A 272281-nucleotide genomic window follows, 5' to 3' on the forward strand; every position below is an offset into this window, starting at 1 on the left:
TTTTGGCTCGATAATTGAGTGGAGAACCTTCAGGACCAACCAGAAACATCAATTTAAAGAGAGAGTGACAAAAAAAAAAAAAAGAATGTTTTTCAGAAATCCCGGAAGCCCAGGGTGAGCAATGAGGATAGGAGGGGCCCACTTCAGCCTGGTATTTGTTACTGGCTACGAGGCCGACTGAAAGGCCTACAACCCACTTGCTGTTGATGGCAGCTCTGGCCCATCCACACCCTATACGCCCCCACATCCCCCCCATCAAAGGGACACACTCGAGAAAGGGGAACACAATCCCTACACCACTGAATCAAAGAACTCTCTCTCAAAAATTTTTGTACCGGCATTTCGCCGAAATCCACACTCCTAGGGGTTTAGCGAGCGTGAGTTGGCTCCCTTTCCTCGGGGCAACCGGGGATTCTGCAGCAGCTGACCGAAAAGTTTAGTCCACAACCACAAGTTCGGAAATCATCGCTTGCCAGCGGGAGGTACCTGTTACAACAGACTGGCAGCCCGTTTCCTTTCCCGTTCCCGGAGGAGTGTTTCGGCCCGGGACATGCGGACCCTTTGCTTGGGAGCCGGCCGTCCCCTAAAATTCCCAAACTCAAGTCTCTTTAAGACCCCAGGTTCGAGAACTGATGCCTCCATCAACGCCTCCGACTCCACCTCCTTCTCTGCGGCCCGGGCAACACTCGGGCCCAGCTCCAGAGAGCGGCACCGTTGGCTTACGTAGCAGCGCGCGATTGGCCGCCTCTCCCTGGCGGGCCTGGATTGGCCGGTGGCTGGCCCCGCCCCTCGCCCCCGCCCAGGCCCGCGGCCGCCCGGGTGTCCTCGCGTCGCTCGTCCGCGCGCAACCTGGCAGTTTGCCTCGTCTTCGCCTTCCAGCTTGCGTCCATGGCCACCGCAGCGAACGAGGAGCCCTTCCCTTTCCACGGCCTCCTCCCGAAGAAAGAGACTGGGGCCGCGTCCTTCCTCTGCCGCTACCCGGAGTATGACGGTCGGGGGGTGCTTATCGCCGTCCTGGACACGGGGGTCGACCCCGGGGCTCCGGGCATGCAGGTGCGGCAGCCGCCGAGGGCCCGGGCGCGGGGGCGCGGGCGGCCTGCCACCGGGCCGGGAACGCGGAGGGGACGCGGCGTCGGAGCCTCGCAGGCCGAAGCCCGCTCTGCGGCCGAGGGGGAGCCGCCGGGAGGAGGCGGAGGGCCCGACGGGGGGCGGGGTGCGAGGGGCCGGCGGCCGGGCGCCCCGGCTGGGCCCTGATCCCGGCCCAGACAAAAGCGGCTGGTCGGGGCGCCCGGGGCCGCCGGTCGCCCAGGAAGCCCCTTCCTACCCAGGCGCCTCCAGGCCCGGGCCCTCGGGCTTCTGCCCAGCACACCGCCTTCTTCCGCGGGTGCCTCGTGTCTTGGGCACCAACCGGCGGTGCCTGTTATTTGCAAAGGAGGATTTTACTGTTTTGTTATTCATGGGAGCGAGGGGTGGGAAGGAAACAGGGAAAGGGCAAATGACCTATCAGAACTTCATTTTTATTGCTGTCGTTCGGGAGGTTTGGTTTGGGGAGGAATAGTTTATCTTGAAACACGAAAGCCGGCTTTCAAGAAGATAACTCGGTCAACTTCCGGAATTGTTTCCTCTGGTAGTTTCATGTATTCTATTTTTAACTCTCTTCCGCAGTGTACTTGTTAGGGTCAGTGAAACGCATGGCTTAGTCTTTGATATAAAGAAGAACCCAACTTTGTTTTTGGCGAACTCTTCAGACTGCATTAAATTATCCTTCCGTATTTTTTTTTTTCAGCCTCAAAATGTAAGACAACATACTTCATGATTTTTTAAAGTTATTTTGTTTTGCCCTAGCCACCTTTGAAATCGTTAGATCAAGGTACCATGCCGAAAGGTAATTTTTTAAAATGTGTCTCTCTGTTGAAAGCATTCTCATTAAAGTCTTCAAAGTTTGACTTTTGTAAATTTAGTAGCCTGAGCCTTACACCGAAACCCAGCAATAAACAATTTCACAGTTTCAAGACTCATCTCCCAAATGTCTAACCTAATCCTCCTGTACGCTGATCTCTTCCTTGTATCAGTCTTTCCACTGTATTTCTTAAAACTCTGAAGTTTAATAATTCTCCTCCCCCATGCCTCTCCCTCCTCTGCATCCCTTATTGTGCTCTTGTATAACTGAGGTAGCATTTTGGAAGTTAGGATGTAATGCCGGGGGTGGGGGGGGGGGTGGGGAGGGAACCAGTCCGGTTCCCAGTGCGGCCGACTCTGTAGAGAATCCCTCTGGGAACGTTGTTCCCTCCTGTTCATTCTTCAGCAGCACTCTGGAGCGCAGGACCCCTCATGGTGGCCCTGCCAGGCAGCTCTGGTGCATCAGAGAGGAGCAGGTGATGCGTTCCCTCCTGGTAGCTCTGGTTGTCCAGTTTTCTTAAGAGCTCCGAAGATGTACAGCAGTGACAGCTATCACCTCATTGAGGCTTCATTACAGTGCAGTAATGGTTTCCATTCTGGTGTGGTGTGTGTTTACTTTTTATAGGGATAAGTGGGAGGAGAACAGCTGGAGTAAGTGGTCACTGGCTCTTTTGTCCAGATAATAAGGGGATCAGAAGAGTTTGGAGGAGTAGTGTCTCAGTAAAAATGCTTTTGTAGAATTTCCCGGACCTGCTTATCAGATAATTCCATTACTCTCTCTATCAAGTAGCAGTAATTCTCATCCCACAGTGTTGCTCTGAAAATTGAGGCGATTAATTACATGTGACTTCTTAAAGTGCTCATGGAAAGTGTTAAACAAACACTGATTTTTTTTAAGCAAGGCTATTTAGTAGAGGGAGTTTATGCTGGATCTTGAATCACCATCTGTCTGAAGGATGAATACGCATTAGATATTATGTGCATGTAATAATAAATGTTTGAGCAACAACATATTTGAAGTAAAATGAAAACATAACTCTTATCTTCTGACAACTTGAACTCTGAGAGATTGACCTAAACATGGCCATCTGAAAGAAGTTCACTAAGGTGGCTTGCAAACATGAGTGAATTTTTAAGGTTTTTTTCCCCCCTTTACCTTTAACAAATGTATCTTGTAGATCTGTGTATACATCATTAAGATGAGACAGTGGATAGAAATAAAGTGGAAGGAAAGAGTGAAATGGGAAGAGGAGGTTGAACTGGACATTTGGAAAGGCAGGTGGTGTCTGAGTAGGGGACTAGGGGTGCAAGGGAGAGTTTTCAGGAACACAGTGGGGAGTCCCATTCTTCGGTGACGGCCTTGGGCCCAGTTCTCTTGTGATAGCGTGTAGGCTTCGTTAAATGTAGAGGGTGGCCAGCATGAGAGGAGGAGTAATTAAATAAATGATTAAGTCTTTTCCTCAGCAAATATTCAGGCACCTGCCAGGTCCCTAACATTCTGCGTTAAGAGATGATGTAGTCCTGCAGGTAACTGTTAACAGAAGTTGATCAGGGGACCAGTGAGAGCTGGAGCAATCAGGCTTCGCGGACAAGAGATGGGGCTTGGACTGGACCTGGAAATAAACCCATGGTAGCCAGCGGGTCTCCTGGCTGCCATTGGTCACCCTTAACATGGCCAAAGTACTTTCCTTAAAAAACAAAACAAAACAACCCATCACACCTTTGCTTAATATAAAACAGAACTATTTGGGCATCCCAGTTGTCTTTGCGTTGAAACCGCCAGATTTGAACTTTGCACAGCTCTTTGCCATTCAGCTTCAGCTCTTTGCGTAGCCTCGGTTCTCATCCCACTACTTCTTCTGTCCACATCCACTCCGCCCCACCATTGAAGCACCCCACCTGTGCTTCCACCAACAGCATTTCACAGCTTTGCTCTCACCCAGATGTTCCAGGTCTTTCCCCAACACATGCTTTTGCACGTGGGGTTTAATCTGCCTGCAGGCCTTCTACAATCACCTGTAAACGCCTACTTAATCCCTTAAGACCAGCTGGGCCTTCACCTGTTACCTTTGGGGTTATCTAGTGATATTAATTCAGCCCCCCACTGTGTATTTATGTGTATGTGCCAACCACTGTGTTAGGACCTGGGGGTTCAAAGAGGAGTAAGGCCCAGTCCCTGGTGACAGTTATTTAGTTTGCTCTCATAGCAATTTTTTCATATCCTATAGCACTTAAAAGTTTTTTTTTTTTGACCGCACTCAGGCCCTCAGCAGTGAAAGCACGGAGTCCTAACCACTGGACTGCCAGGGAATTCCCTAAAATGTTTCATTTTAGTATATCGGCTTATATACCTTTTTCCTGGTTCAGTTAAAATTCCTTGAAAGCATATATCCAAATTCATTTTGTATGAAATGTGCTTGTAACATTTTGTGTTGAATGGAAAAAAATATATATATATGTGATAATGTCCACAATTTCCTCATGGGAAAAAAATAGTTTGGGAAGGAGGAAGTAGTCCTGTAAAAGTCTTTCTAATTTTACCTTCACTAAAATATAATGGAGTACAGTAAGGAAGTTATCATAGGTATGTACTTGGTTACTAATAGTGGGTGCTCTCCATTAATTTAAGTTTTATTACCTCCCTTTCAGTTAGCCTTTCCTGATTCCCCCAAGCTGGATTTTGTGTTCTTACATGCTTTCCTAGACACTGTCCTTATCATTATTATGTATCGTCCTATATTGCTGTTCTCTTTTTTTTTAATAAATTTATTTATTTATTTGGCTGTGTTGGGTCTTCGTTGCTGCACGCGGGCTTTCTCTAGTTGCGGCGAGCGGGGGCTACTCTTCCTTGTGGTGCGCAGGCTTCTCATTGCAGTGGCTTCTGTTGTTGTGGAGCACGGGCTCTAGGTACGTGGGCTTCAGTAGTTGCAGCACTTGGGCTCAGTAGTTGCGGCGCACGGGCTTAGTTGCTCCACGGCATGTGGGATCTTCCTGGACCAGGGCTCGAACCTGTGTCGCCTGCTTTGGCAGGCGGATTCTAAACCACTGCGCCACTAGGGAAGTCCTGTTCTCTTTTCTCATTTGTTTTCCCAACTGGATTGTAAGCTTTCTGAAAGCAAAGCCTGTCTTATTCATTCATCATTATGTTCTTAGAATAACAGTCATTTAATAGTGTTTGTTTATGACATACCATTCTTTGCTTAAAGGAGTATTTTCAGTATCTTCCCTGAAATTTCAAGTGGATGCTTATACGTTCACTTTGGCTTGTGCAGGATAGTTTGCAAACCTTCCCCCTTTTGTTCCAATCCTCTACAAACCCTCACCAACTTCACTGTAACTGTTTCAGTGGAGACGCAAAGTAACGTAGATTCTTGATGTTTGGGGAGAATATCTTTGGGCCATTTCTGTTCTGTTCGGCCAGTGGCGCCCAGTGGCGCCCAGTAAGCATCTCAGTCTCCCACCCCGTTCCCAGGGCTTATCACCTTAGCTCTCCTCATAGTAACTGTGCCTTCAGGCCCATGGTACCCCTCCCCGTCCTCAAAGATGAGGGATAGAGTTCCAGTGTTAGCAGTTCAGTTTCCTGGCCTCCTCCCAGAGCGCCTCTGCAAAATTCTCAGCTGATTTGCCTTTTTAAAACCTGTCCTTCCTAACCCTAAACTCCCTCTTGTATCTTCTTATCTCCAGTGGAGTGGTTCCCTTTACCTAATCGTTGAAGGAAGGAGTAACTGCATGTATGAGAATTTTTAATGAGAGAGAGAGAGAGAGAGATCCTAGTGAGAAAAGCTTGTGGCAGTTGTAGATGGTAAATAAACCACTAAATCCCACTAGACTTTCTTCCTTTGCTCACACTCATAATGAGGTTTCTAATGAGAGGGATCCGTGTCTGACTGGTTAGTGATCTCTTGTGATTCTCAGTCTCAAGTCACCGAAGTTGTTTGGTCATTGAACGAGAAAGCGAAGACAAATGGTTTGTGTTCTTAGGGCTGTGGTGTATGTAGCTTTCAAATTATGTGCTTATTTGGAATACATTTTAAAATAGATTATTTGTTTATGGTCTTGGTACATGATCTGGCTAGTTTTAACTTTATAGGAGAGTATTAACTTCCTCTTAGTGGCTTCTATTTTTGTTAGATTTTCTTACATTTTTCTTCATTCCTTTATTTTCTTTTTATTTTATTCTTAAAGATACTAGCCAGTCCCTTCAAAATCAGTGTCTGATTTGTTTTTTTTTAATAAATTTATTTATATATGTATTTATTTTTGGCTGCATTGGGTCCTCGTTGCTGTGCATGGGCTTTCTCTAATTGTGGCGAGTGCAGGCTGCTCTTCATTGCGGAGCGCGGGCTCTAGGTGCACAGGCTTCAGTAGTTGTGGCACGTGGGCTTCAGTAGTTGTGGCACATGGGCTCGGTAGTTGTGGCATGTGGGCTCAGTAGTTGTGGCTTGTGGGCTCAGTAGTTTTGGCGCATGGGCTTAGTTGCTCTGCGGCATGTGGGATCTTCCCGGACCAGGGCTCGAACCCATGTCCCCTGCATTAGCGGGTGGATTCTTAACCACGTGCCTCCAGGGAAGCCCCTGATTTAAGTTTTATCATAATTTTATCACGGTTTGGTATGATTTCTGCAGTGATTTTTGTTTAATTATGATTTTGAGCCTTCTCAGTATGTTAGAATACTTATTACTAGTATAGACAGCCCCCCCAGAAATGAACATCCAGCTGATGAATTACCATACATAAAAGTAACAGCTGTGCGGCCCCTGACAGAGCTGTCAGCCCCCAGTTGGTCGATGATTGGAGTGAGATCCGGGATCCACCAGCCACCCCCTAGTTTTGCCTTGTCAAAAAAAAAAAACAACGTGTGTTTGTTTCCTCCACATAGTGAATTCCCCCGCCTCCTTTTGGGTGCACCCTAACTGCAGAGCTCTGAGGACACTGCAGTTGGTGTTGGGGAGGAGGGCGTGAGACCAGAAAGACTCCTAGTGATGGACACTACACTTCGTCTTAAAGAGGGGGAATTCTCCGGGTGGAAAAGGAATCTGAAGGCTGTACTCTTGTCATACTATAGGCATTTTTTTACATTCTTGTTTCTCTCTTGAGGGTGGGGGGGGGTCTTCATTTTTCTGTCTTTTTTGTGTCTCCACACCTGATTCCTGCTGGTAACTCAGCATGTATATCTTGAATGCTGCAAATTCCCTTTGCAAAGCTAGCCCAGAAAGAGCCCCAAAATAGTTTTTCCCACAAAGGCAATAAGGATATTCAGTATTACTGTTAGCTATAGCAGTCAGCATGGCCCAAATGAAAGTCTGGGGCTGGCCAAGAAACCACAGCTGAGGAAAATCAATCTTAATGCTAAGTAATTTGTGTCAGGCCATCCAACAATCCCATATGCCTTGAGTACCTAACAGGCACTGCTAGGTTTGGGGTAGTTTGGTGAATAAAATAGACATAGCCGTTGCCCTTATGGAGCTTATCTTCTGACAGTGCAAACAGGTAAAGAGTCACAAACAGTAATTACGAATTGAGTTAAGTTCTGTGAAGGAAACAAGGTACAGTGAGAAAGAGTAATCAGGCTTAGGATGACAAGCATGTAAATGAGATCATCAGGGAGGCCTTTCTGAAGGGGGCGGTATTTTACTAGAAAGTGGAAAGGTGAGACTGGGATACCTGTGGAACAACTGAAGAAACAGAGAATTCCCAGCAGAAGGACCTGGCGCAGAAAGTCACGAGGCAGGAGGAAGGTGGCCGCGTCCAAGGAGTTGAAAGGAGACCAGGTGGTCAGAGGCGGGAGTGACTGGCACCCTGGGCAGGGTCCGCTCCCGCTGTCTGTGAGCCCACTGAGGGTGTTCAGTGGAGGACTGCCACAACCCGACTGGCTTTGCTGTTGCTTGTGGAGGGCCTCCTGGGAGCCAGCATTGCGTATGAGCAGGAAGTGGTGGTGGTGGAGAGGTTCAGGACACCAGTAGTGAAGAATCCAGGGAAGGTGGGTCTGAACTGTACTTTAGAGGTAGAAGGAAGAGGACTTCCTGAGAGATTTGCTGTGAGGAGTAAACTAAAGAATCTGAGGACTCTGTAAGTTTCTGGCTTGAGCAGCTGGGTGTGTGTTGGCTTCCTGAGATGGCAAGGCCTGGGGAGAGACAAGTTTGAGTGCTAAGTTTGAACTTGATTTAAGAAGTTTGAGTGTTAGTGTGACCTCCAATAATGAAATGTTATTAAACATTTTCCCCTTAATGTTTTGTCCAACCAAAAACTCACTTTCTTCAGACCTTTTCTCAAATGTTAACCTTCTCAGTGATACCTTTCTTGACCAGCCTAATTAGTGTTGAAAGCCCCATACCACCTGTCTCCTTTCCCTGCTTGATTTTCTTCCTAGTAGTGATTACCATCTGACGTGTTATATATTTGACTTGTTGATTGAGTCCATGTAATGATTGAGTCCAGAGTGTGTGAGGTCAGGAATTTTGTGCACTGATCATTGCTGTACTCCCGACACCTAACAGAGTGTGGCCTGTGGTAAGTGCCCAAGAAGTATCTACCTGAACACATGAAACCACTTGAAGGATTCTGTGCTGTTTTCTGTAACTAAATCTTCTCGTTAGTATCTGTCAGGCTTTTGGCTTAAAACTTCAGTTCTCTTTTTAAAATGAATGCAGATTTTATAGGATATTTTAGGTATGGGTACATGTGCATGCACACACACACGTACGGGAGCTGGCATTGCTTTAAGGATAAAAACTAAAATCTATAATTCATATTTTAATTGTCTCTTAATTTTCAGGTTACAACTGATGGAAGACCGAAAATCATTGATATCATTGACACAACAGGAAGTGGTGATGTGAACACTGCTACAGTGGTAGAGCCCAAAGATGGTGAAATTATTGGTCTTTCAGGAAGAGTGCTTAAGGTTGGAGCTTTTATCTTTTTATTGAATTTTTTTCTTTTTTTTTTTTGTACTATCACCTCAGCATTTTACGTTTTTACCTTACATTTCATGGTATGGTATTAGTTACCTATTGCCATATAACAGATCACCTCAAAACTTCATGCTTTAAAACAACAAACATTTGTTATTTTACAGTTTCTGTGAGTTGGGAATCTGGATGTGACTTAGCTGGGTGCCTCTGTTCAATATCTCTCCTGAGCTTGCTAACTGTCGGCCAGGGCTGTGATTTCATCTGAAGGCTCAATGTGGCTGGGGAAGGGGAATTTGTGGTTATTGGCAGGCTTGGTTCCTCAGCACATGGGCCTCTCCATGCGACTGCTTCACAGCATTCAGCTGCCTTCCCCAGGGCAAGCAGTCAGAGAGAGCCCAGGTGGAGGCTCTGGTCCCTTTATAAAATGATGTTGGAAGTGGTGCCTGTTGCCTCTGCCATGTTCTTTTCATTCACAGTGAGTCAGTAGATCAGCACACACTTACAGAGAGGGGATTTTACAAGGGCATGGGTACCAGGTGGTGTGGACCCTTAGGGTCCATCTTAGTGGAAGTTATTGTTTTTGTTGTTTGATAGTGGGCTTGGAATTGGGATTTTTTTTTTTTTCCAGTATGGCTGCTGAATTCTAAAAATTTTAAGATTTAAGTGGAAAGGTGGGAAAAGTGATGAGAATGTAGTTTTGCCTTCCGCTTTTCCCTTCTGGGAACTTGAACTTGAAATATTTAGGCTTTAATATTTGTGGACTTAAATATCTGACCTTGTCTTATTCCATGTACTTGGCAGAAAGGCTGGGGTAAGCTAACATGAAAGATGATTAGGAAACAAACATAAAGCAGTTCATGAGATATTAGCTAATGGGTTTGTTAGATGGCAAGAATTTGATTGTGTTTCAGTACTCTTATCTTTTCAAACAATAAGCAGAATTAGTTTGGAAGGTAAATTTGTGGTTATTTAGATATCTAAAGAGCTATATTTAACTTCCCATCTTTTACCATCTGTCTGAATCATGTTTAGACCTTGTCTCTCAGGTAAGATCGTCACGGCAGTGTATTAGTTTTCTGTGCAGCACAAGAAGTTAACACAAACGGCAGCTTACCACATACGTTCCTACATTTACTATCTCACAGTTTCTGTGGGTCAGGAGTCTGGGCACGACTTTTTGTGGTCCTCTGCTCAGGGTTCCACAAGACCTCAGTCAGGTGTTGGTTGGGACTGTGGTCTCAACTGAGGCTCAGGATCATCTTCCAGGTTCACCTTGTTGTTGGGAGAATTCGTTCATGACAGCGTGTTTCTTCAAGGCCAGCAGGAGAATCTCTGCGACCTCGGGGGTGACCCCAGTCTCTCTTTTAAAGAGCTTGCCTGATTAGGTCAGGCTCACCATGGCACTCTCCTTTTGATGAATTCAGTCACCTGATGAGGGACCTTAATTGCATCTGAAAAAGCCCTTCACCTTTGCCATATTACTTCCCATAACGTAATCACAGGAGTAGTATCTCCTTATGTTCACAGTTCCGCTGCCTGTCACAGGCAGATGGCAGGCATTCATATCCCAGTTTTGCTTCTTTTCCCGTGTGTTGTGGACTGCATGTGTGACCCCTGAATTCGTATGTTGAAGCCCTAACACCCAGTGTGATGGTAGTAGGAGGTGGGACCTTTGGGAGGTGATTAGTGTTAGTTAGATGAGGTCATGAGGGAGGGGCCCTCATGATGGGATTAACGCCTTGATAAGTGCCCTTCTAAGGGAGAGCTTGCTTTCTCTCTGCTCTGTGAGGACACCACAAGGAAGCCATGCCTGCAGGCCAGGAAGGGCATCTCACCAGAATCCGACCATGCTAGCACCCTGATCTCGTGCTCCTTCAGAACTGAGAAAACAAATGTCTGTTATTAAACCACCCAGTCTGTGGTATTTTCTTATGGCGGCCCAAGCTGACAAAGGCACCATGTGCTTTAAAAAGAAATACTGCAGGGAAATGACTTTCTGCACATCTGAATTGCTCTGTCTTTCCCAAGTCAACTTGTTATTTAGAGTATGTTTCAAAGAGAAACCTGGGATTCCTGTGAGTTACAGTACTCTGGGAAACTAGAGAGCATTCCTAGTAAGTCAGGCAGATTTAGAATCATATAAAGTATCAATAGTATCCTCAAAAATCTATTTTTGAATAGTTGTAGCCCATGCTCTAGATAAACCATCCACACTTGTAATGTTACTAGTGCTTAAAGGTAGAATTAGTGTATTGTATACATGGCTGTGAAGTAAGATCAGAAAATCCATAGATCGGTATTTACATCCTTTCTCAACTTGATGATATATTTCTTTAGCTGTGCTATTAACTGTTCTCAGCCCATCAGTATAGTGAGTTTTTTTAATTTAATTTTAAATTGTATCCAATATGTCTACATAGTTTAAAGAACCTTCTACAAGGCTTCTAAAGAAAAGTTCACTCCCCTTTCCATGGATCACCACCAATTCCTGCTCAACCAGGGTTAAGGCTTTGATATATTATCTTCAGAGTTTTAAATGACAAGCTAAAATACTTTTTATTCTAATTTTTACCCCCTAGTTTTAGACTTTATCTGTAGAATTAAAAGTGGAAGAAGAGGGTTTAGCTCTCTGGTCCTTCATTTCTGAGAAATTTTCTTGCATTGTCTCTTGGGTTACTTCCTCCCACTTTTTTGCTGTTCTTTTATCTGGGACTCCTGTTAAGCGGACACTGACCTCTTTAGTTGATCCTCCAGTTTTCTTATGTTTTCTACCTTTTCTTCATTGCTTTTGTTTGATTTTTTTCCTTCCTGAGAGAGTTCCAAGATGTTCTCAACATTTTCTTCTAGCTCATGTATTGAACTTTGCCAATTTTTAATTGCAGAAGTCTGTTCATGTTCCCTCAGAGCACATTTCTGTGTCATGTATACAGTGTTTTATCTGCGAGAATATCATTGTCTTGAAAAGTTCTGTCTCATGACTTCTTCTGTTCCTCTTCTTCCTCACCTTCTGCTTCCTCCCGCCCTCCCTCTTTCTCCTGATCTTGCTCTCCTTTTCCTTCACCTCCTCCCGACCCTCCTCCTGCTTCCCCGGCCTGTTCTTCCGTGTGCTTTGCTTTTGACCTGAGCACTTTTCCTCGGGTGTCCCCTCACCGCAGCTGTCTCTGATTTAGTGGCACATGAAAGGTGATTGGAAGTTCCCTGCTTGTGGAGAGTCTGTGGTGTGGGTCTCACTGTAGGGTCACGATACTATCATGGGAGGCCCCAGGATCTCCGTATATGGTATATTTTTTCCATTGAGATGCCCAGTTACCTCAAAGAGGACCTTCACCTGTTTGACCTGGAGTTTGGGGGCAGAGGAGTGAGAGAGGAGCCTGGCCCTCAGCATCTGGGGACCTGAGCCTTGAAAGGCACCCGGGGAGAGTTCTTGCAGACTCTTCACTGTGCCTCGTCTCTCCCACCCTCTCTAGAGAGGATGTAGACCTCTCTAGAGAGTTCACATCCCAGCTGTCTCTCATCACCTTCATGCAGGATGTGGGGGTAGGCAGCAGGGGACTAATTGGTCCTCATACCGACTTTCCACCCGTCTTCTTGGTTACAGTTCCCTTCTCCAGCCATACACAGACCATAGTTACACACATGTTCAGTTAATTTTTTTTCAAGCATGTGCAGGTGTTCAGATATTTTGCAGTAGTCATTAAAAAGAATAATGTTGTTAGTCACTGGGATTCTAGCTAGTGGGATCTCTCAGAACTCTTTAGTACAGAGTTTTCAGAAAGCAACACAGTAAAGTCTTCAAGTTTCTTTGATTTAACCGTGCTTTAAAATGAGTCAAATACCTGTATTCTACTTCTTCCAAATAGCCTGTAAACTGCTGACGGTTAATGTCTAATTCTTCTGCCAGTTTAAGATCAACGACAGGTGCTTTGAAGATTCCTGCCGTCTAATTCTCTAAGGATGCTGTTCTAAGCTGTCTTGAGAAACTGGCAGTCCATTACTTATGGCCAGCGGTACTCGTAGGAGCAGGTAGAAGCAAAAGAGTGAATAGAAGGATAACACCTTTCATGGTAAATTGTACAGGCAAGAAGAAAAGTGCATGAAACACACATGTTCAGTTTAATGAGTAATTTAAACAGACGCCATTTTATTCACCCAGATAGGACCGAGAGCTTTGCCAGGCCTCAGAAGCTTTCTGTGTTCTCCAGATCACAGTGCATTTTGACTTTTGTGATAATCTCTTCTTCGCTTTCCTTTACAGTTTTACCACCTCTATGTGGATACATGGAATATATTTGTTAGTTTTGCCTACTGTGACCTTGATATGAATGGCCTCATTTGAGTGTCATTTCATGTCTTCTTTTCCTGGGTGTTTGCAAGATTTATGAGATTCAGCCATGATTTGCATGGAGCGATGATGTGTTGAGTTTCATTGCTGTGCCTGTGGCATAGTTTGTATGTACCACATTCTGTCCATTCTGCTGGGGGGAACAGTTGAGTTGTTTCCAGTTTGGAGCTGTCACTAACAGTTCTTTAGAGAACATTCTTGCAAACAAATCCTGTGCACACATGTGCAGATAGCTCTAGGATGTGTACCTCTAGGAGTGGAATTGCTGAGTCATAGAGATACACCTTTAGTAGGTGATGCCGAACAGTTTTTCCAAGTGTTTGTACTAAAATACATTTCCACCAGCTGTATATAGGAGTTTTAATAGTTGCACTGCTAATAACACTTGGTGTTTTTAGGCGTTTAAAATTTTGCTTATAGGCTGGGAATCTAGCTGTATCACGTTGTGGTTTTAATTTGCATTCCTCTAATTACTAATATGATTGAGCACCTTTTCATATGTTGCTTAGACGTTTGGATTTCCTGTTTTGTGAAGTGCCTCTTCGAGTTCATTTGCCCTTTGTTTTTAATACTGAGTTGTTACGATTTGTGGGATTACCTGTCCTTGGGTTACATGTGTTTCGGGTGTCTTCTCCCACTCTGTACTCATATTTTCACTTTCCAGATGATGTCTTTTGATGAGTAGGAGTTCTTAAATTTGATGTAGCTGGATATCAATCTTTTGCCTTTTTGTTTGGGGCTTTTTGTGTCTTAAGAAGTCCTTCCTCCAGCTGACAACCAGTGCGAATCAGTGGCCCTCAGTCTCACAGACAGAGGGAAGCGAACTCCATCACCAGTCAAGTGCCAGATGAGAGTAGGGCCCTGGCCAGCACCTCGGTTGAAGCCAAGTCGAGGATCCAGCTAAGCTGTGCCAGCTTCTGATTGATGGAATGTGTAAGATTGTAAATAGTGTGTTCTCTTAAGTCACAAAGTTTGCCGTATTTATAACACAGCAATAACTAATACACTCAGCAAAGATATAGAAACTGTAAAAACACTCACATAGATATTTTAGAACTGAAACTTACAATGACTGAAATTTTAAGAAAGCATCACTGGGTGGATGTAGTAGCAGAATGGAGATGACGGAGGAGTCTGAGTAAGTGGACTTTAAGATCAACCAGTGGAGAATATCCATTCTGAATACTGAAGAGAAAAACACTGAAAAATAGCTAACTTAGCTTTGGGAGCTTGTAGCTCAATAACAAATGGTCACATATTTGCATCATCAGACCCCAAGAAAGAGGAAAAGGAGTGTGCTGCTGGAAAAAAAATATTTGAAAAAATAGTGGCAGAGAATCTCCCAAGTGTGGCAAAGATATAAACCTACCAATTCTAGAAGCTGAGTGAACCCCAGGTGAGATAAACCAAAAGAAATTCATGCCCAGAAACATTCTAATCAGATTGCCAAAAATGAAAGACAAAGAAAAAAAATCTTGAAAATGGCCAGAGAGAAGGGACCCATTGTATAGATGGCAAAGATACTCAGATGACTTTAGCTTTCTCATCAGAAACCCTGGGGGCCAGAAGGATGTGGTACAACATTTTTCCAGTGCAGAAAGAAAAGATCTGTCGATTGCAAATTCTATATCCAGTGAAAATATGTTCGGGGAAAAGGTGAAATAAAGACGTTCCCAGATAAGGTAGATCTAAGAGTATTTGTAGCCAGCAGATACACTTTTAAAAAATAGTAAAAAGAGGCTTTTCAGACAGGAAGAAAACATGGAGCAGCAGAAATGAAGGACTAGCAAAAGAAGCAAAATGTCTGAGTAAATATGATGGACTGCTTTGAGTTCTTTAAAATCGTGTTTGATAGCAAAAAAGAAAAATCCTTCCTGTCCCCAAATCATGAAGATATTCTCCCATATTTATTTTCTGAAAACTTTCATCGTTCTTCTTTTCATATTTGTTCTTAGAAGTCACCTGGAATTGATTTAGTGCTTAGTTTGAAATAAGAGTCCTGTATCCTTTTTTCCATCTGAAGACCCACTTGTCCCAACACCATGTATTAAAATTCCATAGTTGCCCCACTAATTTTCAGTGCCTTCTTTTTACTTTGCAACTTTCAAAATGTGGTGACTTTTGGCTTCTAAAGCCTCATTGCCCATTCTTTGTCCTTTGGGTTTTTGGTTTTTTCCTTTTCCTTATTCTAATTTTAGTAGCATTTGGAAGGGAGCACAGCGCTTTCTAAAACTTTACCACATTTAACTTGAAGTCAGTTTTTAAAATCATGAATATTTAGCCTTACATGGTAAAAAAAAACGGTTAGTCCAGAGACCGTGAATGCCTTGGCCAGGTTTAGCACTGTAGTTAGATGCAGTGATAACTGAAGGAAAGAGGGTCCATGTGTCCTGGCAGGACCATGAGGCTGACAAGTCTGAAGTACAGTTCTGAGGCAGAAACTCAGATTTTCTTGCGTGGAACGTTAACAACTCATGATGACACTTGTCTCGTGAAGAGAACCTTCAATTCGTTAAGCATCCTCTCTTTAAAGAAGAGTCAGGGGAAATGAGGTGTAATTAGAAATTAAAGAGATTCTGTTTCTCGTTTTGAAAATCGGTCTTACCACATTGTGGTTACCACGTAATTAAAACTCTTTTTAAAGAGAGCAGCTTAAAATGGTCAAAATAAGCACTTTGATTCTTTTTTTTTTTTTTTTTTTTTGGTACGCGAGCCTCTCCCTGTTGTGGCCTCTCGCGTTGCGGAGCACAGGCTCCGGACGCGCAGACCCAGCGGCCATGGCCCACGGGCCCACGGGCCCAACCGCTCCGCGGCATGTGGGATCTTCCCAGACCGGGGCACGAAGCTGTGTCCCCTGCATCGGCAGGCGGACTCTCAATCACTGCGCCACCAGGGAAGCCCCAGCACTTTGATTCTTAAAAGAGACCAAAAGTAACTTCATATTATGAAATACTCAAATATGTAAAATGACATACTCCATAATTGCCTCAGAGTAACATTAGCTTCACTCTGACTTGGTTAAGGTTACCTGGCAGAGCCATGATTATACATAATTTCTATTTTCTGATTTTTTTTTTTTTAGCTCAATTTTTGTAAGTAACTAGTCTGCCTTTACTTTGAGGAAAATATATTGTCGTGATTTGAGAAGTATCTTGTTCATGGACCCTGCAGAATTTGGTTTCATTTTGATTAAATATAAGTTATGTCTGTTGGATTACTTTTATTGTATTATATACGTATTTTAAGTAATTGTGGTTGTCTTAACACCTGATTATTTTGCAGTCATTTAAATTAGTTATTCCATTTAATCCTTTGGCATTTCACAGCTTTTTGTAATCTCTTTGCGCAAAGAAGTTGTCGCTAGCGTATAGGGTTACAAAGCCACCTGTGTCGTGAGACATCTGTGATGAAGTAGTCTTTGGATTTGCCAGCTAGTGACTACTTACCTTTTTGTTTTTGCAGCGCTTTATTTATTGTTGTGGTTATGTCACGGGCTGTTGCAGGAATGTTAGAGTTAAGAATCTCTATTCTCTAAAGAAAGCTGATAAGCTTTGAATGAAAAGCACTGGTTTGTGTGCCAGCATATTTGAAATTTCACAAACTCCAGACATCCAGTTGATTGAGAAAAGATCGCTGATGAGCATGTGCTTTTTAAAGTCAGTAGATCTTTGAAGTGCTGTGAATGATTGTCTTCCTGTATTTAGTTGTGAGAAAATTTCCTTCAGAGGCTTCCTACCTGGGGAATAATTTGACGAAGAGGGACTTGAGGAAGAGTCGGTTAAAGATCCTGCACAAGTAAGAACCACCAGTCAGTCCACCAGCTCTGAGTGGTTGATGGTTCAGCTTCATAATCTGTACGCATTTAAAAGCTGTTTTTAGTGATCATGGGTCCTGTGATGACAAAGAGTATGAAGGGTCCCCGTTGTCTTGATTGACATTTCCAGTTAGTTGATGCTCATGCATCTTATTATTCATGCAAATCGGGAGGTAAAGATTATTTTCTTCCCTTTGCACATGAGGAAGCAGAAGCCCATAGGTCCCACCTGGTTAGTGGCAGAGTTTGGGCACACTGCCAGGTTTATGTGACTTTAAAATCCATATCCCTTACACCAAGTTTTTGTCTCTGTGATAGAACTAGATTCCAGTTTTCTTTTCAACCTTTCTGTTGTTTGGGCCAGCAATTTAATTTCTTTTTGCTTCTTTGCTTTCTCCGTTTGTAAACTGGGCATACTCTTTACATCATTCTGTTAATTAAAAGCTGGAAGTGTTAGTTTTAAATACTTTGAGATAGTGGGAAAAATTATTGTAAGATGTTATATGTAATTAACATGATTTTATAGAACTTTTTTCTTAAGAACTCAAAGAGCTCTTTTTTTTTTAGTATCTGGGCATATCCCTATAGTATTGTAGAGGAGAGAGAAGTTCTTTTTCTTAATGGGAAATCTAAGGGTGGAGAGGTTCTATAAGTGGCTTCCCTCCTCCCTGGTTGATGGGCAGTGGAGGGGTGAAGGGGGAGGTGAGGTGTCCTTGATGCTTGGGAATTGAAGGTCTTAGTGGTTTAATGTGATGTTGAAAGCACTTTATAAAGCATTGTGTAAATGAAAGATGTTCTCCTTAAACCATCTCATTGATGAAAAAAAAAAAGAGCCAGAGAGATATTAAGTGGCAACTTAGAATATTAAAAATGTTGCTCTAACATATGAGCCTGCTCATCCAAGTTGAGCCATTCGAATACCTTTTTCCCCAGTGCTATATTATTAGAATTGGGAAGCATTTAGTGAATGAGAAATTTACTTTTTATTTTTTATAGATTCCTGCGAGCTGGACAAATCCCTCAGGCAGATACCACATTGGCATAAAAAACGGCTATGATTTCTATCCAAAGGCTCTCAAGGAAAGAATACAGGTAACGTGCCATCTAGTATCAGTGACTTCTTTTCTTCCTCAAATTTTATTCATACTGAAGAAAAACATTTCCTAAAATCTCACTAACTTAATTGTTTGGGGGGTCTGGGAGGCTTTCAAGTGGTGACTGCTTAAAGCAAGATTCTGTTCAATGGAATGTCACCCATTCATGGTTCTTAATCTTGGATACATGGATAAGTTTAGGGAATCTGTGAGTACCTTGAAATTACATTCAAATTTTGTATATTTCTGGGAGATGGGATATGCTTTCATTGGATTTTTGAAGGACTTTTTTTAACTTCAGAGAAGTTAAAGACAGTCGATTTAAAGTGGATTGCCCTATTTATTCCCGTTCCTATCGTTTCTATGGTAATTTGTCCCATTTTCTTAGTCTTTACCTAGCTTGCTTGATCCCAGTCATCATTCAGTATTAGGGAAAGAATTACTCAGACCTAAAGCAGCTGAAGGATAGGAAACACAGTCTGTCATTAGAGAGATAAGAACTGTGAATTGAAAGAGAAGGAGCCTGCTTTAAGACAACGTAATAGACCTTTCAGTGACGATGGAAAGGTTTGAAATGTTCATTATCCATCCATCATGGTGGCCATGAGCCACAAGTAGCTATTGAGAACTTGAAATGTGGCTAGTATGATTAAGGAAATGAAATTTTAATTTTATGTAATATTTTAAAATTTAAGTTTTAATAGCAACATGTGCCAGTGACTGCCGTATCGGACAGTGCTGCTTTTAGAGGACTGCTGACACTAGTAGCCCATACAGGTTTCAGCTATAAAACAAGATGTGATCCTGGCAAAGGGGCCTCACAGGTAAGACCTGTGGGCCCTTTTATCTAATCTAGTATTGTGATTTGCTTCTCCAGGGGTCAGTGAACCATAGAAGTTACTGAGTACTTTACATATATAACCTTGACTTATTTGTCAGATTCCAATCATTCTGGAAAAAAAAAATACAAAAGATAAATGCACTTAACTCAACTTTTATTGGATACTATTTTATATTAAAATTTCAGGCTGAAATGCATAGTATTTTTATGCACTATATTAAATTTAATCAACCGTGTTAAGGTACGAATTAACATACAAATAGAGTGGTTAAATTAAAGCGGATCCCCTATCAAGAGGGTGGGGGAAAAAAAACAGGCTAGAGAGGACGGAGATTGAGGAAGCCGGCAGGTCCATCAAAATGCAACTGCAGGCACTCTTACTCCTGTCTTCTGCTTGCTCTTGGCTGAAGGCATTTCCCAATTCTGTAAGGGTTCAAAATAAACTTTTTCTTCAAATGACTGGGATTTCAGTCAGTTACCTGACATGGTATTAGTTATTCTCGGAGAAGGAAAGGATTTAAATTGGGACATATGATGTGTAAAAATACATTTGGTTGTGCCTTGGTAAACTTGTTCTCTTAAAACCTAGATGTGGTGAGTTAGCTAATCAGTTTTTTATAACTGATCCATTGCTTTATCAGCTTGATTATACATGATTTTTTTAACCTTTATAGGAGAATTGTATAGCATCCCAGCTCATAATAACTGTAAATGACTATCTAGGTTTACCTGAATATTTGTCAACCTCATTGGAAAGTCATTTTTCTGTCTTTGCAGAAAGAACGGAAGGAAAAAATGTGGGACCCTGTTCACAGAGTCGCCCTTGCAGAAGCCTGTCGAAAGCAGGAAGAATTCGATGTTGCCAACAATTGCCCTTCCCAAGTTGGTGCTAGTCGCTTTTATTTAAACGTTACCATGTTCTCAGAGAATTAAGAGTTCTTAGAGAATTAATAGACTCTTTTTCACAAGTTTTATGTTGTTTACTTTTACTAATTTTTCTTTGCTTATTTTTCCTGAAGTCAGTTTACATATGTGTCTATCAATTGTTTAAAAGTTCTTAACAAACATAGAATACACACACGTACAAGTGCATAACTCCTAAGTGTATTGTCATGAATTGTCACAAAGTGAGCACCCCATATATGCAGCACCCCAGCCCCTCTCTTGCCTCTTCCTACTCACTGCTGCTTCCTCCCCAAAGCAGCCACCATCCTGATTTCCGACACTTATCGAACGGCTTTAACCTGTTTTGAATTTTGTAAAATGGAATCATACAGTGTGTGTTCTTCTATGCGTAGCTGCTTTCGTTCGATGTTTTTTGTGAGATTCCTCCATGTGTGGGGTGTTGCAGTAGTTTATTTTCCTTGCTATATAATTGATGGGCCACGATTTATGTATCCATTCTGCAGATTGGTACTTGCTTTGTTTTCAGTTTTTGGCTATTATGAAAAATCCTATTTTGAAAATTCTTGTGCCTGTCTTTTGATGGGTCATAAAGTGATCGTACTAGTTCCACAGGAAACGTACGAGAGCTCCCATTGTTCAACATCCTTGCCGTTGCACTTTTGTGAATCAGTTTATAAAATGAAAATAATTCTTGGTTTAGTATGAAAATAATGAGTGCTAGCTGCAGAAACTTTCGGGCAACACAGGTATGTAAAGTTTAGCAAGTGAAAGCCTCTGAAATGCCACTGCCCAGGGATGGTAACAGCAACCTGACATTCGTCCTTCTGAATTTTTCTTTTAATGCATGCATTTCTTTTCTTCTAATGAATTTTTTTATTGAAGTATAGTTGATTTACAATGTTTTAGGTGTACAGCAAAGTGATTCAGTTACACATACATATATATATATTCTTTTTCAGATTCTTTCCCATTATAGATTATTACAAGATATTGAATATAGTTCCCTGTGCTATACAGTAGGTCCTTGTTTATCTATTTAATGTGTAATAGTGTGTATCTGTTAATCCCAAATTCCTAATTTGTCCCTCCTGCCTTCCGCCTTTGGTAACCATAAATTTGTTTTCTGTGTCTGTGTGTCTTTTCTGTTATGTCAGTAAGTTCATTTGTATCATTTTTTTGGATTTCCATATGTAAGTATATCATATGGTATTTGTCTTTCTCTTCCTGATTTACTTCCCTTAGTATGATAATCTCTAGGTTCATCCATGTTGCTGCAAATGGCACTATTTCATTCCTTTTTATGGCTGAGTAATATTCCATTGTATATATGTACCACATTTTCTTTATGCATTCATCTGTTGATGGACATTTAGGTTGCTTCCTTGTCTTGGCTACTGTAAATAGTGCTGCTATGACCTCTGGGGTGCATGTATCTTTTCGAATTGGAGTTTTCGTCTTTTCCAGGTATATGCCCTGGAGTGGGATTGCTGGATCATATGGTAGCTCTATCTTTAGTTTTTTAAGGAATCTCCATACTGTTCTCCATAGTGGCTGCACCAGTTTACATTCCCACCAACAGTGTAAGAGGGTTCCCTTTTCTCCACACCCTCTCCAGCATTTATTATTTGTAGACTTTTTGATGATGGCCATTCTGACCAGTGAGAGGTGATAACCTCTCAGTAGTTTTGATTTGCATTTCTCTAATAATTAATGATACTAAGCATCTTTTCACATGCCTTTTGGCCATCCATGTTTCTTCTTTGGAGAAATGTCTATTTAGGCTTCTAATGGCATGCGTTTCTTAATCAGAAATGCAATTGTATTAGTGGTTCTCAGCCCTAGCTGCATACTAGAGTCACATCAGGAGCTTTAAAAACTGTCAGTGCTTTTGCCCTAGAGAGGAATTAAATCAAAACCTTGCAGGGGAGGCAAGCATTTTTAAAACTCTTCAGGAGCTTTAATTAACATGCAGCTTGGGTCAAGGACCACTGGCCTGCATAAATCTACGTACACATTTAACTTTTATTAATCTGTGTACATCATCCTTTTTTAACAGCTGTGTAATCTTCTATTAGATCAAGATTTGTTCTTCAGCCTCCTATTGGAGACGTGAAATGTAGTATTTCAGGTGCTACATATAGACAACGAACTTTATAGAAGAGGAATCTGAATTTAATTATCCTTTTTATATTGTATGCCAGAATTGTTTATATAATTGTCTTTTTCCTTAAGGAGGAGTAAATGTTGAATATATTGGATAAATAAAAATGAAGCACAACTTCAGATTTTGGGAACATGTGAAACTTAAATTTTTATTCATGAGGACTATTCAGGTGAATGTAGGGCAGTCTAATATAGTATGTCGTTTAAAAAAGTGCCTAGGTTGAAGCATATGAATTTCCCGTTTTTGTAGATGAAAGTGGTTGAATAGCAGCTTGTATGTACTTGGTCATGAACATAGTATGTACTTAACTTAGCGAATTCTAAAAGAGGTAAACCTCTAAAAGAGGTTCCTGTTATTTATTTGGGTTCTTAAGAAACAAATTTGAAATGGAAATGTTCCTGATATAAAAATCTAAAAGTCGATAGAGAAACTATTTTATAACAATTTTAGCATTACTTTTGGAAATGAATTATACAATTATAGGTATGTGACCAACACCCTTGGCTAAATGATAGCACCACCGTGTAGCACCATGTCTTTCCCAAAGCAGCTGTAGGGAGTGACTGAATATGATAGTGAGTAAAAGAAGTATTTTTTACTGTTTAATATTTTAATTGTTACTGCCACTAAACTGGACTACAAGTTGCACAGATATAAAAAGAAAATTTTCTTACATTTTTCCATGGTAAAATGACTTTACTATTGGGTCACACGGTGTCTTTGGTTGTATGTTAATATCACCTTTCAAGAGCACAAAATGTGCTAATATTAATGTCTGTTCTAATTGTTTAGGCAAATAAACTAATCAAGGAGGAGCTTCAGAGTCAAGTGGAATTGCTTAACTCTTTTGAGAAAAAATACAGTGATCCTGGCCCTGTATATGACTGCTTGGTGTGGCATGATGGTGAGACCTGGGGGTAAGCTGTGTGTTTCCAGTTCTTCATTTAAAAATCATTTTATCTGCTCTGAAGAACATTAAACCCTCAGAACTGCCCAGAGATTTGGTTTATGTGACATTAATATCTCCAGGCAAAGCTACTTGAGGGCCAAATTGGCTTTTGGGTAGTTTCAGATAAGCCTTTTGAACCTCTTAGTATTTTAGACACGGAAGCTGACCCTTAGCTGTTTTAAAGAATCTTATTTCATTAACCAGATAGTAGTCATTAAACAGATAATATTAGCAGGTTGATGATTGGTGTATGTAGAAATGTTCCTGATTGAATCTGGGCAGTTTGGAAAGTAAGTGCACGAGGATGTTGCAAAGCATCTACTATAAAAGTTTTAAGGGCAGAGGAGGAAAGTTGTGTAAAGATTTACCAACAGAGACCTAGTAGCTAAGTTGAAGCGAGGCAGCGTGATGCGGGCGGCAGCGTTAGAGCTCAGATCTGAGACGGAATCCTAGCATGTGAGTTTGAATGCTTTATCTGCACCTCTCTAGGCCTATTTCCTCATCTGTTAATTGGGATAATAATCGTACCTCCTTAGAGGGTTTTGTAAATTTGATGTTTCTAGACATAGTAGGTACTGGATAAGGGTAAGCTGTATCTGCTGCTTCTACTACTACTAATAATGATGATTTATACCAAGTTACCTATCACGTACATTTTCTACTTTCTTTCTTAGTGAATCATACACTGAAGTTGTGTTCCTTTATGTCAGCTAGTATGTCTTCTTGAATTACGATCTGTGTAGAAGCAGGAGTATGTTCTTAATACAGATATTTGGGCATGTACATATTTCAGGGTCGCCACAATAAACCAGGGACCCTTCCAGAAATTGTTTTGTAGTTTGAGTCCCTGCTCATATGTAAAGAATTGTTTCCCGAGATGTGGCAAACACAGAACAAGATACGGTGATTTGAATGCTGTCTCTTGTTATTTAGTTTATAATGCACCGACTTAAAAGGGGGCTTTCCTCTCACAGATGTGGGTAATAACTCATCTTTGATAATGGGTATATAAAATTGTCAGTTGAATAGGAAATCTCTACTCCATTTGGGCCTGAAAGTGGTAATAAAATATTTGCATATAACAATATTTCAATCTAGATGATAGTTGATATTCATGCAACTTTTCCATGTATTGTAGTATGTTTTGGTGTGTGTATATGTGCAGGTGTGCACACATTGTGAACAGTTCTTTTCCAAAAGCTTTGCAGAAGCTTTGATCAAGAGTTTGTAATATTAAAAAGTTGTTCAAACATATGGTTTAGTAAATTTTGGGACATCTACCCCGTGGTATAACACGATACAGTCACTCCCAGTCATAAACCTTCAGTGATTTTTGTCATGGGAGAGGAGGTAAGGTTAAGTGTGAGGAAAATACTAGATACAAAATTCAGTGACACAGAAAATTTAGTACAAAACACACAAAAGGACTTAAGGAAATACTTTAATGTTAGCGGGGATTGGGTAGTGGAGCAGTAGGTGGTTTCAATTAAAGTGTTTCTATAGATGCTGAAAGCACTGCGGACTACGTTGTCCTAAGGGGAATGGCTTGGGGTTAGGATGTCCAGGGGGCCAGTGTATATTTCCAGAAAGTTTTCTTGGTCTTTAAGGCAATTGACAAAGAAAGTGATAAGTGTAATAGTTTGTCAACAGTATGCTGAGACATCTTGAAGAATTTTTGTGTTGGAAATGAAATTTAATCAAATATTAAGTGAAGTGAAATCTGTGATAACTAGAAAACATTTTAGAAAATGTTAGTATAATCAATGAAAAACACAGCAGAATCATGCTTTCAGGTGCTACTAGAAATAATCTAACTTGTTTTGCACAATACTATATATTGTATGGGACTTTGATTCCCCCACCCCACCTCAGAGTTAGATCCAGAATTTTTTGAAGCGAATCTTAAAGATCTTGAATCACCTTAAGGCAAATCTCGGCACTGTCTGCAGGTGTTCTCATGTCTCATGTCAGAAATGCCAAGCATTTCTGAGGGGAGGTAAAGTGACCTTAAGTGTCTGTTTTGTTTCAAGAATGTCAGGTCTGCCCTCCGCTTGACACAATTCTACTAATTGTTAAACCCCTGTCTCTGCACTTAACCAGGTAACCTAGTATGACTGCACTCAAGTATTTGCCAGGATGCATAGTGTCAAGTGCTGTCCCTCAATAGGGAGCAAAACCTGGTCAGAGAAACACTATTTATAGAGGACGACATAAAGGAAAGACTATTAATTGGTTTCTTTTCAGTGGTTTTTGACCTCGTTTCAGTTTTCCTTTGAGAGTTTGATGAAAAGCGTGGATTCTTTTCACACACACGTACTCTAATCCTGTCCACAGGCCTTCTCTGTCTTCTAACAGCTGTCCCTTGAGTTAAGCCAAACAGACCTTCAAAAACGTATACCCTTGCACCATGTTCACATTTGCCCTCTGTGGAGTTATTTAGTGAAGTCACTAAGTTCTGTATTTATATTTTGATATGGTGCTTGACTTGTTGAGTCCCTCCATGTAGATGGTGGTTATAAGAAGTGCTGTGAAATGTGTCACAGTATTTGCTGTGAGAATGTTGTTAGAAGATGTTGATTCCTTCTTTCACCATTTGGACCAAGCAGACTCTCTAGAAGCTGCTCCATGGACTCCAGGCTCTGGAAGCAAGTACTCCCTGGGAACATCTGAACCTGACTAGGAAGCATCAAGAGAGATGGCATTGAAGGGTCAGCACAAGTTAGCTGAGCAGAGGGTAGGAAAGGGGGTTGAGGGTAGAGGGGAAAGATCCAGAGAATGATGGAGGAACTGTTAGCCGTTTAGTGTGTGATGGGCTGCGTGAGGGAAAGGGAGGACTGGAGAGTGATTTCCAGCATGGAGGCTGGCCAGGTACTTAAATTTTGGCATCAACGGTGCTGCTTTTGGCATCAACGGTGCTAGCAGATGTGGAAGATTTGTTGGCATACGTTTTATCCGCTAACCTCAGCTCTGATTCCATTTGATGTGCTGCTTGTTTTCTCTATGCCTTACTTTCCCCGTAAGTGTTCATTCTCCTGTGTCTTGCTATATTGTACTTATTTTTTTGAAATGCCGTAAATCATTTTAGGCACACATTGGAGTATACATAAAAACAAACCGATGATTTCAGAGATTCTTCTTCCCAAATTCTTCTTTTGTAGTGTGTTAATGAAATGTATGCCTTAGTATTTATAATAACGCCCTCTCTACACTATACTAGTGGACTTCCATTAATTCATTATAGCGATTGTGATTGATGTACTTAGCTTGTTAAAACACAGTTGTTCTTATTTAGAAAATGAGCAGAAAGGTCTAATAGCTAAACACATAATGTTGACCCTTAAATGACGTACGTTTCATTTATGACTGTTTTAGATTTATTTAGTTTTCATCAGTCTGTCTTCTAAAGTGTTTGGAATATATATTTTAAAAATTTAAAAGTTAATAAAATGAGGAAAGAGCAGACAGGAGGACAACCGTAAAACTGTAGAAAATGCTTCTTGTGAAAAACAAACGTTTGCCTAAGGCTGTTATAAATGTGCGTCCGAGGCTCCGTGTAGTTCATCTAGCTTCGAGGGCCCACCTATGCTGTTGGATTCATGAAATCAGTTCTAAAAGAATCAGAAGGAAGCAGGGCCTAAACTATGTTGTCAGAATCACCCTAAACTATTCTAAAGGTCGAGGCTAAGCTTTGGTCTGATTCCTTAAGCAGATAGATGGTCTTGTGCCTGGAGTTTCGTGAAGGACAGTTCCTAAAGCTCTGTACATGACTTCATTTAAGGGCTGGTTCCTGTAAGTTATTTTACCTTATCTTTACTGTCTACTCCATGAAACAGGCAGTTGCCATGTTTGTTATGGTAAAAGCAGATAGAGTGGTGAGAAGATATCTGAGAAACAGTATTGTGTGATTTTTTAAAAAGTAAGAAAACAAGATAAATTTCATTACCTACTCTTTATTCTCATCTTACAGAGCCTGCATTGCTTCAAATGAAGACGGGGATTTGAGTAAATCTACTGTTTTGAGAAATTACAGAGAGGCCCAGGAATATGGCTCTTTCGGCACAGCTGAGATGTTGAATTACTCCGTTAATATATATGATGATGGAAACCTGCTCTCCATAGTGACGAGTGGAGGTATTCTGCTTCAGATTTGCTAACTAGAGATAAATTTACAAAGTGGTAAGATGACAAATTCTTCTGGCCAGAAGCAGCCTTATAGAGAATTTAATCGAATGGTCCCTACTAAAGAACTAGGTCTGGAATAATGGATGTGACTTGATTCCCTGGAAATTCCCTGGCTTTTTTTAAAGCCATAACCATGTAGGCTCCATTCGAGGAGTATAAGCATGGGCCAACCACAAAAAATAGATCAGCATAATTCATCTTATGAACAGTAATTTCACCTCCAAATAACCCTTGAAAATTCACCCATGAGTGCAGAGTCAGGTAAAAGGATCCTCACTACAGCATTCTATGTAATTTTGAAAAAGTTGTAAACTTTTTAAATGCCCATCAACAAAAGAATAGGTTTTTTAAAACACTTGTATTATTCATCCTGTGGAATACATTATATAGGAATGAAAATGAATAAATTTACATATTCCTGTATGCATAAATCTCAGATACATAAACTTTACTGAAAAAAATTATGCATGGTAAAACATTTGTATAAAATTTTTAAACATGCCAAGCAGTACTATATTATGTTTATGCGTGTGTGTGTGTGGTAAAAATATGAAAACATAGGTGGGAAGAATGTGCGTACTGGCTTCAGGGTAAGGGTAGTTGTTACTTCTGGGGAGGGAGAAGGAGAGTGAAGTAGGACAGCCAGCTCTTTCCCTCCCCCTCCCCAAGCTCTGTTGAGGTATAGCTGAAGTACAAGAAACTGCACATATGGATACACACGGTTTGGTAAGTTTTGATATGTGCATACACCCAGGACACCATCACCACAGTCAAAATTACAAACATATTCATCACCCCCAAAAGTTGGCATGTCTTCCTTTATAACGCAGCCCTGTCTCCACGCACATCCTCAGGTAGCCGCTAAACTGCTTTCTGTCCACTCTAGATTACTTTACATTTTCTAGAATTTTATATAAATGGAATTGAAGAAAAATTTTTTTTTGCCTGCCTATTTCAGAATCCATATTGTGACTGTAAACTAGCTTGTTCCTTATTGTTGAGTAGTGTTTCGTCATGTGCATCCACCATGGTTTGTTTATCCATTCATCTGTTGATGCACATTTGGATTGTTTCAACAGTTGCGTACAGGTCTTTGTAGAAATATGTTTTTGTTTAATTTGGACCAGTGTCTGGGAGAACTGGTTGGGTGTGGTGGTTGCCTATTTAAGACTCTCGGAGCTCCTCTTCACAGCAGCTGCTCCCTTAGCGCCCCGCAGCAGAGTGTGAGTGCACGGCCCCACCCACGGTTGCCATGTCAGGCTCAGAACTGTAGTAAGAGGCATCTCAGTGTGGCTTTCGTTTGTATTTTCCGGGTGACTAATGGAGTTAAACATCTTTTCATACATATATTTGCCATTTGGTTATTCTCTTTTGGGAAATGCTTTTTCAAGTGTATTACCCATTTTTCTTTTGAATTTGAAAGATTATGTTCTGGATATAAGCTCTTTGTCAGTTACATATGTTGCAAATATTTCCTCGCCTTTGTGACTTACATTTTCACTCTCAGTGAAACGGGTAGGATCCAGGATGGCAGAATAGTGTGTGTAATTCATTTTTTGTGAATTATCTTTAAGAGACTTAAGATAATAATACACTGTTAGATGTTAAGATGAGACTATATTTTTATTCTATGACTTTTATTGTGATTAATAATGTGCAAATTGAATCTAATGGTTAAAACTTGGAGTCTCTGAGGATGTTTTGTCATCTTCTCCCCTTTTTGCCTCTAGGAGCTCACGGAACACACGTAGCCAGTATAGCTGCCGGGCATTTTCCAGAAGAACCTGAACGGAATGGCGTGGCTCCTGGTGCTCAGATTCTTTCCATCAAGATTGGTGATACAAGACTAAGCACAATGGAAACGGGCACGGGCCTTATCAGAGCTGTGAGTATTTGTGAGCTGTTGACTTCGAAGACTAATGATTAATGATCATGGATGTTTTCAGGTTTATAAAGTGCTCTGGCTTTACAAAAACTATTGGAACTGTATTTGGTGTGTAGGACTTTGTTTTTAAAAGCAAAAATGCTTAATTCATTTATATTTTTTTATTGAAAATTATCAGGATAAAGTTTTTTGGAAACTATGAAAGTATTATTTACATTATACTCTCACTTCTAGTAAATCCCTTAGGAAGCTGTTTTGAGCTACTTTAAAAATTAAAAAGACCTCTTAGCCAGCTTGCTCCATCAGTGTGAGAAGAATTTATTATTCTGCATTTCATTTTAACATATGAATTATATTTTACTTCAGCAAATTTAGACTTTAATAAGAACCATTCCATCCCCCTTCCTCTCCCCAACTCCACTCTGCAAATGCTAGTTTGTTTCTTATTGACTACTTCCTGTACTCTGTGACTCCCTCCTACATTTTTTTAAGTTTATCAACCATATGCCTGAGGATAACTTATAAATTTAGATTTGAATTGGAATACGATTGGTTAAGAAACTATGGAATTCCATGCCTTTATTGTACTGGCTCATCTGTTTCTGTAAATGGCTGCCTAAACTGGACTCTTAATCTTTTCAATAGATGATAGAGGTTATAAATCATAAGTGTGATCTTGTCAACTACAGCTATGGAGAAGCAACTCACTGGCCAAATTCTGGGTGAGTGTTCTTTGGCAATTGTCAGCCATAGAAGCTTAGCTGATGAAAAGTATTAGATGCTTTTTAGAACTGGATTGGATATCACAACTGAAAAAGAGCAGACTCGGTGGGTAGATGATAACTGTCTGTCTCTGAGAACCCCGCCCCCATTCCCACAGTCACATCTTTGATGTAGTTTTCCCCTCCTAGCCAGCCAGGTGGACCCGAGGGCCCATCTGTCACTAGAATTCCTCATCCACACGCAGCCTGACCTCTTCCAGGTGTACTTTCCTGACAAAATCTAGACTTGTGGAAGCCCGGCAGATCCTTCAGTGATCCCACAACTCATCTGCCCGGGTCTGTGGAGGTCACACTGATGTCATACTTTGTTTAGGACCGCGAATCAGAGATGTTCATCAGCGTCGTCTTTGGTCACACTGCACGTGCCCTTGCACTCCTGGACGGCCATTTTACACCTCCTTTTCTCCTCGGAGCCTTTCAGCGACCTCCCCTTTCATTCCTCAGCTGATGTCCTCACGTCTTTCTTTCCCAGAGAAAACAGAAGCACTCAGAGGGAACCTCCATGCCCTTTCTGTGACCTGTCTGACCCAACCTTCTGCCTTCCCTTGCTCTGTAACGAAAGAAGTGCTGGGATCGAAAGCCACTCAGGCACTTACGATCTGGCTCTCATCTCCTCTTTCCTCAAAGACTGCTCCAGCATCATCCCTCGCCTTTCCTGGGTTGTCATTACTACACAGACATGCTCTAGTACCTGCTAGCTTTAAAATTAACTTACTAAAAAACCTCTTCATTTCACACAGCCTTCACTTACTTTCCCAGCAAAACTTAGTTATTACGTATGTTCACTGTTTTCCATGGACATGTCTCACTGCCCCACCCCATCCATGCCTGTGCCGTCAGGATCTTCCTGCTGCCAAGTCCACTGGCTTAGCCTTGACTTCATGTTGCCTCACCTCTTTGTCCTTCATAGTACTAACTTTGAAATTACCTTATTTAGAGTGTTTACTTATTGATCACCTCTCCCCCACTCCCCCACCACACCATCCCTATACACCCACCATCCACATACACCCACCATCCACATACACCCACCATCCACATTCACCCACCATCCATATACACCCACCATCCCTATACACCCACCATCCCTATACACCCACCATCCCTATACACCCACCATCGCTATACACCCACAATCCCTATACACCCACCATTCCTATACACCCACCATCCCTATACACCACACCATCCACATACACCCACCATCCACGTACACCCACCATCCATGTACACCCACCATCCCTATACACCCACCATCCCTATACACCCACCATCCCTATACACCAGGCCATCCCTATACACCCACCATCCACATACACCCACCATGCACATACACCCACCATCCACATACACCCACCATCCCTATACACCCACCATCCACATACACCCACCATCCACGTACACCCACCATCCACGTACACCCACCATCCATGTACACCCACCATCCCTATACACCCACCATTCCTATACACCCACCATCCCTATACACCACACATCCACATACACCCACCATTCCTGTACACCCACCATCCCTAAACACCACACCATCCCTATACACCCACCATCCACATACACCCACCATCCACGTACACCCACCATCCACGTACACCCACCATCCATGTACACCCACCATCCATGTACACCCACCATCCCTATACACCAGACCATCCCTATACACCCACCACCCACATACACCCACCATGCACATACACCCACCGTCCACATACACCCACCATCCACATACACCCACCATCCACGTACACCCACCATCCATGTACACCCACCATCCACATACACCCAGTCTTGTATATCTCAAGGTTGTATTTATGTGACATGCTGAAAAAGACACAATGACTGGAATCAAGAATGATGAGTGGTTGCCAGGGCTTAGAAGGGAACATGTAACTACAAATGGACAGATAACACCAGGGAGACTTTTTAATGAGGTGCTAAAATTATTACTGTGTTTATGGTGGTGGTTGCACAGGCTATACATGTGTTAAATCTCGAAGAACTGTACACCAAAAAGAAAGTCAATTTTACTCTATGTTAATATAAAAATTTTAAAAAGTTAAAAAAAAAAAAACCTTAATTTTCTCAGATCACTGGTACTAAGTCCCTTGTGGGGCAGGAAAGGAATGTCTCACAAGTACCCTCTCTCTCAGTTGTTTCATCCATGAAGGTAATCTCGCCCCTTCTTCTCTTGCTTCAGTAGCTTGATTACCTCAGTATATTTCTTTCTCTCCTTTAACATTCCTTCTTTTAAAGTCTTCTTTCCCTAGCATTCTTTCCTTCACATTTATCACTTTGGAGTGTCCTTGGCCCTTTACCTTTTTTATATTGACCCCATTTTCTTCCTTGTGGTCTAACTTTGTCTCCTTTAATTAATACCAGTACATTTTTCTTATTTGCTGTCAAGCTCTAACCAGATTTCTTATATTTTAAATCCTACATTTAAGTTCTTCTTAGTGCCTTGTTTCCACTTTCACCTTTGCCACTTGTCACAACTGTGTGTGTGGATTCCCAAGGAGTCATTTCTGAATACTTTAAGTGGTAGATGGAGGTGGACCCCTGTTGTCCCACCACCCAGTCACTGCCCAATGGTTCAGTCTTTGCTCTTGGTCCTTTTGTAGTTTATTTTCCCCACATATATTCAGTTTTGTATCTAGCATTTTCCCCATGTTTAACCTGGGGGCTCCTAACTCCTTCCCTCCACTAAAACCCAACGAGGGTGTATCTCTTGGGATGGCTGTATCGTGTTCCACCAATGGTGGATGTGCCGAAATTTACTTAACCGTGCGTTTGAGCGTAGTTTGGTGTTATAAACACTGTGGGCATAGGAGCTCAGCACTTGTAGTTTGAGGATGTCCTGAGTGATTCTAAAGCACCTCTCCTGATCCATGACCACCATCTTACTTATGCTACTTAGAACCCTTGTTTTGGTTTTTCATATACACCATGTTTGAAAATATTTTCACATTATGGTCATATAGTTCTTGAAAAGTGGGACAGTTTTATATGTTCAGCGGAATTGTCTGTCTCTTTCAGGAGAATATGTGAAGTAATTAGTGAAGCTGTGTGGAAGCATAACGTAATTTATGTTTCAAGTGCTGGGAATAACGGCCCCTGCCTTTCTACAGTCGGGTGCCCAGGAGGAACCACATCAAGTGTGATAGGTTAGTTTCCTGTTTTAGAAATAGACTTAGAAACAAGCAGGCAAAAAACCTCAGTTCATCCAATGTTAACTGTATCTCTACTCTATGCAAGACACTGTGAGCCTTAAGTAGATCCTTAGGAAAGTGAAATCTAGTAGGGACTTGCTGATCTAGAATTTCCCCTACAGCAGCCTGGAGTAAGGGGTTTACTGGAAGTACAGATCCAGGGCTGTGGGATTACAAATGTGCAGTTACCTCTGCTTTGAGAATTTGGGCAAGACTTTCTGAAAGCAGTGTGAGAATGAGGATTTTAATAGGTAGAAATAAGCAAGGGAAGGGCTTTCCAGGCTAAGTAAACAGCATAAATAAAGACACTTGCTTCACTACTTATTTATAGTGTAGGGCAATTTATTTATAGTCGCGTTTCCTCTTTTAATTTCTCTTGGAACATGCAGAAAGATTTAGATGTAGAGGAAGGGAGCTTCATTATTGTGAAAAGCAGTTGAATCACATTTGTTCTATGAATGTGGCTTTTTCCCACTCTTTGGTCTTCAGGATCTGATGCAGTGTTGTTTCGCTGTAATCTAACGGGAAAAAAATGCCTGTCAGCGGGAGTTGTAGGAGCGCAAAATTAGTTGCAGTCATAATATGAAAATAATCAAATTAACTTCCATTATAGTACAGTAGCTGCCGCCTTGTGCAAAACCCCCCCTCCACAAAACATGAAACCCAGCCCTGATTTTTTTTACTAAGATCATGAATGAGGAGGATGAATTGAGAGATCCCTTACGTAGTAAATGAGGCCTAAAGTTTTTTGGTTTATTTTTAAATTTGGGATCAAAATAAGGCTTACACCTCTTAACATTTGTGATTGGATGCATGACTATAAAAACTGGTCCCAAACAGTTTTTCTGGCGTATCCATCAGTAACTGAACAGATATGTATATATCATAAGTGTTATTATAGTTGTAAAGATATTATTGATGTTATAGACACAACAAAATTTGGGCATCAAAGCTTAGAACAGAAACTGGTCCTTTTGAAAATGTTTCTGTTTTGAAATATCAGTGACCTTATGTTTATAGGACGTGCTTTTATTTATAGCTTGTAAATTTTAAGCAAGGTGTAGCTTGCTTTATATAATTTGGTTTTGTTTTTTTGCGGGGGCTGCGTCAGGTCTTTGTTGTGGCACCTGGCATCTTCGTTGAGGCATGCACGACCTTTTTCGTTGTGGCGCATGGCTTCTCTCTAGTTGTGCCATGCGGGTTCCAGAGCACGTGGGCTCTGTAGTTTGCGGCACATGGGCTCTAGTTGAGGTGCACAGGCTCAGTAGTTGTAGCACACGGGCTTAGTTGCCCTGCGGCACGTGGATCTTAGTTTCCAGGGATTGAACCCACGTTCCCTGTGTTGCAAGGTGGATTCTTTACCGCTGGACCCCTTTATTGTAGTTTGAAACCTTTTGATTCAGTAATTCTGTTAAATCATGTGTTAAGATAACAGTGCCTGCCAGTGTGATACATCCCTTGTGTATTCCAGATCTCTAGATATTTTTAAGTACACAAATTAAAATGAAACAGAAAATAGACCTCAAAGGTATCTAATGATCAAAATACACTGCACTGCTACAATGCTCAGTATTTTGTCATTTTTTTATCCCCAGTTTCACTGAAAATTTTATACTAAATTTTACAAAACAATTAGTTTTATGTGGCAGCATCGTTAACCTGAGTCCTCTTAACTCACCTATTTTATCTAGACTTCTGCTCCGAAGATGTGTGTGTTGTAAAGAAGAATGAGGAGCTGGTAGGCTTCGATTCTAAGTCTTGTCTCTGCCAGTCATTTCCTTTAGTAAATTTTTTTAATCTCTCTACGCTCTGCTTCCAAATTTCTAGAATGAAGGAACTGAGTTTGATCTCTATGTTCTGTGATTGCAGAGTCTAACTAGTTTGCATCTGCACATTTATCTAAAAGATTGTATGTAGGGCTTCCCTGGTGGTGCAGTGGTTGAGAGTCCGCCTGCCGACGCAGGGGACAAGAATTCGTGCCCCAGTCCGGGAAGATCCCACATGCCGCGGAGCGGCTAGGCCCATGAGCCATGGCAGCTGAGCCTGCCCATCCAGAGCCTGTGCTCCGCAGCGGGAGAGGCTACAACAGTGAGAGGCCCGCGTACCGCAAAAAATATATGTAATACTAAAAGACTGTATGTAGCATGTTACATGCTTGTTATTTACTACAGTCATTTTTGTGGTCATTTAAAAATGAAGACCAATCAACTGATTCCTTATCTTTCTAAAGTTATATTTTTAAAATTTGAAACACATTTCTCTTTTACACATAGATACACTTTTAGATACATTATTATATTTAATCCACATAATAATCCTGGAAGGTATTTTTATATACAAAAGCATACCACCTAGTGTAACATCTGGCATGTAGTAAACTTGCCTTGGTTATTAAATTTTCTTATCTTTCCATTTTGTGAGAAAGAACTGTGGTATCAGGAGAGTAGGCGATTTACTAGGGTCACACAGCCGAGGGAGCAGTGGGTTTAGAATTAGGATCCCTGTCTTGTGTCCTTTTGTTAATGACCAGATCCACTCCACAGGTGTTGGTGCCTACGTTTCTCCTGATATGATGGTTGCCGAGTATTCTCTGAGAGAGAAATTACCTGCAAATCAGTACACGTGGTCTTCTAGAGGCCCCAGGTAGGTTGAGAGTTGTACGTGGGACTATAACAAATATTTTGTTAAACTGCATGGTGGGGAGGGGTAGAGTTTTGGTCATTTTACCGATTCTTTCTATTGGTTTTTGCATTTTCATTTTGATTAACAATCTCGTTTTAGGGGAACAGGTAATTAAAGAAATAAATTACAGTTATTTCATTGTTAGATGTATGACATAACTATTCTGTTATAAATTTTACGCCCATGTCTACAATCCTTCACTAAGAATATGTAAGGTTTATGTAAGGAAAATTTTATTTTTTTATTTCAGTGAAAGTTTTATTTACGTTTTATGGAACCTATTTTTAGAACACTATTTCCAACACCAGAAATGCTTTATGATCAGCCACTTTAACAGACTAGTGGAAAATTAATAGAGAGTAAGGAAGTAGTCAGAATTCATGAGTCTTCCCAGTTATTTGTTCCAGTTACCAGATATCAAGGTTCAGTGCAAACATTGGTAGACAACATAGACAGTGCAAAGAGAAAAGTGGGAATCACCCTAAACCTCATCATCTATCGTATGTATGGGTCAGATTTCGAAGAACATCTTTTTAGTCATTACCGTGTGCGTAAGTGGAAGCACACATGACTCAGGCACTTTTATAACCTACTTTTGTCACTCGGTAATACAGTGAGAACATCTTTACAGGTCAACAGATATTTACCCAATAATATTTGTTTTAGGATAGTCACTAGGAGGGCTGCTACCAACGCGTTGCAGGAGTTGTTTGCATTGCTTTCAGTTGTCTGTTAAAATGTGAAACCAAATAGCCCCAATATTCCTAGCCAGGAACAACGGTAGTTGTTGAGCTGGTGTTTGGTGACGATGCAATGGTGAACTCTATGGGCTTTAACTCAGCAGACCCTGCTGGCTCGAGTCCAGCATGGCAGCCATTGGTCACATGAGAGTCTGAACTGAGCTGTGCTGCAAGTATGAAATGAACACCAGATTTGCAAACTTGGTACAAAAAAGAATGTAAATTAACTCATTTTTTCCTATCAATTTCATGTTGAAATTATAATATTTTAGATATGTTGGGTTAAATAAAATATGTTACTAAAATTAAGTAAACCATCTTTTTGTTAGCTTTTTTTAAATATGGCTTTTAGAAAACTTTAAATGCCATGTGTGTCGTCCCACATGCTTCTCCTGGACAGCGCTATTTTAGACTTTGTAGACAAGAGGGTGCTTCTGCTTATTACAGACGCGAAAAGTACATTCATCAGGCATCTGAGCAGCGACCCTCATTTACTGTCCTTCTATAAAACATACTTGATACTATGGCCTGCCACGTGTAAGCCCAGATACGCACACACACAGACATTTTGTCCACTTATGAGGGAAAAAACTGCTGCGTAATAGTGAAATAGCCATGACTGCGGATAGTTCGTGTGTTGTACTGTAATTTATTTGGCCAGTGGCCTTTCTACAAAGGCCCTGTTTATCCAGTGTCCACCGTCGTAAGCAGACTCTAACTGCTTTTGTTCAGTGCTGATGGGGCCCTTGGAGTGAGCATCAGCGCCCCAGGAGGTGCCATAGCCTCTGTTCCTAACTGGACGCTACGTGGAACTCAGCTCATGAACGGGACGTCTATGTCTTCTCCCAACGCGTGTGGAGGCATCGCCTTGATTCTGTCAGGTAACGACGTTGCTCACCTTACTACCGTTGCTCAATTTCCCAGTGAAGCGACAGTGAGTTGTTGGCTATTCCACGTGTACTTCAGCCACAGTTTCATTACTTTTCTTAATAAGATAGAAGTAACATGATAAAATGGATTTTAAAAGTATCATTTATACTTCATCTTGGTCCTGGTTCTAAAATGCATGGTTTATGTATAAGCTTAGTTAAGTAGGTGTGAAGTATCTAGACAATTTCATGTTCATAGCATAAAATAAAGTCAGATTGTGGCCGTGAAAAGTAATTGAATAAATTTCTCTTATTTCAGGCAGATATTTTTAATTCCTGAATTTCTCAGGGTGAGAAAATGTGGTACAACTGGGAATGTCCTGGCCCAAAGTAAAGTTTAAGGTGGAGAATAGTTGATGTGATGATAATGATTTGAATGTATATTCATTCAGCAAGCATATTCATTGGCTGTTAATGACTCTTAAGCATTATTTTAGCTCTGGGGCTAAATTAGTGAACAGAGCATTAAAAATACCTGCCTGTGTGGAGTTGATGTTAAAGTTGGAGGAGAAACAGACTGTGAACAAAATAAAAAATGGTTACTGTTACACATAAGAAGACAGTGAATATCGGCGTGGAGCCAGCGAAGCCGACGGGGCACTAGGCTGGCGTGCGAGAGGCTGCTGTGGTGTTGGACGGGGGGCGTCGGCCCTGACCAGGGCTCAGCGTCCGGTCAGCCCGGCGGGCCTGAAGACCCCTCCCCAGCAGCGTCCCTCTGGTCAGATCCCAGGCTCTCCACCCACAGTCCTAGTCCTGTTCAACCTTGCCGAGTATCTCAGGGTCGCTCGCACCTCTTGTCTGTGGCGCGCTGCTCTCTTTGCCTGGAGCTCCTTTCTGCCGTGTCTTGGCCTGTGTGTTCCCTGTGTCTCCTCTGATAGACACTACTAGGGATACCGACTCACGTATCTGTTCTCATGGAGCATCACCCTTTCGTGGATTCTCACACAACGGTCACCTTCTTGATTTGCTCTCAGAGCGCCGTAGCGTTCCCATGTTCGTTTTGCTCAGGGCTTACTCTCGTAAGTGTCTGCGTGTTCAGTTCTGGAGGGGTCAGGAGTGCGCTCTTACTCATCTTGCGCCTCTAACATCAGTCGTTATCAGAAGGTGGACAGCTTGGCGGCCTCCACATCCTTCCCAGAGGAGAGTCAGCCCCAGCCTCGCTGCTCCCTGGCATTGCCAGGGAAGCTTCTAATCAGTGGCCATGCCTGGGATCCAGTCTCAAAGGTGCTGATTTAATTGCATCGGGACCTCACATCTTTCTGGCTCCTTCCAGTACCCTTGGTGTTTATAATGTGCACCCGGGTTGAGACCTTGTGCCAGTGACCATGTTGTTTGACCAGCAGTAGTTTAAGGAAGGTGTCATTCGAATGCCTTTTGGTACTTTTTGCTCAGACGTTCACATTCCCAGTGCAGAGCCCGTGTTCATGCCGCTGCCTAGTGGGCACACAGGAATTTTCGTTGAATGAAGTCTTTGCGTTAACACAAGCAGCTTGAGTCAGACTGTTTGTCAGTTTTTTGTTTTTTTTTTTTAATAAAAAAAGATTTAAAAGTGAGTGTTGAAACACAAGACGTTAAAACCAGAGGATGTACGCGCTATCCATACTAGTGAGCAGAGAGTGTTTCAAGTAACCAGCTCAACTGATGGACACTACTTTCTTGTTTTCTGTTTTTGGCTTTTAGGTCTGAAAGCTAATAATGTTAACTACACGGTTCATTCAGTCAGAAGAGCTCTCGAAAACACTGCAGTGAAGGCTGACAATATAGAAGTGTTTGCCCAAGGACATGGTATTATTCAGGTATTGTCGTTTGTACGAAAAAAACGGGTTGTAAATCAACAGGATAATATTTCAGTGATTACTGGATAATACTCCTATTATAATGACGATTGAGTTTTTCTAATTGATTATATGCCAGAGTAGTCTCTGAACTGTAAGCAGAGGGTATGAAAACAAATTTTGTACTTAAGACAGATTGGTGAGGCTAAGGTGGAGAAACATAATGGACATAGGACATGTAGAGGGTGGAGTTCACGGCAGAGCAGCAGAGGGCAGAAGCCGGCCAGTCGTAATGGCATGTGGAGGTTTCCTAGCTTCGTCATTTGGGAGTAAAGAGGGTGGAGTGGAAGGCGAGTCCAGTGGCTAGACCAGTGTTTTGTCCAGTGAGGTAGAATTGCCCTCCTAAATGGGGTTTCCGTGTAGGTCAGAAAGGCGGATGGAGAAACTGACTTTTTGCTTGTACTTTGCTACAATGGAAAAGAAATTGGGGATCTGCAATAAAGTACTTTCTTGACCCAACCGTGTATATCTTACTGTTTGTATTCTCTTAATTAGGTTGATAAAGCCTATGACTACCTCGTTCAGAATACATCATTTGCTAATAAGTTAGGTTTCACTGTTACTGTTGGAAATAACCGTGGCATCTACCTCCGAGATCCTGTTCAGGTGGCTGCACCTTCAGATCACGGTGTTGGCATTGAACCTGTATTTCCAGAAAATACTGGTGAGTAATAACTGGACAGTAAGCTGATGTGCTCACATTTATGCTTTGAATGAATTGTACCACAATAGAGAAAATGCTGTTTAGGCTAATGTTCTAAAGAGAAGACAGGAATTGACAATGTTATTAATTTGTATTTCATAGAGGTGTAGGGGACACTGATGGCAATTAGGGATCCTGATACAGTGGCAGTTCAGTTGGCAGTGTGTCTACCAGAAAAACAGTAGCATGGGCCTTTAGGGACCTGGAGCTTTTATTAAATTGTGGATAGTAAAGCATCAAATTCCTTTTCTTTCCCACTTTTACTACTTGGGTGTAAGAGTTTTTGGTTGGAGAGTGGGAAGCAGAAGCAGCCAGGGAGAACCCCAGCCCAACGACTGTGAACAAAATTGTCATCACTGTAAACTTAGGAGTCTTTTCTCTTAGTCAGATTCTGTTAACTGTATGCAGTAATGAAAAATATTCACTAAAATGGTTTGTGTTCAGGTTGTAGCCAGCCATGTTGGGTGAACACATGAACGGATTCCGAGCATCCTAAAATAAATGTGAGGGAGGTTCTGTGGCTCTTTTATGTAAGCTGTGTTTCGGGAGCCCGTGCCTACTGGATTTTACAGCCAACCACATGTATCTGTGGAATTTTCTTGACAGACGACAGAATGTTTTAAAATGGAAGAAAAGAAAAAAATAACTAATCTTTACTTTTTGGTCTTTTTAACGCCAGAAAACTCTGAGAAAATATCCCTTCAGCTTCATTTAGCTTTAACTTCGAATTCATCATGGGTTCAGTGTCCCAGCCATTTGGAACTCATGAATCAGTGCAGACACATAAACATACGTGTGGATCCCAGGGGCTTAAGAGAAGGATTGCATTATACGGAGGTATTTATTGGGATATCTTCATTTTTACTTTCTTTAGTCTTTAAAATGTGTAGAAGTCTTTGTGTAGCAGTCCATTTCCCCATCAGTCTGAGTAAGTCAAGGGTTGTCATGGGTGTATTTGTCCAGGCTGTTTGCCATTAATTATGTGGCCTGACATCAGAAAATTGATGCCAACTTGTACTTAGGACCTTTACATTTTAATCTTAGATTAATTTATTCGCTGAGTAGATTCACCCTTTTTTTCTTTTATTTTCTCTTTTTAAAAAAGTCTGTTTGTGGATACTGACACTTATTCCTTTTTCAAGGTATGTGGCTATGATATAGCATCGCCTAACGCAGGTCCTCTGTTCAGAGTCCCAATCACTGCAGTTATTGCAGCAAAGTAAGTGCCCAGTTACCGATAGCTTGCTGTTACGTGTAATTATGTAATGGCTGTTTATGGAAATGGGGTGAACTTTTAAAGGATCCGTAGGCCAGAACCAGGTGACTGGGTTTTGGTTCTGTTCCTTGCTTAACGTTCAAGGTGGTGCGTAGTCAGTCACGGTGTTCCTTGTTCACAGTGAGGATAACTGATAGCATGTGTCACCTGCCCTCCTTACACCTGATTCAGAGGCTGTTTTAGCCTTCATCTGGCCTGATGCCTCGGCAGTGTTTGACAGTGACTTTGTCCCCTCCCACCCCCGGCCCAGATTCCCCCCTTATCTCTGGGATTACCATTATCTCCTCGTTCTTCCGCTTTTCCAGTGCCGTTTCCAGACTCTTCCCTTTCCATCTTGTCTTCTGCCCCAGAATGAAGGAACTCAGGACTGATCACACTGCTTGCTGTATAAAGTACCTCAGCGGCACGCCCAAGGATCGTGCTGCTTAAAATAGCAAACAGTGGCCCTTCACAGCCAGTGTTTCCCGCGGCTCCATCAACAAATTACACGTTTCCACGAGCTCACCAATGCTGACCCCCCCCAGTTTCCTCAGGACGGGTGCATTTGCACAGCTGATTTCTCTGCTTCAGTTTCCTGTCCCTTAACTTAATGACCAGGTGTGTTCTTGGTCATCTCCGGGTGAAGGGAGCCCCTCCCTGCCGCTTCATGGCACTTTTCACTTGCCTGTGGTACAGACTTTAGCTAGTGTGTTGTCATTTCTAATTCACCACATTTGACTGTGAGCCCACGGAAGACACGGGGACTGCATTTTACGTGACCCCATATGGAACCCATTGTACAGAATGTACGAAACAAATTATTCAGTACATGAAAGGCAAGATGGAGATGAGAGTACTGGAAACAATAGAGAACTCTGAGTTAACAGCTTCTATCGAGTTAGTTGCACAGTAATATTTAATATGCAGTAGGTCTCAGCCCATATGAAACATAGGATGAAATTGAGGAGGTAACAAGTGACACACATGTGAAAAAATTGCGGAACAGTTAAATTCTCAGCCGCACATTCCCTAGAAGTCCCGTAGGAACTTCAACAAGGTAATGTACAAGATTCAGGAGTGGGCTGAGACCTCATGTGCTTCAGGAAGCTTTCCCTGACCGCTCCTCGTGAACCAGGAACCTTGCATCTTTTCCACTAACGCTTCCTGTCTCCCCAGAGAATATTACGTTCAACGTCCCTGTTGGGTTTTCCATCCCCGCTAGATTGGCTGGGGAAAAGGAAGACATTATATTCATTGTTGTAATTGTAGCACCTAATAGCAGTGCCTCAGGTATAGTAGGCACTCATTAAATGTTTGTCATACTGACTAGAATTTGTCCTTAGTATGTACTTTAGGTTTCTGGGTTGGGTAATTATACATTTGACCTTTATGTTTCACTGATCCCTTACAAAAACGCTATGAAAGTACTTTCTCTTCTTTACTGTGTCATTTATGGCATGGGTGCATTTTGAAGCTACGAAAGAGGTTAAATTTAATATCAGTCTCAACTATAAGGCAGTATCAGTGGCACAAAACATTGCCTTTGATTTTAATATTTTGGACTCACAGTAGTCCAGATTCTGGTAACTGGAAAATCCTGTGAATGTTGTAGAATTCCTTTAACCAGAAAAGAGGGAGCTGTGTGTCTGACTTCAGACAAATTATAAAGCAAACAAGTAAAAAGCAGAAAAAGCATCTCCACAGTGTATCTCTGCTAACATGTTGCAAAACTGAGATGACATTGTGCGTACTGTTTTGTTACCAGCTTTTAACTCCCTGTGTTCATTTCTCATGAACTGTTGAAATCTAGAGTACCAGTGGGCTTATAATATAAAGCTTTTTTAATGAGAGTGTCATGTTTAATCATTTATTTTTATTAATTTTCAGAGTAAATGAATCAACCCATTATGATCTAGCCTTGACAGATGTACATTTTAAACCTGGTCAAATTCGGAGGCATTTTATTGAGGTTCCTGAGGGTGCAACGTGGGCTGGTGAGTAAAGTTAATGTCTTGTCTTGCCCATTTACCTTTATGTGCATTCTATCTCTGCTCTGGTTATGACCATATAAAGTTCATATACCTGCAGTAGACTTTTCTCACAACAGTAATAGGTGTCTGGCACTGTAGATTTGCTGTTAGGTTCAAACCTTTTTAAAGATCTAGTTCTATTTTGCATTGGTTCATATGTCAGTCATCTATCTAGGCCAGGGGTCTCCAACCCCTGGGCTGCGGACCCGTACCGGTCCGGGGCCCGTTAGGAAGCGGGCCGCACAGCAGGAGGTGGGCGGCGGGCGAGCCAGCAGAGCTTCATCTGCCGTCCCCCATCGCCCCCCATCTGCTCGCATCACCGCCTGAACCGTCCATCCCCAACCAACACTCCCCCCCACCCCAAGTCCATGAAGATATTGCCTTCCACGGAACTGGTCCCTGGTGCCAGAACAGTTGGGGACCGCTGATCTAGGCTATCTTAAGATGTTTTAATAGGATTTTAATTTGGTTCAGAATAATGCCTTCTCCGTTCATGATCAGAGTCAGAGTTGCATCGTGGTACAACTCAGGGCTTCCACTCACATAGGCCCAATGGTTGTGTAACATCTAACTCTAATAAAACGTATGCTAATCATACCAAAGAATAAAGATCTATAGTTAATTCATATTGAACATGATGTCTGTTTACTGGTAAATGTCAGTGATTATAATGCCCTAATTATGATTTGTTTAGGTTGGGTATTGAAAATAATTAGTTCTTTGGTTTTTTTGTGTGTTTGTTTTTTGTTTTTAATAAGAATTGATCAGATCATCCAGAATAGAAGTAGCTCAGAGCATTTAGCAGTCTTTGATTAGATATATACTGTGGGAGGTGGAGGGGGTGGGAGAGATGTTGGTCAAGGGCACAGACTTTGTTATAAAATGGAAAAGTTTGAGGGATCTAATGTCCAGCATGGTGACTGTACTTAATAATACTGGGTTGTATACTTGAAATTTGCTAAGACGGTAGATCTTAGATGTTCTCTCCACCAAAAAAAATTGGTACCTATATGAAGTGATGTATGTGTTAGCTAACCTTTTTGTGATGATTGTTTCATAACATATACATACTCATCAAATCATCACGTTGTACACCCTGAACTTGAAAATATTATATGTCAGTTGTTTCTCAATAAAACGGGGGGGGGAAGGGTCAAAGCAGGGGAAAAAAAGAAATGCAGTACAGATGATTCCTATTTCAAATACTTTGACATATTGTCATAACACTAGATTCTGTATTCTTAGCAAGTGATTAGGTTCCCAGAGCCCTGTGCCCACTTGATCTTGTGAGGCAGAGAATTAAGCCTTGCTTTGGTTCCTTGTCTCAGGGCCAGGTATTCGCGAGATAAGCTGCTGACCTGGCTTCACGGTGATCCTGGCTCATCTCCAGCTCCGCCGCAGAGCACAGCTAAGCATATGTAGTTCTGATAGTCATACTTTCCAGAAGCAAACAGTGCAGATAAACCAAGAGCGAGAGACTAGGAAAAGTTATCAGTGAAGTTGGATAAATGGATACTAATGGGACTTAGGCATGCTAACAAATAGAGGTTTCTAAAATTAAAATTCTCTTTACCAAGAATTGATTGGTTTTTAGCTGAAGCAAGAGGAAAGGTTGAACTTAGTAACAGAGAAGGGAGGGATTTTAAAAATTACCTGATTAGGATAATTGTGTGTCCATCTGTGGACAGCTTGCTGTTTCCTGCTGTTTGCAGCGTAGCAGTTGCTTATTTTAATCCTGATTTATTTATTTTCCATAGCTAAATTTTCTATCCTCTCATCTTTATTAATACTCGGTCAGTTCATTGTTTTTAAAGAAATAGCAGATTTCATTTGAATATACCATTTCATTCTCTTGATATAGTATTTCCCCCTAAGTAGGCATTATGAAAGCCATTTTGTGTCTATTTTAAATCTCGTCAGTTAGAATGTTGCTTCTTCCCTTGTCGTTGTAGAAGTTATGGTGTGCTCCTGTTCTTCTGAGGTGTCTGCCAAGTTTGTTCTTCATGCAGTGCAGCTTGTGAAGCAGAGAGCCTATCGAAGTCATGAGTTCTATAAGTTTTGTTCCCTTCCAGAGAAAGGAATGCTGACTGAATCCTTTCCTGTCTTGGTAAGTGTTAATTAACAGTCTGGAATCCTGAAACAGTTTCCTTTCGTTCTGGGTGTGGACTAAGACTAAGTATTTGAATTTGATTTTATAGTTTGTATTCAGAGCACATTGGGACTGTATATTTTATTAATGCTGAATAATGTTGGAAGATAGGTCGTCTTACTAGGATACTTGCAACCAAGTTGAGGTAAATGTTAATCTCTTAGGAAAGTGCTGGTCTGCCAGATGCTGACGCCTCACAAAGTGGACCCTGGTTGAGATTGTCTCCTCATCGTACAGTAGATTATTTCCATGTTTAAGACTTCTCTACGTGTTTTCTACTTATTTTAGTTATTTTATTAATGCCCTGTTGCTAAGAATCCATGAGGTTAATTTGCTTTGTAGGTGAAACTGCTGCTCCTGCCTACAGATTAGCCTGGCAGCTCTCCAGGCGTATCTGTAGTGTTAGAAATGGTGCCTAGTCCTTCCTTCTAGAAGGTGAACGCATTGATGTTCTTTCTTGAACTTGCTACTCAGTGTTTTCAGATGGCTGCCTCATCTTTCCTGTATCGCTTATGTTTCTGATAACTTTGACTTGTGTCCTTGTATGTGTTATAGAGTAATATGGTTCACTTTAAACTTTCTAATACACTGATTACTAGAAAACTTAATTTAAAACTCAAGTGTTCAAAGAACAGCTTTTGTTTTTACTTTTTTTAATAGGAAGAAACATGTGAGGGACCATAATTTCATTTGGCTTTGGTTGCCAGGCAGCTCTTGAGCCCAGAACTCAGCTGTGGCTATTGAATATGCCTCACAGAGTTGTCATACCCCTTCTCTTATCATTGTTCTTAATTATTTTTCCTTTGGTCCCAAGTTTTTATTCCAGTTTGTTTTCACCATTATTTTATTACATGTACTTCAGAAGCTGCCTCAGACCTCTTACGACAAGCAGTTTAGGATTATGAGTAAATAACTGTATATTTAAATACCTGCAGTCTGTCTCAGCAACTGTGATTTGTGTAACTTCAAGCATAGCTAATGATAAGTTTCTTTGAATTTTCCTGCTGTACAAATAGAAAAAGTTTGAAAGCATAGAACTGCTTTGAAACACCTATTTATGTTTTGTAATTTATGCATTGATAATTTAATTTCATTTTTCTTTGCAGGGTGGGAAAGCAATTGAGTTTTGTATTGCTCGTTGGTGGGCAAGTCTTAGTGATGTCAATATTGATTATACCATTTCTTTTCATGGGATAGTATGTACTGCTCCTCAGTTAAACATTGTAAGTTCCACATTTCCATCATTTTTAATGTCAGTTATTTGTGTTATTGTGAAATAATTTCAATGGTTGGGTTTACATTTTAATGGGGAGATTATCTATGGTTCTGGAAATAACAATAGTCTTTGTTCATAGGTGCTTATAAACATTGTGTTTGACACATTTAGGTCCAAGTATTGTTTAAAAATGCAGCTTGTTTTCAGTAGAGTTTGAGAAACTAATTTGATAAATATCCTTTGTAGCATGCGTCAGAAGGAATCAACCGTTTTGATGTTCAGTCCTCCTTGAAATATGAAGATCTGGCTCCCTGCATAACTTTGAAGAGCTGGGTCCAAACACTGCGGTATCTTCAATGTTTTGGGGCTGCAAATGTTGGGTATCAGTGTGATGGGGGTGGGGGGATGGGCGTCTCTTCACTCTTTGGAAAGGGTCTCTTTTATTTTTAATCATGTGAATGCTGGACGTGAAAATTCAGTTCATGACTTTCCAGCCCAGGGAACATGGTGGGTCTCTGAGAGGCAGCCTCAACAGCAGCTTCTGGCTTTAAGTAACATGTACCTAGAGCCCTTGCTGTGGCACCTGGCAGGACCCATCCCGTGATGAGGGCAGGGCTGTCTGCGGTCAGAGCCTGTCCTTCAGCACTGTGAGGAATTGTCACCTAGTCCCGGGATCTGATTCTGTTGAGACTGTCAGTTGATGGTTGAAAATGTTTTTATCATGAGAAGATTACCTTTGTAATACTGCAAAATTTAACTGTGTGCATTGCTATGGTTCAGTCAGTAAAGAATTATGTAAGTTAATGATTAAAATATTACAAAATACATGGAAAAGGACAGCATCTAGGAATGCTCATTTGTCATTTATTGTGATACGTTATAGATTTTGCTGATTATAGTTTTCTCTCATTTCAATGAACTCTTATGCAATTGTCTGATTACAGCCCACTCAGTGCAAAAACAAAACCTTTAGGATCAAGGGATGTTTTGCCAAATAATCGTCAACTTTATGAGATGATCCTGACTTACAACTTTCATCAAGTAAGTGTTTGTGTAACCAAGTATACCCTTACAAAGAACTCTTGTGTTTTATGAATCATAAAATCAGAAATGGAAGGACAGTGTATTCAGAGTGTGTGTGTGTGTGTGTGTGTGTGTGTGTGTGTGTGTGTGTGTGTGTGAGAGACATACATGTATATGAAATAGAAACAAGTAATTAACCCTGGTTAATTTAGAATTATTCTTTGGGAAATTATGATATAGAACGATCTAAGTACCATTCAGATCTGAAGTCACAGATTCTAATTTAGTGGTGACCTGGCCTTTGAGCCTTAGTTTTTGTAATCACTGACACCTGCCTATTCTCTGATAACCTGTCCACTGGTTTGATGTCTTGTCAAAGCCAGATGCCTTCTGATTATGGAACCAGGCCTGATTGCTCTCTGTGAAGCAGGTGTTGGCACAGTGAGACATCAGAATAGCTCCTAGGTTGAATGGGTAGTAAAGGTAGTTAAGACGGGCATAAAAATCAGATCGAAGTTTATGGAGGATCAGTAAGATTTTAGTAAAACTCTTACTGAAGCATAATATGAATTACTGTTGGGGAGATAATTGATTTCAGTGGGTTGTCTAATTTCAACTTTATAAAGAAATTTTTAGTTTTATTAAAAAAACCAGTTAATTAGAGGTCCTGAAGATATAGGTATTGCTTTAGTAATGAATACAATTAGCTAGGTTTGTGTTTTTTAAACCTTGTAAGAGAAGTACCTTTTATTAGTCCCGAAATCCTGGATGTGTTCTGCATTTTTGAAATTGGTTACTGCAAGAAAATATTTTTAATACTTTAAATGTAAAAGTCTGATCAATAGCAACATTACAGGTCTACATTAGAAATCATATAAACCACATCAAATAATCATTCTTCCCACCCCCCCACAGCCCAAGAGTGGGGAAGTGACTCCAAGCTGCCCCCTGCTTTGTGAATTATTGTACGAATCAGAATTTGACAGCCAGCTGTGGATTATATTTGACCAGAACAAAAGACAGATGGGTTCCGGCGATGCTTACCCTCATCAGGTATGATTTTTAGAATTAACAGCTGTTTCTTGAGCTGATGAAGCCCGGATTCTTGCTCTGGTAACGTGCCTGCTTTTTAAACACCAGTGTGGTTGTGCGTTTAGTACTTGGACACACGGCTAGCAGCTCAGCTGTCTGTTGCAGGTCGGACCGTGACAGCTTTTCATCCCCATGGTTGGGCTGAATCCGGCTTCGGGGTAAAGGAGGGCCAGGAGGATGCTCACAGACGCTGGCCAGCAGAGCTTTTTATTTTTAGTACTTCTCCTTCCTACCCAGTGCTTGCTCCTATCTGCACGGTGAAAGCAAATCATCCAGGATATGTGAGCCCCTTGAAGTGATCCCAGGTCTGAACTGGATCCAGAGCACAATGACAGAGCCAAGTGTCTTCAGTTTATTAGAACTTTGAAATATGTTTCTTCTTGGTCAACTGTGTAGTGAGCACTTACTATATGCCAAGCACTGTGCCTGGCACTGTCATTTGGAAGGAAAAAAAATCTTTTAATCATATAATTTATAGAAATCTTATCCCTGATTGAAAGACTGGGACAAAGAAATGAGCTATTTCCTGTAACCTTTATAATTTTATGCTAAATAATAAAAATAATTTACGCAGGGTTTTCAGTTAGTCATTCAAGGAATGGTTTCCTTTTTTTCCTCAAAGCCAGGCCCTGGCACGTCTCCTCAGTACAGACTGGGTTATTGCAGCCATTCCTTTTGTTGCTTTAAAAAATCTCAGAAGAAACTGCTGCTGCAGCATACAGCATTCCGTCCTCTTGAGCAGGTTGCCTGGATGGAGCGTGGCAGATCTGTACTCCTTTGTCCCCATTGGCTCCCTGTTTTTCCCGTCTGCAATAAAGGGGGGTGGCATGGTGGTTATGATCTAAAGGTTACCAGTCATGTGCATACAAACACGTGTGTGTGTCTGTCTTAGATATTACACAGCACCTCAGTTTTGCTTATTCTTGGTGTCATTTTATCCGTGCCCGTGAAGACCCAGGAACTAGAAAATCGTTGCCTTTTCCAGTCGTGAGCGGATGCTGATTCAGCTGGGCGCCTAGGAGTGGCCTGTTGTTGTGGGAGGGCTGAGGGCTGAGGGCTTGGCTGCCTTCAGCTCCCTTATCCTCTGCTCTGGACGTGACCTTGGCCAGCTCACTTTGACATCCAGTCGGGGCGTTGTGTGCGTGTCATGTGTGTGTCGTAACTTGCACTGTACCTCACATACTGTAAGCACTCTGTAAGTGGTAATTCTTAACTGTTTATCCTCTTACTGTAATTTTCGTTCATGTGGCTAAACCTTACTTTTCCCAAATGTTGTTTTTCTTTTATAGTATTCTTTGAAACTGGAGAAAGGAGATTATACAATTCGACTGCAGATTCGGCATGAGCAGATCAGTGATTTGGAACGTCTTAAAGATCTTCCATTTATTGTTTCTCATAGGTTGTCTAATACCTTGAGCTTAGATATTCATGAAAATCATAGTCTTGCACTTCTAGGAAAGAAGAAATCAAGTAACTTGACATTACCACCCAAATATAACCAGCCATTCTTTGTTACTTCCTTACCTGACGACAAGTAAGTGATAACATTGCTTAACACTCACTATCCATCTTATACTCTGTAATCTTTAAATGCTAGTTTATAATATGAGGCTACACTTATACTGTGTTGTCATTTGCCATTTTAGACTAAGGTTATTTCTCCCTTTGGTTTTTGAAATCTTAGCTACGGAAATTATTTCAGAATGCAATTGTTTTGATGTTTTTCCCCCTAATTCACTTTGTGAAACTTTCTTTTTTGTTCCTTTTCTCTCCTCTTTTGAATCTTCTTCTTAGAATACCTAAAGGGGCAGGACCTGGATGCTACCTTGCAGGATCATTAACGTTGTCAAAGACTGAACTCGGAAAGAAAGCTGTAAGTACTAGGTTTTTTTTACACTGAAAGTGCCTGTTCCAAAATTTCCATTTCCTTAAAAATGGAAATTAATTTACATTTCAGAATGAGTAAAAGAGAAGATCTCTCTGGAAAAAGAAATTTAATAGTTTTTTTTTCCCCAAGTTGCTAGTAAAGGTCAATTAATATTTGGTTGTATTTTTATATATTTATTATTCTTTTTCCCAAGCCTAAGTACTTGGGCCTTGAACCTGTTCTGCCTTGCACAGCTAATACACTTGAACTTCCCGTGAAATATGTAGATCCAGATCAAACTTGGCTTAAGTGAATGGGATGTTTTTAAAATTAGAGAATTTATAGAGTTTTAACTAACGTAATATTGTGGATATAGGAATAAATCAGATCTTCTTGGGTGACTTCTAAAAACCAGTCAGGACAATTACTACTAATAAACAGTATTTTTTACTTGTACAGATCTTTCTCTTATTGGAATTTTGTGTAGCTATCTACAAGGTAGTTATTTCTTTTGGCATTAAGGTTTATTTTATAGTTTCAAAATTGTGCTTTTTGTTAAAAACATGTTTCTGGTTGTTATATTTTAGAGATAATTGTTATGGTTTGATAGTACCTGTTTTAGTTTTTCCATCTGTTTTCATTACAAATTTATTGTGAGAATAGTGTTTATATACATCTATCACCCTCTGTCATAATGTCATTTTAGCTCAATGCCAGTAAAAGTTGTCATTCTTATAGTTTTGCATTTCTCTTTAGCATTAGTTCTTACAAAGTAAGTCCACCACCTAACTCTGGAATTTATAAGTGCTGTTATCAAAATGAATAGAGCTCAAACATCTTAACAAGTATTCTCATGTCTTACCACTGTTGAACCAAAGATGGTTTATTAGCTGTCATAGGAGCGTCATCACGTAGGACTTTTGTGCTTAGAACAAGTCGTTTGCCCTGATAGTTCTTGAGTCTCATTTCAGTCTGTACTATTTACTTATATGTACTTTAGTATAAGTTATAAGTACTTCAGTATAATATAGCCTTAGTAGAATGTGAAGTGAATCAGTAGTTACTGGAATTCATAGATGCACTGATTTAAGAAGTCCTGGTCTAGGTCCTTTTAAGTAGGTTTCATTTTCTGCTATGGGAAATATTGCTGCCTCTGCTATGGGGCTTCAACAGTGAGTCTTCTCATCCAGGTAACTTCTGAAGTGTCCACTGCCTGTGATGAGTAAGACAAGAAGAGCATTGTTATTAGAAGTATGCTTTTAGCAATTCAGAGATAGTGCTTCCTGGCTGCATTCTTTAAGAGGCAGTTGTGAAGTTAAGTTATAAACAGGTGGGATTGACTATAGTTATTACTTACCAGGGTAGATTTTCTTGAGAAAACCTAAAGCTACAGAGTTAATTGTAATTCCCAACACATTGTTTATTTCATCGGATCTCAGCCATGGTGCGTTTCTTGCGGTTCTGGCAGCTGCGAAGGTAACTGTTCCTCTTGCCCCTCTCTGACGTTCCCAGATTCCCTCGAACGATGCCGTTTCTGGCACATGGGCGTGTGTGATCGTTGTGACAGCCTTGAAAATCTGACTTTGCGGACCGTCACCTAAATTTAATGTTTTTAGAACTGTTTGGATAACTAATGAATTTTGCTCTACAAACTTTTGAAATAAAAAGCTGAAAAACATTGACCCTGAGGAATAACACATTTGAGTGCATTTTTATTAAAAAAAAAAAAATGAAAGTGGCAGTATTGCTTTCTTTAAAAACCTGCCATTTTGATGACAGACCTGACCCTTCTAAGTACTGTGACCCATACAGGTGGGATGGAAACTGGCAGAAAAATAGACAGAGGTGGTATCTCCATCCTGTGTAGATTACGCATGATTTCTTACAGAATGTTGTTCTAACTCCCAGGGGCAGTCTGCAGCAAAACGACAAGGAAAATTTAAAAAGGTACTGATTGTCAGTTCTTTAAAAAGATGTCTTAAAGCCTTATTTGCATATTAGTTAAACTTCTTTTTCTGTCACTATTATCTTTTTTTAAAAAATCTCTCCCTTAGTTTCCTTTCTTTCAGTTCTGCAGTATAGTGCTTTTAGCTTATCAGTGTTGACAAACTGCTTTCTTAAAGTTTTTTTTCCCTGCCATAAATTGCTTGAAGACCCCTGGTTTATATGTGTATAGAGAAAATTTTAATGCTATTCATTTCTTACTGCAGGTATGACCAAGTAATAATATTTGAACTTTGGCATATCTAAAATCCTATAGAAAGATGAATGATTTTTTTTAGCTATATATGACAAAACAATTATTTTTGAAGTCTAAAGTCATTCTTAAATTGGATGATTTGATTAATAATAAAATATTATTAAAATATTTAAAGTGAAGTTTTTTTCCTGCTCTTGCATCTTCTTTGTTCTGGAAAGGCAGAGATGAAAAGAGCAATGGGTGTAGCAGAAACAGAAATAAGGACTGTGGCCCCAAATTAAAACTTATACTAAGAGCAGGAGCAGGTTTTAAGACCGTAACTAGTAAATGATGTGACCAGCTTCTCTGCAACTTATTTGACAATCTCTGATTGACTGCTGGAGCCAAATTTAGTTTGAAAATCTGTACTTCAGGTCTAGCTTAGAGAAAGGGATACGTATTCGATGAGCTCTCTGGTGAGGACCTGCTGACATCATTTGTCATCGTAGTGATTTCTCTCCTGCGTGCAGCAAGCACTGTAGGGCAAGAATTAGTGTTTTAAGAAGAAACAAAAGAGAATTCAGTGTTTAATTCATAGTGATGTGAAACTGGGAGCCACCATTTTATAATAGATAAAATGTCTTTATTAAAATGACCTCTAAAATTCTATATGATTATGTAGTGGTAAAGACTTTGTTCAAACAAAATACACCACTGGGGGTTATCTTCCCAGGTAAAGGAATGTCGGCTTCTCTGTAGGCCGTATTTCTCAACTGAGCGTCTTTACCCATTTGAAGGCCATGTAAATTCATTTAATGGAATTTAACCAGCATTACAACAAAAACAGAAAATGTCAGTTCATCAGACTCATAAAACTGTAATTTCATTTTATGCACACATTATCTTTGATTCATTTTGAAAATAGCCTGAAAGCCCCTGCTTCAGAGAATGAGGAGCCCACTAGAAAGAAGGTGCGCGTCCCAAAGGCAGAGCTGGGGGTTCTCTTTCTGTTGTACTGTTTGGTGGATCTTCTGGAGTTTTGGTGCCTTTTGTTTGTATTAGATTATTTGAGATAGGAAACTATCAAATGAATAGGAACGTTATTGTTAATTGACGGTTAGTGAAGCTTCTAGAGCTGGGCATCTGGAGTCACTTCCTCCCATTTCTCCCCATCTTCAGTGTAAGTGCACGTGAAGCTCTTGTTTTAAAAATAATCATTATTATATATAGTTTTATAGTCACATTACAAAATATATTATTTATTGCCTGAACAAAATACCAACTTTGTATACATAATCCTCAGTGGATTTGTCCTCTGGGTTTCAGTGACTTTTGAGTTGAATGTGTATGTTACCCTTTTTAAAGTTCATTGTAATATGAAAGAATATAGTTATTTTTAACATAAATAGCACTCAAATATGACATTAATTTTTTAAATAGCTATTTTAGTTCGTGTAAATGAATTAAAAATTTGAATTTATACTTTTTAATCATTTAAGAGCTAAGGGTATTATGTTTTGAACCGAAATTTAAATGGTGGTTTGTTAAATAGTTATTGGTTTGGCAGATAGATTTCATTTTCTAAATATTGTTCAATTCAATTCAAACACTGTTGAAATACTTTGTAATAATGGAGTGATTTTTTTCTTAAAAAATATGCTTACTGTTAAGTGTCTGCTATAGAGAGCTTATATCGTAGTATTTCTGCTCTGAAGATTCTTCTTTGACTGTCTTTTAAAATCATAATCAAGATTTCTTATGATTTAATGGTACAAAATCATTTCTGTTAAGTGGACCCTATGCTAAGCCCTTGAGAAGCTGAGTTGTAAAAATACTTACTGACAAAAAGAACAGATGACCATGATAAAATAACTGAAAAATAGGGCTTCCCTGGTGGCGCAGTGGTTGAGAGTCCACCTGCCGATGCAGGGGACACGGGTTCGTGCCCCAGTCCGGGAAGATCCCACATGCCGCGGAGCGCCTGGGCCCGTGAGCCATGGCCGCTGGGCCTGCGCGTCCAGAGCCTGTGCTCCGCAGCGGGAGAGGCCACAACAGTGAGAGGCCTGCGTATCGCAAAAATAAATAAATGAATGAATGAACGAATGAATGAAAAATAACTTCATTTCTCTTTTGGTTGGAGACTAAAACAACCATGTCCATAATATTTAGTAATAAGAAGTAGCTCTTGTCCTGAAATATTTTATAGGATAATACTGGCCTTTATAATTACTAATTTGGTACAGATTTACTATATAAAATGATGATTACAAAATCTTGGTTCCCCCCCACCCCAAGGCCATTCATCATTAACTTTCCCAGTCTCTTTTGCATTTTTAGTGATAGTTTATGGTTGCTATTATATATGGTTTCTCTCTATTTGCAGATCTTTGTTAGAGTTCATTGTTAATCATCGATGAAGTTTAATGGATTGTTCATTTTTAATTCAATTCTGTTTTCTCTCTTTACTAAAACATCTTAGCAAATGCCTTACCTCTGAGCCTCAGAGGAAGAATTGCCTCACAACAGAGAGACCTCGCCTCCTGAGGTTTGTCCCTCTCCCTGCTCAGGCGAGGAGGAGGGGACAGCAGGGGGGTGCACACACTGAATGCAGGTGCAGGCACATTCCAGCACACTGGGCGGTACAGGAGCCTGACTGCAAAGGGAGTAGGGCCCTATTAACAGTAAATGTTGGAGGCCACTTGCACCTTTAATTCTTAGGTGTGTTGTCTCTGCTAAACAGATGACACTGAAGTGGGCTGTTACTGTGAGAACTTGGTGGTCAGTTACCCACTCAAATGTTGCAGACCCTTTTAACTTGGCTTAAGCTCAGGGCAGTGTCCACCTAGCAGAGTAAACCTGGAGAAAGAGCGCAGGATGGGTGGCAGGGACTGGAAGGAAGCCTGCCCATGGGAGGGCTGTTTCCCCTTCCCAGGCTCACACTTCACTGAAGACCTTTGCTTGCAGACTTGCTCCCGGACCTCAAGGGGGAGTGGTGCTGAAATGGCTAAAAATGGCTTTCTGTGGTTCTCGTCCATCAGTGGTCTTCTGCGCTTTAAATGGGTTGTACTGAAATGGTGGTTACTATTTCATTAGAGCTCCTACAACAGTAGCTGCTTATATTTACTGTTATATCCCCAAATAAAGTTTAATTGTGAAAATTGTTAAAATGGACATATTTATGGAGTATTTACACCTCAGGGGAAGATGGGGCCAGTACTTGTTTGTGACTCAACCTGTGCAAAGTTTTTTCTGAAATTATGTGAATAGGGCCTTGACAACTTTGATAGTGTAATTTGTTCCAATTTTAGAAACTTTGTTAATTAAAACAAATACAAGATTTTAGTTTAGCAATGTTTTTAATGTAAACCTAAAGATAGAATTTTAGAAATTGTCTTAATAAATAATGATTTAATTAGGGACACCTAGTATTGTGCCAGGAACGGATCTAGCAACTATAACAGGTGATTTCATTTCCCAGATCCTGCATTACTTTTCACAAGACTCACGTGCTAATAAAATAGACACAAAAAGGTGTAGTTACACTTGCTCTCTTTAAAGCAAAGCTTCTCAAAAGGACCATCCATGCCTGTTTACTTCTCACCTCCCTCTCGGCCTTTACCCTCCGCCCTCCGCCCCCCACCAGCCTCCCCTGCCGCTCTTGCTCTGTCGGCGATCAGCAGCCACTGTGCTGTCAGGTTTGACAGTTACTTCTCCCGCCTGACGCCGCCTTTCAGCTAGCTGTCACTAGCTGCCCACGCTCGATCTTCGTGCTGGCTTTTCCCCGGGGCTGCCGTGACCTCAGACTCTCCCTCCACAGTGGAAAGCTTTGGACCATTCCTGGGCTTGCTCTTTTCCCCCTCCCCCACCCCTGCTGGTCTCATTCAGCCCCTCGTCTTAAATACCACCAGCAACCACCATCGGTCCTGCCTTCCTGGGACATCTCATGTCCCTTTATTGCTTCCTTTTCTATAGCCTGTCCTTTAGTTCCAGGCAGTGTCAGGACACCTGGGTCTGTGTCCCAACTTGTTTTCTCTTTTTCCACTTTGGCCTCTATCATCCATTCTCCACGTAGGTAGTATCAAGAGTTATTAAAAAAAAAAAAAACACCAAAAAACCAAAGTGTTTAAACAAAAAGCAAAAATCCTTAATCATGTCACTGCCTTGCATACAGCTCTTCCTGTGGCACCTAGAATAAAACCTGTATTTTTTTACCCGTACTCTGTCAGCCCTGCTTACTTACTGTGGCCGCTGCCCTTTCTCAGAATCTAACCCTGTGCTTGCTGCACACCCACTCAGGTTTCTGCAGGTGCTCGTCTTGTCCCCGCACATCTCTTCCTCTCCTCGTTTTGGTTATTCAGGTTCATTGAAGTTTATTCCTTGAGATCACTGAGGCGCCATTAGAGTGTTTCCATGACCACTTTGTCTGCATGGGTCCCCCCTTACCCACCAGTCACTCTCTATCCCCTTACTCTATTCTGTTGTCTTCGTATTACGTGTCGTTCCTGAAGTTGTTTATTTACCTACACGTTTGTTGGCTGTCTTCCCAGAGGGTGAAAGGCCCTTGTCTGCTTTGTCCCTCACCTCTTTGGAGCTATTACCTTGCACACCGCGGGAGCTCAGTAAGTCCTGTGGACTGAATGAAGAAAGAAATTTCTCTTTAAATTTAATTAGAAAAGCAGATCTTTTCTTTCTTTCTTTAAAATTTAATTATTTTCTCTTCTCAGATGTAAAATGTGAAAGCTCAGTACGTTTTTGTAGTCAGTCTGTCAAGTAAAACTAAGAATACCAAATAACACTTAAATGGAGAAAAGTTTGTTCTTATTTCCTTGTTTTAAAGGAGTTATTAGAAGCATTAGCTTTAAAGTTTGGGAGAAAATTACTTTGATCTCAGATTGGAACTTTAGATGTATTTTGGCCCTTAGAATCTGAAATACAGTGTAGTACCGCTCAAGTGCAGCCGATGTTACGTGCTGTTCGGCTATTGAAGATTTTTTTTTCTTTTTTGAAGATTTTTAAATAAGGAATATTAAGCATGTTAATCTAAGACTGTCTCTCCACGTTCATTTTTCACAGGATGTAATACCTGTTCATTACTACCTAATATCTCCACCAACAAAGACTAAGAATGGCAGCAAAGAGAAAGAAAAAGATTCAGAAAAAGAGAAAGATTTAAAAGAAGAGTTTACTGAAGCATTACGAGATCTTAAAATTCAGTGGATGACAAAGTAAGTTTTAAATGAGTTTTAATCCTCTAAGCGTTTACTTTTATTTTCCCAGTTACAACAATATTGTGTGTGTATGCAAAGGCTATGTATTCAGAAATGTTGACAGTGGATAGGACTGCAAGTGCTTTTAAATTTTCTTGTAATTATATTTAGTTTTTAATTCCCTTTTGTGATAAGAATTTTTAAAATTTTAATCCTTATTCTGATCTGCTCTTGGAAGAGAATTTTATTGGAAGGTACAAAAAAGAAAATAAATCACTTTTTGCCCCCTTTCCAAAGATAACCATTGTCCTGTTATTATTAGTTGTCTCTGTATTTATACATGTAGCAGGTGAGTGATACTGTGTCCTGGTTTTCCAGTTACTATTTGATTACGAGCAAATTTAAAACAGACCTTTTTAAACCTCTGGAAATGATCCTAAGGACATACAGCAAACGGAGAAACACCTATTTAAGAACATCTACAAAAGTTCAGTAAGAAAAGTGAGACTCTGGTATGTGAGCCAAGGTCACTCTTCCCACTCCCAGCTCAGTGAAGCGGAGCCTCCTCCAGACTGGCTGCAGCCAGGACCACAGGCTCCCCGTCCCCTTGGCTTGGAGGACTCTCCTGCTGGGAGGGGCAGGGGGTTGGCACATGTCGGCCGGCACCCCAGCCCCGCAGCCTGCTGCTGAGGCCAAGTTTTGGGTGAATTCCGTTGAGAGGCGGGGGCTCTCTCCTGCTCAGCCCCCGCCGGCGACGCAGAGGGTCTGCCAGGTGGGCACTGCTGAGAACGCAGGCCCCGCCGTGGTTTCCCGCCAGGCGGGGCAAACCGCAGCCTCTGCTCTGCTGCTGTTCCTCCCACCATGGAGTCAGTAAGAACAGATGTAGTTTCTTCAGCTTCCCCAGCTGGGAACGTGGAACATCTGTCTCTTTGTTCATTCAAGACTTCAGATGCTTCCAAAACGGTGTAAATTTTCCTTCTTTGTAGGTCTTAGGCATTTCTAGATCTTTTAATCTTTCTTAACTGTTTTTGAATTTTTTTTCCCTCCCGTTGATAAATCTAATTATAGATGGTATGTAGGAAAGCTGTCGATGCTTACTTTCATCTGACCATCTTATTGAACTCATAAATGAAATAATTTCCAGTTTGATTTTTTGTTTTGTTTTGTTTTCTCGGTAGCATATTTATACTGCCTGCAAATAAATACAGTCTTTGTCAGTAATTATATTTCAGATTGGTACCTTAGGTTATTGACTGGAACTTCAAAACAATGTGAAGTAATAGGAAAGACAGAAATTATTTTCTTTCTAAAAGAACTGAAATAATGACTGTTTCTCTTTCTTATATATGTAGGCTGGATTCTAGTGACATTTATAATGAATTGAAGGAAACATACCCTAATTATCTCCCTCTGTACGTTGCACGACTTCATCAGTTGGATGCTGAAAAGGTTGGGCGTGTTCGATTTTACTCTGAGTCTCTTATTTTGTTTGCAGTATTAGATGAGGTTTGCCTTTGGAATAAGGGGGCAGTCTTTGTCTTCTCTTCTTGCCGACTGAAAACGTGTCGCCTCAGATTGAATGTTCTGTTGAGCTATTTTCATTAAGCTGACTCGGGACTCACGTTTGGTCAGTGGGAGGAGAAGTAGATAGGAAACCCTAAGGGTGGCTTTTCTGACCTTGACCTGAAGAGCCGGGAGCAGAAGGCCGTGGTCGTGGCCTGCTGGAGTCTCAGGCGCCTGCAGCAAAAGCGGAGCTCCTCTGCACTACCTTGGCTAACTTCGTTTCTGATTTCTGAGAATTGGCTGTGTAGCTCCCAGCTGTCCTCAGTGGACCAGCTCTCATTGGGAGTCCTGGCTGTAGAAAGTGCTTGTGGCCATAACCAATCAAGAGTCACCAAGGGTTGAGTGTGAGCCCGCAGGCCCTGTGAGGAGCTGGACTGCTGAGGACGCCAGGACAGCCCGGGGCCCGTAGTGAGACTCTGTTGCTTCTGTTCCTGTTTACTCTCATTTCGGAGGTTTCAGTAATAAATTAGAATTTGTCTCATCAGCTGGTGCTTTTTTTACTTCTGTTTTCATGTGCTGTGGGACTGGGGTAACATAGCTGATCACATTTCTGAACTTTTAAGTTACCCAAGGAAAGAGCTGCCTCTGTAGAAAACAGTTTATATTTCTGTGAACTTCGTTATCTTGCTTATTACTCCATTCAGCGCCAGTGGGGGGTGTAGGGTAGGTATTTTCCCGTCTGAGCTCAGGTTTTCTAGAGATGCTGACCGTCGTAAAGGTCACACCAGGAGCTAGTGCGGAGCCCCTGGGCTGCACAGCCTACCTGGTCCCGCACCACGGGAGTCCTAACTCTCACGGGCATGACCGACAGAAGTGAAATGCGTCAGGAGGCTCATGGATACATCCATTTTTTTCTTATTTCTTCTTTTTTTTTCCTCCCCAGGAACGAATGAAAAGGCTTAATGAAATTGTCGAAGCTGCAAATGCTGTTATTTCTCATATAGATCAAACGGCCCTAGCAGTTTATATTGCGATGAAGACTGACCCCAGGCCCGATGCAGCTATTATAAAAAAGTACCTAACCAGTAAATACTCTTTCTTGCATCTCATTTCTTAGTTACTTTTTTTAATTATTGAAAATATCCTTCTTTTCTGGTATTTTTTATATCCTTATCATTGGAGTTTCCGATTTGGGGATACTCCATCCTTAAATATCTTACAGTAATTTTCTCCAGTCGTTTAAGATTAAGCAAAAGAAAAGTCGTTTGCCTCCTCCACCATCAGGTGCTGTCATGGTGGAGAGATTTGAGTGGCTGTGATCAAGCAGTCCAGCCATTTGGGGGATATGTGTGAACTGGACACATGGAGAAGGAAGCACAGAGCACCCTGTAAAATTAATTTTTCAAGTGTTGATTGACCAATAGCATGACAGGCTCCAAATTTAGTTTATATGCTTATTAGTAAAGTGATAAGAAATCACATTGGGTTAAAGCCATTATCTGGCAACTTCAGTTTATGAAACTGGGTTTACAGTACTACTTGAGAACAAGGGTGGGGGGATTATACTTTAGCCTTAGGAAACTCTAACGTGATGTGTACAACAGACGCGTAGCTGGGTTAATGCGTTTGTAAGGCTCCATCCGTGCGAGAGTGTGGTTTCCGCTTGCTGGTGTGACGGTCCGGCGGCTCTCCCGTTCACCCTTCCACGAACTCCTACCATCATCTCCTGATAACACTCCCACACTCCCAGTACCAGTCTCCCCTCTGTCACTTTGGTTTATTTCCAACCCTGGGGGTCCTTAACTTACAAGGGTAGAAGTTTCCTCCTCTTAGCGTTATTGTAACTAATAATAAACTGAAACCGTGCAGGCTGCCTGAAAATATGGTAGTTTCCCTTAAAGATTCCATCTGCTTCAGTCAGAATTTTTTTTATATACATACAAAACTCTTGATTTTAAACTGCTCGAACTCTTGACCTTGCATCGTTTATACTGATATTACAGGTCTTAACGAATCTTACAAGCAGCAGTGTTCAAGCGGAATAAAATTTGTTCAAAATAGGTTCTTGGCCATTGCCAGCACCCTTTCACACTTTCCAAAGGAACGTTCTCGAAACATTGCTGTTTTATTGTTGCTAATAATAATAGTGGATGGTGCAGCCACCATTTATGAAATGCCAGTTATATACAAATGCCAGTTATATGCATTATGAAATGCCAGTTATATATATTATGAAATGCCAGTTATATACAAAGGATTAAATGGGGCATGGATTTCTCATTTCCAGCTGCTTTCGCTTAAGTCACTCGTTTCAAAAATTGCAAGATGGCCATTTTGTAATCTTAAAAATACTAACTTTTTGTAGGAGATCTGAGTTTTAATTAAACTGCAGTTTACTTAGTCCACTAAAGTATCTAATTGAAGTTACTTCCTAAAATGTAGCTATTACCATCTTGATCAGTCCCTAACTAACTTTGATTCAGAGAGATTTATTGACCAAGCACTGTATGTAGCACCACTGAGAGGAATGTAAAAAAAAAATGAACAAGACACTCTCTACTCTTAGAAAACATACAGCCTAATACAGAAGATGATAATTGCTAGATGGAATGTGATTAACAGTTATAATAGAGGGGCTTCTCTGGTGGCGCAGTGGTTGAGAGTCCGCCTGCCGCTGCAGGGGACACGGGTTCGTGCCCCGGTCCGGGAAGATCCCACATGCCACAGACCGGCTGCACCCGTGAGCCACGGCCACAGAGCCTGCGCGTCCAGAGCCTGTGCTCCGCAATGGGAGAGGCCACAGCAGTGAGAGGCCCACGTACTGCAAAAAAAAAAAAAAAAAAAAAAAAAAACAGTTATAATAAGTACTTTAAACTGTGAAAGACGATGGGAAGGAGAGCAGGGAAACCATCATGGATTAATAGGTATTTAATCCGAGCAGGTCAGTTCAAAGTTAGAAGAGGGTAGGAAGAGAACATTCCAGATATGTGGAATTTAGGTTATTGGATCAGAATGCGGAAATAGAAAGGGGTCTTAAAGGTGATTCAATCCAGGTCTGGCGAGTCCAGCACACCTGTCACCCCAGCTCGCCCTCCAAGCTCTGCATCCTGCAGCCCTCCTCTGGGCGGCCAGGACAGTCAGTCGGGATGCCGTAGGTGAGTGGATATCCAGACCTGCCCTGCCTGCCCAGTTGTGTTCCACGGCCCCCGTTCTCCCTCACAACGTGGGGATAACGCTTGACTGCTGAGGCTGCTGTAGAGCATGAGTGAAGTACTGCCGAGACATTTCAGGCGCCGCCTGGCACCTAAGAGGTGGTGGGGTAAGGAGGGACTCAGTAAATGAAAGCCCGTCCATACTTCTGTTCTGAAGTCCACAGTGACCAAGCACTTCAAGTCCCCAGAAACGCCTCCCAGGAAAGAGAGTGAGAGTTGGCTCTTTTAAACTTTGAAAGTCTTTGCTCATAAACTCTTGGGCATCTTTTAGGCATAATTTCATCTGCATTGCAAATGTATTAAGGTGGGTAACTTAGGTTGTAGCAGGTTATTGGCGTTGTGTTGGGGTTTTTTTTCCTCTTCTTCTTCTTTTAATTGTCTTTTGTACAAATTGTTGATTTTACAGTCCCAGCGGATTTCATAGGCGGCACGTTTCACTCTGGGCCCTTCAGAATCATGCTTACCGGTAGACAGTTTGTTCATCCCATATCTGAGTGCCTCCTGGTCATCTTCTCAGCACTTGTAATCCTCGTCTTTAGACGTATCTGACAGGAGTTGGGCAGGATGCGTCAGATAAGCATTCGAGGGGCCGGTACTGTCCCAGGAGTGTAGGCTGTTACTGTATTTCATTCAGCAGCAATTTACTGAGTGTCTGTTCCGTGCCAGGCATTGTTCTGGGCATTGGAACACATCAGAAACAAAGCTGCCTGCCTGGAGCAAGGCAGGTGGCCCCGGCGATTAAGAGCAGGGGTTCCAGGACCAGCCACAGAGCTCCGAGTCCTGGATCTGCTGCTCCCTAATTGTGGGACCTTGAACAGATCGCCTGATCTCTCTGTGCCTCGATTTCCTCCTTTGCAAAATAGAGGCAACTGATGGTCTCTTGCTCATAGAGTTATTTTGAGTATAAATGAGTTAATGTGTTAAAATGCTAGAGTAAGCCTTGTATTCCTTTGCTCTGTGTATGCGTGATAGTTCACGACTGCACAAGTATGTAACGACTGACATAAGAAGTTGAAACACTTAGAAGATACTGTTCTAAGAGTTTCTTAGCTGACAGAATTGACCCAACAGTCTTTCCCCTCTGTTGTGCATGGCATGCTGTTTCAACCGATTACAGCGATCCTAACTCATTTAATCTGTGTGTGGAACACAGTGGCTCGTGTGTTGCGCAATGCAGATGTCTCTCCATGGCTACACCACATTCCTGCATTGTAAATCTTAGGCAGAGAAGGCATGAGGTTAATTTCGGGTGAGGCTGTACTTTTAAAGATGCTCTCCTGATCTGTGGAATGTGTTGGTTTGGCACACAGTGACATGGACAAGCAGAAGTCGACGCTCGTAGACGCCCTGTGTAGGAAAGGCTGTGCCCTGGCCGACCACCTTCTCCAGACCCGGGAGGAGGACGGGGCTGCATCAGGCGACCTGGAAGGGAGAGAGGAGGAGGGAGAGAGCGCCCTGGATTCTCTGACGGAAACTTTCTGGGAAGCTACAAAATGGACTGATCTTTTCGACAGTAAGGTACCCTTTCTCCTTCTTGTTTCGCTGCAGTTCTTGGGGGTGCATCCCAGATCCCTTGTGCCCAGCGGGCCCGGCCAGAGAGGACGAGGATAAATGGAACGAGGCTGAGCTGGGCTCCGAAGAAGATGAGGTGCTTAGCGAGGCCTCCCTGGTCTTCCCGGCTTTGAAACCACTTGACCGTTGTTTGGTCTGTCCGCACAGTGGCTGGTGGACCACGCTAGCTGGGGAAACAGTTGGAGAGCGTGTGTGGCGGGCTTTTGGTTAAGCCATTTATGTATCAGCTAAAATTAAGGGCGTCTGAAAGCTGTCTTCGTACCTTCCCACACCTGTCCCTGTGCTCATTTGTCAGGGATGGAGATGGCGGTATTCTGGTTAGTTTAGATATTTGTTATTTCTCTCCAAACTCTTTAACTTCTAAATAACTATCATCTTGATTTGTACCTGATCAATTTTTAAAGCCCAGTGTAGAAAAAGTAACATTGATGAGCTTTTTGGGTTTAGATTATAAAAACATGTAAAATGCCTTCTAGCTCTCTACTATAATTCTTAACAGTAGAGATTATATAGCTACAGGTATTTGCCAGTCTTCCTTTCTTCTGGACATAAAGGAAGAAAAAAGGAAATGTAATCAGTGGAATTCTTCTTCCAGCACAAACTGTGGCGTTTTTTTAGGAGACAGGTGCTTGTTTTCAAGATTAACTATGGTGATCGGTAGTAAAGACTTCTGAAGTAGGAGAAAACTCTTCCTATCTGCTTCAGGTTGTTCCACCTCAGTTCAGTAGTGCTTTTATAGAAGGAACTCAGTAATGTTCCAGAAACTGAAGGAAGCAGCACCAGAGGTTAAGAATTAGGATCTGAAATCAGGCCCCTGGAGCTTGGATTCTGCCCCTGCCGCTTTGACCTGTGTGACTGTAGGCGGGTGTCCGAATGCTCATGTGGGACTGTGGTGCTGCGTACCATGGGATTTTATGAATGAGTATCACGTACCTGGAAGGACGTCAGCAATACTTGCTGTTACTACTAACAAAGTTATCTCGTGTCTGCTGTGTGCCAGACACTGCGCTCGCTGCTGGGAAGAAGATGATTAAGAGCCTGGTCCGGCATCAAGTCGATAGACACTTGATGAGCATCACAGTAAAGCTGTTATAAAGAATTCTGTTCTTGCCGCAGCGCTCTTATGTTAGGGGTGTGCATTATATCACCTGTCTGTTTACTGTGTCTGTAGCAACAGTTGTTGAGCCCTTTCCTTGTCTCTAGAATACAGGTAAGTGTGACAGGATTCCTTTCTTTGAGGACATGCTGCACATTCTAAAAGTGGAGACTAAAGATATAAACAAATGCTTACGAGTATTTTTGACAAATGCAGTAATTAAAGGTAGAAAACTTGTACAAAAGGAAGCAGTTGAAAGTAAGAACATGTTTATATAATATGACACTTCATTTGTTTACTTTTATCCTCTTTCGCAATTCTGGTAATTTATAGTGACTGTAGTTTTGTACGTCTAACTTGCAATTTTGTCATCACTTATGTTAGCTCTGCTTTCTTTTGCATAGAGGTATTTTGGTATGGATTCCAACAGCTAGTGATTTATCATAATAGCTTTCTTTCCCCAAATAGATTATCTGTTCTGTGGGATACCCAGCTCTTTTAAAGATGTTAATTGTTGTTTTAAAAAGTTGTTAAAATTTACTTGATGTAACATGTTCATTTGAAAAGCTACACTTCTGTTAAAGCCTCAATTCTTTCATTATTTTTCTTCTTTATTATTTTTTCTTTGATTTTTATTTATTTACTTTTGGCTGCGTTGGGTCTTTGTTGCTGCACGCGGGCTTTCTCTAGTTGCGGCGAGCGGGGGCCACTCTTCATTGCGGTGTGCAGGCTTCTCGTTGCGGTGGCTTCTCTCGTTGCGGAGCACGGGCTCTAGGTGCACAGGCTTCAGTAGTTGTGGCACCCAGGCTCAGTAGTTGTGGCGCACGGGCTTAGTTGCTCCGCAGCATGTGGGATCTTCCCGGACCAGGGATCGAACCCGTGTCCCCTGCATCGGCAGGTGGATTCTTAACCACTGCGCCACCAGGGAAGTCCAGTTCTTTCATTATTAAAGCAATATGGCTTAAATTGTAAATATTTTGTAGATGAGCTATATCTTGTTTTACGTTGTAGGTTTTGACATTTGCATACAAGCATGCCTTCGTAAATAAAATGTATGGGAGAGGCCTTAAATTTGCAACTAAACTTGTGGAAGAAAAACCAACAAAAGAAAACTGGAAAAATTGTATTCAAGTAAGTGATATTAAAATTGCCACTGTTGGGTATCATTTCAATATTGTAGAGTGACAAGATAGTTAGAAAGCCTTACGGTAGTGATAAAACAGTACCAACTTTATCGTGACTAATTATTAGTCTAGTTAACATAATGTGAACTATAAAATAAATGCATGAAATGTAGTCAGTAAGCTGTTTTAATTTTTAAAACATTTTTCACTCCTGTCCAGAAAACCTATATTTTTAGCTTCTAGTGTTTTCAACATAGGCAAAATGCATTGCATATTTTGTGTAGTTAGAAGACAGGTTTCCTTTATGAAGGAAGCAGATGATTTCTTTTAAATACGTGTTGGCTCAGTTCTAAAACGGTTGAACTTCTAGAGTTTATGTTTGATTTTATTCTTCATTTGACACGATAGGCCATTTTTTATTTTACCATGTGTTATATGCAGGGAAGGTCTGTGGTTGAGCTCTCTGCACAAATTAAGTGTCAACTGTAAGAACTCACTGAACCCCAAGAAATTGTTTCAACCTAGCCTTGTCTTTGTACACATATAGTTGGTTTATGCTTAAAGGGTATATGGAGGTTGGGGTACGCTAGTCCTGCCAAAGGCGGCCGAGGGTCTGGTCTTCATATTGAAGGTATTCTTTGGACGTAAAACTCACCTGTAGGTTCCTGGGGCAATTTCTGGTAATTAGAGTAAACTATAGGTTATCTTTACTCTCAGACCTTTTCTGTCAGTTCAAATTGTAAGACATTTCAAATTCACTTCTTCAGATCTTTGAGGAGGCTGAGAGAGCTCTTTCTGGAACTTAATGTCTTCTCATCACGTAGGCTGTGAACTGAGCTCTTACATTTGTGAAGCCCGCGATCCACCCAGATGCTCACACCAGGGGATGTTTCATAACTTGTCTCCCCTCCACTCTGCTCGCCTGCTGTCTGTTCTCCACACAGCAGCCGGAAAAGATGGCTTTAGACCCCTCCTGGTGAAGCTCCGTCACATTTAGAGTAAAATCCAAACTCCTCCCCGTGGCCTGTAAGGCCCGTGTGGTCTGGCCCCTGCCAGCGGCCTCTCCAGCTGCATCTCATATCACACTCCCGCGTCCTCACTCTGCTTCTGCCGTTCCAGCCTCCTCTCTGCTTGGCTGACACAGCGCACCCTTTCCCTCTCGAGGACCCAGCTCTTCCAGCTGCATGGAGAGCTCTTCCCCAGATTTTCACAGAGTAGGTTTCTTCTTGTCACTCAGATTTCAGCTTAAGTGTCACCTCAGAGATCCCTTTCTTGACCATCTCACTTCCCAGTCTGTATTATAGCAAGTTTTATTTTTACTATATACCTGATACATTTCTTATTATTTACTTATTTATTATCTGTTCATTAGCTTGCTGACTTTCTGTTTGGCTTTCCTGCATAGAACTTAAGTTTCCTGAAAGTGGGAAGTGAGTTCAGTGCTTTTTCCTAATGCCTAGAACAGTGTTTGACTACCGTAGGCACTCAGGAAGAGTGAAGGAAAGGAAACTAGGGTGGTCGGAAGGAAAGGAGCCAGTCATGTCAAGTCGATGGGAAGCCAGGAGGACAGAGGGAGGGAAGGCAGGAGGGTTGGCAGGGGTGATGATAATCGCGAGGATAGGCGGGTCGGGCGGAAGGAAGGTTGTGGGTGAGTTGATGGAAGGAAAGTTCTACCTGCTGCTTCTTTATTACGACTAAGTATTTAATACAGAATTTACCCTAAATGCTGAGCCTGAAACATCTGTTCTTTAATAATTGTGTGTGTTTTGTTACAGCTGATGAAGCTGCTTGGATGGACCCATTGTGCGTCTTTTACCGAAAACTGGCTCCCCATCATGTATCCTCCTGATTACTCTGTATTCTAAAATAGGAACCAAGACTTTAAATTTTAAAAAAGTTTTATAGTGAATGGATATAAAAACAAATTTGTGGCATTTTTAGTCTAATGCATGTTTTCATCTGCTATCAAATACTGATTATTAAAATGATGTGTATTTATCAGAGAATTTGCTGGCGTGTGGCTTAATACATGTAAATCTAGACCTCTGACATCATGGTGTTTTCTTAATGCCTCACATTGCTGGCAGCGGGCTGTGCCCTGGCTGCCAGCACCAAGGACTTTCAGTTGGGTTGCAGCTGTTACATGCATGAGAGGTTTTGAACAGTAACTTTTAACTGCAAACCTATAAAATTCTATTTTTTATTTTATAAATGAACAGGGTTTTAACATGCGCGACTTTAATTTTTTCAATTGTATGAAGGCCTTAAAAAAGCTACATTAAGCGTAGCTAAAATTATTTATTAGACTAAAAAGTAACAGAACTTCATTTCCAGTTTTTGTTTTTTTTTTTTTTTGGCAAACGTTTACATTCAATTAAGGGGAGAAAATAAAACCGGCACAAATAAATTTGTGGCAAACGCTGGAGCATAACTGCTTCAATCAGTCTTCATCTTGGAGTTATTTCAGGCCAATCATTTTTAACATCTTCTTGACATGCAGAGCATCAGAATGAACTAATAATACATGTATAAGTGCCAGACAGCTTAAATCTGTATCAGGTATTGTAAAGATACATATATGGTATGTTTATTAAAGTCGAAATAATGTAAACACGTGAATAAATGTGCAAACCCAAGATCGCAGTACACCATATGCACTCTCATACCTTAATTTTTTTATAAATAATAAAAGTGAATATTGAAGGTTCTTAAAGTTGGTCTTAATTTTTCATAAATAAAATTTGGGGTTAGAACAGAAATGAAGAATACATTAAATCCATAGACAAAAAATTCAACATGAAATAATTTATAATGTTTCTTATAGGCTTGCAATTATTTGAATATATTTCCGAATCTTATTATGTGATTAACTTTTGTGTAGGTTTAATTTTTTATTTTTATCTCTCTGGCTACTATACTTCTTTCATCCTTCCTCCGTAAAATAAGCACACGTAGACAATATTAAAAGGCCTCTACTGTCTTATAGCAAATATGTTTGTGTGTGTATGGTTTTTAAATCTTCCCTTAGAATTTACTACTGTAAAAGGCCTACCAGAGATCTGGTCTTAGTCATTCGTGACTGTTTTTTGAGTAATTGGCTCCTTTATCTGATGAAGACGTTAGACCCTTTATGAAAAAGTGCACATATGCACGCAGACATTTTGCACAGTTTCTGAGCCATCTAGAGTCTAAAGTGCACCCATGAACAACTGCATGCATGTTCTCTGACAAACACATGCTTTCACCTACGCATGGACAGGTTCAATCCAGTCAGGGAATTGAGATGCTCAGAAGGGGTAGGGTGGCTCCCCAGGGTCGTGCTGCTGGCTGGCTGTTAATTAGAGAACGTGTTTTACCACTGGATTTGGCATCTCTGTAAGTACTACCTGCAGCACAGAGCCTCAGGGTCAGCCAGGGGTGAGCGCTTGGGTCCTCCCCAGGTCCTCCCCGAGGATGCATTCAGCCCCGCGATGTGCGTGGCTGGTACCCAGGAATATGACAGCTTTCTGAGCCCCTCTGGACATTTCCCAGCCTTTCCCTTTAGGCTTTTTAATTAGTCCCAACGGTTAGCCATCATCTAAGGCAGCCACAAAATTGTACAGTTGCCTGTAATCCTCTAGACAAACCCCTGGGGAAAGGCTTCTCAGCCTGCGAGAGATCTGAGTCCAGTCAAAGACGGCCTTGCACGTGGTGTTTTCTGGGGAACAGTCTCCAGGGATTGCCAGGCTGCTGGTTTTCAAGGCTGCCATGGAGCGGGAGATGGCATGGGGACAGGGCCATTGAAAACGTCACAAAGCACACTGCTGTCTTAGCTGAGGTTCAGCCGTTTTGAGTGAACATGCTTCAGATTGCTACATGCCTTTGGTTAAGATTGCTACATGCTTCTGAGAATTTTTGTCAGTTTTCTCATGACTTTAACGGAGGAGAGAATTTTCGGAGGTGCTTTTTCTCTGACAAAAACTTTTACCAGTTTCACTGAAATGACACCTTTTTTTAGAACATGCCTTTTAGTATGCAATTTTAGTGTAATTTTAAGGTTAGAAACGTCCTAGTAATAGATTGATTTTGAAGTACTACCTTCTGAGTTATGTCAAGATACAGTAAATTCTGGTATCCTTCAAATACCAGAAAATCACCATTGTTGCATTTCCCTAATTTCTCACTTTATTCTTCAGGGTTTGGTCTTTTCGCTATATTTTTTAATGTGGAAGGAGAAGTTAAGTTCATGGTGGGTTTTGGATGTACTCACAGTCCTGACTGGTAGTGAGAAGCAGTAGAGTGAGGTACATGTCTGCAGGGGGAGGTGGTGAATAACAGCGCTTTTTAATAGGACGTGCAGTACATCGTGAAAGTTCACAGGCAATTTTTCTTTTTTTTTAATCTATGAGCCACATCCGGCTCTCTGTTGTAACAAGGACTTTTCTATCCGTAATTACTACTTCTCTCTTTCAGTGGGGTGTAAGTCTTTCTGAGATAATGAAATTTTAGAATAAAGATTATTAAGTTTGCTGTGGAAATTAGAGATACAGCCACACACTGGCAAAGTCTGCTTTGAACTGTGATTCCTAGAAAGGTTGGTCCATCAGTGGTACCCGTGGTGAGTGATGCCGGGATCTGGGGCAGTGACGCCAAGCTGCCTTGTCAGCCCTGCTTTCAGGCTAGATTATTCTGTGCCTCCATGCCGACACATACGTTCCAGGAGAAGCCATCCCCGGCAAAACTATGACGTTTCTGTGTGATTGATACAGGAGACAAAATGGTTCTTTATTTCTTTATTTTTATATTATAAAGTGGATTCTTTTTTTTCTTTAACTTTTTATTATATACTGGAGTAGAGTTGATTACCAGTGTTGTGATAGTTTCAGGTGGACAGCAAAGTGATTCAGTTATACATGTATCTATTCTTTTTCAAATTCTTTTAAAAGTCGGGACAGTTTTCCTACTTCAGGTAATGGTGACCAATGTCTGCACCACACCACTGAAAACAGAAAGAGCTGGATAAAATAACTTAAATTCTGAAGGAAGCACTAGGGCTGGTGCAGAGTGTGTGCTCAGCACTAGTTCTGGGCCCCTGAGGTGACATCCGTTTTCTCATTCCAGCACTGTTTCCGTATTTTTCAGTTTTAATCAGTGTAAAGCCTAGAACTTGTTTTCCATTACTCTTTATCCTCTCCCTTTGCTACAGTTAAAATCTGTACAAAGTAGACTCTTCCGATTAAGATAACGGACCCTGTCAAGCTTATTTTCAAAAAGCAAGTGACAAAAGTATATTGACAGGTTTAAAACCATGCTTTCCAGCAGAAATAACGAGGGGAAATCCACTTGTTTGTTAATTTATTTGTGTAAAATTTATTTAACACTTAATTGAGACTCTCAGAAGCCAACAGAGCTACTTTCATGTTTTCATGTTGGTTGTGTGTATTTAGATGAAGCAGATGATCCTAAACTGCTTGCTTTGGAGAGTTGCTGTAATATTATGTTTATTCTAGTTATACAAGTTGTTTCCGTGCACTAACTTTGCAATCTTATAAAATTTCTAACACTGTTCAAAAGACACACTCATATTTCGAAAGGTATCTTGTTTAATTTAGTCCCATTTTAGCACTCCTTTAAAAAGTTTGATTGATGACTCTTGAAATTCAGCCAAGAGTGTTGTGTCAAAAACCTGCTTGAATTTATCTAAAAATTCATAATCGGTGCTGAATCTGAACTTGTTTGCCCAAAGCAACACCGTTCCCGGCTGGCAGAGGTACACCATGGTGGCAAGCAGCTTGTCCAGGAAGTAATGGTGGTAGACCACGTCAGAAGCCAGCAAGTAATCATAGTAACATGTGGACTTGGGGAAGTTCTGTTCCAGGCCCTCTCCCCACACCAGCTCTTTCACTTCAGGCAGATGTGCTGTATGGTTTCGTGTGTTCCTTAAAAGATTGTATTGAAGGTTCCCTAGGACTTCAGGCAAATCCGTTGCTGTGACTTGAGCTCCTAAGAGAGAAAGAGGAAACTTGTACGAATTACCTGGAACATTCGGGCAGCCACAGGGTACACATACTCTCAGGGAGAAATCGAACTGGGCTTCTCACCTTGGCCCTGGACCAGGACCCTTCTCACCTGTGTCCATATGGGCTGGATAATTCTGCTGGGGGACCCTGCCCTGTGCCCTGTAAGATGTTTAGCAGGGTCCCTGGTCTCCATCCACAAGATGCAAGTAGCACCTCCCCACCCAAACCCCAAGTTGTGCTGATCAAAAATGTCCCCCGACACTGCCAAATGTCCTTCATGGGGCAAAAATCACCTTTGGTGAAGAACCATTGAAATAGAATAACGTTCCCGTCTTTTAAGAAACTAAGTTAAACGGCGGTGCAGTTTTGAGAGATTTCAGAATAATTAACTAAACATACCAAGATTCTTAGCGTTTGGTTACTGTCATCATTTATAATGTTTTTCCTTCCCAAACTGTCTTTATCTGAAGATTTTGATTTTCTCTTACGTGAGGTGTCAGCACCTAGTTTTCTTTCCTAAGGGATGATCTAATTTGAATGACTCTCCCCCCTACTAAATGCATTAAGTTAATTTTTAGGCATTTTAATGCTAGTGATAAAGGTTCACAAAATCATAATTCCAGATTGGTTTTGACAGAAGAAGATCTGTAATAGTGTAGGCTGAAGTAGGCCAGACATACCCGCCTCTTGCCCAGCTCCCAGGACTCACAACTGGCATTTTGGGTATAAATCTGTCTTCACCTTGGATTCACTCACTTATTTTTTGTTTTTTTCCAAAACATCAGTTGTTAATAGTTGCACTGAAAAGCAGGGGACAGCATAACAGAGCTGTTTACAACAGGAATTCAAGAGTCACACCTTCAGAATTTCAACTTTCTCACGTGGTAATAATCAATGGATTGGACGAGTTAGCCTCTAAGGCACAGTTATCTTATCTCCGGATAACAGCAGTCATTCTAGCCTGGACGTCTGGGTAGATTCAGTGAGTGCGATCACGGCCAAGCACCTAAACCACAGCCCGTCACACAGTAGTAAGTGGTTATTATCACTGTTGTCACCGTAACCATCTTTTGAAACAAGGCCGAGAATAGACAGACAAACCTAGAATACTGGCCACGATGGAAACGAGGCCTGGTCCAGCACCGATTTCGAGCATCTTAGCTCCTTGGAGACCGAGTTCCTCTGCGTGTTCCTCCAAATACTGGCACAAAGCCATGGCCTGAAAAACATTCACAGTTGTCACCTGGACACTGGAAACCGAGGACCCTGTTCCCCACCGCAAGTTAAATACTCAAAGACATGTTAAAGAGTTTCAGCTTACTGGGGGCTCACAAGAATCAGAATATACGTGCAACGGCGTGTTTTGACCTCTGGAATATGAACGCTATAACATGCATCAGAGGAACTAGAGAGACAGACTTGTGAAAGCGCCTGTACCAGAAGACCCTTGACCAGCCTCCAGGAACAGGAAGGTCAGCTCAGCTCTTCCAGAACCAGGAGACAAGGGGCCGCAGGGCAGCAAGCCCTTGCTTACGTCGTGTCGGGCCTCCACCTGCTGTAAGACTTGCGCTGTAAGCAGCTCCATCCCCTCCCTGCTGACTCCACCAGCGTTCAGGTTGCTCTGGACTTTGCCTGCTGCACTGAACAACTGCGTAGGAATTTTTCTCTTAAAGCAGTTCATCTAAGAAACGCTCGACTGGCTGGGCAGTGCTTCCCAAACCCTAGCGCACATGTAGGTTACCTGGGGCCTGGTGAAAGACGCCCTGGCCACGTGTGGTAGGGCTGATGGAGCTCAAGGCTGCATTTCTAACAAGCCACCAGCTAATGCCAGTGCCGCTGGCCACACTTTGGGGGGTAACAGCAAGGAGGTTACATCCTTTACACAGTAAAAAAAAAAAAAAAGAAAAAAAAGAAAATTTAGATCGATTTCTGTACAGAAAATCAAGGTCCCTTCCCACGTGAGCCAATGGGCGTCGGCTGGTGATGTCGCGGACTAGAGGGACTGGGGAGAGTTACTAGGCGTGAGGGCGTTACCGGAGTTGGGAATGAGAACCCTGCAACCCTGTGCTGAAAAGGCAACGTGAACGCTCTCGTTTGCACACACCTTTAGCCCTTGTCTTCGTGCAGGTGCTCTGGACTCGCTGTGACTCACTTTCTGTCTGGGGCCCAGGCTGGAGTAGGGGGCGGCCTGGATCGTTTGAGACAGCCGCGCTCACGATGGCCTGCGCCAGGGTTGGCGGCAGCTCCGAGCCCGTGGGTCCCTCCCTTTCCTCCCCAGCTCCTCTCAAGGGACTCGGGGGCCAGGGACGGGGGTGGGGGGAGGACGGAAACCAATTCCCAATGGCACTGTAGGGAGGTAAGGGGCGTCAAGGGGCCCTGGGCGCTGGAGGATGAGTGAGAGGGGGACAGGCGGGACGGCACGGGTGCGGGGTGGCACTGGCATCCAGCCCGTGGCAAGGAGCTCCAGAGCTGGGGACGGCAGTTTTGAGGAAAGGCCTTCTTCGGTTCTTGAGGAGAAAGGAGCATTAGTCACTGTGTGGGATTTCGGGATTTGGAGGAGTGTCACCCAGAGCCACCAAGACATGTGCTCTGAGGAGTTCCTGAAGGGGTGGCTGTAGGCGTCCTTCCTGAAGGGCCCTGCCCTGTGACAGGCTGGCCCGGTGGATGCCATCTGGGGACAGATCTTCTCTCGGGAACAGCTACATCTTTCAGCAGACACTCCCCCGCTTCTTAGTCCTATTAGCAAACTCCGAAAAGTCATCTCTCACAGCTGCTCTTGAAGTCGCACAAGGAAAGGGTGCTTCCCCACACGATACGGATCCTTCTGCCGCCTTCAGGAAACTGAGGTCCCGAGAAGGGCCAGGGTTTGGTGCATGAAAGGCTGAGGCCTTATTAAGAATAAAACAGTCCAGTGGACAAATCGTCTTTTTCCACTCCTGATTTCTGATCACCCAGCTCTGGGTGTCTGTTTGCCAAATACAGTAGGAAGCTGTGGAGAGGCGCTTGATGGTTTCAAACTGGTTAAGCCAAAGGAAAACATTTAGCTGAAGGAAATCATACTTGTATTAAGCATAATGGGTAAAAATTGAGCTTCCTTGGCTGGGGTCAGTGAGGGGGCAGCTCTAAGAGCCTGGAGCCCTTGGCTGTCCCTCCCCTGCCCCCCCGCTCCATCTCCCCCATCACTGGTACCCAGACTGCAAAGGGCGCTCCAAGGAACCTCTGATCACAGCCACGCAGCGGGCCAGCAGGTCTGCGTCACCCGGGGGTGAGTCAGAAATGCAGCCCCAGTCCACCTCCCCCAGCCTGACCTCCTGAATCAGTCTGCATTTAACAAGAACCCAGGAGGATTCCCATCTAAGCTAACAGTTCTGATCTAGAGCCTCTCCAAGCACAGGCTGAGAACCTCTGCAGTGGAAAGAACGAAGGCGCTGGCCTCCGAGGTCCATCGTCCCAGCCTGGTTCTGCACTGCGCCGCGCCAGGGGAAACAGTGCACTCAGCCAGAACGTAGCAGGTTTTCTGGCTCTGAATTCCGTGTTTTCCCCCATTTCAGCTCCATCCTCTGGGGACTGTTGCAGGGAGAGCATGAGATGAAGCACCACTTCCTAAGCGTTTCCACTGGACTGGCCGCACTGTAGAAGGCGAGTGAATACCCGAAGGTCTGTGGGAGAGGCCCAAAGGTGGCCACTACAAAATCTAAACTCTAAAGACTTTTCTTCTGATTTTTTAACAATTCATATGAATTTTTCATCCTACTTCCCAATATCCTCAAGTTTATGTTAATGTGAGAAAATAATGTTTCAAGAAACATAGCATAGAGGAAAATCGTTGTTTTTAGGAAAGATGCCGTGTTTCTGCAGCATCTAGGTACACCAGCAACACCCCTGGGGGGGCATCCTTGGACCCTCAATTTGAGAAGCACAGAACGTTAGAGCACGTGGCAAGTCGTCCAAGGCACCACAGTTGTACAAATTTGCTGTTCTCATCCCCAGAATCCCCGACGCCCCAACGTGACCGCTCCCTCACCCCTGGCCACACCACCGCTCCGTAACTCTCGATCGATTCTTGAATGACAATCCTCTTGCCTGCAAACCAATAGTACTCCTGGGTGTAGCTGGCGTAATTCATAGGAACAAATTTCTGGAGGCTTTGAAGCGATGGTTCTATCTTGTTAGAATCTGTGGGACAGAAAATTAAATCGGTTTCATTATTTGTTGATCCAGTGCAAATCTACACTCGGTACAGTTAGTCAGACGGGAAGAGACTGAGCAGTCTTCCAGAAACAGAGGGGGGAATGCCATCAGTGAGACAGTGGCTGCAAACTAGCCCAAACTGAATGATATGGGGTGACAGGGACATAACATTTCTATGGGACATTTTTATCACACAACAAAATGCCAAAGGATGCCCTGGGCCCTTCCCTCGATCTAGGAGCAGACAGTGCGGTGTCGATCCATCCCTCCCTCTGTTTTGGTGAGAGGAGGAAGCTAGGCCACCGCACAGAATGGCACGAATGAGCCATCTGCATAAGGAGGACCGAGGCAAGCGTGGACCTGACTATTTTTGGGTCTTGAAGTGATGTAACATTCCCACATGTTGGCTGGAACATGTTCCTTAAGTCCTTCTACAACTGCTTCTCAAAAGGTGCAGGTCACCCAAAGACGAGCCAGCTCCGCAGTCCTGGGGGAGGTTGTCAGATGAGCTCCAGCTATTAAATTACTCTTCCTTAAATACTCCTTTACGCTCATGACCACTCAAGCAGCTCTCAGATGTCATATAAAATGAGAAGAAAAGAGCACCTGATCGGGGCTGACATCATGGAAGCCCAGAATGTCAAAGGTTTCGCAGGGGGTTTCAGCATAAAAAGAACAGCGAGTAATAAGGTCAGAATGGGGACCCTGAGCACACGGAGGGTTCGTGCGCAGAAGACGGGGGGCTGCTGGTACCCTCGGGGAGAGGCGTTGGCAGCGAGGAGTCTGGGGGGGAACTTGCATGAGACCAGCCTTTGCTGCCTGAGCTCTGCCTGCGGATGTGTAACCAGGGATGGACTAGTGGAAAGGAGCATTCAGTGAACATCTGAAGGTCTCTAACCAGAAATATGCACTCAAGGAGGCAGGTGAGGGTGAGTGCAGGGTGAGTGCAGGGTGAGGGGTAGGGGGCCTTTGAAGAAGCCTAATCAGGGGTCCACCCCTCAGAGTTCAGGTTTCACTGATCTCCACCCGCACTGGACGGTTCTGTGCCACGGCTCTGCAAACGCTTTGCAACAGGGTCACAGCCAGAAGAGTCCAGAAATGTGGAGTGAACACTTAGAAACATTTACAACAACTTGACCATATCTGTTGAATCTGATTACGAAAAACCAAAGCTTGTATTGTGTATGTCTTTGCACTTCTTTTCATGTTGTTCCTCCAGAAATTCATTTGTGTTGCATTTTACAAAAAAGTATCCAAGTGGTCTTTGACCACAGTGTGGGCCAAATGACCAGTTTGTAAGTTAGCACAGTGACGCCTGCAGCTCTCAGCCGTGGGTTCTGGTCTCCTGGAAGGAGAATTCTCTGTCCTGACCACAAAGGCGAGCTTCCAGAAACCCAGGACTTCCTTGAGCTTGCAAGAACCTGCTGATGAATAGTGGCCAAGTCCTGAGATGTCATCCTTCCCTGTCATGTGCCCCAGGAGAGGCTGTGGGGAGAGGAGAGGACCTTTGGTCCTCACCCACCTCTTATAAGGGGAAACAACCAACATCTAAAACCATGAACCTGAAATTTATCACTCAACAAAGGGGACCCAGCTTCTCCCATAGGCTGACAGGCTGACTCTGAGTTCTGTTTCAGAGAAAATAAGAAGGTAGAGGAACAGACCATCCTGTGCCCAGAAACTTTAACAACCAGCCTGGGGGCGGTGAGGAAGCACTGACGTGCAGGATTTGGCCATCACCATGGTGACAGCGCTCCCACAGTGGCCATCCCTGGGAAAGGGGTGAAGCAGCTCAGCACCACAAGCATTTCTACCACACGGATACGACACCCCTCAACAGCCTCAAGGGCACAGGTCATCGTAAAATGTAGGAAAAGAATTCCTGATGAGACGTGAGTATTTATTACCTAAGTTTTTTCATATACCTTTACCTTTTACATAATCCATTTCATTGTACGTTTGTATGACTTAAATTTTAACAATGGCCATGTTTAACAATCAGCTCGCAAAATTCCTGAAATGCAGGAGCTGGTACAGGCCATCTGGAATGAGGAGTGGGTACCGGGCTGTCCTCCTTACCTCTGAGCCTCTCATCACTGGAGCAGCCAGACCGTCAGGGACCCAGGCCACCTCCTGCCAGCTTCCGTCCCCTCGATATCACCCAGGCCGTTCCTTCCTCCCTTCCTCCCACAAATAACCACAAATAAAGGCTAACTTTTCTCTCAAGACTGTAGGAAAAGTCTATGTGCTGATTTTAAGTGGCTCATCCTTTCACAAGATGACAGATCGTAAGCTGATGGTTGTACTCTCTGGATCGACATTGTAAAGAAACATGGGCATATAAATGTCCTCCATAAGACCATTTTTCCACGCTACAAAGATAAAAGAAATTTATGTTGATTGCACATGATTTTCAATTCTTGTATCTATGCTCGTCTGACAGTTTTAGAGACATCAGATTTTCAAGATAGGCAGAGTTGCATTTTTATGTAAACAGTTTAGGAAAAATGAATTACCATCCTGGTTTAACAGAGTTGGAACGTAATTTTCCACTGTTGACTGTTAACGTTTTGAACGTTACATCTTGGCTCTTATGACATCATTTGTTATGTCTGTTGTTTATTTACTACTGATTCCCTGCCCAGAAAAGCAACACTAAAGGGTTCTGTTGTCATAATGGGAAAGTACACTTGACTTTACACTGATCCACTGAAGGACGCAGCTGCTAGGAATACATTTTGGCGAAAAGCAGGAAGGAATCTAGATTTCATTTCTCTTTTAAAAGTTCTTGTTACAAAAATCTAACCCTCTTAGATTTGGATAAAACAAAGTTTTGGTCTTTGATAGGTAAATAATAAAAACATAGGGATTACCTTTAGTGTCATGCTTCTGCTTGCATAAAGGCATTTTTCTACTAAGCATCATGATAAGAAAAAGATGTAGGGTTAAAAGGAAATGGATATTCTTGTGCCTGGGGTTCACTGCAAAACGCCATGCCCAGGAAAAGATGGGAGAAGATGTGGAGCTGAGGAAGGTTACCTCCCGGGGGTCCGCTGCTGCCGTCTGTCTGTAGACCCTCCTCATCTGGGGGTCTCGGTGCCTCGTCCACGGACTGGGGCTGCTGCCCTGAGCGCAGACACGCATCCATCCCAGAGCCGCCAGGGAGGAGAGAGCTGGCCTGGACTGAGGGCTCCTCCGGGTCTGAATCGCCCAGAGCCTCTGCAAGGTGCAGCTTATCGCCTTAGCATCTGCTGAGCTGGAAAGAACACCTGCATTTCAGCTTAGTTTCCCGGGGCGGGGGCGGGGTGGGGAGAACAGCCGCCCTGGGTGCTGCCATCCTGGTTTTGCAGAGCAGAGTGGAAGGAAACCCTGACACATCATCACCCCACCTTTCCATCGCCTGGAGAAATGCAAAAGCAGAGCCACTGTAGCCAGACAGGTGCTGCCTTGCTGCAGTCTAAGGTGTATTTCTAAGAGCTTTTGGAACTGAATCTCCATGAAGAAGGTCTGATCCAGACGTACATATCTTTAAGGGTACCTTGTGGATCCAGGGTTAATGACATCATGGATTTGTCCCCAATGCGGGGCTGCTCCCTTCTCATCTGAGGCTTTAGCGCAAGACAGTAGAAAGCGCTGGGGGCTGAGAACCGGGAGGCTGGTCGGCTGCCCCCTCTTCCTCTTGGCAACTCACTTAATCCCCTCCACACCATTTCCTCCTCAGCAAAAAAGGGAAGGATGAGATCTACCTAGCCCCTAGGGCTGTGGGCGAGAAACGGGAGAGCAAAAGTGATTAGTGCAGCTCAGGAAAACTACTGATGAAGAAAACAGGACCTGGCTGTTGGGATCATTGATCAGCTTCCAAACAAGAACACGTGACATCGCTGCGCGACTTGGCGTGTTTTTGCCAAGCACCGTTCTTGTGCTTTTAGTGAATTGATTCATCTAATCCTCACAACAAACCCTATGAAGTGGATGCTATTATTATGCCTCTTCTCAGATGAGAGAAATTCAAGCACAGAGAGATTCAAAAGCAGCCCAGGAGCACGCAGCCGGCCAGTGGCAGGGCCAGGAGTCAAACCCAGGAGGTCCAGCTGCAGGATCTATGTTCTTGACCATGAGGTGGGACACGGCTTGAGCTGCCTTGCTTCAGCGGTGGGTTTTCTGGCTGAGTTTGCCCTGAAATGACTCATAATGCTTAGTTGTCACAGTGACGTTTTCTAGTCTTTTTTTTTACAAAATGTAAATCGTTTTCCTAATTTGTTTTTATATACCAGAGTTGCCCCATCATATTGTTTTGGCCAGCTGGGGACAGCAACCAGCCACACCATTACTAACTATTCCACACCTGGAGGGGTCATGTGCCTCTCACATTAATGTGCAACAGCATTTCAAATCAGTGAAAAGTAATTTAGCATTTTCACTGGCTCTAGAATCAAACAATCAAATATTTACCCCAATTCTTCAACTCAAGGAGTTTTTTTTCTCTTGCAGATACTTACTTGCTCCTTCTCTTCAACGTGCCCCCGACTCCAGAAGTGAACTGTTCCCCTAAAAGACAGCTGACTGGTTGTTGGTGAGTACCCAGAGCATCTTCAGGGAGGAAGTCTCAGCGCTGTGGTGAAGGGCCCTGCATTTGAATGCTGGCTCTGCCATGTGCTAATTTTGTTGAAAATGTAGATAATGGTGATTCTGACCTCACATGACGGTCGTAGGAATTAAGTGAGATAACCTGTGCAAAGCCTCTTGCGCAAACAGTATTAACTTATTCTCATCTTCAAAGCCAGAGAGTAGTCAGGCAAGACAACACTCTTTACAGGACACCCACCCAGCACCACGGGACTCTGTGCATTAAATTTAGACACTTCTTCATTTTGCATGCAAGAAAAGGAGACCTGTTTTCACTCCAATAACAGGTAGTATTTTTCCTTGTGAAATGAAATGACTCCCCTCCCCCATCATTATAGTTGACGTGAGACATTAATTTTTTTCCCCAAAAAGCAACCTAGAAAATAACTACAGTAATCTACCTAGTGTTCATTATTAGCTCAACACATCATATGATCTATATCATATGTTAGTATTTAATAAAGAATTGGGAAGTTCTGAAAAGGACTCCTTGTTAGTACCCTCAAAATAATTTCGAACGGTTAGTTTAAACATATCTTTACCTTATGCAGCAGAAGAGATTTGAGATTTCTGTGCAGACTTTAATCCCCAATGTTTTATATAGGTCTGCACCTGAGAGGATTAGCATTTTATGAACAAAAGCCAGCCAGTGGAAGTCCAAGTTATTTAGGGTAGCATTACCCACCAGTACCCATGCACATTACTTTGCTAGAATTACTCTCTCTCTTTCTCTCTATCCCTTTCTCAGTTCTCAGTTTTCTGTCTTACACACACACACACACACACACACACACACACACACACACACACACACACACACACACACACACACTTCTTTCAACATGAAATGGAATCACTCTCAAAAGATCCAGAAATCGTTCCAGCAGAATAGAGGCTGTCCTCTGTGGTATCCAGTGGCTGTGATGTGGTTTGAAATGTAGACTTACGTTTCATTTTAAAAAGGAGTGGGCGGGTGCACAGGTGGGGTTTTGTACAAACCTGGAAGCTGGGTGCTTATCAGCCCAACTCCTGTGGCTGAAGGGAGAGCCACGACTGACGTGGCCTCTGTCCTGGACCCTGATTCCAGCAGCCAGAAATAACATTAAGACTCTGCTGAGAGGAGGACGAGAGAACATCTATCCACAAGAAGGGATGTGTGTCAAAGGCTTAAAGTTGCGTAAGGGGTAAAGTTAGTTGGGGCAACAGTGAACAGGAAATCAGAAAACTCTTCCCAGAAAAAAGCCAGCCATTGTCATTAATTTCATTGAATAAGGAGCAGTTAAAAAGGAAAGAGGAAAATCATGTGCTCGTTTGGGAAGACTGGAAACCCTTGAAATAGAATATAGGGCATGTAAATTAAAGGCTTAGGCAAATGAGAATTGAATAATCCTTCACATTTATGAGGGACTACGCTTACCCAGTGAGCTGAGTGAGCGACTTAGCTTGAGTAGATATGAGCCTATTTTTATTTATTTCTTTACTCATCTTTGGAAATCTCTTCTCTGCTGTCACTTTTGTTCTTTAGTCCATTTCTTTTAACTCCGGATCTTCATCTGGACACGCTGTGGTCCCATGACTATCCTCGTTCTCACTCCCTTAAATGAAGGGAGGTGACCTGCAGTCTTTTCCAAGCCTGTCATTCAAATACTTTCTTATTCCCCAGATGGTCCAGTCCTGTGACTGACCCTGCTCTCCTGTGACTTATTTCCACCAGGTGTCATCATCCCTTTAAGAAACAGCAAAAAGATGGTCATCATTACAATTTAATAAATAACTCAAAAACTGATCGCAATTTATACGAATATATATATATATACACACACACACACACACACACACACACACACACACACACACACACACGTTTATTCTACATGCCTTAAAATGAAGAAAAGAACCAAGGAGAAAAATGTTCTGAATCTCCTTTAATCCCACTACCTGGGGAAGGAAACTGAACCAACATTTTTGGGTGTCAACATCTGGGCTTTTTTGTATAAACCTTATCAAAACTATTTGGCTGAAAATGAAACTGGATAGAAATATGTATCTCTCTTGACCTAGTATGGACTAGTCTATTATTTTAAGAGTTTCTTTTCAATACTTTCTTCAAAAACCATCTTTTCGGTAGCTGCTTTAGGAAACGAATCAGAACTCTACTGCCCGGAGCTGGAATGAGTTAGTCCGAGGTTCCTAAACACTGCGCTGTGGTCAGGGTACCTCACAGTTAACTGCAGGCTTTAAAGTACATAGACTCTGGGCTCTTGGAAGTTCTTTTGCAAGATCGAAGAAGGAGTCTAGGACTTTGAACTCCCCGTCTAACAACTGTTCCCAGCGTGTCTATAGCACGGGCACGCAGTAGGTGTCCATCTATAGGGCAGGGGACGTGTGGGTTGTTTTCCCATAGTTGAAGTGCCGGTCCACGAGGAGGGATTAGCCTCCTGCCGGGCTCCGCAGGGCACGCTGATGAAGTAATTTCCCAGGAGGCAGATTTGGGTGCAACAGGAAAGAATTTTGTAACAAGCCGAGCAATGGAACAGTTGGTCTCGGGGAGCCTAGCAGGATGGAAAGTGGGCCAGATTTAGAGTCAGAGGATGCAAGACTGGATAAAGGTTTATGCAGGGTCAAGGAGAAGGCTGCGTACATGCCGCCACTCTGCATATCTCCATCAGTGTGGACTCCGAGGTATCACCGGGCTTTCTTCCAGCTCTCTCACTGGTGGTCCTCAACGAGGGGGAATCCTCCCTCCCTGCAGGGCTGTTTGGCTATTTGGAGACAATCTGGCAATTTTTGCTTGTCACTGCTGGGGGAGGGTGCTATTTGCATCTAGTACAGAGAGGCGGGGATGCTGCCGGACGTTCTACACAGGACAACCTCCCTCCACTGCCCCCAGCAAAGAACCAGCCCAAAAGTCAGCAGGGCCCAGGCTGAGAACCCCAGTCTAGGCAATGGGTAGGAGTTGGATGCAGGGTAAATTCTAATTGCCATCCTGCAAATACCATCTACCAGCAGGCTGATTCCTGCCGCCTCCGTGTCAGGGTCCTCATCCGTAAAATGGGTGGGTTGGCATTCACAGAGTGGCTCAGACACGCCAGGCTCTGAGCCACATCCTCACAGAGATCCAACACTGCAGCCCCTGGCTTTGTCTGGTTTCTCCCAGAACCAGACCCAGAGACAAGGATTTGAGAGAAAATATTTTATTTGGGGAAGTGAAGAAGGGGGAGAATAATCCAGGGCAAGGGAGGCCACCAGCAATGGGTGTTTATGAAGCAAGACCTACCGCAGGGGGTGATAAAAGACTTAATCCCGTGGGGGAAGACTTGGAAATGAGGCAAAATACAGACCTCAGAACTATTCTACTCCAGGTCCAGAGGGTTTCTGGGCTGTCTTTATACCAACACATCGGCACAGATGCAGAGACAGCAGATGGAGCACCCTGATGTGTCCGAGGGATGTGAGATGGTATCATTCCTCTTCCCGTGGTAAGAAGCGAAGTTTTATACATCTGAAAGAATCTGGCACAGTGTCTGGTGTCCTAGAAGGTCAACAGTAATATGTCTTGTATTAAATTGTATGCCATTCAAGTCGTGGGTCGGACAAGCAGGGTTCTTTGGAAGGGCTCTGGGTCATTTCTCTGAATCAAATGGAAAGGCTGAGCATTGGGGCTTCAGAAATAACGGACCCAGGATGGCTCTGGTCCCACATATCTCAGCAGCAGCAGGTGTTCATGGCCTTCTCTTTGAACAGTGCTCTGGGGGCCTCACTGCCATCACCTTCCGCCTTGTGTAACTGTAGATTCAAGATCTGGGGGATGTGACTCTGATTGGTCTTAACTTGGTCATAAGCCCTGCCTCATAGTCAGGGCTGGTCGGGGCGAGAGAAGCATCTGACCACATCACAAGGAGTAGTGCAGGCAACTCCGGGAGGGATGCTGAGCCCATAACAAGCAAGAGTTGTGTGTGGCCCTCTTCCTCTCCCTGCCACCCTATACGTACACACTTTCTTATTTTCATAAATACAATTTCAAAATGGGGACCCATCCTCTCTATAATGGAACATAATCTTAGTCTCATTGGCTATTGCATCCGGAGAGAATGGAGCCATTCTTCAAGTTGAAACCTCTCGACAATGGCATTTCTTCACTAGTTCCATGCTTGTCCCTCAATGGGCAGGCATTCACAGGAGACCAGAGACAGTAACTTAATTGTTTCATCACCATTTACCACAGGCCGCTAGTCCCATCCCAGAATATGAACGAGAGGCTCACTGCTTCTCACGTGACCTTCCCCAAAAATTCTACAGTGGAAGGGTTGCTGATCAGACAGATATATGTCCACCATCCTTACTTATAAGGGAGACTACGGTGGTAATTCACTTCCAGGGAGGTGAGGGTCTCAGCGGAAAACTAGAAGTTCCTGAAAAACCCTGGTAACCACTAACATTCCCAAAGTGTGTGATTTTCAGTGTGTTATGCAGAAAATATTTAGTCACAGTGAAGTGCAATTCCAGAATTTCTGGTCCCTCAACTATTTGGTAACACAGTGGCTCAAAGTTCATGATCCGTTCTGTCAAATGATTTAGGGCTGCTGCAATGCCCCCTCATTTGCCAGATTTCTCGGGGAGCCCCTGAGGGTGCCAGAGGAAAGGGTTCATTGATGCTGCTATGGGAGAGGTAAAGATTTAGACCAGCTAGCACTGTGGAGGCTCAGACATGGGAAGCCTGCACAGCAGGACCTTAAAATGGGACTCTTCTTGTCTTAGTTTGACTGAGACATGAAGATGATGGATTACTTGTCTTGTTAAAGAGAGACCACCACGAGACATTTTAAAGTAGGAGTTCAAAACACATTCAGGCAACACTTACATTTTGTCAAGCTTGTGGACATAGAAGAATTTGCTTCTATTTCATTTTAAATGCCCTCTATATAATGACAAACATTACCAGTCAGCATGGAAGAAACAGTGTGAGTGAAATCATCCAATACCTTTGGAAACAGCAAGTGAAGTTATAGCCCTTTCATCTTAAAAAATAGCACATGCCTGGTCCTAAGCATTTGGGTCCGCATTTGCTCCCCATAATTTATCTGCCTTATAAAGTGCCTCTGACAGGAAACCATGATGGACTTACATGCATTTCGAAGAAGGGATTTACTTGGTTGTTTGTTTCTATTTTTAATTTTTTCTCGAGCCAGTTCTTAAAACAGATTTCCCCTCAAACAAATTTCATTGTTGTTTTAGAAGAATCTTCAACTGCAACCGTGTGTAAATCACAATTGGTAATTGCCAGGGTTCATGTCATCAAAAGAGCCAAGAATGCTTTGGAGCTGAGCTATGAGCCTGTGATATTAATCACATGGAGGGACATAATGGTTGGGCAATAGGTTTAGATAAGAAATTCTGACCGAAATGTCTACGAAATAAGGGTCAGTTCGCTAGTAACATTCCTCTTAAGTTAACATTTAATAAACAATAGCTTTCTGATGCTAACCTTCATCCTAGGACAGATGGAACCAAATGAATCTATCAGTATGGAAAAAAAAAATCCCTTCACAATAATTCAACTTTGAGAATGAGGATGGGCCCTCAGTTCCAGTTTTATTACCCAGGAAGCAGAAATGACTACAACAAGCCTTCCAGCTCCCCGCCAGACGTGGATGCCTCCAATACCATCTGTTCTTTCCATATTGCCATCAGCTGCTTGGAAATGGCACTTTTTAGAGGGACTTTTTTTAGTGGTAACTAATCATGTTCCAATTTTAGCAACAGCAGTTGACCTGTGTTCAGAAAGATAATTTTTTCCCAACAGATTTCTACTAGGAAAGAATGTTTACCTGATGGGACTCTTCTGGGATGGGCCACAGTGGAGAATTCCTTTCATTCTTTCCCCTCATTCTAGGGCAGACTCAATTTGAGAAGCACAGGTTCTCATCTAGGGCTGTGCTGTCCTGGGTTTGGGGAGATATGCTGAACGATTTCAGTACCAAGCCAGGTGAAAGGAGTGAGAGGGTCGCGGAGGAGCAGAGAGGGACGGGCAGTTCCATGGGAGCCTAGCCCTCCCGATTCCCAACTGTGGGATCCCAGAGAAGTCACATCCCCGGGCTCCCTTTCCTTCCTCTGTTAGGGATGATAACACCTCTTACATACTTACTGCATAGATCCTTATAGGGGTCAAATGAAACAAAGTATATGAAAGAGCTTTGAAAATTACAAGGCCTGTTCAGCATTATCGTTAGTTCTTTCAAGAGGAATTTGGATCCTCTGTCATGTGTACCTCAATAACTTACAAAAGAAAGCAAGTGTTCACTTCTGGCCACGGACTGATGAACATGGTGCAGGCGTTCCTTTCCATTCCCAACACAAAAAATACCCAATAAAGTATTTCCAAAGATGCTTTAGAAATGCATATCCAAGCTTGAAAGAAAGGGAAACCCCTAGATGCCATAAATGAAGGGGGAAATCAAAGCCACAATAATAAGTGAACTAATTTATGCCACCGCAGCGTGGGGTGTATTAGACTTGGGTGCAGGCCTGGCATCCAAAGGCTTTGGGGTTTTGATGCTTTTGGAGGACAGAAGATATGTCCTTGGGCAGACAGGATATGCGATTTGGGTAAATCCAGGTTTGGGGCAGGGCCTGATGTATATACAACCTGGGGGGAGTGTCCTCTTTAAGGAAAAAAAATTTAATTACAAATACAAAATTTGGTACAAAAGTAATATTTATTTAAAATGAGAAATCACCCAAATTGACAAATTTTAAAAGGTGTAAAAGAGTATTTTTAAAATAATATGTCAATCATGATTTACTATATATAATGAATATAATTATTATAACTATATAATGCATTATATAATTATAACGATATAATATAATAATTATATATATGGAATCTAAAAAATACAACAAACTAGTGAATGAAACAAGAAAAGGAAGCAGAGTCATAGATATAGAGAACAAACTAGTGGTTACCAGCAGGGAGAGGGAAATACAGGGATAGGAGGAAAAAAAGGCTTATTATAGGATTATATAAAATCATGTGTGTGAAACTTTTGAAAATTGTAAAGCACTATAGAATTTAAAGAATCATTCAATAAAAAAATTTTTTTAAAGAGAAAAATAGAGTACATAAAAATAATATATTAATCATGATTTACTATATATAATTTATAATTATAACTATATAATACATGATATAATTATAACTATATAACATAATCATTATTATATAATAATATATTAAATACTCTATCAATATATAAACTTCCTACCACACTTTAAGAATATTTCCTAAATTTTTGCCTGCCTACTTTTTGATTACTTTATATGGTAACAATATAATATCATATTTCTTAGAGAAGATAAAACATTAATAAAGCTTTTTTCTTCTGGCATGATTAATTTAAATATATTATAATTAATGATATTTTGATAAAGTTTCTTTTAGCTTTGTAACCCATTATTGGTAATGTCATGTGAATTTTTAGGTTATCAAATTTGCTTCTTTCATATATGACTTGTAAGATTACAGGGCAATTATGAAGAGACTGGCTGTAAATATTCTTTGAATTGACAACACTTGTTGACCAGATTGTGATCTATGCCCTTGTTTTTTTTTTTTTTTTGCCACGTTGGGTCTTCGTTTCTGTGCGTGGGCTTCCTCTAGTTGTGGCGAGCGGGGGCCACTCTTCATTGCGGTGCGCGGGCCTCTCACTGTCGCAGCCTCTCTTGTTGAGAAGCACAGGCTCCGGACACGCAGGCTCAGCAGTTGTGGCTCAACGGGCCCAGTTGCTCCGCGGCATGTGGGATCTTTCCAGACCAGGGCTCGAACCCGTGTCCCCTGCATTGGCAGGCGGACTCTCAACCACTGCGCCACCAGGGAAGCCCTATGCCCTTGTTTTTGTAGTGAATTCTATGTTTTATTTTTATCTTCTTCAGTGTCAGTATTTCATATTAAACAGTAAGAAGTTTAATCTTTTTTCCCAATGTGTTCATATTACTCCTTCCTTTTTATTAACTGGTAGGATAATTATGCTTAAGTACATGAACTCCAGGCATCTGTGGACTTGAACTTCAAGACGCAGACAGAGGAAAAATTAACGCACTTAAGGGGACATACCTGACGAAGAGAGAAAAGACACGTATCACACGTGCGCGCGCGCACACGCACACACTCTCATATATAGATGGAAGAGACAGTCAGTAAAAATATTGGAAATGAAGATATTATTAAGGAAAAAACAAAATGGAAGCCCCAGTTTGAAAACTGCCCTCCACCAAATACTCATAGTCACATAACCAAAGTTTAAACTGTCCTGATTTCCCCACTATGCTGACTCTGACCTTCAACAAAACTCCCATTTCAGTGGGTTAGAGGTAACATGAACTGTCATAAACCACCTCGTTAGGACTTTTGCCAATGATGACCTTTCTTCCTACAGTTGTTGGCTGGAACTTCAGCAAGAAAACTCAAGTTGAACACAAGATCTCCCCGTGTCCGGGTAACCTTCCAGCATCCTGGCCGGTCAGCCTGGAACAAGCAGGCCTCTGCAGTGTGCTGCCCTAGAAGAGATGTAAGTTTCTGGGGACCCATCACAACAGAAAGCAACAGGCTTCCTTTCTTCTTTGCTCGTTACTAGCAGAGCTGTAGCTGGTGAGAGCTCAGCTTTGACCACTTTTCCTCTCCAAGTCTCCCCACTTGTAGAGAGTTGTTTTCTCGCTTAATAATAGGTTCCTAAGCTGTGACAAAGTGAGAGAGCGGCATAGACATACATACACTACCAAACGTAGAATAGATAGCTAGTGGGAAGCAGCCACATAGCACAGGGAGATCAGCTCGGTGCTTTATGACCGCCTGGAGGGGTGGGATAGGGAGGGTGGGAGGGAGGGAGATGCAAGAGGGAAGAGATATGGGGACATAGGTATATGTATAACTGATTCACTTTGTTATAAAGCAGAAACTAACACACCATTGTAAAGCAATTATACTCCAATAAAGATGTTTAAAAAAATAACAATAGGTTCCTATCAAGCAAAGCTCTCTGAACTTTCTCTTGATGATGTAAAGCGACCCCCTGGCCTAAAGAAGCCCAGGGTCAGGCAGCAGAGAGCAGGAAAGCATGATCTGAAGAGCCACACAAGGCGTGTCTCATACACAGTCATATACTGGTTGAATCTTCTCCAGTGACTGCCCATTACTGAACTAACCAGAAAAGAATTCTACCTTCATTGCTGGAAAAAACATCTATTTGTGTAAGTCTTCCCTTTAACAGATTAGAGGAGAAAAACCATATGATGTCCTTAAAAGATACACACACACAAAAAAAGATTTGTTATAAGTCAACATCATTCATGATTTTTTAAACAAACATAAAAGAAAACTTCATTAACATGATAAATGGTATCCTCTGAGAGCCCTCAGCATGAATTATATTAAATGGAGAAAAAAGACAAAGACAGGAAAAAAAAAAAAGGTGTCTGCTCTCACTCTTCATAGTCAGTGCTGTGCTGCAGGTCTGGACAGTACAATAAAAACAAGGAAATAAGTCAGAGGTATAATGATTAGAAGGGAAGAAATACATTTCATACCATAGGATTTCCTATATGGAATAGTCAATAGATTCCATCAACAAACTGTTAGAACTAATGAAAGAGTTCAAGTTTGTACAAGATCATGTACAAAAACTATATGATACACAACCACAACATTTTAGAAAGGATAATTTTTAAAATATGCCATTTGCAACATAACGAAAATTATAAGGAACCAAGGAATAAATCTATTGAAGATGCTCTAAGAAATTGTCTTTTTTCAAGATCTTTCCCTCTAGTTAGTGGAAAGACAGCTCCAAATATATACTCTCATTACAGTGGGATAGAGGTAACATGAGCTGTCATAAACCACTTCTTTAGGACATTTGCCAATAATGACACTTTGTCTTTCTATAGTTGTTGACTAGAATTTCAGCAAGAAAACTCAGAAACTTTTGGAGCGTCACCTATTCTCCCTCTCTGTCTCTCTGGTTTCTCTTTCTTGTCTTCACTTATTTGGTTAAAGTGTACTGCACTTTTATTTAGTTATACCAAAATAAATGGAAAGAAAATCCTGAAGCAGGAGATGAATGTAAACTGGGAAAATCTTGCAAAATCACAAAATAATTCTTGGTGCTTCCAGAGACAGAAGAAAGTACTGAAACAGACCCACTCTCTCTGTAGGAGAGTGAAAGTTGACAACCTCTGGAATTAAAGATGACATTTGCTGCCTCTTATTTCTTAGATTCCAAATGGTATTGTCAACTGTAATATGAACTTGATCTCTTTTTAACTGGTATCATGAATACAATCCATTGGCCAAAGAAAAAATAAAAGTGTGTTTGCTATCAAGAGACTAGTAATGCTACCTGACATGGGTACACGTGCTTTTCAGTTTCCAAAACCTGTTCATAAACATTGTCTCATTTGATGCTCACAGCAATTTTGTGGGATCCACAGAAACAGCATCAACGTGTAGGAGGAAAGTTTCAATTAATCGTCTCTATGAGGGCAGCAGCAAGATTAGAGGACAGTAATGTTTATCAGGGTTAAAAGTAAAATAATGAGTCAAATAAAAATAAACTTCATCCATGAAAGAAATAATTGATAAGGTGGACTTCATTCAAATTAAAAACTTCTGCTCTGCAAAGGACAAATATATGTCAAGAGAACAAGACAGGCCACAGGTTGAGAAAGAATATTTGTAAAAGATATATCAGACAAAGGACTGTTATTCAAAATATACGAAGAACTCTTAAAATTCAACACTAAGAAAATGAACAACTGATTTAAAAATAGGCCACAGCCCTTAACAGACACCTCACCAAAGAAGATACACAGATGGCTAATAATATGAAGAGATGCTCCATATCATATATCATCAGGGAAATGCCAATTAGAACAACAGTGAGATACCGCCATCCACCTGTTAGAATGACCAAATTCCAGAACACTGACAAGGCCAAATTCTGGTGAAGATATGGGGTAACGGGAACCCTCATTCACCTCTGGTGGGAATGCAAAATGGTCCAGCCGCTTTGGAAGACAGTTTGGTGGTTTCTTACAAAACTAAACATACTCTTACCATACGATCCAACAACCTTGCTCCTTGGCTTACCCAAAGCGGATAAAAAAGTACGCCCACACAAAAACCTCCATGTGGATGTTGATAGCAGCTTTACCCATAAACTCATAATTGCAGAACTTGGAAGCAAACAAGATGGCCTTCAGTAGATGAATGCATAAACAAATTGTGATCCATCTGGATAATGAAATATTATTCAGCGCTAAAAAAAGAAATGAGCTATAAAAAGACATAGAGGAATCTTAAATACATATTACTAAGTGGAAGAAACCAATCTGAAAAGTCTATGCACTGTATGATTCCAACTATACAACATTCTGGAAAAGGCAAAACTATAGTAAAAAGATCAGTAGTTGTCAGGGGTTAAGGGAGAGTTAGGGATAAAAACGGGAATTAAGCACATAGGATTTTTAGGGCAGTAAAACTACTGTGTATGATACTATCATGCTGGGTCCACATCATCATACATTTGTCAAAAGTGATAGCATGTGGGCTTCCCTGGTGTTGCAGTGGTTAAGAATCTGCCTGCCAATACAGGGGACACGGGTTCGAGCCCTGGTCCGGGAAGATCCCACATGCTGCGGAGCAACTAAGCCCGTGCGCCACAACTACTGAGCCTGTGCTCTAGAGCTCGCGAGCCACAACTACTGAGCCCACGTGCCTAGAGCTCATGCTCCACAACAAGAGAAGCCACGGCCATGAGAAACACGCGCACCGCAATGAAGAGTAGCCCCCGCTCACCACAACTAGAGAAAGTACGCACGCAGCAATGAAGACACAAAGCAGCCAAAAATAAAATAAATTTTTTAAAAAAGTGATAGGACGTACAACACTAAGAATGAAACTTAATGTAAACTATGGACTTTAGATGATGATGATGTATTGGTGCAGGTCCATATATTGTAAGAAAGGTACCACCCTGGTAGAAATGTTGATGGAGGTTGTCCATGTGAGGGAGTGGGGGTGGTATATGGGAACTCTCCGTACTTACTGCTCAGTTTTACTGTGAACTGAAAACTTCTCTAAAAAATAAAGTTATTAATTTAAAAAGTAAATGAACAATAAAAAGCCTCAAGATTTAACATTTCAGTTAAGAGATTTTAATCGCGATACAGGATGGGTTCCATTTTAGTGTTCCGCAAGAAACAAATTTAACAAGTCGATCTTTTTCTAATCCCTTACAGAAAACCCTGAGTAGAAATCAGAATTCAGTCGAGAAGTCGGTGCAAGCTGAAACCCCGAATGGCAGGGCAGCTTAAATGTTTTACACATGTGTCAAAAGATCAGCTGATTTAGTTAGAGCCTTGGTCCTCTGCCCAGCACAGCAATGACAGTGGCATTATCAGTGGAACCGGTTTGGGATCGTCTTTTCATTCCAGACATATGAATCACTCTAGGTATTGGAATAACAGCACAGTGGCTTCTCCCGAAGGAAAAGATTGCAGGATGCCTCAACACATAGACAATAAGATCGGAAATACTCAGTTGCACATACATGGAAAACAGCGATCTTATCTTGCAGTATCTCTTTGAGAAGCCCAGGATGGGCAGGAGAGAACATGCAAATGTTATTTCACTTAGAAGATGAATGTGATAAAATGCACATTTCATGAAAGGTATATGTGTTACCTGTCCCAGAATGTGTTGGTTCTAGTCTGAAATGCATGCTGAGTTATCCCAACCATTTAAAATCTTTAGCATTGCAGATGGTCAGAAAATTGACTGTGACCCAAATGTAGCCTCTCTGTCTCTCTTAACTCTTCTGGCACAATGAGAGCTGTAGGATCACAGATCATTTATAAATGCTTCAACTCCATCAAACTTATTACTCACTTTATTTAGACTATATCTCATTTTAAAATGTTCAGATGTTTCTTATTTAGAGTCTACATTTTTCCATTCTCTTGGTTTAATTAATTTATAGGTGAAAATTGAGCTAGACTTTTTACTTTTCTTCAAACAATTGCTTTTCTCTCTGAAATATTCTCTCTTGGATAATTCTTATTATTTCCTTCAGCACAACACAGGCATCACTGTACCAGGTGGACTTCCAAAACTACTTCTGAGTGTAAATGTCGCTTACATTCTCTTCTGTCCAGTTTAACTAGCCAAGATTTTGTCTCTCGCCTCCTGGATGTGAAGAACTGGAGGGTTGGGAGCTGGTATGGTTATCAGCATAGAAGAGTTGCTCTTAAATGTTTAATGAATAAATTAAAGTATGAATAAATGATGGGAACAAGTTATTTCTTCAACAGAAATAAGATCATACAAGTTAAAAAATTTCATGTAGATTAGTTTCTTTAGATGTAGAGGGATTTATCTACCAGCTCAAGGGTTCTCAAGCTTAAGTAATATATCAAGCACTTTTTCTCACCAAGATTAGATTTAAAATATCTAGAAAGTTACAAAATGGATATAATAAACACCGAAAGTCCTGCCACTTACAATTTTAACTTAACATTTTATTCTGTTTTTTTTTTTCAAAATATCGATACAAGCAAAGGTCCCTTTCAACAGGTATATGGTGCCAATCACGGGCTTCCTGGCTTTCTGCTCCATATTCACCCTTTTTTGCCTGCTCTGCGAAAATAGGTGTGGGTCCTTTAAAGATTTTTCCTTTGCCAGATGGAACAATGCTAGATTTTGTCAGTAGAGGGCGCAGGAGGACAGGGTTCAGGTGTGTCCCTCAGCCCAGCAGACATCCCAGGTTAGCCTCCTTTGGAGCCGGTGGCTTGCCCAGGACCCCGCTTCCCCAGAGCTCATTGCTCATCCACTGCTCTGCATGCAGTACCTGGCAGCCAGCAGCATCAGTGGCAGCAGCGTGCCGCCCTTTCCCCCGGCACCCTTGGGCGGTTTTGTAGCTCCGTCCTTCCCCATGAACACCTTTCCCTGGTATCCTCTAGGGCAGATTTCCAAGGAATATGGCCAGCACAACACCACGACAACTTCTCAGCAAGCCGCAGCCTGCCCTCTCAACAAGATGTGGATTTCAGCCCAACTGGTGGGGTAAGTGGAGAAAAGGGGGTTCCGTCTCAGCCCTAAGTACAGTGGCTGCTCCCTGTTTTTGCTCTTTCTACATTCTTTCGTTCTCTTTTTAATAGCCAGTGCCTCATTATTCCAATCTCCTGTTACAGTTATTAGTTCTTTACATTCAACTTTCCCTCTTAAATTACGGTGTGGTTTCTTTCTCTTGACTGGACCCGAGCAAAAATAGATACCAGCAAGTGTCCCTTTCAGCAAGTATATTAAATGTATATTTCTCTAATAAGGTGTGAAGTTAATGAATATGGCTGGCGTAGCTGCTTTTACCTATGGACGTATGGCACGGATTGATGTGTTATGTGCTTGTACTTCTTGTCCCATAAGTGCCAGAGGGAATGATTCTGGTCATGTAGAGAAGTACTACCACCCTTGGGGACCTGTCATCCTGACTCGTCCGAGCTATAAGTCACTGTGACTAACGATTATGCCCGTTGGAGTCTCGGGCAAAGAGAGGCAGCCTCTACTCAGACGCACCCCGAGGCCTTGAACTTGTCGCTCCCCGATGCGATTGCTCCCACTGGCACTCCCGCTTTTGAAAAGCAGCTGCTGGGCTCTTGGGCTCTCATGAAGGCCAGGTGACTCTCTTGCTGGATATTCCCATCTGAGGTGGGTAAACTTCAACTCAATGACTAGAAGGTGCGGAGAACCCAACAAGCCCTGCTTGTGAAGGTTTCAGCCCACCTGAGCCAGCAGCATCACAACTGTCTGTGAAAAAGTGGCCGCTAGCTCTCTGAGGGAAATTTTATCCCCCGCCTCTTCCATGAAGCCAAGCTTCTGGCTCTAGGGGACCCTCAACTCACAAAGGGGCACAGCTGGGGAATTAATAAGAGTCATGTATTCTTTCAATTAATTTAACCAATTGAATATATGGAAGCGAGAAGAAGAGAGAGGGAGAGAGAGAGAGAGTGACCCAGCTCATTGGACATCACTGGAAGTACCAGGGAGCCAATTTCATTTGTTTTTTTTTGAAGTATAGTTGATGTACAACGTTGTGTTAGTTTCTGCTGTACAGCAAAGCGATTCAGTTATACATGTGTATATATATATACTTGTTCATATTCTTTTCCATTATGGTTTATCACAGGATATTGAATACAGTTCCCTGTGCTATACAGCAGGACCTTGTTGTTTATCCATTCTATATATAATAGTTTGCATCTGCTAACCCCGAACTCCCACCCCATCCCTGTCCCCAGCCTTGGCAACCACTAGTCTGTTCCTTACATCTGTGAGTCTGTTTCGTAGGTAAGTTCATTTGTGTCATACTTTAGATTCCACGTATAAGTGATATCATATGGTATTTGTTTTTCTCTGTCTGACTTACTTCACTTAGCATGATAATATCTAGGTTCATCCATGTTGCTGCAAATGGCCTTATTTCATTCTTTTTTATGGCTGAGTGATATTCCATTGTATATGTGCCACATCTTCTTTATCCATTCCTCTGTCAATGGCTATTTAGGTTGCTTCCATGTCTTGGCTATTGTTAATAGTGCTGCTATGATCATAAAGGTGCGTGTAGCTTTTTGAATTGTAGTTTTGTCTGAGGACACCAATTTCTTTTTTTTTTTAACATCTTTATTGGAGTGTAATTGCTTTACAATTGTGTGTTAGTTTCTGCTTTATAACAAAGTGAATCAGCTATACATATATATATATCCCCATATCTCCTCCCTCTTGCGTCTCCCTCCCACCCTCCCTATCCCACCCCTCTAGGTGGTCACAAAGCATTGAGCTGATCTCCCTGTGCTATACGGCTCCTTCCCACTTGAGGACACCAATTTCTTACTCTGAAAATTGGCAATTAGAAGGAAAGAGTTATCTTGCCTTTCAGGATAATCAAATAGCCCTAACTGAAGAGTGACAGTTCTTATTTACAGAGGAATTCCAGCTAATACATACGAAAGAAATGATAGGAAAGTATCACTTAGCCACCCCTAATGAAATAATTGAATCAGGCAATAGTCATCAAAGGATAATATCACTTGACCAATGATTGGTGGGGAGCTATGATGGAGAGATCAGGCTGTCACCACCCACACCCTTTGATCAGTCTTAGCATCACTAAAAATAGAAACCAGACATTAGGTGCCTCCAGATGTAATGCAATATGAAGAGCACAGCACCAGCTGTAACATATTCTTGCCAAAAAAAAAGTTAAACCTGAATCTAATCAAGTCTCTAGGGCGAACTAGAAGACATACAGGGGATAGAAAAGAAGTTAAATAAAATCACAGAGATATGAAAAAACAAATCAGAATGTGGGACATTCTATAGGACAACTGGTCTGGCTTATTGAACAAGCCAATTGTGGAGGAAGGGGGAGGACTCAGTTTGATGAAAAGAGCCTTAAAAAGCACAACCAACAAATGTAATGAGTGGACCCTGATTCCATTCTATTTTGAATAATGTGAACAAATATGTTAAGATAATCAGGAGAACTTGATCGTAAAATGGTTCTGAAGAATTACTGTTAATTTTATTACATGTGATAATAACATTGTGATTAAAGAAGAAAATGTTTTTATATTTTAGGGACTAAAATATGCTGGAGGGAAATGACATGTCTAGGATTCTCTTGAAAATACTTTAGCAAAGAAAAAGAAAACAGACATGCATAGTTGAAATAAATGTGGAAAAATCTTGTTAACTGTTGAATCTGGGGAAATGGTATATAGGCATTCATGGCACTGTTCTCTGAAATTTGGGACATGTTTTATAATAAAATCATTTAAAGTCTTTTAGACAATAGATGAAGTAATACAACAAAGTAGAAATTAGAAACCATTAAAATGAGCAGAAAAGGAACAAAGTATCAAAAATTCAGGGGACATGTAAAAAAATATTCACCAGAAAAATTGTAGCCTTAAATGTATTTATTATTTTTTTTAAAGAGTGACAAAGATAAAAAAGAATTTAAAGCTTAGGAAAAGGTACACTTCTGCACATGGTTGAGATGGGACTGGGTTTACCCACCTGCCTGAAACAACAAAAAACTAGGCAACATGTAGAAAACAGTGGTTGCCAACATACTGAACATCAGGCAACAAAAGAAAGTGATCCCAGAGAAACAGAAAACACGAGAGGTGAGCCCTGTGATGAACCCATTTTCTTGCATCAGGTTTCCAGGCCATAGAGAAGTGGGCGTGAACCCAGGACTATGTTCCAGAACTGTGGCTCCATAGTTGAGTAAAAAGTTAAACAAAGGTCTGACATAAAATCCAGCCATTCACTTAGGTGTTTACGTAAATGAAATGAGGGAGAACATCTATACAAAGATGTGTACGTGGATGCTCCTAGCAATTTTATTCACAGTAGCCAAAAGCTAGACATTACTCTATTGTTTAACAATAGGTGAATTGATACATTATGGTATATTCATACAACGAAACGAAGTACTACTTAGCAGTAAGAAGGAATGAGCAGGGCTTCCCTGGTGGCGCAGTGGTTGAGAGTCCGCCTGCCGATGCAGGGGACACAGGTTCGTGCCCCGGTCTGGGAAGATCCCATATGCCGCGGAGCAGCTGAGTCCGTGAGCCATGGCCGCTGAGCCTGCGCGTCCGGAGCCTGTGCTCCGCAACGGGAGAGGCCACAACAGTAAGGGGCCCGCGTACCGCAAAAAAAAAAAAAAAAAAAAAAAGAAGGAATGAGCAATTGATATATGCAACATCATGGATGAATCTCAAAATAATTATGTTATTTATATAAAATTCTACAAAATGCAAACTAATTATCGTATCAGAAAGCAGACCAGTGGTTTCCTGCAGAATGAGGGTGGAGCGGGTGAAGAAAGGCAGGATGGAGACATTTTTTTAAAAAGCACAAGGAAATTTTGGGGAGTGATGTATATGTTTATTATTTTGTTTGTGGTGGTGGTTTCATGGGTGTCAAATGTGTTGAACATAGAAAATTGTACATTTGAAGAATATGTAGTTTAGTGTGTTCAACTCTATCTCGATAAAGCTATTTAAACAATAACAATGAAATACCATTTAATATTCATTAGATGGAAAATTTTTTTAAAGATTGACAGTATCTAATCATTATGAGGTTGTAGAAGAAAGAACATGATCATATATTATGGTATATGAGTAGGGAATGGCATCGTGGAGGGTAATTGGTCAGAATTCTTCGAGATTTCACAGGTGCATTTACAAAGTGCTGTGAATATAGGGAGCTCTCTGGGGAGATGGTGACCCAAACGCTTCTGTGCCCCCTTCCTCGCCCAACTACTACTTTTTTTTTGCGGTACGTGGGCCTCTCACTGTTGTGGCCTCTCCCGTTGCGGAGCACAGGCTCCGGACGCGCAGGCTCAGCGGCCATGGCTCACGGGCCCAGCCGCTCCGCGGCACGCAGGATCCTTCCGGGCCGGGGCACGAACCCGTGTTGCCTGCATCAGCAGGCGGACTCTCAACCACTGCGCCACCAGGGAAGCCCACGCAACTACTTCTTTTGAGCAAAATAGCTGCTGGGCTTCCAGACTTCCATATTTTGCCTGGGGATCTGCCAGGATTCAGGTGCAGAGGACCTTGCTAGCTTCCTCCTCACTCTCTGCTGGGCTCACCCGCTACAAAGCAGACCAGCTTCTGAGCTAAAATATAAGAAACTTAACCGAAGAAAAAGATTTGGAGCAGTGTTGAATGTCTCATTTGTCATTACTCGAGGCTGGGAGACAGTTAGATGGTATTTACAAAGTGCTGCTGGAAAAGGCTGTAATCCAAGATTCCCACATCCAGCTGAAGAACCATACGTCCAGGTAGCAACAGAAACACCTACGTGGACATACGTGGTTTCAAAGATTGAAACGCCGATATTTCATGTGATGAATATACTAGAGAAATCTGGTTACAATAAACGACAAGTAAATTAGAAAATCAACTTCAAGATGAAGTGGAGAGGAAATAGTTTTGAGCGATGACTCTAGTGATATATAGTTAAATCCAAATGGTTGATGGTAGATCGGGTTTCTAGAATTCTGTATAAATGTTAAGTAAGGGATCTTGCAAGAGAAAAGGTGTTCTGCAAAGGAAACCCTGTCAATAGGCTGGGAGTACAATATCCAGTTCTCTTACCTAAACCTGGTACCCACAGGCAGCAAAACTGTCTAAAGATCTTATCTGAGAAGAGGAAAATAAGGGGAGCTAAAAGTCAGAAAGCATGAAAGGAATGACCCTCTTGCCTTCAGCAAGAGGGTCCCCTGCTCTGCACCCCTGCCTTGGTGGGCTTGGCTTTCTTCCGTACAGAGCCCACCTTCCCGGGAAGGAGTGTGCTGAGTGTGTGACAGGGGAGGTGTCCACCCACCTTCTTAGGGACCGTGCTGTGTGTTCCTAGGATTCCACCCCATCCCAATCCTAAGGTCCTGAGCCAACTCTCAGAGTCTGAATGTGTTCTTTTCCAAGTCTCTTCTCCAGAGAATGAACACACACGGTAGGACCCAGCAGGGGGCAAGGGACAGCTGTGTGTGTGTGTGTGTGTGTGTGTGTGCGTGTGTGTGTTGGGGAAGGTTGATGGAACTTGCATGCGTGTGCTGCTGTGTTCACACCCGCAAACGTGATGTCCTTCCTTGGGAGAACGGGCCAAGTTGGGAAGGAAGTGGGGAGGGCTGTGGGCCAGAGTCCTGAGACAAGATTACCCCTCCTGCACTGTCACTTTCCCGTGCAGATCTCCAAGAGGTCTGTGGATTCTAAATTTGAGCCCAGGCTCCCAGTGCGTTATGAAGATTTAGTTGTCACCTTGAAGGATGGATAGAACACGTTTTATATAATGGCTTGTTAGTTTATTGATAACTTTTGCATATTTAGACAAATGGTATGTGGGCCTCCCTTTGCATTCTTGCCCTGGGCCCTGTAAATGTCAGGGCATCCTTGTATGCGCAAATGATGAGCCATGAATTCAGAGAAGGAAGAGATGAGGATGGGCTGGTGGGAGCCGTCAAGAAAGGCTTCCTGAGAATTCACTGCCGATCGCGGTATTTTAGGCTAGGAGACAGCTGAGATCATCCCAGCTAAAAAGTCAGGTATCTTTTATTTAGGCTCACATAGGGGAAACCATTAACCTAGCACAGCGCTCTTATTTTACAATAGAAAACCCAGGGAGGTTGGGCAGATAGTAACAGAGCTGGACCTGACCCCATGGTCTCCTGGCAGGAAATTCTGTGCCTCTCCGCTTTCCTGTTTGCTTCAGCTGGCCAGTTGGGGAAGAGTAGCAGCTTTGGAAAAACGGGAGCGCGGAGAAGTTCAAGGAGGGGCAGAGAGGAGACCGAAGCTTCCGAAAGGGGGACCAAAGAGTGCCTCCCCTCTGTGTCTGGAAACACAGCCTAAAGCAGCTGCCTCTGAAATCTCACACCCGATCTTAAAAGGAATGTGAATTGTGTATCCTGCTCTCTAATGAGGCTTTGCAATTAGACTGGGGCTAGAGCTCAGATGTTGCCCCTTAACTGGTGACTTTGGCCAAGTTATCGAAACTTTGAACCTCAGTTTCCACATCTGTAAAATGGGAGTAATAACGCCAGGGTCCACGTGAAAAGTCAATGTTATGATGGATATCAAGCGTGCCTGGCGCTTGATCAGTGTTGGCTGATGAGCTCTCCCCGGCATCGGGGGGAACAGAACTTCCCTAAAGAAATGGTCACGCACGGTCTGGTCACATGGCTCTGCATTGTGCCTCAGGATGGTATCATTCACTGTTTAGAATGTATACTGAAATGTATTTACTCCTTTTGGAAAAGGACATGGCAGTAACAGCTGAGTTTTGAAGAACTGATGACGTGTTAGCTTAGAATGAACACAGAGTAATGCCGAGTCCTGATAAATTTACTGTGCAGCAGCTCACAATCAGTTGAGATTCTTGGATGAAGGGCGAGCTTTCCTTTCCAGAGTTCCAGTCTATTTTTGTCAGTAAGGAGAGGTGATATGGCTTATTTTGTAATAATTCTTGTAATCCTATGATGATATGCATGTTCTAAATCTACTAATGAGTTGGCTAAGACGCAGTACTATGCCTTGCTGGGTATTTAGGGGGAATGTCTATCTGAGTTGCTGGGAAAACCATGGAATTGTTTATATGTTGTCCAGAGGAATCAGAAATAGATCTTAGACAGTTGTTTTTTTTTTAAACTAGAAAACATCTTAAATATGAAATTCATATGTCTTAAAATGAAATTAGTAAAAATATAGGAATTTGGTAGTATGTTCTCCCTGCAGGGAACTATGAATTTTAGAAGAAATGGAATGTTAAGTTGTATCAAGCCATCACTGTTGCTGCAAGTAATAGAATTGCTTCCCCCCATCTCCCTCTCCCTCTGGATTTTTTTTTTTTTGATCCATTTCATGCATTTCGTCTACACCCCACCCCATGCCTCAGACAACCACCAATCTGTCCTCTACATCCATGAGTTTGGGTTTTTTGTTTTTTTGCTTGTTTTTAGATTCCACATATAAGATCATATGATCATATCTTTTTCTGTCTGACTTCTTTCACTTATTATAATGCCCTCAAGGTCCATCCATGTTGTCACAAATGGCAAGATTTCATTCTTTCTTTTAATGGCTGGAAAAAAATATATATCAATCACATCCTTTTTACCTATTTATCCATCAATGGACATTGAGGTTGTTTCTGTCTTGGCTATTGTCAATAATACTGCAACGCACATAGGGCTGCATATATCTTTTTGAATTAGTGTTTTCATTTTCTTTGGATAAGTACCCAGAAGTGGAATTACTGGACCATATGGTGGCCCTATTTTTAAGTTTTTGAGGGACGTCCATACTGTCTTTCATAGTGGCTGCACCAGTTTACATTCCCACCAATAATGCACAAGGGTTGCCTTTTCTCTGAATCCTTGCCAAAACTTGTTATTTCTTGTCTTTTTAAAAATTGAAGTATCGTTGACTTACAATATTGTACTAGTTTCAGGTGTACAGCAAAGTGATTCCGTTAGATTTTTGGCTATTGAGTTGTATGAGTTTTTTATACATTTGGATATGAATCCCTTACCAGATATGTGATTTGCAAATATTTTCTCCCATTAAGTAGGTTTGCCTTTTTTGCTGATGGTTTCCTTTTCTGTGCAGAAACTTTTTTTTTTTTTTTTTTGGTGGTATGCGGGCCTCTCACTGTTGTGGCCTCTCCCATTGCGGAGCACAGGCTCCGGACGCGCAGGCTCAGCGGCCATGGCTCACGGGCCCAGCCGCTCCACGGCATGTGGGATCTTCCCGGACCGGGGCACGAACCTGCGTCCCCCGCATTGGCAGGCGGACTCCCAACCACTGCGCCACCAGGGAAGCCCGTGTGCAGAAACTTTTTGATGCAGTCCTCCCCCTTCTCCTCCTCCTCTTTCTTCTTCTTCTTCCTGTTTTCCTCTTGTTTTGCTTTTGGTGTCAAATCCAAAATATCATCAAGATTGATGTCAAGGAGATTACCATCTGTGTTTTCTTCTAGGAGTTTTATGGTTTCAGGTCCTGCATTCAAGTTTTTAATAAATGTTGAGTTATTTTTAGTGTATGGTATAAGATAGTGCTCCAGTTTCATTCGTTTGCATGTGGCAGTCCAGTTTTCTCAACAGCATTTATTGAAGAAACTGCCTTCTCCCCTTTGTTTATTCTTGCCTCCTTTGTTGTAGATTAATTGACCACATATGCATGGATTTAGTTCTGGGCTCTCTATTCTGCTCCATTGATCTGTGTGTCTGTTTTTATGCCAGTACCATATGTTTAGATTACTATGGCTTTGAAGTACAGTTTGAAATCAGGGAGCTTGATGCCTCCAGCTTTGTTCTTCTTTCTGAAGAGTGCTTTGGCTATTTGGGGTCTTTTGTGGTTTCATACAAATGTTAGGATTGTTTTTCTAGTTCTGTGAAAAATGCCATCGGAAGTTTGACAGGGATTGCATTGACTCTGTAGATTGATTTGGGTAGTATGAACATTTTAACCATATTAATTCTTCCAATCCATGAGCATGGATATCTTTTCATCTATTTGTGTCTCGTTCAATTTCTTCCATTAATGTCCTATAGTTTTCAGTGAACATATCTTTCATGTCCTTGGTTAAATTCATTCCTAGGTATTTTATTCTTTTTGATGCAATTGTAAATGGAATTGTTTTCTAAATTTCTCTTTCTGGTAGTTCATTATTAGTGTATAGAAACACAACAGATTTTTGTATATTGATTTTGTATCCTGTAACTTGACTGAAATCACTGTAGGTCCATCTTGCTCTCCCTGGCACAGTACTTGGCAATGACTATTTCTAAAAAATCCTACTAGTTACTATTATTGAATGATAGTACAAGGGACAATAATCTGGACACTAGAAGTGCATATCATTCAAGACAACACCTGGATGTTATCAGAGTAGCACCTGGGGAAGCCAGTATAGGACATTTTAGTGAAATAATGGAAGCCTTTTAGAATGTGTGCTGGTAGATACTCTCATTTTACCACTCTTGTCATTCAGTTAATTCAACAAATATTTGGGAAAAGAGAATTCTGAGAAGGGGAATAACTAGAGCAAGGACCCTAAGTGGAGGCATACCTAGTATATTCAAGGGACAGAAAGGAGGCCTGTGTGGCTGGAATGTAGTCAACGAAAGAGAAATGTAAGATGAGCTTGGAAAGTTAGTAAAGAGCCAGATCACATAGTGCCTTGGAGGCTGTTGTATGGACTTTGATTTTTTTCTTTGAGTAAAACGGGGCTTCACTGGAAGGTATTGAATAGCAGAGAGTGCTTTCAATATCTTTCTTTTTCTTTTTTAACAACTTTTTTCCTATGTAATGATTTAAAAAATTTTTTATTTATTTTTGGCTGTGTCAGGTCTTAGCTGTGGCACGCAGGATCTTTCATTGTGGCGCGTGGGCTTCTCTCTAGTTGTGGCATGTGGGCTCTGTAGCTGCAGCCTGCGGGCTCTGTAGTTGTGGTGTATGGGCTCAGCAGTTGATCTGGTGTATGGGCTCAGTAGTTGATCTTTCACTGCGGCACATGGGCTCTTCGTTGGGGTATGCGGGTTTCTCTCTAGTTGTGGCACACCATCTCCAGAGTGTGTGGGCTTAGTTGCCCTGTGGTGTGTGGGATCTTAATTCCCCAACCAGGGATCGAACCCACGTCCCCTGTAATTGGAAGGCAGATTCTTAACCACTGGACCACCAGGGAAGTCCCTTCTTTGTTTTTATTTTAAAAAATTTTATGGTGATGTATCTTGGCATGAATTTCTTTGGGTTTATCCTGTTTGGGAGTTTCTCGCTGATTCTTTTGTCATTTCCATTTTCTGCTACTGAGCGCATTCAATGAGCCTTTTATTTCATTTTCCAGCTTGAAAAATTTCAATTGATTCTTCCTTTTACCCTGTATTTCTTTTCTGTGTCTTTATTATTTTTTTCGTTTGTTTCATGAGTGTTCATAATGGCTCATTGGAGCATTTTTATGATGACTGCTTTAAAATCTTTCACAGATTCTTGTCTTTTCTCACTGAGGTGAGATGAGATGTTCCTGGTTCTTGGTGTGATGAGTAATATTTGAAGATATTCTGGACTTTTTTCTAGTTCCACTTTAAATCTTCTAACTGGCCAGCTAGTTACCTTATTTGGTGGAAGTCTGGGCACCACCCTCAGGCTCTGTGGACACTTTAACCCTGGGCTGGTAGGATGGGGGCCCTGTGTCGGCTCATAGACAGGGAACAGTCCACACCCGCACTGTTCCCAGGGGAGAGAGGAAAGGGTGTGATTTATTTGTGATATTTGGAATAGAGCAGGTATTGTGAAAAGGGTTCTGTACTGCTCAGCTTCCCATTCCCTGGTCCTTTGGGTACAGAGATAAGTCTTTTCTTGGGGCTTTTATTTCGCCTGCTCCGTTTGTTAGCGTTTCTGGGCGGTCCCAAACCTATGCCCTGTGGCCACGTGGAATTGGTTTAAATTGTGGGGGAAACACAGCGACATCTGTTGGACACAGCGTGAACTACTAGCTCAAGGAACTTCACAATCATTCAATGGTGCTACATTCCTTTCCATTATGTAAATTCTTTGTGAAGCTGAGGCTTTTAGCTGTTGCGAAAAGAAAAGAAAGTACTGCACAAAAATCAACGTGAAGTGTCCAATCTGATTCCCAAAGTTTGAAACGTTGTGCAGGGCCCAACAGGTATACACATCCAACTAGTAAGTGTGGTTATTTAAGAATGAAATAAAAATATTTTTTTCTTTTGATTTATATTGCTTTTTTTTCAAGCAACTCCTAAGTGATTAAGATATAAATCATAATTAAGTTGTTTGGACCTATGCTACTTAATGTGCAGAATTGTTGGCTTATTTATTTTGCCCTAGGAGTGTAATGAAAAAAACCAGAGGCACTGAAAGCCCTGAGAAAGTTTGGTAACCTCTGACTCAAGGATGAATTCCTGCTGCTTTCTCTATTTCTTCCAAGTAATGCGTCAGGCCTTGCAGGGGTGTAGTTGTGTGCAGTAGAACTAGGAAATTCTCAGATCTAAGTGTACATCTTGCTTATGACAAACACTGTCTCTGTCCTCCCAAGTTCCCTCATTACCTCAAAACACAAGCCTAAATCTCTCTCCCCAGTTTTAACGGCTCATGGCTACACCATCACCGTCTATTGTAACTTGGGTCTTTAAAGCCAAGAGGAAACACATGCCTTGGTTCCTCCAGAGTCTTGTGTGTCTAAAAGAAGGCAGGCCATGTGGGTCACCAGAAGATTTGGCTTGGGGGTTCATCATTTTGCCAATACCCATTCAAAATGGGTAATTCTTGACAGATGGCTTAGGACAAATAATTTTGGCCTCAGAACTGCTTTTGTTTTCTCCAGCAAAGATACCAGGAAGATATGCATGTGCGTTGGGGAAATTAGATGCCCCAGGCTGTGTTTGTGTACGTATGCATGTGTCTAATCCTGTCCTGTCACAGCGCTTTGCAAAGACTGTCTCTTCTCGACCTGCTAACTGTGAGCTTCCCAAGTTGAGATTGTGCTTTGTTAGGTCCGGTACCCAGGACAAGGCCTGGCACATGGCAGACACTGAATAAACGTTTGTTGCTAGAATATGGAAATTAATTAATTAATGTAATCTGATTTGCATAAGCAGATGTACCATAAAGGCTAAAGAAGCTTGAACTTCAGGGCCCCAAAGATTTGTGAGAGTGAGACGTTTTAACTCCAATTAGTTAAAAGTATTCTTGCTTTCCACTTTGATTTACACTTTGTCACATCTGACTTCGTGTTTGCGGGTTTAGGCTCAGGGGAAGTTGAGTCAGGGTGCATTTAGTTTGGGTTTAGTGGGCTACATGTTTATGTGATTGACATTCACTGTTGTCTTATAACCATGCTGGCCATCCTGGTATAGAGATAAGTTCTAGGAATCCTTCTGCCCACTGGGAAGGACACATCCCAGGTTGGGACTTGAGGGTGCAAGGCTATATAGCTTCCTACAGTGCCCAGAGCAAGAGGAATATGTGTCATAGAGGAGAGACAAGACTTGGAAGATTTGGATAGGAAACTGGAAAAGTCTTCCATGCATCAGGTGTGTAAAATTATAAGCTATAAATCATTCTCTACAACACCTAGTCAAAAAGGACGTTCTTTTCCAAACGGAAGAGAAACGAAAGAGCAGATGCATTCACTATACTTTCTTTTTTAATGAGGATTCCATGACATAGAGTTTATGATATTTGTTTCTGGAGTACACACCTATACTAGCACCACAGACAGCAAGGACATCTGGGGCAAAGTAACACATTTATGCACCTCAGCTTGCATCTTACAGTACTTTCTGCATCCTGTTCGGATGAAGTCTGGTGGTTCCAGGTGAAGTGGTGTACTAAATGATCGCTGAGTCAGCAAAGGTGCTTGAACTTTCTAAATTGTTAATAGTAAACAACAAGTGTTGATCAAGCCCCAGAAGACTGGTTCACTTTTGATCTCTATAGGAAAAATTGTATTACAAAATTGTTGTTTCATGAAGAGGTGATCAAAGAGCATGCAGCCAAAAAAAAAGTAGGAAAAAAGTGTACTAAGCAGTTAATAACAAGTATAAAAAGCAGTTTTCGTTTTTGGACTCATGATGGTTTTAGTTTGATCAGCTTTATACAATTTGAAATGTGTATTGATTTCTCACTCTACATAAATATTCCCTTTCATATCTAATTTGGTATTCAAAATTTTGTAATACTTTTCAAATAGATTGACAAATAGACATTTGATGTCTCAGTGCAAGTTCTTCACAATACAAGAACTAGTCACTTAATCCCTCCCTACCATTTATGGTAAAAAATTTTGCTATTTCAGCTGTAACAGCTCTAAGTATATAACAGCTCTATATAACATATAACTATATAACAGCCCTATAGAACATGTAACTATAGAACATCTCTATACAGCAGATAAATATATAATAGCCCTATAGCTGTGACAGCTCTAATTTGCATTGCCAGAAGTGACAGGCAGTCTTCTGAAACACTACATTTTACTCTAAATGGTGCACACTGTGTAATCTATTTAAAGACCTTTTAAGGAACAAGTAGGAATTCAAAGTTAAATAATTTCCATCTGAAATGGGGACACTATCAGCAAACAGCAGGTTGTGGGAAACTCTACAGAACAAACAACCTGGTTTCTTCAATTTGAAGAAAAAACAAAAAGCAATGGAATGGGAACTATTAGAAAATGACATTCATGAGATAGTTGGAAATCATCTGACTGAATATTTGATATTACATAATTATTGTTACTTCTTAGATATGAGATGGTTGTTAAAAAGTTATCTTGTAGAGATATGTAAAATATTTTTAGATAAAATTATATACCTGTAATTTTCTTCAAAATACTAATGGAGAAGTGGATGAGGCAGGTATGACTATAGGTTAAAGTTTAAGGGCTGAGTGAGGGGCACATAGAGGTACATTATACTACTGTCTTTTTCGTGTGTGTATGCTCAAAATTCTCTATAATAAAAAGTAATAAAATACTCAATTTGATTGTCAAACCCAACAGACATGACTCAGATGCCAAGACCATCATACGGATGACAGAATCTAGTGCGTGGTTGTAGTGCATGTCTTAGGGAGTTAAAGTCTTGATAAATGTCAAGAAGTGAAATAATTTCATTGTTTCTATTATTAAAATTAAAAGTTGTGTGTAAGTTGTATACAATTAGATACTTTCCTTGGTAAAAAAAAAAATTGGAAATTTTTGTAGTTTTGTATTTTATTAAGCATGCCCAAATATTCCACACATAGGAAATATGTATTTTAAAGAGATCAAGTAGCATTTATAATAGAGGAAGCATTGTTATCCTAGCATGAATATAATGGTGATATGAAAAATATAATAATAAAATGATTAACATTATGGAATTTTTATGAGGCAAAAAAATGGGTTTTTTCCCAAATGAGACCAATATTTTATTTACATACAAGAAATAAGCCAGTACAAAATACATTCAAAAAAATTCACTTGGCGCTAAAAATCCCACCACCCCATCCCCAATCTCACACATCTGGGTTCTTCTCCTGGCAGCCCCTGGGTCAACTCAGCTTTTCTGGGCCTCCTGCAAGAGCCTGGGGGCAGGGGGTGGGGTCAGCAGCCCTGAGGGCAAAGGTGAGGGTGCACTGCTGACAGTGCCCCGGATCACACTCCATCTCTCAGTCATCTCTGTCTACAGGTGGACCTGCTCCATCCCCGACCAGGGCCCTCACAACCCAGGGCAGGTGGTAATAGGAGGGCAGGTAGTTCAGATGCACTGAGAGGTGTCTCCCTTCACCTGGCAGTGCTGTGGGGCGGCTCCCTGCCACCCCCCACCCCAGAGGATGCAGTGGCAGGTGCTCTGTGCCGAGGTCCCCAAGCGCGTTGATGCCCTAGCCATGGCAGGTGGTGAGCAGGTATGGGTCACAGAGCTGCTGTGGGTTCCACTTGTGGTTGGGGACAAGGACAAAGCCGTCAGAGGAACCTGGGTTCTCAAAACCAGTACTTATCCCTGTATCTTGTGACATTTGACAATGTTGAACCCTCGCTGCTACTTGAAACTGTCTCCCTTCAGTATCTATGTCCTCCTACCTTTTAGGGTACTCTCAATCTCATGTATGGGCTACAATTCCTCCGACTCACCCTTCAGTCATGGGGGAGTGCGTGGGGAGGGTGGGAAGGGGGCTTCGGCATCTGTGGGCTTCTCCTTTGGGGATTATAAGGAGGTAGCACAAACTGAGGGGAGATCTCACGCATGGCTGGACCAAACGGGAAATCATCTGCTTTCCCATCCATCCCTCCCAGAACTCTGCAAATCTACTGTAGAAATAAAAGGTATCAGTTTAGAAAACACTTCATGAGGAAACCATTTGACTTTATATGATTTTATTTTTCAAAGAATATCACAAGAGCAACCAGCTTTCCCCTCGAGATGAATCTTGATATGTTAACATCATTTTTGATGAACAAAGCTGAAGGACCCTAACAACGACCCCAGCAGCTTTTTGGATGAACTCCATATGTTGCAAGAACTTGAAATCTTGGCCACCAGGGGACTTCTGAAGTTCTTCTTCCTTAAAGTGTTGCGGGGAATAGTCCAGCGAACAGTTTGGGGTATAATCTCCGGCGAGTCTGATGGTATACAGGCATAAAAAAATGGCTGGTTTTGTTCTCTTTCAGAATGGAAGCTGATATCCTCTTGAGGAGGTTTTGATGCTGACTTATGTTTGCTTGGGAAATAATCTGACCTTTCTGACTCATAATCCCGTACCTTCTCCTTTCTTGTGCGTTTCTCTTTACGCTGTGTATAACTGTCATCACATTCCCAAGGAGTGTTGTTCTTTCTAGATAAATACAATTTGGCCTTCTTTCGTTCTTTGCTTTCCAAATGCCTGTGAGGATTGCCTTGGCTTTTTGCAAGATGTAATTCAATATCTGATTCCATTAAGGGGACTAAAGAATAACATTTTCCACTCCTTGCAGTCTGTGAAAGCTTCGCTTCGCTGAACGGAACGGAAGATGATACAGACAAAACCTCTACAGTATTTAAGGAACTGTGACACCACAAGTCAGGAGGTCGCATTTTGGAAGATGACCTATGTTTCCTGCTTTTGTGAGATTCATAAGAAGGTGGTGTCATTTCGGAGGATGACCTATGTTTCCTGCTTTTGTGGGATTCGTAAGAAGGTGGTATCACAAATGAGGAATGTTTTTGACAGCCTCTAATATGATGGGAACCTGAACCTTCACTGTAAAGTGGTTTCAAATCAGTTTTGATTTTTTTCTTCTTATAGAGATTTTCCACAGGCATGTCTTTCTGTAATTCAAACAGAATATTCTGTGACTTCCAACTTAAATAAGGGTTGGCATCTGAAAATATACATTCTTCACTCTCGTGTACATCAAGAGCTGAGCATTCCTCCAAGTTATCTGAACTCTCAATATTTGTCTGACTATCAGTAAAATCTTCAAAATTCTGAATTGAATGGGAATCAACTAAATCCCGAGTCTTTTCCTGAGTCTTTAAATCAACAGATTCACATGTATTTGTTTCTTGAAACCATACATGACATCCTTTATCTTTTTCTGGAGTCACATGAGATTTTAACTTTGAAAGAGCCATGGTATCTTTCTGCACTGTGTTGTGTTGATCAGGGTCAGAGGCACACACCTGAGTGGGCTCCAAGAAATTTCTGACTAATGATGAGTTTTCATGGAAACTTTGCTTTTTGAAAGAGATATGTTCTTCTAACCGTCTTGTACCAATGGAAAGACCACCACTTTCTCCACTATTGTCTACTTTTTTACGTATTGCAACTGTCTGTAATTTAAGAATATGTTTGGGAAGTGCATTTGGCTTAGGGAACATACTTTTGACTGGAGAGCCCAGGAGAAAACGATGGTATTTGTATTGTAAATCAAGATCTATTTGATGAAGAGATTTTTCCTCAAAAAGTAACAAAACTCTGTTTTTTTGTTTTGGTACTTTGACACCAGAATGAATACATTTAGATAAAGGCTTCCTTCCATCCTGAGCCCTGGCCATTGTGTAAGATTCTCTTACAATTCTGGGAAAGGCTTTCATTTGAATCTCCAGTGTTTTCATAGAAAAGTGTATGAGAAGTTTGTTTTTTTCTCCTACTGAATAGTTTTGGAGAATATGAGGCAATGTCATCTCTCTAGCAGAAGTCAAAGGAGATGTTCCACTATCTAGCTCATTTATACTCTTTAACTCTGTAATGATCTTTTCATTGCCCCTTGAAACATTAACAATCAGTGACTTCATACAGCTGACAGGAGGTGAGTCTTTTTGGTATTTGTGCTTTAGGTTAAATTCTATGGTATCAATCCCTTCCAGAGACAAAAAGAACATTTTTTTATGTCTTGGATAGAGCTTCCAACTGTTATGTTTTGAAATAGCCAGTTTTTGATAAAAGTTGAACTTTTGGAAGGATTGTTTTACCACCTCTGGTATCAAATTCAGTTTTATTTCAGGTGCTTTTGACTCTAAATGATTAGTGGGCTTGATTTTTTCTTTGCAAGTAAAATTTTCTAAAATAGGTTTTGGCTGCAATTTGGGACGTATTGTCATGTATGTTGCATCTGGACCCCCTGCCAAAGGTGGTGACTTCCAATCATCAAATCCTTCAGATTTGACTCGTGGAGGCTCTTTCCTTTGCTGTACACTGATCATGAAGTTTGAGGTCCACTGTTGCATGGCCTCTTCTGGCACTGAGTGTTCTGCATTTTTAACAATTTCACTCTCACCAGCAGCTGACTCTCTAATTGCTGTTTTCTGGGTATCTGATGATTCCTGGAGATTCTGCTGTGGACGAGAGGATCCCATGATTCCTGGTGCATCTTTGTCTATTTTGCTCCCTGACTCTAGATAAAGAGGTGCTGATGGGATGGAAAGACAAGTTCTTGTCAGAACCATACATGGTTCATCTTTACCTTTGTGCACTTTTTCCCCTGGCCCTTTAATAACATTCAACACAAATTCCTTTGTACTAAGGACATGTGGTATTGGTGAAATCGTTGCCTCTTTGTGATGTGTCCTGAGCCTCATATCTACTTTTTTCACATCATACTTTTTTTCTTTCTCTGACATATGTTGTTTTCTTTTTATTACATCACTACCAATTCCTTTCGTATCTGGTCTCTTCTTTGCATCTGATAATGCTGAAAGCATTCCTGAAAGTAGAGAGGGTTTTTTAATTCCAAGCCTTCCTTCATCTACTTGTGTACCTTTATCCAATTCCAGCTTAGTTGGAGGTTTGGAAACATAAATGTTTCTTACCACCGTACTGGGTGGTTTACCTTGACTTTCCTGTTTCTTTTGCTCTATCCCCCCAGTGTTCAGATGTAATTCTGTTCTGTGGAGCATATATGAAGAAGGTGACTTCTTGGACTTCAAAGTTATATCTTTGGTGTGCATCGCACCTCTCCTATCTACCATTTTTTCTCTTTCCCTCTCTTCTTTCTCAGGCATAGGTTGTTCCTCGTTTTGAACATCTTTCGTGGTATCACCACTAATTGAATATGTATGTACTATTTGCCCTGCATTTGATATTCTGAGCAAAACAGACCTTTTAAGTGCTAGCATTTCATTGTCGACTTGTATTTCTTTATCTATTTTGAGGGCAGGGAGAGATGGTGATGAAGTAGAACATTTCTTCAGGTTTTGACCAACTTTTGTGGTATCAGCACTGATTGAATCTGTATGTACTATTTCCCCTGCGTACGATATTCTCAGGAAAACAGACCTTTTAAGTGCTAGCATTTCATTATTGACTTGTACTTTATCCAATTTGAGGGCAGGGAGAGATGGTGATGAAGTAGAAGATTTGGTCAGAACCATACCTGGTCCATCTTTACTTTCCTGCATCTCCTTTTCATGATGTTTGGGGAACATGAGGTTTCCTCTTTCTACGCCATCCTCTTCCCTGTTCTGGGGCAAATGTTGTTTTTCTTTTGGGGGACTGATGACAGTATCACTAGCCATTGGCTCTGCATGTACCACTTCCTCAGAACCTGATGATTTCTGGAAGTTTACTGGGGGAAAAGAGGGTCTTGATAACATTGGCATGCCCTTTTCTCTGATGCTGGTGTTTTTGTCAAGGTGAAGAGAAGATTTAGAAGTGCAAGTCTCAGTGAGTGTTGCATCACCCGGCTCTCGTTTATCTTCCTGAACCTTCCCTTCTTGCCCTTTAGTTTTCCACTGAAGGTCACTTAGATTGTATGTAAGTAAAATAGGTGATTTCTTTGCTTCCAAATCCATATTATTGTGGTCCACTCTACTATCCATATCCATATATTTCTCTCTCTCCTTCTCTTCTTTGTGTAGCATGTGTTCTTTTAATTTTTTTATGTATTTCGAAAGTTGTCCCTCATCGGTCTCAGCGTATTCTGATGATTCCTTGGACTGTGCTTGTGGGAGAGGCAATTTTGTAATTCTTATCATGTACCCCTCTCCTCCTGTTGTATCAGATTTAAGATATGGTAGAGCGAGTAAAGAAATATTAATGTTTTTCAGTTTTGTGACTAGTTCACTGTCCTCTCTCTGTACCTTTCTCTTTTGCTCTTTAATTTTCCACTTCAATTCTTTGGTATCACGTATATATGAAAGTGGTAATTCCTTTGCGTTCTGATGCATAGATATCAGGAGCACTTTGTCTTCAATAACTGTTTTGAGTCTATCTTTGTCTTTTAACAAATAACCGTCAAATGACTTAGCATCTGCTTTTTTGCTTGGATTGAATGGATCATAAATCTTCAGTGGTGAAAAACAGGATTGTATTATTCTTTCTGTGTGTTCTTTTTCATTCCTGCTAGTGTCCCATTTCAGGTAAGATGGAGAAAGTAAGGAGGCACGAGTTTCCCTCAGAACCATTTCTGGCTCACCTTTGCTGTCCTGCACTTCCTTCCCTTGCCCTTTGACATTCAAAGGTAGTCTGTTTCTACTGAGTAGATGTGTAAGTGGGGATGTATGGGCTTCCAAAGTTATTATTTTGGGGTATATTCTATCTTTCTTGTCTTTTGTTTTTACTCTGAACTTTGTCTCTCTATATGGCATATGTCCATTAGTTTTTATTATTCCATTACATGAGCTAATACCTTGACTGGAATCTGCATATCTGATTTTCCCTGCACCTGATGACTCAGGGAGCTGAAATGGTGAAGGAGAGAATCCTGCAACTGCAGGCAAGTCTTCGTCTCCTTTGGTTCCTGCATCCAATCTATGGTGAGATGGAGAAGGCGAGGAAGGAGGAGTTTTTGTTGGAGCCACATCATGGTCTTCTGTTCTTCCCTGCCCCTGTTCTACTCTCTCCTCAATGCTCGGCCATGGCTCCTTTCTCCTACTCAGAGCACTGTGCTCAGCAACACTGAACACATGAGGAGGGGATGATGTCTTTGCCTTGAAATCTGTGCCACTGGCGCACACTGAGCCGCTCATGGCTGCTGTTTGTACTCTGTCCTTTTCTTTCGGTGGTGGATGTTGTTTTCCTTTCTTTCTGTGGCTATCAGTTGACTTTGGAGGTGCTATCTGCACTGAAGGCAATGAATCTTGGAGCTCAGGGGGTGGCACATAATTCCTTATGATTCCTGGACCACCTTCTTCTTCTGTTGTTGTGTCAAATTTAAGATGAACTGAAGAAGTGACAAAAGGACAAATTTTGCTCAGAAGCACGACTGTGTCCCTTCTACCTTCCTGCCCCCTTTTCACTTGCTCTTTGATGTTCACTTGCAGTTCCTTTGCTTTGAGTATATGGAAAAGGGGTGATTTCTTTGCCTTCAAAGCTAAGCACTTGGGATGCATTAGGTTTCTCACAAAAATATTTGCTTCACCCTCTTCTTTCTGTGTCATGTATTTTGTTATTTTCAAATCACTTGAGATATCATTCACAGGTGACAGTGTGTATTTTAATTTCTCTGCATTTGATGATTCCCTGTGCCATGAGAATGGAATACCGGGTTTTATTACTCTTTGCTTCTCTTTCTTGCCTTCTGTAACTTTGCTTAATGTAAATTGAGGTAGACAAGGTTCTGTCAGAACCTCATGTAGTTCACTTCTTCTTTCCTGTACATGTCCCAAGTCTTCTCTTCTGTTTGTCTGTACTTCTCTAATTTGGGGGCTACACCTGCCAGGGGTATTGGGTACATGTGGAAGTGGTAATACCTTTGCCTTGGAAGTTGTCTCTTTGGAGTACATTATATATTTCATATTTACTACTTTTCCTCTATCCTCTCCTTTCTGGGGCATATATTCGTTTGCTGCTTGTACATCACTTGTGATATCACCCTTGATGAACTCTTTTTTTTCTTTTTTCACTATATCTGATGATTTCTGGTGTGATGGTTCTGGAAGAGAGTACCTTGTTACTTCAGCTCTGTAGTCTTCCTCTTTTATTCTTGTATCCAGTTTAAAAGAAGTAGCAGGTATGGAAGTACATGTCAAAATCACACTTGGTTCACCCTGAATTCTTTGTATCTTTTTCTTTTGTTCTTTGATGTCCAACTGGATTTCCTGTGAACTTGGTGATTTCTTTTCCTCCAAAGGTAGGACTTTTGCCATTTTTACTCTTCCTTCTTCTTCCTGCATTATATGTTCTTTGGCTTTTTTTACATTGTTTGAGTTATCACCATAAACAGACTTTTTATGTGCTATGTTTCCTGTATCTGATGAATCCTGGAGTTTGGGTTGTAGAAAAGAGGATCTTGTTTTTCTTAGCATGATTGCTTCTCCTTTCCTTCTTGTGTCCACTTCACAGTAAGGCAGAGAAGAGATGGAAACACAAGATTTTCTCTGAATCCCAACTCGTTCATCTTTATGTTCCTGCATCTTTTCCTCTTTTTTTTTGATGTTCAACTGTAATTCCCGTGCAATTGGAGACTGGTTCACCTCCAAAGCTATTCTTTTGGGATTCCTTATGTCTTCCAAAGCCACTTCCACTTTATCTTCATTCTCCTGTGACATATATTTTGATCTTTCTATGCTGCTTAAAATATCATCAGTTGGCTCCCCACATATTATCACTGCATCTGACAACCCCTGGAGGGTCAATGGTGGAAGGCAGAACCCTGACACTCCTCGCATGTATGCCTCTTCTTTCACTGCAGGACCCCATTCCATGTGAGGTGAAGACAGAATGGAAACACAGGGATTATTCTGAACTACAGCTAGATCACTCTTATCTTCCTGCATCATTTTCTCTTGTTCTTTATTGTTCCACTGTGGTTCGTTTCCATGCAGTGTATGTGTAAAAAGTTTTTTCTTTCTTTTAAAAGGGGCACATTTGCAGCCCCTTATATCTTTCATGTATACTATATTGTCTTCATCTTCCTTCTTTTTCTGGGGCAAACGTTGTTTTGATTCTATCATGTTGCTTAAACTGTCTCTACTAATTGACTCTGCAAATGATGTTTTCCTGATATTTGATGATGCCTGGAGGTTTAGTGGTGGAAGGCAGTTCCATGGTGTTCCTGATTTATCTCTTCCTCCTTTTGTTCTTGAATTCAAATTAGGATGTGATAGAGATGGTAAGGAAGTAAACAGGTTTGTCAGTTTCACACCTGATTTACCTTTACCTATCTGCACATTGCTCTCTTGTTTTATAATGTTCAACAGCCCTGGCAATTCCTTTTCATTGAGTATACGTGACAGTGATGATTTCTTTGCTTTCAAGATAATGTTGGGATCCATTATTCCTTTCATATTGACTTTTCTTCTTTCCTTCTCCTTTTTCTGTGATACAGGTTGTTTTATTCTTTTTACATTATTTGAGATAATCTCATCAATTGTCTTTTTATTCAATTTGAGGTAAGGTAAAGAAGGGATGAAGTCATATATACTTGTCAAAATCAAATTGGGTTTGACCTTTCTATGTTTTATATTTACCATTTTATCTTTTATGCTCCACTGCAGTTCTATTCTATTGCCTGGGCTACCACCGTCAGTGATATTAAATATATTTGAAAATAACAATTTCTCCAAAGTTCTTTGGGGGTGTATTATGCCTTTCTTAACTCCTCGCTTTAAGTCATTCTTCTGTCTTTTATTTTCAGGCAAAAGAGGCATATGGATAGAAAGAGAATGTGAAAATAATCCAGGTAAACGTACCTCTTTTTGCACCTTTTTTTGATACGCTTTATGTAATTGCACATTCTTTCTAACTCTTAGCTTGGGGGAGCTAACATTTGATATTGAATCAATTACCTGCGCCCCATCCAGTGATTTCTCTCCTTTCAGCAATGAGACATTCTGATATTTTACAGTTTTAGTGAATGATTCTAAAGGCGGCCTTGTATTTTGTTTTGTTGTTTGCCTTGGAGGAATCGAGGGTACAGTCCATTCCAGGCCACAATCACATCCGGTATTTAGTTGATCTTTAGAAATCAAGTCTAATCCTTTTGTCCTGCTTGACACACTACCTACTTCCGATAATGCTTCCTTTGTCAGAGGTGTTAAATGTGGCAGCAGCCAGGGATCATTTTGAAGGTAAGACGTATGCTCCACAAGATTCTCAGACGGAGTCAACAAGTGCTGCCGGCTTTGTTCTATACTGGGTAAGTTTTGTCTTTCCTCACTTTTTTGAATATATCCAACAATAACACCCATTCCTTTTAATGCTTCCTTAGCCTGTGGAGGTGAATATTCACAGTTCATCCTATTTGTGCCATCTAGTTTTACTTCTTGCACTGGGATATCAGTTTGACGTAGACCTGCTTGGGGGTGAGATGCAGACTTTCGAAGAGCCTCATAAGTACATTTCTCTTGCTGGTCTCCCCTTCCTGTAATAAGCGAACCAATTCCTTCTGCACTTGGAGTGTAATCCACTGTGCTAACTACTTCTTCTGATGCCTTCTTTTCACACAGCATCTTACTCTGAAATATATCTCTCGAAGAGTCAGAAGCAAGATTTGGACAAATATGTTGTATACGTTCTGGTTGCTCTTCTCTTCCTGCAATAGACAAGCCAATTCCTTCTGTATTTGAAATGTGGTACGTTGGACTATCGACTTCCTTTAATGCTTTCGTTACCCTTAGCAATTTAATCTGAAGTATATTCATCAAAGAATGAGAAACAGATGTTGCAAGAGCCTTGCATATATTTTCTTGTTGATGTTCTTTTCTTTCTCCAATATGCAAATTAATTCCTTCTGAGCATGGAGGTTGATCCACTGGAATATCTGCTTTGTTTGATGCTTTCTCTACTACTGGGCTCAAAACCGTTGGACTGATTCCTTTGGCTGAGACTTCTTTCTTTCGCTTTCCAATATGGAGTTGATGCAATATGCAAGAGGAAACTGATTCCAGAAGATTTTCTTCTTTCTGGTTAGAACTATTTTGTTGCTTTGCCCTCCATTTTTTGGAAATCTTTATTTTCTGTCCATTTGATTTTGACAGACTGTCCATTAACTTTGGTTTCTCTTTTCTCCATGGATTTACATTTGAAACGATAGGGGTGTTAACATTTTCTTTCCCTGTTGCATTTCTTGCCCCTTTGACACGAAGAGGCTCCTCACTGGGGCAAGATAACGAATCCAGAATCTGTTCAGGAGCGTGATCTGGTTTCACTTCTCCTTTCTGCACTGCAGACATATATCGCTGGGCCTCTACATTTGTACAAAGAAATGTCTGTCCTTTTGAACCTTGTAAGATATCAGTTTCTCTTAATCCTCCTCTTCCCAATAGATGTGAAATATTTTTTCTGTCAATGTATGTACCTTCCTCAGAGACCTTTACTGTATTTTCCAAATGAGGAGTTTCCATAATGGGATACAAAGTATGCTCCAGGTGTGTCCTTGAAATACTTCCTTGTTTCAGCAGTTTCTGCTCCTTGCAAGTCTTCTGTTGAGAAGCATCCAACTCTGGGAGAAACATATTCTTTCCTTTTGAACTTAAGGAAATGTCCGTTTTCTTGGATACTTCTCTCCACTGTGGAGTTGGAAATGAATGTTGGGTCATGTCTCCATATCCCTCCTTTACTCCTGGTGTGATAAGGAATTTGTGTTTTGTGTGTAATCTAATTCTTGAGATGTCAAATGTAGTGCAGTTGGTTTCCCTCTTTTGTGAATGTCGATCAGGATATACTTCTCTTTTCAAATCTACTGAGAATTTGACATCGTCAGGCTCTTTCTTCAGTGGCTGGCTCATCATGAATCGGTATTTACATTGTGGGAGAACGTCTGGTGAAGCAATTTGGTACTTTTCTTCTTGCTCTCTAATATATTGTTTCAGTGTTTTAATATTTCTTGATTTAGCACTCTTAGCAATGGACTGTGAAAATGCTATTTGTCTTCTATTTAGTGCTTTCTCCAGCTTTGGCTCTGGAGGAATGTGTATCAGCCTTTGTGCCTTGCCTTTCTCCCTTTCTGCTTCCATCAATGCTTGAATTTGAGGTGGAATAGACCCAGAGTCACAAATAGTTTTCAGAACGAACTCTACCTCAGCGTTACCTTGCTGGAACCCCGGCTTCTGTTTCTTGATGTTACACCTCATTTCCTTTTCTTTGCTCTGGGTTCCATACCCTGTTGTGTTATACATCAGGGAAACAAGTGGTTTCTTTGCCTTTGACTTTACCTGTTCAGTATGCATAGTGTTTGTCACACCTGCTGCTTTTGCATTACCTTTATGTTTTATGATTTTAGGATATTTAGGATTGTAAGCATAAGCAGAATTCTGGATGGTTCCTGAGACACATGGTTCTTGCTGTCTAGTTTGTAGAAACTCAAATGGCTGGGTATTTTGTGGAGGTGTTCCAAACAAAACCTGTTGTTCATACTCTTCTTCCTCTGTAACTCTTGCTTTGTTCAGGGCATTTCTCTTTTCAGAAGATTCTTCATAGTTACCCCAGGTACTAGGTGACTGCTCCATTTTTATGTGCGGTGGAATAGACGTAGAAGCATCTGTAGATTTTAGGTCTGCATTTAACACAGTTTTCTCTCTCTCTATGCGCACCTCCTGTTCCTGTTCTTGTTCCTTATTAATGCTTAAAGCAGCATGACCTGTGGCATTAACTGATTGTAAAATCACTCAGCTTTCAACTGGCAGCTCCATGTGTGTTGGTTGTACAGGACTAAACCTTGATACTCTGTCTATCTCTGTTTTGAATCTGCTTTGCCTTTTAATGTCAGAGGTATCCAATGTGAAGTAAATGGCATTTGTAAATATAACAGCCACATTTTTACCTTGCCAAATCTCTTTCATTTTGGTTTTTAAATTGGATCTAAGTTTTTTCCTCTGCTTTGTGACAAACTGCCTATTGACTTTAAGTATCTGTGAAATGAGTGGCTCCTTTTTCTTCAGAGCTAAACATCTGGGATTCAGTATGATTTTCTCTTGTACTGTGTTTATCTGGCTTTCAGAGTCAGATAAAACAGGCGTGAACAAATCTAAAGGCCCCAAGAGAGCTGTGGCTAAGTTTTCCTCCGACTCTGCCTTTTTCTCTGTGATAAGACCACCCAGATTTTTGTGACGTGTTCTGTCATTATACAGAGTGTCCCTCGCTGCTGTATCGAATGAGAGTTGATCAATCACTAACTTGGGCGTTGGAATCTTAGCTCCCTCAGTGGTGAGGAGTAATCTCTCTCTCACACTTTCATTCCATTGCCTCTCTCTTATCTTGTACTTAACTTTGTGGGGTTTTTTAATATGGATTCCTGTAAGACAACTTGTGCTATTAAGCACCTGTAAAATTGATGGTTTCTCTGCCTCCACAATTACCTGCTTGGGACTCATTGTATTTTTCTTGTCTGCAACCTCTAATGTGTAACTCTGGCTTCTGGGTTCAGACGAATCACGGCTGGAGAAATCTAAAGGCTTTAAGACAGTTCTTACTAAGTCACTTTGATTCCATGTCTTTTTCTTAGAAATAGGATGATCCCATATCCTCCTCGGATTTCCATCCCAGAGACCATCACATTGTATGGAACCAGTCTCTGACTTTCTAGCTTTTGGAAATGGGGTCTTTAGACCTACCATATATTGTATTCCCCCTTGAGTACGAAGATGTTTCTTCAATGTTTGTACTCGAATAAAATTCATCACGTTTCTAGAAACAGCCTCTAAGATAGTTTCTCTAACGTGTTCTTCTTGCCTCATATTTTGCATGGCACAAGACAAATTCCAAGTCCTCCTGCCTTCTGAACGATTCAGTTTAGATTTTGGTTTGTAAGGGCCAAGATTTTTCATATGATGGGAACTGAAATGGAAGTGTTGACTATAGTGCAGAACTGATTCTGCTAACATTTCTGGGATATTTTCCTCTTCCTTTTTATGTGGCACATTCATTTTACCTGTGTTGCTGGATCTGCTTTGTGTATCAGTCAAATTGGCCTCCCATGCTTCCCCATCACTTGGTGATTTCTCTAGCTCTGGATAGGTATGGTTGTGTATTTTCACTCTTGGTCGATCCGTCCCTGTTTTTGGTGTGCTATCAATTTCAAAATCTATTTTGTTATCAGTTGAAACAGGTGTGGGAGATAAAAACGCATCACCTATACTTCTATTTGGTTGCATGTCCTTTATCATAGACTTTAAATGGCCTTCCTGTTCCTTTCTACAGTACAGATGACCATTCTCAGTGATATTAAGCACCTGTGAAAAAAGAGGCTTCTTTGCCTTCATTGTTATACATTTGGGGCCCATAAGATCTTTCCTTCCTGGAATCTGTAATGCCTTTTTCTGCCTTTTAGAGTCAGGTAAAACAGACATCATGGATATTGTTAGTAAATCTCTCGGCAACTCTTTATGTTTCTTGGCAATACGACCACCCACTTTCCTTCTAGAGCTTTCATTATATGGATCTCCAAGCACTGAGATCCCTGACTTGGGAGGTGGGATATTTTGATCAACTGTGTATTTTGTTATTTTTTGAGTTTTTATGTCTTCCATTTCTTCTTCAAGTTGTTGGGAAGCTGCACTGGGAACATCCAGCTTCTTTGTGGAGCTCTGATCAGATGTAGTCCTATACACTGCCTCATCAATTAAAAGACCATCAAACATTGCTTTCCCTCTTTTTAGATGTGAACTCTTTTCACTTATTCTATGCAGTATGTCTGTTTGTGGTAGGATATTCTTTTTCAGCTCTTCAGTTTGAAATGGAATTATCAGAGGAGAACAAATAGACTCCAACATATTTTCCAAAACTAGTGCTTGTTGCCATGCTTCTTGCTCTGTAATAAGCATATTTTGATCTTTTCTACTTCCGGTCCTATTCAGGAATTGTAGACCTGCTTCGAGTAAAACTTCCTTGCCCATTTTTTCTTTTTCATTTTGCCATCTTGATTCTGATGTGCTGCTTGAGGTGCTCCATTTATTAGAGGTATATTTACACACTCTTTTCCCTTCCTCTTGTTTTAACTGTATAATATTGACTTTTTTTCTTAATGGGCCTTTCTTTGCTTTCAGTTTTTTGTGTGTTTTGATGGCAGGTGAAACAGGCGTAGGTGAAAAAAAGGTATTCATAAATATATTTGACATACTTTGAGATATTTCTTTGGCCATGTCATCCAAGGTGTAGACCTGTTCCTTTCCATAGCTGGGGGCACCAGACCTAGTGATATTAGTTGTCTTTAAAATGGATGCCATCTGGGCTTTCCCAGTTCTAGACTTAGGGATTAGTGCTGCATTTCTCAACCCTTTAATTTTAGGTGACGCTGGCATGTAGATACCAAAAGACTGCAGGGTTCTCACTCGTAAATCCTCTGGTAACCCTATTTTTTCCTCTGGAATAGAACCAGCAAGTTTCTTTGTAGGGCCTCTTTCAGATAGGATATCAGTCAGTGCTTTAACAGTTAAAGATTCACTAAGTGATTTCCCTGTCATTGGAGATAAAATCTTTGGACTCTGCGTTTTTGTTCTTTTTGGTAGCTTCTCAAATGGAAGTGAATTCAAAATAGAGCAAGACACAGGATGCAATACACTTTGTGTGAAAAGTGTGTGTTGCTGCAGCTCCTGAGCTATGGTAAGCGATTCTGGGATTTTTTCCCTTGCTGAATACTTACATTTTAGATCTGATTTCACAAAGCGAGGTTCCTTCATGTTAGGAGCATGGAAAGTGAGGTGCTGGGAATTCCATGGCGCTGCTTCTCCACCGAGGTCTTTGACTTCCTTCCTGACATTTGAGGCCCTGCCCTTCTCGCCCCTGGAATAGGGACACGAGGCTCTTTCTCTATCTGGCCACTGCCCTTGGTGTTGCAGCTCATGACTGAACCTCATCTTCCACGGCATGTCCGTCTCTACTTTGCTTCTGTCATGCACTTTCATGTCCAGTGAAACGGCCACGGGAGAGGAAAAGGCATTCAGGATGACAGCTGCCACAGACTGACCTTGTTTCCTCATGGTTTTGTAGTTGCATTCAAATTGCCTACCATGGCTTGGTGCACCACATTTTGTGATGCTAAATGTCTTTGAAATCAGTGTCTTCTTTGCCTTCAAAGTTACACATTTGGGACTCATTTTATTTCTCTTGTGTGTAAGTTTTGAGTTGTTTCTTTTTGACACAGGTAAAGCAAGTGTGGATAAATCCAAAACCTGCGGAATTGCTGCTGGTAATTCTTGGGCTACTCCTTCCTTTCTCTCTGCAGTACGATCTTCCAGTACCCCAGAGTATTTTATCTGAATTAAAAAGTCAACAGTCTGTGATTTCAGGGTTTTTGGATGTAGGGCTTTTAAATAACCATTCCCAGGGATATTAAGTATCTGTGAAATTGGTGCCTTCCTTGTCTTCATAATAACACATTTGGAACTCATTTTACTTTTTAAGGCTCTACATGTAAGCGTCTTTCTCTGCCTCTTAGATTCAAATAGATCAGGTGTGGAGGCATCCAAAGACCCCAGGACAGTTGCTTGTACATATTCTTTAAACTCTGCCTTTTCCTCTTTACCATGATCGTACAGGTCCCCCGTACATCTCCCATTACTTGGGACATCACATTTCATTGTATCAATTAAAACTCGACCAATTAGTGATTCCTTTGACTTTAGAAAGGGAAGGGTTGAGCTTGCTGACCACACCGTGCCATTTAGTGTCTGCTGGCTTCTCTTTGGCTCCTCTGCCGGGGTTGGATCTGGAAGCTGTGTTTGTCGTGGGACGTCTTGTTCTGTAACAAACAGAATTTTCCCACGTCCTTTGTTTCCCCATTTGTGAAGGTCAAGCTCCTTCCTCTGGCCTGAACAGAAGATGAAATGCTGGCTGTGCTGTGGAATTATCTTTAACAACATCTCCTGTTCACCTTCTTCTTCCTCTTCATCTTGAAGATTGGTTTCTTTGGTGTCACCTGGAGTAATATTACCTTCATGTGGTGATATCTCTTGCTTTACTTGTTTAGAACTGAGTCTTTTTCCCCCTAACATGTTTTTTTCCCTTTCTCTCTTGCTATACCTATTAACGGCAGGTATAATAGACGTGAGGGAGTACCTGGCGTCTGCCATTTTTTCACCTTGACCCACCTCTTTCATTTTGGTTGTTAAGTTATATCCCAATTCTTTTCTATGATTTGGGCTAGCACCAGCCTTGATATTGAGCATGTTTGAAATTGATGGTTTCTTTGCTTTTAAAATTCCACATTTGGGCTTCATTAAGGTTTTCATGTCTGAATATTGTTTGAAATTTCTCTTGCTTTTGGATATAGATAAAGAAGCCAGGCAGAAATCTAAAGTCACTGTCTCTTTCTTTTCAATACCATCAGCTTGTTCCTTTTGATGGTTTGCATCAGATGGAACACCACATTCTCTTTCAGAAACTATTTGTTCATCAATCTTTGCTTCTCCTGACATTGGAGGTGAAAACCTAGCATAGCTCTCTAGCTTTCTAAGTTGAAACTGATCCAATGTAGGGCATGAAGCAGAGCTTAAAATAGTCTGTGCAAAATGTGTTTGTGGTTGTACCTGAATATTTATACTTCCTGGTTGTTTCAGTTCCTCATCTGATTTGACAAGGTCATGATCCTTCTTCTGATATATATTGAATATGAGGCCTGGGCAAGTCTCTGGAGCTGGTAAATCTTGTTCCTGTGCCTTCTCCGCCCCATCTTTCACACTGTTAGATAAACTACTCATATTGATAGAACCTGGGCAACATATTTTTCTTCCATTTGGCGATTTCCCTTGCACTAGCTGCATATGACTAAGTCTTGTTACCATTTGCATATCTGTCTCCACATTTAATCCAATACTCATTTTGATGTTGGGCAAAGTAGGCACCTTGAAGTGAATGATATCCAAAAATGCATCTGCTATATTTTTATTTTGCTGTGGATTCTTCATCTTTATTTTTAAATTGCATTGCAGTGCCTTGCTCTGCCTGCCATTAAGCATATGAAAAATTGATGGCTTTTGTTCTCTCATAGTTCTATACCTATGACTCACTGTTTTTTGCTTCCTTGCTAATTTTAATATGTTTTTCTTCCTTTTAGATTTAGAAATAAAGGGGTCAACCGAATCAGAAAACTGTGGGAAGGTCACTTGCAAATTTTCTGGTAACTCTGAATTTTTCCCCACAAAATAAGAATCTAGTTCCCTTTTAAGGTTTCCACCAGATGGTAGGCCACACTCTGTTGTAGTGTTCAAAAGTTTATCAAGTGATGAGTTCCCTGCCTCAGGAGCTGGAATCTCCAGACCCGTAGGGGCTGTTATGTCATCTTCTGGTTTGTTGATCTTCTGGAGTTCCTTAGCTTCTTGAGGACCCATCTGGAGGCCAGTCTGCAAAGCAGTTTGTGTAAAGCATGTTCGGTGCTGTATATCTTGTTCCTGTGTTAAACGGTCCAGTGCTGGGTCTGGTTCGGCAAGGTGGGTCTCTTTCCCTTGATACCCATTGATCCAGAGGTACTGGGTATGTTGTGGAGCAGTTACTAGCAACGTTTTTTGCTCCTCTTCCTCTCCATCTTGTACTTTTTCTTCTCTGTCATAGAATGCACTACTCTTATCAAAGAAATCAACATACTGTGGTCTCCCCTCACCTGCTAGTCCCTGGAGCTTTACCTGAGCATGGCAGAAGCTGTTTGTCTCTTCTTGTAACCTGCTGTACACAGGAGAGTAAAGGGTGTTTAGAAATTCATAAACCAGCCCATTAGCTTGGTTGATCTTTTCAAACTTGGCCTTAAAGTCAGATTCCAGTTCCTTTCTATGACCTGTGATATTACATATTTGTGAAATTGATGGCTTCAATGCCTTCATGTGTACAGACTTGGACTTCACTCTAGTTTCTAAGTGAGAGAATCTTACTCTATTTTTCTTCACTTTAGAATGAGATAAAACAGGCATGTGGCAAATAAAAGTCTCTGGGAAAATTGCTGGTAAATCTTTGGGTAACTCTGCCTTTGTTTCTGTAAAAGAATAAACCATTTCCCTTGTATCACTTCCATAATCTGGGACATCACTTTCTCTTGTTGTTAAAGGGTCTCCAATCAGTGATTTTTCTGATGCTGGAGGAGGCATCTCAGAATGTGCAGTGCATCTTAAATCTGTTTGTGTGGTCAGGCTTTTCTTCATATTCTCAGCATGAAATGGATCTGTTATGGCCGAGTAAACAGACTCCATCATGATTTCTGCAAATGTGACTGGTTGTTGCATTTCTTTCTTTGTTTTAAGCTCTTTCTCTGGATATGCATCCAATCTGAGGTTCCAGCAATCCTCAAGGACAGCTTCTGGTGAAGCTTCTCTGTCCCCACTCATTTCATCTTGCAATTTAGCTGCTTCTGGTGTGTCTCCAGAGTCACTTCCTTTAGTAATGGTATCTGAACACTTTTCTTCTCTTTCAACTTCTGATATCTCTTGTTTTAGCTTGGTATGACTGTGATTCTCTGCATTTAATCTGCTGTGTGTTCTAATATGAGGCAAAATAGACACGTGAGGGTCAAGAACACTCAGAAGCATATCTGCCACAGTTTCTTGCAGTATTTGTTTAATCATGATTTTGAAATCGCCTCTCAATCTTCTTCTATGATGTATTGGTGGTGTCTTTACTTTCATAATTACACGGTTGAGACAGAGTACATTTTTGGTTTCTGGTAATTTTTTTCTGATTCTCCGCCTTTTCACACTTGATAAAGGAAGCATACGCCTATGGAAAGACCCCAGGGCAACTTCAGGTAAAACTCTTTTTAAGTCTTCCTTTTTTTCTGCAGTTTGATCATCCAGGGGCTTTCCAGGGCTTCCACACAATGCAACACCATGTTCTGTTGTTTCAGTTAAAACTGGCAAGCTCTCTGACACTGTAAGAGGATGCACTGGATCTGCGGTTTCCCTGCCTGTAGGTCTGTCTGTGCTTTGCTTCACCTTCTCAACTTGAAATGGATCCATTGTGGGGCATGGACCAGTCCCCACAATTGTTTCTGTAGAAAGAGTGTGTGGTTGTACCTCTAGCTCTTCATTTTGAGTTGTTCTACTTTCTGAACAGCTATGTCCTATTTCAAATTTGACGTACTTGGGCTTCTGCTTTAGTTGTAGACTCAACCTGAAACCTGCTGTTAGCTGTGGATCTGCTTCTTGTAGAGCCTGTTGTTCTTCCTCTCTGTCATGTTCCTGTGGTTTTTTAAATATACATCTCTTCTCAATGTATTCTGCACTCCATGTTTTCTTGTCATCTGGTAATTCGTCTTGCTTTACGGCTGAATGACTAAGCCCTATTCTTGATGTATCTGTCTTGGTTTTTAATCCACTCTGCGTTTCCATATGAGGTGGTTCAGAAAGGGCAGTGTGAGTGGCATCGTGAAATGCATCAGATATTCTTTCATCTTGCCTATTTTTTATGCTGCTTCTAGTGTTGCATTCAAGTTCCTCACTTTCACTTAGGTCACCATCTTCTGTAACATTAACTATTAATGGTTTCTTTTCCTTCTCAATTACACCTTCTGGACTCTCTTGAATTTCTCCACCTGCTGATTGTTCACTGCTTTTATGCTTTTTGGTTCCTAGTGAAATGAGCAAGTTGACATCTGAAGACTCCAGAACAATTTCAAGAAAATCTTTTTCGTGGGTATTTCCCTTTGGAAAGCACCTTTGCATTTCTGATGTACTAGTTGGTAACTTCTCTCCATTTGTAAGTAGAAGATGTGAATTCTCTGTACTTTTTAGGTCCTCCCATGTTTTCTTTCTTCTGTCTGACTCCATTTTGGGAGAGGAATCAAATTTCTGCAAAGGTGCTGATATAGCTTCTTCTAAAGGTGTCTCATGCTTTGCAATATGCAGGTCAGATGTTTTTTCACTATTTGGGGCACAAAACTCTGCAATATCGATTTCCTTTGTTTGTAAAATTGGGTCTTTAAGAGACTCTTTATTCTTCCAGTTTGTTTCTATTAATGAAGAACAAGGTGCTTTTTGTTTATAAGCATTGACCATGAAAGACTCTTCTAGCTGAGGTGGAATTTTTGGTGAAATGTTTTTTAGTTCTTTATTGTCTCTGCCATGATGCTTTTCGTTTTTAGTACTCCCTGAGGTTCCTCTTTTCTCAACAGGCCCTGCATAGTTGACTTTCTCTGCATACAGTGACTTATTTTGCTTCAGCAGAAAATGTCTACATCCTGTTAAACCTGGCATAAATTTCACTAGTCTTTTCCTGGAATACTTCCTAATATAAGGAGGAACAAGCTTGAAAGCATAAGTACGACACAACGCTATACCTGATACACCTTTTCTTTGATGTAACTCTTTCTTCTTAGTTTTATACCTGTGTCTTAACTTGCTACATTCTGAAGTGTGACATACTGTGATTTGAAATACTGGCGAAGTTGATGTTTTCTTTGACTTTTGAGGTGGAACTTTGAGACTAAATTTACTTTTACTGTGTAATGTTTTTCTTCTGTGTTTCTGCCTGGTCATGGTAGGTGAAAGAGGCACTGAGCCATATGCAGGATACTGATTTAATTTTGAGCTAGCAATTTGTTTCTGGCCCTTTGCCTTTACACTCTTCAGTTGTGGCATCACTTTAGCAACTGAATTTGGGCTTAGAGTTAAAACTAGATGTCTGGCATTATTAAAAATATTATTTTGCCCTGGGATTGAATATTGAATCTTGTTTGAATCTTCAAACCAAACAGAATATTGGGCCTCTTCTGAGTGTTTTGTATCAGACTCTAGGTCCTTGATTGAATCTTGAGTCTCAACAGAATGTGGGACTTGGACCAAATGTTGGCTCCTGTCCCTATGTTGGGTCTGGAAGGAGCCTTGTGTGCTGCTGGTAAGTGGTTTCCTCATCAAATCTTGAGGCAGAGCAACATATCTGGCCTTGATATCAGGCTGGCTATTGATTGATTCCTGGTTGTTAACAAGTTGTTGGGCTTGACTAGTAAACTGGGCTTCAGAAAAATCCTGATTCGGAAGAGCACTTTGTCCCAGAAAAGAATCTTGTGCTTCGGCAGAAATGTCCATTCTAACAGAATGTTGATTCTGAATCAAGGGCTCTTGAGACCTTGAGTACAGATAGGTAGTTTTACTCTCTAAAGTAGCTTTGGATGTTAAAGGCATTTTATTTCTCACATTTTCTTCCAGAAGTCTGACTTGGTCTCTAGAAAGAAATAAATGGGCAGGAGGGTGTGGTGCCACATCTATATCTTCACTTTCTATAATGATTCTAGAAATTCTTGAAAAGTTAAAGTCAGAAGAAAACATCAAATTTTTATTTTCGTTGGCTTTCATTATGGAAGATAATTTCTTAGATGAAAACTGTATTGTTTCATGTTCGTTTTCAGGACACCCTCTGCACCTTGGAAAAATTTCCTGTACTTCTGAATGAAACAGTGACAAAGACGAGCTAGTACCATCTGAAGATGGCTCATGACTTTCACTAAAGTGACTTATGCGATATTTACTTTCACTGGTACTTGCCCGTGTTGGTTCATCTGGCAGTGAAACTCTGTCTCCAGAGTTACTTTCATTTCCTTCAGATGTAAGTGATGAAGTAATTGTTCTTTCTGAAAAGTCGTCAACTCTGAATATAAGAAAAGAGTGTGTAAATCAGTTGTCACTGAGGACCTATTTCCTACAGGAACTCTCTTTTAGATTTAAGGAAACCCAATAGAGTATATTAAAACATAGCTCAATATAGAGATAAACTGGAAAGTCATTGTCCACATTACAAAATTATTCATTACCTAGTGTCATTCATTTAATAAATCAATCCACTGACAAAGTGAAGTAAATTATTTTCATATCTAGGAGAATGAGGGATTTTTTCCTCAAAAACCTGTCCAAAAGTCTACTTTTGACTTGTCTATTTTGACAGTCAATGTTGCAGGTTAAGATTATATCCTTTTGAAAGGAATATCAGTTTGTTTCTGTTCTCTGTATGAAAGTTTTGACAAGAGTAAAAATATCCTTATGGAACTTTAAGAGGTACCAATACCATAAACTATAGCTTTCTATAAATAAGTCCAGATTATTTTAACAGCTGTTTGTTTTTGATCAAGAGAAAAGCCTACATTTTAGGGTAGTGCTTCTCAACATACTTTTGGGTTGAAATAATGATCATGGATGTGGACTCTCCAATATCCTTTCTACCGCAAATGATTAGGCTTGGTCTAACAATGCTCAGACCAGCAGCATCAGGGTCACTTGGGAAATGATCAGAAATGCAAAATCTCAGGCCCCACCCTAGACCTACTGAATCAGACACCTGGGGATGGGGCCCAGAAATCTGAGTTTTAACAAGCTTTCCAGGTGATTCTGATGCACCGTAAGTTTTGTTTAATGGTAAGGCAGCCTAAAGTCATCAACTGAAACTCATATAAGCTAAGTCAGAAATTCTGGTAGCTGTTTGTTCAGGGAACATAGATTATCTTGTACTTTACTGGAAGAATGACCCTACTTTTAAATAATGCTTCATCATAAACAATGAAGATAATATATGAAATCATCAAAATATACCCCATCACAAAAATCATTTTTTCTAAATGCTTTTTTTTTTTTTTTTTGCGGTACGCAGGCCTCTCACCGTTGTGGCCTCTCCCATTGCGGAGCACAGGCTCCGGACGCGCAGGCTCAGTGGCCATGTCTCACAGGCCCAGCTGCTCCACGGCATGTGGTATCTTCCCAGACCGGGGCACGAACCCGTGTCCCCTGCATCGGCAGGCAGACTCTCAACCACTGTGCCACCAGGGAAGCCCTCTAAATGCTTTTTTATACAGGAAAATCTCATTGATTTGGATTCTGCTAATTAGGATTTGGAGTAGTTTAGGCTAAACTACTGATTGCCTTTTTTCATAGAGAACACAAAATTACTAGGTGAATATTTAAAATATGTTAAATACTTCTTCAACTTCTCTCAACTGTTAAGAGAATTTATTAACATCTAATATACAGGCTGTATACACATCTTTGTTACCAACTGTGATGATTAATTTTATGTGTCAACTTGACTGGGCTGAGGGATGCCCAGAAAGCCAGTAAAACACTCTTTCTGAGTGTCTGTGAGGATGTTTCTGGAGGAGATGAGTATTTGAATCAGTAGACTGAGTAAAGAAGATATGCTCTCACCAACTGGGTGGGCATCATCCAATCCGTTAAGGGCGTGAATAGAACAAAAAGACGGAGGAAGAGCAAACTCTCCCTCTCTCTTCTTGAGACAGGACATCCATCTTCATCCATCCTGCCCTCAGACATCAGAGCCCCTGGTTCTTGGGCCTTTGGACTCTGAGACTTACACCAGTGCTGCACACCCCCTCCACGCAGGGCTTCTGCCTTGGACTGAATTATATCACTTGCTTTCCTGGTTCTCCAGCTTTCAGAGGGCACATCATGGGACTTCTCAGCCTCCATAACCATGTGACCCGATTCCTATAAATCTCCTTTTATATTTATCTATCTATCTATCTATCTATCTGTCTATCTATTAATCTATCTTCCATTGGTTCTATTTCTCTGGAGAACCCTGACTAATACACCTACCCATTATCTTTAGTATCATGTCGCCTCTGGTAACACCGTTTGTCCTTACTACTAGAGCCAAATTGGGAGTTGCAGTAATGATCATGGATGTGGAGTCTTCAACATTCATTCTACCCCAAATGATTAGGCTAAATCTAACATGGTAATTAGATTAGGAATGGGCATGAACTCATCCCAGCATAAGACAAAGATTTTTAACAACTTCTGGGGAAAGTTGCCTTGTTCCCAGGAAAGACAGAGAAAAAAATGGCCTCTTTCTCTGGACAATGCTGGTCTGATTTTGAAACTCTTGTGGCCATCTTTCTGTTCACCTTAGGGTAAAACCAACATGAGGAAAGGCAGAGGGAGAGTTACAGGACCTTAATGAAGTTGTTGAGGCACTGTATCAACCAATTTTGAAGCAAATCCTACCTCAGGATTTCCTATTATATGATTATTATAAATTCTCTTCTTGGTATGCCAGTTTGAATCATGGTTTTCTGTTACTTGAGAATTAAAATATTCTAACTGATACAGGCAAGATGCATAAGCATTCTAGGGAATCCAGGTGACCCTAACAAGTTATAGCAGTGTCCAGACATAATTAGGATAAAATTTCCTCAGGACAGGTGTATTATTCACTTAGGAAAGTGAACAGTGAAAATATGAGACATATACAGAGTTAGTTTTTTGCACATTTCAGGGAAAATATAGAAAAAAGCTGAAATGCAAGACCAATATTTCAACAATTTAATATTATGATTTTAAACATAATAAAACAATGCTAGATGTATGTTGAACCAACCTTGCATTCTTGAGGATAATCCCACTTGGTCAGAGTATATAATCCTTTTAATATGCTGCTGAACTTGGTTTGCTAGTATTTTGTTGAGGGTTCTACATCTATATTCATAAGGGATATTGGTCTGATACCTAACTTGTATACCTTATATAACTATTTGTCTTTCCTGCTCTGGAGAGCTTCCAGACCACATATTCTCCTGGGTATCCTTCTAACCCACTGGTAGCTCTTTGTCAGTCTTCTTTGCTGGTTCCTCCTCTTCTTCCTGCCCTCTTTGAAGCGCCCCAGGGCTCAGCCCCTGCTCCTCTTATCTTCTCACAGTCCCTTTGTAATCTCACCCTCTCTGTGGCTTTTAATACTGCCTATGTGCCAAGAACCCCCAAACTCACTGTCTCTACCAGACATCTCTCCCAGACTACTTACTATCTCTATTGGATGCCCAATCAATCTAAGACTCAACAGTTGCAAAACAAAATTCCTCATTTCCCCATCAAAACCTGCTCCAGGGCTTCCCTGGTGGTGCAATGGTTGAGAGTCCGCCTGCCAATTCAGGGGACACGGGTTCGTGCCCCGGTCCGGGAAGATCCCATATGCCACAGAGCGGCTAGGCCCGTGAGCCATGGCCGTTGAGCCTGCATGTCTGGAGCCTGTGCTCCGCAACGGGAGAGGCCACAATGGTGAGAGGCCCACATACCACAAAAACAAACAAACAAACAAAAAAAAACCCTGCTCCACCCACAGCTTTCATCATCTCAGTTGATGACAACTGCACCTTTCCTACTTGCTCAGGTAAAAATCTTGGAGTCATCTTTGACTCCTTTCTCTCACATCCACACACTCCACTGATTCTACTTTTTGAAGTATATCCTAACCACTTCTTACCACCTCCACTGCTACCACCCTGGTTTAAGTTACCTTTATCTCTCACTTGGATTACTTGCAAAAGCCTGCTGTCTGCTTAGACCCTTGACCCAGTATAGTCTACTCTCAACACTGCAGGCAGAATAATCCTTTAAAAATATAAGACAGCACATATAATTCTCCCACATAAAACTCTACAATGATCCTCTGTTGTCACTCAGAGTAAAAGCCACTGTCTTTAAGATGGCCTGCAGGGTCCAACCATGATCTGGTCACCTATTCTCTAACCTCTCTAATACTCTTCTACCATTTCTGTTTGGTTAGCTCCCCATCCCTCCAAGGCTTTAGTCAAATCCCACCACATATATTGCACCTACCTCTCTTCTCCTACTTCTGGCACCCTGATTCCTCTTACCCTACACTATCTTTCGTTTTACCATATTACATATAATTATCACTACCTCCCATATAATTTATTTATCATGTTGTCATTTACTATCAGACTCTCCTCTGTCTAAAACATAAGGTGGGAAGCAATGTCTGTTTTGTTCACCGCTGTATCTCAAGGGCCTGCAGCACATTGTAGGCCCTCAGTAATATTTGCTGAGTGGCCATTTTCACCTCTAGCTTTCTGATGGCTAACGCTTGTCCATAGCAAGCTGATCCAGACATACAACCCAACCCGTTCTTCAGGTTCAATGAAGGGGGAAAAATACACATACACAAACCACCCATACATGTGGCTAACTTTAAGGAAAAGCTAGAGGCAGATATAGAAGGGAGTTAACTACAGCAATACAAGCAACTCCCACTTAACCGTTAGGTATGTCTGTGTATTTTTAAAATGTCCTTTGGCCTCTCCCCACCAGGGAATCTCAACTGGCCTTTGAAAATTTAAAAAGAACTCCCCATACTCCTAGGAAAAGACTGACAGCTCTATAGCCATGGCAACAAGTACTAGAAGTGGTTGTAAATCAGTTAAATCAATCAATGGCGTAGAGTCACAGTAACAAACACCAAACCTGCTTTTAAACAATTTTGTCTATCAATGGTAACTCGCTTCAGGAAATACACTTCTGAAACCAACCAGTGACAGCTTTAATCTTTGAAACTCAGGCAACTGATGGCAGACTTTCCCAGGAACACACATCTAAGGCTGAGGTCAACCCTGAAACAAACCATTTCCCAAAACTCAATGGATATAAGATCAGCAGTTTGCATGGCTCACCGAGACTCTGCCTGGCCAGCACGGCTCTCCCTGACTCCGGATACTGAGTGGTAGGCTCATCCTTTGACGTCCTTTGTGCCATTCGGTCCTGAGCCCCACATGCTTCCCCTGCTCCTCCCTGCTCTCTGTTCTGCCGCTCCTCCCTGCTCTCTGCCCACCCCTCCCCTTTCTCTTCTCTGTCATCTCATAAGCAAGACAAAACCCACTCAGTCTCTGATGCAGTGCAACTTTAACCATTTTTATGCTTGAGGTTCTACCAATATTTAAGCCCTTTTACCTCAAAATAATTTAAGAGGATCTCCCAAATATAATTCTACCCCAAAAAGGAATTCTGGTGCCAAGGTAAAATATTTTTGCTTTGTTACACATATCATTTTAACGAATCTTCATGACATTCCTAAGAGGTAATTCTTCTAACTGCTATTTTGAAAGTAAGGAAAAGGAGTGAGTTTAAGTCATTTGCCCAAGGCCATGCCATCATTTAGAGGCAGAACTATGACATACACCTAGACCTTTGTAATTCAAAATGTGTTTTTTCACTACAATGTAGTACTGCCGCCATGGAAGCCGTATCTCTTTCCTAACCCTTTTCCCTCAACACCATCCCCCCAATCTCTTCTTCTCAATTACTTTTCCCTAAAGCCTATTAAAAGTATTTAATTGCGCCTAAGCAGGAATGGAATAATGGCACAGAGGGATGGGGAAACTCTCAGATTATCTTGATCCTGGTGCTAAAAGTCCTTTTCCCCCCACTTCCTCTTGTGGCTTCCTCTCTTGTCTGTCAATCCTCTGGCTTTTAGTTCCATGAGAATCTTCAATCTCAGTGCACATCTAAGCGCTGTACGCCTCAAACACCAACTCCTGGTCTGTCCAGTTGACTTCTGGATGGTCGTTTATGGTGGATGCACTTCTGAGGTGTCCTGGTTTGCTCTGGTATTCCTGTTCCCAGCCAACCCCGACCGGGATTCCAGCTCCCTGTACTTCCAGATACTGTTACTGCTTCTCAGGACACCCACTTTATAACTAGATTTGCTAGTACTCAATATAAAAATAGAGCAACCAGGTTAAATGATAAAGCCCCTTTATACCTGACAACTGAAAGAAATTAATTTTCAGATGCATACTCCACACAGCTAGCTACTAGTGATCTAGCTATAACACAAAACTGTGTCACTCCTACGCTTAACCACCTTCAGTGGCTACTCACTATCAGAATAACCTCCAAGCTTCTTAACAGGGTATAGAAACTCCCCCATGATCTGACTCCTGCGTATTTTTTCACCTTCATCTCCCACTACTCCCTGACTCGTCCTTAGCATTCTAGCAACTCTGGTATCATCATAATTTATTGCACATACCCTGTTCCTTATTTCCTTGCCTCTGCTCATGGCTTATAATTGCCTTTCTTATCCTCCTAACCCACTGTCTTTTTCTGACTAATTTTCACTTATCCTTTAAAATTCAGCTCCAGTATAACCTTCTTCATGAAGCCAGCCCAACACCCCTATGCTGGCTTAGGTACCACCTAGATGTTCTCATAGTACTCCAATCACTGTGTTACTGAACTGCAAGCAATCATCTCTAGATCTATGTCTCCTCCACAAGAGTATAAACTTCCGGAGAACAGATACCATCTTATTAATTGTATCCCAGTATAAAACCCAATGTCCATTGTATAGTGATACCTAACGATTGCTGAACGGACTTTGATGAAACCAATTAAGATACTGATAGCAACAAGAGTAGTGATGTCTGTATTTAATCTCTAGCACTCAGGCATCCTTAGGATGCTGATGATATAAACTCATTTCATGTCACTCTTGCAGCACTTAGCTCAGGATCTGCTCGGTTCACAGTAGGTGCTAAATGAATATTTTTCAACTGAATTTTCAGAACTGGTGATTATTACTTCTTCATGTGTATTGAAGAGAGAGGATGGGGTAAGGAAGCAAGCCACTTAACCTCTCTAAGCTTTATTTTCCTCATTTGTAAACACGGTAATGAGTCTACCTACCTAAAAGGATAATTTCAGCAGTACATAAAAAGCCATTTAACACAGCTTGGAACAGAGCAACCATTTAAAAAATCAGAGTTCGACTCAATTATGATGTTGAACAGCTGTCATCCTCTATACAAATGGGAAAACCCTTTTCTGTAATTCAGATGTAATTTTGAGTAGAACAAAACCAACCTGTTTCATCTAATTTCAAAATACGTCACTTACCTTTCTTCTGAAGATGAATGAATTGACCAGTTACCTAGAGATAAATGGGAATAAAAAATGTCAGAGCACCAAAAGGAGCAGCTCAGGCTGAACAAGTTTTATATTGAAATATTAAATTGTAGGATACTTACCAAATTTCATGCTTTTAAGGCAACTGTCTTCTTTCTGTTTCAAGGGAGACAATAAAATATTAGAGTAATCCAAATATCAAACTTCCACAGTTTTATAAGTTATTCTTATGTGTTACTTTGAAAAATCAGGGAAAAGGAAATCAAGCATTTGTTCTTACCTTGTGGGCATCTGTATTATCCTTTTCTGAAGGAAGTGCAGGCTTCTTCTGAAAGGCTGTACAAATCTTTATGAGTACGATCTCAAAGATAATTCCCAGAAAAATTATAAATAAGATTGCCATCCAGTTATCTTGAGAAGTCCAGGACTCTAGAAGGTCCCATAATGTCAAAAATGCATTAGTTTCCAATCCACCCACTTTTTTTAAGAAATAAAATTGCTTTGACATTTTTATGTTATGTGAAATAGACTGATGTCTTCATTCCAAAGTCCTCGATTCTGGATGCCCCAAAACACAAAAAGGTGGTATGCCCATCTCATAACCACATGCAATGCTCTGCCAGAAAAAACATGTCCAGTGCCGCCCAGTGCCTTGTCAAGTGCAGCAGTGATTGCTCTGGGTCTAAGAAAAGTGAGGACGTGTCATAGTGGGTATTTAACTGAGCTCACATCAACTTGATTTTTTAGTAAAATACAACACCTCATTTTATATTTCTTTTTGTTAGAGGGGTCTGTCAGCTGTGTTCCTCTTCGACAATCTACTGTGAATGCTGAAAACCCAAGTTAGATTTTGGTAGATTTTGGAGTGGTCTCCTGGTGAATTTCCTCTTCACCCTGTTTCTGTTGATTCCAAGGAGCAGCTGCTTGTGACGCTTGCTGATGTCAGAATTAGGGTGGGGCAGAGCCAGATCTAAGCACTGCTCGCCTTCCCTCAAAGTCTAGAGAGTAGTTTAGTCACAAGTATACAAAAAAGTCTGGACTATTAATGAAAATATTAATACTACCTTGGATTTAGAGCACTTTCCCTTTGAAGACGTAATGAATTAATTCTTCCTTTATCTTCACTTATTCAAGGTCAGTTGAGGAAAGAAGTATAATTCTTTACACCAGAGTTAACTGTTCAGGCCTCTTCTGTCACATGACTTTGAGTGCAAGAAAGATTTATTGAGCTCTTACTTCCCTTGAGTATTAGAGATAATGAGATTAATGACGCATCCTAGTTTACACTCTCCCAGTCTACTGGACCATAGCCGACAGGTATTTATGATCTTAATTTAGTTTAACTGTGATCATGGGGTTTGTCTTTGCAAAGTATAGCTCTCCGGAATGCATGGTAGGCATTCCTTAGTTCTAGAAGAAACTTCAACAATTCCTCTGGATTTTTCTAGGGTAAGGTCCACCCTCCTCTCTGACTCCCCATCCATATACACGATCAGGGTGATTTTATTTCTGCTGGGGTTTTCTACAATATTTAATGCAGCTGGCAATATACTCAATTTCTCTTGCCTGATGGCAGACATTCTCTAATTCATTTAATGTTAACTATCTTAAAGGGGGTTGAGTGTTTTAACATTAAGGAACTCTCTAATTCCTTAGATCTTTTAGGGCTTGATGACACTGAATCCCTAATTAGTATACCACGAATAGCTCTTATAAGAACTGAAAAGGAACTTCTGTGTACCACTCCCGCTGATGCTTAAGTCTGCAGAGAGGTAAAGAAGAGTATCCCCATCCCCTCCAGGGCTTTGTCATTTTTGTTATTTAAGTACTTGACTACTAATAAAAGTACAATTGCCTATTTTTCAGCATAGACACTTCTGTCCTTTGCACTAGAAACCTCTTCTTATGTCAATCTCAAGTGAGCAGCAAAAAAAAGTAAATGCTATGTTTATTTTTAAAAGTCACGAAGACAATAAAAAAAAAACAGCAGAGAAATCCCATTACTAACAGTAATATAGAAAGAAAACACCCAGAAAAAAATTCTATTTTAAAAAAATATATATCTACCAATGCCACACTCTTTGAACTATTTGGACATTGTGAACTAGGTTTTTGTTCTTTACATGTAAAGAGAAAGTCCCAGTAATAAGTGTATAAAATAGCAATATAAAACCAAGGTTATTAATATCTTAGTTCAATACAAGGATTTATTGAATAATGAATGACTAAGGCACTGAGCAAGTAACACCAAGTGCTTTATGGATACAAAGATGAGTAAAACCATTCCCTGACCCAAAGCAGCATGTAATTAGTTGTATAGAGCAAATATGTCAATAATCTCTGAAAAGGCAGAGTGTGAATAGCAACAGAGAAGATATTATGTGGCTTTGAAGGAGAGATGGCTGGAGTAATTCAAGAAAAGCTGTGAAGTGGGAAAGAGAATTTAAGGGCCTTGAAGGATGAGTATGATTTGGTAACAGACAAAGACTAACAAAGAAAAAAGTTTCAGGAAGAGAAGACAGAAAGACTTGTTCATAAACTTTGTGTATCCAGGTTAGCTGGAGTACTGTGTACCGGTTCATAGTATGGGGGAGAGAAAATAAGGTTAAAATGTTGATAGGGCCTATTGTGGAGAGCCTTGAATTAAGGTCTTTAATCTTAATAGTCACGCTTGGAGATCCACCAACAGTTTTTGAGTTAGAGGTGTCAAATGGCTTATTGAACCAAGGAGACAATAAAATAGTAAAATGAATTAGGCTACTGTAATTCATTTTACAGTACGGGGATAGAATCAGACTTTGATACTGAAAACACAGGATTTGGCAACTAAAAGGAAGCAAATGGATTCAGAAGTGGTGCAGAAAAGCTAATGGTGAAGGAGAAAGGATTTAAAGACAATCCCAAAGCTGGTTTGTCAAGGACTAGCTTCCTCAACCTAGGCATTACTGGCATTTTGGACCAGGTGCATCTTCATAATGGCTGGTTGTCCTGTACACTGCAGGATATTAGCATATGCCTTTCTCCTACCTACGAGAGGCGAGTAGCAGCCCCACCTCAGCCGTGACAACCAAAAATGTCTCCAGACCTTGTCAAATGTCCCCTAGAGAACAAAATCACTCCCAGTTGAGAACTACTGATTTAGGTGAATGGTTGTGCCATTAATCAGGGCCTACCAGAGCCGGCGCCAGGATAGCTCTTTGACCATAATCTCAAACTTGAAGGAGCTGCACCCTTTCCCTGCAAGATGTGTCAATTCTGTGCAGAAGAGCAGATGGGACCTTTTCACAAATGTTTATTTTGGCCTTACACGTATCACTCATATCTTTCTCTAGCAGTTGTATCTTCCCCACCCATGGCTAGGTACACAGTTCTCAAATGACAAGCTACTTCATCAATCAAGAATAGTAGTTTTGGGCTTCCCTGGTGGCGCAGTGGTTGAGAGCCCGCCTGCCGATGCAGGGGACACGGGTTCGTGCCCTGGTCCGGGAAGATCCCACATGCCACAGGGCGGCTGGGCCCGTGAGCCATGGCCGCTGAGCCTGCGCGTCTGGACAACGGGAGAGGCCACAACAGTGAGAGGCCCACAAACCGCAAAAAAAAAAAAAAAAAAAAAAGTAGTTTCTCATAGATAACTTAGGGTAAAATCAACTTTAAATGACCTTCTACGACATCCCTATATTTATAGTAGTATCTTTGGTCATCCATATTATGCCTATAGTTTAATTTGAAAACTTGAATATTATAATTACATAGCTGGTTAGTAACATTTTAAATCTATTTCTTCATTGTACTTTTATATTATAGTCTGCTTTATAGTAAGTCTTCCTTTGTATTTTCCTTTTTAGTTTCACTTCTGGTTTACAGTATTAATATTTTCCAATTGATTTACACTTTAAATAGACATTATATTTGTCAGCTCTGGTTAAATATTTTTTATAATATTTTGATCACTCTTGTTTTAAAAGTTAAGAATTATATACTATTTAAGTTAGGGCCTTGTTCAAGAAATTCAGTCAAAAAGTGAGTAACTATTGAACACTGAGTGACACGGAAATTTCAATTTTGTAGTTGTACGTGATTTCATTCTATAATACACACAATTTAGATACCGTTATCTAGGTTTTCATTCTTTATGCACTATTTAGAAAAATTAACAAGTAATTAAAATCCATTAACTTCACCAGGGCAGGAGGAGTGAGGGACCTCAAAAATCTGCAAGCTTCCCAGGCCACCCTGGCTGTCTGAAGGGCCTAACTTTAGGGCAGTAGAGAAACCAGGGAAGGGAGTTAATTTCCTACTATAGAAAACCACTGCTCACTACAAACTTTATATATATATCATCAGCCTCATCACATTTTCGTGTTCTTTACAGGAAATATAGAACCTATGTTTTTAATATATAACTCAATACCATTCAAGTCTAGTCCAAGTGATACTTGCACTTCTCAAGGCAAAATTAAGTGCCCGAACTCTGCCTAGATACAGCACAGATGTTAGTCCCACTATTTACTCCTTATTTCATTCTTCCCTTAATCAGAGAGCTTTAGACATCAAGTTCCCCCACTATACCAAACTCCAAGTGTTTACTCATCATTGCAAACCTAATGAGGCTTTGCCTATAACAGGCCTTCAGTAAACATTTAATGAATGAAAGTTGTTACTTTATTCTAAAAACAATGTTCAGAGTCCCCATATTTGAAAATGTATCTTCATCCATCCCTTGAAATTTATTAAAAGATTAGGTTAATAGATGTATACATTCTATAAAACTGACTAAATTTACTAAAGTGTTGTTTTCCTTTCATAAAGATGACACTGCTCTGCAAAATTAAGAGTACTTTCTCAGTTGCGCAGCAATAAGACAAAAGTTCTGTTGTAACAAAATTCAATGTTTAATTTTTCAAAACTTAACTATATTAAAGAAAATAAATTATATTTAGACCACCTTCAATATTTGTACATCATCTTTATACAACTAGAACAGTGCTTTCAAAAGACACTTTGTAAAGGGCATTAATTTCATAATTAAAATGCGTTTTAAAAATGGGAGAACATTAAAGGACATTAAATTAGTCTGAAATGTATCTCATAATGCCGAGAGGTATGTTGTTCTTTAACAAATTAACTGTATTTGTATTCAAAATAACATAGCTTGTAACTACAGACAATTATTTCTTGTCCATTTCAGTGATTTCCTGGATCCAAAACAAAATCTGTGTATTTATTTCTTTGAAAACATCATTTGTTGACCGTCCTTTCACTGCCATGGAATGACTTGCTTTCTCAATCCAGTGGATTTTATTAGGAGCTTGCATTTTCTGTGCCACTTTCTCCAACAAGTTCTAAAGGGAAAAAAGAAGAGGATACTAGACTAATGTTCTACTGGTGTTCAGTAAAGATTTCCTCTCTCCCACCACACCTATACTGGCATCCATTCACTAAATATTAAAACCTAGTCTACAGCTAACTTTTGAGGCAATGGAACGTGCAAGAAGTGGCAGTCCATGTTTTTCAGATACAGCATACAGCAACACAACAGAACAGATTAGGCATTCATTACTGATGCTAAAAAGTCATTAAGTAAACTAGAGCCAAAAAAATTCTCTTAAAAAATGTTTTCCCCAAGGAAATTATTTATATGCTCTGGGAAATACAATAAAATTTTGTAATATGTACAAGTTACTTTTTTTTCAAGAGTCAACTTTATAACAAATTGAAAAGATCTGCTTAAATGTTGAAATGATAAACCAAACGTACAGTCTAGTAATCCGAAATTCACAAGATTCAGATATTAATCCTTCATTTTCTACGTGAGAGTTAATCCATTTACCAACACTCTTTACAGGGGGATGAATATTGTCAGTATGCTTATATTTTTAGGTTCTCCAAAGCAACAGGGTTAACTAAGGAAAAAAACTAGCATTAGTAAAATCAGCATCTTTTTAAAAATTATTTATTTATTTATTTATTTATTTATTTATTTATTTATTTACTTTTGGCCACAGCATGTGGGATCTTAGTTCCCCAACCAGGGATCAAACCTGCACCCCCGGCATTGGAAGCGCAGAGTCTTAACCACTGGACCACCGGGGAAGTCCCTAAAATCAGCATCTTTTTAAAGAGACTGAATGTTGCAGGTAATATCTTGTTCCCAAGATGTTTCTTTCATTCTTTCTCTCTCATTCACACAAATATCAAGTTATAATTCACCTTTTCACACATTTCATCTGCTGAGCCTGACACAAACAGTACAGGATCTTTTATACGAAAGAGATCTTCATCTCTAAGTTTATGCTGCTGCTTTGGATGGTGCAGTGGATAGGAAATACAAATGAGACCTCGAACAAAATCATCAGCATCATCTGGCTCAGTATGACACATTACAGAAGCAGCTGCTCTTGAGCCCATTGAACGACCTAAAACCAATTAAAATTAAGTTCAGTTTGAAATATAAACATTCACATAAAGTAGTGGTGATGATAATGTGGCAAGTCAGATTTCATTCACTGTTCATCCATCATATTGCTTATCAATAAATATTAACTACAACAGGTGCCAATTAAAAAGCTGCAATACCCAGAGACTTGTGAATAGCTAAAAACTGATCCTAAGTCAAATCTTAAAAAAAAAAAAAAAAAGGAATTATTTTCCGAAAGAATACTTGAAGTGGTGAAGACAGTCCTTGTGAAGGAATCATTTGAGAGGGGGTGATTCAGGGATATAAATAAAAGGAGACCTCTTCAGGTTATAACACATATATATGAGGTTGAAATTAGATTTAAATATTAAAGTATCTTGGTGTTACACAAGGAAGTGACTTACCGAAACAAAACAAAAAATCCTTAAGTCTCTTCCTGTCATTAATTTTAATTCTCGATTACCTATTCCTGTATTAATATGAGTAGACTTTAGAACAAGTATTCACAAGTATTGAAAACTTACCTCCAAGGAAAACACCTGCAAGTTTGTATTCTCCTGAGGTCTTTAGGTAATTCTAGAAAAATCGACCAAAAAATTATCAATTCTTCTCCCATGAAATATTCCACTGGAAAACCAACATATATTTTCTCATCATTACGAAATGTATGAAAATTTTTGCAAAAACAAGAAATTTCAAGGGATTCTTCTTGGAAGAGGTAATCAGTTCTTTGCTCTCTGGTCATGCCTTCACTGTCAAATCATAAACTGGGTAATACAGGCAAATAAGTGGGAAAAAAACACTGTCTAAAACAAATTCAAGTACTAAAATATTTTTAAAGAACAAATCGTGGAGGGAAGAAAAGCCAGTAAAAGCTTCCAACTAATACAAAATGTGATAATACTAACATCTAATTTAAAGCTCTGAAAAACTCAGTAAGCTTTAAGTAATCTGGATTAAAAGAAATTTCAGATTTGTTTTATCTAGGGATTTTATAGTTTCTAATAGAGAAATCATGTATTATTTGTACATTCATAGTATACAAGGCAAAATACCTAGAACTATATATCCTAAATTTCAATATGTAAATTACATCATAAGTAGATTCTTTGGCAGTATCACAGAGAAACATTTATGATGTAAGCACTCATCCCCATGGAAACTAACTGATGGCAAAAAAGAGAAATCTGACCATTACACAGCCTTCACACACTGCTGAGTTTCTAAGAATACTCATTAAAGGATTTTTAAATTAAATCAAACGACTGCTAATAAAATGTCTTAAATTTATTATGAATTTTAAAAACAGAATTCTGTCATAAGTAAATATAAAGAAATTTTCTTACCAAAACTGATTTATATGCCTTAATTCTATGTACAATATTAAGGCCTTTACAGGTAAATCTCAGGCTAAAAAAACCATGAGATGCAAGATGGGATGCCAGTGACATCAAATGAGGAAGATTCATATCTCCTGATGCTCCATGTGTAAGAATTATTCCATATGTTAAGCTCTTGTTAGGTACCAAACAAACAGCATCTAGTAATTTATTTCCAAAAGGTATTTTTAATTTAACCTGGAATTCAAGAGAATAAATGGATCAAAAATTACTTCCTTGCCTATTCAGACAAATGAATAACTATATATGCTTGTTCTGCAAGATCCATGATTCAAGTCACAGCCTCCAAATAAAAAGCAATGATATTAATAATAACTAATACTTAAGAAATACTTATTGTGTCAGGTACTATTATAACTGCTTTATATGTATTAAATCATTTAACATTCCTAAGAATTCTAAGAGGCAAGTACTGTTACTATCTCCATTTTATAGCTGAGAAAACTGAGGCACAGTAGCTTACATAATGTGCCCAAGGTTATATATCCAATTAGCTAGGATCCAAACTCAGGCAGTCTGCTCCAAAGTCCTCACTCTTAACCACTAATGCTATGCTGTCTCTCACAGTATGAAAATAAGAAAATTACTCTGGAGCCATATGACTACAAAAAAAAAAAAAAGGAACCTTGAAGATGCAGAATGTATGAAAATATGTATTACCTCTGTATGACTCATTTTCACTGTTGAATAACAAACTTAAAGTGCATTACATCTGAGAAGCAAAGGACATCTCCCTGAAAAGAAGATTCTGTTGTGAAAGGTGGGTTGGCAGACACAAGAACTATGAATGAACACACTCAGTAGCTAAAGTAAACATTTAGAACTACTTCTCTAAGAACTGATGTCTTTACAAGCACATTATTTATTTTCATTCCTACGGTCACTCAGAGTTTGTTATAGGACCAGGTGTCCTATAACAAAATAACTGGCAGATGTTATTTAAGATAAAGCCAGTGTGATATCTTCACATGGATGCCTTAAGAAAATTCATATCAAAGTAGGATGCTGTATCTTGGTAATGCTGTAAAAAATATATATATATGTATTTTTTTCCCTAAGCATCTTTATTCTCAACCATCTTCAACTTAATTTCACAGCATCTATTAACCCATTTTCTTCGTCTTTATCATTCCCAGCTCTTCCTCTGACCCTGCAATGGAAGTACACATCCACACCCTTTGTCCTGAGACTCTGCAGAGCCTCCCAGTAGGCAGAGTGTAAATCTCCACCCTATTGCCTTTGGGCTTGGCTATGTGACTTGCTTTAATCAACACAATATGTCTCAATGTGCCACTTCTGAGCTGAGGCATGGCAAATTTCCAGAAGTGCTCTTGAACTCTTGCCTTCAGCCCTGAGAAAAACATGCTTCATGTATTTTTGCTTTTTTTAGCCTGGGTTCCAGAATGAAGACACATGGAGCAGACCAGAACCCAAAACTAAAGTCTGGAGTCCAGTCTAGTCCAACCAACATCTAAACCACTGAAGAACCATGAAGTGTCTACCTGAAGAACCAATAGCATGAAATGCCGGGAGCCAGAGATTTCAGGGTTGTTATGCAGCATTCCTTCCTATAGTATGAGATCTTTTATTGTTCAGGATATCATCAACGTCAGGATCTCCGTTGTTCATCTTTTTTCCCATTAACATTTACTAATTCATTCACTGAATAGATAATAACATGGTCCAAAGTTAAAAAGGTACAAAAATATACAGTGGAAACTCTTCCTCATTCCACTTTTGCCTTACCATCCAGATCCTCTCTTTAAAGGCAACCAATATTCTGCTATCTTTCAGATATTTTATATATATACCTACAGACACACACATCTCCTTTTTCTTTTTATAAACTGGTGACCTACTTTTCTGAACCCCCTCCCATATGTATCTTGGTGATTACTCATTTCCTTATACAACAAGCTTCTTGTTTTTTTTATGGCTATAGAATATTCCAAGGAAAGGTTGTACATTATTTTACCATCTATCAATTAAAATGAGATTGTTTCCAATCTTTTGCTAAAACCATATTGCAATGAGTGGCACTGTACTTAACATTATTTTCACATGTGTGTAGACATATCTGTAAGAGAAATTCCTGTGTCAAAGGGTGTATTCACTTACAATTATTTTTTAAGAAATACATTTCATTTTTGAATAGGTAATATACGCACATGGTACACAATTTTAAAACAGTTAACAGTAGTTAAGTCTCCTCCCATTTTTCCCCCAGCCACAATGTTCCTTTCCCTTCCCAGAAGCAACCACTGTGACTAACTTACTGTGTATATCTTTCCCTTTGTGTGTGTGTGTGTGTGTGTGTGTGTGTGCGCGCGCGCGCGTGCAGAATTCTCATATTTGAGCCTGAAGGGTATCAGACTGGCTGCAGAAAGTTCTGGGGTTTAAACTGGGGGATGATGGACTTCAATCTTCATTGTCCCTGTTTTCATAAAGGGAGCCTAGTAACTGTGCCCGGGGTCCCCTGGTTCAAAGATCCTGCTTTACGTTCTCAAGAGACCAGCCTCCAGTCTTCTAATGGGAGAGAAGCAGAATCCAACGATGTGACACGGGGAGAGAGCGCCGGCGGTCTACCTACTTCTCCGGCGCGTTTCATCGAGGTACAGCCCTCCACATCCATCCCCAGCGCCATTCCTTTCGCTGCCACCTTCTGCACATTTCGGAGACTCTGTTTCTGACGTAGAACTGTTCCCCCAGCACTCCCTGCTGCTGGTTTAGAATTAAGCTGATCTGCTAAGGCTTGGGCTTTCTGGAGCCCAGTATCTTATTGCTGTTGTTTCCTGTCGCATTTTCTTCATCCTTGTGGGTGTACGCCTTTTTGAAAATCCTTTGCTGTACTTTTAGTGAGATTTCAGGAGGGGGGAAAATTAGGTACACACGTATTCAACCCACCCTCTTAACCCAGAGTGCTCTGCTATCCGTCTGCCGGCCGTGGGCGTTTGGCTTTTTGCGCTGCCGCTGCCCTTTTTCTGGAAAACGCCCCTCCCTTCCAGACTTCACGGTGCACGCACAGTCTGTCCTCCCGCAACGGTGCGCGCAAGCTGGGCTACTCGGGAAACAGCGAAACAGCTGCAGGATGTAACGCCAACCTGGCCTAGACCGTCCAGGCTGTCAGCATGCCGGGCTCTGGGGGTCAGACGGGACAGCGTCTCAGCTGCAAAGGCGGCCGACGCCACCAACCAACCTCGGGGAGGCTGCGAAGGTTCATCGCATGGAGTCGCGTGCCCACGTCGCGAGCGTTTTCACGCCCACGTGGCGACGGCGACCACATCTGATGCCGGGGGTCAGATGCCACCCCTCCCGTAGCCGTCCACGGGCAAAACGCCCGCGCCTCATCCACCGCGTCGAAGCGGGACGCTGGAAATCGCGGGGCTAGACGCCAGCCTTGCGAGTTCAAGTCCTCGGGGGGGCGGGGGTGAGGTCGATAACCTGGCCGCGTCAACAACGAGCGATCAGAGATCCGGCACTCCCGGAGCTCGGGACGCAAAGGCGCCAGACGACCGTCCGATTCCGCCCGCCGGCGCCGGGGCCCCGGCGACCCTCCCCGCTCGGAGACCGCCGGTGCCCGGCTCGCGGGACCCAGGCCGGAGCCGCTCGGCTCTCCCCGCCCGCACCGTGCCCTCACGCCGCCTCCTGACCGGCCGGCCGGAGCCCCAGCGGCCGCGGCCCGCGGGACTGAACCGACGCCTCACGCCTCACGGAGCCTCCCAACAGCCCCTGAGGGGCTACGGCCATGAGCCCGAGACGCCTCACGCGGGGCCGCAGGAAGCCCCCGGGCCCCTCGGAAGCCGTCCCCTATCTGGCGGCCCGAACCGCCACCGCCGCCGCCGCACTTACCAGGGACGGGAAAGTGACCGGGAGCACCTAACCTCCCTCACTCTCTTCAGGGAGCGAACTTCCACACTCGAACTCGAAGGGACCGCCTCGCCGCACCCGCCAGTGCGTCCCGCTACGGCGCATGCGCACGCAGACCCCGCCCCCACACGGGCGCGCGAGCCGGCGCGCGGGGCACGCTGGGAGCGGGAGTTTTCCCGCCGCTGTCGGCGGGGCGCGGCGGCGGTGGCGTCCGCTCTCCGACGCGGGGGACGCTGACGTGCCGCCACCTGTCGCTGCCTCAGTCCCGACTGCGTCCACTCAGGACCCTTCCCCGTCCCAGCCACTCCATTCCAGCAGTTGCACGGGCCAAAAATCTCGGGGTCAGCTCTGATTGTTCTCTTTTTCACACACCCCGCAGTCAATCCAGCGACCCCGCTTGTTCGACTGGCAAATATGTACAGAATCCAACCACTTCTCACGCTAACACCAGACCCGCCGGAGCCCCACCACCGTCTTTGCCCGGATTATTGAAAGAGTCGGCCAAAGGGCCTCTCGTTCCCACGCCCGCCCGCCACCTTTCCGCTACTTATCGACGCAGTGGCCAGCTGGACCCCATTGAAAGGTGAGCCTTCATCTCAACGCTTTTTGCAAAGGCTTCCCGTCTCGCCCGTAATCAGAAGGTTTCATACGATCGGTCGCTTCCTCTCTTACCCGTTTCCTACTCATCTCGTTTCCCCGGCTCCTTCAGCTCTAGACGCCCGGGCCTCTTCACTCCCCTCACACCCAAACCCACCAGGCGAGGCCTCACGACAGGGCTTCTGTCCTGGTCTTCCCTCCTCTCGGAGAGATCTAGTGGCTACCGGTGCAACTCCTTGGGGTCTTCGCTCAACTTGTCATTTTCTCAGTGAGGCCTTTTCTAAGCGCCTCACGCGCACCTTGGTCCTCCCACCAAAGACCTACCACATATCATCTTTCCACCCCGGTCACCGAACGGACTGTGAATTTGTCTCCTTCCCGGACCGAAGGCAGGGGTCTTTATTGTCGTTGTTATTTCGTCTTGAATCTCCCGCTTATGGAAGAATTCCTGGCAAATCAATACGTCTCGGATGAATGAATCTTCCCCAAGCCCAGGGCAGTTAGGAACCACCCTCTTTTCTGTCGCAGCACAAGTAAGGAGACACAATGCAGAAAACCACTGATGGTCATTTATCTCAAGAGTTTTCGCGCATTACAGAGGCTTAATGAACGTTTCTCTACATGTCTCCTAATTTTCTAGCTCAGATTTTAAAAAACGGCTTTATCTGCGTGCCATAAAAGCCACTCACTTTAAGAGTACCTTTCAGTGGTTTTCGGTAAGTTTATAACCATTGGCAGCTATCAGCATAATCTAAGAACATTTACATCACCCCCAAAAGAACACTGTGCTCATTGCCTTCTACCCTTAAACCCAGACTACCACTAACCTACTTTCTGTCTGTAGATTTTCCTTTTCTGGGCATTTCCTACAATATGTGGTCTTTTTATGGCTAGCTTCTTTCACTCAGAATCATGTTTTCAAGATTCATCCATACTGTAGCATGTAATAGTACTTTATTCCCTCTTATCACTCATTTCTTTTTATTGCTGAATAGTATTCAGTTTTATGGGTAAACCACATTTCGTTTATCCATTTGCCAGTAGATGGGTATTTGGATTCTTTCCACTATTTGACTATTATGAATAACACTGTTATAACACTCAGGGAGAGAGAAAGCAGTGTGAGGACAGAAGCGGTGAGAGATTTGAAGACACTAAGCTGCTGGCTGGGAAGATGCAGGAAGGGGCCACAAGACAAGAAATGTAAGAAATGCGGCCCTAGAAGCCAGAAAAGGCATACTGCCCTCTGCCTCAGGAGGGACCCAGCCCCATGAACACCTTGACATTATCCCAGAAACACTGATTTCAAACTCTAAAATCCAGAACTATAAGAGAATAAATTTGTGTTGTTTTAAACCACTAAATTTGTGGTATTTTGTCACAGCAGCAATAGGAGAGTAATACAAAACATTATTTGCGGACACCAAAACTTCAATTTCAGATGAGTTTCACATATCATCATCATCATTATTATTCTTTTGATTTTTTTCAACCATTTAAAAATGTTAAAATCATTCTTAGCTTGCAGGCTGTACAAAAACAAGTGGTGGGCCAGATTTAGCCAAATATTAGCACAATTAATCCATCCATGGATTAAAAGAATAATACATAATGAGATGTTTGGAGTTTTTATAATGGAGTTTTTACAATGTTTCAAAATTAGAGCACTATTAATGTAATTCATTATGAATTTAACAAAAACAAATCAAAATAAAACTCAAACATTTAAATAGATGCCTAAAAAGCATTTAATAAGATTTTAATGCTCTTCCTTTTTAATAAGTTAGTAATTGGAAATTTCGTATTTTAATAGCGGTTGTTTATGATAAATCATAACAAACATTTTGCTTAACAGTGAAAAATCAGTAGCATCTTTGGTCACCCAGTCTAAAGTAGTCACCACCACCCAGCCCACTTTCTCTCTGTAATAACTGGTTTTATTTATCAGTCCTTAATTGTCCTGCTTATTTATTTATTTTTACAGGTTTATTTCATTCTTCTTTCAGAAGAGATAGTGACTGTTCCCTGTTGTATGCCCAGAACCTAATACAATGTCTGGCACATATTAGGTGCTTAATAAATACTTGTTGAATAAAATCCATTTGTGATGGTTAGTTTTATGTGTGAACTTGTTTGGGCCAAGAGGCCCAGATATGTGGCCAGATATTACTCTGGATTTTCTGTGTGCTGTGGGATGAGATTAACACTGAAATCAGTGGACTCTGAGTCAAGCAGGTTGCCCTCCACAATGTGTCGAACGACTGAAGAGAACAAAAGACTGACGTCCCCAGTGTGAGAGGGAATTCTGCCAGCAGACAGCCTTTCGCTTCGAACTGCAACATAGGTCTTTCCTAGGATTCCAGTGTGACGGCCTTCAGACTTGAACTGCAGGTTGTGGACTTGCCAGCCTTCATAATCAGGCGTGAGCCAGTCCTTAAATCTCTCTGTATACACACAACCTAATGGCTGTTTCTCTGGAGGACCCTGACGAATGCACCACTGATGTCTGAAACAAGGTAAGAATGTTTGTTATCACCACAATTATTCAACATTGTGCTAGAAGTCCCACTCAATGTGATAAGGCTGGAAAATAAGTAAAATTATAAATATGGTAAAGAAGATACACTGTCATTATTTTCAGATATGATTCTTTGAGAAAATCAAGTGAAGTTTATTAGATCTGATAAAATAGTGCAGTATGTAGTTGGGTACAGGACAGAAAAATCTACAGTTTTCTTAAACACATTAAATAACTAGCTAGAAAAATATAATTTTTTTAAAAAGCCTAAGCAAAATAGAAACAATTGTAGAAACTACCCAAGAAAAAACATAATGTAAAACATTCAAGATCTTATATGAAAAAACATAAAATTTTACTTAAGAGCCACCCCCCTCTCCAAAAAAGACCTGAATAAATAGAAATATGCACCACTTTCCTGATAGGAAAACACAATAGACATTTTAGTTTCATCAACCATTCAAATTAATGAAATTTCACTTGGAATTTTTACAGTGATTTTAAAGTTCAACTGGAAGAATAGACAAAAAAATTTGAAAACAATCTTAAGAAGAGCAGTAAGAAGGGATCTTTACTGCTATCAAAAGATCCTAAAAATTTACAGGATCATATTTTAAAATAATTTGGAAAATGTTTTTTATGTTTCAAGGTGAGAAGGTCTTTCTATGTCAGATGCAAAGCCAAGAAATTATAAAGTAACAATGGACAGATCTGACCACATAAAAATTAAGAACATCTATATTTATATAGGCATTGTGAGCAAAGTTAAAGGACAAAAAAGACTGGGAGACATTTGCAGCAAACATAATAGAAAGCGTTGATGTCCACAATATATAAAGAGTTGAAAAAAGTCAGTAAGAAAAAATTTTAAAAATTGAAAATTTGACAAGGCCGAAAAGTCAAAGACAAGGAAAAAAAAGATAGTCAATTTCATAAATAATCAGGGAAATATTTTAAAAAACAATTTTTGTATTCAAATTGACAAAAATGAAAAAGATGAATAATACCTAGTGTTTCTGACTATATAGAAAAATGGGATTTTAAAACCCTAGTAATGGGAGAATAGTTTGTATAGTCCCTCTCTGTTTTGCTTTATCTATAAACATTTAAGTTACCCATTGTTTCAGTAATTCACTTTGAGAAATTTATCCTATCGTACTACCAGCAGGCAGCCTTCTTTTTAGGAGAGCTGAAAATTAGAAACAATCCTTCCTACCTAGTAGAAAGGATGGAGAAGATAAATTATTGTGATCTGGGTCCTTGATGGACCTAACCTCCAAGTTTATGGATCCAAAAAATGTCTGAAAATCTACTTTTTAACAGGTGTTCTACTGAGAAGAATGTAGGGATTGGAAGAAGTTGATTTTTTGTTATTATGAGCATGTATTACTTTTGAAATTTTATTAAAAATAAAATTTCATTTTGAAATAATTACATATTCATGGGAAGTTAAAAAAGTATCAAAACCAGGAGCTTGCTTGACATTATACAATTCACAGAGCTTATTCAGATTTCAACAACTATATATGCATTCAGGTGCACATATGTGTGTGTGTGTAGCTCTATGTAGCTTTATCATATGTGTATATTTATGTAACCAACTCTCTAATGAAGATATAGGACTGATCTATAATCACAAGCAACCCTTACACCATACCTTTACAGCCACGTCCTCTCTTCATATCCAAAATATTCTTCTTAAGAAAAATGTAAGATTATGGAAAGAGAGCCATGATTTATTGCTGAGTGGAAAATTGTTACAGAAAAATGTTTTTGGGGAGGGAAAAATTTATGTACGTTTATATGAGCATATGAAGCTTTCAATTCAATTTCTTATACCCTAATTCAAATGTTCAAACTGAAAATCTGGTTCTCTAAACCAAACTTTGAAACACACTGACAGAGGAGACTTGTCAAGTTAATCATCCATCAATAGGTCACAGACTCCAAGTTCAACAACCAAAGTCAGTCCTCCTGAGTTCCTTATTGGAATCTCAACTCTGTTCATTTAAACAAAAGATTTATAAGACAAGCAGAGATATAGTATGAACACCATCCTGTCAGAACCTACTTTTCACTTATTTTTACAAGAGGCAGTGTTGACAGAGGAATTCCTGCTATGCTAATGTGTCATCTGAGGTCCAATGAACATACGGGCCATTTATGGAAGTGCCACTGTGACGGATTAAAATGGCAACCTTCTCAGGGTGAAGAAAAACAGTTTTGTACAATGAGAAACACATGTTCCAGAAACTTCTGGAGTTGGCATTTTTTGATAATGTTATAAGGCTTAATTTATCAGTGCCACAAAGTGAAGGAATTAATAATTCTTCAGCCACTGCAGCTGCCAGCATACTACTATTATACTATAATTCAGAGACAGCCTCTTTGCTAATTACAAATATATATATTTTAAATTAATTAATTTATTAATTTTTGGCTGCGTTGGGTCTTTGTTGCTGCACGCGGGCTTTCTGTAGTTGCGGCGAGCAGGGGCCACTCCTTGCGGTGCGTGGGCTTCTCATTGCGGTGGCTTCTCGTTGCGGAGCACGGGCTCTAGACGCGCAGGCTTCAGTAGTTGCGGCACGCAGGCTTCAGTAGTTTTGGCACATGGGCTTTAGGCGTGCAGGCTTCAGTAGTTGTAGCTCGTGGGCTCTAGAGCACAGGCTCAGCAGTTGTGGCTCACAGGCTTAGCTGCCCCAAGGCATGTGGGATCTTCCCAGACCAGGGCTCGAACCCGTGTCTCCTGCGTTGGCAGGCGGATTCTTAACCACTGCGCCACCAGGGAAGCCCACCTATATTATGTTTTGCCTTTTGTCACTAACCCTCCTGGAATTATCTTTGGATAGAGTGTATGCTGGGTATCCAGTTGTTTTTCTTCCATATATGGATATCTGTGACATTATGATTTATAATAAGAAATATGTATTTTGTCTTCCTTTGTCCTATTTCTGGCACAGAGCTCCTAAAACCTTTGGAATTTCTGAAGTAACAGAGCAATGAAGAGGTCTTTTGTTATGTTAATGAGTTGACTTTTGGAAAGTACCAAAAGATGGGAGCTGGTTGCCAAGAGAAACAACCATGTGATTAGAGCGTTGGAACTTTTAGCATCCTCCTATCCTGCTCTGGGGAAGGGAGGGGGCTGGCCAATGATTTCATCAATCATGCCTATGTAATGAAGGCTCCATAAAAACCCAAAAGGGTGGAGTTTGAAGAATTTTCAGGTTGGTGACCTAGATGCTTCCACAAGTCATTAAGCCTGGCCCCAAACTCCATGAGGACAGAAGCTCCTTTGCTTTGGCCCTTGCTCTATGTATCTCTTCATCTGGATGTTGATTTTTATATTTCTAATAACCTTTGTAATAAACTGGTAGTCTAGTGACTAACCTGGTTTCCTTAGTCCTGTGAGCTGCTCTAGCAAATTAACTGAACCCATGTTGTGAGCACCTCTGATTTATAGCCAGTTGGCTGGAAGCACAGGTGGCAGCCTGGACTTGTGATTGGCATCTGAAGTGAAGGACTGAGCCATTAACCTGAGGAATCTGATGCTATCTCTGGGTAGAGAGTGTCAGAATTGAGTTGAATTGTTGGACACCCAACTGGTGTTGGAAAGTAGCCTGGTGGTGTGGGGAGAACCACCACACATTGAAATTGGAATCAGAAACATTAATATACTACACAGTCCCAGCTCCATTCACTGAAATGTGCAACCTTTTTCCAACTCTCTGTAGTTCTGGATCACAGATCAAGTTTCCAGTCTGTTCATGCATCGCTCTCAGGTATTGCTCTATTTTTTTCTATTCCTGCAGCAGTATCACATGGTCTCAAATTCTATAGCTTTATAAAGTGTCTTACTATACGGTGGGAAAGTTCTTGCAAGTCATACTTCCTCAAAAGTGTTTAATTTTTCTTGGATTTGCAGGTCCATACATTTTTTAGGAAATTTTATAAAGTTCCACGGAAAAAGGGGCAGAGTACATTTAGATTGGGAATACATTGACTCTATATTATGTTGGGGAAAGTTGACATCTTTAATATTGAGTCTGCCAATCCATGGACATGTAACATCTTTCGATTTAACTACTTTTTAAAGAGATTTCATAATTTCCTCTATAAAGATCTTGGGCATTTTTGCTAGATTTAATTCCTCAAATAATTACGTCATAGTTTTCAGAGCTACTGTAAATTTTACCTTAAACATTTTTATTTCTGTTACTAGCTGGTATATTAAAATACAAGTGAATTTTATATACTAGTTTTGTATTTAGCAAATGCCAAGTTTAAAAAAAATAAATTTATTTATTTTAGGCTGCGTTGGGTCTTTGTTGCGGTGAATGGGCTTCTCATTGTTGTGGCTTCTCTTGTTGCAGAGCACGGGCTCTAGGCATGTGGACTTCAGTAGTTGTGTAATGCGGGCTCAGTAGTTGTGGCTCGCTGACTCAGTAGTTGTGGCTCGCTGGCTCTAGAGCACAGGCTCAGTAATTGTGGCGCACAGGCTTAGTTGCTCCATGGCATGTGGGATCTTCCCAGACCAGGGATCGAACCTGTGTCCCCTGCATTGGGAGGCGGATTCTCAACCACTGCACCACCAGGGAAGCCCAACAAATGCCAACTTTTCTTGTTAATTCCAACAACTTATCTGTAGATTCATTTGGATTTTCTGTGTACCATAGCCTATCACCTGTTTTTCTTCTTTTTAATATTTATTTATTTATTTGTTTGTGCCGGGTCTTAGTTGTGGCAGGCGGGCTCCTTAGTTGCGGCATGCATGTGGAATCTAGTTCCCTGACCAGGGATTGAACCCAAACCCAGGCCCCCTGCATTGGGAGCATAGCGTCTTAACCACTGCACCACCAGGGAAGTCCCTTTTAATCAGCTTCTAATGATAATTTTATTGTTTTTCAATCCTCAACTTTCTACTTCTTTTCTAGATTTACTGTGCTAGCTCAGACTTCCAGTATTAGGTGGAATGGAGTGTGTGATGATGGGAATCCTTGTTGTTCTTAGTTTCAAAAGGAATGTTTTTAGAAGATGTAGTGGGTAAATAGCGGTTCCCCCAAAGATTTGTCCAAGTCCTAACCTGACTACTTTGAAATGTGACCTTACTTAGAAACAGGGTCTTTGCATATGTCATTGAAACTCCCAAACTGAAATCATCTTGGACTTAAGAGTGGGCCCTAAATCCAATGACGAGTGTCTTTATAAGAGACAGAAAAGGAGAAGATATGGAGACAGAGGGAAAGACCATGTGATGACAGAGGCAAAGATTGGAGGGATGTGTCCATAAGCCAGGGAACACCAAGAATCGCCAGCAGACTAGACTTTACAAGGAAATGCACAGATGGGCCAAGAAGGTTCAGGATTCTTTTTCAGTAGTTACATGAGTGTGTTCTTATAATTATTTTTAAGCTGGAGGTTTATGTTTTATATACTTTTGTATATGTGAAACATTCCACGATTTAAAAAATTTATAACACATTATTTAACTGGATGATGGGTAGAAGGGAAACAATTAGGAAAGGAATTTGTGGGCCATATGCTACTGTTCAGTGTTAGGATTTCAAGTTCCTTTTTAATTCTCTTAATCACATTTCAGGGTAATTTTCGTTCAGTCATCCATTTCGTTTCATTCATCCATTCAATACTTATTGCATCTTTCTAGTTTCAGGCACACTATGAAACAGAAGAAGAGCACGGTTTCTGTTATTAAGTTGCTTAACATCTGGTCAGGGAGAGAGACTACAATTTAGATCATGACCCCATAGCAGGGAAGAGATAACAATACAAGTACACAGATGGAGAAATTCAGGGGAGTGATTCCTGCAATGAGCATTGAAGGATATCTAAGCCAGAGGAAGAAGAGGGTCATGGCATTCCAGACCAAGGGGAAGCACGTACAAGGAAGGTAAGGAACAAGGCACAGAAGGAACAGGGATGGATTTTGCTGGACTACAGGGTACATATTAGGAAGCTGTGAGAGATTTGATTAAAGATACAGGCAGAGGCCAGATTAAGAAAAGCCTTGGAAGATGTATTAGTTAGAATTAGGTTTGGCTGTGAGGGACTGATTATCCAAGATAATAGTGTAAATAAGAGAGAGGTTTAGGGACTTCCCTGGCGGTCCGCCTTCCAATGCAGGGGATGTGGGTTTGATCCCTGGTCGGGGAGCTAGGATCCCACATGCCTCGCGGCCAGAAAACCAAAACATAAAAAAACAGAAGCAATATTGTAACAAATTCAATAAAGACTTTAAAAATGGTCCACATCAAAAAAATCTTTAAGAAAAAAAAAAGACAGAGGTTTATTGCTTTCTTATGTAAACCCCGTGTGTGGGTAGGTGGTGGCTTCTGTGATACTTCACTCTGAGTCCAGGACCCAGACACCCTCTTTTTAAGGCTCCATGGTCCAAACACAGCTAACAATTAGCACAACACAGCCTTTTAAAATAAAAGTGCTTTTATTATAAAATTCTAAAAATGTGCTTTAAAGGTCAGTCATGGGAATACTGCAATAATAAGAAGAAACATATCTTCATAATGCAGGCAATCACAGAGCAGATTTTATATTGTCCATGGAATTAATATTTAAAAGACATTCTTCTTCTTTTCAGTTAAGAAGAGTCTTCAGAGCACCATTATTTGAAGGAAAGGTATTTTGCGTATCAGAGTTCATCTTTGGTCTGCAATTAAGAAACAAAATATTTAGAGCCATCAGGAAGTCTTCTACAGGTCAAGAAGGCTTATGTTAGTCTATTAATTATTTTCCCCTAAAGATGAAAGAAGGGGGAAAAAAAAAGCCAAGTTATTGCTAGAGGCTTTTAAGACTATTATTTGGAATCACCCAAGGGTAAAGTCACATTGGTGGGGAACCTGAACATCTAAGCGTCTGTATTATGGTAAAAGGCTTGTGTTATGAATGGTATCAGTGAACGGCTAGAGTAGACAATGGGCAAAAAATAAACAAAGCTATCATTCTAGTCCCTAACTGCTATGAATCTGGGGAATCATTTGGCACCCCTCAAAGTCACTTAGAGATAAAAATTTAAAAAGAGGAGTGGAGAAAGGGAGCTGCCCACTTTCATTTGGAGCCAACAGAAGCGTTCTGATATCAAATCACTAACTCCATGTGGGAGCACGTTTTGAGTCTGGAAATTTCTGTTTTGTCACTGGCTTTCACTGATTTTATGGCCTTGCAGCACTGAGAGGAATTAATGCTGATGATGCACCACCTCTGAGAGCCAGCTGGTGGCAAATCAGTTCCCCCCCCAAAAAAACAGACAACCAAAACTGATTTGTAGCATGTACTGTTGTCATGGTGTAAATACTTGCACCACGTGGATTCCAAGCTACCAAAATTGAACCACTGTGAAAAATCCCTAAATATTTAACAGTCTGTGAACTTGGATGAGGCGTGGCTCCATCACGCCATCGGGGCTGGTAGTCTTCTTATTCCTTTTAAAACCGCTTGAGAGGCAGACGTAATAATTGCCAAATCTGTGCTCTCAACTTTGGTTCCAATGCCACAGTTCTGAGTTTGTCCGTTCAGAGACGTGATGCTGTTGCTTAAAATAATGTCAAGCCAGCATATTTTATATATACATATAATACATATAGTAACTTTATACAGTATATATTCCTTCAAATGAAAAATACCTATAATCACCGCTCCCCACCCCAAGCCATCACACTGTCTTTACGCACAATTATGCACACAATTTGAAGGTGACACACTGGTTTTTGGTTCTTGCTTTGCTATAATCCAGATAGATGATTCTGAGCTAAACTCTTCTTTGGGCTCGGTTTTGTTAACTATAAAATGAAGGCATTTACTGATCTCTCAGGTCTTCTTCAGCCTGCCAAGTCCATATGTGCATCTGCCTTTTATAAACAAAATCAGTATGTAGTGGTATCAACCGAGATTGCTTTTAAATGAATACTCTGTTAACGTGAATAACGATGGTTATACATTTTTCCATCTCTAAACTGGGATGACGAACTCTGCAGAAACGATCTCACAAGGAGATGAAGCTCTTAGATGATAGGTGTGAAAACACTTTTCAAACTGTAAACATCTCTTCAAATGCCACGTGATCTGAATTCTCACAGTAAAAATGGCTTCCCTCCACTTTGCTGAGAGCTCACTTCACTGCATCTTAGCGCTTGTCTTTTGCCTTTTGGGGATCTATTTTATCTGCCTCTGCTAGAATGAATTGCTTGGAGGCTCCAGGAGGAATTCAGGTAGCTGTTGCCTGACTGAACGAGGAAAGGAATGAATGAAGAGTTGGATCACTGTTAGCTCTTATTCTGACACTGGCTAGAAGGTGAGTTCTGGTTACCTTCTTTGTATGGCACGTGCAAGGAAAGAGGTCATCCTCGGTCTGTGGTTCTACCCTCCTCATGCCCTCCCGGATTTGGGGCTCACCCACTTGTAAACTGGCATATTCCTGTATAGGAAACAATACAAAAACATGTCTTATATATCACTTAACATCCACTTACCAAATTAGATATGCCAGAGTCTGCTAGAACACCGTCCACTTAACTCACGTGTCAAGTTGTGATATGCAAGGTCCTCCATATTCCCCTTAAAAGCCCAATAACAGAGCTTCTGAGAGGCGGCTGACCTTTGGGCACTGGCTGCCTATTTCTAAGGGACCACTCCTTAGTCTACGCTTCACTGATATGACTTGTACGGTATTTTTTTTTGACCTCTGCCACGTAGCGAAAATAACTGTGCTTCCCATCTTCCCTAGACTGAGAATCTGAGGACAGACTATTTCTGCCCACCATGGCTGGTACAGCCTCAGTCGCATCTTCATTCATCATGTGCTTGCTCTGGGCTAAGCTCTGGCCGAGGTGCTTAGGCTCGAAAAATGTGAGTTGAATGAATGAACTCTACCCTGTGGCTCTTTAGGAATTCAAATAGTACGTCCCCCCGGCTCCTTCTTCAGTTTACATACTTCACCATCCCCTAGGAAAGGTTATAAAGGGGGAAGGGACCAGGAATGACCAACTTTGTTCTGCAGCAGAGCCTAAGACACAGGGCTCAATATCTGCAATTCTGCAATTCTGAATTTAAAAAATCTTAACTTAGATCTAGTACTATTATTAGCCAATTACTTGTTTACTACTGCATTTTTTTTAAAAAAAGAACTTTTCAAATTGTCAGATATGCTCTAATTACAATGCCTAAATGGGTAGGTCCATAAAAACAACTTCCAAGAAAAGTCATGGCCCATATGGGGTCAGCACAACAGGTCCAAACATACCTTGCACTGTATAGAAAAAGAAATGGTAAGGCAGCAGCAATATTGTACAGAGAAGAAATGTGAATCCATGCACAGTAACTCTGTAGGATCAGAAGCCAATTTTCTAACCACATACCGCATGGTTCTAACATTAATACTTTTCTTTTAAGGTGGTAGCATTCTCCATTAGCTAATCTTTGGCTTTCTACTATTTTCATTATTATTCAATATTTATCCCTGATTTTTGCCTACAACAGAGGTATACATATATCTCCTTAATGAATATACTATTAGAAATTAAGTGAAATATTACTTGCTACTAACATGACCAATTACAAGTATGTCTATTTTCTTAGAAAATACTGACCTGGAAAAGTTTAAAATAATAACAGAATATGTCATCACCCATGAGATTATTTCTTGCAAATTCTTGTCCTGTTTTTGCTATCTTCTTTGCCTATGGGAACAAGAATAATATGCTTTAATGAAACGTATTTTTCCCCATACAGACATATGCTAACTGATCTTCAGAGGACATTTTAGTGGGACAATAGTGGAAAAAATATCTTTGGGGTCTTGTGAGGTAAAGGGAACATTTAACAGAGTATGTTTGTTCAAATCAAAGGGACGATTTTAAGACTCGAAAGTTTGAGAAGTCATATTGGGCCTTCTAGAATTGGCCTCTCTTGGAGAGAAAAGGCATACAATAATTGAACTAACAATGACTTTGCAAAGTAAATGTAAGATGAAGCTTAATGCACTGCCTTAACAATTTTCGGCAGACAATTAGTTTGATGCTTCTTTCATGCAATCCCTCATTTTAATCCATAGCACAGTTAGTTTTTCCTCCTGCCAGGTTGGCCATCTTCATTTTCATATTGCTAGGTGAGGTGAGGCAGTGCTTGGGGCTCAAATCAAACTGACTAAAGGAGAGAGCATAATCAAGGCCAAGGTTTAGCTTTTTGTGTCATGTGCAGAGTGGACAGCTAATCCAAGCCACTATGCCTGTGTTTACCCTGAAGGGATCTGTGCTATCCGCGGGGAGGTGGCTTCCCATTTACAGGTAAGGGTCTACATCTAAGTATCCCGAATGCTTTCCAGGCACAAGACATTGAAAATGAACCCATGATAATTGGGGTACAAAGAGACTGACCTTACCTCTTCATCGTGATCTTTTGCCCATTTAAGTTTTTCTAGGAGATCGCTCAGGTTGCTTTTAACTGGAATGTAGTGTTTCCAGGGCTGCAGTTCATTATAAAAGTGTTCATAGTAGATGGAGTCCTGCTTCAGCACCACACTGTCACCTACTAGCAGATACGGTAGGCGATAAGCTGCAACGGTGCCATCGATGTTTATCTGATACTTATGCTGCAAAGAGCAGTAAAGTAGAAGAAACTCCATTAAATTTCCTTTTTCCCACTCTTCTTTATTCTCCTTCTCTTTCCACACATCAAACCTCAGATACAAACTGGCCAGATTTTGCCCATGGCCTCCACCACTTAGTAAGCGCTATTATATATAACACGCTGACCTAGAGCTAAGGGCACATTTTGATGTTCCCCCAGGTTTCAAAAAGGGTCCACAAGGCTAATGGTGGGGCAGCCAATGAAATTATAAAACTGTTGTCCTAAGGCTACAACGTAAGGAAAGATAGATTCATCGTGACTCTGTAATCCATTTACTACCTTCTTGATGGCACGTGAGCGCCTCACGATGGCACATTCTATGCCGTGTTACCTTTTAACATCAGGTGGCCACATGCAAGTGTTAATGAAATTAACAAGCTCTGGGGCAAGAACACCTATGAGTCAAAATATTTATAGCACTGTGGTAGTCAACAGTCTTTAGCTGTAGCAAATTCAACAGGTAGAAAGAAAGCGAAGGTCTGACAAAATACCCTCTGAGGAGGGATGGCTGGTATCAGATTTGATTTGGTATCAAATCTCCCGTTTCTTTCCAAAATTTCTGTGATATGCATGTGGAAGAAACACAGACAATTCAACTTATGGCCTTCTTTAGGTCTTCCTCATACCAGGTAACCCATCAAAAGAAAATCAGGCCATTTACAGCACAGACAGCTAATCACTGGCCTTCCCACCTGCAGGAGACAGCTGACTACTTTTTGGCCCACTTTTCCCTGTTCATCCTATGGGGCTTCAAAACCCCTCAGTGGTCTAGAGATCAGGGCAGCATCCCACTGCTTGAAAAAGGGAAGTTGTCAGAGAAAGGATCCATACTGGGGAAACAGGAACAATCCACATTCTAGACACAGAAAGTGTGTAGCATCCCCAGAGTTCCTGGGCAGAACGTTTGGATGGATTCCAAGTCATTTCCCTACCAGAAGACCTCATAAGAGACACCTGGTTTATATATCTTCTTTAGTCTATTTTGATGCTATGGCCCTGGGGAGAAATATTTGTAAAATTACTTACACGTATTTATTAATAAAAAAGGATTTGGAGCTGAAATATGCTTTTCCCGAGGGTCAGTTGGGGGGAAAATTATAGTTCTACCCAGGTCCCAAGCTCCTGTGGTCTAGGTACTGAGTACAACCCAGGTTGCCCCCCTAGGAACTGGTTAGTCCCCAGGGCTCCATTCCTCACTGTTCCTAAAATGTGCTCACCTCTCTCACCCCTGTAATTTACAGGCCTCGATTTCCCGCCCCCAAATGCAGGTATTTGGAAAAACACAAAGGATTGGCCATGGATGATGTCATACCTTGAAGAAATCAAAAAATGAAATGTGTTTCACAATGGGACCATACAGGCTTTCATCGTGTTTAAAGAAGAAAAAGTTGGTGAAAGCAGCGTCTATGAGTTCCGGGTGTTTTCTGCTGAGTTTAACCAACTCAAGTCTCTCTTTGCGGCTGTCTCGCCCTCTCCAGACAGCTGTGGAGTTTTTGCTTTCCCAGGGAGGACCTGTGTTGGCTTGCACAGACATCATATCCAGACTGACTCTGGAAGACAGAGTGCAACAGATTTTTCTCCCAAACCATCACATTGCAAGGGCTGTTGGGAAAGAACTCACCAAGGAAAGAAAACCAAGGCTCTGGGTCGTCTGGGACCCATCTCTCACCGGCCCATGGTTTCGAGGACAGAGTCAGTCAAGTCGTAGGTAGGCATCACGATATCCTTGGAATCTGTGGAGCCACACCAGGAAAAGATCGGATGGATGTTTGAATCGGATTTCTTTTTTTCCAAAGGCCAGTCTCCCAAATTAACAAAAAACTCCACATCGGGCATCTTCACCTAGGAAAAGAAACCCAAGATGGTTAAAATGATGGTATAGTTTTTCATATCAGCCATTTCACTATCATTGTCAAAACTCCACTAAAACCCTGCCAAAGCACACTACACCCAGGGACAGGATTCAGCATATGGCAATTCTCCTTTAGGCTCAAAGTAGGTTTAGTACCAAAATAATTGTACTGTAAAGTATCTTCTTTTCTTAAAAATATTTACTTATTTATTTATTATTTTGACTGCACTGGGTCTTAGTTGCAGCATGCAGGATCTTCATTGCAGCACGTGGGATCGTCATTGCGGCATGCGGGATCTTTTAGTTGTGGCATGCATGCGGGATCTAGTTCTCCAACCAGGGATCGAACCCAGGCCGCCTGCACTGGGAGCGTGGAGTCTTACACACTGGACCACCAGGTAAGTCCCAGGTATTTTCATCTATAATATACTGTTTGGGGTTGAGTGTGTCCCCCCAAAAGATATGCTGAAGTCCTAAACCCCAGTATCTCAGAATGACCTTATTTGGAAATAGGGCTGATGCAGTTGTATTTAGTTAAGATGAGATCCTACTGGACTAGGGTGGACCCTTAATCCAATATGACTGGTGTTCTTGTGAGAAGAGATGAAGATGTCAAAACACACAAGGATGACACCATGTGACAACAGAGCGGAGTGATGCAGCTGCAAACCAGGAACACCAAGGATTGCCGGGCACCCCCAGAAACTAGGAAGAGCCAAGAAAGGATCCCCCCTATAGGTTTTAGAGGAAGCACTGCCCTGCTGACACCTTGATTTCAGACTTCTAGCCTCCAGAATGGTGAGAGAACAAATTGTTGTTGTTTTTAGCCACCCAGTTTACAGTATTTTGTTACAGCATCCCTAGGAGACTAATACAGGTATACTACCTGACATAAAACTTCAGAACAGTATATAGTACTTAAGGGTCCAGAATAGAACAACCCTGGTATTGTTATTATTTTTATTTTGAAAAATTATAGTGTAAAACCTGGGCTCAAATTGTCTATTATACATCTGAGAAAAGAAATACTTACTTTTCTAGTCAAAGAAAGTAGTATGGCATCCATGAAAATTCTAAAACCTACATGTTCACCATGAGTCTTGATATAAACCTGGAAGAGAATTGAATGTTTACTGTTTGTCTAAAAGTAACCACTGATTTCACTGAGATCAATCTTATCACAATGATCTGCAGAATGATTTTTAATAAAACTATGTAGCTAGTTGTAGCCAAATGGTCAAAATAAAAAATCACTAAGGCAAGAAACCCTCAGTCATGAATTGTACCTTGTTATCCTTCAAGGTATAATGACACAAGCTCTGTCTTTGTCCAAATCTTTTCGGGATTTCTGTTGCAATCTTTTCTGGATCAATGGTAGGGAAATGTGCCAGATCTCTCTGAATTTGAGTAATGGTTTCTGGGCAGTTCATCTCCCATAGCCAGGCTGCACTGTCTTCCAAAGGACAGTCACAATTCTCATGGTAAACTGGCCCTAATTACACACAAGGAACAAAGTATACAGTAATAATTTCACTCAGCATTTGAAACATGTAACAAATATTCGTAATATGACTTTACAAGTTTTGCCTATTTAGATGGGGAGGGCAATTTGATGGAAAACATACTTTAAAAAGAAAAACATTTTTATTACCCTGCTGTATCTCAAGTTAAGTCTGTTCTGACCGCTCTTCACAGATAGGTGTTATGATATTTTCACAGTCAGGCCCACTTGGCACGAGTTCAAAAGAAAGCCAACGGTGCTACTTTTTGCGCTAAGTGGCTACCATAGTCCATTACTCTTTTTTTTTTTTTGGTGGTGCGGCCTGTAGGATCTTAGTTCCCTGACCAGGGATCTAACCCATGCCTCCTGCAGAGTCTTAACCATTGGACCACCAGGGAAGTTCCCATAGTCCATTACTCTTTTTTTTTTAAATTAATTTTTATTGGAGTATCATTGCTTTACAATGTTGTGTTAGCTTCTGCTGTATGGCAAAGCATTACTCTTTATGTTTTGTGTACTTAAGAATAACCAAACATTGGTAAAAGGATATCAGAGGAGTATACCTGTTTTAATGAAAGACAAAATGATAGAAATTTATATTTCAGTGGTCTATTATACAAACTAGTTCTTAAAGGGTCTAAGGTATTTTTCTCAATGGATAAATCATCGTAAGTAACAATACAAATGGGCATTCCCTGGCGGTTCAGTGGTTAGGACTCCACGCTTCCACTGCCGGGGCCTGGGTTCGATCCCTGGTGGGGGAACTAAGATACTGCAAGCCTTGAGGCGAGGCAAAAACAAAAAAGCAAACAAAAAAAACCAATACAAATAAATAAAACACCCCTACTATGTTTGGTATATTTTTTTAAAGAAAATATAAAGAAGCAAAGTAATCCTCAAAACACCCATTTCATTAATATTATAATGAATTAATTACATGTTTATAGAAATAATACTAACATAATATAGAATCTGAATTGAGATTTTACTGTCATTTATTTCTATGAGTCTCAGATTGTCACCTGACCCAGGCAGTAGTAAACAATGGGACATCTTTTTAAGGTTAGCAGGTTATATGGTACTGTGTGGTCCTGGTGGAGTGTGGGGAAGAAATGGAGGCACTTTCTAGAAAAATGTTTGCCTTTCGTGGAGCAGGGAGACAAGGAAGATTCGTGTGTCTGTATACACCCTATTCTCTAATATTTTAGGGTACTGTCTCTGCTGAGAGGGAATGATATGGCTCTAGGTAAGAAAGTTGTACTCTAATCCTGTATAAGAAAACAGAATTTCTCTGGAAAATAGCACTGAAACAAAACAAAAAAAAACCCACAGTCAATTTCCCCGCTCTCCCATCAAGTCCTCTTTCTTCCTGAAGTGACCAACCAAATTTCAATAACACTCATCAGTTACTTAAGTCATATATCTCTAATTAAGAAAGCGCCATCGATGACCGTATATATAGCTTGATTGTTCTTGCTAATGTTGTGCCTTTAGGCAGCAAATTCTCTATTAATATGTTCTTTCCTCTTTAGCAAATTGTAATTTCCATTTGAATCGTGCATTTCTCTCTTTCACCAGGACTCTCAATTTAGCTTTCAAGTAGGAAATGTCTATTTTTTTCTTTTAGTGAAAAAAATACCACGCTAACTTGTTTTTGTTGATCAAATGACATGTATTATTGTGTTCAAATACTGCTGTGTTAAAATTATGTTCCAAATTACCTGTTAAAATATATGGAGACTTGGCCACATGTTGACCTTGGAATTTGACTTCTATCTTCAGATTTGTGTAGCTCGCATACATTCTGTATCTTACTATGAAGGACCCATCCTTTCGGTCTAAAATCTGGACGCCCACTCTAGTGAATTGCTCATCTGGGGCTGAGATTTTAATCTGGAACACCTTTTCACCCGGAGAAGATGTGAATCTGTGATGGGAAGAACAATGAGATATAAAGATTATTTTAAGAAACAACCGTGCAAAGGTTATGTTCTCTAGTCTGTGAACCTTCCTATTCTCCTCCACATTCTCCCCCTAACATACGCTTGTTTCTTTTTCCTTATGCTTTTAGTACCAGAATGAATAGGATGGATCATAGAGGAAAAAAAGAAGAGGATTACAATGGCCAAGATAACATAAAACAGTTTTATTAGAAAATTGCAAGGAGATATGTTGACAACTAATTTATGTAAACATAGAACATACTTATGCATTTCATATATAAAAACAGTCTTATCAACCTACTATTTATTTCATGCCCATCTGGAAATCTGTGATGAAACGGTGCCTCTAAAGATAATGATTTTCTGAAAAATCTCTCTCCAAGATTTTTTTTTAAAGAATCAGTATTATAAATCATGCTCAGCCACGGGCAAAAGCTAGTAGGTAGTATATCACCCAAGTGACATTGTACAGAAGTTTTTTTTGGAGTGAGTGCTCTGGCTGTTACGATTAAAATGGTATTTAGTTTCCCCAATCGTACTATTTATAGACAAGTGACAAAATTTATAACTCTCCTTTCCTTTGGGAAACTTCTTAGTCCCAAGATTTTCTGCCTACAAAATACACACAGTCAGCATCCACCAATTAAAAAAAAAACCAATCATTTCAGAAGTAAGTGAATTCTACAAATAAATTTCAAGTATACTTTTAACCGTTGAATTCAGTGGAACGAAATAAAGTTGTAACAAACATAGAAGATTCATATTTTGATACGTTCCCCCTCAACTCTAAAGTTTCAAATAGTGCTTTATTTTTCTTTTGAGTTTCAAAACCTGCTTACCTGCAGAGGTCCACCTGAAAACAGAGAAAGGTGCAACCCAGCAGTTCCTAACAACTGGGTTTAAATTCCTTATAACAGTTTATGCAAAAATAATTAGAAAGAGTACTTTCAGCAAAGTACAGGAGTTTGTTCCCCAGTCATGGGGAAATCCCTACCAAAATAGCCAGGAGAAGAGCTAATTCGAAATTATTTGTAAAGCTACAGAGAAAAATTGATTGGATGGGGGGAACAGTTACAACCAGATGTGAATAGCACCCAAATGTCCTGGATTTTAAACTGCTGTGCAGAAACAAGGTCTTGGGCGAACAAAACTTAAGGGGAAAACCAGTAAGTTTTAACTGTATTCCAAAATAGTCAGGGAGCCATTGCTCGACTTACTTATTTCCTGATGTGTCCACCGCCTGGATGTAGAAATAGCGCGCGGGAAGGACCACAGCTGCTTTGAGCCCGGGTCCCCATATTTCGCTCTTCTCCGGGCTCAGTCGCCTCTCTCCGCCGGTCTCGGCCAGTGCTGGAACTGTCCCCAGAAAGAAGCAGTAAAGCAGCAAAGTGCTAAACATTTACAAGATGGACTCAAAATGATCCACAGATAAATGAAGTGGAAGAGGTGGACGGAACCAGCCGCGGCTCCGGCAGGGGCACGTCGGCCGATCGCAGCAGCAGACGCGGCTCCAAGTGGGGTCCTTTGCTGTGCTGGGCAGGCGCGTGGGTCTCCCCGGAAAGGTCACAACCGGGGCGCTGGCTTGTCCAGCTGAAAGGTGCCAGTAGTTCTGCTGAAATGCGCAAGGACCACGCCGCTCCTCTTCCTCGGGATAATGACAAACTTGCGTTGCTTCTGTAACTGGAGCATCATTGAGGGCGAACGCGTCTCAGGTTCCAGCCCAAGGTGCACGGCGAGGGGATTGGCCCGCGCGTCCGCCCGGACTGAGTAAGGCCTCCTCCAAGTGGATGGCGCAGTGGACACGCGTCCCGGCGCCAAGGCTTCCTGGGACGTGTAGTTCGCGACAGGACTAGCGGAAATCCCGCCAGGTTTTACCATCTCTCACTTATTTACTTTGCCGTCACCGCTTTCAGCGGACAAATAAATAGTAGCTGCCCAGTAGAGGGGCACGTGGGCCTGGAGGCACAGCTAAGATTTTTAAAAAAATTGTCACTCTGTCCCCCGCACGTGCAGAGGGCTGGTATAAAACACGATGAAAGGAAGGTGTTGTCAATGATATCTGACGATCGGTCGCCCGGCACAGCCGTCAGGGCGCTGTCCCCGCGCGCTCCGATGGGACGAGAGACGCCAGCCCCAGGGTAACCGGAGGCGCGTCGCGGGCCGACCGCTGGAAGCTGTGATCCGGGACCGGTGCCGGGCTCCGCTGCGGCCGCAGCGACCCGACCCCACCGGACAGGCCAGAGGTACATCGGGCTGTGGGCAGGGGCCGAGGTGGCCGCCGGCGACTGTGCGCTGTGCCTTCCGCCGGGCACTGGAGCGCTGCGGACCAGGCCTGCTGCCGCCCACCTGCTCCCTGCGTCGCCAACGCAGCCTGCGCGCCGGGGGGCCCTGGCCTCTCCGGTGCCCGGTGGCCATCCGAGTGGACGCCAGTGCGTGGGGACCCGTCCTCCGGGGAAGAAGTGGGGTGAAGAGCTGGGCCGCAGGGTGGCGGGAAGGGTCCAGGAGAGAAAGGACGAGTCCTCTCGGGAACAAAGCCCGATTTGGAGGGGCCGCGGGGATACCGGTGGCTGCCGCCCGGCGTCAGTCTCCACGCCACGCTCGGCAGGGCCCGGGACCGGAACGCGCGGCGGCCGTCCCCTTGCCCCTGCACGCCCGCCCGGGGCCAGCGCGGTCGCAGGAGGGGTCACGGTCAGCTCCGAAATCGTACCGGGAGCCTCCTCCTTCCCTTCCCCCCTTCTCTCGACCTTTTCAGCTGCACCCCCCAAACTCTGATGGGCCGGTGGAACCGCCAGCCAAAGCGGGCCTGGGCGGGGGTTTTCTTTACTGTTTCCTTTTCGGCAATTGTCATTAGTAATGCTATCAACCAGTGCATTCAAAAGTTCGAATCGGGGGCTCCCTCTTCTCCCGGGAGCAGTGATCTGCCCGCGTCCCATTCCCCCCCGGGCGTCCTGAGCACGCGAGCGTCCCCGGGCCCCCGGGCGGGTAGGAGGCTGACACCCCGCCGGCCTCTGCCAGTTCCCCGTCGCCGAGAACTCCGGCTTCCCGCCGGGCGGAAGGCGGGAGGAGGGGCCCGGAGGCCTAGCTGCGGGGACCCGGGGACGCGCGGCCCTCGAAGGCGCTGGGACCACCGAGCGGCGCAGGCAGGGGGCGCAGCCGCGCTCCTTCCTCTTCGCCCGCGCCGCCTCCGCACACAGCGGCTCCGCGAGGCGGGCACGGGCCTGCGCGATTGTCGCCTCCATCCTGGGGGCCTCCAGGCGCCGCGAGCTTCGCAGAGAAGGGCGGAGAGCCCTCCGCTCGCCTGCCCGGGAGCTTGGGCTCAACGCTGGCCGGAGTGCGGGAGGACCCCCGGTGTCCTTCGGAAGCCGGCGCCTCTGCCTGGGAAGGGGCTCAGGTCTGACCGCGGAAGGGGCGTGGAGGGCGTGGGGAAGGGTCTGGAGGGGAAGGACCGAGATCAGACCTAATGAGGCTTAGTGCGGCTGGCTCTCAGAAGAATATTACTTATTCTCCTTAGTAATAAAGACAATAAGTAAGTCCTCCTTAGTAAGTCCTTACCTGCCCCTGCGTCTAAGCGGCCTTCCGTGCAGAATACAGATCATGATAGTTGTCATACGTGGAAGGCTTTACTGAAGAGACTTTTTAAGATGTTTAGTTCTCTAAGCAAACTTGATGCTTAAAAATAAGGATTTAAGAATCTAACCAGAAAAGAGAGTGTAACCCAGGCCATGAACATTGGATTTACAAATGTTTATTTTACAGAGCAGTTCCTTCCAGGGACTTAAAAATCGTTACTCCAGCGGTGCATTTAAAGCTGGCCATTTTATAAAATTTCTTTTGCACAGAGTTAAACAGTACTTCTGTTGCTTGTGATATGATTTTATGAATAAATCATTAAGTCATTGAGCTTAGGTCCTGCAGTCACTTTTATTAGTAAATCTTCATACAGCATGACCTCGTTTACTGGATTAGGGAACCTCAGTTCTCACAGATGAGAGCCAGGAAGGAGAAAAAGAGTGCCCTTGGCTAGAACTCCAGCTCTTGATTGCTAAGGCCACTCCTGGTGGCCTTCTGAATCTAGGCTCCAAATCCCTGGCTTACAGTAATACCCAGCATGGTGCAGGGACTTAAGAATATCTGTTGATGAGACTTCTACAAATTGCCCTGGGGATACAGTAGGCAGGAAAACCAGACTTGCAGGAGACAGACATTCATCATGTAAACACACTAACACACAAGGTAGAATTGCACCCTGGTAAAGACCTGTGAATGAGGTACGAGTCTGTACAGGGTGACCTGGCTTGGTTGGAGGAACAAAGAAATCATCCCCCTAGAAGGTGACATTTGAGCTGACATCTGAAGGATAATGGGAATTAACTAAATAAAGGTGGAGAAGAAGGAGTAGACAGCATTCAGAGAAAGGAAAGGTGGTCCATGGGGAGAGGAGAGTGAGGTGGGGGATAGACTACATCTTATTTATCCAGTCATCTATTGATGGGCATTGGATTGTTTCCATTTTTTAGCTATTCCGAGTAGTGCTGCTATGAACATTTTGTGGACATATGTCTTCATTTCTCTTAGATATATTCCGAGGAGTGAAATTGCTGGATCATATGGTAACTCTACGTATAGTGTTTAAGGACATGTTTTTCAAAGTTACTTGACCATTTTGCATTCCCACCAGCAGTGTTTGAGGGTTCCAGTTTCTCCACATCCTGTCTGATCCTTATTGTTAATCTGTTTGATTCGAGTCACCCTGGTCAATGTGAGGTGGTACCTTATTGTGGTTTTGGTCTGCATTTCCATGATGTCTGTTGATGCTAAACATCTTTTTATGTGCTTCTTGACTATTTCTACACCGTCTTTGGAGAAATGACTATTCTGATATTTTTCCCATCTTTAAATTGAGTTACTTGTCTTTTTTATTATCCTAAAGCATCACTTTAAAATAATTTTTAACAAGACAGATGGTCAGTGATCATGACTTAAGCATATAGTAGTTGTAAAATAAATATTTATTGAATGAAGGCATATGAAACACTTAAAATATTTTTTAGTGTTTTTGTAGTGTCTAGTGGATTGTTGATCTTTCTTTCTCTTCCCTCTTTTCTTAGGAGTCCATTTTTGCAGCGCCCACGTTGTTGTAGAATGCTGTAAACAATTGTCACAGCTGTTTTTCAAGAAATAGAAAGAGTTGCAACCTCTTCCTCATAACAGAACTTTTATAGTTGCATTCAATGCCTAACGTTGCAGAAGCAGAAAGGACAAATGATTCTGGAAATGGTGAGTGCAAATCTGAGAGAAGATCTCCTGAAGAGAATCTACAAGGTGCCGTACAATCTTTCTGCACTCGTGCCTCGGGAGAACCCTTGGGTCCCAAAGGAGATGGTCATTATCCATGGAGCTGTCCAGTGACCCACACTCGGGAGAAAATTTATGCCATCTGTTCAGACTATGCCTTTCTCAACCAGGCGACCTCAATCTACAAAACTCCAAATCCAGCCCGCTCTTCTTGCCTCCCCAATAGTACCTCTTTATCTGCTGGAAATAATTCCTCAAGATACATTGGCATCCCGACCAGTACATCGGAAATCATCTACAATGAAGAAAATAGCTTGGAAAACTTATCCAACAGCCTGGGCAAGCTACCTCTTGCGTGGGAAATTGACAAATCTGAATTTGACGGAGTGACCACGAATTTGAAACACAAATCAGGTAAGGAAGGAGCCATGATGTTCTCATGTGAAAATAAGGAGAAAACAAGCAATATATCTTGTTTAAACTTGCCTTCAGACAGATTTTCTTTTTATGATACCAAACAAGGCACATGGCTATCATGTTGTTTGTTGACATAGTTAAAAAAATAACCTTGGGCGTAGGACATTTAGTTCACTAATGTGTTGCCACTGGAAACTTCAAACATAACCTTTGCATTTTGAGAGCTTTGAACAAATCTAAGAGTGCTGTAAAACACAAGTATTATAGATAAGTACTCAGTAGTTTAGTAATGGTTAATGATGTGCCTAGAATAACATACTACTTCATGGTTTTGCAGTGACATGAATCATATTTCTCGATTAAATAGCTAGTTTTGGGGCTTCCCTGGTGGCGCAGTGGTTAAGAATCCGCCTGCCAATGCAAGGGCCACGGGTTCGAGCCCTGGTCCAGGAAGATGCCACATGCCGCGGAGCAACTAAGCCCGTGCGCCACAACTACTGAGCCTGCGCTCTAGAGCCTGTGAGGCACAACTACTGAGCCCACGTGCCACAACTACTGAAGCCCGCGTGCCTAGAGCTCGTGCTCCACAACAAGAGAAGCCACTGCAATGAGAAGCCCGCGCACCGCAACCTAGAGTAGCCCCCGCTCTCGGCAACTAGAGAAAGCCCGTGTGCAGCAACGAAGACCCAACGCAGCCAAAAAAAAAAAAAAAAAAAAAAATCTAGTTTTCTTTTTCTTTCTTTTTTTTTTTTTTTTTTGCGGTATGCGGGCCTCTCACTGCCGTGGCCTCTCCCGCTGCAGAGCACAGGCTCCGGACCCGCAGGCTCAACGGCCATGGCTCACGGGCCCAGCCGCTCCGTGGCATGTGGGATCCTCCCAGACCGGGGCACGAACCTGTGTCCCCAGCATCGGCAGGCGGACTCTCAACCACTGCGCCACCAGGGAAGCCCATAGTTTTCTTTTTTACTACATAACATTTTGGCTTTTCTGTTGTTAAAAATTTTTGAACACTCAACAGGGTCTCCAGGTACCACTGAGTAGGTTGTGCACTGCCCAGTTTAAGAGGGTGTAGTGTACAACCTTCACAATTACAATGTGGTGGTTCTGGAGCAGATACTAATGCTCTTCACTTTTTTCTTTTGAACTCACAGTAAGACAGGAATTTTGTGAGGTAGGTACTGTTGTCTTCATTTTATGGGTGAAGAAATGGAGGCATAGAGGGGATACGTTGCTTGGGCACAACTGCACAGCTACAAAGAGGCAGAAGTCAGGTGTGTACTTTACTTCTAGGCTTCTCTGATCGTTTTGTAAAACCTCTGTCTACTCATTCATTTGCCAAATCAACTGGTTTTACAGAATGTTATGTAAATTTGTAATTCTCGCGGTGTCCGGGGATTTTACTTTGTGTCTCTATTTGTGCGTGATCGGTCTATGATTTTTTTTTCATAATGTCTGTGCAGGTCTCCTAAGACATGTTTGGAAGTATTCTCTCTTCCTGTTTTTTGAGGGGTTTTCAGAGGGCTATTAAAAATCTCTAATTATGATTATGGAGTTGTCTTGATTCCCATCAATTCTGTCAAAGTTTAGTTTGTCCGTTTCATCTATGTTATCAAGGTGTTGACGTAAAGTTGTTTCTAACAGTCTGTTTTCTCCCTCTAACACCTGTACGGTCTTTAGTGATAACTCCTTTTTCATACCCGATGCTGGTAGTTTATGTTCTTTTTTTCCTACCTGGGTGTTTATCAGTTTTGTTTGTCTTTTGCAAATAATCAGCTTTAGCTTGCTAATTTTCTGAATTGTCTGTTTTCTATTTCATTGATTTATGATCTTTATTATTTCATTCCTCCTACTTACTTTGGGTTTATTTGTTCTGCATTTTCTAACCTCTTGATTCAAGACTTTTCTACTGAAGTATTTAATGCTCTAAATTGCTCACTCAGTACTGTTTTAGCTGCAGTCCACAAATTTTAACACACTTTATTTTTATTGTCATTTAATTTGAAGTATTTTCTAATTTCCTTTGTTATTTCTTCTTTGATACATGATTGTTTAGAAGTATGCTATGTTATCTCCAGGTATTTAGGGTTTTTCTAAGTACTGATTTCTAATTTAGTTCCAGAGGACATATGACCTCAGTCTTGTTTTATTTTTTAATTGAAGTATAGTTAATTTACAATGTGGTGTTAGTTTCAGATGTACAGCACAGTGATTCATATATATATATATATATATATATATATATAAAATCTGAATATATATATATATATATATATTCTTTTTCAGATTCTTTTCCCTTATAGGTCATTACAAAGTATTGGGTATAGCTCCCTGTGCTAAGCTCACAGTCTTTTTAAATGTACTGAGACTTGTTTCCCGAGGCAGCATATGGTCTCTGTTGCTGAATGTTCCCCGTGCACCTGAAAAGAAGGTGCATTCTGGAGTTGTGGGGTGTCGTGTTCTAAAGATATTTACTGGATCAAAGTGTTTGAAAATGTTGCTCATATTTTCTATGTTGCTACTTAATTTTTGTCTTGTTCTAACAATTGCTGAAAAGTGATTAAAGTCTTAAAGTCGTAAAGTGTTAAAAGTCTCCAACTATGATTGTGGAGCTGTCTTTTCTCCATTTAATTGTGTTGATTTTTGTTTCATGTAATCTGAAGCCTTGTTATAAGGTGCACATGCATTTATGATTTTTATTTCTTCTTGATGAATTAACCCTTTTCTCATTATGAAACATCCCACATTATTCCTGGCAATATTTCTTGTTCTGAAAGCTACTTTGTTTGATATTAATATAGCTATTCCAGCTTTCTTTTGACTAATGTTTGCATGGTCTATCTTTTTCCGTCTGTTTATTTTCTTTTTTTAGAAATTTATTTATTATTATTTTTGACTGTGTTGGATCTTCGTTGCTGCACGTGGGCTTTCTCTAGTTGCGGTGAGCGGGGGCTACTCTTCGTTGCAGTGCACAGGCTTCTCATTGCGGTGGTTTCTCTTGTGAAGCACGGGCTCTAGGCACGTGGGCTTAAGTAGTTGTGGCTCGTGGGCTCAGTAGTTGTGACTCGCGGGCTCTAGAGCGCAGGCTCGGTAGTTGTGGCTCACGGGCCTAGCTGCTCCGTGGCATGTGGGATCTTCCCGGACCAGGGCTTGAACCCATGTCCCCTGCATTGGCAGGCGGATTCTTAACCCCTGCGCCACCAGGGAAGCCCTGTCCATTTATTTTCAAACCGTGTCTTTTTATATTTAAAGTTTGTCTCTTAAAGATAGCTGTCAAGTATATTCAGTGAATTGTTTATTTCAGATATTGTTTACTTTAGTTCTAGAATTTACATTTAAAAAAATAGTTTCTTGGGTTTGCTATCTTTTCATTCATTGCTAGAGCACCTTGTCCATCTCATAGAGCATAGTTATAATACCCACTTTAAAATCTTAAGCTGCTGGTCATGTCAGAGTTGGTCTTATCTTTTTTCTTGAGAATGTGTCACATATTTCAGTTTTCTCACATGTTCAGTACTTTTGGATTGTATTCAGGATGGTGGAAATGTTATGGTGATTTTGGATTCTGATATAGTCCCCCAAAGAGTGTTTTATTTGTTTGTTTGTTTTTAAAATTTTAGCAGCAATTAATTTGGTTGGACTAAAGCTGCAAATTCTGTCCTCTGAGGACATCTCAAATCTCAGTTCAATTCTTTTAGCCTTAGCTGTACTGTTTGGGCTCTGCTCTGTGCATGCACAGTTCAAGAGTCAGCCTAAGATTTGGGTCAAATTTGGCTTCTTCCCTTCTCTGGCCCGATTTCTGGGATCCCCCCAACCTCACGTTCTAATGACGGTAATTGCCTGGAACTCTGTCCTGTGGTTATTTAAGTCAAAAAGATGGTGAGTATTCTAATTGTATTTGCTATCCTGGTACCTTTCTCTAAAAGCCAGTCTGGTGGATGTGTGTGTGTGTGTGTGTGTGTGTGTGTGTGTGTGTGTGTGTGTGTGTATTTTTGGTTTGGGAGCTAAATGGGTATGTTGTAAGCAGGGTGAGGGATGGAAGAAGGAATATCGCAATAACAAGGGGCAGTGGACAATGGTTAGTGGAGTTGACATGATGGGGAGATAGAAATGTTCAGGCATTGCTCTTTTATGCTCCCCTCTCAAATGTGGCTTCCACTTTGACAGAGCTTCCTTCCTCAAATTGACTGGAATTTTGCCTGTGGGACCAGCTCTCTCTTTGGCAGTGTGGAGATGTCATGAAGGATGTTCATATAGACCATATATACTTTTTTTTATCCCAGGGTTCATGGGAGTAAGCTAGGAGAGAACAGAGGGCAGGCTCAGGTGAGTCTTTGAGGACTGCAGGTGGGTACAGATGACCCTATGAGCTGCTGAGGTCACAGGTTACCGTGCTTCATTAGCCACTAAAAATCTAAGTGGCTGGAAAACTCCTTAGGGAATTAAGTCATGATTGGACAGTGAAGACATCTCAAGGAATGGTGGAAAGTAGATTTTCCATCTTCTCACCCACTAAGATTTATTTTATTAGTGAAAGAAATTTGTCAGAATGAGATTTTGCTCATGTTTGCCAGGGGTTGTTCAGCTCTGGGAGAAACTTTGTGTTTCTGTGAAGACTTAGGAAGAATAACTAAAGGGAAGGGGGAAAAATCCTTGTTTCTTGATTTTTCTAGTGTTCAATATTACGCCATTTTACAAAAATTAGAGAAATTCCCTGTGTAACAACAGTTTCTGAGGTCCAGCTGGGTTTTTTAAAATGTATTTTTAAAAGTTGGAGTATAGTTGATTTACTATGTCATGCTAGTTTCAGGTGTACAGCACAGTGATTCAGTTATACATATGTGTGTATATATATTTTTTTTTTCAGATTCTTTTCCCTTAATAAGTTATTACAAAATATTAAATATAGTTCTATGTGCTATACAGTAAGTCCTTGTTGGTTCCAGCTGGTTTTGGGCACTAAATTGTTTCACTGTAGAATGAATAAAATGGATCCTTTTCCATGTTTGTTTTCTAGGCATATATCTATATAATCTATGTTTTATAATTTATGACTAACTCATAAAAATGAAATATTAGCTTTTATTTAATTTTTGTAACAGATTTATTTTGTTTAAAATATGATATGTGTGAGAGACTTTAAAGTGCACGTAGCTATCTGAAATGTTAATGGTGTTTTAGTGAAATGAGGCTTGGAGTTTATTTAATAATATTTTAATTTATATAATTTTTTGACTGGGCGATCAATTAGATGGAAATAAAAAAGTATAAAAATTAAAGAGTGTAAAGTCTCACTTTCATTTTTGCCTCCCCTTTTGTGTGGCTCCCAATTTCCCCTCCCCCTGTGTCTTTTGGAGAATGTGTGTGGTGTGTGTGTGTGTGCACGTGCCCACACATGTGTACATACTTGCACGCAGAAAGGAGACTTTGTTTTCCATTCTGGCTCCTGGTGCTAAAGTTGCATTTTAATAATGTACTTATGTGCATCATTCTTTTTATTTTTATTTTTTTTTGCGGTACGCGGACCTCTCACTGTTGTGGCCTCTCCCGTTGCGGAGCACAGGCTCCGGACGCGCAGGCTCAGCGGCCATGGCTCACGGGCCCAGCCGCTCCGCGGCATGTGGGATCTTTCCAGACCGGGGCACGAACCCGTGTCCCCTGCATCGGCAGGCGGACTCTCAACCACTGCGCCACCAGGGAAGCCCATGTGCATCATTCTTAATCCATTTTGTGGTCTCTGTAGGCCTGGAATTATTTTTAAATATCACATCATCGGATTACTGGATCTACTGCTTTTACTTTCTCAACAGAGTTACATTAATGTGGCTTTATTGTTTTATAGAAAGGTTTCATTTTCTGGAAAGTGGTCTAGTTAAATATTTTACTGTTGGTAATTTTATTTTCTAGATGTGGCAAAACATTTTGTGATTGATTATTTTACTAGCTAAGTAACTAGCTCAGAAATTGGAATATAAGAACCTGATAGGAAATAACATTCATGGTTGTTTAAATGTGTTTTTATTCTCTCTGCCTCTCTTTAAGGCAGGGATGTATTCTTGAAGGTACATGTATTTCTTCAATATGTTTGCAAATAGCATTTTCAGACCTAGTTACTTTTATATTTTGTTACATAATTAATTGTATTGCCTTGGCATCTTACTTCATTTGACTTCATTTTATACTCTTGTATTCTAGGCAATGGAAAGAAGCAAATTTCCAAGAAAAAAACTTCAGACAAGAAAGGAAGAAGACATCAAAGGGAGTGGCCTCAGTATTCTCCTCTTGAAGATATTAAGCAGCGGAAAGTATTAGACCTCAGACGATGGTAATCTCTAAAAATTGACCTTTTTTCTTTACCTAACCACAGTACCATTGTCATACCTAATGACGTTAACAATATTTCCTTCGCATCTCATTTCCAGGCGAAATTCAGATTTCCCAGATTTTTCCAAAAATGTCTTCACACTTGGTTGTTCAGAGTGGGACCCACCGTGAACCACATATTGTGTTTGCTTGTTGTGGCCCATAAATCTCTTCTGAACTAGAACATTCCCCATCTGATTCTTCCCCAATCTGTCTGATTTCTTTCCTGCTGGTGGTCTAAATTATCATATAATCTCAGTCCTTATAAACCGGAAGTTAGATATAAAGACTTGATAAGATTCTGGTTGAACATTTTGGGCAAGAATACTGCCTAGGTGGCCCTGTGGCCTTCATCCTGATATCCCATCAGAAGGTACATGGTGTCTGGTCATCTGATATTAGAGATCCTAAGAGTGATTACTGGATTAAGGAGGTGGCAACAGCCTTAGCCCACATTGTCAAGTTCCCTTTTTTCTTCTGGAACCACCAAGTAATCAGTGGGGTGATGGTGTCATTGGGTTAACATCTAGGTAACCATCAACGTTTCACCTCGTGGTTTCAGCCAGACCCATTGATGACCCCTGCCTGAATCCTATTATAAAATGGTGCAATTTCAAAATTCTATCATTTCTTCTGCCTTTACTAACTGGAATTCTTTTAACAAGAAGATCTTTCACTTACCAACCAGGGCCATTTGGTGACCTTAACATACAGTTCCTATTCTAAAGAAAAAGATGTTTAATTTGTGATAGCTTTTAAATATTACTGATCTATAATTTGAGGTTTTAAAAATTCTTTTGTGTGAGGCTTTAGAAATATTAGATTTTTTTCACTTATTTAATAAATATTGGACCATTTACTGTGGGCTGAGAATACAGAGATGTACAACATGGGTGTTTGTTCTCCAATCTAGTTGAGAACAGTGGAAAATGTAAAATATCTCAGGAAATTTGTCAGATGATGGGTGGGAATAAACAAACAACTTGAGAGGCGGTAATGATCACTGAAAGGCTTCACTGAGGAGCTGGGTCTTAAGAGAGGAAATCTGAGGGGATGGAGGGTCTAAAGGTCTTTGAACAGATGGTGGGAAAGTGTCTGGCAGGTTGGTAATGAAGAGTAGATCAGCCTGTCTGGAGCGAGGCTCAGAGAAGCTAAGAAACTTACTCAGCGTCACATAGCAAATACACAGGTGTGATATTGAAACTGAAGAGAGTTGGACTCCAAAGTCCATGTTCTTTCTTTCTTTCTTTTTTTTAAATTAATTAATTTTTGGCTGTGTTGGGTCTTCACTGCTGCACGCAGGCTTTCTCTAGTTGTGGTGAGCGGGGGCTGCTCTTTGTTGCAGTGCGCGGGCTTCTCATTGCAGCGGCTTCTCTTGTTGCAGAGCACAAGCTCTAGGCACGCGGGCTTCAGTAGTTGTGGCACATGGACTCAGTAGTTGTGGCTCATGGGCTGTAGAGCGCAGGCTCAGTAGTTGTGGGCACAGGCTTAGTTGCTCTGCTGCATGTGGGATCTTCCTGGAGCAGGGCTTGAACCCGTGTCCCCTGCATCGGCAGGCGGATTCTTAACCACTGCGCCACCAGGGAAGTTCCCATGTTCTTTCTTTGTAACACACGTCACAATCTAGTTCTTGGATATCAGGCTAAGGATTTAGATTTTTTTTTCTGGAGTAGAGATAAGCCATTGATGATTTCTTAACAAAAGGATATTTTACAAAGATAAATTGTTAGTATCAATAGTTAGTATGTAGAGTGTATTGGAGAAGAGACACAAATCAAAAACATTAATTTCAGTTTTTTTGGAGTGAGGCTTTGTGCATTTTGCTCTGAATCCCTTAGACTTAAGATTTGTTATAACCACATATATGAGTAATTATATTTAATAGTATAATATGTGAGGACATAAAGACTTGGATGAGGAAGGACAGATAGGAGAAATAACCGAGGGGGAAAAATTACCAGGATCACAAGCTTATTTCCCAGAGTATATTACAAGATTAGAGATTGAATGGAAAGACCCACAGAAGATAGTAGAATGTCGGTAAAAGTTTTGAACTGGTCACGAATAAGACCAGTAAACAATTTTGGATTGATGAAAAAATGTGAAAAATCTTATAAGTGCCTAGGGTTGATCCCAAGGATTTGTGAAGAAGTGTTTCAGATGGAAGAGGGAGATTGAAATATGACAGAGTAAGGTCTTTTTACTCCACTCCTTCCCTCAAACCCATGTAAACAATAACAGCAAAATGAAAAATGTGGAAACCTCTATCTTCCATGAAGCAAAGAAATAGCATCATCCCCAAACCATAGGCTCTAATATATTTTTCAAATCCTGTGCATTCTGGACTAACAGAAAGGAGACGCCAAGAACTCACAGATTACTGCTGGCCTCAAACAATGCAGGTTTCTTTAAAGTTCATGGATGACCCCAAACTGTTTGGTGACTCTTTGGTTAGATCTAAGGGTATGAGCCGTTGATTCAGTGGGGAAGAATCTGAGTTCTTTGTGGAGATCCAGATTAGCACTACAGAAATGCAGAGAAGGTTGCAGAAGGAAGCATTGTGCTGATTGCCACCAAGGTTCCAGCTTATCCCCTAGATACCAGCCGAGGACACTTTCTCTAGTGAATTACAGGGAAGGTGGTGATTGCAGGAGGGCAACACAGGCCACACACTTCCTGATTTCAAAACACATTACAAAGCTACAGTAACTAAGACAGTGTGGTACTGGCATAAAGACAGGCATATAGACCAGTGGAACAGAATAGAGATCAGAAATAGACATTCATGTAAACAGGCAAATAATCTTCTGCAAGGGTGCTCAGACCACAGGATGAGGAAGGCACTGTCTCTTCAGAAGATGGTGCTGGGAAAAGTGGATACCCACATGTGAAAGAATGAGGGATACCTTAAAAGACCTCTTAAAAGGTATTTTAAGACCTTTTCTTCACATCATACACAAAAAATAACTCAAAATTGATTAAAGACATAAATGTAGGACCTAAAACTATAAAACTCCTAGAAGAAAACATAGGGGAAAAGCTTCATGACATTGGATTTGGCAGTGATGTCTGGGGTATGATGCCAAAAGCACAGGTAACAAAAGAAAAAATAAACCAATGGGACTACATCAAACTTAAACACTTCTGTGCGTCAAAGGAAATAATCAACAAAGTGAAAAGGCAACCTACAAGGTGGGAGAAAACATTTGCAGATCACATATCTGATAAGGGGTTAATATCCAGACTGTATAAAGAACTACAACTGAAGTTGCAAATAATCATATGTGTAGCTCAACTAAGAGTTTACATCGAAATTTTAATTGTTGGTGTCTAAATTTATATATCTTTAATTTTTTTCCATTGGCTTGGGTAACATCCACTTTAACTAATAGTTAGTCATACTTAGCCATCATTCTTAAAATATATCATTTATTGTCATTATGCATTTATAATGTGTTGAATAAATATGAAAATAAATGAATAAAGATTTTACATTGGTGGTTTAAATGATCAAAGTTTTCATTATGTAACACACTCAGTTGCCATGAGTGTTCTATTTCTGTATGCATATTTTGTATTCATTCAAGTGAAAACAGTCTTTTATTTTCTCAGGTACTGCATAAGCCGACCACAGTATAAGACTTCTTGTGGTATCTCCTCATTAATTTCTTGTTGGAATTTCTTATATAGCACAATGGGAGCTGGAAAGTAAGTATGTTAATTTAGTGGTATCCCTGAACTCCAAATTCAAAAGTTATTTGGTGTTGCTTTTTCTATAATGGAAGATTTTTAAGAACAGATTTTTCATAAATTGGGGAAAAACTGCCGTATTTTGTTTTAAGCCTTTTAGCTAAAAATATGTGCCTGCATTATTTTTGATAAAATAAAAATGAAAAATACTACTAAAATTGTTTGCAAATCAGACAGACACAGTAACACTGAGACAGGTTATATTTGCATATGATTGGAACTGTGAAATGAAAGGCAATATTTCTTTCGTAGTCTTCCAGCTATCACCCAAGAAGAAGCTTTACATATTTTGGGTTTTCAACCCCCGTTTGAGGATATTAGGTTCGGCCCTTTCACTGGAAATACGACACTTATGAGGTACGAAGCCCTCGCTTAGAAGCAATACCTTATTTCTAGTTCTGCAAAATAATAATGCTGTAGATGTGCATTGATAGTAAACCATGCATCCAGCTGTTTGGGCCCAACCTCTGGTAGATATGCCAGACTTGGGCTCTGCCCGAATTTCTCTGGAATTGGAATAGTGCCTTCTTTCTTATGGAACTGTTGCTATGAGTGAGTCTTCTTGTTATTTTCAGATGGTTTAGACAAATTAACGACCACTTCCACGTAAAAGGATGCTCGTATGTTCTATATAAGCCTCATGGGAAGAATAAAACAGCTGGAGAAACTGGTAAGTAAACATATAGAAGATTTACACACACACACACACACACACACACACACACACGCTTTAGGATCCATCTTGAAGATTGGTTTTGATTCATGGCACATGATGTAAATCCAAAATACAGTCTATCACTCTTTATCCAAGGGGAAACCATAATAGATAATAGTAATATATAGGCCACTTTTCAATATACAGTTCAATATTTTAACTCTTTTCATCTTTGCATGAAAAACTTTTAAAGATTCAAGGCATGTCATAAACACTACTTTAACACATTGTATTGTGTGGGTCCATGGTGTTCGTGTGTGTGTGTGTGTGTGTGTGTGTGTGCGCGCGCGCGCGCATGTGCTTACTTGCCTGCTACTAAAACCCTTTCAGGAAGCAGCATGGAATTTGCAGTTCCTCTTCCTAAAAGGGAATGCAAGGATTCTAGAATATTTGATGTCAGACCTGCATAATAACATATAACAACAGGACAATGGACTATGAAAGGGACAAAGTTCTATTTTAGAAGGGTCTTGATTATAACAGAGAGTTTTGGAGTCGATCCTAAGGATTGTTTTAGTTATGCGCTAGTTAAATAATTTGAATTATTTGACAATTTCCATTTTTAAAATTTCACAGTCATCTTTTTCTTTTTCGCGGTACGCGGGCCTCTCACTGTTGTGGCCTCTCCCGTTGAGGAGCACAGGCTCCGGACACGCAGGCTCCGGACACGCAGGCTCAGCGGCCATGGCTCACGGGCCCAGCCGCTCCGCGGCATGTGGGATCTTCCTGGACCGGGGCACGAACCCGCGTCCCCTGTGTTGGCAGGCGGACTCTCAACCACTGCGCCACCAGGGAAGCCCCTTCACAGTCATCTTTTGACTTTACAATCAGAAACCTACAATATAGTGTTAAGGAAAATTTTAAAGAAAATTTTATTCTGATACTTGGAAATTTTATTCTGACACTTGTTAAAAGGGTAAGGAAGACTTTACTGAAGACTGTTGTAACGCAGAACTGGGATATGGGAGAGAGATCTGGCTCAACCTTGAATACAACAAAGACAGCTGGGAATTTGTAGCCAACTCCCAAAGTGAGCGGTTCTGTGGATGGAAAGTTATTAAGAGGAGACATCAAGGTGGGGCTGTGGGGAATCTTGCTAAATTGGCCTAACAGGATTCTTATAACAGGCAGGCCAAGGGTGAAGGGTGAGGACCTTGATCAGCTATTCAGGGTGGGGGGATTCTCTCTAAACTGATTTCAGCAGGAATTTTGCTAAAACTGGATTCAGCAAGGACGGACGCAGAAGCCCAAGATCCCAGCCTAGCTGAGGAGAGGGCTCAGAGATGCCTAACTGAAGTTTGGTCAAGCAGGGAGTCTGTCAGCAGAGAGGGTATATGGTTTATCAAAATCAAGAAGTGAACAAAGAATAGGGTATATTTCTGTTGACCTTTAGCAGGTCTATCAAGTTGGTTGTGAGTCAGGCAAACTTGGAGTTCATATGTTGGTTTCTGCACATACTGGTTTTGTGACCTTGAACAAGGCACGTAAACACTCACTCACTGAGCCACCCCATGGGGTCACTGTGAAGATAAAAGGAGACATATTTGTAATACACTTGACACCTTGCTTGACACAGAGTAAGGACTCAATAAATGTTAGCTTTTATTCTTCCTAACTGAACTCTGTGCATTTGCAGGGGGCCTGTCTTCGTGGGAAGCGCGGCTTTATATGGTGTGTAATTTTTTTTTGTTTGTTTCCAGTGAGGCTGTCAACACTATCTCTCTCCGTAATTGATCAGGCAATTAGAAACTAAGGAAGAATATACTTTCCAACATACCTCAGTGTTTTTCCTTCGAGTAATAGGATAAACAAGCTCTTCTCTCCCCCCACCCCCTCTTTTTTGGGAGGGGAAAGGAATGGTTGCTGTAATTTCTTTAAATAAATTTCAATACTATATTTTCCCAGTTTGATTCCTGTGTTCATCGTCCCCATTACAACCCTTCACTCCTCGCTGTCTCTTTGTCTATGTGTGTTTCCTGAAGGATATTTGATCTGCTTCCCCCTTGGAATATTCTTGTCTTCCGCTTCAAGAATCAGTGGTCCCTTGCAAGCCCTGCCTTATCTCTGATGCTCGGATTTCTCTTAATTCCTGTAGTTCTGATTGTTTGCATCTGTTGTTTAGCATTTGAAGTGTGCAGCCTTATATTACATTGCATCTTTTTAACGTGTCTGCCCATCTCCTTGACTGTAGGGAGTGCCCTCAATAGCCCTTTGATGCCTCCTGACCTTGCACGTGTGACCCTGGGACTTCTGATTGTGTTCAGAGTTGGGAGAGTATTGCCTGTGTCAAGCAGAAGTCTTTTCTGTTCCCTCTCATTGTAGAAGAAAGAGTTGTAGAGATATGCTTTTCTCATTTGTCTCTGGGATATTCAGTAGTGAAAACCATTGCTAGTTGATAGTGTGCATTAAAAAAAATACTTTGTATCTTTTGTTGTTGTTGTTTAGATTTTTTTTAAGGAATATCAGGCCTGTTTCCCACAACAGGCTTTAAGTTTTCCTGGGGACTACGCTTCTTTCGTAACTCCCTATTTGCTGATTGACATGCTTATTTCCAGTGGGCCTTCAGGAAATGTAAACTGAGCTCACTCCTGGAATAAAGACAGAATTAACAGATTTGACTATGAATATGAGTTGAAGTATTTTCTTTAGAGATGTAATTACTCATAATAAAAATTTGTGCCAGAAGTTGCCAATGTTAGCTCCAAACTATTGGTTCACTTATTATTCACTTCCTATTATTGTATTATTATTATTTTATTATTATTATTTGAGTAACTTCAAACTGTTGGTTCACTTAGCTACCAAGGATGTCTAGATTCATTTGTTTTTAATACCTAGCTTGAAAATTACACTAATATTCACGTATTTCATTTTTATTCTTCTGGTAGATACTGTAACTTCTTATATTCGCTTAGCCAAGAATATCTACCTCTGCCCTATCCTGACATAACTCATGTATACCCACACCCTGGCCATTGCTACCAGTTAACTACAGTGTCTTAATGCATCTTGGGTGGACTGTGCGTTCATATTCTGTTTTCCTCGTCCTCTGGTTTTCTCCAGTTCATATTAGACACCAGGCTGGATAAATTTTTTCGACGTGTGGTGCTAATATCCCTTTTTACTTTGGGAGCTCTCTCGTGCTTGCTTAAAACGTAAACTCCTTATCGTCATTCCAGGCAAGAACAGATTGGTCTTTCCCTGCTGTCCTCCACGTACCAGTTGGATTTAAAAGATGTCAAGGGAGTAGGAGCCTTGCAGGATGATACTGTGTTGCTGGGTTACAGAATCTGGTCCTTGTCTTTGAGGGTATAAAAATACATCCCAATGAGTTCTTTTAGAGTTCTCTGGAGTTCTTCTATAGATGATAAGGCTTTACAAAACTGCCTTGTACTCAACAAGCTCAAAAAATGTTAGAATGTTAATATATTAACTGAGAGTGAGAAATACACTATCAAAAGCACCAGGATTCTCTCGGCCGCTCAGGACATATACTGTTCTTCACAGTACAGCAGGCTGGATAATTCTAGTTTGTTCTGCTTTCTCTACACCATGCACATCATGGCTGTGCGTTTGGTAGTGGTTGCTTTGTCTCTTAAGTTTCAGATTTTTCGATATACTCTGGTCTAGACTCAACATTGTTCTGAATTTAGCTTCCATCTGTAACACATTTATATGTCTTCTCCTAAATAGAATCACTTTCTTGGATGACTAGCTTAATGTATTAAATACTGTCTTTACTGTCTTTTATTTCGGAGGGTGATCTTTTTCTGACCTTATCCTGAAATTCTGGGGGCTGCCCTACTGTAGGCCTCTCCACACTATCGTGCCCTACATTCTGAACTGGGCTACACGCTGTTCCCTGATTCCATCCCTCCCCTGCAGTGGTTTTGTTTTCTCCTCATGCTCTTTCCTCTGTCTGGATTGTTGAAATGCTGCCACTTGATTATGTTCTGTCTTGGATGCCACCCCCTTCTTGGTTCCTCAAACCTGATGTGCGCTTTCTCCTTTGAATTACACCCTTTTTTTGTGGCACTGTCCTTTTCCACCCTATACCAAAGTTACTTGTTTTACGAGGGCAGCTTGAGGTACTGTGCATTCCTTATCTTTTGTTTCCCTATGGTTGCTGTTGTAGTTAGTAGATGCTCATAATTTACTTCCTGAGTTGAGTTAAATGAAATTTTCCTCTTAATCTTAGACCAGTGACTCTCAAAATGTGGCCCCTGGATGAATATCATCATCACCTGATAACTTGTTAGACACGCAAATTCTTGGTCCCCACCCCAGACCTACTGCGTCAGTTACCGAGGGGGTAGGTACCAGCAATCTGTTATTTAACAAGCCCTTTGTGCTCTAGTTTGAGAACTACTGCTATAGTCTTTCTAAAGAGATGCTATTCAGCTTCTTTATAAAGAGTGTGGTCTTCCATTGATAGGAAATTCAGATAGGAATTTCCTTCCATTGATAGGAAATTCAGATAGGAATTTCCTTCCATTGATAGGAAATTCAGTGCGCAAATTTCAATCTGTGCTCAATTGAGTTTGCCTCGGGCTGGTGGGGGGCAAGGGGTGGGCACCTAGATTCCCTATACCTCCTCTTTGGCCACAGCAACTCTGCTTTGATCCCTGTTATGGACTGGGCTGGCATGTAAATTTCCCTTGCAGAAGGGATTCCATCTCAAAATATGTTTGAAAATTATTGATCTAAATTAGAGGTCTGCAAACAACAGCCCATGAGCCGGCAGCCCATTTTGTGAATAAAGTTTTATTGGCACAGAGACATATCCATTTGCTTACACATGGCCTTTGGCTGCTTTTGTCTGTGGCTGCTTTCAGCTACAGTGGCAGAGTTGAGTAGTGTGCATGTGCCCATGTGCCCATGTGCATGTGCCCATGATCCACAAACCTCCAACATTTACTAACTGGCCCTTTAGGAAAAAGTTCGCTGATTCCTAATCTAAATCCATCAGAATGTTGTCATGTAACCCTGAAGTAAGAAGAAGAAACATTCTTGAGGAGCATGATAATTACGCCAAAGAAGAAACACCACCTCTGTCCTCTAGAAAACTAGGACTTGGTCATAGAGTATTTGTAGCAGATGAAATACTGTGAATATTAATGAGAGCAAATGTTCATAACTATCTCATTTGCCCCTGAATATATTCTAGTATATTTATGTGACTACTATTCATAATCACAGTAACCAGCTGTTTCGTGTTACATTTGACTTAAGGAGGAAAGTGTGAAATACTTAAAAATTTCCATTAGGAAGTTACAATAAAGTTCTTTCATTAAAAAGTTTTAGTTATTTCGGATAACTTTTTACTTGGCATTTTCACAATTTTAAAAAGATTTCAAGAGTTCTTTCTAAACCACTTATGTGTATAAACATCTTTAGTATTTACTGAATTTATGAGGAGTCTAAATCTATTTACATTCACTTACTATCCTGAAACATCTCTACAATCAAGTTCAACTACGGAAATGAAATATTGACCATCTTCTGAATTTTAGGTCTTATCATTCTTCATTTAGAGCTGCCCTTGGATGTCAGTTTTTAACTCATCTGGGGAAATTAACCCCAAACAGCAGAAAGACCTATTTATCCTTATGAAATAGAGATTTTAGTAGAACAGATTGCCTTGTGTGCAGGTATGCTCTGGCGGTATGCCATGAAGTAAATATCTGTGGGGAAGGCCGAGCTGAAACCTTGGAGAAAGAGTTAAAGACAGAAATATTACTGTCTCCTTGGAACTCACCAATTGTGTGTATCTGCAGAAGTTGGGGCGGGGTCCCGCCTCCTTGGCTCTTCTGCAGCCGTTGACCTGCCATTTTTGGTCTTCAGCTATTTCAGTGGCCAGAAAGTCAATCAGAAAAACCATAACTTGCAAGCTTTCATCGACTTAAACCATTTTTAGGATTTCCAGTTTTAATGGGCTATTTGTTCATGAATAATTTAGTGTCTTCCAGGAGATGCAAGTTAATGAAACCTCAGTTAATGGCTTCAAGTATTTAGTGCTGGTGAAAACTCGTTTCTTATGGTAATACTTTTGAAATTACTTTATAAGTAATATATGCAGCCATGGGAAATATACAAGGAGAAGCAGTTATTAAGAGGATGCTGTGGTACTACCAGCCCGTCTCTTAAGATGTTCTTATCACTTGGCTTGTGAAAGTCTTTCCTCTGGTTTGTGTGACTTCTGTAGAAGGGATTGAAGTGTGTGTTAGTGGGGAAAAGTTTTCATTTTTGGAACTTGTTTGGAGTTTATATTTATCCATATACCTCAGTGGTCTTCAGATTTGGATGTCCGCATTATGGCAGCTGCAAGGTGATCATTGTGGTACGGGAAGAATGTATTAGAATGTTTATATTTTAATCTAATTAAAAATGTCTACTTTTTGTGTATCTTTTATAAAGACATATTAGTACAGTAGTGTATGTACAAAGCTTATTAAACAAACATGCTTATAATGGGCATGCTTACTCAGAAATTTCAAGTGACAGATGTGTACAACCAGAGGAGTTGAGACAATTGCTATATACACTAGGTATTAGGTTTTACATGGTAATTAAATTTTGTAGACAAGCATGTATGCTATTTGAAGGTTTGGGTAAGCAAGGACTTTCAGCTTTTTAGTTTGCTATTCAGGTTGCCTGAATTTCAGTCTAAAGGGTAAAACTGAAATCCATTAATTATTTTTTAACCTTTAGATAGCTTTTCATTGTTTTTCCCCAGCAACGTCCATGTGTTCCAAGTAATATCTTTTCTGTCTTTGAGTCCTTAACTAGTTGTTTGTATAAAGCATAGAGAGTGCTTTATGGTCCCTCAGTTGGTTTGTTTTTGTTTTTTGTAGCTTCTGGGGCCTTGTCGAAATTAACTCATGGATTGAAAGATGAATCGTTAGCTTATATCTACCATTGTCAAAATCATTATTTCTGTCCAATTGGCTTTGAAGCAACCCCTGTTAAAGCTAATAAAGCATTCAGGTAAGCATTTCTGTATTTCATGTGGATACTCCACCAGGAAAATATATTGTAGAAAGCATTTAAGAAATATTTGGTTGATTAGACATTGGAAGACTTCATGATTTGCTTTCCTTACATCAACTGAGACTAGTCTTTTAAACATAGTAGCTTAATCTTCTGCAGAATTGTTTGGTTAATTGTGCTTTTACATTATCCACTTAGATACTATTGTTAGAGTCATGAAAAGAGAAAGCCATTTGAAAAATCACTTTTATGTTTATTATAAAATGGCTGCAAAGGACTTTACATATTATGTCTCAGTGATCTCATCCAGGATCCCACAGGGAAAATGTACTGTGGAATCTAGTGCCAAGAAGACTGTTGCAACTGAGTACATTAAAAAGCATTTCGTTTCTTGTGGTGAATAACATGAAATTTATCAAGGTTCCCCTTTTGTCCTGGCTACCAGGAAGCCTGCAGCCAATTTTTATTTCTAATATCAGGAACCATGTTACCCTAATGGTTATATTTGTTCCTTTGTTGATCCAAAGTTTCTATTTTATTAACTATGTATGTCTACTTCCAGGTAAACTTGTATTGTTTTAGAAGAGAGAGCCTGTAAATAAGAGAGGGTGGCTGAATGTTAATACTTTTTTTCCTCCTTAGCAAGTTTTCTTTTTGATGGGTTGAGATAATGCCAGGGTGGTTGAAAGCAGAGGAAGAAGTGTCCTATTTGAGAATGTTGAAAACAGAAGCCATGAGTACTCTGGGTAGAAGTGTTGATTGATAAGCACAGTTATCCTCACCCAGCTGAGTTCTGGTTTGTTCTATCTGGGTGGGTGGCATTGGTGAATGAGAAGGAGAACAGGCAGCATTGCTTTCTCAGCGAGGGCTGAAGGTCAGGCTGGGAGAACGTGGCTTGGTCATCTGGGGTAGGATGTGTTCTTTGAGGCTGGAGGCCATGTGGCCTTTGGGTGGGGAAGCTGGACGTTGTATTTTTGTGAACGAGAAGCAAGAGAAAAACCACGGTGTCTCTCCAGATGCTGAAGTGTCCTATTCATCTCTCTGGCTGTGGGGTTTATTGTGGTTTTTTTCTATAGTTTGATCCTGCAACTTCACCTTACTCCAGACACCTGTCAAATGTAAAACGTGAAGTAGGTACTCCTACTTGGCCCCCTTTAGAGGAGAGCTCTTCACCTCTGCCTGAACCTAAGAACCACCTGAGATGCTTTTACAGCTGTGTAAATACTTCCCTGTGCTCCACCCTACACCTACTTGAATTAGAGTTTCCAGGGGTGGGGTTAGGGTGTCAGTATGTTTAAAAGTTCTACAGGTGTATTGCTGCTTTAGGGTTTTATTTTTAGGATGCCTTTTGAAACTTTTTGAATGCAAACTGAAAGAAGAAGTGTAGCTTAAGGGTACTGGTGGGTAGCATGCTAGGATTTTTTTTTTTTCCTCCTAAATGCTGAGAGGTGGATTTTTAGCCCTATATTTTGTAAGAGGGGATCTAAACCTAAATTTTTTTTTTCTGTATGCGGGCCTCTCACTGTTGTGGCCTCTCCCGTTGTGGAGCACAGGGTCCGGATGCGCAGGCTCAGCGGCCATGGCTTAGGGGCCCAGCAGCTCCGCCGCATGTGGGATCTTCCCGGACTGGGGCACGAACCCGTGTCCCCTGCATCGGCAAGCGGACTCTCAACCACTGCGCCACCAGGGAAGCCCTCTAAACCTAAATTTAATTTATGCTTTCTCTTTAATGGCCTTCAGATATTTGTTCAAGCCTAAACTCCAATATCTATTCTAGTGTTGGTGACTGCTATCTAGGCATAAACTTCAGTGTATCTTTTATCAGTGTATAATTGAAGCAGTATTTTCAAGGAGGTGAATGACTTTATGAAGCTTACTGTGAATGTATTTTTTATTTAGCAGGGGCCCCCTCTCACCACAAGAAGTAGAATATTGGATCTTAATTGGAGAATCAAGTAGAAAACATCCTGCTATTCACTGCAAAAAGTATGTTAACTCCTTCCTTCTCCCCCCTTTTTTCAATTTCTGCTAAAAAGCCTGTTGGAATTTTGATTAGAGTAGAATCTACAGAATCCATAGTTTAGTTTGGGGAGAATTACATCTGAACAATATGGAGTCTTTCCATTATGAACAGAGACTCTATCTCCGCTTAATTAGAGCTTTAACTTCTTTCAGCAATGTTTTGTATTTTTAGCATAGAGTTTTATATGTATTCTGTTAAAATTTTCCCTAAGTGTGTATATTTTTTGATGCTATTGTAAATTTATTTAATTGAAGTATAGTTGATTTACAATGTTGTGTTAGTTTTGGGTGTACTGCAAAATGATTCAGTTTTATATATATATATATATTTTTTTTCAGATTATTTCCCATCATAGGTTATTACAAGATATTAAATATTATCCTTGCAAATTGATTTTTAAAACATTTCATTTCCCAATTATTTTCTGTTAGTGTACAAAAATACAATGGATTTTTCTATATAGGCCTTAAATCTTGCATCTTTACCAAATTCACTTATTGGTTTTAGTAATAGTTTTGCAATCCAAAGCAGTTACAAATTGCTTTGGATTTTCTATACAATCAATCATGTTGTTTGTGAGTAAAGACATATTAATTTATACATCTCTTGAAAATGTACTTGACTCCAATTAAAAAGGAAATATCGAATGTTTCTATGTTACCCTGCAGGATGTCATCTAACAGGCTGATATATAGTTATTTCATATGCAGAGTAACCGTTTTTAACCTTGGCAATAGTTGGATAAACAGAACTGTCATAAAAACAAGGATTTATGAAAGCTTATTGGATGCAACAATCCTGTGATAAGAGAATTATTGCCATGGTGCTTTTGTAGCAAATTGCTCATGTGAAAAGTTCCATTACAATAGTATTTTGAACTTAAAGAAAACCGTGCTTTATCCTTCCTTAACAATAGGTGGGCGGATATTGTTACTGATCTAAACACTCAAAATCCAGAATATCTAGATATCCGGCACTTAGAGAGGGGGCTGCAGTATCGAAAAACAAAGAAGGTAAGAACACCACTGTATTTCGAAGTATTTTTCAACTGGCCAAAATGCAGTTATTTTACCCAGTACTCTAAGTTGTAAATAACAGAAACCCAGTTCAGACCATTTTAGACAGAAAAGTGAAAATTACTTTAAGGACACAGGGGTATCTTTAAAAGGAAAGGTTAAGAAGTCTAGCCTGGATTCAGGGGGAACTGGTACCACGCAAGAGAATGTTAGCAGGGGCCAGGGAGCTAGTCTGTCTTATTCTCTTGGGAGTTGTGTTGTCCTTAGCTGTCTATTTGTCTATTTACTTCCCGAAGATCGTCTTTCAACTTAGGTCTCCGTTTCAGATGAACGGTCGAGACTAAGACTGGCATGCCTCCAGCCCAGTTCTGTAGACTTGGCCCAGCTTGGGTCAGGTGTTCACTCCCAGGGCGATTAACTGTGGCCATGGGGCAGAACCATGTGGACCAACAAGGCTGCTGGGGGTGGTTCTCAGGGAATGGTATGTTCTGTGGATTGAGTAGACATCCCATCCATATTATCCTACTATCATATGAAGAATGCGTAGGAGGGAGAGGAAGAGGAATGATCTTGGTGTTTGGAGTAGTCAACTTGGGCGGGTACAGCGTGTGTGAGTGGTAGACAGGCATATGGGGGGAAGGGGTTTTGCCTCCTGTGGGCATTGTTATATTTTTGTAAAGGCAGCTGGTCAGGAAAGATGCAGGATAATGTGATCTGATTATGAATCAAAGGATCAGCACTGTTTTGATGCAGGTGAAGGGGGAAAAATAAGGGAATTCATGGGAACCCACATGTTAGTATAATTAATTTCCTATCATTTTCTGAACCCAACATTTTTTTTTTTCCTCAGGTTGGAGGAAATTTGCATTGCATCATAGCATTCCAGAGACTTAACTGGCAAAGATTTGGCCTTTGGAACTTTCCATTTGGAACCATTAGGCAAGAATCACAACCTTCAACACATGCCCAGGGAATTGCCAAATCTGAGAGTGAGGACAATATCTCCAAGAAGCAGCATGGGCGTCTGGGCCGGTCTTTTAGCGCTAGTTTCCATCAGGACTTGACATGGAAAAAGATGTCAAGTATCCATGAGAGAAGGAACAGTGGTTACCAGGGTTACAGTGATTACGATGGGAATGACTGACCATGCTGCGTACTGACGACTTGTGTTATTCACGCAGCTGGTCTATACAGGACTGCATTAAGGCAGTGCAAGATTTTAAGTCTGTATTAAATAGGAACATATCTTGTGGTACAACACATAACCTTGTAGTTTCTCCAGTAAATAAGCTTGTATATGATTATGATGGGTGATTTCCGGTATATAAACAGATAAGCACAGAGTTTTTTTGTCCTTTTAAAAGTTAAGAGTATATAAACATTCTGGGCAGTTTCACAAAGTCCAATAAAATTACACATAAACAAATCAGACACAATTTCACTCAATAGCATCACGATTTGAAATACTTAAGCATGAAGTGATTTCTTATGACTTGACCCCCAGATATTTGTTGCAGTTTGTTCCCAAGCTCAAAATGTAAGGTACTAAGTATCTGCCCCCCAAAATTGGGGCTGCTGATTTCTAGTTTTTCTCTAGCGGTTAAAGCTCATTTAAAATGACTTAGTGAGTCTAGAAATTATTTTACTTGTAGTGGTATCTTGCCTGCCTCATTTTTTTCCTGATCAACTTTCTCAGGATTCTCAATAAAGAGGCAAAAGAGAAAAGACTCAAGATACTGATCTTTTCTATTGGTGCAGATGGGTGACTTAGTGCATCGATTCAGGTACTCTTGACTTTCTTGGTATGTTACTGTCAAATGCTGACAAGAACTTTAGGTCTTGAAAGACTCATAAGTCTACAATAAACCTTGCTTTAGGGGTAGAGTAAAAGAACAAGTGGCATCTGAAGTTTCTATACCCAAGGTAACCTGTGAGATGAGATCTGATATTTGACTGGTCCCCCAGTATGGCATCATATGTTGATAACAGAATTAAGGACGCGTTAGGAATACCCCATCACTCAGAGGGCAACTATCCGTATTCCAGACTCTGAGCTCTTTCCTTTTTAAAAACATGTAGACAATTAGCTGCTTGAAGTGAGTGTGAAATAGTTCAGAAAGTGTGGATTTCATGTATTTAAGCTCCTCTCCAGTTGCTGTCAGTTTTTCTTCTGCTGCCAACCTGTGACTCACAAACAACTAGGATCTCTTGTTCTTTCATTTCAGGGGCTGTTCTGGGACTCAAATCAGTAACTTGATTATTACAAGGTGCTGAATATGTTGGTAACCACATCGTAATACACCTCAAGGAGAAGGTTCAGATTTTTATTTTTTAAAATATTTTCATTTTCTTCTCTTTTGAATTTTATATCCATTTATCCACTCAGACATGCCTAGCCTACAGAAGGGGATATATATTATGAAATAGGCATTTTTCTGAAGAGAATATTTTGCTTGAAATGCAAAGGACTGAAAGATTTGTAGGTTGTTGATTTTGTTACTTCATACTGGAACTTTTAAGAAGTTTTCATCAATAAAGTTTTGTTTTCTACTTTTAATCATGAGAATGTTTTGAACCTTTGTTTTAAGAAGGGAGTACCCTTATAATCTTGTTTGAAGTACATGACAGTTTGTCAATTCTGTGTAAGTAGTATAAGAAACATCTTCTGTCTGACTTTTATAATCAGTGAGACAATATGCATATATCTATAATTTTAGATTTTTGTTTAGACTTTATAAGAGGAAATAGAAAACTTAATTCTTTAGCTTGAACCAAATTAAACTGTAATTTTTGTAGGTCAAATACGGTTGAATATCAGCAATTGCATATAGTTCAGCCAAATATTTCAGAGAAGAGATTGGTAAAGAAAGGAGATGAATGCAACATAAAATAGAGAATATAGTGACATCTAGGAAAAGAGGATGAGTTTATACGTATTGCTTATTGGCATAATCAACTTTTATAAATGTCTTAATATATCCAATCACTTAGTAACTTGGCTTACAAGTTTGGCATTTATCAAGAGCACACTGAGACTTACAGGGACTGCTTTTCCAGAATGTGTAAGCAAGTGACTGCACCTTTCTCTTTCAAGATGAGTAACATTCCTGTCATATTTAATTTCTTGGTCAATTTTTCTTAGAAGTCTCCATAGAAGCAATGAAAGTTCATATTACTGGCTCTCCACTAACTAGCTGTATCACCTTGGGCGAGTTGAGATTATTTTTCCTGTGCATATTTCCTCATTGGTAAAAGGGGGATAATAGTATCTATTTTATGAATTGTTTTGAAGAATAAATAAGTTAATACATGTAAAGTGTTTAGAACAGTGCTTTGTAGATAGGAATTGCTCTTTAAGTGCTTGCTATTATTATTGGCCTAAACGATGTGTATTTTCCTGTCAGAATCTTGATGGAGAGCCCTTTAAACAGCATCTAAAGGAACCAATTTCTTACAAATCAAATGTACACTCCTTAGTTGCTGTTCCTTAAAAAAATATTTTGTATTCAAGAAATGTTGCTCTGGTTTTACAAGCACTTGTAGTACTGAAATGTTCACATTGGCTATTTGTTTTTACCCAGCTCTCAGGTAGTAAAAAATGATCAAATCCTGAAACTGTTACTTTTCCCGCTACTAAGCCCCATCATCAGGCCGAGCTGGTGCAGCAGCTGTAATACTTCCCAACTTGCCTTCTCCCAGACACTGGAGGTGCTCAGGCAAGGTGATCTACAATCCAGTCACACTCTGTATTTCAATTTTACCCACAGAGTTCTCCCCCTCATTCACTCAGCAAACTAATTTGAGCACCATTACCCACTAGGTGTTTCATGTAAAGTCACTGATCTCAGAGCAACCACAAAAGAAGTGGCATCTCCATTTTATTCAGATTCTCAATGGTGAAGAAACTTGCCTGGGATCCTAGGATGTCTCAGTTTGCTAGGGCTGCCATAACGAAATACCAGATTGGTGGTTTAAACAACACATTTATTTTCTCATAGCTCCAGAGGATAGAAGTCCAAGATCAAGGTGTTGACAGGTTTGGTTTCTCTTGAATTCTCCTTGGCTTGCAGCTGGCCCCCTTCTCCCTGTGTCCTCACATGGTTTTTCCTCTGTGCAATCATCCTTAGTGTCTGGGTGTCCAAATTCCCTCTTATAAGGACATCAGCCAGATTGATTAACTCACCCTAATGGCCTCCTTTTAACTTAACTTTGAAACGGCCCTATCTCCAAACAGTTACATTCTGAGGTATTGGGGATTAGGGCTTCAACATATGAATTTTGGAAGGGGACACAATTCAGCCCATAACTCAGGGTTATGACATGGCTCAGATGGGATCTGAACTAACATCTGCCTGGCTTGAGGAAGTTCTCTTTCAACAGGGTGCAAGATGCCCTGCAGAGATTTAGACCTGACGCTGGCAAAGTGGTCATTTAGGCAATATTTATAGGATTCCTGCTAAATATCAGGAATGGAGTATGTAAGTCAACAAAATAGTTCTTGATTTCAATAAGTTTACAGTCTACTGTAAACTACTGGAGGCGGGGAGACAAAAATTGAACAGGCGATTATATTAACTCCGGCAAAATACATTTTGGAACAACAGTTCTGGGGATTACTTTACACACTGAGGAAATGAAAATAAGTACTTTGTCAGGATTATCCCTGACAGAAAATTAGTTGTGACTAGGTCAAGTAAACTTGGCTACTGGGAACCCATCTGTTTGGGCAAGAATATAGCTTTGCTAAAAACTGATTTCTAATCAATCTTTTCACTGATTTTGAATCTAGTTTCAGTAGTCCAAATTTGAACCAATATGTACGATAAGGCTATCATTTATTAACTCCGAGTGGTAAGTACTTTGCAAACATTATCTCTGATCCTTGCTTAAAACCGTCTGCAAGATTGGCTTTATGCCCGCTCAGTTTACAGATGAAGAGACGAACCCTGAACAAATGCGACTTGAGCAACGATAAACATCATAACGTAGCTCGGTCGGGGTGTGAATCTCAGCCCGAGGGTCCGAGCCACCGTCTACCCAGGTGCTAATCTGGCAATTAGTTTCTTGTTATTTCTGACCTACATGCCGTGGATTCCCAAATTTTACAGGCCGGAGAAGACTATATTTCAAGGGTTAAGATTTTAAATCGTGTTACCACCTAGTTACCACAAGTTACCGGACAAATAAATACTAATTACAAACACCAACCAAAGGGTCCATCTTTCACATGTAAAACAATATTTAGTATTAAGAGTTTTCACAAGTGGCGGCTCAGTGGGAAGAAACTGATACCGGTAAAGCACCTAGAAAACCGCAACCTCTGAAGGCAGACGCTTTGCGGATGGGTTCAACATTTAACAGCAACAAGATGCCAGTGTGGAGGAAGCAGGGCGCCGACACAATACAAACACGAAGACCGAACCACCCCCTCACTTCCGGAGTGTAACGGCGCAGCGGATATACATCAGCGTGGGGAGGCAGGACTTCCGCCCTGCGCGACGCATTAAACGGAAGCCGGGCGGCTCTGTTTCGTGTGAGTTTACGGCCCCCCTAGAGGAGACAGGGGTTGCCTGAGGGACGTCTCTTGGCTGTTTATCTCGCCTGAGCTGTCCTCTCACCCTGGTCATCTGTTAGGAGTGCAGAAGTTTGGGCCAAAGCGCTGGGCGATACGAGAACCTGCTCCTCTGTGCCTCCGACTTTCTCTGGGCCCGTCTTTCTAACGCGAGGCCGTGTCAGGTTCTGGGAAGTGCGGTTTTCGCCGGGGCCGGTTTTCCCTGGAAAGCTGTGCGCTCCTGGTTGTTTTCCGTCTTCTCCGGGTGGGAGCTTGGGGAGCTCTTCTCGGGGTCCGGGGCGTTGGTGCAGCCTCTTGTGGAAGACTTGGAGTGAAAGGTCTCCCGCGATCCCGCCCGTGAGACGCGCTCCGAGGGCACACCTCGTTCATGGGAGTCCAGGGGCTCTGGAAGCTGCTGGAGTGCTCCGGGCGGCAGGTCAACCCGGAGACGCTGGAGGGGAAGGTCCTTGCCGTGGGTATCCTTTTCCGGGTGTCGGTGCCAGGGATGCACGATGGGTGCCAGGATTTTGCTCTCAGGTTCTCCAGGGGGCTCAGAGGGGCGTTGTTAGGCTGAACGTCTCACCCAGGTGGGTAGCTATAGGGTCTTCTTTGGGATGTTTCCTTTCTTTTCTTTTTAAAATTAATTTTTATTGGAGTAGAGTTGATTTACAATGTTGTGTTAGTTTCTGCTGTACAGTAAAGTGAATCACTTATATGTATACATATATCTACTCTGTTTTAGATTCTTTTCCCGTATAGGTCATTACAGTGTATTGAGTAGCGTTCCCTGTGCTCTACAGTAGGTCCTTAGTAGTTATATGTTTTATATGTAGTAGTGTGTATATGTCAATCCCAATCTCCCAGTTCTGGCTTTGCAAGTCACACAGCTTTGGATTGGAGTCTTGTTTTAATCACTTAGGGGCGCCTAAGTGTATGCGTCAGTTCTCTCATCCGGGAAGTGGAGGTGATAATAGTCTTTACACACAGGGTTGGTGTGAGGAATGAAGGGGTTATTTAAATGAAAGAAGCTTAGAATAGTGTCTGTCGCTGCTAGTATGGTAAATTGTAAATCTGTTATCCCGACAGGGAGGTCAGCATGGAGAAAACAAAGTGGACTTCCGACCAGTAGTTTTGCCTGCTGTCCTGAGTCTTGCTTTATTTATGTTTGTTAGAGGAAGAAAAGTGTGGGCAAGTGTTTGACCTTTTTTTTTTTTTAAAAAAAGTAACTTTTATTATCTTTTGTTATGTGTTTTGGAATAGGAAATTCATATAGTACAACACTGAAAAGATTTCAAAAGGTCTACAGTGAATTATTTTCTTCCCAGCCTCTATGATGGACATTTTAAGGACTGTTGATTGTGTGCATGTTTGGCTGGTTTTGTTTGTGCCTTTGGAGTTTAATGTTTTTCTTCATTACCAAAACATGTGAAGGCTGTTTCTGACATTTTGATCCTTTTATTCATTAAGCAGTCTTCATTTTCTTTTTCTTTTCTTTCTTTTTCTGAGTGTCTGTTGTGTTCCAGAAGCTGGTGGTACCTTACACCAGTTCCCTAAGTGGGAACCTATGAGCCTAGGATCTCCACTCGGAGTGGAGAAGACAGTCATGTAATAATTGCTGTCCCGTGGTAAATGCACTGTCAGAGGATGTGGGGATTCAGTGAAAGGAGCTGTTGACTTTCGTATAGAGACAACTTATACATAATGGAGCATTGATAATTTTTTAAATAAAGTAACATGATGATGATGATTGTGTTTTTTGCAATGTGAGTCATCTTGAAATACATCCGTAATGAATTGTGGCTTAAAAGTTTTATGCCAGGTAGCTTGTGGGAAAGTTTTTTTAAAGCACACGTGCTATTGCTGCCCTCTAGTGGTTTCTCAAATTACTGCTTTCTGAAGATTTTCTTCATAGAACTATCAATATATATCGTACATGTGAATGAAAGCATTTTTCAGTGTCAGGAACCCTTAAGACTTCAGCAAAGATTTAGATCAGTTTACGTTGCAGCCCGTATGAAGAATTAATAATTTGTAAAACAATTGAGATGTGATGTGAAGTTCAGCATTCTGATTTTTTAGAAAGTTGTCCAAAATAAATGTAAAGAATTTAATTTAGATCATCTATTTTCAGATGACTCAGAAACTTTTTGGGACAGGAAGTCATATTCATGGGGTTATTAGGCTTTTCTGAAAGAATGAATTATTAAAAGAAGACTGTCAAAGGTACTGTAGTTATAATGGTAACTTCATATATATGTATATATATATGCATATATACGTATATGTAAAAGGAGACTAGCTGGTTGCTGTTCTCTAATTGATTTTGCTTTGTTTCATTTTCATGGGAATTCCAAGTCAAATATCTGAAATATATTCAGGTTTTTTGGTTTTATTTGTTAATAAAATTACTCATGACATACAAGTTTCATAATTTATTCTTGGATCCCTAAAATAATTTGGTCTTTTTACCATTTCTAGATGAGTGTCTTGTTTACTTATGCAATCTAAGTGTTTGTGTCAAATAATAAAGAATTAATAATTAAACTTTTGTCTCTTATGGACCTCAACATTTGTAAAATACATTTAACTTTATTAACAAAATCCTACAGTCTCTTTAGGCTTTGCATACTAATAGGGGTTAGTTAAATTTTACATTGCCTAACAATAGAACTAAAGTAATTTATTTTTTGTTTCAAAATGTTACTGGTCTTTTGAGTCTCATCTGTAAAATGGTTTTTGGCTTGGCTGCACATTTAACTTTTCCAGTCCTGGGATAAATTTAATGTTCCCTTTTATAAACTTATTGAAATTAGACAAATTAAATTATGGAAATATTTTCAGCTTGCCTAATTCTGCATATTTCTTTTTTAAGAATTTCAAGCTGCGGGAATTCCCTGGCAGACTAGTGGTTAGGACTCTGCGCTTTCACTGCAGAGGGCGAGGGTTCAATCCCTGGTCGGGGAACTAAGATCCCACACGCTGCACTGCACATCCAAAAATAAATAAAATTAAAAAAAAATTTTTTTAATAGTATATCTTTATTGGAGTATAATTGCTTTACATTGGTGTGTTAGTTTCTCTTGCACAACAAAGCAAATCAGCCATTTGCATACACATGTCCCGGTATCCCCTCCCTCTTGCGTCTCCCTCCCACCCTCCCTATCCCACCCCTCTAGGTCATCACAAAGCACAGAGCCGATCTCCCTGTGCTGTGCTGCTGCTTCCCACCAGCCAACTGTTTTGCATTTGGTAGTGTATATATGTCGATGCTATTCTCATTTTGCCCCAAATTCGCCCTCCCACCCCATGTCTTCAAGTCCATTTTTTATGTCTACCTCTTTATTCCTGCCCTGAAACTGGATTCATCAGTACCATTTTTTTTTTTTAAGATTCCATGTCAGCATACGGTATTTGTTTTTATCTTTCTGACTTACTTCACTCTGTATGACAGAGTCTGAGACCATCCACCTCACTACAAATAAGTCTGTTTCATTTCTTTTTATGGCTGAGTAATATTCCATTGTATATATGTGCCACATCTTCTTTATCCATTCATCTGTCGATGGACACTTAGGTTGCTTCCATGTCCTGGCTATTGTAAATAGAGCTGCAATGAACATTATGGTACATGACTCTTCTTGAATTATGGTTTTCTCAGGGTATATGCCCAGTCGTGGGATTGCTGGGTCATACGGTAGTTCTGTTTTTAGTTTTTAGTTTTTTTTTTTTTTTTTTTGCTTTTTTGCCGTTTGTGGGCCTCTCACTGTTGTGGCCTCTCCCGTTGCAGAGCACAGGCTCCTGACACGCAGGCTCAGCAGCCATGGCTGGCCCAGCCGCTCCGCGGCATGTGGGATCTTCCCGGACTGGGGCACAAACCCGTGTCCCCTGCATCGGCAGGCGGCCTCCCATCCACTGTGCCACCAGGGAAGCCCTATTTTTAGTTTTTGAAGGAACCTTCATACTGTTTTCCATAGTGGTTGTATCAATGTACATTTCCACCAACAGTGCAGGAGGGTTCCCTTTTCATCACACCCTCTCCAGCATTTATTGTTTGTAGATTTTTTGATAATGGCCATTCCGACCAGTGTGAGATGATACCTCATTGTAGTTTTGATTTTCATTTCTCTAATAATTAGTGTTGTTGAGCATCTTTTCATGTGCCTCCTGGCCATCTGTAGGTCTTCCTTGATGAAATGTCTATTTAGGTCTTCTGCCCATTTTTTAACTGGATTGTTTGTTTCTTTGATATTGAGCTCCATGAGCTGTTTGTATATTTTGGAGATTAATCCTTTGTCTGTTGTTCCATTTGCAAATATTTTCTCCTATTCTGAGGGTTTTCTTTTTGTCTTGTTTATGGTTTCCTTTGCTGTGCAAATCTTTTAAGTCCCATTTGTTTATATTTGTTTTTATTTCCATTACTCTAGGAGGTGGGTCAAAAAAAGATCTTGCTGTGGTTTATGTGAAAGAGTGTAAAAAAAAAAAAAAAGAATTTTAAGCTGGAACGCTCAACCTGGCTGAGAATTGGCACTACCTGTGATTAATTAAAAAAAAAAAAAGTCCGATCTCAATCTCTATGATTTAGAATTTTAGGTGTACCTGTGTTTAGCAATCTGTGTTTCAAAAGCTTCATATCTGGTTCCAAAGGACAGCAGAGTTGAGAGCTACTGATCTGAAATTATATTTTTCTCATTGATTATAACATTTAAAGGAATGGGCTAAGTAGAAACTTATTCCATCTGATACAACGGTGTAGCAACCAGAAACAAGCCAATTAGAAATATTTACCCAATAACAACACCATTGACCCAATACAGAGCTAAGCCAATGCCAGATCCTACTTCCAGGATGGATCCTTTTCTGACCACTTCTCATCATCCTTGCCACTGCGTTCTGCTTTCCCTCGGGCTGTTGTAACTAGTTTAAAGCTGGCTTCCTTATAGTTTATTCCTCACGTGTCCACTGGGGTGATCCTTCAGTCACATTCTAGAAACCTTCCAGTGACTATATACACCCATCACTTCCTCTTACTGCTCCTCTGGCCGTGCACCTGCCATGTTGTCCTTAAACGGAAGCCTGCTTCTGTCCCAGGGCGTTTCCATTTGCTGTACCTCCTGCCCCACTGTTTTCTCCCTCGTTCCTCTTCGTTCGTTCAGGCCTCCGTTACTTCTTCTGATAGGACTTCCCTAACTAAAGAGCTATTGACCACCAATCACACTTTTGTCCTTTTACTCTGCTCTATTTCTTTCTTGGCACTTACCAGCAACCTGATGTATTAGACGTCTGTACTTGATTTTCATTGTCTTCCCCATTAGAATGCAAGTTTCTCAGGGGTAGGGGCCCTATCTGTTTTGTTCATAGCTGTATTGTTCACTGTTCTATCCCTAGGATCTTGGATATACCTGGCACCTAGTAGCCCTCAAATATCATAGGAATGAATCTAGTAATAGCTTGCTCTCCACTAGTTATTTTTTATGTAATGTTTATTAAGTTAATTGTTGATGGGCCTAATTTTTTATGGTAGTAAGTAGGTAATGTACATTCATTTAAATATTTAACCGTTCATCTCATTTGAAAGCAGGTCTTTGTTGCCTCCTATGTGCTCTGAGAGGGAGAGCAGTGCCCAGCAGTGTGGTTTACACATGTCATGGAGCTCACAGTCTGGATTCCCCCCGCACTGGTTGTAAACTCCATTAGGGCAAACGCTTTGTTTTGTCCAGTACTGTATCCCCAGTGCATAGAAACATTTCTGCCATGAAATAAGCAAGGTGTTTTTGAATAGGAGTGTGTAACTGGAGGTCTTAATCTCGGCTGAGGGCGTGACCGCTAGACTGAGACCTAAGGGTAGGGAATCTCTAGGCTCAGAGAGGGAGGGGCTCTTTCAGGCTGGGGAAGGAGCAAGGAGGGTCTCGACCCTGGAGGCAGGAAGGAGCTTAGTGACTTCCAGGGTTTGAGAGAAGCCCAGTGGCTCGACATGAGCCAGGAGAGGAGAACAGAGGACAGATCATTCAGGGTTCGTAGGCCGTGGGAAGGACTTTTGGATATTATTCTAAAGGCAGTGGGAGCTTTCCACTGTAGTTTTCACTACAGGTCTGTCAGTGAAATCTAACATAACAGTTTCAAGATAGATAAAAGGTAGAACTGATAGGACCTGGCAATGGCTGGGTGGAGGCGTACGTGGGATGGCGCTCAGGGTTCTGGCTTGGGTGGATGGGAGTGACATCCACTGAAATGGGGGCGTGAGTAGCCTGCTGAGAAGGCACGGAGTGCAGTTTTGATCGTGGTAAGTCTGAAGCGGCTGAGGCATCAGGTAGAGATGTCAACGAGGCCGTCCGACCTGGGGTTGGGAGAGCGCTCTGGGGCAGACGCGCATGTGTGGAGGGAGCTCGGTGCTCTATGGGCTGTGGTATGGGGGGCGGAGGTCACCTGGGTAGCCAGTGCAGACAGGAGGAAAGGGGAGGGCCTGCGGGCCACCACTGCCGAAGTCAGCACTTTAATGGTGGGTCGGAGGAGCGGGCAGAGGGCTGTGTCCCTCTCTTATGAACAAATAGAAAACAATCTGTTAAAAAGCATTCTTTAGTAAAGTTTAAAAATATAAGAAGACTCCAAGAAGGAAAAATTAGGTGATCACAGCAGAAGACAACTACTCTTAATATTTTGATGTCTGAACTTCGAGTCTTTTTTTTTAATATTTAGCATATTGCATATGTTACAAAATGGAATTATATTTTCCATACTTTTGTAACCGTTTTACTTCCTTTAATAATATTTTGTGACTCTCTGCCTCATGTGCTTCTGCGACTTCCATTTTTAAGAGACCCTTGGATTCCAGCAAATCACTATACCATAATCTAATTTAAAAAAAGACCTGTTGGAAAACTTTTATTCTTAGTATTTTCATTATTATAAACAAGCCGTCTTATAAGTAACTCTTATTGTAAGTCTATGATGATTTCTTGAGGATAAATGTCTGGAAGTGGAATTCTTACATAAAATAGAATGCAAGTTTTAAAGTTTTTTGCTATGAATTGCCAAATTGTTCTCCAAAAAAGTTGTGTTAATTTACTAAAATTCCATACAGATCATTAGTTTTTTTTTTTTAAAGAAGCACTTCTTTGCGATTAGACTTTTTAAAGGAGACATATGTCTATGTAAGATTTAAAAATTCAGAATGTGAATAGTGATAACAGGGCCCAAATACAGTTAACTGATTTTAGGTAGATTCCATCAGGGCTAACCATTTTTCAGTTTCAAGTAAGTTGTGATAGGTGCTCAGTTTTAATGTTTGGATTATATCAGACATTAGGAATTTGAAATTGTGAGGGTGAGGGAAGAAATTGCAAGTGTTTTCCATTAACAATCCTTCTAGATATTAGCATTTGGTTAAACCAAGCACTTAAAGGAGTTCGGGATCGCCATGGGAATTCAATAGAAAATGCTCATCTTCTTACTTTGTTCCATCGGCTCTGCAAACTCTTATTTTTTCGAATTCGTCCTATTTTTGTGTTTGATGGGGATGCTCCACTATTGAAGAAACAGACTCTGGTAAGAGTCATCTATTTTTTTCTTTATGCATTCTTAGAAGGAAGGAAAAGTTCACATAAAATTTAAATTTTCTCCTTAGAATTTTGGAAATCAAGACTTAACTTCGACATATATCTAGTTTAATTCAACTTTTAAAAATTTATCTTGAACAAACACTTTTTTTTTTTTAACATCTTTATTGGAGTATAATTGCTTTACAATGGTATGTTAGTTTCAGCTTCACAACAAAATGAATCAGTTATATATATACATATATTCCCATATCTCTTCCCGCTTGCGTCTCCCTCCCTCCCACCCTCCCTATCCCACCCCTCCAGGCGGTCACAAAGCACCGAGTTGAACAAACACTTTTTCTTTTTTTTTTTTTTTTTTTGGCGGTATGCGGGCCTCTCACTGTTGTGGCCTCTCCCGTTGCGGAGCACAGGCTCCGGACGCGCAGGCTCAGCGGCCATGGCTCACGGGCCCAGCCGCTCCGCGGCATGTGGGATCTTCCCGGACCGGGGCACGAACCCGCGTCCCCGGCATCGGTAGGCGAACTCTCAACCACTGCGCCACCAGGGAAGCCCAACACTTTTTCTTTTAAAAGAGGTTTGTTTTTGAAAGTATATCACAGGTGCAATAATATTTAACTTTTAATAAAACTACTAAAGTTACAGTAGAGAGTTTTCCCCTTAGAGTGTCTTAGGTGTTCTGCAGTTAAACTTACACAACGTTATATGGCGGTTTATCGCAGTTAAAAAAGAGGAAATGAAAGAATGTTTTGATATTTCTGCCTTGTAGTAAACTGTAAGCACCGAGACTATTCCATTTTTCCCTGTTTCGGACATTTCTTACAAGATATTTCTATACATGTTAGGATTTCTTATGACATAATCTTGGATGTGGAAGGACAGTTACATACCAGTAATGTATTTTTATAAAAACTAATATCGGGAATTGGTTTTGGCTTAACAGTGGCATTTTAAAGAAGAAATTAATATAATAATCCCTTTAGGGAAGCATTTACTTACTTGTATATCAAGTTTTAGGCTACTTAAGGACATTAAAGGATGTTTAAAAGAAATTGAAAGTAAATTAATAGCTTCTCAAATATATTGTGTGATAGCCAGCGCATTAAGTACTCGTTAGTTGGAAACTCTGGGTGTCCTTTCCACAGCAAAAACCTGAAGGTATTCACTCATACGGTAATTAGAAGAAGATACCAAAACAACCATAGTCCGAAAACTCAGACAAACCAAATTCTCTAGGGAAAAAACCCACAGAAGTGTTTTTGATATACTAATACCTTGAAATAAAATCCTGTATCCTTTTTTTTCACAGGCTAAAAGAAGGCAGAGAAAGGACTTGGCAACCAATGACTCCAAAAAAACTACCGAGAAGCTTTTGAAAACATTTTTGAAAAGACAAGTTATCAAAACTGCCTTAAAAAGCAAAAGGCAAGAGGGGAATTACATTAATTTTAAAGATTAATTTAAAATTTTTGCATCAGATTCTTGTGGCTGCCTTTCCCTAATGAGAGGAATAAATGGGGTGTCCATTTGACCTAGTTGAAGTTGTGAAAACTCTCTGTTCTGTGAGAATCAGCTGTGATCACGAGAAAGGAAAGCTGCCACGTTGCTTTTGCACGTTTTACTCTCAGAACACTTTTCTTCACGCCGAGACCAGGTCCCCTCTTTCTGGGGGCTGCTCTCTTGTCCAGCAGCCCCGCAGCCAGGCCAGCAGGGGCCGAACCTATCGCCCCTGGGTTTCCCCTTTTCACCTCCTCGTCAGCATTTGTGTGATCACTGGGGAGTATTATTGACTCTTAGAATACTGTTTCCTGTGATCTCTGTTGAAGTCTCTGTGTACTTTTCAGGGAGGAAGCACTTCCCAGTCTTACTCAAGTTCAAAGAGAAGATGACATCTATGTTTTGCCACCTTTACAAGAGGCAGAGAAAGATAGGTAAATGTTTTAACTACTTAAAAATGTTATTGCTGTATTCAGACAGATTTAAACCTTTCTATTTTATCTACATAATAAGGCATGTGGGAATTAATGCATCTGAAGTACGCATTCTCGACACCTTTTAGAATATTTTTTAAGACCAAACTTTTTATTTACTATCTTTGTGTTTTGGTGGTTTGTGGCGGTTTTCTTTTTTCATTCTCTGGAGCCTGCGCTAGCACTGTTCATTTAGAATTTGTGGAGACGTGTATTCTGGTTTTTCTTACACTTCACTGACGCCAGCTGTCTCTACCTGCTTCTCAGCCCGGTGTTTTCTCTCTCACGCCATCACTAAAGTCCGCACACTACGTCCTCCCTGATAAATCCAGTGGCTGCTTTGCATTTCTCAGCCCGATGTCTGGGACCCTCTCTGGCCACTCTTCCTCGGGCACCCCTGTGCACTCTTCCCTCCGGCTGGATGTTAGTCCTCAGCGGCTTCTTTGGTTGACGTGCAGGTGGAGGGCCAGCTTGTCCTTCCCCCACTCCTTTCCCGGGGCTCCTGTGAGGCCACACAGCTTGTGAGTTACCGCTGCGGCCATCATCGTGTCTCGAGGTTACCGTCCTGGCTTCCACACTTCTGTCTGTGTCTCCATCTCTGATCGTACCCTTCTGAGGGAACCCCTCCCTGCCAAGCCCAGTGTCTGGCTGGTAGTGTAGAACCTGCTAAACCCAAATCTGATGTTGTCATTTCCTCGCTTAAAGCACTTCCTAGATTCTTCCTTCTCTAGGATAAAACTTCAACCCCTTAATCAGGCAGTGTAACTGCAGGAGATTTCACAAAGCTCCTGGGGTGAAGTGACCCCTAATTGCAGCTTCGGCAACCTGCTCTGCCCTGGTGATGGGAGATATTAGGTCATGTTACGATCGCTCGCTTACAGGCGTCCCCATCACACTGTGAGACTGAGGCCGTCTTACTGTTGCAGCTCCCGTAACTAGCAGCACCTTGCACTCAAGAAATATTTTTGTAAGTAGTCATTAAATCATAGATATTATAAACGTGTGTTTGACTTTCAGTTCAGAAGAGGAGGATGAAAAAGCATGGCAAGAGAGAATGAATCAAAAACAAGCACTACAGGTATTTAAATAATTTTTGAATTCAGGATTTATTCTATTTGAAATGAATAACATGCAAATGAATAATTTTAATGAGGTAGTATGGATTTATGAATGTTCTTGGTAAAAAATACAGAAACCTTCTTTACTGTGTGTATATATGTGTGCATGTGAATGTACATACATATAAAATATACACAGACTCCTAAACATATGTATGGAATTATGCCTATCTAGATATCCACAATAAGCCATCTTTCTTTTACAACCAACCAATAAATAAATAGAAATAACAATAAATGCTTGTATAAAAATACGGGAAGCCTATCACCCATGAATAACTTCTAGTAACATTTTGCTGTATATTAGTACCCCTCCCGCCCCCGTGTAGTTGAATACCTGTGTGTGTGTGTGTGTGTGTGTGTGTGTGTGTGTGTTTGGGTATGTGTATGTGTATCAAGGGTATGTGTGTATGTATATATTTATGAAGATGTATGTTCATGCACAGGCTGTGGTTACCTATTGCTGCATAACTTAGTGCTGTGAAAACAGTCTTTTATCATCATCATCTTCTCTGTTCTGGGGCTTGATGAGCTCAGCGAGGCAGTTCCCTCTCAGCGTCTCCCGTGTAGGTGCAGTCAGACGGTAGCTGGGGCTGGAGCCCCTCAAAGACCTCCCCCGCGTGCCCGGCAACTGACGTTACCTGTCAGCCAGAACCCCCGCCTGTGGCCTCTCCGTGTGGCCTGAGCTCTGGCACAGCTTGCCGCTGTGTTCCGGGGCAGGAGCCCAAGAGGCAGTGCCAGCAGGGCCCGCGCTGCCCTTTCTGGCCAGCTGTGGGAGGTGCACAGCCTTCCTTCCATGGCGCTCTGTTCACTGGCAGCTGGTTAGGGCCAGCCCCCACTTAATGGGAGGGGAACTAGGCGAGAAGAGGGTCAGAGAACCGTGCACAGGTTGCAGAGCCACCACCACGCATATTTTAATGCACAACTTGCTTACAAGTTGAGGTTGTGCTGCATATACAAGTTTTTGAAATTTTTTCCACATTTCTCAGAAGAGCGGGTAACATTCTTTGATTCCCAAGCTCACCGTTTCTTGTATGTTCATGTTATTCTGGTATGTCTGGTAGAAGACTTTTGAGCTGAAACTGCAAGATTCTTTAGCTTATGAAGGTCCTGCATTATTAATGCAGCAAGTGAGCACAGTCTTGATGAAGACCATGGACCCTGTGGGCAGAAAGACTTGCAGTTAAGTCCAGACTCTACAGCTTACTAGCTGTGCGATCTTAGACAAATCAACTTCTCCAAGGCTTTATTTCCTTTTTTTTTTTAAAACAATAATATTGATGCTTTCCTCGTAGGGACGATGGGAGCATTCCTGAGGGAAAACATGGGAAGCTCTGAGTGAAATGACTGGCCTGTCCTAAGTGCTTGCTGGTTTATACACACAGAACATGCATACATACAAGAGAGCAAATTGTATTATTTTATCTTTACTAATGACTACGTTTTTTTTTTTTTTTTTGTGGTACGCGGGCCTCTCACTGTTGTGGCCTCTCCTGTTGCGGAGCACAGGCTCCGGACGCGCAAGCTCAGTGGCCATGGCTCACGGGCCCAGCCGCTCCGCGGCATGTGGGATACTCCCGAACTGGCGCACAAACCCGTGTCCCCTGCATCGGCAGGCGGACTCTTAACCACTGCGCCACCAGGGAAGCCCACTAATGACTACTTTTGATTTTAAGTTAAGAGCAAGACAGAACTTATCTAACTAAGGGGACTGTAAATATTGTTCAAATTCATAAGGCTTATCTCTGCCTCAGGGTCTTTGGACTTGCTGTTCCCTCAGCCTGAGATGCTCTGTCCCAGAGCAGGTTTTTGGGTGTCTTTTGTGTCCCTGCTTGCAGGTCATTATTTCTGGTGGGGTCCTCTCTATCAGATAATATTTTTTCTCTTTCTGTTCTTCTAATTAACTCTCCTATCAGATTAACCTGCATTGTTTTCTCATTGTTATCTTGTTCATTTATTTCTTTATCCTGTGTCTTCTGCTCCTAAGAGTAGGGACCTTACCTGGCATGATCTCTGTAGTTCCTTAGCACCTAGAACAGTGCCTGCCAAGTATTTTTTTTGTTTTGAATGAATGAATGAGTGAATGGATACATTCCCTAATCTGCCTATTCACTTTGATGCCTATTGCACATAATGTACAACTGTGTTTAGCCTATTGTAGAATATGCAGAACTCTGTTTATGATACAAGCACCGAAAAAAATCTGTCACGGTGAATAGAATTAAGTGTATAAAGTGTAAATTTCATGGTGTTACGTTTTACTCTTTACAGGAGGAGTTCTTTCAGAATCCTAATGCAGTAGATATTGAGTCTGAAGACTTTAGCAGCCTGCCCCCTGAAATAAAGCATGAAATCTTGACTGATATGAAAGAATTTACCAAGCGAAGAAGAACATTATTTGAAGCAATGCCAGAGGTAAACTATACAACAGCGCATTAATGCTTAGAATTAAGAATATCAGCAAAATTTTTCATTAGAAAAAGAAAATTGATAAGCATTACTTGCACAATATACGTTTACAGTAAATGGCATTTGTGTATCTCCGAGATACTATGAAACATGCATTTATAAGTTTGAACTTATAAATACTTACTCAGGGAAGCTTTTCTTGACTTTCCACCAAGACCAGGTCTTGTCTCCTGCTCTGTGTTCTCACAGCACCCTGTAGTGTCTCTTTAGATTTTTAGCACCCAAATGTGCCTACCTTGCTCACCTCTGTATTTTTAGCACTCAGCTCAGTATCTTTCACATAGTAAGTGCCTAGTGTACGCTTAGTGGTTCAATTCTTAGGTTAGTTCATAAAAGTTATTTTAACCCATAATATACATTGTAGAATATTAACATATTTTGATACTAAAAATATGAAAAAGGCAGGAGCTGTTTCTTTTCCCATCACTCCTATCTGCTTTTCCACGAAGTACGTGAACATAGGAAAATGCTAAGATGTACAGAAATGATATTCAAAGGACAGAAGTAAATTTATTTTTGTTTCAGGGGAAACATCCAGGTTCAGTCTATCCATCCTGCATTTTGTTTCTTGAGTGTAAATGGATCTCTGGCTGGTTTTTGAGGAGATAGAATTTGGATTATGTAAACAACAGTGGGAAGGATGGGAGAAAGAGGCAGTCCTGATGGTTTGCTCCATTTTTTCTCTTTCTGCCACCACAGAGCCTCTGGGATGGGTAGGCCAGGGTAGGATGGTGCACAGCTCGTTGGATCCGTCCTTCTGGTAGCTAAGGGAAGTTCTAAGTCATACAGACTGGACCTTTGCATTGTCTGAACATTGGGCAAATGCAAAATTGATAATAGTAGTATTGGTAAGTAATAAGAGTAATAATCTTAATAGTAATAGGAGCAATTTAGTATAAGGCTTGGCAACCTGCTTTTTTGTTTTTTTTTAAATAAATTTATTATTTTATTTATTTGTTTTTGGCTGCGCTGGGTCTTCGTTGCTGCATGCGAGCTTTCTCTAGTTGCGGCGAGCAGGGGCTACTCTTCGTTGTGGTGCGCACGCTTCTCATTGCGGTGGCTTCTCTTGTTGTGGAACACGGGCTCTAGGCACGCGGGCTTCAGTAGTTGTGGCACGTGGGCTTAGTAGTTGTGGCTCACGGGCTCTAGAGCACAGGCTCAGTAGTTGTGGCGCACAGGCTTAGTTGCTCCGCGGCATGTGGGATCTTCCCAGACCAGGGCTCAAACCTGTGTCCCCTGAACTGGCGGGCGGATTCTTAACCACTGTGCCACCAGGGAAGCTCTGGTAGCTTGCTTTTGACCCCAGAGCTACCACTTACTAGCCATGCGGCTCTAGAGAGGTTACTCAAGCTGTTTAAGTCTCAGTTTCTTCATTTGTGGAATGGAGATAATGACGTCTGCCTCATCGGTGGTTGAGAATAAAATGGTATGATATATTTAAAAACACTTAGAAGAATGTCTTACTCAGGAAGTGCTTTATAAATGTTAAGTATTACTAATAACTGTGATTGCAATGATTTATTGTGTGTCTTTTATGGACCAGGAACTGTGCTGGGCACTTTACTTGCATTCTAAAAGATTGTCCATTAAGCCAGAATCAACATGTCACAGTGCCTGGCATGCATCACATGCTCAATAAATGTTTTTTGAGTAAATGATGGAATCATAAACAGTATGCATGATTTCCTTTCTTTTGCCCAGTTCTTTTTGTTTGAAAGATTATCCTTTAACAAAGCAATTATAGCATTTTCCTACTATTCAAATTTTACTTTTTTAGTATGAAAGTACCACCAATGGAAAAAATCACTTGTTCTTTATCCCCTTTGGGGGAAAAGGATGGAAATATGAGAATACTATCTGTATTTAATATAAGATAAATTTTGTTTATTTATTTTGCCTTAGGAGTCCAATGACTTTTCACAGTACCAGCTCAAAGGCTTGCTTAAAAAAAACTATCTAAACCAACACATAGAAAATGTCCAAAAGGAAATGAATCAACAACATTCAGGACAAATCCAAAGGCAATATGAAGATGAAGGAGGCTTTTTGAAGGAGGTAGAGTCAAGGAGGGTGGTCTCTGAAGATACTTCACATTACATCTTGATTAAAGGTACAGGTACCATCACTTATTTGACGGTTAAAAACCAAAAATATGTCATGTCTCTGAATTCTATAAGCTACCACCCCCAGATAGTGTGAATGAAGTCCTACTTAATTTATTGACTATAATTATTATTAATGCAATAATAAATGTATATAGATTTTAATGTATTAAGTAGTATCATACCAACCCACTTTAAAATTAACTAACAAATTAACTCTTAGTTGCTGATTAAATGAGAATTTATAAATTCATTTATGAGAACCGGTATGCTCTTATTCATCTAACTAGAAGCATGTTGTCACACTGTAAAGCTACATAGTGAGAATATTTAATTTTTCTCAAGGTATTCAAGCTAAGAAAGTTGCAGAAGTGGATTCAGAGTCTCTTCCTTCATGCAGTGAAATGCACAGCAGGTCTTCTGACATGAAGTCATCTCCGTGTGAAAAGCTGGAGCCAAAGGAAGAGCCTGACGCCTCCCCTCCTTCCCCGAGAACCTTACTGGCCCTGCAGGCGGCCCTGCTGGGCGGCAGCTCAGAAGATGAGCTGGAGAGTGAGACCCGCAGGCTGTGCCATGTGACGCACGCGCCCGCCACCTCACGTGCAGGTTCTGTGTCGCCGCTGACTCTCTTGGCCATGCAGAGAGCTCTCGATGACGATGATGAAGACGTGAAAGTGCGTGCCAGGAGCGACGTGCAGACAGGAGGGGCAGGCGCGAGAAAACCGAAACCGCTCCAGAGCAGTTCTGACGAGGAGACTGAGGAAGGACCTAAAATGAGAGATGGCGAAGGAGTGCCGTTGGCAGCAGCGTCTCACGCAGCCAGTAAGAACCTCGCAGAGGAGCCTGTAACCAGCGCGGATGCCGACGAAGAGCGGGCAGAATCGGCTCACCTACCGAGGACTGTCTTTTGTCAAGGCAGCAACTCTGGCGTTCCAAAAGAGCAGATGTCGTTTATTCCCCCGGTGAAGGAAGCCTTTCAGACAAACGATCAGACTGCACTTAAGGATGGAAAAGATCCAGTTCCTTTGGAAAACATTGTGGTGCTACCCAGGGATGCACCTGGGCTCCAGAGAGGACCAGAGTGGACACCGACACCTCCGACAAGTCCGAGTTCCGTATCAAGGAGTGGAACCAAAGTGCTTGAGCTACAGCAAGGTCTTCTTCCACCAGAGAGTAAATATGACACCTCTGTCCTTTCAAGTCATGATGCAACAGAATCTGAAAAAAACCCTGCTCCTGAAGGCACCGTCAGTTTGCAAGAATCGAGTGATACGCTAAGTGTCCCTTTAGAGACAATAAGTGACTTAGGAAATGTGGCATCTGTTAATGCCAAAGAGCATGAGAATTTCTTGAAAACCATCCAAGAACATGAGACCATTGAATCTGCAGGCCAGGGTTTAATTTCAGTTCCAGCATCCATGGAACCAAAGGAAACAGGCTCTGAAGAAAGTGAATCTGATGGTAAGTGCTTGTGCTCATTTAGAGATAAAGAAAAGTAGGATCTCGCATCTGCAGGAACCGAGAGATGCTTTAGTGTAGTCCAGATCCACATTGTTCAGGTGGTGAACTAGAGGCCCAGAAAGGACAAGTGACTTTGCCAAGGACACACAGCTAGTAATGGAATCTTGACCTTTGCTGTTTGGCTGCTCTTTTTTTTTGTTTTTAAAGAGAGGGAGTGCCCTAGTTGGAGAAGGTAAAGGTGAGTTTCCCTTTAATTTTTTAACTTTTTATTTTGAAATAATTACAAATTTTAAAAAGTTGAAAAAGTATCTTAAAGCATTCTATTTCCCTCACCTAGGACCTCAGTGGCTGGCATTTTACCGCATTGGCTTTATCATATCTCTCTCTGTCTCTCTCGCTCTGTATGTGTACACATATATATTATATGTCTATATCTGTGTACGCTTATGTACAGTCAATCCTCATTTTTCACAGATTTCAAATCTGTAAAATTGCCTACTCACTAAAATTTATATCTAACCCCAGAATCAGTCCTCACGGTAGTGTCTTTGTGGTCGTTTGTGGACATGTGTAGAACGGCCAGAAACTTGAGTTGCCATGCCGTTCCCAGGTGAGGTTGAGCCAGGGGGACACTTGGCCTTCTTGGTTCAGCTCCCCTGCAGAGGTGACCAGAGGGTGGAGACGGGAGAGAGCAGTGCAGTGTAGACCAAGCAGCTCTGGCTCTGGGGCCATTGGATGGGGTTTGAATCCCAACCCTGCCTGGCACCTGTTTGTGGGGCTGTGTATACACCCATGAGCTCACGCTCGTATCTGCAGTTCTTCTCCAGCATCCCAGATCTCATTCTACACTCTGCCTTCTTTATAATTTCCCTGTCTAACAGTGAGGGACCTTCTGTTATCTTCAGTGTATTTGCTTACTTGCTCATTCTCTGTTTGTAACCAGCTCCCGATATCACTGGCCTCCTCCTTGGTCCTGGCTGTCCCCTTGGTCCCAGCCCCTCCGTCCTGAGTGTGTCCTCAGATCCAGACTCCTCCCCCTGAAGTGAAGGAAGGGAATCAATAAATGCTTTTCAAAGAGAAGAAAGGACATCAAGAGAGGAAGGAAGGAGGTGGGAGAGGAAGAGCTGTTTCTTCCGTGTCCTTATCCAGGGTTCTCTCTTCTGCGTCACAGTGTTATTCTTTGCTGTGTTCATAGTGAAATAGCATACAAACATTTTTTAAAAACTCCATGATTGTGTACATACCTTGGTAGTTCTTAGTTAACTTAGAGGACATTTTTTTTTTTTTTTTTGCTGTACACGGGCCTCTCACTGTTGTGGCCTCTCCCGTTGTGGAGCACAGGCTCCGGATGCGCAGGTACAGCGGCCATGGCTCACGGGCCCAGCCGCTCCGCAGCATGTGGGATCCTCCCAGACCAGGGCACGAACCCGTGGGACCAGGGACCAGGGACCAGGGGACCCTGCATCGGCAGGCGGACTTTCAACCACTGTACCACCAGGGAAGCCCTAGAGGACGTTTTTTTATAAGCAAATATGCAAATGTTTGAGAGCATGGTTCCTAATTTCAAAGACAGTGGCAGTGTATCTAATTGAAAAGGCTTATTTTGAAGTTACAGGCACTTATTAATAAATTTATTTAATAACAATATACTACTATTACATGTTTTCTAAGACATTTAAATCTCTTCTTTTTAGGGTAAAACATTTTTCAGGATACTTTGGAAAGCTCTTGATGATTTCAGGGTAATTTAAATGTTTTAGTTATAGACACAACGATCTTATTATTTTGGTACAGGAAGTTTCATTGAAGTGCAGAGTATAAATAGCAGCGATGAACTTCAAGCTGAGTTATACGAAGCTTCCAGACCTCCCTCTGAACAAGGTGAAGAGGAACCAGTAGGAACTGAGACGCAAGAAGCCACAGGTGACCCCCAGGGCCTCCCGAGAGACAACTCTGAGAGGGAGGCCGTGGGCACTGAGCCACCTGAAGAAACTGAAAAAGATGCAGATGATTTGCTCAACGAATGGCAAGATGTTGACCTGGTAATAACGTGACATCATGTTTTTACTCATTGCTGAGGAAGCCAAGTTAAGTAGCTTCTGAGTTTTTAAGGAGCTGATGGAGGAAGACATAATAGCTCTTTGCACCCATTTTCTTACTCCTGCTGACATGGCTCCTTTCTTGTGGAGGTTCCTGGCCGGGATAGTGTCCACTTCCCGTGTGGGTTAGTGAGGGAACTCTAAAGCTATTACAAACTCGCTCAGAAATCCAAGTGGAAACCTGCATAAGGAGAAAAAGCTTACTGGTAACTTCAGTCAGACTAAGTACAAGCTTTTTATTACCAATGAACTTAATTGGGTTATTAATATAATTACCCACAGGCGAAATTATCTTATAGGAGGAGCTGGAGACGCTGGAGAGCAACCTTTTAACACAGCAGGAGTCACTGAAAGCTCAAAAACAGCAGCAAGAACGGGTCGCGGCTACTGTGACAGGACAGATGTTCCAGGAAAGCCAGGTAGGTGGACAGTTTGGGTGTCCTCGAACAATACCTACCTACCGATGTCTTTCCTTAATCAGACTCCCCGAGGGCACATGCATTAAGTTACCTGTTGAAGCACTGCTCCCACTTCCGGGTGGAGGCCAGGTCCTGCATTTCAGCAGGGGTCATCGTGTGTCTGTACCTCTTCAGGAACTTCTTCGCCTGTTCGGCATCCCCTACGTTGAGGCTCCCATGGAAGCAGAAGCTCAGTGCGCCATCCTGGATCTGACTGATCAAACTTCTGGAACGATCACTGATGACAGTGACATTTGGCTGTTCGGAGCACGGCACGTCTATAAAAACTTTTTTAATAAAAACAAGTTTGTAGAATATTACCAGTATGTGGACTTTCACAACCAATTAGGTAAGACTTCAGAGTACGATTGCTTTCTGAAATTTACCTTCAGAATTTTGTAGTATGAATTCTTTCTTTCCAAGGAGCTAATTTGGTGCATTAATGGAAATGGTAGATCTGTACAAGTTTTCATGTAAACGATCTTTTGTTTCTGTAGCAGAATACGATTTTTAATTTGGAACTAAGAAATTAAAACCCTAGTAATGTTCAGACATTTTCTGCAGTTTTAATCATCAGGCCTGGTTACGCTCTGACTGGTTACCTGAGGTCTCCAGAGTAAACCACAGGTGGTAGAGTGGGGAGACAGGTGGGGGTCACTCCTGCTGGAATCATGAGGCTCATGGTCCTTGTTGTTTCTGGCAGTGATCCTTCATCCTCCCGTTGATTCAGCAAATACACACTGAGCGATTCCTATATGCCAGTTGTTGTTCTTGGCAATGGGAAGTGGGGAAACAGCAGAGAATAAAACAGTCTAGCAGGAGAAACAGATGGTAAAAAAAATACATAAATCGTAATTTGACAGTGGTATGAGCCATATAGAAAAACAGAGCAGTAAAAGAGGCGAGAGTGACCTGCAGTCGCAAGAAGTGCATGTCCTTTGTGGTCAGAAAAGGCTTTACTAATAGGCACCTTTTGGGCTGGAGCCTAAAGTAGAGAGGAAGCTCGTGCTATGGATACCGTGGGGATGAGCATGTCAGACAAAGGGACTGGCATGTGCAAAGGCCCTGAGACAGAAGCCTGCTTGGTGTGTTCTAGGGAAGCATGGAGATAGTTACGGGCTGAATTGTATCTCCTGCAAATTCATGTATTGTAGTCCTAAACTCTGGTACCGCAGAGTATGACTGTGTTTGAAGATAGGTTCTTTAAAGAGGTGACTAAGGTCAAATGAGGTCATTAGGGTGGACCCTAATCCAGTCCGACTGGTGTCCTTGTAAGAAGGAGAGATTAGGACACAGAGGGAAGACCACGTGCAGACACGTGGAGAGCCGGCCATCTGCCAGCCAAGGAGAGAGGCTCAGAAGGGACCAACCGTGCCAACACCGTGAGGTCAGGCTTCTAGTCCCCAGAACTGTGAGGAAATGAATCCTTTGTGTAAGGCCCTCAGTCTGAGCACTTTGTTATGGCAGGCCCGGGAAACGACTTCAGGGGCCAGTGTGAGAGAATGAGGAGAAGGATGGCAAGAGGTGAGGTCAGAGAGGAAGGAGGAGAGTCCAGAGTGTGGTGGAGAGGCTCTGCAGGTAGACTGGGCTGGGACGTGAGAGAAGGAGAAGTCAGGAATAACACCCCCCATCCCCCGCAGCAGCGCACGGAGTGGACTGGCCTTGGTGAGATGGCGGAACGGGGAAGGAGCAGGTGCGGGTGTTGCGGGAGTGAAGACCCAGGTCTGGATGTGTTGTCTCTGAGGTGCCGCTTAGACATCTCCACGGAGACGTTAAGGTGCCAGTTGAGTGTGCGTGACTGTCTTTCAGAGGAGAGGTCCCGGTGAGAGCGCCGAATTTGGGGGTCAGAGGTTATATGGCATTTAAAACTGCAAGGATGTGTGAAACTTGAAAAATCGAAGCACAATGCCATTTAAAAAAAGGAATCTAGGGCTTCCCTGGTGGCGCAGTGGTTGGGAGTCTGCCTGCCGATGCAGGGGACACGGGTTCGTGCCCCAGTCCAGGAAGATCCCACATGCCGCGGAGCGGCTGGGCCCGTGAGCCATGGCCATTAAGCCTGCACGTCCGGAGCCTGTACTCCACAACGGGAGAGGCCACAACAGTGAGAGGCCCGTGTACCGCAAAAACAAAAAAAGGAATCTATTTCAAATAGCAAAAGAGAGATACCTTTGGATATTGGATAAGGATATATACATGTATATTATCTATATAATGAAGTGTTTATAAATGTTATGTAATAAATGTTTATAAAATAAAAAGTGGTAAAGTATATAATAACTTTTACTCTTATAGGATTGGACCGGAACAAATTAATAAATTTGGCCTATTTGCTTGGAAGTGATTATACGGAAGGAATACCAACTGTAGGTTGTGTTACAGCCATGGAAATTCTCAATGAATTCCCTGGACATGGCCTGGAACCTCTCCTAAGATTCTCGTAAGTCCTTTCTTAATTTCTTTAATTCAAGTGTTTATATATAAATACCCAAATTAAACAGAACTATTCCTTACATCGTGAACTGTCACAAATCATTGTCCCCTGAGAAAACAGGAGGAGGTAATGGTTGGGGTTACTAAAGTTTGTTTTCCCTTTTCTAGAGTTTGATGAAATCATAGGCAATTATTTTTAGAGGTGCCACGCTTATCCGAGTTTGAGGATACATAGCCAGTCCAGTGGGAATTCCTGGGAGTGTAGAGGTTACCGTTTCATTCATTCAAATATTTCCTGAGCAGCTACTGTGTGCTAGACAGTGTGCTAGGCTGGAATAGGGGAGGTGACTGAGCCCCAGGCTGTGTCCTCAAGGAGCTGCCACACCCTGGGGGCGAGGGAGAAGCATCCACATGCTTGTACTTCTGTGCGCCAAGTGTTCTGAGGGAGGTCGGCCAGACAGGGGCATGGAGCTATATGCCAGGAACGTTTTCTCTCTGCGTGTAGACTGATGTATTCAGTGGTGGCGTCTCCTTCTGTCCGGAACCCAGAGTCGTGCTGTACTTGGGGTACACTCTTTGTTTTTGGAGATTCTGAGATGGCGCTAGTTACGAGGTTGTCTGTGAAAGTAGTTCTTTCTTAAGGTTGCTCCTTGGTGGCATTTTTCAAAAAAATATATATAATTCGCACAGCATAAATTTTACTCTTTTAAAGTACAATTCAGTGGTTTTTCGTCTAGTCACAGGTTGTGATGGCATCTTTTAAAATCATCAGTTTGACATGGGATACTATTTGGCAGTAGCTGATTTAATGATTCTTTAGTGTTCTCTCCAGTCGTAGCTCCTGGTTTGAAAAATTTCGGGATGTTCTGGTCTGAAGATTCGGTGATTGGAATTAAATACAAAGTTGTTTGAATGATTGCTGTCCTCCAGCCTTAGCACACATAGTGTTGTATTTTATTTTTTGTTTTCGTCATCTCTTCATAATTTTCTTATTGTTGAGGAAATGTATATACTGGAGGTACGTTGTTAGGTTGCTTGTAAGTCATGGTATGTAAATAACTTGCAAAAGTACAAGTAACTTTTATACAAATAACAAACACACATTAGAAAAATGACAAAATATGAATTATAAAGATTACAGATAACATTTTGGTTTATATAGTGTTAGTCTTTTCTATGCACAATATACACATGCATTTTATATATAATCACATACACGCACAAGTATACTCATATAAGTCTGTTATTATTTTTTTTTTTTTACAAGCATGGGACAATGCTGTATACTTTTTATGTTGCCTGCAACTCATTTGATGATAGAACAGGGCATATTATCAACGACGTATAGATTTACATTGCTGTTTTTAATGACTCCATAGGAGTCTTTTGATGTATCATGAATAACTAATTTAATCAAATGCCTGTTGTTATTTCTGTTTTTTTTTAAAGTCTAAACAAATACTGCCTTGAGTGACTTTATGTACATGTCTTTGAGTTCTTATCTGATTATTATTTTAGGATAAGTGAAAATGGTATCTAACTTTTAGACTTGGTGTCCTGGTTATTGGTGAGAGTAATTTTTTTTCATGTTTGTTGACAGTTTGCCATGCTGATCTAGTGAATGCCTGTTTATGCCGTTTTTGTTCTCTCAACAGTTTTTGCTCGTTTGTTGCTGTTTGAATGGTTATGTTTTTAGTCAGCTCTAGCAATTTCTGCCTTGGTCTTTTAGCTTCCTGATGGCAGTAGGAGCTGCCCCTGCCTGGCTGGCTCTGCAGGGCTAGAATGGGTGCAGTTACAGGGCGCGGAGACAGTGGAAGAGCAGTAAGACTGGGAGTGTCTGTCACCTTGCTTTCTTCTCTGCTCTCCCTTTTCCTAACCAGACCCTGGCCAGCCGGCCCCCCTTTAAAGCAGAGCAGCTCTGAGTCTGCAGGCTGAGTTCAGCCCAGCTGTGTTTGCTTTGGCCTACACAGTATGTTCTTTAATTTTGAGTGGGCTACCAACCTTTAAATTGGGGGAGATTTCACAGAAAATTTTGGATTTTCCTGGGGGGAAATGACATCTGAAAATACTGAGCCCCAATTCCCAAATAGCCCAGAAACAGAGGACAGCAATTCCACCCCACTGGCTTGGTCAGGGCACAAACCCTTCCACTTTATCACAGTCGCTGCTGCCCCGTCTTGTGTCCCCCGAGCTCAGCTGATGGGCAGATGCCGTCTTCCACGCTCAAGTGCCTGGCCCTCTTGCTTGAAGGAGGGGTGGTCCTTTTGATTTGATGAGCTTACAGTGTGTTGTGCTGGCAATCATGAGTACTATTTCAAAGGTGAAGATTCACAAGAGAGTAGGGGAGAATTGTAGGTGTTCTCCCAGCGCCCTCTTGAACAGTATTTTAAAACTGGTGAAGATAGATCCTTTTCTCCTTTCTGCATTTTGATCCTGCACGAAGACTGAAGTTAGAACACCAGATGGCACTCCTGCCTTGGTGAGGTGCGGCACTGGTGGAGACCACGCCTGTGAGTCAGGTCCTGAGACCAATGAGTACGTGAAGCAGCGGATGTAGGGTTTTTTAGGTTCTGTTAGTGCGTAGATGGGAGAGGGTTATATTTATGTTTTTAACTTTTATGCCATTTATTTATCCTAATTGTGTAAATTTTTCTGGTTGTCCGTTGCCACATTACAAACTACCATAAACCTCAGTGACTTCCAACAGCAACAGTCAGAGATTTTGCTCGTGAATCCGCAGTTCAATCAGGCTGCTCGGGGTGGGGCTGCCTCGCCTGGTGCCAGGTGTGTCGGGGGCATCTCAGCTGGGCTAGAGGGGCCCCGTGAGGTGTCTCGCTCGTGGCTGGTGAGCGGTGCTGTCGGCCAGCACGTGGCCCGGGGCGCCTGGACCCTCTCCATCTGGGCCTCCTCGCGAGCTGGAGCTTCCTCACAGCATGTTGGCTGCTTGCAAGGTGAATATTCTAAGAGACAGGAAGTGGAAGCTGCAGTCTTTAAAGTCCTGGCACAATGTCCCTGCCTCAGCCACGGAGCCTGCCCGACTCAAGGGTAAGGGACATGGACCCCAACACTTCTTGTTGGGAGGAGGGTCCAAGAATGGGCTTTAACCCACCATAGTGATTTATACTCACAAAGGAAAAATTGAAAAAGGAATAAAACATCAAGAAAATTAACCGCTGTATCCTCGCTTAGAACATTGCCTAGCGCACGGTAAAATAACAGTTGTTAGTGTTTTTTATTATTTTAAATATCCCTGTTTACTTTTTCTTTCTTTCTCCACATATATACATTTTTTTCCCCAGTATTGGGATCACACTTGATGTAGAGTTATATTCTGCATTTTAAAAATTTAACATCTTCTTGGCATTTTTACATTTTATTAAATATTCTTGGCTCCTGATTATAGTTGACGGGAGGTAAATAATACGGATACATTGATATTACTTCATTTTACCACTGGGAAGGAGAGGAACTGTGACTTATTCTATGAGTGTGGGCTCTGGAGGGAGATTGTACCAGTCCCAGCTGTGAAATCTTGAGCAAGTGGCTTCTGTTTGAGTCCAGTTTCCTTGTCTGTGAGGTGAGGACAGTGGCAGGACTGTGCTTGTGTGATGATGGGGCCTGTAGAGCAGTTAACACAGTGCCAAGCCCAGAGGAAGGGGTCAGTCAGTGATTGCCTCATTGTATACTGTGTTAATCACACGAGAAAGACACCATTGTCATTCTGTAAGTCATAGGCTTTGTTCTGGAGTTGGGCGGGACTTGAGTTTACGTCTCTGAACTTTACGTTTAGCCCTTTGTCTGCGATGCATCTGCCAGAAGGTCTTACTGCTTCACGAAGGTTTGTTTCCTTTGCCTTGTAGCGAGTGGTGGCATGGAGCTCAAAAGAATAAGAAGATAAGACCTAATCCTTATGACACCAAAGTGAAAAAAAAGTTACGCAAGTTGCAGCTCACACCTGGCTTCCCTAACCCGGCCGTGGCAGACGCTTACCTCAAGCCTGTGGTGGATGAGTCCAAGGGGTCGTTTCTGTGGGGCAAACCTGATCTCGAGAAGATTAGAGAATATCCTTTCCCTTCCTCAAACCTCAGGAATATCAAGTCAAATATGTGTTTTGGTATAAAACTTACGGGACATGAACTTGGATCAGTTTTTTTTAAAATATTCCGTGAGCTAAGATGCTCCTTTCTGTTCCTTTCTCTCTCTCCTTAATTTTTTTTTTTTGTGGTAAAATACACATAACATACGATTTACCATCTGAACCATTTTAAACATACCATTCAGTGGTTATTAAATACATTCACATTGTTGTGTCACTGTCACCACCATTCATCCCCATATTCTTTTCATCTTGTGAAACTGAAACTCTATCCCTGTTAAACACTAACTCCCCCGTTCCCCTCCCCCAGCCCCTGGCCACCACCATTCTACTTTCTGTCCCTGTGATGTTGACTACTCTGACTATGTTCCTCATATAAGTGGAAGCATACAGTTTAGGTCTTTTTGTGACTGGCTTACTTCACTTAGCATAATGTCTTCAAGTTTCATCCAAGTTGTAGCATGTGTCAGAATTTCCTTCCTTTTTAAGGCTGAATACTGTTCCATTGTATGTAATGTCGTATTTTGCTTATCCATTCATCTGTTGATGGACACTTGAGTTGCTTCCATGTTTTAGTTACTGCGAATCATCTTTTTAGTTTTAAAGAGAATCTTTATTTCAAGTAAGTAGTGATAAGCATTCATAGATACACTACATACTTAAGTATTCATTCTGAAAGAATAGAAAAGATTATTAGTTTTATTCTTTCTATTACTGTTCCTTTCTGCATATTTAAATGATCATTTGGATAGATGTTTAAAAGTTTGCCATAGTATTACTCTAACTACATCTTTTCACAAAGAAAAAAGAAATATATGTGATATCAGAAATTTGTTTTTATTCTAGATTAACCTTTTTTCATAGTCATGAGTCTTTGATGTCCTAAAATGAGAGTTGAATATATTTTATCTTAGAGGATATTTATAAGAACATCGTGCCAGATGATTATGTTGGAATAATTTGCTTTGTTATTCTTTTCTTTTATCATTTTAATCTTTATAAATAAGAAAATCTTTGGAGACATGGGGAATGGAATCAAGGGTGGCTTCTTTGGACCTTTTTATTTATCACTTGTTTAAATGTCTTTAAAAACATGTATGAGTCTTAACTGCCTGCATATTTTGTCAGCGGTATTTTGGCTGGAACAGGATGAAGACAGATGACTTTCTGTTTCCTGTATTAAAGCAACTGAATGTCCAGCAGGTAATCATGGCAGCTCTTTTCCTAAGTTCAGGATAGAGAGTAAAGTTAGGAAGGCTGTGAGGGCCAGCTGTTAAAGACTAGTTACTTTTATTTTAGAGCACGTAACATACATTTAAAAATTATTGTACTTCAGTAAGAGAACAGAGGAAAACAGAAAACGGGAAAGCTGGACTTTGTCTTCATTTTCCACTTTCACTCTTAGGGCTGAACTTTGATATCCTTTTGTATTCACTCTGACTTCGAGAAAAACAATCTAATAATGGATTGCGTAGTAAGGTGTTTATGGTTAAATATTTTACCCTTTTAGAGCTATTTTCATTTTTAAAAAGTTTAAGAAGTGCCCAGTCCAAAGCAGTTCTGATTATTAAGTGTCTTCAAGTACTAATATTCTTAAATTCTGTAAATGAATCATCAAAGGTACTAATTCAGTCATAGTGTACTGGCAGGAGAGATGACCCTCAGTTCCCTTAGGTAGGTAACAGCATCTCGCTTTATCCCTGAGTGTGTTCCTGCCCACACAGAGACCTCCTCCCACCCCAGAGGCAGCCCACAAAACATACATACAGGGAAACCATTCAGTGGAATTCAGACCAGATCCTGCAAGATACATGTTCAAGTTAAATCCTTTTCCATTAGATTGGGTTGATTTTGGAAAAACAAACAAACAAACAAAAAACTGAGGTAGACCACCTTTCCAGAAACTTTCGCGTTGTTTGACGACTTTCTGTACTGGAAACATTGTACGCCCACCGACCAGGAAAGCTAGTTGGCATAGTGACTGATTACTCCTTAATTTCAGATAAGTTTTGTGGTAATACTATTCTCCCTTTTCATTGTAGACGTTAATATAAGTTTATTTCCCCAAAATTAGAAAGTGAAAAAAATGAATTAACTCATTGTTTGCTTCCTCTAATATGGATGTTAACATTTACGTCCATTTTCTCTTATTTTTCCCCTCCGTCCCACATATATTTATTATCAGACATAAGTGCAATTTGTTATAAATAAAGCCCCCATTCACTGGTGAAGGTAAGTTTTTTTTCTGTGTATTGCATGGCCTTCATTGTTTCAGATGGCCAGATTACATTTTGTCAGAGATTTAACTTGGTTCACTTCACTTAGTAGACCTTGAATTTTCAGGTTTTCGTATGTAATGCTGTGGTGAATATCAGGCATGTGACTTTTCTGAAATGTAACTATTTTTAAAGAATGTCTTCCTGAAAGTGGATTTGCTGAACGGAAGTCAAGAATATTTCTTACGACTCTTAATATATAATACTGTGAAGTTTCTTCCTGAAGGTATCATATGATGACAATGTTTTTAAAAGAAGGGAAGAGTAGAATTTAGAAACAGACCCCATGAAGTTGTGTTGCTCTAAAAGAAGATGATATATTTGGCCCCTGAAAAATATTTAACTCTCTTTCAATGCCAAGGAAGGGATTTCCTACTTGGTATGTGGGCGGAGGGCTTAGTTGACGGAGGTGGTACATGTACTGCTTTAAGTACGATCTTGAAAGTAAAATTTGCTGCCAGTCATTCATTTGGGGGAGATCGGCTTTTGAGAGAGAATGAATTAGTATTTTCTGAAAGAGTCATCCAATGCCAGTAATCAGGGTGGATTTCTTTGATTTGCTTTAGAAAGTTTACTTACTTGTCTGAGTTATTATTATTTTATTTCATTTTTTTAGACGCAGCTCCGAATTGATTCTTTCTTTAGATTAGCTCAACAGGAGAAACAGGAGGCTAAGGGTATTAAGAGCCAGAGACTTAACAGAGCTGTGACATGTATGCTGAGAAAAGAAAGAGAAGAAGCAGCCAGTGAAATAGAAGCAGTTTCTGTTGCCATGGAGAAAGACTCTGAGTTCCTCGATAAGGCAGAAGGAAAAACCCAGAAGAGAGGCACAACAAGTAGATGGAAAGAGTCATCCAGCCCGAAAAGAAAGAGGCTTTCGGATTCTAAACGGGGGCATGAATGTGGTGGGTTTTTGGGGGAGGCCTACCTCTCGCAGTCATCTGATGCCTCTTCAAGTGAGGATGAGGAATATTTCCCTGTAGCGAACATGCAAAGGGGAAAAGCAGCTGTAGAGTCAAAAGTCAGCTCTTCAGATGCACAGAGCACAGTGCAGCCTCCTCCCAGGAGAGACGGAGGTGCCACCACAGGCAGCTCCAGCGATGATGACGGAGAGAAGGCAGAGCCCGTCCTGGTGACCGCCAGGTCTGTGTTTGGGAAGAAAAAGGGGAAACGGAGAAGTACGAGAGGAAGGAAGAGGAAAATCTAAAGACACCTAAATACACATGTATTCTCTCTAACTGGGTACAGCTTAACATTTCGTCATGAATTTGTTGTGAGGAAATAATAAAATTCAGAGTATTTGCACAGTCTTTGTTGTGTGGTTTTTAAAAATGTGGACGTTAAACTCGACATTTATTTTTAAATATATTACCTTTTTCTAGTGTTTTCCACTTCATTGAATATTTCCTTGTATTTACAGGCTTTGTCTGTTCATGTTTCTATTATTATTTTTTTTTTTTTTTTTTTTGCGGTACGCGGGCCTCTCAGTGCTGTGGCCTCTCCCCTTGCGGAGCACAGGCTCCGGACGCGCAGGCTCAGTGGCCATGGCTCACGGGCCCAGCCGCTCTGCGGCATGTGGGATCCTTCCGGACCGGGGCATGAACCCGCGTCCCCTGCATCGGCAGGCGGACTCTCAACCACTGCGCCACCAGGGAAGCCTCATGTTTCTATTATTATACAACATCTGATGCTTTCTGACAACATTAAAAAGGGAAAAAGGATTTCTGTTGATCAGTACTCACTCAATGTGCGTTTCCTCTGACTTTCCGACCTAGACGAGAAGAAAATATATTTATATTCATCTTATTTATATAAATATATTTATATTCATTTATATTTACATTTCAGTCAAACTTCTCAAATACTTGGACTACAGCTGCTGCTTTTCTTTGCTCGTTATTTATTCCTTCCTAATTTGAAATGTCTTCTGCTTCAGTCTTCTCTGACAGCTTTCTACTAAAATCAACACTGACTTCCACATAAACTCAAGTCTTTTCTTAATGCTTCTTTTCTCTGGAGGTATTTAAAGCAGAACGCTTTTGGGGAAGGGTTGGGGAGAGAGACATTAACTTTTTCTTGTTATTCTCATTTCTCAAAGCTACTTATAATTGGGAGTTTTCTGCATATGTGTTTGTAGGTAGAAAAGCAGTCGTTTTTCTAAAATTTAATTTTGTTGCCTTTCATAGGTAATTGACATTTGTCCTGCACTGCAGTAGCTGGGGTGAAGGCTAAGCTGCTGTAGCAAAGAGATGTTCACATGCAGTGGCCTAAACGCTGGAACGTTACCTCTCAGTCAACAGTCTGGCCAGTCTGAGCTGGTAAGGCAGTTGTGCACCTTGATGTCATTCAGGGTCCCAGGTTCAGCCATCCCCTAGGCTGCTGTACTGCTTCAGTGGTCTATACCGGGTCACGGCTACATCTGCGTTTCAACCTGCTGGAAGAGGAAAGAACCAGAGTCCTTGGGTGAGCCGAATGTCTTATGTTAAGGGTGACTAGAAAAATCACTTCAGCTCCCATCCTGTTGAACTGAACTGACCATATACTAGGAGCACTCAGAAAAGTAATCTCTACATGGGCTGTGTATCCAGAAAGAGAGGAAAAATAGATATTCGGATCCATTAATAGAAGACCTAGATATGTTTGCAAAAAAGCCTGTTTACTCGTCCGTACGCTAATAAAGATAGAAGTTTGGAAAAAAATCATTAGTAGCTTATGCCATAAATACAGTATTTACAGAACTGTTTGATACTATACCTTTTTTTCTTCTTAACCCTGCAACCAAGGTATATCCTTTTACAAGGGAAGAAACAAGTTTACAGATGTTAACTGACTTTACCAAATTCACCCAACTAGTAGGAAACAATTGTGACCTGAACTCTAATCTTCTAATTCAAAATTCAGCGTGCTTATATTACCTAGAAAATAGGTTGCCTGTTAAAGACAAACAGCAGCAAAGCAAATTTATCATTATCCAAAGTAAGTAGGACACCTGTAACTTACTTAGGATGGTGACCATCATATACTTTTTCTATAAAATTATCTTTCAGCTTATTAATTTTTTCTTTTGCTTTCTTTATATTTGCTGTTATACTCATCTGTGGAGCTCTTTATTTCATTTATTCTATTTTCAGTTCTATTTGACTTGTAGATTCCAGTTCTCTGGTGTAATTCTTGTCATCTATTTTTTATAATATCTTAATCACAATTACTTTAAAGTCTGTGTCAAAAAGCTCCAATATCTGGGTTACGTGTGGGTTTGTTTCCTAGTAGTTGACTAGTAAACTTTGAATGAATGCTGGACGTTACGTATAGAAGATTGTGGATCTTGTGCATCTTCCTCTGGAGAGGATTCCAGAAGGTATTCTGGCAGGCAGCAGAGGGGAACGTTATTTTACTTCAATCAGGACCAAGTGGATGCAAGGCTAGTCTTTGTAAGACTCCATCTCCTAGTTTCCTCCCATTTCTAAAAAGTAGTTTTCCAGGGATACTAACTGTCTGCTGGGGTGTTTCTCTCGTCTTTTGAGCTTTGCTCTGTTTTTAGCCACATTATGCTTGGAAAATTAGCATCTTGCCCTAAACATCTTACTGTGCAAATACCTTGAATGAAAAGTCAGTGCTGAGTGTCAGGCTTACTTCTCTGTCCCTTCTTTCTGGGATCTTGGGCTCCCAATTCCTGGCAGCCTCGCCAGCTCCAAACACTATTCCCTTGTCTCCCTAGTTCACTTGTCTCCCTAGCTAAAGCTCTGCTGGTGTCCTTTCTTGTGTTCCTCTCTTGGGCTTCTCAGCCCCTTTACACCAATAATCAGCAAAAGCATGGAATTCTTGGCTGCCTCGGAAGCTGTCTGATGCCTTGTAACAGGTATGTGTGTGTGTGTGTGTGTGTGTGTGTAAAATGTGCTTTTCTAGTTATACTGGGAGGCAGAAGTCTCTGTGTACTTCTTTTTAACCGTTCAATGAAACAAATAATCATTGTCATCATGTCGGTTTAGATGATTCATTTAGATATTCTGCTTCTTAGGGAATCCAGCACTGAGGTTTCTTGATCTTTTAAATAACTTGTGGGAGAAGACAGGTGGTTTTTATGTTCCAAATAATTCTTAATTCTTGTTTTAAAAAGACCCAAAAAAGGGAGTGTGTCCTCTGCCCAGAATTAGCTGCCTATGAATAATTGTTTTCATCATTTAGGATTTTGCAGTTTCCAGGATGTTTTTTACCTACCATATTCATTTCACAAATAGATATTATGTACTTTTTATGTCTCTGCTTTATAGATGAGGAAGCCAAGAAACACACTGAGTCAATGCCTAAAAATCACAGACTAATTATGGACAGGAATGACTAAAATCAGGCTCCCAGACCACTAGTCCTGTCTGATACATTAACGTGACCTCCGTCCATCATGGTATGTGAAGTATTTCTTAGAAGCTGTACCCACACTCCTAAGTTTAACTTTACAATATTGCTCGATTTCATTACCTGTAATAACTTCTTATTCAGGCTATTTTCAGTGATCGGGGGAATTAATTTGTCCTCTGAGATGCAGTCCTAAATGCACATGAGCAGGTGCACAGGCGACATACACCCTCAGCCTTCCTATTCACTCTGAGTAGGAAGGAACTGTGGAAATATAATTCCTGCGTCCAGATCATTGCTGCACACACACTCTCAAACATTCTGGTGTGGTTGTCTGATTCTAAAAATAGTGTTTGTACCCAGACAGGTGACCTGAAAAACACATGGCCTCCGTTTCACAGGACGTCATAGCTGTGGACTCTTAGATAACTCCTAGCATCAAAGTTAAAAATAATCGCTTTGCCCTGATAGCCTTCACTCACTTGCAGGAATGTTTTTACTTACCTGTTGGCTCTTGCTCTGTTCACGAGACACTCACGTGGAATGTGCCTACTTACATTTTTCAACCCCCTTATTTATGGGCGTTCCAACCTCACTGCTGTATGATCAGAGGCTGTGAAGCTGCAGCTGTCAGGATTAGTTCTCTGTGAGGACTCGCTGCCAGTGTGTACAGTAGTAAACTGCGTGCTTTGGTGCTCGCCTTTCAGGCACCATCAGAGGTCTCATCAGCAAAGCAAAAGTTGTGGATGATACTTTATAACCGTCTAGAAACTCAGCTAACTCATATATATAGGTATGTCCAGACTTAACATTTAATAAATGTTGACCTTCAGGTAGGCACGTGTCATAAAGACTGCTTTCTTTAATGGAAGAGAAACTAAATTGGGAACAAAATGGGTGACCACTTGGGCTACTGTTTAGCCATGTAACCTTTGATTTTTCTTGTTTGTAAACTGTAGGGAAAATAATTTGTCTCCTAATTTACTGAGCATATTGTAAAGAAAAACGTGTTGATTATGAAATGTGTTTTGGGAGCCTTAGAAGAAAGGAATGAATATAAATTCATGGTAGTACAGTGATTATTAAATGATTCAAAACCTGATACCTAGAACATCAAATTGTTGTTTTCCAAAGTTGGAATTACAGCTTGTTTAAGCTTATTCACATGATATGCTCTGCTTGAGAGGCATAAAATACTTGAATTTCTTTAATTTTAAATGTGTTTGCTGAGATTGTATGGATTTCTTTTTAAAGAAGAAGCTACTTAAAAAAACCATCTGGTGGTTGGGCTCTTTGCCCCTGGGTACATACTGATGACCACGGATGAGAGCGACTCTGCATCTATTACTATGTAGGAAGCTTTGTTTTAGATTAATGCTATGGTTTTCACTACACTGAATGAAACCCATTCTCTCCCAATGTTTCAATCACCTCTTAAGTTTTAGGATCGCTCTCTGACTAGTCAGTATAAAGATGATGCCTTGCTTCATGATAGCTGAGGTGGTCTCTGGTGAAGAACATGTTTTCTTTTTCCAGGAGCTTCTAAAATTTCTGACCCTGAATTTTGGTTGTACTAGATAGATTGCATTTCAGTGCACTCTTTTTAAAATCATGATTTATTAATAAGATATTTTAATATAATTTTCTCTGCTGTATTTGATGTTAAACTTTATTAGGTAAATATGAAAGCACTTAACACACATTTTGAATTAATTATTACCATTTGATATTTTAATGTATTATTTGCCTAGTTTTCAAGAAATGATCAAGAAAGCATCAATATATAGCCATCCCTTAGTTCATCGCTTAATGGATCTCAAAGCTCAAAAAGGTAAATTATTTTATGTTTCTTTATGTAATTTGGCCAATTCTAAGAAGACAACAGAATGTAAATGTTTACCTTTGCAGTGTTCGCTGATGTCATAAAGAGAGCTAGGACTTTTATCAATTGCATGTTATATCTTGGCTTGTGTTTGCTAACCTGTAACTATCTCTAATAATGTTTAATGTCCCCTGCTATACCTGTGGGCCTGATGATATGTTAGAGATAATTTTGACAGATAATAAATCAAATATATAGACTTGCTAGGTATTTAGAGGTTTTTTTTTTTAATCTGGAAAAGTGGAATAAAATTTTCCCCAAGTGCTGTACACTAAATATATGATTGTGATTTTGTGGTTATTTCTTTTCAGATAGGAAGATTGCAAGAGAGATAAAATAGTTTTATGTAAAACTAAAGGTTTTTTACAAATGCTTCCATGAAAAATGATTTTAGACTATAAAATATTTCTAGACTGTGCTTATGGTCCCTCTGATGTATTCATTAGAAGCAAATAATAATGTATTTTGACCTCTTGTGGTAAGGAGAATTTAAGGTTGAATTCTACCACCAGTGGAATTATTTGGAATTGACCCACTGTTTTTTACATCATCCTAAATATCAAGTATGACTTTACATAGATTACATAATATAACTACCCCACTGTCTTGAGATAAAAAGTGCAGACATATGCTCTTGACATAGACTAGAAGAATTATTACCATGGTTTTGTAGAACAGTTGTAGTACAAATTTACTTGTCCTGGCTTCTTTCTCTTTCTCCTTTACACTGTGGATATTTTCTAAGGACTAGAGTCCTGTTTTCTTTGCCTTTTTTAGGCATACCAGGTGGCCTCTACCTAGGTGAGCATGTCTTTAGGCCAAGAGAGCTGGGTGTATGCCCAGTGTTGGCAGCCTATGTGGCTTAAACATGTACGGTTTTGCTGTAGTAATTTTTGCAAATCTAAACATTTAAAGTCATAATCACTTAGAGAATCCAGCCATTTAGATGATTTGAATGAAGATGCAGTTTCTCTGCAGTTTATGAATAAAATGTCATCATTATCATTACCATAATGCTTGGTTTCAACTTTGCATATGATAATTTGGCAAATTACAAAGGCTATGGAAGAAGTTCAAGGTAAGGTGGAGACAGAACTAACAAGAAAATAGTTTACAACATGAACAGACGCAGCCCATAATCACCTACATTGTCAGCTGAAGCTTTAAAAATACATTCATAGGCACAGTGCTAAGGGGATGAAGTGTGTGCCACTGGGACAGAGTCAGATTGCATTTTGCTGGAAAGGCTCCCACTAACCAGTAGAACACTCAGTTCTCAAGTACTGTAGGGTAGTGACTTTTCCTGTCCTAACTGTTTATACTTAGTCATCTTGTGCTTGGAAAGGATGGAGCAAACCCACAGCCCAGTTCTTGTATTTCAACACTGGCCTGAAGATCCAAAGAATTATAGGATGTCACTTAGTTATGCACAGATTAAAGTTAGGACTGTAGTGGATGCTAAAAATTCCTCTGTCTATGGTTTCTAATGTTGCATTATAATCTAAACCGTCTAAAACCTCATCCACGTTAACTATTCCGAATCTCTTAGGTTGCCTACTCTTGCCAACGGCGGCTCTCCGGCTGTTAGCACAAGTAGCAGTGTGTTATAAAGAACACTCCTCAGGGTCTGCAGCCTTGGAACAGATTTGTACTAACCAGAGGCGCAGTGATTCCCATGCACAGTGACTCCCAGATCTGTCCTTCCAGCTGCTTACTTGACGTCCTCCATTCTGCCTTGTGTTAGTTCGGTTCCTTCAGGAAGCAGATGCCAGAATGGGATTTAACATGCGCGAGATTTATTGGAGGAAATGTCTGTGGAGGGTAAAGGAGGAAGGAGCAGAAGAAGGCCGGGAGAGCCTTCGCATCACTGCAGGTCCAGGTGAGCAGAGGCCGCATCACAGCTCTGAGAAAGTCTTGGGCAGGCCCACAGGGAGTCACCCCACAGAGCTGCCCCCTGGACGAGCGTCCTCTGCAGCGGGAGAGGGGCCGGCTTAGAGGCAGCCCGGGGGAAGCCTGGCCTCCGAGGAGCCAGGTGAACCTGCTGCAGCACGTTCTCTTAATCCAAGCAGCACACCTCTGTAGCCAGCGTGCCAGATGGCGGATCCAGATGCATTAAAAAATAATTTTGCTTTTGCAGATTTGCCCCTCCGCCTGTATTTTCTATCTCAGTTTATGGCAACATCATTTCTCCGGCTACCCCGAAACCTGGAATCATGCCAGTCTTTCCCCTTTCCCCACACCCGTCACCATCACATCCCGTTGATCTTTACCTCCTAATATGTTTCTCTACCCCTCACCCCCTGTTTGCAGCATCATCTTGCTTATTTCTTCTCTTGACTGTTGTAACTGCCTTCTAACTGGCCTCCCCAACCCTGGGCTGGCTCCCTTTCTTTATCCACAGATACATGATCTTTTTAAAAATTAACATCTTGTCACATTCTCCTCCTCCCTAAAATTCTTCAGTGCCTCAGTGTTTCCTATAGGATAAAATCAAGACTTCTTAGCATGGCACACAGTGTTTTATCTCATGCTATGACCACCACTTATCCTATATTCAAGTTCTCAGAGTTTCCTAAATTGGAAAATTGGTCAAGAGTCTTTTGCCAGTGGGCTTCTGCACATGTAGATGCCTACGTACGGCGTATCTTGCCTTCTTTTATCTGACTTACAAACCCATAGTCATCGAGTCTCAGGTCATTCTTTGCTGAGCTCTCTGAGGCATGGAGCTTTCTCTTTCTGTTTTTGAGTTAACTAGTTAAGTCTCTATTCGACCACTTATATGTTGCTCTGTCTTTGTATTCACAGTGCCCATGTACTCAGTAAATGAGGGAACGAATGAATTAGCTATAACTGAGGCCTAATGGCTGGACTTAAAATCTGCTCATTAGGGATGAGCTTGTATTTCTAGCCACTAGTCAGTTGACTCTTTTCAGGACCAGATACAATGTATTACTTAGGGATAGCACTAAGTCTTTCACAAGGATCTTCATAAATCTTTACAGAGTTGGATTAATGGAAAATATGGCCTTTATAAGCAACATTGCCTCAACAGAGGAAGAAGGAAGTTTGAGTAATTCTATTGCTGCTTAAGAAACATACCAAACTAGAGTCTTGAGTTAATATATTAATATACTAGTTGGAATACTATAGCCGCATAATTATTAATGTGAAAATCATCCATCGACATGTTTTACATGTTTAAAAAGTAACCTGAATAAGTATCTGCTAGATAAGACTAATAAATGTTCCACGTATTGAATAAAAATAACTCAAACATGATTATCTGCCTCAGATATCTTCAAAACTCAGGGCAGAATGTCAAGTTTGAACGTCACTTATTGCCCTCGACGGGGCGTCTACCACTGCCTCAAGAACTCACAAATTCACGCTTGGCTCCCAGACCCAGGGCTGCTGCCTCACTTCAGACTCTTGCATCTTTTGTCTACATTATTACGTCTTCCCATTAGGTTCTAACGTAGCCTCAGCTGCTGCTGCCAGAAGTCGATTCTCAAATACCAATTTTGATTGTGTCAGTTCTTGTCCTAATGATTTTTATTGGCTCCTGTTCACCTTGTAGAAGAAAGGTCAACATTGCCCACAGGTCTGATCCCAGCCTTTCTTCAGGCTTATTTTCTGCACCAGCTTGTACACCAGCTCCCCGGTCCTTCCAGGCTCTCAAGCTGGCCTCCACACCCTGGCAGTGTTGCGTCTCCCTTGACCTTGCTTCCTTCCTTCTCCGCCTGGCAGCCTTCCCCTTCCCTCCACCTCAACTCAAATGTCTCCTCCTTGAGGATGCTTCTCCTGATTTGACCAAGCAGCGGTGCTTCCCATAGCACCTCAGAAATATTTCTTTTATTCCACTTATCACACTTCATTGGCATCTGTTTAATTGTCTCTCCCCGGTACGATCCCAGCAGTAGGCTCTGAGTACAACTAGATTTGGTTCTGTTTTTTTCCCACTTGCATCCTGAGCAGTGTCAGTAAAAAAATGAATTTTCTTTCTTTGGTAATTGTAGCTATCATTTGAGCCACGTGATGAAAGTTACAGCTTCTCTTTATTCTTGAAAGTACGTGGACATCCAGACAAAAAACATTTGTGAAAATGTCTCAAGAATTAGTTTCAACATAAGGGCCCGAGACCTTGACATTGCTGAGGCATTCAGAATTGTAGCTTTCAGGTTTACCTGTGACCATTCACTAATCTGAAAATATCTTTAACATCTTTAAAAAAAATTCTGTAGGTATTTCTAAGAAGCACATGACATTCGTCTTTGAATAGAAGATTCGATTGAATGACAGTGTCTTTCATTTCGTTGAGGGGTTTTTACTTTAAATTTCACAGACAGGTTTCTGTGACAGCCCTCAAATGGAAGCTTGAATTCACTTGTCATAGCTATTAAAGAATTTTTTTTCTTTTCATCTATTTCTGTGATTTGACCCTTCCATTTATTATTGCTGTTATTGACCTTAAAAATATAAAAGAGAAGAATACAGACAGAGCCTCTATTTTTGAAGGCTTCTTACAATCCAGCCTTGGAAATCAATTCACTGTCGAATTTTCCTCTTAAGAAAAATATCATCGTGAAGGGCAGAATCTTGCTAATTTTTACTTCATACTTGAAACCCCTTTAATTCTCTGGAGAACAAGAGAACCTGGTAGATTTTATTCGCTATCAGCAAAAATTTAATAGCAGGAAAATGGTGTTAAGCCTTTTTATGTATAAAAAAGCATTAAAATAGATAAGCCTAAGAGAGCAACATAAATGTAATACTTTCTTGATTATGTTTTATTTACAATCTGTTTTAATATTTGTGTTCAGTATTAAATTCATTAATAAAATAATACTCTAAGATTCTAGTAGATAGCTCTTATCTAATGGTATAGATATCAGAAGTTTTCTGATTTTTATACCGGGAAACCAAATCCAACATTTTGTGTAACATTTCCTCATTTTAGTTATTTATCCTGAGGCCTAAGTACTAGATAACAAGCAGAGAATATGTATGGAAAAATTATTCTTCAGAAGTGTAAATCAGAATTCCGTTGTGTGATAATGCTGTTAATTTTTGGGGAAAGTTGCTGTTCAAATCTTACCTAAAAACCAAAGAATATCCACTCTTTCATTAACCTTCTCAAGATTCAATCCCATAGTCAACAAATAACTAAGCATGCACTTCGAGGGGCCCACTCTTTGTGTATTATGTTTGGAGCACAGATGTCCCCCTGTTATTACAACAAGGTGACATTAGGGACACCTTTGTAATAGTGCAGCTCTTTGCGTTAGATTCCTGTCCAACGGTTCTTGTCATCAACCTTGAAATGGGTGGTGATATTGCTAAAACACTAAACTTGTCTTTTGATTTAAATGAATAACTATGGTTAAAATTGTTACCTCAGGGAGTTGCCTGGCGGTCCGGTGGTTAGGAGTCGGTGCTTTCACTGCAGTGGGCCGGGGTTCAATCCCTGGTCAGGGAATTAAGACCCTGCAAGCTGCAAGGCACAGCCAAAAAAAAATTCTTACCTCAAAATCTTTAAATAGAAGTTAATGCTGAAAAACAGCAAAGTTTTAAGATGGACATAATTGTTCGTGTGTGTACATTTGCTTTTAAAATCCAGTGTATTACATCTAGACAAATTATTTCAAGTAGCCAAGTTCAGTATATTTTGGTTTCCTGCTATAAATTATGCTATTTTTTATGAGTGTCTCTTCTTACAGAATGAGTGGTAGTTACATAGTCTTTAAATGCCAAAGAGAATACTAAAACACTGTCAGTTAAATTTTCTTCAGCTTGATGTTTTCTAAAGGATATGTGGTCATCCTAGGTGTATGACTAATTTCAAATGACCATGTACGATGGATAGAATTGTGTTCTTTTAGAGTGTATGTGCAATTAATAGTGGTTACTGTTGTTTCATGAAATCTCTTGGAAGATTATTTTGGAGGGGTGTAAGTCATTTTTGATTATGCAATATATTCACATATATATTTTTAATTTCATTTCTATATAGAAGTAAAGATGTCATTCTTTAAAAAAAAATGACTAGCTCTGTTTATTTAGAAAGATAGTAAAAAAACAGGAATCATTTGTTATTACACTGTAGTTGTTGGGACAGCAGCACTGATCTGGTCAACTAACCTTTAAAAGAAAGTGCAAAGTCGGAGATGTCAGTGTGGTAACTGTAGATATTCACTGGCAAAGTTTTTAGAACAATGATTGGAACTTTAGGAGACGCTCCTGGGATTTAGTGTACTCTAACATCTATTAATCCCTGATACGTTAGGTGACTTGTCAAAGAAGTGCTGCATTTACAAGGGGTTTGCAAGGAGGCCCAAGAGGGCATATTCAGCTAAAGGTCAAGGAAGCAATTAATGTTCTCTGCTTTTCCCTAAAGAACTTCCAGAGCAAAAGCTGCCCCTCCACGCCCCATCTTAGCAAGGCAAGGGAATCTAGTGAAGTGAAAGTTAAAGTTCAAATACAACATATTACCAATATTATTTGGTTCTTAGAGCTCTTCCTGTGAATGTGAATACATGCCGTAGTTTAAGGAGAAATATAGTGAAATATATTAGAAGAGGTGACTCATGCTGAAGACTATCCGTTTTTCATCTCTTTGTTTTCTCTGCATCTCTACCAAAGGTCAGTGTTTGTGGTGGTGATAGAGTGGGTGATAGAGGGGGGCCCCTCTGTGGCACGCAGTGAGATTAGAGTCCTTTGGAGAATGCTTGGTTCTGTCTGGATCCTAGACAGGGCTCTGTGAAGGGATCACAGAATTTAGGACTGGAAATCATCTTGGCTGAATGTCCCTGCTGGATTATGGCCACTGAAGGAATTTTCCAACACGGGCAAACTTAATTTACCTCCATCTTTCCACTATATTCCTCGAATGCTAGGAAATGATGTTATTGGAGCTCATAGGACAGTTTGACAACTACATCTTCCCTTAGGACTCAGAGACTCAAGACCCCTCACTCTCGTTCTTGCCTCAGTGCCGTGGAGAAATTGGAAAGTCTCTTGAGGCTTTCACTTTCTTACATGGTGCATGTTCATCATCTCAGAAAGGCCCCACTGTTGTATGTATATCTCTCTGTATTTTGTCTCATTCATTCATTCATCCATTCATCTATTCTTCTTTTACGCATTTCCTACTTCCTTTCCTTTTCCACCTCCCTCCTGGCAACCATTCTAGTGTGTTTGATATGTATCTTTGATAAATATTTTCATGCATATCCATTTAAGGACTTGTGTAAAAATTTGGGGGTGGGGGCAGGATTGCTGGATTGTAGGACATTATACAAAATGTCCTACAAAATGCCTTAGATTAACAAAATACCTTAGATTGCTCTCCAGAATGACTGCAACATTCTGTATTCTCACCAGTGGTACCTGAGGTTCTGCCATTCCCACAAGCCCCCTATCACTCAGCACTGTCCAGCTTCTAATTTTTGCTAGTTTAATGAGTATAAGAGATACCTTGTTTTAATCTGTCTATATCTGAGTTGGAACATTTCCATGTTGCTTTGTGGCTTTTTTGGTTTCATCTTCTGTAATCTGCCAGTTTATCTCCTTTGCTTATTTTTCATTGTGGTTACTATCTTTCTCCTTGTCAATTTGGAGGTTATACAGATTTCTTGTATATTTGAGATATTATCTCTTTTCAGTCTTAGACATTGTAGAAGATCTTTTCTCATCTGTCATCTTTTAATCTCATCCACACTTTTAATCTTCATTCACAGAATAGAAATCTTCACTTTTGATATAAGAATATTCATCACTTTTGGGTATTGCAGATTTTAAGAAGGTTCTCTCCTCCCTACTTTCACAAAGATATCATCTTATACTATTAAATTTTTTTTTCCTCTTACATTTGGTCTTTAATCCCTCTGGAATCTGCCTTTATAAAAGATTTTACGTAGAGATCCAGTTTTATTTTTCTCCATATAATGTGGCAGCTAACCCACCCCCTCTATCTACATGGATTTGTCTCTGAGATCCCTATTTTGCCCAGTGGTCCATTTATCTCTTGCAACAATACCATACTGTTTTTGTTACTATGGCTTTGTGGTATACCTAAATATCTAATAAGGCAGATATTCTCCTACCTCTTATTCTTCTTTTACAAAGTTAACTCTTTATGGATGTTTATTCTTCCATTTAAGTTTTGGAGTGAGTATATCAAGTTTCTTAAAAAAGCTAACTGGAATTATGATTGATTTTGTATTGAATATATATGACATTTTTATAGTATAAGTCACCCCATTTGTGTATAGAGCCTCTCTCCATTTATTCATATCATCTTTTATATCTTGTACTAAAAAATATTTCAAAACAGCAAGTATGAATTTGGGACTGCTGAATGTAATTTCAGCCTTGAGGTGTGTACAAGAATTTTGAAAGACGTGTTTAGAATGGCAGACATTTAACATGTCATCTAGATGTAAGCAATGATTCTATTCTACTTGAAAATAAAGGACTGCAGCCCTAGATACTCTTATTGGGTTAAGTTCTCTCTGAGGCAGGGCTTTGCCCAGCTCAGCCTACCTCATGAAGGGAGGTGGGAAGGGGGTATCAGCACATGAGGGCTGACATTTTAAGGCACAGCTACCCCTCACACTAGGAAAAACCGTGGTCCAATCCACATTTTAAGCTGCTAATCAGATGAATGGCTTCTCCTGTCTTGCAAGGAGAAGCTAGTAAGGGACTAGAAAAGGAGGAAGACATGAGAAAATGTGCCAGAGTGTTCTAATGTATAACCTCATCTGTTTCCTGGATTATTCCCCAACTAGGGCTGTTCAAAGATGCCTCTTCATCTTAAAGCTCCCAGTCCCTTCTTTGGAGTAACAATCTTACTTTCTCAGTTCACAGTGATGTCACCATTCTGCGGTAAATACCTCTAATCTATAATTTATCCTCCACGTATAGATACATAGACTCCACATCACATTGTTACCATTTTCTTTAATTTTTTCGTGTGTGTGAGAGAACATTTAAGATCTACTCTTTTAGCGAATTTCAAGTATACAGCACATTATTATTAACTGTAGTCATGGTGCTGTACATTAGATCTCCAGCACTTATTCATCTTACAAACTTTGTACCCTTTGACCTACATCTCCACATTTCCCCCACCCCCTGCCCCTGGTAACCACCATTCTACTCACTGCTTCTACAAGTAACTATAGAATTTTCAATCAAGTACCACACAATCCAATATTTTTGTTTATGTGGTGATCTTGTTTTATCATTTAGTTTCATGACCAAAATATAATAACAGTTACAATGACAATAATTATAATAATTTATTGAACTCTATGTAACAAAGTGCTAAGCACATTATATACATCATCTCATTTAAATCTTCCAACACTATTTGATGTAGGTTCTTTTATCTTTCACATTTTACAAACAGGGAAATGGAGGCTTAGAGAGAGATGTGTATCTTGCTCCATAACTAGTTTTTTTTTTTTTTTGCGGTACGCGGGCCTCTGCCTTTGCGGAGCACAGGCTCCGGACGCGCTGGCTCAGCGGCCATGGCTCACGGGCCTAGCCGCTCCGCGGCATGTGGGATCTTTCCAGACCGGGGCACGAAGCCGTGTCCCCTGCATTGGCAGGCGGACTCTCAACCACTGCGCCACCAGGGAAGCCCCATAACTAGTTTCTGAATTCTTAGAGACAACTGGATTTTTAAAAATTATATCATAGCTTTTTAATAGTGCAGAGAGGGGCTTTGGAGCAACCAAAAAGGAGCTCAAATTTTGGCTCCTTCATTTACAATTTGCATGAGCTTGGTCAAGCTGACAAAGCCCTCTGAGTCTTAGTTTCATTATCTGTAAAAGTGCAAATAATAATGCCTACCTCACAAGTTGTTGCAAAAATTACGAGAAATATTGTATACATATTTACCGTGGTCTGGCCTGTGAAGTATGTGCTCAGTAATTGGTGGTTGATGTTGCTTATGAAACATACGTGATATTGTGGATGTTAAGATGCCATGAGTTGTCACCAAATAATAATATAAAATAAGTAATAATAAAATAATACAAGGGTATATTGTTGGGTGGTATCAAATGTCTTTTGTCTGGATAAAGCCAGGTCATAAAAGATCTGCTACTATTCCATTATTCAAATAATTGGCATCGCACTGTGTAGCCAATACGAATAGTTGAGATCTTAGATTCCATCACCAATCTTTCTTTTGCTCTGTGAATAGATTGGTAGCCTTTAAAATACATTGCTTTTTAAAAAAGTATATCAGTTATTTTTTATTTCACATAGCATTTCAGAAATGTCTATTGGTGATTTCAACCTCAGTGAAATTCGGAAGGATGTTGCTATCCTGATGTATGAAATATTAGCTTCTGTTGAGTTATTTTCAAATAGCTTACCTTACTATTATTATGTTGCACCTAAAATCAGTGCCTATTCAAAAGCAACTTAGCATAAGTAGAGATACTGCACCTCCATCAGGTTCTCCTTCGCTATGGTTTAGTACCACAACCACTGCCTTGTTGTTTTTTTTTCCCCCTCCTTTCAGAGAACAGAGAAGCCGATGATGACAGGAAAGTGGTTGCAGAGATCATGCAGAGGTGTTCTGTTCCAACTTTAGTAACAGCCATCTCCTGGGAGGGATTTCATTTCGTTGGTCATGAGATTCGGATTACTGAAGCCATGGATTGTTACGGTGCTGTTGTTTGGCCATCGGTATGAATTCATACAAAGTTTGCTGCATTTCAGTGAGTTCTCATCCAATGTTGTTCGTTATTATATACTGTTTGGAAGGAGAAAGGAGGCTCCATGGTTCTCTTTTGTGACCTCAAACAACACTAAAATTTAGAAATCACGAAATAGGGAAGATGCTTTTACCAATGAATTCTATTTCTGATTTGTAGCGTTAATAAAGAGTGTTGTTTACACCTTCAGTTTTTTGTGACTATAAGTCACAGAAGTTTAGAATAGTAAACATTTTAATTCCCCATTTAACTGGTTCCATTTGAGTTAACCAATTATAATGAAATCCATTTCAGTCTCAACACGCAGAATATTCTAAAAGACCACCACTTATTTATCAATTGTCCTATGAAGGGTGCAGACCCCCTCCCCCCACTGTCAGCCTCAATCCCAAACACACACTTCTTTTTTTTCCTCTTTTATAAATTTATTTATTTTTGGCTGCGTTGGGTCTTCGTTGCTGTGCGCAGGCTTTCTCTAGTTGTGGTGAGCGGGGGCTACTCTTTGTTGCCGTGCATGGGCTTCTCATTGTGGTGGCTTCTCTTGTTGCAGAGCACGGGCTCTAGGCATGCGGGCTTCAGTAGCTGCGGCACGCGGGCTCAGTGGTTGTGGCTCACGGGCTCTAGAGCGCAGGCTCAGTAGTTGTGGCGCATGGGCTTACTTGTTCCGCGGCATGTGGGATCTTCCCGGACCAGGGCTTGAACCTGTGTCCCCTGCATTGGCAGGCGGATTCTTAACCACTGCGCCACCAGGGAAACCCCACACACTTCTTTAAAATGACTGTTATTATTAGAAGTTGCTGCTTTTAAGGATAATCAAGCCTAAGTAACTGAACTCTATATTCTTAGTTCTCTTTTCTCCCCAACAATCCCCAAGGACTTTTCCTATCCTAAGTGTTGAACCTATTGAAGGATGTACTTCTGTGGATGATTTTCTGTAGTGATGTGTATGGATGCACACATGCACTCACATGGGCTCACATACGTATCATAGCGTTCGTGGGGTATTTATCTAATAGAGTTTAATTTTACTTTCTGTGATTACTTGCCAAGCACTACTTTTTTCTTTTTTTGAATTTTCATAGGCCCTTGTTCTATGCTATTTTCTGGAAACAAATGTAAAGCAGTATAACATGGTTGACAAAAATGTGATTGAAATTGGAGCTGGAACAGGGTTAGTCTCCATCGTGGCAAGTTTACTTGGTAAGCAGGTGTTTTTGATTGAGTGGGATCAGCGAATTCCATGATCCTGTATCATTAGTTGCTTTTACTATCCAGTTTACTATGACCTAGGCCTATTTTTAACCCCTTAATTTGTTGAATGGGCTTTATCAGGAAACTGATGTTAAAGTCACCCATTTGGTTTTCTGGGAAGCTGGATTTTTATCCTGGCTAACTGGGATGTGCACCCCAGCATCCTGACTGCTGGAGGACGTGTGAAATACTAGGCATAGGCAGAGCTGACTATGCGGACTCAGACGATCTTTATTTAAATTTTAGCCCCATTTCAACATTCCCATGTACTTGTATATTCCTTTTGGGTGTTGAAGTCCTATGCTTTTATGAAAAAGCATCTGTTAGAATAGAGAAAGAGTATGAGAAATCACGTCTGCTTCTAAGTTTAGGCATTTGTCCATCAATTTTCTCAGTTATTTCCATTTTTCTTTTGCAATCCCTTGTTCTTCCACCAGCATCTTCTTTTCCAACTAAAAGTGATTGTCTATATGTAAGCCTGAGCCTGCTTCAGTTCAGTCTTTTTTGTTCCTGTTATCTATTTCATGGCCTTAATTCAGCTGCCTTCTCTGATGTGTGCTGCCCACATCTGTCCTGATTTCCTTCATCTTCAGAAGTGCACACCTGCCACTCTAAAATCTTGAGAGGAATTCAAGATTTAGCAGTTTACAACTTTCTAAACACTGAGGAAATATAAGACCCTTGAAGTCCTCTCCAAATATAATTTTTAGATTGCTCTGTCTTGATATTGCTTTCTAAAGTCACCATTCCATTTAGTATGGACAGTGTCAGAGGCATATTGGATTTATTCCTGAAGGCTTCCTCATTTAAGAGCAGAATTTGTGTTTTGGGAAGTTGTTCATTCATAATTAAAAAATATTTTTTTATTGGCGTATAATTGCTTTACAGTGTGTTAGTTTCTGCTGTACAACAAAGTGAATCAGCTGTATGTATATATATATCTTCTCCCTCTTGGACCTCCCTGCCCCCCATCCCACCCATCTAGGTCATCACAGAGCACTGAGCTGAGCTCCCTGTGCTATAGTGCAGGTTCCCACTATTTATTTTACACATGGTAGTGTATTTATGTCAAACCTAATCCCCAAATTCATCCCACCCTCCCCTTCCCCACTGTGTCCACATGTCTGTTCTCTACGTCTGTTTCTCTATTCCTGCCCTGGAACGGTACGGGTTCACCTGTACCGTTTTTCTAGATTCCACATACATAATACATCGTGTTAATATACGATATTTGTTTTTCCCTTTCTTGCTTACTTCACTCTGTATGACAGACTCTAGGTCCATTCACATCTCTACAAATGACCCGGTTTCATTCCTTTTTATGGCTGAGTAATATTACATTGTACATATGTACCACATCTTCTTTATCCGTTCATCTGTCAGTGGACACCTAGGTTATTGTAAATGGTGCTGCAATGAACATTGGGGTGCATGTGTCTTTTTGAATTATGTTTTGATCCTTTTGGTCTGCTCCTATAACTTGAAACAAATATCAAAAGGTGGAAACTTTGTTTAGTCAGTGATGATATTTACCTCTCTAGACACAAAGATCTTAATAGTCAGATAGATTCTATTCCTATGGACAGGGTCGGGGGACAGAGGGGGTCCTTCCTTATCTTGGGATTTTAAAAAGATTTGTGAAAAATGATAGACCCACCCACCCCACTAGAATGTAGAGATTCATATCTTTGTGATTCTACCAATGAAATGCTTATTTTCCTCCCATTTTAATATGTTCCAGAAAATACAGTCAGTGGCCAGAGAAACTTGCCATCTTGGGTGAAGAATGGGCTGTAAACCAGTCTGGGCTGAACTAGACTTCCCTTCCATTTCTTCTTTCATGTCTGATGATGTAGAAACAGCCAATCCTAGGCTTATTTACACATTGTTTTCAGGCTCTGCTACTGCTCAAAGTTCACTTTAAGGGCCAAATTTTATTGGTTTTTGCTTTCTGATTTCTTCCTGACAATGACCACCAGTATTCACTTTTACCTTGGGGATTGTTTATCTCTTCTTCATCTGAGCATTCTGTCCTGTGTCTATGATCTTTGGTTGTATGAGCACTATATGTGGGTTGTAGCTAGGTCTTAACATCTCTTAATGGGAAGAGACAGACTTATAATGGGGTCCAGCTGAAAAGACTTATAATGGGGTCCAGCTGATCTTTGGTTGTATGAGCACTACATGTGGGCATGAACATGGGTGTCCTGATACTTTCTATGTAATGACATTGAAAAGTCTTCTCTCCTCCCTCCATTTCTCACACTTGAGCACTTCCTGGTCAACGATAACGATCCCCAGTGTTATATACACCCGTTTGGTCTCACATGACTGGGGCTCAGACTTCTTTTAGTGAAGAACCCTTTCATCTTTCAATTGTGACATCTGATTGTTCCAATGAGGGTACCAAATACTTTGAATTTCCCTTTTTCTTGATTTTTTAAGTAGATAAATAGAAAATAACAGCAACAATAACAAAACAAGACAGACAAAAAACCAGGAGAACAGAAAAATGCAGCAGAGTGCAGAAGTGCCTGGGGAATCTAATTGTTTGTAAGGAGAGGCATGAAGGTGCCTTAGCATCCATTTTGAAGGGATTTCCCTCCTGTGTGTACTGACCAGTCCTTGACATGAGGTTAGCATTTGTGCAGAATTGTAAAGTGCATGGTGGCTTGAAACCTAATTGCTTTACCTTATCCCATGAAGGTTACTTTTCCTACTGTCCTTTGTTTCCCAGGTGCACACGTGACTGCCACAGATTTACCTGAGTTACTTGGAAACCTGCAATATAATATTTCCCAAAACACCAAAATGAAATGTAAGCATTTGCCTCAGGTTAAAGAGCTCTCCTGGGGTGTAGCTTTAGACAAGAACTTTCCCAAGGCTTCCAGCAACTTTGACTACATCCTGGCGGCCGATGTTGTCTATGCTCATCCATTTCTGGAAGAACTCCTCATTACTTTTGACCATCTGTGCAAAGAAACCACCGTCATCCTCTGGGTCATGAAATTCAGGTTGGAGAAGGAAAATAAATTTGTAGATAGATTTAAGGAGTTGTTTAACCTGGAGGAGATTTCCAGTTTCCCTAGCCTGAATATTAAGTTGTATAAAGCTATGAAGAAAAATTGGAGGAGTGCATGATATCCTCAGAGGAGGACTTGGAAAGGGAAGGCAATTTCTAGTGATTATTATTGCTTTAACAAAAAACCTGGATGATCTGATATAGCTGACTTTCCCAAGGGGACACACACACACACACACACACACACACACACACACACACACGTGCACACACACACACACACACACACACACATATGCACACGCACCTTGCCCCAGACAGGGATTTTCCCAGATATAGCACACAGGTGTATAGGATGGCAAAGCCATTCTGTGTGGTAATTGGTTAGGACAATGTCTGCTTTCCTTATCTTTCTATAGTACTATTTATAATTATTATCATCTTAATAAATGGTGCAATTATTGTTAATGTATAACTGTAGAATGATGGTTTTTAATAATAGTATGTCTAAAATGTTTTAAACATAAGCTTATGTGATTCTCTCTTTAGAAATAATGAAATGGACTATAGTGGGCTCTACAAATAAATCTGACTAGGCAGACAGAGAAGGTAATGGTCAATGTTAGATTATTGTGGCTTCATTAGTGCCAGCTTATTGGTGGTCTGTCTTCTCTGCTTGGCAGGGTGGGTCTCCAGCACACCCTCTGAAATCAGTCAAGCTGGTGGATTCGAGGTTACAGGCAAGGACATTTCACTCCAGTAAATGAAAAATGAATGGAAGAAAACATAAAATCAGTTGAGATTTTGGAGGAGCCATTGTTTTATTTTTAGGCCAAGTACAGTTATTCTGCATCACAGAAAGAGAAATAAATATAAAAACTTTTCGTGTGTATAAAAATACACATGAAAAGATTTCAGTCTCTAATCTCAAATAACCAGACATATGGCTGGTTTTAAAGTTTAAAGCTCTTCTGATAAACATATAGAGACCTAGATATTTGAAATCCTATGTGCTTTTTTTTTTTTTTCACAAGGACCTTAGAGATTAGAATAAAGTCTGAAGTAAGTAAAGTCAGTGCAAGAAGAGCAAAATATTAGGATTTTGTACCACATAAGAAGACTAGCGGTTGGTAACTCTTCCGGGTTCTCGGTGATGTTGGCTAGGCAGGCTCTGTGCCCTCGGGGTGGTCCTTGCCCAGCCCTTTCTGCTTTGCTGGAAGTTCTCAGTCTACTCAGGGTTGAACAGAGCTGAAAAGTTTATTTCCTAGGACTCTGACCTTAAGCCAGGATGCAAATGTACTCTCAGTGGGTTTTTTGGTATGCACGGTTCCTGGGGTCATCTGTCAATAATTACCAGTATTTATACGCCCCTTTATAGTTTTCACAGCCTGCTGTGTACATAAAGTCAACTAATCCTCACAACCATTCTAAGAGTCTATGTAATATCAGTATCCCCACTGCACAGGTAAAGGAGCCGAGGCCACCAGGGGTGGAGCCACACAACTGCAGAGTGGCAGCGCTAGGCACTCAGGCCCAGGTCTGAGTCCAGAGCCCGTGTTTTTTTTTTTTTTTTAACCATTGCTCTGCCTTTATGTATTTAAAACAGTAATTTTCCAACTCTTGTAAGTGAGTGAAGTCATTTCTTTCAAGTGAAATCAGTACCTGGAAAGGTAAGCAAATGCATCAGGAGAAGATGAGAATCTTTTTCTCTGGTGTCAGGGAGGCTCATTTAGAAGGTGACATTTAAGCAAAGCTGGAAGGAGGTGAGGGAAGCAGCAGTGCAGGTATCTGGGGAGGTGTGTCCCAGGCAGAAGGAACATCTCTGCCAGGACCTTAAAGCCGGAGCCCACCGGTCCTCAGGAGGAAACATCGGAGGCCAGTGAGCTCGGAGCAGGGCGAGCGGGGAGGCTAGGAAGCTTCAGTATCGGCGGCGGGACGGGGCCTTCGTGGCAGGCTGGGTTCTCCGGAAGCAGGCCAGGAGGCGGCATTTGATGTGCAGGCCATTTTTAGGGAGTGTCGTGGGGATCAAGACCTGTGGAAGGGGCAGAAGGAAGCGGGGCAAGGTGGAGCTGCCGTGCACGGCCTCAGCCGACCCACCCCCATGGGGCTGTGGACCTGGGGGCGGGGATGGGGGGCGCTGAGACTGCTGAGCCTTGATAACCCGTGTCGCACAGTCACTGGACGCAAGTGGCCCGGGAAGGCTGTGACCTTGGGCGAGGTGACTTACGCCGGGGGGTCGGGTGAGGCGATGCCCGCGGACGTTGACAGCCCAGGGCCGCCGGCCAGCAGCGCTGCCCGCGTGGAGGCGATGAGTCCTCCTGAGGGGTCTGAGCAGCACATCAGGGCAGCCGCAACCTCAAGGCCATTGCGAGGACCTTGGCTCTTCCTCCGGTGAAGCGGAGGATCGCGGGATGGTTTGGAGTGGAGGAGTGAAGCAGTTACCCCTCCGTGTAAGGACCACTCCGGCTGATGTTCCTAGGATACTACGCAGGGCGGAGGGACCAGCGCGGAGGCTGTGGTGGGGATGGCAGCCCGGGCCCCTGCGGGGACTGTGCCCGGAGGTGGCGAGAAGGGGTCGTTTCTAGAAGAGTCTGGAAGCTAATGCCCACCGACCTTCTCTCCATGTTGAGTATGAGTGTGAGGCTGACTCGGGAGTGTTTGGTCCGAGCTGCTGGACATCACAGAACAAAGAACATCAGAGTCATCGTCTGAGAGGTCGTTTGCACAGCTCACGCGGGGAGCAGAAGAGTGAACGGGAGCTGGAACGAGGACTGAGCCCCCAGGTGGCCGCGCTGAGGTCAGACACAGCTAGACCCGAGGTATGTTTTCGAGGCTCTGCCCTCCTTCCCCCAAATTATATTCGGGTCTGTTGACTCTGAAAGAATTTACTGCCACTGTGGTTTTTGAGCTGGCCAGCAGAGTCTCAAGGTTCCGAGAAGCTGCCTCAGAGGCTTCTAGGAGGGTTTTAGGTGAAACAGCATGAATCTTGGGGTAACAAATGAAAAAAATGGCTCCTCTGCTAAAAAAAGGTTGTATATCACTACTAAGCTATTTTTAGTTAGACTAAAGTGTCCTTCTTTCAAAGACTGTGTTAGAACCAAGCCAGCCGTGTGGTTCTTAACAGTTCCTCTTTCTCCAAGTGTCAGTCTGTCAAACACAGTGCTCAACACCCATTGTTTTATTCTGTTTTATAGCATTCCCTTGCAAATTGGAGCACCCACCCACATACCCTGTGTCTCTCCTGCTTCACTCCATTCTGCGTGTTTGTCTACTTTTATCTTTGTGCTATCTTTTCTCCACACTTTTCTAGATTCAATTTTACAATAATTGAATTCCAAAAGATGTAATTTGAGTAGCTTTTTTCTATCTTACAGTTTTTTTTTTTTTTTTAATGGCTAGGAATTGATGTGTTAACTTTAACCCAAGAGAATTTACTGTGAATTTTGCCTTTGCTCCCCTTCCTTCCTCCCTCCTTCCCTCCCTCCCTCTCTCTCTCTCTTTCTTTCTTTCTGTCTTTCATTCTGACAGGTTAAACTACGCTACTGAAAACCTTAGTCTATTTCTTGCAGTAACTTTCTGGGTTTCTAATAGAGTAACAATACTGACTGTCAAGGTTTTAATAGAGGTTATCACAGAATCATTATTGCTTCACAGCAGACATACCAACTTGCTGGCAATACTCTGCAGCTTAAAATTTCTGTTATATGCATGTAAACACGAGAGTTTTTGTGCCCCAGGCCATATCCGCTGACTTTAGGAAACTAAATACTGTACTCAAATCTTCTGTCTTAGAATTTACTGATCTATCCTATTTCATTTGTACCAATTTTTGTCTACCAGAATGTTAAAACATTGGTTTTCATGCCATATTAATATTTGGTTCTCTTTTTGGATAAAGAATTATGGCATTGGGTGACTTCCTAAGAGATTTGGAGCCATTAGAATAAAGAAAGAAGATGAGGAAACATAACAGAATGGAATGTTCCTTTTTTTTTCCTTTAAATCCTCAGATTCCAGCAGCTTGGTGTTCTCTGTGAATGCCTGGTCTTTGTACACAGAGATCACGTCCAACTTGCTTTAAGCATTGCTGTTGGCATGAGAGCAGATAAGTAATTTCTGAATATCCTTTGGTAGTAAAACATATCCACTGGGTAGGATTTTGATACAAGAAAATATTTACATGTACTAATTTTGAAAACAATCTTGGGACCTTGGGCTCTAGAAATAAAAGGATTAAAGTCAAATTAAGTAGATCAGATAAGTAAGCTTAGTGATAAGTTTAGAAGAGAGTTAATTATACTGTGCCTCTTTTCTCAATTCCACTTTAACTTAATTTTCATGGAAATCTACACGTGAAGGAAGTAAAAAAAATTGTCAAATATGTACATTTTTTCCACCAAATTATAAGGCAGTACTAAATAAGATTGGGAATGCAGCAGGTAAATCCTTTCACAAAACGTAGGGGATACGGGCAAAGCAAAATTGAAAAATCATAGATATTTGGTGGTGTGTTTGTGTGTGGACCTGATTCTTCATGTCTGCTTTATGGAGTCTGGAAATAGTTCACAAATGATTTCCACATCCAGGTTTTGGCATTTTTGAGTTTGTGATGTGAAATTAAGTCTAGAATATTTACCTGCAAGCCCAATTTCAGTATGTGCTCTGCTTCCAAGTTTCACACAAAATCAAAGACAGTGTTCTGTACAATTGCATGGTTGTATTAATGGGACAGTTGTGTCTTAGGTGGCCTTAGGTAGCATCAATTAGTTCTGTGGTCATACTAACTCCTTTTACTAAGAGTTTCTGGCCTGGACATGAGTATTTACTCGGATTGCGTAATATGTTGTAGTTAGATTGCTGGGCACACACCATTGACTGCCTGTGCTATTGAACTAACCTTTGGCCTCTATCATCAACAGTGCTTATACTGGGAAAGCTTGAAGGCAGGAGTATTTCCTCTCACTTCTCTCAGTTTCTTTGTTTCTGAGGCAATTGTCTTTCCTTGAAATCCAATCAAGTTTTAGAATTGGCACTCAACCATCAAGGAATTTAAAAGCATCACTAAAAATGAAAACAGATGTCCAGGTCAATTTTTCGATAAATGGCATTAACAGAAAAAAAAAAAAGGAAAATATTGGCTATCTGCTGCTAATTACTAACACTTTAGCATACCAAAATGTATTGTTAGATTTTCTAAACAAAAGCACAAACTGACTAAAACTAAAATAAGGCATATAAAAGTACTTTAATGGCTAGGCATTATTTCATAAGGCCACAAATACAGGACACAAGGCATCTGAAAATTTTTTATTTGGTAATGCTAGATTTTGTAGCTTAGGCTTTTGAAAATTTCCATATTTTCATTGTCCGCAGTCTGTATGTCTATACTCTTCTTTGTTTTGATTTTAAATTATCAGTCACCCCTTACCTTCAGTGTATTGTGTGTGTGTGTGTGTGTGTGTGTGTGTGTGATGATTTAATTTGGGTTTTCTTATCTGATGCCATGGTTTAATTTGGGTTTCTTATCTCTTTCTGTGTTTCCTTTGTTGGAAGTGTATAAATCATAATGGTAAAGGTTTTCTCTTTGTCCCAAACCATCATAAATAAGCCCAAAGAACAGGCCATAAAAATGTAAGAAATTCTTAGATTAAAAAACATGAGTAATGTTTTTTACCCACCTGGTGTTCAGAGGTAAAAGTACAGTTTGCAACTAGTAAATTATTAACACTTTTCTACCAAGGATTTCCTTCTTCCTTAGGATCTCTCTGATTAATATGTCGTCAGTTTAAGAATGAGAAGGGTGTCAAACATGATAAACATATTTTATAATAATGTATTCAAAAGAGGAATTGAGGAATAATTCTAATATGATTATAATTAGTTGGAATAATTATACAATTATTCTAATAAATATAATATATAATAAGAATGTGCAGCATTCTTGGGGTGGGGGGAGCAAAGTGCTAGAGCGGCTGGGAACAGATTTCATATTTTTTTGAAGGTAATTCAAGGAGACTTAAAGGCAATTATAAGAATGCAAAATAACTAATGTAAATACCTTTTACTTTCTTGATATTTTATTTTTCTTCTCTAGGTAGCCATCTAATGGCTGTCATTCATTCATTCAGTATTTACTGAAACCCCAAGCAGGGGCTGTAGACACACAGTGAACAAGGTGGATGGGGCAGTCCTCCTGGAGGCTTCAAGTTCAGTGCAAATGGGCAGATGCAGCAAAGTCAATGCATGGAGGGGGAGGCAGACATGTTTTCAGTGCAGTGTCAGGTGTGGTGATAGGAGGGGAACTAATCCACAACCAGGGCGTCAGTGAAGACTTCCTGGAGAAATAACCTGTAGCTGGGAAAGGAGATGGAGACAGGGGCGCTTTCTGGGAAGCCGAGAGTAACCCCCTTGAACCACTCTCTGGAAAAATTGTAGCTTCTAATAATCCTTGCTGAAACAACTCCATTTACGGAATACTCACAGCTTTGGTCTCTGTTTTAGATATTTTACATAGAGCTCACTGAATACCTCTAATACCCTGGAGGTATTAGCCCATTTTACTCATGAAGAAACTGAGGCTCAGTGGGGGTGAGCAGCTTCTCTGATGTGTGTCCGGTTGGGATGGGAACCTCGGTCTCTAAGACACCAAAGCTTCTACTCTTTTCGAGAACTGCCCTGTGTCCATTTTCCACTCTGAACCTTGCAAGAAAATCCTGAATTTGAATTTTATTCTAGCTAATTGAGAGCAATTCACTAATTGCTCTGAATTTAGTGAATGCTGTCTTTATTTGTACAAATTAGCGTAAGTGGGATACTATTGCTATGTATCTGCATTGTGAACAGTAAATCACTAGGAGAATAAGTGTATAAGCAAAGATTTAAATAAAATTTTCTTTGCAAAAAAAAGAAATCGGACAAAGATTAATTTAAAGATATGTAGTGATCTTAAAACAGCTCAGGCCGAATGAGGTGAAGGCAGAGGATGCCCTCAGGTGACTCCTCAGCGGGAAAGGCCAAGGGGGCGGGGCTGAACTTTAGAACATCATCCGATCTGTCAGTGACGCGGCTGTTTACAGGGCTGTTCCTAGGTGGGAAGGCTCACTCTGCATCAGCACGGAGCTAAGCCGCGGGGTGAGGGGAGCATCCCAGTCCAGGAAACCACCTTTTCAGCAATCTTCCCAGGCGAAGGCAGAACTGACTCAGGCAGCGTGGCCTTCTGCAGCCCCAGCAGAGGGCACCGGGGCTGTGCCGGGGAGACTGGAAGGACACCAGAGTACTTGGCTAAGTGGAAACGGCCAAGGGCGTCCATCAGCCTGAGGTTTATCCGTTGACAGGCCCCGCTGTTCCGGGAGAGCGATACTGATACTGCTGAGTAAGCCTCACACCCTAGCGAGAGGCCTGGACCACTGACGGAGTGTTATGCGATGCGGGCGGGGCTGGGCCGGTGCCTGCTGCCGTGACGTCAGCACAGGGCTGCTGTCAGGGGCTGTCCCCGAGGGCCCCGCTCAGAGGACCCTGGCCATTGCCGCTGGATGGCGACGCGAGCCAGACCACAGAATGTTCCAGAAAACAGAGAAGGATGTATGTAAACTTCCGGCGGGACTTGGCTACCCGGGGCAGTGACAACTTCCAGGGCGGGATGGTAGGGAGGAAACTCTAGAGAGAAAACCTCAAGATTACTGAGGAAAAGGAATCGCAGGATAAGTTTCTCTCTCTATTTATTACGTATATTCCTGTGTGCACTGACCAGCAGACACCGAAGCCCGCTGACCGACCTCTCTACTCAGCAAGTGCCTGAACGTGGAGTCTGATAGGTGCAAGAAGTGGAAGCCAGCATCTGAGGACATGTCAGCTCGAATGCCCATAAAATCCACTTCAGATAAAAAGCGTGCATTGGTTCTATCTTTTGCTTCTACCAACTAGGTGAAAGGCTAGGGATTTGGATACCATTCCCTCAAAACTCGGGGAATTAAATCCGAGTGTGAAATTACCAAACATTGCCACTGGGAGGCCCCAGTGATCTGTAAAATGAACTTCCCTATCTGAATAAATAAGTGAAAATAAAAGAAATGATTTAAACAAGTGAATTGAATTATGAAAGATTATATGCAAATGGACCCAAAGCGGTGAGGGGTAAATACAGCACAGTAAAATGTGATAAATACGTGGTGCCGTCTGCCTTCATTAGGGATTGTTTAAATTCCACCCCCGCCTCAGCGCTGTGCACACGAAAGGAAATAAAGTTTCCAAGAAAAGGGAAAACAAGGGCTGGTTTCCAGTTATTTGAACACTATACGCGTGCTCCTGGCTGCATGTGTGTGTGTTTGTGTACGTGTGTGAGGGGGAGGGGAGGGGAGGAGAGGGAAGAGTATAAACATCTGGCCATATTTTCATTTCTTGTAATACAGTGGTTCTCAAACCTGAGCGTGGCTCAGAATCACCTGGAGAGCTTGGTAAACACAACTAGATGGGTCCCAACCCCAGAGTTTCTGATTCAGCAGATCTGGAGTGGGGCCTGAGAATGTGCATCGCTAACAGGTTCTCTGGCCTGGGGACCACACTTTGAGAACCGCTGTTGTCATACATGACACTTCAACCTTGAGTGTTAATCATTTGAAACGAGGGCATTTTGGCATATCAGGGAGATGCGCCCTTTCCCCTATTCTGTATCCGTTCATTCACATCTTAAAATGCACCCTCTTCCTCGAACGAACACTTTACCCCGTGGGACCTTCCGTGAACCCCCTACATATATTCCCGTAGGCTCTATCCTTTCTAAGTTGTTGGGAAGACAACTTTATCAGCATGGTATGATACAGACTAACCTTTTTGCTTGCCCTGAATGTTCTTTTATGTTGATGTACCATTTACGTTCATTTTGAGTCTAGCTCATTAAGTGTGGTTATAAATAGTCTGTGAAGTGAAAAGGAAGAGTATGAAAAATTATATGGAGATTGTTTCACAAAGACTAAAGGGATATTTCTTGAAACTCTAGCTTGGGGGCTCTGAATATAAAATGCTTGTAAGCTATTAAAGAACAGACAGTGACAATGTTTAACTTTATTGCTACAGTGTGTAATAGCTCCATATTCAAATGGGCTCTTAATTAAAATATGTGTAGATGCTCCTGGCACCAGAGATTTGGCTCCCAACTCTTGTATCGTCTTTTTAGAGGGGAAGTTCTGATATACACAAGAGTGACAGCATTTGGGGTAGGACTTGTTGTGGGGCAAAGGAGTTTGTCAGGCCTGGGGTGCGGGAGTTGGTGGTTTCACCGCAGTACGTAGGTATCTGGGCAAGCACCCCATTTGTCACCTACCTTCCCCACCTGCCCAATAAGCTAGAAGCTGTTGGCATTGGTGAGATTTTTTTTTTTTAATTGCCACTAGTGAAATATTCTGGCCATGGGGTGTAGCATTTTTTTCTCTTTTCAAATTTGTGATGAATTAGAGCCACATTCTTCCATGAAACTGGCCTAATCATACCTCCAACTAGATGATCTCTGTGAAGTAATTTGAAAAACTGGAATTCCTCATCATCACTGTAAAAAATAATTAAAAATAAAAGCAACTGGAATATTCTGAAAGTGGGGTTGGAGGGAAGCATTCCTCTTCTCTTTCCTAATACGAGTGCTGCACAGGCATCGTGTTGATCTGCTGGCTCAGAGCGGTGGTTCTCAACCCTGGCTGGCACTCAGAACCCCTGTGAAACTTTAGAGAAAATACTGTTTCCCTGGCCCTGCCTTTACCCACTGGATTAGAACCTTCAGGGGTTGGTAGGGGTGCATTTTGGTACAGGAATCTGTACTTTCAAAAATCTCCCTGCAAGATCCTGTTCATTAGCCGTTTGGGGAGAAGTACTGGTTTGGTGTAGGTGACGAATCCAGCTCAGGTTGTCCCTCCGTGGCTTTTATTGCACTCTCGTGGCTTGTGAGTTACTGAATCACTTATGGATTCCGAGTTTTCTCATTGCATGTAATTGCTAAATGGAGAATTTTCCACCTGAAAGCCCCCAACGGTACTGAAACCAACCTCAGATATATCCTAGGATACATTTTCTCTGGGGCTCAGCCAATACAGATTAATTAATTGTTGTGGGAAGAAAGAAAACATACTACCTCACCTCAGCACTGGAATATTAATTGATTAATCAAGAGAAATCGGAATATTACCATGTTCAACACAAACCACACCCTTTGCTCAACAAGCCACAAAAAACACCATTTTCCAAGAACCCAGGAAGTTCAGTGTCCTAGAACAGGGACTGTGCTGTCCACAAAGCAGTGGGCAGGTGTTACCTAGACAGGAAGACCCAACCGGGGGCTAGATGTGTCGAGAGAAGGGAAAAACAGTGACTCACAGGCCCCAAACAGTGACTCACAGACTCACCCAGGTTCTCAGTGCTTTCAGCAACATTTGTTATTTCCACTTTTTGCGTCAATACGTTGGATGGAGGGAAAATACCAGACAACAATGCCTAACATCATAAGAAAATAACATGACATTAAAAGGCGTATAACGTATAAAGACTACATCAGATGTCTCTGTATTATTTCTTACTACTGCACGTGAATCCACAGTTACACCAAAAAAAGTTTTTAAGAAGAAATGTGTGTGCGTTCAGAGGTATTTATTTGTATATGGATGAGGCATACAAAACTTTTTGTCCTTCCCTTTCCCCACCCACCTTCCTCTGTATGTGGATGTCTAGGATGCATGTGGAAAATCTTCAAACAGTGCAGTGCTTGGGGTGCAGGGGCAATGAAGGGCTGTGAATTGTCTGATATCACAGCTGCCCTCTATTGAAGAGTTTCTTTGAGCCGCAGGGACTTCGCTAAGCTCCCTATATTCATTATCTCACTTAATTCTTACGAGGGTCTTGTACCTAAATAGTATTATCCCATTTTACAGATGAGGAAATGAAAACTTAGTGAGGTCAAGCTAGGTAACCTAGGTCACAACAGGCTACAAATGGTGGAGTAGGATTTGAACTTAAGTCAAACGTTGAAGTCCATGCTTTCTTGGTTTTACCTACTACCCCGTCTGTAAGGTGATGGGAATCGTACCTACTGGCATCAAATCAAGTGTTTTTGTCTGACTGAGCTGCTTTAGAAGAAACTATTGACTCCAGAAATGATTCAGAATTCTCATGCCAAAAAAATATATATATTTTTTAAAAAGAACTAACCAGCTATATAGACTATTAGGAACCTGGAATTTCAAGGTTAGGAGTCCAACCTCTTATTTAGTGTGAAATCATCTTCTGAAAATGCAGTATATTCTAATTATGAGAAAGTACTTTCTTATATGGAACTGAAATTTGCTTGCCTCTTAGATCTAACAAAAAATAAGCCTCTCTACACAAAACAAGGCTTTTCTATAAAGCTGCAATGAGAGAAGCATGAGACAGTCTGTCCTTTTCAAGCCAGACATTTCCAGTTCTTTTTCAATCATATGCCATTTGACATTACTTTGAGAATCTTGATTATATTCCTTGGACATACTCCAATTACTCAATATCTCCTCTTAAATTGTGGTCTTCCAGACTTGAGGCAGTGCTACGGAGGTGGTCTGACCTAGATGGAAAGCACTTTTTCTGAACATAATACTTTAACAATGGAATGGCAGGCAGTGGCTGTACTTCATAGATATGGAAGGAATCAAGAAATCTTGCTTCTAGGAATCTGACTTTAGACTTCAGGTCTACAGGAAATGCAGTAGTGAAATGCATTGCTGTACATGTCTGGGCCCACCCAGGGAGAGTATGGGATTTCCTGCGGAAATTCCTACCCGCCATAAACTCAAAGAATTATTTGCTTTGCAAGGTCAGAGTCCAATGTTTCCCTTTTGCTAACTGATGAAATTACTCAAGCCCATGCTAGGGTTGTGTAATAGGTAGGGAGTGGTCACCCACCTGAAGGAGATGGGAAATTATAAGTACCTACCTGAACTTGGCTCCTAGCTGAAGGGTCAAGAAGGAATGTGACTTCCTATCTGACGTTAGACATTTTTCCTATATATGTAGATTCATTTAGGGAATTTGAAAGCCACATTCAATATTTTCTTAAAACCATTTATGTTTTCTTCAGAAAGCTCAAGTTAAGTCACAGTAATAAACCTGCTTTGGAACTTTCCCTTTTAAAAGAAATCCTACTTACCATTCAATGCAACCTGATCATTTCAAAATAGCATCGAGCCAAAGACAGCCATTTTGACCACTAGAGTTGGCATATTTAGTCCACTTTTTATTTGAGTTGAATTTCCTAGGTCTGTTTATATTTTACTATGAAGACAGACATGAACCACAATATCGGTGTGAAAAAAATTATACTCTCACTTTAAAAATAGATTAAAAACACACAGGTATTCTCAATCTTTAGGGTTAGCGGAAGAACATTGTATTAATCTTAGGATGGCTCTACTCTATATATTGTTCAAGAACTCCAGAGGCTTGCTTGGTCTGGAAAAAGTGGGAAGAGTTTTTGGTCCAGGGCAGCTGATACTGTTACTACTTAAGTATACAGTGCTTTTTCACCATCTGTGGGGCTTTGCTTCTCCTGCTGGATTGTGGAAGTGACTGCTTCTCCTAGGGGGTCATAGAAGCCCTTGCCAGTGTTCCCAGGGGTCTGCGCTCTGTGTCTAGTTCTTTGTAGACACCACTCATAGCCATATTTCCATTGACAATGCAGCTTTAAAGCAGCACGTAGTGCCTCCCAATGTCATTGGGGAAAAGCTTTTATTTTCTAACTTCAATTCCTTCTAGAGAAATTATTTCTCTCAATAGATCATCTTACCGTACTATCTTGTTTTGAACTATTTCAAACCTTTTGTGGAAACAGGCCATACAAAATGAAACCTTAAATTTACCTAACGTTCTCACAATGCTAAGGTTTGTCAAATGGCCACTTAGATGAATAATCTTTAATAGACATAACTTTGCCCCTTTGTCTTGGTCAATATCTGCACCCATGGCATTTTGGTTTTTATTAGGAGAGGCTGTTGCTACATTGAATGACTGCCACACTTTTGGTTTTTCTTTCCTTTGATAGCAATTTAAAGATGAATTCTCCAGGTTTTAGTGCCTTATCATCTTGATGGTTTCCGGCTTTGTTACCGACTTAAGGAGAGTTCTGTTAGAATTCCTGTTTTTATTCACGGAAGAAATGCATACACTAATAAGCTGATTTGGAATTTTAATAGAGTAACAGTAATACAACCAGGCAGCTGTGATTAGATGTCAAGATATCTGTTGCATTGGGAGTCAGATCCTTAAAATGTTTTGTGCAGGGTTCAGGAAGACGAGGTGGTTTTCCCCTAACAAATCCTGTCAGGGCAGGACCCGGCTTGGAAGGCAGCATCCTCGGTCTTTCACTAGAGGGCGCTCTGCAGGCGGCTTAGTTTGGCCCATCTTTTTGTTTTCTTCCGTCTCTATATGAGAAGTCAGAAAAAAGCTCTTCTTAACGCCTCTGCAGGGGACTGGTCCCTAAGGCCTCCCATCAGCTGTCATGTCTGGGAAGACCAGAGGAGTCAGGGTCCTCCTCTGTAACCCAGGATGTGTCGCCCCCCAGCATTCCTGGGTGCTTCGATGGATCCAGAGATGCAACAAGGGAATGCTATGCATTGGGGTTAGTCAACTTATCCAAAATAGCACAGAGGAATTAGAGAAGGATTACTTGATTTTTGCTGATCCCATTGGAAGTGTGTCCCAGCATTGTAACCAGGCTCCAGTTTCCCGGAGAGGTGATGTTGGTGGGCTGCAGAAAGAGAGGGCTGCCGTCATTCCATGCTAGGAGAGGGAACTGAATGCACAGAACTATGCTAGCCCTCCCCCCAACCCAAGCAAAGACCCTGGAGCAATGTTTTGGAATGTCACTTGGGATGTGTGACTGGAGAAGCGGGAAGGACCACCCCCTGATGGGCTCAGGGAGCTGCTCCGACCTGGGCAGCAAACAAGGTCATGAAACAGGCAATCAGAACAGGGCAGAAATGCCAAATCCAGGCTTCTCACCAGACCCCAGGAGTCCTGCAGGCCCCAAATTGGGTGGGAAGGCTGGCACCTCTGTGCACATGAGCTCCCTCCTCCTTGTCTCCCAGTATGTCCCCTGAGCAAACAGGCTCTGTGTGGAGTTGGACAGAGGAGGTCCCCTCTACTCAGGGGGAAGGGGGAGTGCTGGGCTTTTATAATTTCTAGAACATTCCAACACTTTGACCCCTCCTACCCCCTTCGATTTCACAGAAACCGGGAAACATCCCCAGCTTGGAGTCTGCAGTTTACCCCTTTCCACTGACATCATGTGAAGTCTGTCAGTCAGTCCTCGTGACACTCAGGGGGCCTTCTGAACCCCTTACCTGAGGGAATCTACCAGTTATTCACTGGATGGAAGTGGGCAGGTTTCTATCCCAAGCCCAGACCCAGGTCCACCAGGCTAAAAATGGAGAAAGAGCAGTGAACCTTTCATTTCCTGTGAAGGTTAATCGAGGTAAGTGGATAAAAAGTGCTGACACCATTGCTTACCAAGTTGTATTCAATAAACAGAGATGTTTGTGATTATCATTGTTACTAATCTCACTCTATTGCAGCTTATTAATAAAAGGGTTTGGTGGCCTGGGAGTTGAAAAAAAAAGAAAAAAGCTCTTCTTGAATGTAAAGGCAAAATACAAAAGCTGGCACAATTCATATGGGATTTAAATTCACTCATGCTTCAGGTCATCTTTGGTATGTTTCAGATAGTAAACCAAAGGGGAAGTAGAACATGGCTTTGAGGAGGTAGAGTAGATTATGAATAGTCAATTCAATTAGCTATCTTGATAGGTGTTACCAAGTAATAGAGTAAGAAAAATGAAGCCTTCCCTGTGAGTATAAGTAAAACAATTCAGTCATTCGTTTTATCTGGGTTACAAATGTGAGTCAACAGAAGTTAAAAATGAAGATTCTCTTTGCAAACAGGGGTTACCCACACTTATCCTTTCCTCAGTAAACTATGTAGTTAGAAAACAGGACAAGAATATAGGATTTAGCATGAGAACAGCTTGGATGAATTATAATGACTTTGAAAACCTTATTAAAATATTTTCTGACTTCGCTGTGTTTACATTTGTAACATAAATATTATTAAAACGTGTTTTACCCTTGATTCCCGGGGTTTGTAAGAGAAAAGAAAGAGGAAGAACAAAAAATAAAACCAATGGCTAGAACCAGCTAGGAAGTAGTAATAATTTTCCTGTGTCACTTTGATACAGAACAAAAACCAAATGAAATACCTTATTGTGCAAAACTATACTTAAGTGGCTTATAATTAGAAGAAGCCAAAACCTTCTCCTTTTGGAGTTGATCCTACATAGTAGAGTACTTGCAAACTTCAGCATAAATTGAAACATTTACCTGGTTTTGAGTATTTAAAATGCCTGAGGGCAAGCTTGGGAAAATGTGATTTTCAGGTACATTTCGCAACAGGGAAGAGGCTATTTGCATAGCTATGTCCATCCATTTGTCTGCATATTTGAAAGCCTGTACTCTGGGTGCCAAAGGCAAAATGAATAAGGCCCAGGTCTGGGTCCCCGAGGCCTGGGCCAGAGGAGGACCGAGGGAGGGGCCACCCTGGCCCAGACAAGCCACTGCCACTGTCTGTCTCATATTCATACGAAACATGGTTCACTTTTCTATCATTGTCCGTTGTTTCTGGACCTCGCACAGGTTTTTGAGCTCTAACTTTAGTACAGAAACAAATGCATGCTTTTCTCAGGGGAGGTAAAATTGAGATTGCATTTAAAATCAGGAATTTAGCAATGAATGAACATGGGGCTTTATCACTGAAATGCATTTTCATCCTTAATTCCAAACGTCGCCTTTGCTTCCTCATGCACCATAGGCACAGAAAACAAAAACTATACCTTTGCTAAACTGCAGTATTTTAAGATACTACTTTCCTTGATCTCTGTAAGGCTTGTCAGGATCAAAGTATTTCTTGCTGTTTTCTGGCACAGGTGGGAAACCTGCCATTGGCCTATGCCTTTAAGCATGTAATAGTTCAACACAGTGATGAAAATTTTCAATCTATGTTGAGAGCCCAGTGCCTCTTATTTGGAGTGAAAAATAGAGGTTCTAGTCTTCTTCTGATAAGCATTTCTTCAACCATTTCAGTACTGCGCTAGAACCTCTGAGTCATCTTCAAGTCTATTTTCTCTCTTAATTCGTAGATCGTTTAGTCATCAAGGCTTATCCGTTTTACCTCCTAAGTGTTGCCCTTGAAATAGCCATAAGCGGTCTTTTTGACTTTTTCTTCTACTCCAACCTATTTTCCACACTGTGTTGTTTTTTAAAAAAAACAGAATCTCTCTGCGAACATTCACTCATTCAAACTTCCAGAAGGACACCCAGGAAGTGGACAGGAACAAAGGAACACTGACCCAGCCAACCGAATTAGGTAAATTGTCCTCCAGCTGATCTGAGCTGCTAACTCCCCTACTTTACTCCCCTGTGGTACCCTGTGGCCTGTAGACTCAAGTCCAAACTTCTTTCTCGCTAGCACACAGGCCCTGGTCACCCACACTCCACCCCACATGCTTTCTTAGTCCCTACAACTTTTCTTCCCCTCTTTCCACCTTTTCTGCCTCCTTTTTTCTTACCCTGTTCATTTTCCTTATGAACTGGACACTCAACCACTCTCTCTTCCCAAGGAGCCCCTTCTCTCCGCCTGCCCCCTCAGCCTGGAACACTATCCTCCTTTTCCATCTTGGTTTCCTGCTCACTCTCCAAAGGCCCAGCTCAAATGTCCCTCCTCAATCACCTTCCCAGGGCTGGTAGCCCCCTTCCCCGGGACCCTCCTGATGTAACCGAGGAGAGCTATTCCCCACTGCTTTGTCATTCTTTGTTCTCATCTCCACCCTCTCAACTAAACTGAACTCTGACTGACACAGAGTCGATGCTTTTTATCTTTGTGCCCAAGTGCCTAGTGCAGGGGCTGACACATCCTAACTGTTGATAAATGTTTGTTGATTGAATAAATGAAAGAACGTCACCCTCTAGCTAGTGTTACACCTTTTTCATTTTGCTCCAGGCACTTTAATTCTGGGCTTTAGCCAAGAGCATCAGTTTGGCTGAATGGAATGAGCTCAGTTAATTGCTATAAAGTTTATTCCTTTACTAGCCTGTAAATGACCATCCAGGTATTTACCCATTCTTTCATTTCACAAATGCCGCGGAACATTTTCTATTGTCAGGTGTTTTGTCAGTGGATGAGAATAAAAGATGTCCAGGCCAGATACCTCATTAACTTCATCCTGGATTCCTCTGAGGAAGGCAAATGAAGACTAAGCAGAACAAATTTGTCTCCTACACATTTCTTCTGGCAGGTTCTTTTCTGGGCTAATCTTTCAATTCCAACAAAAGCTTGAGTGAGTTGAGGGCAAGACTAGTTGACATATTGATCTGGTTATAAATGGTCCTGAAAGGTCCCTCTTGGCTTTGGTTAATGTCTGGGCTCCGGCATCCCTGCAAGGCTGAATTATTTCTAGGTCAGCCATTTCTTCTTGGTTCTTTTCTCCAAGTGAATGCTTAAAAACTCAGATAAGAAGTGTTTTCTAGGTAACGCAAAGGTGGAAAGTGAATAGTTTTGGTTGAGTTTCAAATGTATTGTTCTTTTTAGGAGGACAGGAGGGCACTGACTTATTCGCTGGTGCTCTGGTTTATTTGTTATGTTGTTAATCAAATGCCCACTCCCTTTTCTGTTCCTCTCTTCTCAGCCTTCAGGAAAGTGCTGGCATCTGAGTTAAGTGGAAGGGGGGAGTGACTTTCATGAGGTGGCAGGATGCCAACATTCCTTTGCCTTCTGCTGTCTTATGAGTGGTGCCAAGTCATCTGGTGGCTACTTGTAGCCGAGGAAAGAGTTATTAATTACTCCCTGACAATTCGCTCAAGGATTTCTCAAACCATTGACTTAAAGTAGCTATGGTGAAGGTATTAGAATGACAAAACACAAGGGCACTTAGTGGAATGACTATTCTACAAAGGGAAAGTTTTGCACAGGTCTTCTTTTCCTTGTTTTCACACCATCCCCCCTTGTGTCTCCTGAAAGGAGGGAGGATGAATGTACAGGGAAGCAAAGCTAAGACAAATGATGACGTCTCTTCCCAGCCTCCGAGTGATCTTGTTGTACAGCGATGAGTATAAACAGTGTGGGCTCTGGGACGGGAGAGAAAAATGCTGACAGAGCACTTGCTTTGACTGGATTTATAACATTATAGGAAGAAACTTCAAGCGACAGGGAGAGACGGGAAGGGGTGAGGTAATTTGGGGTGATGGCTGCTTAGTGGTCATAATTCAACAGCTTTGTTTGACCCACTCCGTGACCTGACCTTCCCCAGTACTCTTGTTGGACAGCCTCAGAGAATAAATTCCTCCTTCATCCACCTCGAAGGCCCGGCAGTGGTAGCAGGAACAGAGCACCTCCGCACAGAACTGATAAGTTCACTTCCAGGGGCGACAGGGTAATTCGTTCGGCCCGCTCACTCCATCACTGACCTTCCTGTTCCACTGCTGTCTAGGGTACAAGTTAGTGCTAATTGCTGCCGATAGTGGTGAAAGATTCTGTGACAAGTGTCTGCTAAGAAGAGGGCTAAGACCCCTAACTCATTTCATGTAGAGTATTCCCATGAGAGGAGGTACTTTGGGATAAGATAGCAAGAAGGCTGAGCTGGGAGAAAGAAGTCTTTACCAAGAGTGCAGTGCTTTTCAACAGACCTGTCTTATTTTCATCCACTAACAGATACTGAAAATCACATGTTAATTAATTTTCCGACAAAGAGGAATTTTACTACTTCTTTTCCAGATCTCGCTTTGATGTGGGAAGACCCAAAAGCATCCCCAAAGTAAGAGTCAACTAGTCATGTCTGGGGTAAAAATTCATTGCTTCAGCTCCGCCTAGCAAAGCAGCAGGAGCTCTTTATGCCCAGGGAGATAAATTTTTAACAGACTTGCTATAATGTGTCAAAGTTTCCTGAATAAAGTTGAGTGAGTAAGCATCGCTTTTAAAATCTTTCAATTTGATGGACAAGAAAATATCAGTGTAGCAAAGTAGGTCTCCTTATATCATTGCAATTAGCCACATTATTGCAAGTGGAAAAATACTCTCAAAAGGGGATTGGTGGCCCTGGTGTAATATTTTTAAATGAATGTAAAAAGAGCTGCTTTGTATTAGCCAGGAGAAAGTTGAGAGTTTTCTGATTTGACCGTTACACCGCTGAAAAGGGCAGTTCGTTTCATATATATTTTTTAGCCAGAACTAGCTTTAACAATTGCCAACTGCCAGTTATAAATAGCTTTCCTCTTTGAAACAAAGCTTCATCTTTCAAACTGCTACTATCTTAAGCAAAGAAAAAAAAATATCATGAACTTCTTTTGGCACATACCAGCTGTTCCAGATGTTATGATTACACATGTGGACCACGTTCTGAACTAAAAATACATACAGGAGATTGACTTCGAACCTTTTTAGTAAAGCAACATCATAAATTATCTTGGTTACCCCTTAGTTATGTTCTAGAAGTGTTTGTAAGTGGTTTGTAAGGGGAGGAATAACTTCAGGCTCATTTTGTCCCCCCCATGAAACCTACTATGATTAATACTAAATTTCACTAATAAAATTATAGCCTTATAAGATTATGACATTAGAGCCTAGTCCAGACTTTGTTTTACTTACAGTGAAAAATAATAAAAGATCCTATTGCTCTCTATTTGTAAAAAAAAAAAAAAAAAAGAAAGAAAGAAAATAACTAAATTGAATAACAGATGTTTTTAAATGTAGGACTGGAAAGAGTTTGATTTGAGAAGTTAGAAGACTTTGGGGGATTTTTCTGGGAAGATGTGGGTGTTTTCAGAGGCTACAGGATCAAACAGTTCCGAATCTGGTCACCAGATGGCCTTATGAGACCAGAGCTTTGTGTGTGGACACTGGTGGTGATGGTAGAGTAGTGGTGACAGTGACAGCAGTTTCAGGGTAGATTGGGGGTCAGGAAAAAAGGATGCAACTGCCCAGCTTTCATTTTTTGTTGTTGTTTGTTTTTTTGTTTTGTTTTGTTTTGTTTTTTTGCATCTGTTCAAACAGTTCTCCATCTCAAGCATCGATCGGCCAGTGTGGTATTTTGGAAATGGAACTCAGATGATATTTTCTTGTTCAAAACTCTCCAATGGCTTCCCAGCACTGGTGACATAAACTCCGGATTCCTTACCCTGGTTTACAGAGCCCTGCATAATATGGCCCATGTCTACTTCCCTGACCTTGTCTTAGACCATCATCCCCTAATGTGGCTGCATTCTAGACGCACTAGCCGTTGTGATTTTTGAAAGAGCAAAGCCTGCTCCCTAAAAGCCTTTGCATTCATTGTTGCATTTGCCTGGATGCTTTGATTCGTCTTTTCAAATGGCTGGTCCTCTCTTATCCTTCAGATCTCAGCTCAGTGTTACTATAGCGTAAGTCCATTCAGATCTAAAGTATTAACCCAACTACTTCCCAGTGCATCACTTTAGTTTAATTCTCTGACTAAGCCTTAATCATTATCTATTTCCTTCCTTCCTCCCCTTTTGCTTCCTATGTATCTATCTACCAATCAATTATCTAATAAATGCTCTATCTAGTGTCAGATCCTCCCCACTGGAATGCAAACCCCATGGGAGCAGGCGCTTTGTATCATTCATTGTCATTTATCGCATCACTAGAACAGTGGTCGTTCTTGTATAGAGAATGAATGAATGAATGAATGTTTGAGGTATTTATAAGTTAGGCATTTATAGCCCGAGGAGTACTAGTATTTGGATAATTCTTTATAGCAAGGTTTGCCATAACTGATTTAACTTTCAGTTTTTTCATCTACTTTTTTGTTTTTTTCATCAGACGTTCACTGAGCACCAACAAGTAGCAGGCATTGTGGTAGGTACTAGAGAGAATCCAGAGCCGAGCACTGGTAACAGAAGTGATGTTTTTAGAGGTGAGTCTCTATGCTAAGGGCTATGGACATATGACCTCATTTAACACTTGCAGCAATACTCCGAAACAGGAATTAGTCCCTAATTCCATTTTACAGACTAGGAAACTGAATTTAGTTAGGTAATTTACCCAAGATAACATGCCTATTCAGTTGTGGAACTGGGACTGAAAGCTGGTAGAAACAGTTCTTCCTGAAGGAGTCAGCAGGGAAGACAAACAATGGGCTTCGGCTCCAAGCAGGCCAGGTGATAGACGTATCAGACAGTGACTACAGCACGATTAAATGCATAAGTTATCAAAATGAGAACAAGACTATCAGAGTAGCCCAGATGTATCTGACAGAGAACAAAATAGAATTTCTAGAAATTAAAAAAAAAAAGATTTTGAAATAAAATTCTCAGAGGGTAAGATAAAGTCCAGATAGAGCTACAGTTTTAGTGAACAGATGAAGAGAGAATTAGTGAACTGGAAGATTGATCTAAAAAAAATTGTCAAGAATACAGTACAGAAAGATTGAGATAGAAATATAACAAAGAGAAGTTTAGAGATGTGGACAATAGAATTAGAAGGTCCAACATATTTCTAGTAGAAGTTCCAGAGTGAAAGAAGAGAAGGATGGGAAAGTGAAATACTGGAAGACTTAGTGACTGAAACTTTGAAAAAATTGATTATAGGCATATGTCTTCAGATTAGGAAATTCATTGTATCCTGAGTTGAATAAATAAGCCCACACCTAAACACATCCTGATGAAACTTCAAAACACCGAAGGCACACAGATCTTAAAAGCAACCAGAGAAAAAGATATAGCTCAGCTACAAAAGAATAACTGTTAAACTAACATAA

The 272281-nt window shown here is 41.2% G+C and overlaps 9 protein-coding genes across 27 annotated transcripts; 5 read left to right on the plus strand and 4 right to left on the minus strand.

Moving 5' to 3' along the window:
• Positions 1 to 844: 844 nt before the first annotated feature.
• TPP2 (tripeptidyl peptidase 2) lies at positions 845 to 69114 on the plus strand. 6 transcript variants are annotated; one of them, XR_002173436.3, is made up of 30 exons: positions 847 to 1053; positions 8675 to 8803; positions 17966 to 18061; positions 19682 to 19786; positions 22767 to 22891; positions 26891 to 27054; positions 28836 to 28990; positions 29636 to 29712; positions 32821 to 32948; positions 35537 to 35636; positions 37148 to 37296; positions 39025 to 39140; positions 39675 to 39843; positions 40562 to 40719; positions 41025 to 41101; positions 43025 to 43131; positions 45120 to 45274; positions 46423 to 46539; positions 46779 to 46879; positions 47477 to 47573; positions 48471 to 48608; positions 49937 to 50181; positions 50442 to 50520; positions 52423 to 52461; positions 57767 to 57918; positions 59253 to 59349; positions 60347 to 60477; positions 63926 to 64128; positions 66295 to 66414; positions 68183 to 69114. XR_002173436.3 is itself a non-coding variant. In XM_019921041.3 (30 exons), exons 1-30 carry the CDS (start codon positions 889 to 891, stop codon positions 68270 to 68272), a joined length of 3789 nt encoding a protein of 1262 aa, XP_019776600.1. In that variant the 5' UTR covers positions 849 to 888; the 3' UTR covers positions 68273 to 69114. The 6 variants fall into 6 exon arrangements, 5 of the variants coding, with proteins under 5 accessions (XP_019776601.1, XP_019776600.1, XP_004310701.2 ...); XM_019921041.3 differs by having other exon boundaries at positions 849 to 1053; positions 63926 to 64133; XM_004310653.4 differs by lacking the exon at positions 52423 to 52461 and having other exon boundaries at positions 850 to 1053; positions 63926 to 64133.
• Positions 69115 to 71994: 2880 nt separating this feature from the next.
• METTL21C (methyltransferase 21C, AARS1 lysine) lies at positions 71995 to 79826 on the minus strand. The gene is made up of 4 exons (XM_004310652.4): positions 79637 to 79826; positions 76431 to 76582; positions 73508 to 73625; positions 71995 to 72389 (listed from the first exon to the last, which is right to left on the minus strand). The coding sequence occupies exons 1-4, from the start codon at positions 79743 to 79745 to the stop codon at positions 71995 to 71997; spliced, it is 774 nt and encodes a 257-aa protein (XP_004310700.1). The 5' UTR covers positions 79746 to 79826.
• A 29801-nt stretch (positions 79827 to 109627) lies between these two features.
• On the minus strand, positions 109628 to 143094 carry CCDC168 (coiled-coil domain containing 168). Its single transcript, XM_073795398.1, is given in 4 exon segments — positions 109628 to 131263; positions 138313 to 138346; positions 138444 to 138477; positions 138602 to 143094. Coding segments are annotated over 4 exon segments (20775 nt in total). The 5' UTR covers positions 138830 to 143094; the 3' UTR covers positions 109628 to 110784.
• Positions 143095 to 143189: 95 nt separating this feature from the next.
• TEX30 (testis expressed 30) lies at positions 143190 to 150103 on the minus strand. Of its 5 annotated transcripts, none has more exons than XM_004310651.4 (6): positions 149989 to 150103; positions 146800 to 146873; positions 146086 to 146316; positions 145264 to 145315; positions 144532 to 144737; positions 143190 to 143663 (listed from the first exon to the last, which is right to left on the minus strand). In XM_004310651.4, the coding sequence occupies exons 2-6, from the start codon at positions 146812 to 146814 to the stop codon at positions 143490 to 143492; spliced, it is 678 nt and encodes a 225-aa protein (XP_004310699.2). In that variant the 5' UTR covers positions 146815 to 146873; positions 149989 to 150103; the 3' UTR covers positions 143190 to 143489. The 5 variants fall into 5 exon arrangements, with proteins under 5 accessions (XP_004310699.2, XP_073651497.1, XP_033699479.1 ...); XM_073795396.1 differs by having other exon boundaries at positions 146800 to 147801; XM_033843588.2 differs by lacking the exon at positions 149989 to 150103 and adding an exon at positions 147642 to 149488.
• On the plus strand, positions 148551 to 163745 carry LOC141277023 (uncharacterized). The gene is made up of 3 exons (XM_073795050.1): positions 148551 to 148751; positions 149458 to 150589; positions 151709 to 163745. Exons 1-2 carry the CDS (start codon positions 148551 to 148553, stop codon positions 150241 to 150243), a joined length of 987 nt encoding a protein of 328 aa, XP_073651151.1. The 3' UTR covers positions 150244 to 150589; positions 151709 to 163745.
• On the minus strand, positions 159560 to 170744 carry POGLUT2 (protein O-glucosyltransferase 2). 3 transcript variants are annotated; one of them, XM_019921011.3, is made up of 10 exons: positions 170288 to 170744; positions 168849 to 169054; positions 166913 to 167118; positions 166660 to 166737; positions 165444 to 165616; positions 165087 to 165324; positions 163527 to 163736; positions 162736 to 162825; positions 161457 to 161564; positions 159560 to 161373 (listed from the first exon to the last, which is right to left on the minus strand). In XM_019921011.3, exons 1-10 carry the CDS (start codon positions 170467 to 170469, stop codon positions 161308 to 161310), a joined length of 1557 nt encoding a protein of 518 aa, XP_019776570.1. In that variant the 5' UTR covers positions 170470 to 170744; the 3' UTR covers positions 159560 to 161307. The 3 variants fall into 3 exon arrangements, 2 of the variants coding, with proteins under 2 accessions (XP_019776570.1, XP_019776571.1); XM_019921012.3 differs by having other exon boundaries at positions 159560 to 159800; positions 170288 to 170740; XR_012327768.1 differs by lacking the exon at positions 159560 to 161373 and having other exon boundaries at positions 161519 to 161564; positions 163522 to 163736.
• Positions 170745 to 171182: 438 nt separating this feature from the next.
• BIVM (basic, immunoglobulin-like variable motif containing) lies at positions 171183 to 198193 on the plus strand. Of its 7 annotated transcripts, XM_073795390.1 has the most exons (12): positions 171183 to 171313; positions 174179 to 174779; positions 180975 to 181104; positions 184755 to 184850; positions 185145 to 185249; positions 185468 to 185562; positions 192462 to 192594; positions 194497 to 194583; positions 195537 to 195633; positions 196487 to 196575; positions 197333 to 197420; positions 197862 to 198193. In XM_073795390.1, exons 2-11 carry the CDS (start codon positions 174302 to 174304, stop codon positions 197400 to 197402), a joined length of 1380 nt encoding a protein of 459 aa, XP_073651491.1. In that variant the 5' UTR covers positions 171183 to 171313; positions 174179 to 174301; the 3' UTR covers positions 197403 to 197420; positions 197862 to 198193. The 7 variants fall into 7 exon arrangements, 6 of the variants coding, with proteins under 6 accessions (XP_073651491.1, XP_073651490.1, XP_033699682.1 ...); XR_004523125.2 differs by having other exon boundaries at positions 196487 to 197420; positions 197862 to 197907; XM_073795389.1 differs by having other exon boundaries at positions 197333 to 198193.
• A 2983-nt stretch (positions 198194 to 201176) lies between these two features.
• On the plus strand, positions 201177 to 230529 carry ERCC5 (ERCC excision repair 5, endonuclease). Of its 2 annotated transcripts, XR_002173431.3 has the most exons (16): positions 201177 to 201663; positions 208554 to 208729; positions 210050 to 210165; positions 210585 to 210671; positions 211728 to 211788; positions 214100 to 214243; positions 216200 to 216407; positions 216745 to 217860; positions 219655 to 219902; positions 220259 to 220378; positions 220553 to 220766; positions 222710 to 222854; positions 226708 to 226908; positions 228062 to 228146; positions 229287 to 229445; positions 229836 to 229958. XR_002173431.3 is itself a non-coding variant. In XM_004310648.4 (15 exons), exons 1-15 carry the CDS (start codon positions 201576 to 201578, stop codon positions 230424 to 230426), a joined length of 3600 nt encoding a protein of 1199 aa, XP_004310696.1. In that variant the 5' UTR covers positions 201177 to 201575; the 3' UTR covers positions 230427 to 230529. The 2 variants fall into 2 exon arrangements, 1 of the variants encoding a protein (XP_004310696.1); XM_004310648.4 differs by lacking the exon at positions 229287 to 229445 and having other exon boundaries at positions 229836 to 230529.
• Positions 230530 to 233648: 3119 nt separating this feature from the next.
• Positions 233649 to 250651, plus strand: LOC109547603 (protein-lysine methyltransferase METTL21E). The gene is given in 5 exon segments (XM_033843793.2): positions 233649 to 234365; positions 235324 to 235403; positions 245989 to 246155; positions 247267 to 247384; positions 250173 to 250651. Coding segments are annotated over 5 exon segments (891 nt in total). The 5' UTR covers positions 233649 to 234318.
• The last annotated feature ends 21630 nt before the right edge of the window (positions 250652 to 272281 follow it).

The sequence above is a fragment of the Tursiops truncatus genome, chromosome 18 (assembly GCF_011762595.2).
Source record: "Tursiops truncatus isolate mTurTru1 chromosome 18, mTurTru1.mat.Y, whole genome shotgun sequence".
NCBI classification, from domain to species: Eukaryota; Metazoa; Chordata; class Mammalia; order Artiodactyla; family Delphinidae; genus Tursiops; species Tursiops truncatus.

Bases quoted from the DNA above. Each gene is read 5' to 3' on its own strand.
- TPP2 (XM_019921041.3), top strand. From the start codon at position 889: ATGGCCACCGCAGCGAACGAGGAGCCCTTCCCTTTCCACGGCCTCCTC. The intron at 22,892-26,890 runs GTAAGCTGTGTG...CTCATCTTACAG, and splicing joins CATGATGGTGAGACCTGGGG to AGCCTGCATTGCTTCAAATG. The intron at 46,540-46,778 runs GTAAGTTCCACA...TATCCTTTGTAG, and splicing joins CTGCTCCTCAGTTAAACATT to CATGCGTCAGAAGGAATCAA.
- METTL21C (XM_004310652.4), bottom strand. From the start codon at position 79,745: ATGGATGCGTGTCTGCGCTCAGGGCAGCAGCCCCAGTCCGTGGACGAG. The intron at 73,626-76,430 runs GTGAGGGAGCGG...AATGTTTTTCAG, and splicing joins GAGCGGTGGTGTGGCCAGGG to GCCATGGCTTTGTGCCAGTA. The intron at 72,390-73,507 runs GTTTGTCTGTCT...TTTCTCTCTTAG, and splicing joins CATCGTGGCCAGTATTCTAG to GAGCTCAAGTCACAGCAACG.
- TEX30 (XM_004310651.4), bottom strand. The intron at 145,316-146,085 runs GTAAGAAAATTT...CGATTTTTCTAG, and splicing joins AGGCATATAAATCAGTTTTG to AATTACCTAAAGACCTCAGG. The intron at 143,664-144,531 runs GTGAATTATAAC...TTTTCCCTTTAG, and splicing joins CAGATGAAATGTGTGAAAAG to AACTTGTTGGAGAAAGTGGC.
- LOC141277023 (XM_073795050.1), top strand. From the start codon at position 148,551: ATGGACTTCAATCTTCATTGTCCCTGTTTTCATAAAGGGAGCCTAGTA. The intron at 148,752-149,457 runs GTACAGCCCTCC...CCCCTCCCGTAG, and splicing joins CTCCGGCGCGTTTCATCGAG to CCGTCCACGGGCAAAACGCC.
- POGLUT2 (XM_019921011.3), bottom strand. From the start codon at position 170,469: ATGTTTAGCACTTTGCTGCTTTACTGCTTCTTTCTGGGGACAGTTCCA. The intron at 165,617-166,659 runs GTAAGTATTTCT...TTCTTTTCCTAG, and splicing joins TACTTTCTTTGACTAGAAAA to GTGAAGATGCCCGATGTGGA. The intron at 161,374-161,456 runs GTAACCAGAACT...TTCCTCGTTCAG, and splicing joins GCACGTGCCATACAAAGAAG to TCAGGCAACAGCTACCTGAA.
- BIVM (XM_019921007.3), top strand. From the start codon at position 174,302: ATGCCTAACGTTGCAGAAGCAGAAAGGACAAATGATTCTGGAAATGGT. The intron at 184,851-185,144 runs GTAAGTATGTTA...TTTCTTTCGTAG, and splicing joins AGCACAATGGGAGCTGGAAA to TCTTCCAGCTATCACCCAAG. The intron at 185,250-185,467 runs GTACGAAGCCCT...TGTTATTTTCAG, and splicing joins GGAAATACGACACTTATGAG to ATGGTTTAGACAAATTAACG.
- ERCC5 (XM_004310648.4), top strand. From the start codon at position 201,576: ATGGGAGTCCAGGGGCTCTGGAAGCTGCTGGAGTGCTCCGGGCGGCAG. The intron at 219,903-220,258 runs GTAATAACGTGA...ATTATCTTATAG, and splicing joins AATGGCAAGATGTTGACCTG to GAGGAGCTGGAGACGCTGGA. The intron at 228,147-229,835 runs GTAATCATGGCA...TCATTTTTTTAG, and splicing joins AGCAACTGAATGTCCAGCAG to ACGCAGCTCCGAATTGATTC.